Consider the following 288,358-nt stretch of genomic DNA (forward strand, 5'->3'; position numbering starts at 1 on the left):
TACTACCGGATCCAGCACCAATGCTTCAGTGGCTCGGGGTGACCTTTGTTTACTTGTCCAGCAGTGTGACCGCTGCAGCCAAATCAATGCCGATGCTACGGACTGGCTGCAGTGGTCACGAGGGTGTACATCTCATCACCACTTCAGGAAAAGTAAACAGAGACCAGCAGAGACCACCAGAGAGTTAGTAAAAGCAGACAATGGCTTCAAAACGGCCTTGCATAAAAAATTAGACTCAGTCAATACACAGAAAGCAGACAGGTCCATGGATCTTACCGCCAATAAAATCTTTTCTCGTAGTTTAACTTTTTGGTGAACTTATTCATCGGGGCTAACGGAACAGTTTTAAGAACGGATAAACAGAGCTTTTGGATTTGCTGGCAGCTACATTGGCTTTCATGACCTTGTTTAACCTTGAGTCATGTGGATGAGCTTTTTCAAAATGACATATGACCTATACATCAATACATATACATACATATATAATACAGATAACTTTTAAGAGATTATCTAGACTTTTCCTGGAGTGTTATTACAATGTTATTCATGTGCAAAAAGGAAAGCCGGCCGAGTTATTGCTGACGATTATCTCTTAGCGGCAAGTCAACTGCAGCATTTAGCAAATTAATCACCAATTCATATATGTTCAAGAGAGGCAACAATATAACATTACCAGAAAAGCAATGTAAACAGAAAGATTTAATAGTTTTTAAATATTTTTGAGTTAAAAAAAAATAAAATAATTAAATCCCATTTTATTTTCGGCAAATTGCAGTAAATGTTGTCATTCCTAAGAAAGTCAAATCATAGCCACTGAAAATGGTATTTGAGATTGTTACAAATTGTTCATAACGGCATCTCGGAGCTAAAGTGCTTTAAATTTGCGTTAATATTTTGGTGATTGAAAGTCACATTGTGCGTCTGATGTCAATTTTTACAAAAACGGACTAATAAAAGATCATCATTTCAACTCTACACAATGCATGGACATTGTGTGCCATTTTGGCTGATGTGGAAGTCCCAGTACAACCAAGTAGGAAACAGATTTAGCAACTGTGAAGTAGACTTCCATCTCCAAGATCCTATCTTAATATCTAGTAAGTGTAATAATATTAGTAAATATCTTCAATTAAAAATGTAGTATAGTTTTACTGGTTCGCTTATGTCTCTTTCCTCATGGACAGGCATTGCAGGACCTTAGGTATCCATGGTTATGACCACAGATATAGCAACAGCTAGATGCTAGTGGTCCTAGTCATGGATACCCAAGGTCCTGCAATGCCTGCACATGAGGAAAATGGGCAGAGAATCAGCAAAACTATACCATATTTCTAATTGGAAATATTTGCCAATATTATTATTATTACACCTACTACACATTGAGATAGGATCTTGGAGATAGTAATACCCCTTTAAAAGAGATTCACTTTTGTAAACCATACTTCAGTTTACATGTAGAAATATACATAAAAAACAACATTTGCAAATGTACAAAACTTTTTAGAAAGTCTAATCCCTTCCAGATCTGCATTCAGAAAGCTACTGATCTCCTATCTCCCTATGACCTCTGCTGCTTCAGCTTCTCTAAAGGGTTTAATCTACTGATTTGTATTCTGAGACATGTTGTTTTTACACCAGACACAGCAAAGTAATTTGAATCAGATAACATTATTAAAGTCCAAGAATTAAAGGGAAGTCATATTCAATCTGCCCGAACCACTGGCTGCATGATTACAGCCAGGTATGCTTTACTTTAAAACACCTTGGCATTTCAGAGTAGACATACTTTGAAAAGCCGGCCGGGGACTAGGTGTCTTTAATGACTAGGTCCCTGGATGGCTTCTCCTCGCCTTGCTCCACTTGTCTCTCCTTATGTACACACATAGATCAAACATCCTCCTTGAGGAAGCCAGGGAAGAGCCAAAAGGAAAGAGCCGACATGGACCTGCCTCCAGTCAGTAATTCAGGACTGAAAGTCCACGGCCAGCTTTTCAAAAATAGGTCTACTCAAACCATTTCAGAGCAATTCATACATGGCTACAATCGTGCTGCCAGAGACCGATTCATTACAGCCAGGAATATGTTACCCTAGAACACTGCGGTATTTCAGAGCAGATGGCCGGGGACTATGGGTGGATGATAAGTCCGAGGCAGGTCCATGGACGACTTCTTGCCCTGCTCCAGTTGACTGATGAGTGTCTCCTTTTGTACACACATAGGGAGAAAACCAAACATCCTCCTTAAGGAAGGCAGGGAAGAGTCGACAGGTAAGAGCCGACAGGGAACTGCCTCCGATTAGTCATTCAGGACCGACAGTTCCGGGACAGCTTTTCAAAATAGGTCTACTCTGAAACCATTTCAGAGTAATTCGTACCTGGCTACAATCGTGCAGCCAGAGTCTGATTCACGCTGCCCATGAAACTTATGACAGGTTCCCCTTAACAATTGTTGACTTGTTCTTTGGATAAGTCATCAATAAGAGATTGGTGAAGTCCGAGGGCCGGCACTGCCACAGATTAGCGGTGAACAGAGCTGCTGTGATCTGGCCTGAACACTGCTGATATCCAGTCACTTCTGAAGCAGATAGCAGCTGGTCAGTCAGAGGAGCCGGGTGTCCGACCACCAGCAATCTCATGTCAAGCACCTATGCTGTGGACACTCATTTAGGGCTAAGTGCACATTGCAAGTGTATAAATTAATTTTTGCTTCTGGCTTCCCTCTAGCCAATATGTATCTGCATACCGTTTATTTAATATTTTTTTTGAAGTGGGTTCATATACTTAAAAATGTAATGTATACACTCGACAGTGGCCATTAATGCGGCGTGCACTTAGCCCAACCGTGTAAGGAAATAATAAAAGCAATCACTTCAACTGTGTAAGGAAATAATAAAAGCAGTCACTTCATACTGACTAACCAGTAGTATTATGAATGCAGCTCTGGGGTACAATACAAGTTGTAACTAAAGATATGTTTAATGCAATTAACACAAATTATTGTCAAAGTTGAGCAGGTTGTTTAGGATTAGTAAAAGGTTTGCGATTTTCCCCAGAGATAGCATCTCTCTGGTATTGCAGATAATCCTTTGTCATTTAGAACGAGAATGAACTGCAATATCAGACAAGACCGGTGGTGTCCCTGGGAAAATAAAAATGGCAGACCCCATTTCCAAATCCCAAACAATCATATCAAGATTGTTCTATCTACATGTAAAGTAAAACTTGGCCAAAAGTCAACCTCTGCTTTAACCTCTACTGCCCATACAATAAGAAAACAATGAACTGCAGAATTCATCACGCCTACAATTCTGGCTCAACAGTTTAAAAAATATACAAATATTAAAAAAAAAAAAAATGAAGATAAAATGCTAAAGCTTAACTCAAAAAGGAGAAAAATAATACCAGCAAATGCTTTATGGTGCATTCATTATGTAATGCAGAACTATGGCATGAGTGGAATATACACTCCATTTCATAGTTTATTTCTGTAACAGTTTTTAATTTACTTTTATATCTATTTTATTTTGTACAGGAGGCAGAGTTGCCTATGTATAAATGCAGCAGACTATTACATCCTTCACAACAATTACATGAGATTCACATTTATATCACGGTAATGTAATGCCCTACTGCACATCTACATTTGATAGTGAAAAGTAATAAGCACTATAATGTGCTGTGGTTGAAAAATAAAGATCACGCGTTTCGGTGATGTGATCCCAAAGAAATATTAAATCATTAAAACTCAGGGAAAAGGACTTTCCCTTGTCTGGTTTTCCCTAGTTGCATCATGCACAATGAGGGAATGAACACACTGACAAAGCACTCTTTTTTGGGGGGGATCTTACAACGGCGGCTGGCCGGTAAACACCTCCGCAGATGGAAAATGTCCGTGGTAAAAATGCAAAAATTCAACCAATAGATATACATTTTTATGTCTTCTTAGGCTTATTTCTCTTGCAGCAACGCAGGGATGTTTATGTTCCATCCTATGGCCTGGCGATCAAAGCCACAAGTGAAGAGATTGCACGTCGGGTGATCTTCACTCCACGCGGAGCAGCAGACCATTCTACGGTGGCCCTGAGAAGTCAAGTTTTTACAAGGGTAAGACATAAGATAAAAAGACAGAACCTCAACAATATCCATGTGATGATGTGTTTAGTGGGTAAATAGAGCAATTTTACAAACTTTTTTTTTTTCATCTGGGAGCGTTGAGTGTTGTACTCGTCAAATGTGGGAGAAGCACAATTGTTAACGTTTTCAGGTGTTGGGGCAAAAAGCATAAAAGACAGAACACGAATGTAACGACTGGTCATAAAGCGATTAGACACGCTGGAGCCATGACTAGGGCTTGCTAGGTTTGCAACACAAGTACAAACGATAGTGATGGCCAGAAGTTGATTACATCTAATAAGTTGTTCATCGGGAATTAAGCATTTGAAACAAAAGATCTAAAACTACAGCTAAAACTAATGCAAAAATAGACAAACATCAAACAAACTATATACAACCTTACATTTTTCACAGGAGAGGTTTAAGAATTTTCCAGCCAGAAAAATAATGCTGACATATAAAAGGTCTTTCCTAAAATTATTAATAATAAAGTGTAGCAATGGTCATCTTCGCTCATACTCACTGACTGCTTCTGCTCCAATGTTTACTTGGTCCCTGTTGGTCTCTACCTCCTGGTCAGGTCTCAAAAGACTATAAATGCCCACTTATCCAATAACTGGCTGTGGCTGGTCACAGACTGAGGGTCTTTGTTATTATTTTTTTTAATTATTATTTTTTTTAATTATTGTTATTTAGCTAGATTGAGTCTGTTAAAAATGTATAGTTACATAGTTCCATAGGTTGGAAAAGGCCTAGGTCCATCAAGTTCAACCTTTCCCCACCATTTATACATTTTCTCATTAATTGATCTATAACCCACAATGTTATGTGTACTGAGGAAATAATCCAGCTGTTGTAGTGTCTGCCATTACTACCTCTTGTGGTCGGATATTCCACAGTCTGACTGCTCTAACTGTAAAGAACCCTTTCCTATTTGGATGCCGGAATCCCCTTTCTTCCACCAGTAATGAGTGCCCCCTGGTCCTTAGAATGTACATTTAATGGAATTACCCTTTAACATGTACTCATTACTTAGCATTACTTCTCAATTTAGGAAAGTTTTACAAAAAGTTCCCTTAACTCTGTTTTTTTTTTGTTTGTTTTTTTACAATCGATCTCTCATTTTAGTGAACTATAGAAAGCTGGAAAAAACTTTAAAAAAATACCTCTCGACTCACGGGAACCGCCACCACAACCCACCATCCAGTGCTCCATAGGTCCTTTTCAGTGATATCCAGGTGCTCTTCCGCATCCTTCCAATTGATATTCACTGAAGAGGACCCGGCGCTGAACAGACCTCATATGTCAGCACACCTCAGAAGTCAGTGCCTTGGGTTCTGGACTGAAGAGGATCTGAACACATAGAAAAGCATTGGAAAATCACTGAAGAGCACCCAAAGATCACCAAAGAGGACCCAAGCCAGATAGTGGCTTTGGTGGCGTTACAAGTGTGTGTCACTAAATAAAAGACCATCTATGATTCAAAAAGGAAGAAAAAGTGTATGAAGAGATTTCATAAGAACAAATCATGAGAAAAACAAAGTTCAAGTTGAATTCTATAGTGTCGCCTATCAGGACATTTAAAAAAACATCAGTTCTAAAAAACATCTAAAGAATTAGGTAAATACAACCAAAGACGAACAGAAACACATGACAAATTACACTGCGATTATTGATTTAATAAAACAAAGCCAAAACGCAGAAGCAATATGTAAATAATTAAGTACACTTTCTATTTCTATAGGGATTGGGAGAGTAAGCAGCAACCGGGGCTGTTAATAAACAGTTCATCAGCAACTGTGACCATCTCTATAACAGCAGACGTGTTTGGCAGCTCGCTGGTTTGTCATATTCAGTCAAAGAAAAAAAGACATAAGCAATGATCTTAGAGAAGCAATTGTTGCTACAGATCAATCTAGGAAGAGTTCTATGACTTTTTCCAAATAATTTATGGTCCATCATTCAAAGGTGAGAAAGATTATTAACAAGTGATAAACATTAAGTTGAAAATCAACCCAGGGATGGATGTCTCAGAGAAACTGCAAAAAAAAAAAAAAAAAAATACAAGAGCTCCAGCTCAGACTCTAAAGGTCTAAAAATGTTAAATGTTTAAGCTCACAACAGTACAGTTTGAAAGGGACTGAATAAGTATGGCTCATTTTCAAGGGCTGCCATGAGAGGACTTCTCAAAAAATGTCCAAAACACAACTGCACAAACACTTAATACCAACTGCCAATCATAGTGGTGGAGGAGGGATGATTTTCGTGCGTTTTGCAGCGAAAGGACTTGGAAAACTAGCAGACACTGACAGACACTTAAACAACTGTGAATTCTTCTGCATTCGAGAGTCATATGTGAGCTCACGCATCCCTCCCAAAGCTAAAGCTTAGCGCAAACTTGGCATTCACAACAAAGTACACGAGCAAATCAACATAAGTATGGCTGAAAAGAGCCAAAGTCCACACCTCAACCCAATTGAAATACTGTGGCAGGACTTTAAAAGATCAGGGCATAAACAAATGCCCAGAAACCTCAAAAACGTACGCAACCTTGTAAAGAAGAGTCACCTAAAATTACTCCAGAACGATGTGAGAGACAGATTACCGGAAGTCATCCAGAAAACGCTTAAAGTTATTGCAGATAATGATGGTTCTACAAGATGACTCATGGTGTGTACTTAATATTTCACACACAGTTTCAAAATTTTGGTAAATACCGTATTTTTCGGACTACAAGACGCACTTTTTCCCCCCCAAAAAAGGGGGAAAATGGGGGGTGCGTCTAATAGTCGAAATGCAGGCTTACCCGTGGCGGCAGAGGTGCAGTGGCAGAGGTGCGGCGGCAGACGTGCGGAGATGAGGAGGCGCAGTGAGCGGGGTCCCTTTCCCCGGTGAGGTGATGCAGCAGCGATCTCCATCTGCGCACGCGCGGCCTCCCGCGGCCATTTTCCTGAAGCCCCGGGAAGCAGAGCGCTTCATCTGCGCACGCGCGGCCCCCGGAAGATGGCCGCCACCACCGATAACAACAGCATTCACCCGGCTCTGCTGCTTACCGAGCTGCTGCATCACCTCACTGGGGAAAGGGACCCTCTCACACCATACCTGTCACTGCGCCTCCTCATCCCAGCACCTCCTCATCCCAGCACCTCCTCATCCCAGCACCTCCTCATCCCAGCACCTCCTCATCCCAGCACCTCCTCATCCCAGCACCTCCTCATCCCAGCACCTCCTCATCCCAGCACCTCCGCCGGTAACCAGTGCTGCAACCCTCCTATGGACACCAGGCCGTGGCGTCGCCCACCTAAGCAGGAAGGGACCCTGCTCAGGTGCACGCCGTACTGCATCACCCCACCTCTGCCGACACCATGCCTCCTGTGACCCTGCTCTGCCACCGCCAGCCTTCAGGTAAGATACTGTAAATTCGGACAATAAGACGGACCCCCATCTTATAAAAAATCTTTTTTTCTGCAATTTTCACCCCAAATTTGGGGTGCGCCTTATGGTCCGGTGAGTCTTATAGTCCGCGAAATACGGTAATGACATGTGCAGTTGCTCATCCGAGGTCGCATTTTCCCAATTTCAAGACCTTCTAAGGACCAGATGTTTAGTAAATTCTATGGTTTTACAAATATGAGGAACATAGTGTGCATTTTGTTTTTCTCATGACTGTATACATACTTGTAGTAAAGCAGTTTTTAAAATCCAACAATTGAACTTGCTTCTATGTCATCCCCACTCACCTGTCTATTGCTGCGAGGAAGACGAGCTAATCTTACTCCAGACATATCAAATAGCCGAACCTGCCGATTGTCATGAGGAAGGGCAATGATTCTCTGCCCGACAGACACACTTATCCTAAAAATAAAAATATTACAGTTTTAGAAAATTCTGAATGGTGGTCTGATAATCTGGAATACAACATGGACACAAAAATTAAAAAAGTTAATGACATGCATAGTGTGAATTTTTATTCAACACACAACATCCATGTTGATATCCGAACATTTTTTCCTTTTTGGTGATTTCCCTCATTCGAAAAATACACAAAAAAAAATAAAATGAAGTACTGTCTACAACATAGTGGTTAGGTGCGAGTATTTTACACACTCATAGGCTGCATTCGTTATCACAAATAATTTTTTCTATTCTTCAAAGCTTTTAAGCCAGAAAAGTGGCATAAAAACTAAAAAAGTTGTAAAATTTTTCAGCTGGGTTCAGTTGCGCAAAAACGTTGCAACTTTTGGAGTTTTCACACTGGTTTGTCTCAGCTCTACTAAAAACTCATTAGCATTCAGTGCATGCCTTCTCCAGTTTCCTTTAACTGTGCCCTCTGAAATGCCAGAACAGTCAGTCAGTGTGCAACAAACTTCCCTATATCCATGATTTTTTTGCTTTCAAATTCTCTTAAAATTCTCTCTCTTAATGAAACCTGGATCCATCACCCAGACACCGCCTCAGTTGTCTTATATGGTGGGTTAGATTTTTTCACATAGCCACAGATCTAAGAGCAGACAAGATGCAGGGGGTTGATCTACTTCCTTCATCAAAATGTTCTTTTCTTCAGATTATCCCCCCAATACTCTCACTTATTGTCTTTTCTATCGAGGTCCACGCATCAGTTTGTTTCACTCCTTCCCCCTGTGAGTGACGCTAGAGTACCCTCCCGCTAGTTCCTGGATCACTTTACCACCTTCGCTTCTACACTTTCTATCGTGTGATATTCCCACTTACAATGGGGGACTTGAACCTTCCTATTGATAATCTGCTCTCCCCATCGGCCATTCATTTTCTATTTCTAACCTTCTCTTTCGGCCTTTCACAGCTTACCAACTCTCCTGCACATGAAGACCGGAATACACCATACATGGTCAGCTCCAAGCTCTGATCTTACTAACTCCCCTCCCCACTTTCTGACCACAACCTTCTTTCTTTGTCAAGAACTGCATCCCTACTCTCAAGACATTCTCACACACACACAGAAATCTCAGTGCCATCAATATTCAGCAGCTTATGAATAATCTAATGTCATCTTAAGCTCCAATGTCCTCACTTGGGGACTCCAAAATATTATTCGAGAAAGCCAAAGACACTCTATTAACACAAGCAAGCTCGGATAACACGCCCCCTTGAGGAAGCGAGTCTTTATACTCGCGAAACGTACGTCGGGGTTGCGGTCACATCGTGGACAAGAGGAGACACAATATGGGTAATTAACCCTTGATTTATTGATGCATATCTTATCCTACTTATGTGTGATACATTGCAATTGTTTTTAGCAATGCATGCTAGCACTAAACATGGTGATAGATATAGGTGGAACTGATTAGTCTTGGTACAAACAAGTGACTGATTGTCCTACCTGTTTAAGTTACATTGCTTATGTGCATTGCTTTTTACATGTATATGTAATTATTTAGCATAATATGTTGTCCTGATCCACCCTGTGACTGTTACTACTCTTTTTTGGGATAACACTATTTTATCATATTCTATTATATGTAATTGTACTTAGTCTGTGGTAAATATCTACTCTTAATAAAATATTTATATTTTGAGATACATTATGTCTCAAGTTCTCCTCATATTCAATTGATCTTTTTGAGTCTGTATTTTTTTATATCTTTGTGTGTATATATACTGGTGACCTATATAATCTTATCCGAGCACGTTCGCTCATCACTAACAACGAACTAACACTAATATCTTCAACAACCCGAAGCTCCCATTCCCATCTCCAGGACTTCTCTCATGCTCCACAAAGTTTCTGGAATACACTACCCAAGACAATCAGGTTATTTCCCAGTACCGACAGTTTCAAGTGTGCTCTATAAACACATTTATTTAGACTGGTCTATCTACTCTCTGATCTAACGAACTATCCACTGTTCTCCCTTCCATTTACTCAATAGCACTTTGTTTCTATATTTGTTCAGATACTGGTTGGATTGGGTTAAGCAGTGTAATTTGAACACCCCCATCTATAATAATGATAATTGGACCGTACACGACAAGCACTTTAACCCCTTTCCGATGTTGGGTGTAATAGTACGCCCACGTCAGACTACCCCTGTTTGGTGCGGGCTCCGGTGCCGAGTCCACACCTTTCTGGGCACATGTCAGCTGATCTATACATTCGACCGCAACAGCGACGAGTGGAATCGCAATCCACCCATGGCTTCTAACCAGTTAAATGCCGTTGTCAATCTCTGACAGTGGCATTTAACTCACGCTTACTGGATGAGCTTTTTTTTTTTTTTTTTTTTTTTTTTTTTTATACCGCCCATCGGTGACCCAGTCACATGATTGCAGGTCACCGATGGGTCGGCATAACAGCCAGAGGTCTGAAGCAGACCTCTATGGTTGTGATAGCCAGATAGCTATGAGTGTCGCCCAGTAGTCGGCGCTCATAGCAACTGAGCATTTCTGTTACACACAGGCGACCTGATCATTGCCTGTGTGTAGCAGAGGCGATAGAAGTAATGCAGCTTCTAGTCTCTCATGGAGACTATTGAAGCAGCTCAAATGTAAAAAAAAAAAAAAAAAAGATTTTTTAAAAATATATAAAAAAAATTAAAAAAAAAAAAAGTTCAAATCGCCCCCCATTTGCCCCCATTCAAAATAAAACAATTAAAAAAATCTAATATACACATACAGATGCTTCTCACAATATCAGAATATCATCAAAAAGTTAATCATCAACATTAACAGAATTAAACACTTGAAATTGATCACTCTGTTTGTAATGACTATATAATATATGAGTTTCACTTTTTGTATTCAAGAACTGAAATAAATGAACTTTTTGATGATATTCTAATTTTGTGACAAGCACCTGTATTTGGTATCGCCACGTTCAGAATTGCCCGATCTATCGATAGGTGAGCAAAGAATAGAATTATTCTTACCGTTAATTCGGTTTCTAGTAACCCACCACGACAGCACACCTGGAGGATGTTACCCCTTTCCTAATAGGGACAGGAAATGACAAAGAGGTTAAATAACCCCTCCCTCATCCTCCCGCTCAGTGTTATTATAAAGGACCACAGGAGAAGGAATGCTTCAAATTATATTTATTCTTTTCAGAACATATATCAAGCAAAGGGAGGGATTACTCCTGCTGTCGTGGTGGGTTACTAGAAACCGAATTAACGGTAAGAATAATTCTATTTTCTCTAGTAACCCCCCACGACAGCACACCTGGAGCAGTACCCAAGAGTAATTTTAGGGAGGGACTATAGCTCTAAGGACTTTCTCTCCGAAGGCTAAGTCTTCTTTTGACATCAGGTCTAGCCTGTAATGTTTGGAAAACGTGTGGACCGAGGACCACGTGGCAGCTCTGCATATTTGCTCAATAGATGCACTGGCTTTCTCGGCCCAGGAGACAGCTGTTGCCCTAGTAGAATGAGCTGTGAATTTTTCTGGCAGTGGGAGGTCTTGAATCCGATAAGCCTCCAAAATTGCTCTTTTGATCCAATTCGCAATTGTAGATTTGGAAGTCTTCTTCCCTTTATTCTGGCCGAGAAGATGAATAAACAGATTCTGATCCTTTCTAATCTTCTCTGAAGCTTGAAGATAATAAAGTACCATTCTTCGAACATCCAAAGTATGGAATTGTTCTTCTTCTTCATTCTTTGGTTCCTGATAGAAGGAAGGAAGAATTATCTCCTGCGACTTGTGGAAATCAGAGACGACCTTTGGAAGAAAGGATGGATCCAATCGCAGGATAAGCCTGTCCTGTAGAATCTTCATGTAGGGCTCATTAATTGACAGGGCTTGTAGTTCACCGACTCTTCTGGCTGTGGTTATAGCTACCAGAAAGGTTGTCTTCCAGGCGAGTTTATCCATACTTATTGATGACAAGGGCTCAAAAGGTGGGAGTGTAAGTCCTTTCAGGACTATATTCAGGTCCCAGGATGGGACTATATTTATGGGCCTTGGAGATATGCGGGATGCCGCCGTCATAAATCTTCTTATCCATCTATGGTCGGCCAAAGATTGGTCAAAATAAGAGCTCAGGGCTGCCACCTGTACCTTGAGGGTGCTGGGTCTGAGACCTTTTTCCAGCCTATCCTGTAAAAAATCCAGGATCCTGGATAGGTTTGGCCTGTCTGGGTTAGGCCGTTCAGGAGCACTCCATGTGACGAAGGTCTTCCAAATTTTTTGATAGATTGAATTAGTTACCGTCTTCCGGCTTTTTTGTAACGTTTTAATGACGTTCTTCGATAGCCCTTTGGCCTTTAGAATTGAGAATTCAGAAGCCAAGCATTGAGGTGTAATCTCTCGGGATCTGGATGAAGTATTGGCCCCTGGTAAAGGAGGTCTCTGACCGGAGGGAGTACTATCGGTCCATCTATTTTTAGGCTGATGAGAGTCCCGAACCAGCTTCTTTTGGGCCAAAATGGAGCCACCAAGATTACCTTGACCTTCTCTGCTCTTATCTTCTGTAGGACTTTTGGCAGAATTGGTAATGGAGGAAATGCATACGCCAGTGTAAATGTCCATGGCTGGACCCATGAGTCCACACCCAGCCCCGGATTGGTTGGATCTAGTGAGAAAAACTGGTTCACTTTTGTGTTTTGACCGTTTGCGAATAGGTCTACTTCTGGCTGTCCCCATCTTCTGGACAGTATCTGAAAGACCTCCGGGTCTAGGCTCCATTCCCCTGGATGGATCTTTGTCCTGCTCAAGAAGTCGGCTTGTATATTTATTTCTCCTCTTATATGTAGGGCAGATAGAGAGAGAACATGTTCTTCGGCCCACGAAAATATTCTGGCTGATATTGCCTTTAGATCCTCGTGTCTTGTGCTTCCCTGATGGCGAAGGTGGGCAACTGTTGTTATGTTGTCCGAGTATATCTTTATGTGGGAATTCTGAACAAGAGCTACTGCTGCTTTGAGGACCTCCTCTACCGCCTTTAGTTCTCTGAAGTTCGAGGATAGTTGACTTATTTCGATTGGCCAGTCTCCTTGGAATATATGTTGATCTACCGTAGCTCCCCAACCTTTTCCGCTGGCATCTACTGTTATAGTCACCACTGGGTCCTGAGACCAGGGAACTCCTCTGACTAAGTTTTCCTTTTGCAACCACCATGTCAACGAAGATTTTACATGCGGTGGTATTCGGATGTTTTTGTCTAGAGAATCTGGGGATCCGTCCCAGATTGACAGAATATGAGTCTGGAGTATTCTGGTGTGGGCTTGTGCCCATGCCACCATCTGGATGCATGATGTCATGGTCCCGAGAACCAACATGGCCCATCTTAGAGATACTCTCTTCTTGTCCCGCAACATTCTTATCTTTGATGTGAGCAGGGTCCTTTTTTGTTCGGGTAAAAAAGATGTTTGATTGTGAGAGTCTAACAGTACTCTTAAGAAGATTTTTGTTGTTGATGGAACCATATCTGATTTTTTGGGGTTTATCACCCAACCTAGAGACGACAAGATTTGGACTGTTGTTTGAAGATGCTCCTGTAGAATTGGAACTGTGGGAGCCACTACCAGGAGGTCGTCGAGGTACGGGATTATGCATATATGCCGACTTCTGATGTGGGCCATTACCTCGGACATGATCTTTGTAAAGATCCTTGGGGCTGAAGATAGACCAAACGGGAGGACATTGAATTGAAAGTGGTCTCTCTTTCCTGGCGACTGCGAACCTTAGAAATTTCCGATAAGTTGGATGAATTGGGATGTGATAATATGCATCCTGTAGATCTATAGTCGCCATGAAGAAATCCTGTCCTATTAAGAGCACTGTCGATCTGACGGATTCCATCCTGAATCTTCTGTAGGTTACATATTGATTCAGAGGTTTCAGATTGATTATTATCCGATGAGTTCCATTTGTTTTTTTTATCATAAATAGGTTGGAGTAATGACCCATGTTTTTTTCGTTCTCCGGGACTGTGGAGATCACATTGTTGGCCAAGAGATCCTGTACTCCCGCTATTAGTGTAGATTGTAGCTTTGTTGTCGATAATCTTGTTATCTTTAACCTTTTTTGGGGATATGATACAAATTCTATCTTCATCCCCTCTCTGGCCAATGTTAAGGCCCACTGATCTACACAGATCTTTTGCCAATATGGGAGGAAGTTCGAGATTCGACCCCCCACCGTGGTGGAGTCATTGTTTTCTTTGATTTTGGGTCTGGGAGAGAAAAAGATTCTTGTCTTTTCCCCCTTTTGGATAACTCCAACGTCCCATTTTGCCTTTTCCCCTATATTGAGGAGTATGCTCTTGCTGAGTGCGGAAGGGCCTTTTCCTAGGGTTTCTGGGCTCCGGTAAGGTTTTCTTTTTGTCGGAAGCCTTCTCCAGAAGATCATCCAGGGCAGGTCCAAACATATACTTCCCTTTGAAGGGGATAGAACACAGCCTCATCTTAGAGGTCATATCACCAGACCAGGACCTTAGCCAAAGTGCTCGTCTCACTGAGTTTGATAATGCAGAGGATCTCGCTGTTACCCTCACTGCTTCTGCGGAGGCATCCGCTAAGAAGCCAGTTGCTTTTTGGAAGATAGGCAAGGAGGCTAGAATATCCTCTCTGGGGGTACCTGAGGACAAGTGCTCCTCTAGTTGCCCCAGCCAGCGAAGAATTGACCTGGCCACACAGGTAGATACGGAGTTGATATTCAGTAAGGATGTTGATGTTTCCCACGACTTTCTTAGTAGTCCGTCCATCTTACGTTCCAGAGGATCTCTCAATTGGGAGGCATCCTCAAATGGTAGCGTGGTTTTCTTGGCTACCCTAGCAATCTGGACGTCCACTTTTGGAACCTCCACCCAGCACGAAGCTGTCTCGTAATCTACCGGAAATCTGTCCTTCATCTCTGCTGGAGTAGTCAGCCTTTTTTCCGGGGATTCCCACTCTTCTAAAACGAACTCACGGATATTCTTATGAATGGGAAACACCTGTTTTTTCTTAGAACGGAGCCCCCCGAACATCTCTTCCTGTACTGACTGAGCCGTTTTCTCTTCCTCGATCTCCATAGTCTTCCTTACAGCTGTAAGGAGTTCTTCTATGTCAGTTGAAGAGAAGTAATATCTTTCTTGCTGGAAAGCTTCAGAGTCCAGGGATAATTCACCCTCCTCTGGGGGTTCGTCTGACGTCTCCCCTTGAGAGTCCTCCTGCCCTTCATCCTGTGGATTAAGTTTCCTTTTCTTAGCCTCAGGAAGAGCACTAGGAGAGGGTGTAGGTTGGGAAAGAGTGGCCAGCGAGGTTTTAATCTCATGCTGGATTAAGCCTTTGATCTCTTCCATCAGAGATGGCTGCTCTTCCCTGATAATTTTTTCTGTGCATTCTTTGCACAATGGTTTCTTGTATGAAGAGGACAGCTTCTTCATACAAACTGCACATTTGCGAGCAGATTTATATTTGCTTCCTGATGCGGGTTCCTTGTCCCCCTAAAAAAGAAGGGGAGAAGGAATCATAAGATTATAACCCGCATCAGGGAGTGGACACCCTGGGCCAGACTACTCACTGGGGCCGGGATGGTGCTGGGATCTGCAGATGCAGAGCTCGAGGAAGCAGACATCTCCATGGTCTTCACCAAACAGTGGTCCTACCTGAGATGTCTTCCTGTCCGGGGCCTATTATATAGGTGACCGGACTGCAGCACCTGTCCTCATGGTTAGAGGACCTCCTCCTCCGATGTCCGGATGTATGTGGGAGGTAGACCGCTGACATAATCTGCGCCGTTCACCTTGCGTTCCAGCCTGGAACGCAAAAGGACCTTCCAATCCACTGAAGCGGCCGGCGTCTGACGTCACATCCTGCCGCCGGCTTCAGACCGGAAGTCCTCACGCGCACGCACGGTGGAGGAGAAGGACTGGAGAGCTCAGAGAGGCCTGCAGTTGAAGAATGCCCCAGACCTTGCCATAGAGGTGCAGAATGGAGGCAAAGAGTCCCGAGTCCGAAGAGACGGGAGCAGCGCACGGGGAACAGATGCAAATTCGTTCCCAGCTGCCCGGCAATAAAGTTTATATTCCCTCCGGTGACCGCTGCCGGCGCAGTACACCTGGGATGACCTCTTCATCCCTAGTAGGGACAGGAAAAAACACTGAGGGGGAGGATGAGGGAGGGGTTATTTAACCTCTTTGTCATTTCCTGTCCCTATTAGGAAAGAGGTAACATCCTCCAGGTGTGCTGTCGTGGGGGGTTACTAGAGAAAATAAGCCCTTTCCCAGCCCCAGGTCATGAAAAATGGAGACGCTATGGGTCTCGGATAATGGCACCATTTTTTTTAAATGTTTTTATTTTTTTTAAACAAAGTTGGGGATTTTTTTTTTTTTTTTCACCAAATAACCTATACATGTTTTGTGTCTTATGAACTCTTAATGACCTGGAGAATCATAATGGCAGGTCAGTTTTAGCATTTAGTGAACATTAGTGATGAGCGAGTATACTTGTTGCTCGGGTTTTCCTGAGTACACTCGGGTGATCTCCAAGTATTTGTTAGTGTTCGGAGATTTCGTTTTTTTCGTCGCAGCTGGATGATTTACAGCTATTAGCCTGCTTGATTACATGTGGGATTACCTAGCAACCAGGCAACCCCCACATGTACTCAGCCTGGCTAATAGCTGTAAATCATTCAGCTGCTGGGATGAAAACTTAATCTCCGAGCGTGGATACCAGAGGACACCCGATCGTGCTCTGGAAAACTCGAGCAACGAGTACACTCGCTCATCACTAGTGAACATGGAAAAAAAAAATGTGCAATTGCACTTTTTTGCAATTTAGGGGTTTGGGATTAAACTGATTTATTGGCAAATCATCACCATTTGTACACACTGATTTGGGGCTTTAGGGTACTGTCACACAGTACCATTTTGATCGCTACGACGGCACGATCCGTGACGTCGCAGCGATCGTATGAATATCGCTCCAGCGTCGTAGACTGCGGTCACACGTTGCAATCACGGCGCTGGAGCGATGCCGAAGTCCCCGGTAACCAGGGTAAACATCGGGTAACTAAGCGCAGGGCCGCGCTTAGTAACCCGATGTTTACCGTGGTTACCAGCGTAAAAGTAATAAAAAAACAAACAGTACATACTTACATTCCGGTGTCTGTCCCCGGCGTTCTGCTTCTCTCCACTGTGTAAGCGCCATAGCCGGCAAGCACAGCGGTGACGTCAGACGTCACCGCTGTGCTCGCTTTCCGGCTGGCAGACGCTCACACAGTGGAGAGAAGCTGAGACGCTGGAGGACAGACACCGGAATGTAAGTATGTACTGTTTGTTTTTTTACGTTTACGCTGGTAACCACGGTAAACATCGGGTTACTAAGCGCGGCCCTGCGCTTAGTTACCCGATGTTTACCCTGGTTACAAGCGAACACATCGCTGGATCGCTGTCACACACAACGATCCAGCGATGTCAGCGGGTGATCAAGCGACGAAAGAAAGTTCCACACGATCTGCTACGACGTACGATTCTCAGCAGGATCCCTGATCGCTGCTGCGTGTCAGACACTGCGATATCGTAACGATATCGCTAGAACGTCACGAATCGTACCGTCGTAGCGATCAAAATGTGACTGTGTGACAGTACCCTTAGGGCACGATTATCCTTATTATCTTTATATAGATATATATGAATAAATAGATTTGTTGTTTTTTCCGCACACCCGTCAATATAACAAGCAAACACTGAGTAGTCATCTCAAGAGCTAGTGATAAATGGAAGACCTGGTAATGGCAACCGCAGCACATTACGTTAATGTCTCAGCTCATTCACTTGTCCCATTTCACACTTGTGAATTCTTGGCTGGGAAGAGAATGAAGTGTATTCAAATTTTATTTCTATAAAGCTGCAGACTGAATCCATGTTGCTTCCTCTTGCAGCACTGAAAAGTGATTACAGTTTGTCTGGAACCAGTGGAGTGAGTATTGATGATTACGGAACAATATCATAATGTATTCCTACACCCTGGGATAAGGACGGCTTACTAGCTGTACAATGGCGCAAGGCAATGGCAAAAAGGATATACAATCCCCTGACATGGTACATGACCGCACACATTTTATAGAAAAATTTTCACCCCCAAAATTAAAAATATTTATAGTTGTTTGCTATAAAACACTTCGAAGAACCAGAACAACCAACACCACCGGATTTAACAGTTAGTAAATGTGACAATTTTTGGCCAGCTAAGTAGGCCGCACGGTGCTCCGGGGACGGACGGTATCCCAGTAGAGGTTTATAAAATTCTCAATGCAGAGTTAATGCCCAAATTGGAGCGAGTACTCTCTGAGTCGTTGGAGAGGGGAGTGCTGCCCCCATCAATGAGAGAGGCCATTGTTGTGGTTATTCCTAAAGCTGATAAAGACCCTCAGCAGCCGGAGTCATATAGACCAATTTCACTTCTAACGGCTGACATAAAGATTTTGGCGAAGGCCCTGGCGAACAGGCTGTCCCAAGTGATTGATAAATTGATTCACCCAGACCAATCTGGTTTTATGCCCAATAAATCCACGGCAATTAACTTGAGGAGGCTATTTTTAAATATGCAAATTCCCGCAGACAATGCCGGAAAAAGAGTTGTGGTGTCTTTAGATGCCCACAAGGCCTTTGATTGCGTGGAGTGGAGTTACTTGCGGTCGGTACTGGATCGCTTAGGGTTTGGTCCAAAATTCATCTCCTGGGTTAAGTTGTTGTACTCGTTCCCAACAGCAAAAATTAGAGTTAATAATAAATTGTCAGAGAGTTTCCCGCTGTTTAGGGGTACCAGACAGGGGTGTCCGCTGTCCCCGTTGCTCTTCGCTCTGGCCGTGGAGCCGTTAGCGGCTAAAATAAGAGGTGCTCAGGAGGTTAGAGGTTACATCTATGGTAAGAGGGAAGACAAAATTGCATTATATGCTGACGATATTTTGTTGTTCCTGGAGGATCCTGAGAGGTCCCTGTGCAATGCGGTTGCTTTGATTGAGGAGTTTTGTCGGTTTTCGGGACTCACAATTAACTGGGATAAGTCTTGTATGTTGTTGATTGAGGAGGACAGTATGGGCAGTGGAGAGAGGGTGATAAGCACAAAATTAAAGTTTGTTCAAAAATTGAAATATTTGGGTATTCAGATTGCTCTTCGGCTAGGTTCACATTGCGTTAGGGCAATCCGTTTAGCGCTAGCGGATTGCGCTAACGCAATGTTTATTTAGGGGCCGTGTTAGGGGTCGCGTTAACGTCCCCACTCTCGCAGATCCCCGATCTGCGAGAGCGGGGAACGGACCTCGGGCGCGCCGCGGACGCTGCAAGCAGCGTCCGAGGCGCGTCACAGAAGAACGGCACATCACTAGCGCGAACCGAAAAAGGCACGCGCTAGTGATGCGCTGCAGGAGAAATTGACATTGCTGTCAATGGGCACGCTAACGGCCCCGTTGCACGGCGTTAATTGCGACATTTTCGCCGTGCAACGCTGTCCGTTAGCGTGCACACATTAACGCAATGTGAACCCAGCCTTCCTCTGACTACCTTTGAGGAACTGAATTTAAGTCCGGTAATGCAGAAAATTCGTACCAAGATTACGGCGTGGAACAAATTACATTTATCGGTGGTTGGTAGGGTGAACCTCTTAGGGTACTGTCACACTAAACGATTTACCAACGATCACGACCAGCGATACGACCTGGCCGTGATCGTTGGTAAGTCGTTGTGTGGTCGCTGGGGAGCTGTCACACAGTCAGCTCTCCAGCGACCAACGATGCCGAAGTCCCCGGGTAACCAGGGTAAACATCGGGTTACTAAGCGCAGAGCCGCGCTTAGTAACCCGATGTTTACCGTAGTTACCAGCGTAAAAGTAAAAAAAAACAAACAGTACATACTTACATTCCGGTGTCTGTCCCCCGGCGTTCTGCTTCTCTGCACTGTGTCTGCCAGCCGGAAAGCACAGCGGTGACGTCACCGCTGTGCTCGCTTTCCGGCCGGCCGGCGCTCACAGTGCAGAGAAGCAGAACGCCGGGGGACAGACACCGGAATGTGAGTATGTACTGTTTGTTTGTTTTTTACTTTTACGCTGGTAACCACGGTAAACATCGGGTTACTAAGCGCGGCCCTGCACTTAGTAACCCGATGTTTACCCTGGTTACAAGCGAACGCATCGCTGGATCGCTGTCACACACAACGATCCAGCGATGACAGCGGGAGATCCAGCGACGAAAGAAAGTTCCAAACGATCTGCTACGACGTACGATTCTCAGCAGGGTCCCTGATCGCTGCTGCGTGTCAGACACAGCGATATCGTAACGATATCGCTAGAACGTCACGAATCGTACCGTCGTAGCGATCAAAGTGCCACTGTGACAGTACCCTTAAAGATGATTGTAATGCCACAGTTGTTGTACGTGCTATATAATTCTCCCATTTGGATTACACAATGCAGATTCCGTAAGATTAGGTCTTTGTTTGGGGAATTAATATGGGGAGGAAGGAGTCCTAGGTTTAAACAGGAGATTCTTCAGAGGTCCAAAACAGAGGGGGGTCTTGCACTTCCTAATCCATGGCTATACTTCTTAGCAGCACAGTGTCAACATCTTAAAGGATGGGGGGAGGAGGCAGGGAATGTGCAAATACCTAATAGCTTGAGGTTCTTACTACATGCGGACGTTTTGAGTGACAGTTTGGAGGGAGGACAATTCAAAAAAATGGGTTCACAGGGGTGCACTATTAGATTAATTCACAGTGTATGGGAAAAAGTTAAACTCATTAGGGGTGTGAGTGGGTTCACCAGATTTTCGCCTATTTGGGACAACATATATCTACCGGAATTTAGGCAGAGGGAGGGTTTTCACTCTTGGTCTGCAGCAGGTATTAAACGGCTGGTGCAGCTGATAAGTCAGAGCAGACTTAAAACTTTTGAGGAGTTGCAGGAAGAATTTCAGTTACCACGGTCTGAATTGTTCCAGTATAATCGTATCTCTCATGCTTATCAGGCACAGAATAAAAGGGGAGCCATAGTGGTAGAGATTGATCTCATGCTCGACTATATCCTTAAGAATAGCTGCACGAAGGGGGCGATTTCGGAAACATATGGGTTTCTGCTTTTTTCTTTCCTGGAAAAACATCCCATCCGAGCTAAAGGGAAATGGGAAGCTGAATTGGGAATGATTGATAATGATAGATGGGAATCGATCCTAGAATATGTGCCCAAGATATCAATGAGTGAACCTGGCAGGCTATCACAGTTATTCATAATCCATAGGGCCTATAGAACCCCTAACAGGTTGTTCAAGGCTGGGCTTAGGCAAAACTCGGAATGCCCTCGGTGCTCACAATCCCAAGCGGGGATATTGCATATGATGTGGCAGTGCCCTAGACTGTCCTCCTTCTGGATACTTGTTTTAAATCGTATTGAACTGGTGTATGGATGTTCTGTCCCTAGGAATCCACTGACTTGCATATTGGGATATGTGGAGGAAATCGTTACGGACAACATGTTTAAAATAGTTATTGCACGATTGTTATTCATTGCTAGGAAATTGATCGCCAAATTTTGGATTAGAGAGGAACCTCCAACAAGGAGAGACTTTCTTCAGCAAACGGAGCATATACTTACATTGGAGAAAAGTATCTACACCAAAAGGAATAAGCTGGACATCTTCCACAAGCTGTGGCAACCGTGGATGGACTTGAATTAGGATGATAAATGAGACTATAGGGAGCCTAGTATTCAATGGAAATATAATATAATGGAAATATAATGGATGTTTATTCAAATGCTTGTATGATGATGGGAAGTGGGGTGGCTCTGGCTGAGGTCTCTGGGGGTTGGGCGGGATGGGGGGGGGCTTTGGGTCAGGGGTAAAAAGTTATCTGTAAATGTTTAATGTAACATGGTCATGAGAAATATTCTGATTGTTTATTCTTAGCGGATAATAAAAATCTATCTGATAAAAAAAAAAAAGTAGGCCGCACGGTAAGGCCAACTATGCAGAGACCTAGAGCGGTACAGTTTGATGAGATGCGCATTACATGAGCAAGGGCAACATTCTGATCAAAGCGCATAAGCCCACCTGCCATGTCTCTATAGTAGGACCCCGCTCTAATAAGTGTAGGGCTGCATGATGGCCGCCGCAACACAACGCCTGCAAGTCATGTGCCCAACAGCCCCTGTACTGGCAGACAACCCTTTCCCCATTAGCTGCGCATTTAAAAAGAAGTTGCCATTAACTGGCAGTGGGTTTACACACTTTCATAACATGAGGTTCTTAATTAACATTTTTAAATCAAACATTTTTCTTAGTTCTATTTAAATTTATATTAAACTACTGTGGTTAAGAAAAATTGTTATGTTCTTTGATAATTTTAAGGGTGGGACATGTGGGGGGAGGGGAGGTGGCAACAGCATAATGGGTAATGTAGTTGTAACGCATTAATGACAACCTGTCTATTGAAACATGGTGTCATATTGTTTGTGAAAAAAGTTATTCTATCTTTATCTCTAGGCCCGAGTCCCGGAGGTGGTCCTACACAGCATTTGGCAGCTCCCCTGTACATGTGCACACAGGGGCTAGCTCTTAATGATTGAGTAGAACCACCCGCTGGACTCCGGCATTAGAAGCAGGGATTTCAGTTAGTAATATACAGGGAATACTACATCTTTTCCTATAAAACTATACAGTATATTAATTCACTCAGAAGCTCCTGCTGCCCACAGACAGGACTACATATGCCCAGCTCTAGGTCATACCTGTTTACGGCAGAATCTGTTCGAATAGTGGCAATGGGTGATCTCATATTCTTCAAATCCCAAACTTTCACAGTACGATCGTCGCTCCCCGACACAACGTTGTCCCCCACCGTGAATACAGCTGAGGTCACAGTGCTGAAATAAAGTTAATATCGGTAAATAAACTTCGGCCTTCGTGAAAAACATATCCACCTCCACACCTAGCACAAAATGGCCAATAAAAAGTAAAAAAAATTACAGTGAATAACATATTCAGCAACTTAGATCTAAGCCAACAGCTACAACTAGAAATTTTCTAGCGTTAGCTACACTGAATAGACCGGTTTCTGGTTATTAGCTATAAATGATTGGTAAAAGTAACATTGATTGTTATTAACTAAACGCCGTGTTGAACTAGCATGAGATGATGGGGGATGTAGTGCATTATCTTGATGGGACTGACCACTAGATGTTACGTTGACTTGACTTTAGGTGATCAGCTGATCGGGGGTCCGGCTTTTTCGATCCCTCAGCAATCATCCGTTACTGCCAAGAGAATCGCGTCTGGATACAATAAAGTATCTTTACATGGAGGCCATTTGAGCGGTAGGAGGTCTACGTAATGCATGGACTCAGGAGGTTCTCCCTTATTGAGCGTCTCTGCATTGGCATAAAAAAATATGTCCCCCCAATATTACATCCATATGTCACAACAGGGCAAACGTTTTTGAGACAAGCCCTATAATAATTTTCAGATCCGAGACTTGGCAAGTGTTCTACTACAGAACCAGCAATACCGTAATATTCCTTCGACACACTTGATCATTTTACTGATAGAACAAGCGACGCAATGACTCCGACATAAAATCATAGATGCAATGAAATCCAAGATCTGCAATGTGGGGGCTTTTGGGGACAAGGGTAAAAAAAAAACACTGGTGTAGATATATAGCTGGAAGCTTAGACACCTCTCCAGACAGAAATGTGCATACGGTTTAAGATGAAATTTAGCCTACTTAGAACGGAGAGCGAAAAAAAAAAAAAACACGACACATTTTCTGTGCGAAAACCATCACATTAATTCAGGTTTGTCAGCTTATCCTTCCAGTGCATTTGATTTCCTGACACATGCCTTAGCAGGGGTCATGCACATCTATTTCTGCGAATTTTGTAATTTTAATTTAAAATGTCAGTTGTTTCTGTCATTTCCCCGGTGCTGCGGGAATTTGATTTCATGTTCCATTCAGTCTGCTGATTAGAGATTAGCACTATCCAGGTCACAAAGGCCCAATTTACGCAAGCCCTCTTAATTTAAATTGACATCAAATTAGGTTCTAATTAGGACCTGACCATACTGCATTAATGAGACAAAGTTGCTTAATGTAATTTCAGAGTGCAGCAACAATCCGCATAAAACGATCGGACTCCTAAACACTCCCTTTAACCCCATCTGTGTATACATTAAAAGGATTTATTATTTCAGAACTGCTGCTGTAATTATCTCATCTTTCTTTACTCCTCTCGTGGCACCGTTGCAATATACTAGAAGTCTTCAGAATCTGTCACCTGCTTAACATCGGCAACCTGGAGCTAGTGACAGCAGTGAAAAGATTAAAAATGAACACAGAAAAGTCCATTTCGCTTTATATTTTTTTATGACTTTCTTAATCCTTAAAGATGCACCAACATTAAAACAAAAAATGAGAAAAGGGCAAAATACAAGCAACAGTCACTGTAACATTAGGTTTTCAATGGGTCTTTTGTATTATCCATTGTTTTCCTGGAGGCTTCCACTTAGACTCCTTTTCCTGAGTCTAGAATATTAGGGTGGGCTACAAGGCAACTTTGGCCATGACTTAACTAGTCAACACAACAGCAGCATTCAGTGATTTTCAGCCGTACGAACAGTGTCACGGTGTAGCCCAAGCCTAAAACAATAGGTCTGGAGAAAGGGGGCCACTGATGATAGTGATAGACATCCGATTTGCCAATTTGGCGGCATTTTAAATCAAAACCAATTCTAACCTATTTAGGTAAGACGTACCACCATTTGGCATTCAAGGAGGTAGTATGCAAAAAAATGAATATTGCAGACTTCAACAGTACTGTTAAGTTTCGGGAGCACATCTACAGAGACCAGTTTGCTTTAGTCAAAAAAATACATTAAAAAAGATGGCCGGCATCTAAAACATGGCTATACCATTTGAGTGAACCTCAACTTTTGAGTACCGTATATACTCGAGTATAAGCCGACCCGAGTATACGCCGACCCCCCTAATTTTGCCACAAAAAAACTGGGAAAACTTAATGACTCGAGTATAAGCCTAGGGTGGAAAATGCAGCAGCTACCGGTAAATGTCAAAAGTAAAAATAGATACCAATAAAAGTAAAATTAATTGAGACATCAGTAGGTTAAGTGTTTTTGAATATCCATAATGAATCAGGAGCCCCATATAATGCTCCATACAGTTCATGATGGCCCCATAAGATGCTGCATATTAAAATATGCCCCATATAATCCTGCATAAAGGTTAATAATGGCCCCATAAGATGCTCCATAGACACATTTGCCCAATATAATGCTGCACAAATGTTGATTATGGCCCCATAAGATGCTCAATGAAGATATTTGCGCCATATAGTGCTGCACAAACGTTGACTATGGCCCCATAAGATGTTCCATACAGACACTTGCTCCATTTGCTGCTGCGATAAAAAAAAAATAATAAAAAAAATCACATACTCACCTCTCCGTCGCTCAGGCCCCCGGCACTTTCAATATTCACCTGCTCCTCGTTCCGGCGCCGCTCCATCTTCAGCGTCTTCTGCACTGACGTTCAGGCAGAGGGCGCGCACTAACCACGTCATCGCGCCCTCTGACCTGAGCGTCACTGCAGAAGACGCTGAAGATGGAGTGGTGCCGGAACGAGGAGCAGGTGAGTATCGGGCAGCGCTGCGCTCCCCTCCCCGTTATACTCACCTGCTCCTGGCGCGGCGCAGTCCCCGCTTCCCTGGCGCCGCAGCTTCATCCTGTATTGAGCGGTCTCCATTACCACTTATTACAGTAATAAATATGCGGCTCCACCCCTATGGGAAGTGGAGCCGCACATTCATTACTGTAATGAGTGGTACCATGTGAGCGCTCAGTACAGGAAGAAGCTGCGGCGCCGGGGAAGCAGGGACCGCGCCAGGAGTAGGTGAGTATAATTAGACAGCCCCCGCTCCCCCTCCCCTGCCGACCCATGGGTATGACTCGAGTATAAGCCGAGATTGGGGACTTTCAACCCCAAAAAATGGGCTGAAAATCTTGGCCTATACTCTAGTATATATGGTAGCTAAAAAGCATCATGAAGGATGTTTACTACAACACACAGGACAATGGGGAAGATATATTAAGCTAAATACACCAGAATTGGTGGTACAATTGCACCAAAAAACTGCAGTATATGTCTTTCAGCACATTAATAGTTTAGACACTTTTTGCTTTGTGGAAAAGGAGTGAGGCTTTGCAAAAAGCAGCATGGCTTGACATGTGACACCATGGAAGCAGTCTACAGATCAAAATCTGTCAGACACTGAGCCTCTTTAAGGTTGATTTACTGAAGCGGTCTCTAGCCAGCCTTGGACTGCATTCACACATCAGTTTACATTTTTACATCCATTGAGAACAGACGCTTTCTCTCTCACCCGGTGTTTCAACAAGTGAAGCAGGTAGACCGCCACTTACCAATGGACCAGTTCAAAATAGATGACAAATTAATGGAAAAATGGAAAATGGAGGTGTTCTGTTATTAATTTATCCCCAAAATTGTGATTGCCCAAACCTGATCCCTAAATGTGAATGAGAACAGGATACACCTCAAGTAGTGATGAGCGAATATACTCGTTACTCGAGGTTTCCCGAGCATGCTCGGGGGTCCTCCGAGTATTTTTTAGTGCTCGGAGATTGCTTTCCTCACCTCAGCTGAATGATTTACATCTCTTAGCCAGCTTGATTACATGTGGGGATTCACTAGCAACCAGGCAACCCCCACATGTACTTATGCTGGCTAACAGATGTAAATCATTCAGCTGCGGTTAAGAAAACTAAATCTCCGAGCACTAAAAAAATACTCAGAGGTCACCCGAGCGTGCCCAAGAAATCTCGAGTAACGAATATATTCGCTGATCACTAACCTCGAGTTTAACCCCTTCATGACCCAGCCTATTTTGGCCTTAATGACCTTGCCATTTTTTGCAATTCTGACCAGTGTCCCTTTATGAGGTAATAACTCAGTGACGCTTCAACGGATCCTTGTGGTTCTGAGATTGTTTTTTCGTGACATATTGGGCTTCATGTTAGTGGTAAATTTAGGTCGATAATTTCTGAGTTTATTTGTGAAAAAAACCAGAAATTTTTCACATTTTGAATTTTTATTCTGTTAAACCAGAGAGTTATGTGACACAAAATAGTTAATAAATAACATTTCCCACATGTCTACTTTACATCAGCACAATTTTGGAAGCAAATTTTTTTTTTGCTAGGAAGTTATAAGGGTTAAAATTTGACCAGTGATTTCTCATTTTTACAACAAAATTTACAAACCCATTTTTTTTAGGGACCACCTCACATTTGAAGTCAGTTTGAGGGTTCTATATGGCTGAAAATACCCAAAAGTGACACCATTCTAAAAACTGCACCCCTCAAGGTGCTCAAAACCACATTCAAGAAGTTTATTAACCCTTCAGGTGTTTCACAGCAGCAGAAGCAACATGGAGGGGAAAAATTAACATTTAACTTTTTAGTCACAAAAATGATCTTTTCGCAACAATTTTTTTATTTTCCCAAGGGTAAAAGGAGAAACTGGACCACGAATGTTGTTGTCCAATTTGTCCTGAGTACGCTGATACCTCATATGTGGGGGTAAACCACTGTTTGGGCGCACGGCAGGGCTCGGAAGGGAAGGAGCGCCATTTGACTTTTTGAATGAAAAATTGGCTCCAATCTTTAGCGGACACCATGTCGCGTTTGGAGAGCCCCCGTGTGCCTAAACATTGGAGCTCCCCCACAAGTGACCCCATTTTGGAAACTAGACCCCCCAAGGAACTTATCTAGAAGCATAGTGAGCACTTTAAACCCCCAGGTGCTTCACAAATTAATCTGTAAAAATGAAAAAGTACTTTTTTCTTCACACAAAATTTCTTTTAGCCTCAATTTTTTCATTTTCACATGGGCAACAGGATAAAATGGATCCCAAAATTTGTTAGGCAATTTCTCCTGAGTACGCCGATACCTCATATGTGGGGGTAAACCACTGTTTGGGTGCACGGCAAGGCTCGGAAGGGAAGGCGCGCCATTTGACTTTTTGAATGGAAAATTAGCTCCAATCGTTAGTGGACACCATGTCGCGTTTGGAGAGCCCCTGTGTGCCTAAACATTGGAGATACCCTACAAGTGACCCCATTTTGGAAACTAGACCCCCCAAGGAACTAATCTAGATGCATAGTGAGCACTTAAAACCCCCAGGTGCTTCACAGAAGTTTATAACGCAGAGCCATGAAAATAAAAAATTATTTTTCTTTCCTCAAAAATGATTTTTAGCCCGGAGTTTTTTATTTTCCCAAGGATAATAGGAGAAATTGGACCCCAAATGTTGTTGTCCAGTTTGTCCTGAGTACGATGATACCCCATATGTGGGGGTAAACCACTGTTTGGGCGCACGGCAGGGCTCGGAAGGGAAGGCACGCCATTTGGCTTTTTGAATGGAAAATTAGCTTCAATCGTTAGTGGACACCATGTCGCGTTTGGAGAGCCCCTGTGTGCCTAAACATTGGAGATCCCCTACAAGTGACCCCATTTTGGAAACTAGACCTCCCAAGGAACTAATCTAGATGTGTGGTGAGCACTTTGAACCCCCAAGTGCTTCACAGAAGTTTATAACGCATAGCCATGAAAATAAAAAATTATTTTTCTTTCCTCAAAAATGATTTTTTAACCCACAATTTTTTATTTTCCCAAGGGTAACAGGAGAAATTGGACCCCAAAAGTTGTTATGCAGTTTCTCCTGAGTACGCTGATACCCCATATGTGGGGGTAAACCACTGTTTTGGCACACGTTGGGGATCGGAAGGGAAGTAGTGACGTTTTGAAATGCAGACTTTAATGGAATGCTCTGCGGGCGTCACGTTGCGTTTGCAGAGCCCCTAATGTGCCTAAACAGTAGGAACTCCCCACAAGTGACCCCACTTTGGAAACTAGACCCCCATGGGAACTTATCTAGATGTGTGGTGAGCACTTTGAACCCCCAAGTGCTTCACAGAAGTTTATAACGCAGAGCCGTGAAAATAATAAATGTGTTTTCTTTCCTCAAAAATATTTTTTTAGCCCAGAATTTTTTAATTTTCCCAAGGGTAACAGGAAAAATTTGACCCCAAAAGTTGTTGTCCAGTTTCTCCTGAGTACGCTGATACCCCATATGTGGGGGTAAACCACTGTTTGGGCACATGCCGGGGCTCGGAAGGGAAGTAGTGACGATTTGGAATGCAGACTTTGATGGAATGGTCTGCGGGAATCATATTACGTTTGCAGAGCCCCTGATGTGCCTAAACAGTAGAAACCCCCCACAAGTGACCCCATTTTGGAAATTAGACCCCCCAAGGAACTTATCTAGATGTGTGGTGAGCACGTTCAACCCCCAAGTGCTTCACAGAAGTTTACAACGCAGAGCCATGAAAATAAAAAATAATTTTTCTTTCCTCAAAAAAGATGTTTTAGCAAGCAATTGTTTATTTTCACAAGGGTAACAGGAGAAATTGGACCCCAATATTTGTTGCCCAGTTTGTTGGGAGTACGCTGATACCTCATATGTGGGGGTAAACCACTGTTTGGGCGCACGTCAGGGCTCGGAAGGGAAGTAGTGACATTTGAAATGCAGACTTTGATGGAATGGTCTTCGGGCGTCACATTGCATTTGCAGAGCCCCTGATGTGCCTAAACAGTAGAAACACCCCATAAGTGACCCCATTTTGGAAACTAGACCCCCCAAAGAACTTATCTAGATGTATGGTGAGCACGTTCAACCCCCAAGTGCTTCACAGAAGTTTACAACGCAGAGCCGTGAAAATTAAAAATCATTTTTCTGTCCTCAAAAAAGATGTTTTAGAAAGCAATTTTTTTTCACAAGGGTTGTAGCAGGAGAAATTGGACCCCAATATTTGTTGCCCAGTTTGTTGTGAGTATGCTGGTACCCCATATGTGGGGGTAAACCACTGTTTGGGTGCACGTCAGGGCTTGGGAGGGAAGTAGTGACATTTGAAATGCAGACTTTGATGGAATGGTCTGCGGGCGTCACGTTGCATTTGCAGAGCCCCTGATGTGCCTAAACAGTAGAAACACCCCACAAGTGACACCATTTTGGAAACTAGACCCCAAAAGGATCTTATCTAGATGTGTGGTGAGCACTTTCAACCCCCAAGTGCTTCACATAAGTTTATAACGTAGAGCCATGAAAATAAAAAATAATTGTTCTTTCCTCAAAAATTATGTTTTAGCAAGTAATTTTTTATTTTTGCAAGGGTAACAGGAGAAATTGGACCCCAATAGTTGTTGCCCAGTTTGTCCTGAGTACGCTGGTATCCCATATGTGGGGGTAAACCACTGTTTGGGCGCACGTCGGGGCTTGGAAGGGAGGGCGCACCATTTGACTTTTTGAACGCAAGATTGGCTGGAATCAATGGTGGCGCCATGTTGCGTTTGGAGACCCCTGATGTGCCTAAACAGTGGAAACCCCTCAATTCTAACTTCAACACTAACCCCAACACACCCCTAACCCTAATCCCAACTGTAGCCATAACCCTAATCACAACCCTAACCCCAACACACCCCTAACCACAACCCTAACCCCAACACACCCGTAACCCTAAATCCAACCCTAACCCTAATCCTAACCCTAATCCCAACCCTACCCACAACTGTAACCCCAACACAACCCTAACCCTATTCTTAACCCTAACCACAAGCCTAATCTTAACCCTATTTCCAACCCTAGCCCTAATTCCAACCCTAAGGGTACCGTCTCACATAACGATTTACCAACGATCACGACCAGCGATACGACCTGGCCGTGATCGTTGGAAAGTCGTTGTGTGGTCGCTGGGGAGCTGTCACACAGACCGCTCTCCAGCGACCAACGATGCCAGGGTCCCGGGTAACCAGGGTAAACATCGGGTTACTAAGCGCAGGGCCACGCTTAGTAACCCGATGTTTACCGTGGTTACCAGCGTAAAAGTAAAAAAAAACAAACCGTACATACTCACATTTCGGTGTCCTTCAGGTCCCTTGCCGTCTGCTTCCCGCTCTGACTGAGTGCCGCCGTACAGTGAGAGCAGAGCGCAGCGGTGATGTCACTGCTGTGCTGTGCTCTCACTTTCCGGCCGGCAGACAGTCAGAGCGGGAAGCAGACGGCAAGGGACCTGAAGGACACCGAAATGTGAGTATGTACGTTTTTTTTTTTTTTACTTTTACGCTGGTAACCACGGTAAACATCGGGTTACTAAGCGCGGCCCTGCGCTTAGTAACCCGATGTTTACCCTGGTTACAAGCGAACGCATCGCTGGTTCGCTGTCACAACGATCCAGCGATGACAGCGGGAGATCCAGCGACGAAAGAAAGTTCCAAACGATCTGCTACGACGTACGATTCTCAGCAGGGTCCCTGATCGCTGCTGCGTGTCAGACACAGCGATATCGTATGGATATCTTTGGAACGTCACGGATCGTACTGTCGTAGCGATCAAAGTGCCACTGTGAGACGGTACCCTAACTCTAATTCCAACCCTAACCCTAAGGCTATGTGCCCACTTTGCAGATTCGTGTGAGATTTTTCCGCACCATTTTTGAAAAATCCGCAGGTAAAAGGCACTGCGTTTTACCTACGGATTTACAGCGAATTTCCAGTGTTTTTTTGTGCGGATTTCACCTGCGGATTCCTATTGAGGAACAGGTGTAAAACGCTGCGGAATCCGCACAAAATTGACATGCTGCGGAAAATACAACACAGCGTTTCCGCACGGTATTTTCCGCACCATGGGCACAGCGGATTTGGTTTTCCATAGGTGTACATGGTACTGTAAACCTGATGGAAAACTGCTACGAATTCGCAGCGGCCAATCTGCTGCGGATCCTAGGCCAATCCGCTGCGGATCCGCGGCCAATCCCCTGCGGATCCGCGGCCAATCCGCTGCGGATCCGCGGCAATCCGCTGCGGATTCGCAGCCAAATCCGCACTGTGTGCACATGCCCTAACCCTACCCCTAACCCTAACCCTACCACTAATTCTAACCCTAATTCTAACCCTAGTTCTAACCCTAACCCTAGTAGAAAAAAAATAAATATATATTTTATTTATTTTTATTATTGTCCCTATGGGGGTGATAAAGGGGGGTCATTGACTATTTTTTTTATTTTGATCACTGTGATAGGCTATATCGCAGTGATCAAAATACATCTGAAACGAATCTGCCAGCCGGCAGATTCGGCGGGCACAGTGCGCATGCGCCCGCCATTTTGGAAGATGGCGGCGCCCATGGAGAAGCCGGACGGACACCGGGAGGCCCAGTAAGTATGAAAGGGGGGTGATCGGATCACGGGGGGGGGGACCGGAGCACAGGGAAAGGGGACCAGAGCACGGGGGGAGCGGACAGGAGGACGGAGGAGCAGACAGGACGACTTAGGGGGGCGGACCACGTAACGGAGCACTGGGGTGGAGATCGGTGGGTGTGGGGGGGGGACAGATTAGGTTTTCCAGCCATGGCCGATGATATTGCAGCATCGGACATGGCTGGATTGTAATATTTCACCGTTTTTTGGGGTGAAATATTACAAATCGCTCTGATTGGCAGTTTCACTTTCAACAGCCAATCAGAGCGATCGTAGCCACGAGGGGGTGAAGCCACCCCCCCTGGGCTGAAGCACCACTCCCCCTGTTCCTGGAGATCGGGTGAAATTGGAGTTAACCCTTTCACCCGATCTGCAGGAGCGCGATCCCTCCATGACGCATACGCTGCGTCACAGGTCGGATTGGCACCGACTTTCATGACGCAGCGTATGCGTCAAAGGTCGGGAAGGGGTTAATGGAACAGAAGCACAGATCCATTAAATAAATGGATGTTTGAACAGTTGCAGATCAGACTCAACCATTCAAGTCTATGGAAAACCATTAAAAAAAACCACGGATGAAAAATTGAAGATGTCTGTTTTCCAGCCATCAATAGGAAAGGAAATAGGAAATTCAGACAGTTTACTGTACCAACTTCAGTTTTAAAAAAGTGGAAAAAAACGGAGGCAAAACATTTGACATGTAGAGAATATGGTATATTTTTGATGGATGTAAAAATGGAAATGAATGTGTGAGCATAGCCTTAAAATCCTCTAAATTACCAATATTACAGATAACATGCCTTATCCATTGGTATTTAGTCAGTTTGGTCCCATTGTACAAGTGGATGACAAAAACATTCACTCAAAACGATGCCTTCAGAAAAGTGTCATAGGCATTGCCAATCATTTCAGCTCTGGGCAGGAACTATTGAGCTCTGATGCTAAAAGGAAGAACACAGCTTCTTTGTATTCCAAGCATAGCCACATACCATGGCGTACAGAAGAAGTGACAGAAGTGACGTGCACGGCTAGGATCAGTGAGTTCCCTTTTTAGTTAGAATAGTTTTCTCCTCTTCTGTCTTCAGGAGCACACCGCTGTCCATCGTCCCGGCTTCCTACTTGCTGGTACATAGTGTGCTTCTGAAGATTGACAGTTTGGACCGGCGGCGTGGTTGTGCTACTGGTCTGAATTGTGCACTCTCCTATGCTGGAAGTAGAGGCAGCTTCACCTCTGTAGTATCAGAAGAGCGCAACGGAACACTGAAGATGGCCGGATTCAGCAACTGATTGCAGAGGTGGCCGGTAACTTAGCCAATGAGCAGTAAACTATAGAATAAAAAATTCGATTTTGAGAACGGAGAGGATTTTTAATAAAAGGTACACTGCAAAATAGCTTAGTTTTACAAGAAATCTGCAATTCAAACCAATTTTCATGTTACGACAATGCCTTAGACTGACTGCAATAAAGAAGAGCTCCGTGTAGTGGGCTTTGACTGCCAAAACCGGCTTTTAAGATATTTACTTTTCGTAAAAATGAGCTGCAATCTGTCAACACAACAAAACACAAAATATTTACTCTGCCTTAATTTTGGGTTGTAAAAATTATGAGATTTGTGTTATTTCTTGCATTGGCTGCTTGGGTCTATATCTCCCTAAGAACTGCTCTTTACATTTTCCCCTAAGATCCATAAATGTGGTCTTCCAAATGAAGCTAGAATTCGGCGGCGGCTGATGGCCTTCAGACTGTGCTGAAAATACTTCACTGGGTGCTGATCCATATCTACTCCAATGTGTCCCATATTGTAAATTAGCTGGAGATTATCTCAATCCAATGAAGCATCTGTGGGATGAGATGGAATGAAGCCACTCGTCAGCAAATACTGTGGATGTGGCATCTGGGGAGGATGAAAAATGCAGACGAATGCACACTCCTGTAACCACCCCGGTGTTCATCATCAGATGCAATGTAAAGTAACAGGAATCCAAAAGGGGTTTTTTTTTCTTGGGGGTGGGGAGGCAATAAGGCTCTACATACAACTATTACAGGCATCCAAGGATGGTCAGAAAAACTTTATTGAAATAGCCCTTCAGCCTGTTTACAGTATGTGAGTTTTAATTACCGTATTTGTATGTGCAGACGTGTGCCTGAAAATTGGATAATTTTTTTAATCAATTCCTTTACCTGAGATATGTGACATTCATTTATTTATTTTTTCCTTTATGGAATAGATATTTCTAACCACCACCATTGCATAAGCAAATATACCGGCACTCGTACAAAAAAAAACTCCTGATTTAACAAAGTTTCAGTCCAGATTCACAAAGTGCCATTTTTTATACTATTTAGAAAAAAAATTAAGAAGCACAATAAAAAACTTTTACACAATTTTGTCCTGCAGTGTACAACCTCAAGTACTACACCACCTCTTCATTCCTAAGACACACAACTAAGAAAAAACAAAGTAGCCTGCAAACAAAATTTCGAGGATGGTGTAGTGGATCACATATTCAAAACAAATGGCTCAAATTACGGCAAATTTTCAGTGTACTCCCTTCAATGCCACTCCATATTTATCAAATGTCGCACCTTAATTATACATTTGGTACAAATTGACCCAGCGCAGCTTTTTATGCATGACCATAAACTTCCCGGTGTTAGATAAGAGCCAAAGAGCACTGTGTCAAACGTCTCAAAGTCACTGTAAAATTTTGCTTGAGCAAATTTCAACTTTTTATGCATGTTACCTAATACACTTCCGAAGAGACGGAGACCAACGTGTCATGTGAAGAATTTTAAGCAAATTTAGACTTTTTATACAAGATAAAAATGGTTGCAATCTAATTTTGTTTTGCCTGCCTGCTGAACGCAATAATAATTATCCCCTAGTGTGATTTAAAGTATTTAAAACATTGTCCACTCAGCAACCACAACGGTCTACTCTGAAAAAGATGAGCCTGGACCAGTATAGGTTGCAAAATCATAGCAAGTGAAGTATCATTACTAATTGTGAGAAATTTATGAGCTGGATTTAGGGCTGTGGAGCAGTTTTGATTCTTAACTTCAAAAGAAAAATAGTAAATCCTATAAATTCCCAATACTGTATAACTTATTGCACATTTACTTACCCAGTAAAGTTAGTACAGTTAAGTGTGAAACTAATAATTCACCACTAAATGGGGTTGTACATGGAGAGAAGCCCAAGAAACAGGCAGTACATGCTCCCCACACAGTAAGATCACTTCCCGAAAAATATCTGTCATATTATAAAGTAAAAAATGTCTATATTAGTCTCTAACATAACAGAAATCTATGGATTGTCCAAATTAAACTAATCTTTTCTGAAAAATTGTGCAAAATATTTCTGCAATTGCCATTTCACTCCAAAGGCTTCTCTGGCAGCTCCACAGAGGAAACATATGAGCGTACAATGCTTTCAGTAAGAATCCTACTTACTCCATGAATAATGAGAATGTAAATCAGAGTAATTAATGAGAAAATTAACCGTCCTAGATGTATTATATTGCCAATTTTGTGCATCCAATCCTGCATTTCCTCCATTCTTGCTTTACATATTGTTCTGTCTCTTTGTATTTTGCTGTTGAGGGGTTACAGCAAAATTACAGCTATAAATAATTCTTCCACTTAACTATTTCGTTGAAATTAAAAACGGAAATACAAAAAGATCATTTATTATTGACAGGCATTATCTCTACATATTTTGCAATGTAAAATGTATGTTGATGGTGGCGGGTGGGTGACTGGTAGCACTTTAACTTAACTCTGTGTCGCCCTAGCTCCTTGCTTATACCCAGCTTTTGCCACAAAATCTGCCATTGCTAGCCTAGCCTAGACGCCAGCTTGTGCTCCCACGACTACTCGAACTGCCACTGTGCATTTTATTCATGGCTTCTGGTAAGAGATTTCGGCAGGTCATCTTCCACTCAACTACCTACCGATAATTCCATATTTCCAAGAATTCAATTCCCCAGTTTGCTCCCTTCTTCCCCTAAAAGGTCTACGTGGCAGCAATAGGACTCTGGTTGCAGTGGCCACGACCCCACTACCCATCCATGGTTTACAATCTGTTGTGGCTCTTGTTTCCGACGAGCAGGTCTTGGTCCTTGTGGGCCATGGTGAGCCTTTCCCATCAATGTTTCTCCATCAGGCACCCACTGAATGCTTCAGAAGACGATACAGCCAGATGACCTACTAATGCTCCTCTTAGTCCTACTTTGTTATCCTAAGAAAGGCCTCCAAACCTGTGATTTATTGGTTAAAATAACTCCAATTGCCTAGTGGTGAATAGACCTGGCTGCCTCCCATTTATTTTCCAGACTGGAAAGAATTTAACGATAGAGGTCTGAGCTTAAAAAAAAAATCTGACATTGTGGATAGTGAATAACAGCTCTCCTTTATCTACTCAGTACGTCTCCAGGCAAATCACTGTAAATCCACAGACATTAAAATTGCGTTTTCCATCCTTTACAGTTATAACAGCTTCCACTCTTCTGGGAAGGCCTTCTAAGATTTTAGAGTGTCGCTTGGGATCTTTGCCTATTCATCCAGAAGATCATTTGTGAGGTCAGACATGGATGTTAAATAAGAAACCGGGCCTACAGTCTGATCTAGCTCGTTGAGAGGCAGTCAAGTTCTTCTACATCAAACTACCTAACCATTCCTTTACGAACCTCGCTTTGTGCACTGGGGCAACAGTCATGGTGGAAGAGAAGGGCCTTCACCAAACTGTCCCCCCAAAATTGGAAGCATACAAGTGTTTAAGAAAGGTCTTTGTATGCTCAAGCATTTTGATATCCTTCCACTGAAATTAAGGGGCCAGGGGTACCTCCTGAAATGCAACCCCATAGCATTATCCCTCCTCCACCAAACTCTTATCGTTGGTTCAAGGTAGTCAGGCAGGTCATGCTCCCCTAGCATTTACCAAACCCCGATTCGTCCACCAGACTTTCAGATAGAGAGACACGAATTGTCACTCCAAAGAACATGTTTTAACAGCTACAGCGACGGCTTCATATCACTATCCTAATGCAGCTGCTTGGGCTTGGAAACCCATATTTTGTGTTTTTGTCAATACCAGAGGAGGTTCTGCACTTATCGAGTCAGCAGAACTTTGGCTACTTTTATACACTATGGAAGCAGCACCACTCTGTAAATTCATGTGGTCTTCCACTTAATGGGCGAGTTGCTGTGATTCGTAAATGCTTCCACTTCTCAATACCATCACTCAAAGTTGATGGTGAAATATTTAGGACGGAAGAAATGTCATGACCAGATTTGTTACACCAGTGACCCCTATTACAAAGCCACATTGGTATTAGTGAGCTCTCTAGCATGACCCCTTCTTTCAGTAATGTTAGAAGAAGTAGTCTCCATGGCGAGGGGTCGGATGTATACATCCACGGCAATGGGGATGAATGAAAAACACAGAATTACTAAGATGTCTATGCCAACACTTTTGTCCACTTACTATCTTTTTCGCATTCTACAATACCTCTGAATTAAACATTACTGGTGGATGGGCTCACAATTTTTGGCCAAATTTTGTGCTAAGCATCTCATGTGTTTTTTCGTAAAATTTCAAAAGCCATTATGCTAGTCACACTTCATGGATTTCACATCGACTTTTCTTAGTACAATTTAGTGCAACCTCTTTCTTTATTTGCCATGTGAGTTTTTTGGTATGCACTAGTTCAGACTAGTTCTTTTGTTTAATCAGTTTTCCACTACTTATTATGTATCTGTTTTTCTGACTTGTATACCCTGCACCTCACCATGGTGTGATTTTAATTACATCCAATCACACTTTGTTCCGACCTACCCATAAATATAGGCTTTACCAAGACATTAGCCAGAGGTAAGTGTTCACACTAGGCAGTTAGGTCAGGGACCCATCCGATCCATGAGATTACCTTGACCCTGGTGGATGGGCTCACAATTTTTGGCCAAATTTTGTGCTAAGCATCTCATGTGTTTTTTCATAAATTTCAAGAGCCATTATTCTAAACATTACTTTAGTCAGAGTAGCTACTACTTATAAGTAAGATACTAATATTTTTAATTGTACATGGGATGGGTACACATGTTGTTTCCTTGGGATAGTTTTGAGATCCCTTCCACACACTTGGTTCAGCTTCCATTTAGAGATCACTTTAGGTTAGACAGAGGTTAAATGGCTTCTAACTAAATTAGTCATTAAGGAAGGCATCAATGGCAGACCACCGGACCATGTCTTAATGGGATGCTAGAAGGCATTAGGATTTTAATAACTCACAGGTATGACAGGTACTTTGGAGCATTAGGGAGGTCAGGCTGTGCCACGAGTATAGGCTTGAGACACTTTAAGCAGTAAGTCTCGTGGGGCGTTTGGTAGGCTGCTACTATCCTCCGGAAAATGAAAAAAAAAAAAAAAAAAAAAGATTCAGACTCTGCCAAACCCCAGCAAAACTCATTTATCTTGTCGTAGGGAGCAGCAGAGCATGTACTTCCAGCTGACAGCATGGCACTTTCTCACCACACACCACTGCCCGAACTGGAACATTCTGCTCCCTATGTGGGTCTCAATCAACGGAAATACTGTGATGCTAGCACTCCTCATTAGGACTAACAGCTGTCTCCCCAGTCACACAGAGACGGCAAACTGTTTTGCATAACAATCTGCTGAAATTTCACACACAAGGAAAAAAAAATATGATGTGAAGGATGCTGGACCATGAAATGCTGATGCAGTATGATCTAAGTTGGCATCGTGTCCTAAAATTAACCGTGGGCTTACCGGAAGCGCCGAAGAAGATGCTGTCAGAATCAAACAAGATATCTGACTGGATAACAGCATGGAAAGAGATCTCCCCAAACTGTCATGTAGGATGTAAGCTACGCCCGAGGGGGAACGTCATCATGTTACCTCTTGTTATTAATACTCTCGGCTAGGAACCACTTGAAGACTTGGCACCCGTGCTGACTTATTATATGTCGCTTCTAATCTACGGTTCTGTGATAAGTCCCATTACCTCCATATTATAATATAGTGGGATTATAGAGCTAGGAAAAGTTAAAATACAGGGACTTTCTAGAATTACAGCCAAGTAAAGCAAAATCTGTACTGAATGTAGAGCATGTGGGTCAACAAGTGGAACATCTGGTCAACATTTCATTGCGTCTGTAGGAGGTCAGATGACAATCTAAGACCATGTCTTTCTGGAGAAACATTCCCCCCAAAAAGATCTAAACTTTGGATGATTTTCACATATGTACAATATAGACGAAAAAAAAAAAACAGACACCTACAGGACCCGTAATGACCTTCATTTCTAAATCCATAGGCATCAATACTGATTTGGTGCCTACCTTTCAGCTATAGCATCTCACTCATTTCTACAAGATGACGTACAGCTTTTGGCAGCTGCTCAGACATGGAAACCTATGCCATGAATTTCTTGGTGCCGTTTTGGTGTTGATGTTAATGTCAGACAAAGTTTGGACTCAACAGATATTAAATCAGCAGAACATTGAAACTTATACATTATGCAACTTAGCATTAGGTGATCCCACTAACGTTATGTGGTCTCCACTTCTTGGCCGATACGATGTGGCATCTAAAGGATTCCACTTTATCATTTCACTCACAGCTGATCATGGAAATTTTAGGAAAAAAAAAAAGAAATTTCACAAACTGACTTGTTACACTGCTGCCACACTGTTACCGGACCACTCTGGTATCAGCTCTTTAGAATGATCCACTCTTTCACAAATATCAGTAAAAGACGATGGCAGGCAAAGGGTGAATGTTATACATACGTGGCAAAGGGGCAGAATAAAAAAACTATTATATTTCTGCCACGATGTTGTCACACTAGAGTCATTCATTCACAGTTTATAGATAGATCACAATGAATTCTGACGGACCTCCTAAGTTATAATAGGGTCCAAGACCTGCGCTGTTATTGTCACCGATCGGATAGCCTTGAGTTAAGCAGATTAATACTAGAGAAAGGAGCACATGAAATCTACAACCATCTTGGGCTTCTAGCAAAATCACAGATCGACCAAATCCCTGAAACAGTTAAACTGTAACTATATCTCCTCTATATCCGCAGATGAAGCCCAAGTAGTTATCCCAATGAAGAACGAGATTAAGATTCTGTGTAAATTCCCATCAGCGGAATGAATCAAGAGTCCCTCCATAATGATTCACCGCCTTCCCATTTCCAATGGCACTTAAGGTGGATGTCATGAAAGGCACCTTATAAATGATGGGCACAAATACCTGTTCAAAGCGTAAAAGTGATCAGGGATATGCGGGTTTTGCTCGTCTATGGCAGGCAATTCCATCTCAGACAGCCACACAGATTTCAAAACGTCTCATAAAATAAATGAGTTGTGACAAAAATTCTAATGGAAAAATGAATGTTTTGCATTTAAGTGCTTGCAAGTAAAAAGCAGATGGCAAAATGGGCGAAGATATCAAATTAAGTCAAATCAAGTTAGAAAAGGAGATGGATCAAAAAGAAAAGTGGGGGAAATTAATTATTAAAGGGAAAATAAAGTGAAGAAAATGTAGCCTGCTATTGTAATCACTTCTTATGGAGCGTTTTTTTATAGAAGCCAGGATTGCTTTTTCTGGGTGTTCAATTTCATACGCAGCCCCGTGAAATATTTCTCAAGCATCTTTTCTTAGAATTCTGAATTGTGCCGATCCTCTTGTTACTCTTCCTGTAAATGTATTAGTAAGCACTCTGATACTGTCCAATCAGTGCTGACAGTGTGTTAATCGCCATCCCAATTAAAGGCCTATTCACATCTTCATAGATGGATAGTGCTTGCAAAAACAAGCACTTTTGCAATTTACTGCTTATTAAAATTTACAGTCATTCTGGAGATATTAACACTATTCTGTTCATCTGTTTACAGCTCGTTGCCTAGGAGACAGACCACTGGCTGCAGTCTAGCTTGTAAACAGTGCACTCGCTGAGGCACACTGGGATCAGGAGGTAAACAGCACACTCCAGCGATCCTGGCATTCTTTAAGAGATTGCTTACAAGCTTAAAGGGGTTGTCTGTTGTCATTTTGGATTGCCCACAAAACTACGACATGATTTACATAAAGAAAAAAACTTTTTTCTCTCTCATAGAAAGTCACTAGTATTAGTTTAGTATTGGGAAGTCTGAAGAGACTGCAATTTGAAGCAACTGTAGCATATCCGAAAAATCGGAATTACCAGTAATTCCAGAAATGGAGCCCCCTCTTGGCCAAATGCAGCATCTGGTAATGCAGTTTAATACAAATAAAGGCACAATGCAGGGACCATTTGCTAATTAAACTAGGTTTATATACAGGGAAGGCACAAGAGGAATAAAACTAAATGCCAGATTAAGGAGAACAGCGACATGTACACCAGGTAAAAAAGCAGGATTACTTACCGGTAATGCTCTTTTATTGAGTCCACGACAGCACCCACATGAGAGAGGGATCCGCCCATAGGAACAGGAAACCTACAGAAATAAAAGGGGCGGTCCGCCTCTCCTCCTCAGTTGGATTTCAGAGTACCAGAGGAACCGCCCGAGTATTAGGTCAAAATATAACAGTTTGTTTGGGTTTTTTTTTCGTCTACTATATACTTATATATAAAAATATAATTTCCTATCTCCAACCACCAATACGTGATCTGCTTATATCTACCTTAGGGAGGGTAGTGAGTGGGTGCTGTCGTGAACTCAATAAAAGAACATTACCGGTAAGTAATCCGGCTTTTTACTCTTCGCCACGACAGCACCCACATGAGAGAATTTCAGAGAACCATCACCTGGGAGGGACCACTGTGCTGAGGACAGCTCTCCCAAAGGCCAACTCCGAATAAGATGAAAGATCCAGCCTGTAGTGGTTATAAAAGGTGGATTGAGATGACCACGTTGCGGCCTTACATATAAGTTCAATTGGAATGTCCGCTCTCTCAGCCCAAGAGGATGCCACTGCTCTCGCTGAATGTGCCTTTATACCCTCCAGAGAATTTTTGCCTTTTGCAGAGTATGCCAGGTAGATTGCATCCCTAATCCAATGGGATAAGGTGCCCTTCGTGACCCCATACCCCTTTCTGTGGCCCTGAAAGGATACAAACAGAGCCCTACCAGGCCCTAGACCTATCTAAACATTTTAGGACAGCCCTCCTCACATCCAGGGTATGAAACTTCTCTTTCTCTGGAGTGGAAGGATTACTCAAGAAGGAGGGAAGAATAATCTCCTGTGACCTGTGAAACTTTGCTGCCACCTTAAGAAGGTATAACGGATGTGATTTCAGTATAATTTTGTCATGAGATGCTAACGAGAAGGGAGGATCTATTGAAAGGGCCTGGATATCGCTAATTCTTCTGGCCAAAGTTAATGCTATCAAAATAGCTGTTTTAAGAGATATGAATTTCAAGGGGACAGAGTCTAATGGCTCAAACAGGGATCCTGTTAGGGCTTCCAGAGCTAAATTTAGATCCCAGGGAGGAACTTGAGCAATATGGACCAGGTCAATGCGTTCGAATAGAGAAACCCAAGTATTTCCTGCTACATTATAACCATAAAGGGCCCCTAAGGCAGATACCTGGACCTTTAATGTATTAACAGCCAGACCCAATTCTCTACCCTTCTGCAGGAATTCTAAAATAGGTGTGATCGGAACCTCCTTAGAGAGGGTATCTGTATGGAATTCCAGGAATTTCTTCCATACTTTACTATAATTTTTGTAGAATTCATTTCTACTGTGCAGGAGTGTGTTAATTAAGCCATCTGAAAGTCCCCTTAATTTTAATAACTGCCTCTCAAGTTTCATGCCGTCAAGTGGAGACGCTCCACTTGAGGATGAAGGCATGGACCTTGAGAGAGTAGATCCGGAATCGATGGGAGGATCCACGGGTCGGTTATAGACATGGCTCGCAGCCAGGAAAGCCAAGGCCTCTTGGGCCAAAATGGTGCGATGAGGATTATCCTTGCTTTCTCTTCACTGATTTTCCTGATGACCAGAGGTAGCAATATTATCGGTGGAAAGGCATACGCCAATTTGAACTGCCAAGGAGCTTGAAGGGCATCCACTATCTCCGGATGATCTGATGTATTCAGGGAGCAAATCTCTGCACCTGCTTGTTCTCCTTTGTGGCAAAAAGAACTATATGAGGAAGACCCCATAAATCTAAGATCTTTTTCAATATATGGTGGTTGAGACACCATTCTCCTTCACGTAGCACATGATGGCTCAGAAAGTCTGCTTTTGAGTTGTCTTTCCCCCTAATATGGACCGCTGAGAGGGAAAGTAGATGGGCCTCGGCTAAACTGAAGATCTTTTCTGTGGAAGACATCAGCTTTTTTGATTGCATTCCACCTTGTCGGTTCACATATGCGACCGCCGTAGTGTTGTCCGACAGGACTCTTACATGCGAACCCCAAAGCTGCGGAAGAAAATCATGTAATGTATGACTGATTGCATTCAGCTCTTTCAAGTTTGAGGAGTCCTGCATCTCCTTTATGTTCCACTGACCCCGAGCCAGGCTGTCTCCTATATGGGCGCCCAACCATCCGGAATAGCGTCAGTGGTGATTATACTGGATGGTAACCAGGTTAAGGTGGTTAATACTTCTGCGGACAAGGTTATTACTCCCTTTAGGTGACTCTGCAGGTTTTCCTCCCTGTGGAGGACCTCATATTGCAACACCCGGGTACGGTACTGTGCCCATTGGACCGCCGGAATGCAGGAGGTAAGGGACCCTAAAAGTGACATAGCCTCTCAAGGACATCCGAGGTTTGTCTACTGCCGTTCTAACCTTAGTTTTTATCATTAATTTTTTTTTTTTATCTATGGAAGCAGGCATTTCTGATTTGTGGAATCCAGATGAAGGCCCAGGAAAGTCTGAAGGGTCTTTGGCACCAGTCTGGATTTTTCGAAATTGATAATCCATCCCAACGCCTGTAGAGACGAAATTACGTGAGCAAGGCGGTTACTACATTGGGAGGTCGAGTTTCCAACTACCAGAAAATCATCTAAATAAGGTATAATCAACATATCCTGCTGGCGCAAGAAGGAAATCACCTCCAATATTACTTTCCTGAGTACCCGAGGTGCCATGGAGAGGCAGAAGGGTATTGCTGCGAACTGGAAATCTCAGACTCTCCCTGCCAGGATCAATGCCACCCTGAGATACCGCTGGTATTTGGCATGTATAGGAAGATGATAATACGCATCTTTTAGATCCAATCCAGCCATCATACATCTAGGAAATAAAAGTATGCTAGTAGAACTAATTGACTCCATTTTGAATTTATGATTAAAAAGAAAGGTGTTTAACTTCATTAAATTTATAATGGTCCTAAAGGACCCATCCGGTTTAGAGACCAGGAACAAAGGGGAATAAAATCCCCTTCCTTCCTGACCCACCGGAACTTCTACCAGGACGTTTTTGGACACCAAGTTTAGAATTTCCAATTCAAGAGCCATTTGTTGTTCCGGTGCTTTAAGAGATGTTAAAATGAAAGACTCATGAGGAATTTGAAGGAATTCCAATTCTAATCCAAACTTTACTACGTTCCAGACCCAAGTACTAGCTCTTATTTCCTTCCATCTTTGGTGGAAATTTTTTTAGTCTGCCTCCTACTGGAGGGTCTGGGCTATCGGAACCTGCTACCTTTCTGGGAAGACTGTCCTTTGAACATAGTCCCTCTTTGTTTGCCCTCCTTTGTTGCCCAACGGTCTTGGCTTCCAGACGTTTTCTTTTTATTAAAAGAAAGTCTCTTAAACACTCTCCTATAAAACGGAAGAGACTGATTAGGGAACCCCTTTTTTCTTTCATTCGCTTTGGTGAGCATCTCATCTAGTATACTTCCGAAGAGAAACTCACCCTGACACGGGATTGCACAAAGTTTCATTTTTGAGTGCGTATTTCCCTTAAAGCTCTTAAGCGACAGAGTGTGTCTGGCGGCATTAACTAGACCAGCTGATCTGGCGGCTAAGCGCAATGAATCCGCTGATGCATCCGCTAGGAATGCATCCGCTCCTCTTATTAATGGAATAGTGGAGGATAACAATTCCTCCCGGGGTACTTTCTGCTCAATCTGTTGTTCAAGCTGGTCTATCCATACCAGCATTGATCTTGCGGTACAAGTGCTGGATATGGCTGGTTTAAATATCCCAGTAAAGGCTTCCCACGCTCTTTTAAGAGAGGTCTCCGCTTTACGATCAAGCAGGTCAGATAAAACCCCTGCATCCTCCATAGGCTCACACACAAGTCCCAGCGAGTTCGAAAGTTAGAAGAGAAGTCACGTGACCCAGACGAGGACCAGAGCAGAACAGGAAACAGGAGAGGACAGCGATCGGTGAGAATATTAACAAACATTTACCAGTTTTAGGTTATATAAAAAAAGATCAGGAGTGTTTCTTTAACTGGTATCTTAAAACACACACACACACACACACACACACACACATTTAGGCAATAAAAAAAACACAGATTGGGAGTGCTTCTTTAATCTCGTTTACTTTTATCATTCATTTCTGCCTTTAGACTCAGTTGAACCTTTCGATTTCAGTGGGAACACTTGCCAATCTAATATTTATGGGAACAGTCTGACAACAAGTGCTTGCTCTGGGGGGGGTTCCTGCATGTTGGACTTAAAGGGGTATTCTGGTGAGCTAAAATGTATTTTAATCTAAATTTTGTCTAAACTATAAAGGCTCATACCCCACTGCCACTTCCGATATGTAACTTTACGAGAGTTGCTCCCTTCTTAGACACTACCTCAGATATCAGAAGGCATTGCTGGCGTCCTCCAGCTTATTATGCAAGCTAGGCTCCTGACCAAAACTCATCACAGTCTGTGTGATGCCACACGGTAGAAAGAAAGAAATGGACCATCTCTACCAGACTTCTATGGGAGAAAGTTGTAGACGTTCTTAGTGATCAGTTCAGAGGTCACTGCATCGGGAAGGAAAGGAGGCGAGCTGTGATGCCACCTACTGTGCATAGTGAGACATTGTGTAATCTTTCCTTGTAATCCAGTCTGGTAATGATGAGCCGACACCTGAGTTCTGTGCAGAACAGATGTGTCCGTCTAATATTAGGGTCAGAGTAAAAAATGGCAAATTTCAGGACTTTTTATTGTAATAAGAACAGTGATATGGAAAATTAAAAATCACTAAATATTCTCCAAAAACCGTGACCAGATCCTAAAACTGATTAAACCTCTTAAACACCATATATATACCCTAAAGATACGTCATATGGTCACAGAGATTTTGAGTGAAAGTGAGAGAGGTGTTATGTCTATACTATGTTGCAAATTTCTTGATTATGTAGCATACCAAGGACAAAGAAACATCAAGATCTCTGGAGATGAACTTGTGACCTTGAGATTGTTGATTTTTTTTTTTAACAATTTTGGTTCTCAAGTCTTCAGATAGTTCTCTTCTCCGCCTTCTGTTCTCCATACTTAGTGTGACACACACAGACACACATTGCAAAAGATTTGCTTCTGTGCAAATGGAACAGACAACAAATAGAAATGATAGGCAATTAGCAACACAACCCTTGTAAAGAAGTGGTTCTGTAAGGGGTGACCACAGACCATTTCTCTCTTCTCATCCTTTTTGGCTGTTTTTGTTACTTTAGAATTTTGTCATTACTCTCACCCCTAAACGTTCTGTACAGTAGAATGAGGCGGTGTCTACAACCCACAGAAGTTGCTCAGGGAGTGCAGCTCATCCAGGATAGCACATCAATGCGAGCAGTGGCAAGAAGGGTAGCTGTGTCTGTCAGCAGTGTCCAGAGCATGAAGCAGATACCAGGAAACAGGATACTATACCAGGAGATGTGGAGGGGGCTGTAGGAGGGCAACAATCCAGCAGTAGGAGGGCAACAACCCAGCAGCAGCACTGCTACCTTCTCCTTTGTGCAAGAAGGAACAAGTGGAGCAGTGCCAGAGCCCTGCAACATGACCTCCAGCAGGCCACTAACATCCATGTGTCTGTTCAAACTGTCAGAAACAGAGTCCATGAGGGTGATATGAGGGCCCGACATCCACACTGAGTACATGTGACAGAGTCTGAAGACGTCATGGAGAGCGATCTGCTGCCTGCAACATTCTTCAGCATGACCGGTTAGGCAGTGGGTCAGTAATGGTGTGGGGTGGCATTTCTTTGGAGGGCCGCACAGCCCTCCATGTGCTCGCCACAGAGGTAGCCTGACTGCTATTAGGTACCAAGATGAGATCCTCAGATCCCTTGTGAGATCATATGCAGGTGCACTGGGCCCTGGGTTCCTTCTGATGCACGATAATGCCAGACCTCATGTGGCTGAAGTGTGTCAGCAGTTCCTGCATGATGAAAGCATTGATGCTATGGACTGGCCCGCCCGTTCCCCAAACCTGAATCTAAAGGCCCCGTCTCACATAGCGATTTACCAACGATCACGACCAGCGATACGACCTGGCCGTGATCGTTGGTAAGTCGTTGTGTGGTCGCTGGGGAGCTGTCACACAGATAGCTCTCTCCAGCGACCAACGATCAGGGGAACGACTTCGGCATCGTTGAAACTGTCTTCAACGATGCCGAAGTCCCCCTGCAGCACCCGGGTAACCAGGGTAAACATCGGGTTACTAAGCGCAGGGCCGCGCTTAGTAACCCGATGTTTACCCTGGTTACCAAAAAAAACAAACAGTACATACTCGCCTTTCGGTGTCCATCAGGTCCCTTGCCGTCTGCTTCCTGCTCTGACTGAGCCGCCGTACAGTGAGAGCAGAGCGCAGCGGTGACGTCACTGCTGTGCTGCGCTCTCACTGTACGGCGGCACTCAGAGCAGGAAGCAGACGGCAAGGGACCTGACGGACATCAGATGGTGAGTATGTAGTGTTTTTTTTTTTTTTTACATTTACGCTGGTAACCAGGGTAAACATCGGGTTACTAAGCGCGGCCCTGCAGGGCTCACAGCAGGGGCCTGATCGCTGGTACGTGTCACACATAGCGAGATCGCTACTGAGGTCGCTGTTGCGTCACAAAACTAGTGACTCAGCAGCGATCTCGCTAGCGATCTCGCTATGTGAGACGGGGCCTTAACAGAACACATCTGGGACATCATATCTCATACAATCCACCAAAGTCAAGTTGCACCACAGATCAGGAGTTGATTGATGCTTTAATCCAGGTTAGGGAGGAGATCCCTCAAGAAAACATCCACCGCCTCATCAGGAGCATGCCCTTCCATTGTAGGGATGTCATACAGGCACGTGGAGGCCACCCACACTACTGAGAATCATTTTCTTGTCTTGAGGCATTTCCACTGAAGTTGGATCAGCCTGTAATTTGAGTTTCCACTTTGATTTTGAGAATCATTCCAACTCCAGACCACCATGGGATATTAGCTGTGATTTACATTGATCATTTTTATGTTTTATTGTGCTCAGCGCATTCCACTATGTAATGAATAAAGATTTGCAACTGAAATATTCCATTCAGTGATATCTAGGATGTGGGATTTTAGGGTTTCCTTCATTATTTTGAGCACCATTCACTTAATGAATCAAAAAAAGAACAATTTGTCCAGTTATGAAAACAAGCAATCATATGGCTGTGTCAATGCAAAAAGAAAATATGAAATGATTGCTTTTGGAGTAAAGAAACAAAAAGGAAGGTGCAAAAAAAGGGGGGAAAACCCACATGAAAAGCTTAAGGAAATAGGACATTTCCTGGCGACACTTTCCCTTTAAGCTTGAACTTCAGACTTTCAACAAAGACGTAGGACTTTTAGAAATGGAAAAAAAATGTTTTTGTAGATTTCAACAAAATAAACCCCAGCCGAAGCCTGTGTGTACTGGATTTGTGGAATATGGGCGAGATTTGTCTCACAGCTCTGCAGACTAAAAATAACAAAGCTAAATGGCGTAACCTTTGACTCCGAATACTCCGGCGCCTTGTAAACCATCGGAGCCTTCTCGCACCTTGATCCCTCCTAAACCCACAAACCCGTTTGTTTTCATTAATAGGTGTAAATAAGGCGAGTCTTCCCAAAGCGGAGGAAGCGTGCGTCTCCCTTAGTATTACAGATATATGAAATCTCTAGACCCAGTACGAGGCCGAGCTCCTAGTGAAAGTCTTATAGCGCCATCTGCTGGAACAGAAGAAAAAACACACAAAAAAATAAATAAATAAAAAAATCTGACAATTTTTGTCCTTGCAAAGTCATAAATATTTGCTCATTATTTTAATGGAGCCATTATATTCTTATTTTTCTTTTTTTATTTAAAGACTTGCTGCCTCAGTAAACAATGTGCCGGCTCATATATTAATAGTCTAGTTAATGGGCCAACGCAGGACAGATTGAAGGCTTGTTAAAAATTTGTGCATACGTCCGCAGCGTGCCGCCGTGGCTCGGGTCTTATCGCACAGCTGCAGACACTCTTAAGAAAAGCTCTTTATTAAGATATAGTAGCAATGAAATTATGAAAAGGCAAGCCGAGCATTCACACAGGCCATACAAGTCATATTTCAGCTGCAAATCTCCATTCAGATAGCCCACTCCAGCTCACAAGTATTACTCAGGCCCGGGTAATAAGCTTAGGGACTTAGAAATTGGAATCTCTACAGGACAGTTTTACATCTAAATGTATTACAGAGTGAAATAAAGTCCATAGGTGGGTTCTGGGGAAGTGGCTTAATGTACATGAAAAGGTATACGGAAATGGCGGAGATTAGAAGGAAAAAAAGAAGGTTTTTTAGGATCAACTGGAAAGGTCACACAGAGGGAAAAAGAGAAGTCTACAGTATATGGACAGAAGATAGCCACTCGTCTGCAGAGGACAATATGTTTAACAGGGATCTATTGTTTTTATTGTTACAATTCAGGCTATTGAATTTATTTTATTTATTTTTTTTAAATGATTTTTTTATACAACTCATGCATTTATAAATGGCGTCATTGGAGAATTTGCTATAAATCATGATCACCCACGAAGCTTACGGTATAGAGGAGCTGGGTGCCTTCATTGCATTGGACGCAAATCACGCTTGCTTCAGTCTAACGGAAAGTTGCATTTGTAGATTTCTAGATATTTGGCTTTTCCCTACAGTTATGTCCCATTTAGACCACACCAGGAAACTCTCATTCCCGACTATCAGCAAGTCATGCCAGGCCGGCAACCACCTGACAAATGAGCGGACTGCTCGCTTATTCGGCCTGATCATTTTTTAGCCTGCTTATATATATCTTGAGGGGGGGGAGGAACCTTCTGGAGGCGGGTGCCGGCCGTGGCGCATGGCCACGTATTGCAGGAAGCAGAACGCCACAAAATGCCAATGACATTCTTAACCCAGAGGTCTGATTAACAAGGACCAAAAACACAGTTTATATAGGAAAGATATATCTTTGTACCGTGTTAGCCAGTAGATAGAAAAATATTTAGAATTGAGAGTCCTCAGTGGTTGATACCCTTTAGCTATTAAAAGGTATCAACCACTGAGGACTCTCAATACTAAATATTTTTCTGAAAACATAGTTAGCGTTCAAAACGCGTTGGGATTTTATGGTGTCACCAACCCTTACACTACACACATTTATATTTTTTCAAAGCGATTGCTTTTTTTGTGTTTTTTTCTTTTTTTTAAGGATCAAAATAAAAATATAGTTCTATTGATCATCATGATTGGGAGCTGAATAGCTTTCTTCTTGCATAAAGTACATAGCGAATGTTTGGGAAAGGGGATCACTCCTGGAAAGTCGCAAGTGCGATTCTTTCCTTGCCTCCGCTACAGTCAGCCCCTATGCAGCCCACTCTGTAAAATGAGCCGTCCTCACTTCCACTGATCGGCGATGGGTGCAATATAAGTGTACACACTTCACTGCTTTCATATGCAACATTGCCTGCTGTTTTCTAGCTCCATTATGGAGAATATATGTATCTTGCAGCTTCTGACTGGCCAGGATTGAGAGGTTACATCACAACATCTCAATGCAAGTCTGAGAGTCAGAACGAGGTCAGAATGAAGCTCACATGGATTTGGACTGTAAAGTGACCTCCATGCTTCTCCATGAAACACTGGAGCTGCCGGCAAGTCACTTTTTGCCAGAGACCAAAAGGAGCGACGCTGGAAACGGATGAAGGTGGTGGCAGGTGAGTATCAGACAGTGGGCAGGGAACTTACATTCAAAGCACCACTCCAGCTGTGTAATAAAAAAAACAACAACACTGGAGTGGTGCTTTAAATGATGCCGCATCCTTGCGTTTTTTTCGCTTAGCTGGAGTTGTAATGCGGCTGGCACTACATTTGGGGCAACTACACCACCAGTTTCTTGTAACACAGCTAGGGTCTTCTATCCAAACACGCCCCAGCCCAAATGGAACAATGCGTGAAAAGGACTATGTATTACACGGGAGAGGAGTTCACTGGTGCGTCTGCACCGAAATCGGGTATACTGATCACATGCAATGCGCAAGCACCTGCTGGCACAGGACTGATCTCCCGGACGATCCCCAGATTATCACTCATCTCTGGTTTTAATATGGACGTGTCTTTACATCAGGTAGTTGGTTTAGTGGCTCCAAACCAATCAGACAGGATGCCATTAAAGGGAACCTGTCACCCCTAAAATCGAGGGTGAGGTAACCCCACCGTCATCAGGAGCTTATCTACAGCCTTCTGTAATGCTGTAGATAAGCCCCCGATGTATCCTAAAAGATGAGAAAAAGAGGTCAGATTATACTCACCCAGGGGCGGTCCTGCTGCTGGTCCGGTCCGATGGGTGTCGCGGTCCGGTCCGGCGCCTCCTATCTTCATCAGATGACGTCTTCTTATGGTCTTCACGCTGCAGCTTCACTGCAGTGCGCAGGCGCTGGGCCTCTCTGTCCTTTCCCGGCGCCTGCGCACTGCAGTACTTTGATCTGCCCTCAACAGGGAAGACAAAGTACGCCTGGGCCGGAGCGTGAGGACAAGAAGAGGACGTCATCTGATGAAGATAGGAGGTGCCGGACCACGACGCCCACCGGATCGGACCGCCCGCCCCTGGGGGAGTATAATCTAACCTCTTTTTCTCATCTTTTAGGATACATCGGGGGCTTATCTACAGCATTACAGAATGCTGTAGATAAGCCCCTGATGCTGGTGGGCTTAGCTCATCTTCGATTTTGGGAGTGACAGGTTCCCTTTAAGTCAACGTGCTAGATGCAAGACCAAAGAAGAAGGATTTTTGTTGAGAGGCCGTAAATTTTGGATAATATTTTTAATGCCACGATTAATTACACATGCTAGTCTGCGGTATCCAACTGTTTTGTACTTACTCAGTGTGGCCCTGGAAAACATTCACAGAATGTATTGAAGGGTCTCTAAAATCCCACAGCCGGAAAGTTGTGTCACGGGAAGACGTCACTACAAGACGCTGGGTGGGATGTGTGCAGCAGTGGGTTAACTCCTGGTCATGACCTGAAAAGAGAAACCACATTGCTTACACTACCATAAAGGAAAACACATAGTGAAGTGTGAGATACTCGGGACTAAGGAACGCAATATCAGATTGTGGGCTACCATCACCCCCACAATCAGTACACAACCGGCGCTGCGATCACAAGTAACTGACAGTGCATGAAGCCAGGACAGCGCCGCTTTTATAATGATAAAATAGGATGAAAGAATAGGAGGAGATTTGCTTAGCTATTTTGTTGTGGGAGTAATTTTCTATGCCAAGCGTTCCTTAAAAGCCCAACCACAGCATTTTGGGTTTCATCTGTATCCCTTTTTTTAGGGATCACGTACGGGAGAGTAATGCATGTAGTTACAAGGGGGAATACCCCTTTATGGATAGATACAGTATTCTATACCTGAAATCCCCCTAAAAGGTTACGTAGGTCTTCAATATTCATGACCTATCCAATTGTTAGCGGAGCTGCTGTACCCAAGAATGGCCACTAGAGACAGTTAGGAGCATTTATGTCTCGGCTCTGTGGACTGACTACTTCCGGTCACCGTGTGACCTACAAACAGCTGATCGGTGGGGAAGTCATGAAAAATAAAACTCTTTGAAAAGATAAGTAGCTGCTATTCTTCCCTAGCACCACTCATCCAACAAGAAAAAAAAAAAATAACACCCAATCTATTTATTGGCATAAACAAAAGATGCTTGAGGGTGGGGCAATAATCTAAGGGTGGCCTCAGACACACATTACTGCACGAAAATGTTACCTGTCAGGGAGTGGACGAGCTCCGATGTCTCTACGTCATACAAGTTGGCAGTTCTATCCCACGACGCGGTGACGGCTTGTTTGCCCCCCACCAGCCAATCAGCCGCTATGACCACTCCCTGATGGCTTTTAAGTGAGGTTATGGGAACTCGGACAGTAGGACAATCACTGGAAATATCTCCGTCGGCGTCAAGGTCGTCTTTATCTGAAAAATCCACTTCTTCCTCGGCAGAAATCTGCTGAAATAAAAAGTGGCGTGTTACTTTAGTTATCCACATTGATGTGATCTTCGGCCCCACACACAGCTGTTACCGGACTCAGGGTCATAAACCACAACCAAATGGTGGGATACAAGGAATGTGCTGGTTCTGTCACCACAATTTTACAGGTTTTCGTATTTGGCTCGCAGCATTCAAATAGCGATAATTTTCTTTTTTTGTGGGGGGGAGATACACCATTCTAAATTGTTATAACCTATTTTATTTAGAAGACGCATTTTCCAGCAAGAAAAAAAATCTTCATGAAAAGTCTGTGCAGAGTGTGCGTCCTATAGTCTGGATGCAGTTTCCTAGGAATCGAAGAGACCACTCAAACAGCGTCCTTCCAGATCGCTGGGATAAGTATGCCCCTGCACAGCTCTCCCTCCTCCAGCTCCACACTAAGGCCCCTTTCACACATCAGGTTTTTGCCATCAGTCACAATCCGTTGGCTCCGTCGCAAATTGATGCGATGGATCCGTTTTTTCGCCGGATCAGACTAGCTGATCCGGCTAATTGGATCCTAAAAAAAATCAGAGCATGCTCTATTTAAAAAAAAAAGGAATCAGTCACCGCATTCCGTCATTTGATGGATCCGGCGCCATAAGCTTCCGACGGAGACAAAAAAAACTTTACTTTGTCCCTTGTCTCCGGCCACCGGATCACAACAATTTTCTACAGATCCGGCGAACGACGGATGAAACGTGAGGCCATCCGTCGCAATCCATCGCTAATACAAGTCTATGAGAAAAAAAACCGGATCTGGCGGCATCAGTCACCGGATCCGTTTTTTCAAAATTCAACGGATTGCAACTGACAGCAAAAAACGGATGTGTGAAAGGGGCCCAAGGCTGCACAGATGCTGCAGGTCCTGACTAGCTGGAGGACCTCTCCGTTCAAGGGATCACTCACATATCTGGAAGGAACTTTCAAATACGGAGTGTGCAGCAGTGCAGTGTGTGCTATTGCACCAAAGCTGTGTGTGGATGTGCGCTGATGCAGCAGAGTTTTGTGTATGTGTGCATTTCTGCAGCAATGCTCTGTGTGCATTAACATAGTAGTGCTGTGTTTATTGATGCAGCAGAGCTATGTGCATGTGCGGATGAAGCACAGCTCTGTGTGTTCATGCATCTGAGCTGTGTTTTTATGTAGCTGAACGTTGCCTTTGTGTTGATGTAGCTGAGCTGTGTGTGTGTATTTTAGCTGTGAGTGTGCACATGCGGGAAAGTTGCACATGCGGGAAAGTTGAGCATGTGTGTAGCAGAGCTGAAAGTATGCGGCAGAGCTGAAAGTATGCGGCAGAGCTGAAAGTATGCGGCAGAGCTGAAAGTATGCGGCAGAGCTGAAAGTATGCGGCAGAGCTGAAAGTATGCGGCAGAGCTGAAAGTATGCGGCAGAGCTGAAAGTATGCGGCAGAGCTGAAAGTATGCGGCAGAGCTGAAAGTATGCGGCAGAGCTGAAAGTACGCGGCAGAGCAGAAAGTACGCGGCAGAGCAGAAAGTACGCGGCAGAGCAGAAAGTACGCGGCACAGCAGAAAGTACGCGGCACAGCAGAAAGTACGCGGCACAGCAGAAAGTACGCGGCACAGCAGAAAGTACGCGGCACAGCAGAAAGTACGCGGCACAGCAGAAAGTACGCGGCACAGCAGAAAGTACGCGGCACAGCAGAAAGTATGCGGCACAGCAGAAAGTATGCGTACTGTGCATGTAGCAGTGTTATGTGCGTGCTGTAAAGCTATGTGTTTGCAACACACACTGCAGAGAAACACTGACAATAGATTTATTTCGTCCCTATTCTTCCCTAGTGTATTAACCCCTTCATGACCTTGCCCTTTTCCGTTTTTGCGTTCTCGAATTTTGCTCCCCTCCTTCCCAGAGACATAACTTTTTTATTTTTCCGTCAATATGGCCATGTGAGAGCTTGTTTTTTGCGGGACAAGTTGCACTTTTCAACAACATTATTGGTTTTAGCATGTCGTGTTCTAGAAAACGGGAAAAAAATTCCAAGTGCGGTGAAATTGCAAAAAAAGTGCAATCCCACACTTGTTTTTTGTTTGGCTTTTTTGCTAGGTTCACTAAATGCTAAAACTGACCTACCATTTTGATTTTCCAGGTCATTACGAGTTCATAGACACCAAACATGTCTAGGTTACGTTTTATCTAAATGGCAAAAAAATTTCCAAACTTTGCACACACACAAAAAAAAAAAACATTGTGCAATTTTCCAATACCCGTATAGCGTCTCCATTTTTCGTGATCTGGGGTCAGGTGAGGGCTTATTTTTTGCGTGCCCAGCTGGTGACCAAAAAAACGTAATTATGGCGTTTCGAATTTTTGCCATTTAGCGATCAGGTTAATCCTTTTTTTTTTATTGACAGACCGGGCGATTCTGAACACGGCGATACCAAATATGTGTAGGTTTGATTTTTTTTTTTATTATTATTGTTTTATTTTGAATGGGGCGAAAGGGGGGTAATTTAAACGTAATTTTTTTTCATATTTTTTTAAAACATTTTTTTTTTTTTTTTTTACTTTTGCCATGCTTCAATAGCCTGGAGGCTAGAAGCTGGCACAACTGGATCAGCTCTGCTACATAGCAGCAATCATCAGATCGCTGCTATGTAGCTGAATTGCAGGCTTGCTATGAGCGCCGACCACAGGGTGGCGCTCACAGCAGGCCGGCATCAGTAACCATAGAGGTCTCAAGGACCTCTATGGTTACCATCCTGACGCATCGCCGACCCCCGATCATGTGACGGGGGTTGGTGATGGAATCATTTCCAGCCGCGCAGCCGGAAGTGCCGGTTAAATGCCGCTGTCAAACGCTAGTTAATAGCGGCGGGTGAATCGCGATTTCACTCGCCGCTATTGCGAGCACATGTCGGCTGTTCAAAACAGCTGACATGTCCCGGCTTTGAGGTGGGCTCAGCGCTGGAGCCCACATCAAAGCAGGGGACCCGACCTCCGCAGTAATAGTACGGCGGGATATTGCCCCCTACACTTCTTTAAACTGTCAGGGAAGTTTTAATTAGTAGGAAATCGCCTTTTCCTATTTTCTGCTGTTGAAACCTCGCGTGTGTCTTAAAGTTAATCATCATATTTTTCCAGGAAATAGGATACACCTTACTATAACTAACTTTTTATTCTTTAGGGGGAATGGGAGGAAAATACGGTAAGCAATTCTGCTGCCGTTGGTGCATTTTAGCAGCAATACCAAATATGTAATTTGTTTTTCTTTTTATAACACAATTGAAATAATACTTTTTTTTTTTCAAAAAATACTGTCTGTGAAAGCCGGAAGGCAATCTATTAGGGAATACAGCCATGACAGGCCGGATGAGCGCTACTGGCCCCCAACACCTTGGCATCCCACCATCATTTATGTTCTGAATCGCCAACAAAATGACAGAGGAAACCTCCTCCCCCGAAATCACCAACTCCATTCTGCAGTCACTATTGACTGCACCGTCGTAAAAGTTAAAAGGCCGAGATCAGAGCTCTCTGCTCCTAGCGGTGACAGTTCACTATCGGCGATATATTATCCGTAAGCAGCTAATGGGGGATTAACGGTTCGCCGTCTTGCGACAAAAGAGGTTAAATCAATAAAATAATAGAATTTGCAGAATATCTAGGTCAGAAAGCTTCATAAAAGCGTGAGATGTATACTGAGGACGATCATCTCCTGCGCACACTGAAGAGAGACCGCAAAGAGCATCGCTCTGAAGGACCCTCATATTATTCATTGTGTGCGTCTGGCGGTGCAGCCTGGAAATCCACACAGATTACAGCTGACCGGTCGGGGGATCACAATGCGGAGACCCCTTTAATATGAGCAATAACATGAACATTATAGGCCAGATTCAGGATCTCTTATGTTTTACCTGCAGTAATAAAACAGGACTGATCCTAACAAAGCACAAACCCAGATTTAACCCGAGGCGTGCGCTCTCCACCATTATCATGTAAAGCAGAGTACACCCATCACTATCAATAACACTGGACTCTCTCATTTCTGCCTGGGGCTTACGCTGGTGTCTGCGGAGGGTTGCGGAGTGGGTAACTGCACCACGTAGCGCCAGATGTGAGCCGTCTGGTCTCCAGATGCTGGGGAACGAGAAGAGAAGCAGAGTCACAATGAGCAGAAGTTGTTCCCCAGTCAGTAACACGTTCTTATTAGATCTGCTTCTAAGAGCTCAACCAGAGATCGGGCCGCATCGCACAAACTGGCCGCGGCTCTCCCGACCGGACCGTGACAGCATGGCGTGTTTCTAGGAGGTTGGGAGACCGGCGGTCAGTCTGTGCTCGGGACGATTTACATGGACGGTTGAAGGAGCCCTTAGAAGGAGAGAACAAACATATCATCTAATGAATACACAAAGAGAACATTAAAATTATATATACAGGGTGGGCCATTTATATGGATACACCTAAATAAAATGGGAATGGTTGGTGATATCAACTTCCTGTTAGTGGCACATTAGTATATGGAAGGGGGGAAACCTTTCAAGATGGGTGGTGATCATGGTGGCCATTTTGAATTTGGCCATTTTGGATCCAACTTTATTTTTTCCAATGGGAAGAGGGTCATGTGACACAACAAACTTATTGAAAATTTCACAAGAAAAACAATGGTGTGATTGGTTTTAACGTAACTATTTATTTCATGAGTTATTTACAAGTTTATGACAATTTATAAAATGTGACACACTGATAGCAACACCGCAGAAGAAATGCTAGTACAGGCTTCCAGTATCCGTTGTTTCAGATGCTGCACATCTTGTATCTTCACAGCATAGACAATTGCCTTCAGATGACCCCAAAGATAAAAGTCTAAGGGGGTCAGATCGGGAGACCTTTGTGACCATTCAACTGGCCACAACAACCAATCCACTTTCCAGGAAACTGTTCATGTAGGAATGCTCGGACCTGACACCCATAATGTGGTGGTGCACCATCTTGCTGGAAATACTTAGGGAATGTGCCATCTTCAGTGCATAAAGAGGGCAACACATCATCATGATGGTGGTCGTGGGCCAGTTGAATGACCAGCAAGGTCTCCGAGAGCGGTACTCAAGAACCCGGGAAGAAAATGCACCTCTGCTCGGAGGTTGGTTCCCCACTGATATAGATCTGTCCTCCAGCCCTGTTCTCCAACATCTGAGACCACCCAGCTGCCAGTGAGTTATCCCCCTGCATGCAGTAGTGAGGAATACTACATCATGGCTACTTGCCTGTTAAAGCAATTTGATCTGTAGGATGAAACTTTATAGAGTTGACTGCAAGAAAAACAGAATATAATTATGTAGGTTACTATAACAAATGAAGGGAAAAGAATTCTACAGATATTTATAAGAATTGAGAATTTTATAAAAGCCATGTGAGCGGCAAGAGAACAGCTGCCATTAGGAATTACTACACACGTTAGGAAAGAAATAGCTCAATAAAACATCAGCTGCTGCAGAACCTCATTTTGATGATAAATAGCTATTTGATACATTACACTACACAAATGACTAACAAGAGAGGTGAACGTCTTTAAAATGAGGTTCTTCAGCAGTTTAAAAGGGGTTGTCCGGGATTTTTACATTAATGGCTGCTAATCCTGAGGATAGGCATTCATATCTGATTGAAGCGGTGCGACACCCGGCACTTCTGATGGTCAGCTGTTCCCAGTGCCGGTAGCGGCAGTAGTGCTCAGTTGTGAAGCCACACAGCTTTGTCAACTGCATAGAAGCTGTGGCCGGGTACGGCTCATTCACCAGGGAGCCAGGGAGCAGTACCCTGCCACTATACAAGTAAAGGAGGTTAATCCAGGCAAGAAGTATAAAAAAAAACGTACAATCTATTACAATATGTTTTGGAGTATAACCTACTCCTCCCTCAGGCTTCATAGAGAGAAAAAAAAAAACATCCTACTTACCGTCCCTGCGCTACCTCGCAGCGTCTTGTTCCAATGCCAGCAGCTGTGGCGCAGTGAATATTAATTTCTCTTTAGCAGAAGGCACACATCATCGACCAGTCACAACAGCTGCTGGCATTGGAACAAGACGCTGCGAGGAAGCGCAGGGACAGTAAGCATGATAGTTTTTTTTTTGCTTTATCTGATGGGGCCATGCACACCAGGATAGGGATGAGGAGCCATGCCTACCAGGACAGGGATGAGGAGGCCATGCATACCAGGATAGGGATGAGGGGGCCATGCATACCAGGATAGGGATGAGGGGGCCATGCATACCAGAATAGGGATAAGGAGACCATGCATACCAGGATAGGGATGAGGGGACCATGGATACCAGGATAGGGATGAGGGGACCATGCATACCAGGATGGGGATGAGGGGACCATGGATACCAGGATGGGGATGAGGGGACCATGGATACCAGGATAGGGATGAGGGGACCATGGATACCAGGATGGGGATGAGGAGCCATGCACACCAGGATAGGGATGAGGGGACCATGCATACCAGGATGGGGATGAGGGGACCATGGATACCAGGATGGGGATGAGGGGACCATGGATACCAGGATAGGGATGAGGGGACCATGGATACCAGGATGGGGATGAGGGGACCATGGATACCAGGATGGGGATGAGGAGCCATGCATACCAGGATAGGGATGAGGGGGCCGTGCATACCAGGATAGGGATGAGGAGACCATGCATACCAGGATAGGGATGAGGGGACCATGGATACCAGGATGGGGATGAGGGGACCATGGATACCAGGATGGGGATGAGGGGACCATGGATACCAGGATGGGGATGAGGAGACCATGGATACCAGGATAGGGATGAGGGGGCCATGCATACCAGGATAAGGATGAGGGGGCCATGCATACCAGGATAGGGATGAGGGGGCCATGCCTACCAGGATAGGGATGAGGGGGCCATGCCTACCAGGATAGGGATGAGGAGACCATGCACACCAGGATAGGGATGAGGAGCCATGCATACCAGGATAGGAATGAGGGGACCATGGATACCAGGATAGGGATGAGGGGACCATGGATACCAGGATGGGGATGAGGGGGCCATGCATACCAGGATAGGGATGAGGAGCCATGCATACCAGGATACGGATGAGGGGACCATGCACACCAGGATAGGGATGAGGGGACCATGGATACCAGGATAGGGATGAGGGGACCATGGATACCAGGATGGGGATGAGAGGGCCATGCATACCAGGATACGGATGAGGGGACCATCTCTGTGACTGCAGACTTGTGAATCCTCCCTGTGTGCGCACTGCGTGCTGTGAGGATTAGTCGGTGTCAGTGTCAGGAACGGCGGTCATGTGTTTACCTGTGTATTTAGACTTACCTGATCCGGCATGGCCAACATACTTGGTAAGGCATTTCCCTGTCTCTATGCTCCATAATAATGCGGTGTGATCTATAAAACACAACATTAGGAGTTAACAGTTATCAATACACACAAAAGACTTAAATTCAGTGTAAACTATAAGTCCTAGTGCTGCCCAGGTCCTTAGCGGTCCCTACTTCCCTTTGCAGTGTTGACATCTCAGACACATGGACATGTGACCAGCTGCAGCCAATCACTGTCTGAGGTGTGGCATGTGGTTTAGTGGTCATTTCCTGAGCGCCAAGATTGACCAGGAAGTAGAAGAAACAAGTGAAGGACCCCAGAAGAATCAGAACCAAGGGCGGTGGTGGGGAGGATTGGTGAGACGAGTATCCAGGGGCGTAACTACCGCGGTCGCAGGGGTCGCAATTGCGACGGGGCCCGCAGTGCTTAGGGGCCCCTAAGAACTCTGAGCTACAAAATGGGCCGCCGGCCCTTTATAAACCTTCTTTACAGGCCCTGGTGCGCGTGCACTCTCTCAGTGCATGCGCGATCACGGGTGGGACTGCACTTGTCACGGCAGCAGAGCCCCTCCACCGCAGAGAGCCGCACACGCACACCACAACTATGGCTGCAGCTGCTCTGTGCGCACAGGACCTGTGATGAGGTCACAGGAGGGGAGGAGTCGGAGTCACATGATCAAGGGCTTCCGTGTAGTGCAGGACAGCAGTGCAGTGCTGGTTGTCATCATGCTGGAGGAGGGTAAGCTTTTGTGTGAGGTCAGGAGGGGTTTGTGTGGATGTAGCAGAGCAGTGTGTGTATGAGGTGTACAGAGCGGAGCCGTGTGTGTATGAGGTGTACGGAGCGGAGCTGTGTGTGTATGAGGTGTACGGAGCGGAGCCGTGTGTGTATGAGGTGTACAAGGCGGAGCCGGGTGTGTATGAGGTGTACAAGGCAGAGCCGTGTGTGTATGAGGTGTACAAGGCGGAGCTGGGTGTGTATGAGTTGTACGGAGCGGAGCCGTGTGTGTATGAGGTGTACAAGGCGGAGCCGGGTGTGTACGAGGTGTACGGAGCGGAGCCGTGTGTGTATGAGGTGTACAAGGCGGAGCCGGGTGTGTATGAGGTGTACAAGGCAGAGCCGGGTGTGTATGAGGTGTACAAGGCAGAGCTGGGTGTGTATGAGGTGTACGGAGCGGAGCCGTGTGTGTATGAGGTGTACAAGGCGGAGCTGGGTGTGTATGAGGTGTACGGAGCGGAGCCGTGTGTGTATGAGGTGTACAAGGCGGAGCCGGGTGTGTACAAGGTGTACGGAGCGGAGCCGTGTGTGTATGAGGTGTACGGAGCGGAGCCGTGTGTGTATGAGGTGTACAAGGCGGAGCTGGGTGTGTATGAGGTGTACAAGGTGGAGCCGGGTGTGTATGAGGTGTACGAAGCGGAGCCGGGTGTGTACGAGGTGTACGAAGCGGAGCCGGGTGTGTACGAGGTATACGGAGCGGAGCCGTGTGTGCAAGGTGTACGGAGCGGAGCCGTGTGTGTACGAGGTGTACGGAGCGGAGCCATGTGTGTACGAGGTATACGGAGCGGAGCCGTGTGTGCAAGGTGTACGGAGCGGAGCCGTGTGTGTATGAGGTGTACAAGGCGGAGCCGGGTGTGTATGAGGTGTACAAGGCAGAGCCGGGTGTGTATGAGGTGTACAAGGCAGAGCCGGGTGTGTATGAGGTGTACAAGGCAGAGCTGGGTGTGTATGAGGTGTACGGAGCGGAGCCGTGTGTGTATGAGGTGTACAAGGCGGAGCTGGGTGTGTATGAGGTGTACGGAGCGGAGCCGTGTGTGTATGAGGTGTACAAGGCGGAGCCGGGTGTGTACGGAGCGGAGCCGTGTGTGTATGAGGTGTACAAGGCGGAGCTGGGTGTGTATGAGGTGTACGGAGCAGAGCCGTGTGTGTATGAGGTGTACAAGGCGGAGCTGGGTGTGTATGAGGTGTACAAGGTGGAGCCGGGTGTGTATGAGGTGTACGAAGCGGAGCCGGGTGTGTACGAGGTGTACGAAGCGGAGCCATGTGTGTACGAGGTATACGGAGCGGAGCCGTGTGTGCAAGGTGTACGGAGCGGAGCCGTGTGTGTACGAGGTGTACGGAGCGGAGCCATGTGTGTACGAGGTATACGGAGCGGAGCCGTGTGTGCAAGGTGTACGGAGCGGAGCCGGGTGTGTACGAGGTGTACGGAGGGGAGCCGCATGTGCAATGTGTACGGAGCTCAGCCGCGTGTGTAGGAGTAACTGTGTGGCCATTATACTGTAGGCAATATCATGTGTGGCCAATTGTACAGTATGGAGCATCATGTGTGGCCATTGTACAGTATAGAGCACTATGTGTGGCCATTGTACAGTATGGACAGGGGCGTAACTACCGCGGTTGCAGCGGTCGCCACTGCGACCGGGCCCGGCAGGTCAGGGGCCCGGGGCCGGCAGGTCAGAGCAGGGCCGGACTGGCCATCGGGCACTTCTGGCAAATGCCATAAGAGCCGGTGCCAGTCATGGGCTGCTCGATCCGCCTCCCCCCGCCACCGACTCACCCCCCCCGCCGTCGCATTCAACTATACCGGCGTCTATGACGCCGGTACAGTTAAATGCAATGACGGAGGAGAGAGCGTCTACAGACGCTCCCTCTCCCATCATTCCCCGCTCTGCCTCTGACACTGCAGGGGCGCGATGACGTCATATCATCGCGCACCTGCTGTGTCCCGGGCAGACTGCAGCCGAGCCTGAGATCGGAGCAGGAAGCAACGCTGGCAAGAGGAAAGGTAAGGAGAGTGTTTTTTTGTTTTTTTACTGGACTGTGGGGGCATTCTCGGGGGGGGCGAGAGATGCGGGCTGTGCTGTATAGACCACTGTGCGGGCTGTGCTGGATAGACCACTGTGCGGGCTGTGCTGGATAGACCACTGTGCGGGCTGTGCTGGATAGACCACTGTGCGGGCTGTGCTGGATAGACCACTGTGCGGGCTGTGCTGGATAGACCACTGTGCGGGCTGTGCTGGATAGACCACTGTGCGGGCTGTGCTGGATAGACCACTGTGCGGGCTGTGCTGGATAGACCACTGTGCGGGCTGTGCTGGATAGACCACTGTGCGGGCTGTGCTGGCACCCAACACCATATTGCAGTGCAGGGGATTCCTCCTGCACAGCAACAGTCCGAGGCGTATCTAGGGGAAGGGGGCAGCCGGGGCACGTGAGAGACAGGAAGCAGCTCCAGTCATCACGATGAGACAGCTTCTCAATCTGTTTTTTCCCCCTCATACATCTCATGTACCTCTGAATGAGATCGTATTTAAGAGAAAGCCAAAATAACCCCGGGACAGAAGGAGAGAGCAGGGGGGAGGTGCGGGACAGAGCCGCTTTAGTCAGGAGAAGCTGAGGAGCTGCAGCCGGTTTACATCAGCCACCCCTGTACCAGAGAGGAGATTGTGAGTTGTGTATATGAGCTGGTATCTCTGGTGTGTGTGTGTGTGTGTGTGTGTGTGTGTGTGTGTGTGTGTGTGTGTGTGTGTGTGTGTGTGATATCTGTAGTATGTGTGTGTGTGATATCTGTAGTGTGTGTGTGATAACTGTAGTATGTGTGTGATATCTGTAGTATGTCTGTGTGTGTGTGTGTGTGTGATATCTGTAGTGTGTGTTTGATATCTGTAGTGTGTGTGTGATATCTGTAGTGTGTGTGTGATAACTGTAGTATGTGTGTGATATCTGTAATATGATGTGTGTGTGTGATATCTGTAGTGTGTGTGTGATATCTGTAGTATGTGTGTATGTGTGATATCTGTAGTGTGTGTGTGATAACTGATGTGTGTGTGTGTGTGTGTGTGTGTGTGATATCTGTAGTATGATGTGTGTGTGTGTGTGTGTGTGTGTGTGTGTGTGTGTGTGTGTGTGTGTGTGTGATATCTGTAGTGTGTGTGTGATATCTGTAGTATGTGTGTGTGTGAGGCAGCGGCGTAACTACCACGGTCACAGCTGCAAGCGGCTCTGGCAGGTCAGGGGGCCGTGTGTCCCCTTGAGCCTGTCTCCCTTATGCTTGTGTCCCCATGTGCCAGTCTCCCTTGCCCATTAGTCCCTGTGTGTCCCCATGTGCCTGTCTCCTATGTCCCCTTGTGCTTGTGTCAGTCTCCTTTGTCCCCTTGTGCTTGTGTCAGTCTCCTTCGCCCACTAGTCCCTGTGTGTCAGTCTCCCTTTCCCACTTGTCCCTGTGTGTCCCCTTGTGCTTGTATCCCTTGTGTCAGTCTCTTGCCCACTAGTCCCTGTGTGTCAGTCTCCCTTTCCCACTTGTCCCTGTGTGTCCCCTTGTGCTTGTATCCCTTGTGTCAGTCTCCCTTGCCCACTTGTCCCCATGTGCCCCTTGTGTCAGTCTCCATTGTCCCCTTGTGTCAGTCTCCCTTGCCCACTAGTCCCCTTGTAACCTTCTCCCCTGCCTCCTAGCCCCCATGTGTCCCCTTGTGCCTGTCTTCCTTGCCCACTTGTGCCCTCTCCCCTGCCCCCTAGTCACCATTTGCTCGTGTCTTTCTCACTGCCCCTGTATGGAGGGGCTGCATTATACTATGAGGGGGGCTGCATTGTATTCTATGGGGGTTACATTGAATTTTATGGCGGGGGGGGCCCCATTTGGAAGTTCGCACCGGGGCCCATAACTTTGTAGTTACGCCACTGCGAGTATCAATTCCCTCTTTCTTTTGTGATGCCATTCTGACCATTTAACACAATAAATAAAATTATGCTGTGAAAAACCTCTTTATCCCCTTCACGATTAGGTGATTTTTTTTTTTTGAATGTTCACTTTCTATTCTATAATTTTTTACAAGGGGAATAACTTTTAGTTTTGTCGCCATAGCCACATGAGGGCTTTTTTTGTTTGCTTATTTTTTTTAAAGGACAAGATGTAGTTTTGAATTACACCGATAATATTAGCACATAATATACTACAAATGGAGAAATAAAAAGTAATTGTAAGGAAATGGGGAAAAAGCGGGCTTTTCGTTTTTACGGCATTCATTGTGTGGTATGAATGAACTGGCAATATGATTAATTTTTATTGTCTAATGTATGGATAAAATTAGTTTTTGTATGTTAATGGATTTGACATCTGACTGGAAAAAAGGGGTTGGTGTAAAAACGAAAATGTTTAAAAAAGCTGTTCAATTATTTAACATACACTCACCGGCCACTTTATTAGGTACACCATGCTAGTAACGGGTTGGACCCCCTTTTGCCTGCAGAACTGCCTCAATTCTTCGTGGCATAGATTCAACAAGGTGCTGGAAGCATTCCTCAGAGATTTTGGTCCATATTGACATGATGGCATCACACAGTTGCCGCAGATTTGTCGGCTGCACATCCCAAAGATGCTCCATACAAGGCAGGATGGATCCATGCTTTCATGTTGTTTACGCCAAATTCTGACCCTACCATCCGAATGTCGCAGCAGAAATCGAGACTCATCAGACCAAGCAACGTTTTTCCAATCTTCTACTGTCCAATTTCGATGAGCTTGTACAAATTGTAGCCTCAGTTTCCTGTTCTTAGCTGAAAGGAGTGGTACCCGGTGTGGTCTTCTGCTGCTGTAGCCCATCTGCCTCAAAGTTCGACGCACTGTGCGTTCAGAGATGCTCTTAGGCCTACCTTGGTTGTAACGGGTGGCGATTTGAGTCACTGTTGCCTTTCTATCAGCTCGAACCAGTCTGCCCATTCTCCTCTGACCTCTGGCATCAACAAGGCATTTCCGCCCACAGAACTGCCGCTCACTGGATTTTTTTTCTTTTTCGGACCATTCTCTGTAAACCCTAGAGATGGTTGTGCGTGAAAATCCCAGTAGATCAGCAGTTTCTGAAATACTCAGACCAGCCCTTCTGGCACCAACAACCATGCCACGTTCAAAGGCGCTTAAATCACCTTTCTTCCCCATACTGATGCTCGGTTTGAACTGCAGGAGATTGTCTTGACCATGTCTACATGCCTAAATGCACTGGGTTGCCGCCATGTGATTGGCTGATTAGAAATTAAGTGTTAACAAGAAGTTGGACAGGTGTACCTAATAAAGTGGCCGGTGAGTGTATATGTATATATACATATACATATCTCTTAGCACAGCCACGTAGTATATAGCACAGCCATGTAGTATATAGCACAGCCCACGCAGTATATAACACAGCCCACGCAGTATATAACACAGCCCACGCAGTATATAACACAGCCCACGCAGTATATAACACAGCCCACGCAGTATATAACACAGCCCACGCAGTATATAACACAGCCCACGCAGTATATAACACAGCCCACGCAGTATATAACACAGCCCACGCAGTATATAACACAGCCCACGCAGTATATAACAGCCCACGCAGTATATAACACAGCCCACGCAGTATATAACACAGCCCACGCAGTATATAACACAGCCCACGCAGTATATAACACAGCCCACGCAGTATATAACACAGCCCACGCAGTATATAACACAGCCCACGCAGTATATAACACAGCCCACGCAGTATATAACACAGCCCACGCAGTATATAACACAGCCCACGCAGTATATAACACAGCCCACGCAGTATATAACACAGCCCACGCAGTATATAACACAGCCCACGCAGTATATAACACAGCCCACGCAGTATATAACACAGCCCACGCAGTATATAACACAGCCCACGCAGTATATAACACAGCCCACGCAGTATATAACACAGCCCACGCAGTATATAACACAGCCCACGCAGTATATAACACAGCCCACGCAGTATATAACACAGCCCACGCAGTATATAACACAGCCCACGCAGTATATAACACAGCCCACGCAGTATATAACACAGCCCACGCAGTATATAACACAGCCCACGCAGTATATAACACAGCCCACGCAGTATATAACACAGCCCACGCAGTATATAACACAGCCCACGCAGTATATAACACAGCCCACGCAGTATATAACACAGCCCACGCAGTATATAACACAGCCCACGCAGTATATAACACAGCCCACGCAGTATATAACACAGCCCACGCAGTATATAACACAGCCCACGCAGTATATAACACAGCCCACGCAGTATATAACACAGCCCACGCAGTATGTAACACAGCCCACGCAGTATGTAACACAGCCCACGCAGTATGTAACACAGCCCACGCAGTATGTAACACAGCCCACGCAGTATATAACACAGCCCACGTAGTATATAGCACAGTCCACGCAGTATATAACACAGCCCACGCAGTATATAACACAGCCCACGTAGTATATAGCAGTGTGGGCACCATATCCCTGTTAAAAAAAAAAATAGTTATATACTCACCCTCCAGCGTCCAGTGAAGCTGTGCCGATGTGTGCGATGCTGCCGCCAGCTTCAGTTCCCAGAGATGTATTGCGAAATTAACCAGATGACTTAGCGGTCTCGCTAAGTCATCTGGGTAATTTCGCAATGCATCTCTGGGAACGGAAGCTGCCGGCCGCATCACAAGGAGCGGGAAAGCTGCGGAGGTGACGGAAGGCGAGAATAGCATGTTTTTTTTTTTTAATTATTATTTTTAACATTATATCTTTTTACTATTGATGCTGCATAGGCAGCATCAATAGTAAAAAGTTGGTCCGGGATGGGGCGACACTATGGCGCTGACTGGAGGGGAGTAGGAAGGGGGCACTGACTGGAGGGGAGTAGGGAGGGGCCAATTCGTGGCCGGGCTAAGCCTGTCGCTGATTGGTCGCGACGCGGGATTTCCGTTACGGAAGTTGCAGATAGACAGACAAACAGACGGAAGTACCCCTTAGATAATTTGATAGATAGAAAAATTTTTAATTTTTTTTAAATCTTTAAGGCACTAAACTGATGATCATCTGATTGCTTATACTATATACTGCAACACTATAGCAGTGACATTCTGCTACAAAGCCCTGCTACTGGATGACTAACGTGGCAATGATAGGGGCCTTCAATAGGGCCCCCCCCTGACTGCCATGGTAGCCCATGGGCACAAGTGTAGTGTCGTTGCTCTTACAGGCAGATGCCAGCCATACGACAGACTGAGCCCTCTCAAAACACACACCCAAACTGTGAAGGACATGTCAGAATGCACAATGGGGTGGTAAAGGCAGTAAAAATAGACGTCAAGAATGATTAACAAAAAGGTCTACCCATTAAGTGAATTGCACAGAAAATAAAATAAATGAATAAATAAATAAATCACACCACCTCTTATTTTCCCCCAATATACACCACCACTGTTTATTTGTGGTGCCTGGTAATGCAGCTCAGTTCCACAGGAGACAAAAAAGCTTTACTGCAATACCAGACAACCTACAGAGAAGTGAGGCGCCATTTTTTTTTTTTTTTTTTTAAGGTAACCAGCCCCGATTTTTACAATCCTGTAAACCCCTGTGCAGACAGGTCAGTGCGATTACCTGCAGATGCCGTCCCTAGCACCACTGGCTGCGTCCGTGTAACGCTGACATCCCACAGACCGTCTCGGTGCCCTACGTACTCTTTCACTAACTGGCAAATTGCGCGAGAGGTTGTGGTCTTGAAGCTGGAGACGATCTAAAACAGATGAAAATGCACAATAACGTTACCTCATCCGTAAGAACATTGTCGAAAACAGGACGGAGAAGCGTCTATTAGTCAGTCAGCCATTATGGGAACCCAGCGGCTACCTCAGGCCAGGATCGGCTATTACACCGTCAGCATCATACTGCAGCCTGGTGCGAATAATCTGTATCTTTACATGCAAGGTCGTAAGTTTGACCACTGACAAAGACGTGAGCAGTCTATAATTTTAAGGGTAGGTTAATTTTAACATTGAGAGATAGAATATCAAAAATAAAATCCAGAAAATCTAATTGTATAAATTATAACTTAACAGTGATAGCAGGCGCCGCTAATGGAAGAAGTGCTCAAACTTAAAAGTAAAAAAAAAAAAAAACACTTAAAATAATAAAATACATATTCAAATAAAAAAAAAAAAACACATTTTACTCACCCAACACCAAATTCCCGATGCCCCTGTCCCCAATCAAAAATAAACAACCATACACTCTCCAGTCCACGTAATCCAGAGTGTCACACGGTGATCCCACTTGTAGAACAGTCAGATCGGGACACGTGACTGCTCTAACCGGCCGCAGGCTAAAGACTGGCAGAAGCATCATCACTCTCGCAGTGTATAGCACTGAGCTGCCGTGAGAGAGGTCACATGAGTCCATCAGCTGACCGCAGCTCAGCACTGTACACTGAGGGACTGCTCTCAAAGTCATCAAGATCACAGTGGGACATTATGGATTATTATCTTCTCGGTGGAAAAGTGAGGAAGATAGTTTCATAATTTTAATTCCTTTTACAAGAGACCATTCAGTGGATTGGTCGATGACACGAGTCTGGTTTAATTCAGATTCAATAAAGGAGTCTCATTATTTCAACTAAAGGACTTTGTTCTGTTTTTTTTTTTTAATAATATCACTATAGGGTTAGTAATGAGGCCATCTTATAGACACCTATCCATTTTTAATCTCTGGGCTTGATGTCACCTGACAATACAAAGGTGACATCAACCCCCCCAACTATCACACCACTTGCCACTGCACCAGGGCAAGTGGAATAAGCAAGGCCAAGTGTCAGAATCGGCGCATCTTATGGATGCGCCACTTCTTGGGCAGCTAAGAGCTGACTAGTATGGGAGGGGGCCAATATCCATGGCCCCTTCCTAGACTATTAATATCAGCCTTCAGCTGTCTGCCTAGCCTTTGCTGGGGGGGGGGGGGGTCACCCTGTAAACTAGCCAGTAAATGCTAAGCAAACAGCTTTGAACGGATATTAAAAGCCTGGGAACCTTTATGGCTGTTGGCTCCTTCCCGGAATATTAACATCAGCCCTCAGCCATCCGCTTTCCTTCTGCTGGTTATGAAAATTATGCCCGAGTTCACACAATTTTTTTTTTCGACTCACTTTTTTGTAATAATTAACAGGTATCGCGGTGCACGCTGATTTCTGCCAGTTGCTGTTTGGTTACAGCCTATGTAGGTTCATTCTGTTAATGCTCCTACAAAGGCTGGTGACCGTGTGTGTTTATTTAACTGTTTACTTACCAGTTTAGTAATGAGGGTGTCTAGCTGACATCTTTTCATTACTAAAGTTAGTGACTGGTGTCAGTGACAGCTGCTGGCATCAAGCCTTAATCCCATTACCCTGATGCCACTGCGTGAGAATGACAAAGAACACGCTGAACCACAAAATTACATCACAAAACATTTTTTTCTTCAAATATCTTTATTTAGCTAAAAAAAAAAAAGCATTCGTTGCTCAACAAAAATGCATGCAAAAACGCTCGTTTTTGCCGGAGCGTTTTTGCTGACAAGAGATGCAGAAACCTTGCAGAAGAGTCTGCAAGCAAATACTCAATGTACGCACATAACCTAATATAGGAACTACCTTCTTAGGAGGAACCTAGTATCAGTCTCCCTACAGTGTTCCTCTAAGCCCCACATGTTCTTGCAAAAGCTATGCCTGTAAAGTTCCATACTTGTTTTCTACTTCTAAGTCTTAGACTAGTTGAATGTCACAGTGAATATATTTCCATACTGACACATTCAGAAAAAGCCTCAGTTCTTTAATTATTTTCAAGCCTTCGAGATGCCGAGTGAAAAAAAGGCTATAAGCTGCAGTTCCCCATACATTACACCCTAGACATTCACTGAATTCATTGACAGGTGTTAGAAAGCATTTGGGACTTAGCATTGTTTAGAAACTTACCCAATTCTCAGTGAACAAAAATAAAACTACTGAAAGGCAAAATGAAAACCACCGATTATCCATGGAACGAGGAGCGACGCGGCAAGTGCCAAAAGGCTATGGCTTCTTGACAAAGTCAGATCATCTCCAAAAACTACAGGTCTTGTTAAATGTTCCCTCAAGCAGTGGTTAGTACCTACCAAAAGTGGTGCAAGGTAGTTTCAACAGGGTCATATGATTCTAAGACGTGCTGAGGAGTGAAGGCTCTCATGTGCTCCGATCCCACAGAAGAGCTGCGGTAATGCAAATTGCTAAAATAAAAAGGCTAATGCCAACAATGACGGAAAGGTGTCAGAAAACAGACATGCGGTGCCGAAAGCAGCCACACTGCTCACGTGAGCATCAGAACTGGACCATAGAGCAACAAAAAGTGCCTGGTCAGATGAACTGCGGCAAAGAGAAGGAGTTCAAGATGACGTACTACCCTGACGAAGAGGACTGCTGTCCCTCAAAACGCGTTGGTTTCTTGTTCCTTCTGCGCACCCGTCCTTTCCCTAGTCGGTGACGTCTCCCCAAAACCCCGTCCACTCCATTCCCGCCACAAACACAGCGTTCTTCCGGCCAGGGCACCTGTGGTTACTGCCGGCTTCCAGTGCAGCGGTTCCCGCACACAAACTGCGGTCGCCTTCTGCAGCATAGCAGTCAGTCTTTCAACACGGGCACATTACTCGCCTTCCCACATCAAGGATCAAAACAGTACGTACCGCTTAAACCCTGATTTAGTACACAAGCGTACTGTTACTAAATACAGTTTTATCCACTCACTGCTAGAACTATTGATCACTGAGCTCACTATATCCCAATTAGACAATTTTACAACGAATATCTATTGTGCTTAAACTAGGGGCAACCTAGCAGGATACCATATCTGCTTCTAAATAACAGCCTATTCAAGCAGCATCAACGGACTATACTACCAACTTTCCACCAATATCGATTTCCAAGCGGTTACACTACCTTACGGTACTTCAGTAAGTACAATTGCAGACACATATTACAATTCATTGTACATAGAAGTCTCATTACTAGTCTTGTTGGTAATAAAAAAACTCTCTCTATATAGGGGGGGACATACCCCATCCCATTAAATTCTGGGACTATCACCTTTTTTAACTAAGTTACGCCGTATCCTTGGCGTAACCACAGTAAGTTTCTCTTCAATTATATATTTAGTATCCTCCCAATTACTCCCCCACTGCCATTGTCTTTACACATGTATGGAGTAGAACGGTGATATATTTTGATTTCTACAATTTGTAAATGTCACCAAACTCACTAAGTGCAGGAGAGTCCGGCGACCACATTGTGAATCCGATTGGATCTTCATGGGCACCTCAGACTCTACAGTGAACCGGTGAATATGAAGACTTTTCCCCAATTCTCCTTATTGCATGTGAAGTTGTGATATGTTTGGAGGAAACCCATTCTTTATAAGCACTAAAGATATTCTGTGTGCTGCTTATTGCCGAATGTCATTTTACCGGCTAGGAGATAGCCGGAAAGCAAATGCTTACAAGGGAGGTGCCATTAGACAAGGGTCTTGTTCTTTCAATATCTAGCTTCTAAATTCTCCAGACCTCAATCTGACTAGCATCTGTGGGAAATGCTGGGAGCAAGTCTGATCCATGGAAGTCCCATGTTACAAGTCCTGAATCATCTTGGTACTAGATACTACACAACACTAGTGATGAGCGAGTATACTCGTTGCTCGGGTTTTCCCGAGCACGCTCAGGTGGTCTCCGAGTATTTGTTAGTGTATAAGATCTGGATAGGTGTTGTGTAGTGATGAGCGAGTATACTCGTTGTTCGGGTGATCTCCAAGTATTTGTTAGTGTTCGGAGAGTTAGTTTTCATCACCGCAGCTGAATGATTTACAGCTACTAGCCAGCCTGAGTACATGTGGGGGGTGCCTGGTTGCTAGGGAATCCCCACATGTAATCAAGCTGGCTAGTAGCTGTAAATCATTCAGCTGAGGCGATGAAAACTTAATCTTCGAACACTAACAAATACTTGGAGACCACCCGAACAACGAGTATACTCGCTCATCACTACACAACACCAATCCAGATCTTATACAGTCCATAAGTCAGAACTGTTTTGACCACATGAGAGAACCTATAATATTATTAGGCGAGTGGTTTTCATGTTCTGCTGATATGAGACATCCACCCGCTATCTGTCCTACACATTCCTCCACGTTCTTCTAAAACATCCCTATCGCATAACAAAAAAGATTACCGGTATATTTTATTCAGTATCTACAGACAGCTCTGTAGACATTGCTGACGTTAGTCCTCATACACACGGCCATATTGCAGCTACAAACTGTTGAGTTGTACCGAGAGACAGTATGGCATCCATAACATTTTGTAGGGTCAAACTATATCTCTGTACGCCATTTAATTCACACTGAGTTTTCTGGTCTTTCTTCAGCCCTATTTCAAATGCACTAAAAGGAAAAAAAACTACGGTATGCTCCATGGGGTACTGTAATTGGGAGGCATGTGCATGACTGTCGTGTGTGTCTACAAAAAAAATTGAATCATTTTTTTTCATCCATGACATGGTCCATTTTTCATCCACTGATGTTCTGCATGCCTAGCTTTTCACAGTGTACTGGGTCATTATCATGGATCCATTCTCTACAAAACGCAAGTTCTGCTGGCAAAATGGAGCAAAACAAAAGCCGTACATGTGAATAGCTCCATAAAATATAATGTGACTGAGGCATCAGTGCTTTAGACAGAAAACTGGCATAAAACATTAAGTAGTTAGAACATTTTTAAGCAAAAATTTTAAGACTTTGCATTTTAAAGACAGTTTCAAGCAGCTTCACCAAAATGGCAGAAGACAAGAAAGGCTGGGGCATGGTAACGCCAACTCGTCAAATTCATTGTGGTGGCAAGTCTTAGGCCAGAAATCTTAGGCTAGGTTCACATTGCGTTAATGTGTGCACGCTAACGGACAGCGTTGCACGGCGAAAATGTCGCAATTAACGCCGTGCAACGGGTCCGTTAGCGTGCCCATTGACAGCAAGGTGAAGTTTCCCTCTAGCGCATCGCAAGCGCGTGCCTTTTTTCGGCTCGCGCTAGCGATGTGCCGTTCTTTTGTAGCGCGCCTCGGACGCTGCTTGCAGCGTCCGCGGCGCGCCCGAGGTCCGTTCCCCGCTCTCGCAGATCGGGGATCTGCGAGAGCGGGGATGTTAACGCGACCCCTAACGCGGCCCCTAAAAAAACATTGCGTTAGCGCAATCCGCTAGCGCTAGCGCTAAACGGATTGCCCTAACGCAATGTGAACCTAGCCTTACTCCGGTACTCGCCTTAAGTAACATTACTGGGAGGTGCACGACACGGATAACATGAGCCGAATTAAGCCATTTGAGTTTCTTAATGAATCTGGTTGATCTTATTCCTGCACGTCCTTCATTAAGACTTGTACAAAATGGAAGTCTTAATGAATCAAAGCCAGTATGTCTATCTGTGTGCTGTGCTTAGAAGAAAAGAATGACAGCTCAATACAAGTCCAGACACGTGTTGGAAGCCACATTATGGGCAGGTGACCATCTTGTATTGACCACATGTCAGAAGAAGTAGAGTTAGACATCTTTGGCAATACTACATCCATTTCACGGACCCTATAACGAGGTGCCATCTTACAGTGTTTTTGGCCTTGATTCCCCCATCAGAAAAGAATTACAGCAGCCAAGATTTCATGTTTGTATATATATAGTGACCTTCAACATGACAGCAGGAGCAGAGTCTGGAGAACAGGTTGTAGAAAAGATGACATTTGCAGAGGGCAGATGTCTCTCTCTTCAGGGAGTACTTGACTGCCGAATGTCCCTTTAGTACAAATGCTTTGGGTCATGACACTAATTATAGCTCTCCAAGGATATCGGGATGTCCTCCACCTTTCAACATGTTTGTTTACTAATTGAGTCCACAAAATACATTAGGACCTTATTAAAAATAAGAGGAATCTCCTTCTAAATTTTTTAGGAAATGGCTCTGTTCACACCTGCACAGCGGCAACTGTTCATGCAGAAAGTGACAACGACATGGCCGATTTCTCACACAGTGGAACGTAACGATGCCCTGCAGATGGCACGGACATATAATCACAGATTTGTACCTATATTGTGTTGTTTAGCTCATATAAATGGCCAGAAACTTTATTAATTTTGTTTTTGGTTATGGGACTGCAGTGCGCTGTAGGACATCTTGAGCGTCACCCAGATAACGCTAGGAATCAGGCACAAGGTTGTATTACAGATCTTCGTCGTTCAGACCCATAATATGGTACCCATGGCCTCATACCGTATCTGTGTGTGTCATGGAGTCCCAAAGAATTAAGGTAAAAAATGTAAAAAAAAAATTAGAGCTTTATAATGGAGGTATTATCTCCTAGAGGCACAGAGGGCGCATTCAACAATCCACGTACTGTATATAAACCAATTTAATGGGTTGGAACCTACTTCCCACTACTTAATGAATAAGTCCTCTGGGCGAGTTGTTTCACACTGGCACCATCAATGCTTAAAGGAGATGCAAAAGTTTAGAAGTTACCCCACTATAGATGGGGGATAACTAAGTGAACCCTGGGGTCCAACCGTTGGGATCCCGAGTTGCCAAGCAAAGCCTAGTGTGAATGGACTGAAGGCCAAGCATCCACACCACTCAGTTCACTGCCCCATGAATACTGGGGCTGTGATTTTTTTTTTCTGGACAAATTGAAAAATAATCAAGAAGCTGTCAACTCTACATCAGGGCCAAATGACCATCTGATATGTACAATATAGTGAGCTCTCGATTTCCCCTCAACAGCCGATGTCAGGGAAAAAAAAAAAAAAAAAGGATTGGGCAATATGAATTTCAACATGCCCGATTCTTTTGATCTCAAAGAGATGTAGGCTCTGATTCAGCAAAGCTATTACGTGAGAAAACTGGTGTAAAGAGCTTTGGGACAAAAAGCTAATTATTTTCACAATTTTCGTTTCTCCTCCATGAGATCACTCTAGATAACCATCTGCCAGCCAACGCGTATGACCAGCTTTACTAAAAGGGTCAACTACCAAAACAACAACTGATGACGAAGACCTTAAAAAAAAAATAAAAAAAATAAAATAAAAAAAAAAAAAAATATGGAGAGGTTAGACTGAGGACACTGCAGGAAAGAACACGTATAGTCTCGCAATCCAGAGCAAAGCTGTAAAATAATCAGATCAGGGTTAATTTACACATCATTCACGCACAGCATTCCCACAGTTAGTAAGTAAAAATAATGGTTAAAAACAAATATGTCAGTGCCTTCAATGGTAAATTGTAGGTAGAGCTCGCTCAAGTAAACTGGATGGAACGGCCATCATACCTCTCAACTGCACATTTATATATCATCTGTGCCAATACAGTGATAGTTGCAAGGTTTCAGCTAGTTTGGGGCCCTAAAACATTAAGGTGGTCACAAAGCTGCTCATGCGCTAATGTGCTGGGAAATGTGACCCCTACTAGGACTTTCCCACGTCTAGTTTACCAGAAAAAAACTCATCCATTCAAGCAAATGTGGACAGAAAAAGGTGGAGATTTTTTTTTAAGTTAAAAAACAGATCAATTTACCTTGTATTATAAACTACATTCAACACAACAGTATTACTAATGATGTAAAATAAAAGGCCGAGGAATCCCGCACCAGCCCCGGCCGAGGAATCCCGCACCAGCCCCGGCCGAGGAATCCCGCACCAGCCCCGGCCGAGGAATCCCGCAACAGCCCCGGCCGAGGAATCCCGCACCAGCCCCGGCCGAGGAATCCCGCATCAGTCCCGGCCGAGGAATCCCGCATCAGTCCCGGCCGAGGAATCCCGCATCAGTCCCGGCCGAGGAATCCCGCATCAGTCCCGGCCGAGGAATCCCGCATCAGCCCCGGCCGAGGAATCCCGCATCAGCCCCGGCCGAGGAATCCCGCATCAGCCCCGGCCGAGGAATCCCGCATCAGCCCCGGCCGAGGAATCCCGCATCAGCCCCGGCCGTGGAATCCCGCATCAGCCCCGGCCGAGGAATCGCACACCAGCCCCGGCAGGGGAATCGCACACCAGCCCCGGCAGGGGAATCGCACACAAGCCCCAGCAGGGGAATGGCACACAAGCCCCAGCAGGGGAATGGCACACAAGCCCCAGCAGGGGAATGGCACACAAGCCCCAGCAGGGGAATGGCACACAAGCCCCAGCAGGGGAATCGCACACAAGCCCCAGCAGGGGAATCGCACACAAGCCCCAGCAGGGGAATCGCACACAAGCCCCAGCAGGGGAATCGCACACCAGTCCAAGCAGGGGAATCCTGCCATCCCCAGCAGGGGAATCTTGCCACCCCCAGCAGGGATTTCCCGCCAGTCAAAGCAGAGGGGCACCGACAATCTATAAGGGTCCATATTCTGCGAGAGTTTTATTAGACGAGTATAACTCAAAGTTGGAATCAGATCCTAAATCTATCCGAATTCTACCAGCATCTTATGGAATTAACGTTTGTGTTGGTGCCTAATATTGTATGTAAAGTCCCTGCAACTGCCCATTATATGTAAAGGATAAAGATTTTTTTTTACTTTGATAAAATAATTAATATAGCTATTAGAATTATAATTTTTCCAATAAGTTACATTACTTGTTGTTACCTACTAGCTTGATAAAATCCTGCTCTGATAACTTCACCTAAATAAACCAGTTGGGCCTGCAGACAACCTTGGAGTCTTATGCCAAACATTGTTTTGTAGATAAGATGTACCACAGAAACCAGACATCTTGCCGTGTTTGGACTCAGATGGAACCAGGTCCTTGAAAACTAATAATTGTTTACATTTTGTTTATGCGATGTTTACATCTTAATGATTTACTATATTTTGGTGCGTAGAAGATCATCGTCAGAGTGTCCGAACTTTGAGGTAAATTCTGCACCCTTTCAAAGTAAAGCCATTTTATTACTATGGTATTGAGCATCTGTGCAAGTATTGCTTTTAGGTCTTAGGGGGCTTTCACACTGTGTTTTAGCACTCGTTCACTGGTCCAGTCGGGGGTTACGTCCAAACCTCCCTGCAAAATGGGATTTGGGTTTATGCACCAACGGGGCCATAGACTATAATGGTGCTGACAGAACGTGCGCTCTGACGTGCAGCATTTTCAGGCATCTCTTGATCACAATGGTGAAAATTAAGGGGATACTGCTGGCATTCAGTCCTTTTACAGGAGGTCCCTGCACCCGAGACTGTCCAGTGGGTGGTCAGAGAATCACTGTCCAGATTGATGAGGCTGCAGACCCGAACGATACTTGCCTTTCATTCTCACCATAGGTGAGCATATACCATCACCATAGGAAATATGAATACTTTAGGAAAAGTTATGTGCATGAACATGTTCTCAGCTTTTCACAAATCCCAAGATGACTTCTCTCTTCGGAGGTTGCAGGAAGCAATTTTATGAAATCCTGTATTCTTGTATAGCGATAGGCAAAGTCAGCAAACGACAAGGAGATGCTTTAAAGATCCATGTCTATATTTAAAGGGAACCTGTCAACGAGTTTTTACATAAAAAGTGGTATGCCCGTATAGGCGCCTGTCCCCCAATATCGCGAGCTTGCACTATGATTTGCTGATGGCTTGTACACTAGATTTCTCATGACTGGCACATTGGACGCTGCCATGTTCCCTATAAAGCCACAAAGTGCCATATTTTATGGTCTGATGAAGCCGTGTAACACAAACAATGACCAGATCCTACAAAAAACATTAATCTTATAGACTACAATCGTCAATATACCAGTTATTTAAGGGCTTGGATGAACCTGCATATTTAGTCTGGGCTAGCCAATAATCTGATGTGTCAGGCGGCCTTCTCTGATAGATACCAATAAAATAATAAAAAAAGAATTTCAATCCCTTATCCTTTTGCTTTAAGAGAAGATAAGCCGATTAGAAAACAGGCTGACAGCAGCCTACGCCCTGCTCCCCATTCGGAGGACAAGCACACCAGTACGGCATCTGTATGGGAAGCATTCGTCAGATGTGCACAACTGGCTTACAGCTTGGTTGCAATAGGGGAATACTTACTGATCACTGGGGTCCAACAGCTGGGACCCCAAGAAGCAGACTCTGCACAAGTGTGTCTAAGGCTCCTTTCACACATCAGTTTTTTGCCGTCAGTCACAATCCACTGGCTAGACCGACCCGTCGCAGATTGTGAAAAACTGATGTGACTGATTCGTTTTTTTCGACAGATCCGACTAACTGATCAGGCTAATTAGATCCTAAATAAATCGGAGCACGCTCAGTTTAAAAAAAACGGAATCTGCAGTCGGATTCCGTCATTTGACGGATCCAGCGCCCATAGGCTACCATTCGAGCAAACGACGGACGGCGACATATCCGTCGCTGTCTGATTTTTCGACGGACACAAAAAACGTCACTTTGTCTGTTGTCTCCGGCCACTGGACAAACAATTTTCGACGGATCCGGCGAACGACGGATGAAACGTTAGACCATCCGTCGCTAATACAAGTCTATGAGAAAAAAGGGATCCGGCGGCATCAGTCGCCAGATTCGTTTTTTTCCAAAATTCAACGGATTGCGACTGATAGCAAAAAACTGATGTGTGAAAGGGGCCTTAGAGCAGAGGAGCGCACGCTCGACCTCCGCTGCATTCAGCCATTGCTGTACTGGGCCTTTTCCACGCTTTCTCTTGAGCAAGTGCCCCTCCGCTGCATTCAAGGCAAAATGAGATGTTCGAGATCCAGAGAATAGTTCCCATCGGACACACCACCAGCAATTCGTATCTTATCCCCATCGTATGAATACAGGAGAATATTTATTCTGGGAAACCTCGATAAGGGCCTGTTCACAACTGTGCTGGAAGCATCTTACCCTATGTCGATTCCGCCAAAAAACGACAGACCTCCTGCTCTATTTTCTCCTGTAAAATGTCGGACATACTACAACCTGATGTACCCTACTATAGTTAAGGAAGTTTTCCCGTGGTGTACTCGTTCCGGTACTGCTGTTATTTTCACTTCTATTTCTATAACAGAACAAGGGAACAGAAGTAAAAGCAGAATTGGGAAGAGACCTAGCGGGTTATCGATTAATAGGAGGCTTGCAGCAGACACTATGGCGGCTTAGGAGACTGAAGTCTGGAGCTTTTCTACAGGATAGGGCAGCGCTGGTGTCAGGGTGCCCGGAGCTCAGAAAGGAGGGCGACTTAATTATCCACTAGACAAGGGTTTGTTTTTATGGGAAAAGAATAGGAAAGGCATTTTTCTTCTAGAAAGTGTCAAATATTTTAGCTGATCCCCATTCAAGTGTATGGGGCTAAACTACGGCTGATACACGATACATGGGCTTTCTGCAGGCAAAGTGTTGGATTAAAACGGACAAGTGTAAAAAGGAAAAAAGGACCAGAAAAAAATTCTATAAATTCTATTCAGTCCATTCATTTAGGCCTCGTATTATACCGGGGAGATTATTGTGGGGGGAATGTGGCATCATCTAACCAGCATAATAGTATAAGTATATTCTCCATTACATCCTTCTACAACAGCAACTGCTCCACTTGTAACACACCCGGACGGCTGAGAAGTAAGCACAGCATTATATTACCAGGACCCCATGGAGTAGACGGCAGGATCCCGACACTGCTCAATGGTGTGACCATGCTGCCGAGACCATCCATCAGCCAGAGGAGAACAAAATATTAATACCGCACTCTGGTTACAAGTATGGTATTAAAGTAATGAGGGTTTCCACTGCTCTTTGCATATTATATATGGGACGAGTAGGATTTAAAAATAAATCGCACATACCCACCTATCGAACACCCGCCGCTCCACCATACGGCTGGCTGGGTGCCCTGACTGTCTCCTCTCCTACTCTGGCATTTCAACCAATTAGTGGCCATACTGGGAACCAAAGGCCCACCACTGTATCCACTGATTTACCTACATACTGCCAAGGCTGGAGAGTAGGATCGATAGCCTGGCCTGGGGATGGACAGACGACCATGTCATTTAGTATTTTGAAGAGCACTCTGATCACATATACAATTGCAATCAAAATTATTTAACCCTTGTTGAAAATTAGGTCTATTAGCAAAATGTACAACCCAAATAACAAGAACAATTTAAAATAGCTCAATACAACTAATACAACAAGTGGTTTCCCCAAGTTCTGCACAATATGCCACTTTTACTGACTCCGAATAATTCAACCACTTTATGACAAGGATCTTTAGGACTTAGTAGAGAACCTCTGGCTGATTTCAGCAGGTCACAACAGCCAGAGGAGCTCGATATAACGATTAGTCATAAGCGAACGTGCTCGGATAAGGTTTATCCAAACATGCTTGAGTGCGAATAAAGAATCTTCGTCGAGATCTAATACTATGTTCGAGCCCTCACGGCTGTTCGACAGGCACAAAACATGCAGGGATTGTTTGCTTGTTATTTTTGAAGCTGAAGAAACTTATACAGATTATTTGGATTGTAATTCTTGTCCTTTTTCAAATTGCAGTGAAGGCAGCGGATTTCTTCATATCAGAATTACGGCCGAAGACCTGTATCAATTACCAATACAGAACACATATAAGCCACCTAATGTGCATGGCCAGCCTTACCATCATTAAAGCAAACCATACAGACCTTTCATTATGCAGAACATGCTTTGTAGAAACAGTATTACGGTGCAGCGCCAAGAGTCTCGAGCCTTCAGCATGCCCGGAGAAAGAAGAGACTTGCAGGCAGCTGCCCAGGTTGGAGTAATCAGGTATCCTCCTCTTCTACTCCTGTGAGTAGTTGAGCCTACATAATGTGTATGTTCAATGTTGACCGGCAACCTACCTGGAGAGGATTATACACCCAAATGTGGGGTCCTGTCGGAGGCTTGCGTCATATATTTCACCAGACGCCAATAACAACCATCAGTATTCACATCATAACTCAGACCTTTGTGCCGACTATCGACTTTAGAAGAAGACAGTTGATAGATATGATGCCTCTGAAGATTAGATTTCAAGTCTCCATATCAGGGGTAAGCAATGTACGACCACCCAGGAATGAACGAACTCCATCAGCAGTACCCTCAAATTACCAGCAAGGGGCGCCAGTGTGGCTGCAGGTTGCTGACCCCTGCTGAGCATCAAGCATCCACATTCACACATGCACACAGAGAAACCAGTTACCCAGGAGCCTCCACCCCATCTTTCCCAGCTCCGCGCTCTGCAGTTGCGATACCGGCGTGCCTTGTTTGAGAAATAATGGAATCGCTATATCAAGCACAAGAGAACACAAAGAATTTGCGTTTTAGGCAAAGTGTGCAGTAATTGTTATGGGGTCATCTGAAAATGCAGGTAGAGCTAAAGATTGGTATGTACATCGGCAGATCGGTCTGACAATGCACTTACCACCACCATAAAGATCGGGCTGTTCTTTAAAAAAAATAAATAAATAAAAATGATGCAGGATAGAAATAAATAAATAGAGACACTTTTGGCGCCATGTCTCTTCTTCATGGTGATCAATTTCCACTTAGAAACGTTAAAGGGAACCTGTCACCCCCAAAATTGAAGATGAGCTAAGCCCACCGGCATCAGGGATAAGCCCCCGATGTATCCTGAAAGATGAGAAAAAGAGGTTAGATTATACTCACCCAGGGGCGGTCCTGCTGCTGGTCCAGTCCGATGGGCGTCGCGGTCCGGTCCGGGGCCTCCCATCTTCATTAGATGACGTCCTCTTCTTGTCTTCATGCTGCGGCTCCGGTGCAGTCGTACTTTGGCTGTCCTGTTGAGGGCAGAGCAAAGTACTGCAGTGCACAGGCCTCTCTGACCTTTCCTTGAGCCTGCGCACTGCAGTACTTTGTCTGCAAAGTACGCCTGCGCCGGAGCGTGGAGACAAGAGGAAGTCATCGTAAGAAGATTGGAGGTCCCCGGACCGGACCGCAGCGGGACCGCCCCTGGGTGAGTATAATCTAACCTCTTTTTCTCATCTTTTAGGATATTTCAGGGGCTTATCTACAGCATTACAGAATGCTGTAGATAAGCCACTGATGCTGGTGGGCTTAGCTCACCTTCGATTTTGGGGGTGACAGGTTCCCTTTAATACTGGGGTGGGGGAGTCCAACACTTTGGACAATCCCTACTAGTTGTAAAGCACTCGACCATTTCTGGCTATTTCATAGTGAATAGATGGAGGGGAGGTGCACATGCTTGACCGACACTATCTTCAGATGTGGCTCTGCAGAGTCCACTTCTCGGGATCAGAGGGGGTCCCAACAGTCGCACTCCATCTATTCTGTGAACAGGTAATAACTTTAAAACTTGGTACAATCCCTTTAAACATCATGTGGTGCTCATTCAATTGAATTGGTTGTCTATGTAATGAAGTACAAGACAGGTCCCTCTAGAGCGAGACACTCTCCACGATGGCCTTAAGATGAAAATCCTGAAAAAGCCCTTCTAGGGTATAAAAATATAGGTTTTAAACTCAAATTCAGACGTCCATGAAACAGAGTCCGAGTATAGACCATAAAGTCCAGACTGGCTGCGTGTCTCCTGACCAGAACTCAACCATCCTTGGTAGATGCCCACAAAACAACTGAGCTTGCGTCAGGAGACCAGGTCCACGTTTCCTGGACTCTGGATTCAGGCTAATATCAGACAACCCCTTTCCGGATGTCAGACAGAAGGAAAATCCTGAACACAAATGTGCAATTGCGCAACCCACACCCCAACCTAAAACTCCTATATTATATACAGGTTTACCTTGCTAGTTGACGCTTTGTAGGTGGTCTTCAACTTCTGTGACAGCTGGCTTGTACTGTGACTAGCTGCAAAGATAGAAAAAAAAAAAGCATTTAGCAAATACCTTTTGTGTTATGTTACATGGCGGTGTTAATACAAATAGACATCCATCCTTATAATTCATAGACAGACTGGGAGAACGTCCTGCCCCACAATGCTGAAACCGCACTATCCTCACCTACCCCCTACATGTATTCTCAGAAGTGTGAAAGGAATATGCTTTCAGCACTTTCCACTGCGACCAATTTTTGTGTTTTAGTTTACTAGAACAGTAGTCACTGGTAGATATTGCACTGAAAACAAGAAAATGGGGTTACCAGGAACCTCCACCAATTCCGAGACTGAGGCTTGCAGCCCCATCTTGAATGAAGCACAGTTGCACACGCTCGACCTCCGTTCCATTAATTGTCAATGGGACTACCAAAAATCTTTGACTACTGTGCTCAGCTTCCTCCGACAGTCTCATAGAATATAAATGGAGAGGATGATGTGCCATTCTGCTCCATTCAAGATGGGGCTGCCAAGTCCTGATCTAGGGATTGCAGACAGACACCCAAAAATGAGCAAGGTTTTGAAATTTAGGACTAACCCTTTAATCCCAACTCATGGAAGCCCATTGATGCCATCTTTTGATATACTTACGGTATATACAATGTGACTGTTCGTTAACGGGGATATCACAAACGAAGTTGATTAGATATCCACAGAATGGTAAATAAGTATGATCACTGGGGGTTCGAGCACTGGGACCCCTAACATTCTGAACATTGGGGTTCCAAAAGTCCCATTTGAATGAGCAGAAATTTGCATGTGTGACCACCATGACATTCAGAGTCTATTGTGGTCACACATGTGCAATAATGTTCCCATAGAAGTGAATGGAGATGTGATAACATGTGCACTACTGTTCCATTCACACAGGGGACATTGAAACCTTGTGTTTAGGGTCACTGGGGATCTCGGTAATCAGAACTTCAAAGATCACACTATCCCATAGATAGGTGACGAATGTTGTCTATGAGATGACCCCAAGATACGGTGAATATGCCCACTGGTATAAGAGCAGCTGCCATGACAGGCTCGACCATAACAGCCCAGTAATAGAGAAGTAGACAGTCTGTGGCTTTCCTGTGGTTCTACGTCAATATCCTCGAGACAGTAAGCCACAGCCATCGGATACAGCGGCAGAGTCCTTCCTGCAGAACAAACTTCTCAGTTGTCAATTACTTCACTTCCCTTTTGCTCACTTAAAGGGAACAGGTCAGCTGATCCACGGAGCCCAAACCACGGTCAGCAGAAATCAGAGCTGACGCTGCGGAGTGTCAGAAAAAACAGCTCAACGACCAAAGGTATTTCAGTTTTTGCATCTCCGCTTCCTCCCTCTCCCCCCTTCTTCTCAGAGCCATAACTTTTTTATTTTTCTGTCAATATGGCCATATGAGGGCTTGTTTTTTGCGGGACGAGTTGTACTTTTGAACACCATTGATTTTTACATATTGTGTACTGAAAAAAGGGACAAAAATTCCAAGTGCGGTGAAATTGCAAAAAAGTACAATTCCAAAGGTTTTTTTGTTTTTTTTTTACCATGTTCACTAAATGCTAAAACTGACCTGCGATTATGATTCTCCAGGTCATTACGAGTTTATAGACATTAAATATGTCTAGGTTATTTTTTTAATTTAAGTGGTGAAAAATAAATCCATAACTTGGTTTAAAAAAAGTGGCGAAATTTTCCGAGACCTGTAGTGTCTCCATTTTCCGTGATCTGGGGTTGGGTGAGGACTTATTTTTTTTAGCCCATTCTTTTGATCGCCCGTTATTGTATTTTATTGCAATGTAGTGGCGACAAAAAAAAAAAAAAGTAACTCTGCCGTTATTAATTTTTTTCTCATTACACCGTTTAGCGATGGGGTTCATTTTTATTTTTTTTATTGATAGATTGGACGATTCTGAATGCGGCGATACCAAATATGTGTATGTTTCATGTTTTTTTATTGTTTTACTTTGAATGGTGCGAAAGGGGGGTGATTTTAACTTTTATATTTCTTTTAATATTTTTAAAAACATTTTTTTTTTTACTTTTTGCATGCTTTAATAGTCTCCATGGGTGACTAGAAGCTGCAGTACTTCGATCGCCTCTGCTACAAACAGGCGATGATCAGATCACCTGTGTGTAGCAGAAATGCTCACTTGCAATCTGGCAATGACAACCATAGAGGTCTGCTGCAGACCTCTGGTTGTCATGCCGACCCATCGGTGACTGGCAATCATGTGACAGGGTCACCAATGGGCAGGATTAGCCAAGTGCTTCTAGTAAGCATGATTTAAATGCCTCGGGTGGATCGCGATTCCATCTGCGGCTGTTGCAGGCACATGTCAAGTGTATAGATCAGCTGTCATGTGCCCGGAAAGGGGAGAGTCCGGCATCAGCGCACGTCGGAAAGGGGTTAAGGCTCCAGCCATCCCCATCTTGTCTCTTTTTGACTATATATATGATATTTTGATCTGTATTTATTGTGTTTTCATAGTAAAAGAAGTGGTAGAAAAACACTTAAAAACATTTCAGTTTTGATTTCTTATCTCATTACAGTGTTTACTGATTGAGTTACTGTACTTTATATTTTGAAAGATCGGACTTTTATGAAGGCTGTGATATCAAACAAACTAATTTTATTTTATATTTTCAGAAAGAGTGATTTCAATTTTTACAATTAAAAAAAAAAATTTAAATAAATGTTTTATTTTATTTTTTAGTTCCCTTAGGGAACGTTAACCTCCATTCATCTGATCACCTATACGCGTGACTTGAAGCTTGTGGGCGTCAATGCAAAATCTACAATGGGGGCCCCCAACTAATACAATCTTTAATAGTAATAGTCTGTTCATGTGGGGTAAAGGGACCTTTGGGGCTCCATAACCTGGGTGCGATCCCAACCCCCGCCCCTGCTTATACTGTGTTCTGCGATATCACAATACGGCAGTATGTAGTGTAAATCTTGGTTTTCTTTGAACCTCAGCATGTAGCGGAGCTTCAGAGGAGTACCAAGATGGCAGGCCCCCTTCTGCAATAGTGTCCCTTTGATGCCCAGCAACTGCGTCAAACAGACACGTGTGTTGGGGGTCCTCTCCTCACTCACTCACCCCTGCAATCTCATGCACATATATGATATTGTGTTAAAGCCCCACTCCGGCGGTTTTTTTATTGCAGCACTGGAGTGGTGCCACTTTTCTACGTTCCCTGCTCCTAGTCTTATACTAACCAGTTGCCATCTTCTTCTGTTATCGGCACCACTCCCTTCGGTGCTCTACAGGTTGTAGGTCCAGTGTTTATGGGAGCAATCCAGAAGTCACAACTCCATGTAAGTCTATGAAAACCAAACTGAGGATCTGATAGACTTACACTGCGAGCTTGTGACTTCCGCCAGTCAGAAGTTGCGGTCACATGATAGCAAGCGGGATGGAGCGGCGCTGAGAAGAGCTGAAGACGGAGGCGGATAATATATATCATTAGGATCAGGGAACATAGATTAGCGGCAACACTCCAGGGCTACAATTAAAAAAAAAAAAAAAAATGTTGGAGTGGTGCTTTAAGGGGTTAAACTAGGTTTTCTATTACCTACCACAGTGTGTCACGATAATACATACTCGGCTGCAATCTGGCTTTTACTGATGCGGACCGTGGTTTGAGCAACATGAATCGCCTAATAGGTTCCCTTTAAAACATGGTGGATCAGGTGTCCTGCCAGGAATATGTACTCCGCAGAAACAAAGCTCCATCTGCCCAGATTACATTCCACAGCCCGCATCGGGATTTATCCGACTTCATGGTTACTTACCTTTTGTTTTCATTTGACCTTTGCTTAATTCAGCCCCATCGATTGTCTGTCCTTCTACTGCCAGGCGATCGTTCAATGTGTCTATTTCACGTCGCACTTAAATATAACAAAACAAGCCATTAGCAATAGAAGGGATCATGCTTTTTAAGTTAAAACAAAAGAAACATTTCAATTTAATTTAGATTTTGTTTCCTAAAAGGAAACCTGAAAAAAACAACAACACAAAAAAGAGCATTTACCCGCAGGCACAATGGTAATCTGAAGGTAAATACCATTTTAAACATGTACAGTCCAATTGGAACTGCAGCTGCAGGAGGAAAATAATGCAACATTCTACCTGCAGCCGCTTGCTTCCAGCCATTGGAATGAATAGTCAGCACAAAGTGAGCACCCTGCAATCACTCCCTCGTCTCCTTAGCGGACAGCCGAGTGTGCAGCAATGGATGTTACCCAAGAGGGAGTGATTTCAGGGCGCTCACTATGTACTGACTGCTGTTACTGACCCCTGCAGTCAATCGCTTCCAATCAACTTAGCAGCGCAGTTGGCTGTAACAGTCAGAGTTCAATACATAGTAAGTGCAGCCGCTCGCTTCCTGTCGTCATCTTGGCGGTGTACGGCCTGTGAAGAGTCAGTCAGTACATCACAGAATACTCTCACTCATTGATAGGTAGCCCAGCTCCCACCAATCAGGAGCTTTTCTCATTTCTTCCAATTCCAGGCCCTAGATCAGAAGTGGCAGAGCCTGTAGGACAAGAGCAGAATATACGACCCACAGAGATGCGCTCACAGGAGCAGTGCAGGTAATAAAAGTATATTAGAAAACTGACCGTTAGGAAGGGTTAGGACATATGAAAGACAGTCAAATAGTGAAAACCCCTCTAAATTATCACCTATTCATAGTATAACAGATAACTTACTGATCACTGGAGGTCTGACTGATAAAACTCTTAGGAATTCCCACCCCCAAAGAAAGCTCTGGAACCCAGGAACCAGAATCTGCAGAGCCATATCTTCAAACGAGTGAGCTTACTGCGCATGCTTGACGTTCATAGTCTATGAGACTGCGGAAAATCAGAGCTTGCTCTTCCCCAACAATAAGCATCACAAATAAAGAAAAAACACAACCATCATTGAGAAGATTTACTACCGATTTCACCATTACACATACGGTATATTAATTAACACTAATGAATGAAGAAGCAAATCTCCTCGATAATTGTCAGTTTTAACCACACTGTTCCATTCCTGAAGAGTGACCAAACCCATAAGGATGAGGAAAAATATGTAAAGACACGAGCAGCCGTCTCCAAGAGAAAATACTTTTATAAAGTAAATATTCTCATAGCTACAAAAGTCTCGAAAAGTTACAAAACTGCAGCAAGAACATCAAAGCCTCGCTATCTGTATGTTATTTCTAATTCTTGGGAGCGCCGACGAAGATTCCTCCCGACCATGAAATGTCTCCAATGTCAGCCAGGAATAATAAAGCTGCTGTGAACCCGGCCGACAAAAAAGGAATACAACTTTCTACATGTCTCCTCTTATTATGGGCACACGCGAGGTCGGAGCGTGTCCGAACCTTTTACCAGGTCTTCCTTACAATACTTACATTCTAGATTCTCAATGTAGAGATTCTCAAATTCCCTTTCTATTTGCCCAAAGAGCTCCAGGAGGGTATTTCTCACTGATGACGGGAGCTTGGAATCCTATGGAAGGGAGGGGAATAAATAAATCATAACTTAGAAGATTAATTCCTAATAAGAAAAATACAAAAACACACAAATATAATAATTAATATGCAGATTCCTACACGCAAGTCAAAAACCAATCAACAGGGGCAAAAGTCAAGGTAAGACAGAGGGGGCGAGCGCAAGACAGAGGGGGCGAGCGCAAGACAGAGGGGGCGAGCGCAAGACAGAGGGGGCGAGCGCAAGACAGAGGGGGCGAGCGCAAGACAGAGGGGGCGAGCGCAAGACAGAGGGGGCGAGCGCAAGACAGAGGGGGCGAGCGCAAGACAGAGGGGGCGAGCGCAAGACAGAGGGGGCGAGCGCAAGACAGAGGGGGCGAGCGCAAGACAGAGGGGGCGAGCGCAAGACAGAGGGGGCGAGCGCAAGACAGAGGGGGCGAGCGCAAGACAGAGGGGGCGAGCGCAAGACAGAGGGGGCGAGCGCAAGACAGAGGGGGCGAGCGCAAGACAGAGGGGGCGAGCGCAAGACAGAGGGGGCGAGCGCAAGACAGAGGGGGCGAGCGCAAGACAGGGGGCGAGCGCAAGACAGAGGGGGCGAGCGCAAGACAGAGGGGGCGAGCGCAAGACAGAGGGGGCGAGCGCAAGACAGAGGGGGCGAGCGCAAGACAGAGGGGCAAGCGCAAGAGAGCGCGCAAGAGCAAGAGAGGGGGGGGCGAGAGAAAGAGCGCACGAGCAAGAGAGCGCGCATCAGCAAGAGAGCGTGCACCAGCAAGAGAGCGCGCACCAGCAAGAGAGCGCGCACCAGCAAGAGAGCGCGCACAAGCAAGAGAGCGCGCACAAGCAAGAGAGCGCGCACAAGCAAGAGAGCGCGCACAGGCAAGAGAGCGCACACGAGCACACAAGCAAGAGAGCGTGCAAGAGTGCAAGAGACACTGCAAAGACAGAATGAAAGCCGCCTAAACTGGAAGCCGATATCCAGAAGAGTAAGGAAACTCTTTTCACAGTGTACACTAACTAATGCAAATATTTATTCACATAGGCATTAAGGCATCCAAAAATATACCGTCAATTACACAGTGTGAAAGTTTCCCAACAGTTTTACCAGAAACTCACAAAGAGCAGCACAAAGGCGGCAGAACCCGACGTCATCAGAAGCTTCTTCAACAATTACAATGGACAGATCCGACGTCCCTAATAGTTACTGCTATAACATGAGCACAGCACGATTCCCATAGATCACCTACACTGCTCCATACAGTCTTCTCATGTGAAATCTATAAAAAGCCAATGCTTTCAACCCCGGGCTGCCACAGAAATTCAATCTCTGCTTGTGTATGAGCGCTCAGCCGCAGAGCATGTGTTTAAACACGCATTACTGTAGCAGTAAATTGCACCGTGCAGGGGAAGATCAATATCTCGTCTGTCTCAGCATTAACTTAAAGCAAATCAATTTTGAAGAATTTATTGCTGTAGGGAAACTATGAGCTGCAGGCAAGTCTCTGATCATATACCTTAAAATAAATAAATAAATTGTAGTGATGAAAAGTTTGTGTAGCTCGTACACGGCATTTAAACTTCAAGGTTTAATTTGACGTTGGCAAAGAAAATGTGCTGATACATTAATCCAGAACTTGATTAGTAATAAAAACCCAACCATGGACCCTCTGTTCCCATACCCCTCCTGCTGGCTCATTGATTGTCCTTCCCTCCTACTGTAGAGGACACTCCCCATATGTACTTGGAAAAAAACTAAGAAAGCAAAGCTGAATACGTTAATTGCTGCAACATGCAAGATTAGAACAGTAATTAAAAGTAAATACATAAAAAAAATAATACTACTAAAACTAACCATGAATACCTCAGCAGGCGCTCGGTAACACATGGCGCTCTAATGCGCAGAGTAAATAGAATTAATTCCCCAGTGACTCATGAGTAATATCTGACTGCCCACCTATTACATGAAATCATAAAGGAGAACTTTTCCGTGTGGGCCAGAAGAGCGAAAAATCGCTAATCGGATGCAAATAGGAAATAAAATTATTACTGCATTTAGTTTATTCAGGAGAATTTATTTCTTCTTCAAAAGTTTTTTCTAATTCTCAGCAACAGACTTATAAGGGTATGTGTCCAGATTGGCAGCGCCGCCGGCTTTTGTAAGCGCGGTGAATCCGCATGTGTTTATTGAACCGTGCGGAATCACCGCATCCTATACATGGGACTGTGATATTTATCTTGCGTCTCCACGTTGTAAATAGACATGCTGCAGTCTAGAAAGACGTGCCGCATGTGCGTATACGCAGGGGAGCCGGAGGCGTCTGTGCACGCATAGTGGAGACGTGATTTCATAAAAACCCATGCACTATGCTGTAACATACGCAGTGTCCAATCCGCAACAAATACTGAACGTGGAAACCATACTCTAGGAGATCTGTTCACATGAGGCAGATGTGCTGGAGAAACACATCTGCAAACATCCATCTAGATGTATGTAAAGGATTTTTACTAACAGAAAAAAAAAAAAGGTCAATGCTTTGGATTGTGATGTAGGCGATAGGTCGTCTTCGTAATAGGGTAAAACAAGCACCGTGGCAATTTACCGTACTTATTACTAAAAATCATCTTCAAGAATGGAGGGATTTTTATTTCTATTGTGTACTGCTCATTTCCTAGGTTACCGGCCACCTCTGTGGTCTACCAGCGATGGATGATTTCCTAGGCAAGCATAATGAGGCTTACAAGCTCTTTACTACAACGTTTGCAAGATCGCTGGATCCGGCCTCTGCAATATTATTTTAGTGTGGGCAGGTGCAAAAGCCTCATGGTTGACGGCCTGAATTGGGAGTTAACGGCTACACCCCTTCGGGGGGCAAGCTAGACATCCATCATATATTTATTTTTTTATATTTTGTTAACAGGGCCTAGTAAGATCTAATAATTATAATATGTTTTCCTACCACATCCAGTATCCCTGGTGTAATTATTGGATGCAGTTAAAGCTGTGGCCATTAATTGGCTTCAATGGTCACTAAAAAGGAAGCATGGATACTGGCATAAGCAATGTTGAAAAAGAGTGGCGAGAATAAGTACACAAAATGACTGTTCAAACCAAGCATGGACGCTCGTTCCATCTTACTGGTTTTCTATCACAGGTCTTGCTTTTCTGGAGCTAAAAGAGGGTGGTGATGGAAAATAAAGTAGTAGATGGGAGGGTGCACTGAAATATTTGGCCACGCTGAGATCGAGCCAAGTGCCTTTGCTTGGTTTGAACAGTCATTTTGTAGTAACAGACTCTCTTTAAGTTGTAAAATTATTCTAGCGTCAGTTATAAAATTAAAAAAATAAATAAGTGTAAACGACCTTTCAAGTTTAATTTATTTCTCCTTACGAATAGGTGCTCCAAATATAGAGTCCATTGCATTTATAAGAACTGTCCGGAATCTGCAATGTCCGCCCATCTGCCTCAGTGAAGGACATAATCAAATAAAACATTTCTAGCCACCTTAATCACTTTAACGAGAGCAATGATCCCTCGGCTCAGCATCTGCTTCATTTCACCTTCACGAGATTCAGGTCTGAGAACTAGACACAAAAATCAGCCCAAAATGGACATAAAAGGAGAAACCTGACCGTGCTGTAAACACAGGAGCGGCCTAAAACCCGAGCACAAATCAGCTCCACATACACAAAGCATCAGGGAAAGCGATGGAACAAAGCAGAGGATCTGGCTCCCAGCTCCTTCCGACCGAGCCGCTGCCTTTCCTGCTCGAGAAAGGTCAAGTGACGCTTTTATGATCAACATTCACTTCTAAATCCTCTAAAAATAGTCCGTGACTCATTGTAAATTAGGAAAAACAGCAGACGCTCGTTCTACATTCATAGCTACAAGGTGTGACAGGTGCAAAATCCTAATCCAGCTACACCCCCATAGAACCCAAAAAGTCAGCAGGACATAGGATGTATTTACAGATTTATCAGCATTAATAATGGGCCATCACCAGGAGGATATGCCGTAAACGCCTGGTAGATGCGGGTCCCACTGCTGGAATCCACAGCTGTCCGCGGCACTCTCCGCGGAGGAGGCCGGACATGCGCGACGCTCTCCGAGAGGTTAGAAATCTGTTGACCACTTTTTGTTAATTCCTTGTGAATGAATGGAGAATTCTTATTCCGGGCAACACGTGAGATATTTGCGGGTTCCAGCAGACCCCAATCAGTTAGGTCCAAAAATATTTGGACAGTCACCGAATCTCTGATTTGGGCTCTACATGCCACAATTTTGGATTTTAAATGAAGCAACTGAGATGCCATTTAAGTGATTGAGGCAAAGAAGTGGAATATTCTGCAATGGCAGAATCAAACTCCTGGGCTGCTTTCGCAGTATGTTATGGGTCACTGTCCACCGGTACCATGAAGAGCCGTCCAAACAATCTTGCTGCATTTGTTTGATTCTGGGCAGAAGTACGGCCCTGTACAATTCAGAATTCATCCGGCTGCTTCTGTCTTCAATCACATCATCAATAAGCACTAGTGACCCAGCGCCATTGTGAGCCATGAATGCCCATGCTATTGCACTGCCTCCACCATGTTTTACAGAGGATGTGCTGTGCTTTGGATCATGAGCCTTTCGAAGACTTCTCCATGCTTTCTTCTTCTTCTCATCATTCTGGTAGTTTGATCTTAGTTTCACCTGTACAAAGAATGCTTTTCCAGAACTGGGCTGGCTTCTTAAGATGTTTTCTTGGCAAAGTTTAATTTGGCCTTTCTATTAAGGCTGATTAATGGTTTGCACCTTGTGGGACCCTCTGTATTTGCTCTCATGAAGTCTTCTCTTTATGGTAGACTTAGATACTGAAGCTCCTACTTCCTGGATAGTGTTCTTCACTTGGGTGGATGTTGTGAAGGGGTTTTTCCTGGATATCCAGGCCCTTTTTGAGTTCACCAGTGAACTTTTTTCTTTGGAGTATGTAACAAGCTGTTGATTTGGCCACTACTAACATTTTTGTTATGTTTTTTCTTTTTTTTCCTCAGCCTAATGATCGTCTGCTTCACTTACATTGAGAGCTCCTTTGACCGCATGTTGTGGGTTCACAAACAGCTTCCAAATACAAATGCCATGCCTAGAATCAGCTCCAGACCTTTCACCTGCTTAATGGATAAAGGATTAATGAGGGAATAGCCCATGCAGCCCATTAAAGAGCTTTTGAGATAATTGTCCAATTACTTTTGGTCCCTTGAAAAAGACGCAGCTACATATTATTGACCAGTAATTCCTAAAACCTTACTCAAGCATCGAAAATGCCAAAACTTGTGTGACTGTCCAAATATTACTGGATCTAACTATGTCCCAAATATCACTTTCGGTAGGAAGCAAAAAAATTATTGGAGTGGACCATTCAGACCATAAATAACATTGTATGTTCGAAATCCGTCAGTTTGCTTTGGGAGTACTAGATGGTCTGCCAACATGTCACACTTTTTTTTTTTTAAATGTTACAAATAAAACATGAAGTTATATTTTAACAAGTATCTTTACTGGAGAAATTATTTTTCTTCCTTCATCCTTGGTGGTGCGTCCCGGACCAGGGCAGCTCAGTGCGGAGATCATATGCACAACAAGGTGCAGCAGAGAACACAAGGCCACTTCCTTTTCTCATTACCTATAAAAAACGGTCTTGCGTATCTGGAGAAAGGGGCCATTCATATATGCAGTTCAGTTTTGAGAAAGGGTTCAATATGAACCTGAAACGTGTTAATAAAAGTTACTTGAAGTATAACCACACATGGAACTACACCTTTTTCACAGCAGCGCACTCTACCAGAACGTCTACCTCCTACTCCTCCTGTGTCTGAAGGACGGCAGCCCGTTGCAGTTGCTTACCCTTCATTGACATTTTTAGAAAGTCACTAGAAAGTAAAGTATGACCACGTTTAAAGAAGCACTTCTCCTTCCATCAATATTTGTATCCTCTTAATATACTGCAGTCATCATATATTATACAGCACTGTGTATTTACAATTGCTCATTTTGCCTTTCCACAGAGAAAATTCTTCTCTTATCTCTACTCTATGCAATGTAGAAACAGGAAGTCTGCTCCAGTGATCTCTTCCGGTACAGGGAGAGGTGCATTTGTCTCTAATAATATTTAGGCAGGTGCTATGCGTCACATCCACATAAATGCCATCAGCCAAGGCTCCGTAGCAAAACCTTGCCAAACGCGCCACACTGTTTCCTTCATCTTCTTTCCTTTCTATATGGCAGCCTGGTGCCAGCATGACCAATCCGACCAGTTTGAGGCTATGTGGCTCCATACTCTGGAAGCTTTGATGCACAGTGTGTCATGAAAACTCTCTTTTACAGCTAGTAGTTATCTTTTCAGCAATTGGAGTTACAGTATCTCTTCTGCAGGATAGGATCAGACAAGCTCAGCGTGTAAACTGAGGGGTCTTAACATTGCACGATGTGCAAAGACGTATACTTCAGATACTTTTATTATAGGAGCCAAGTCCCCTACATAGAAGTTTAATAAGCATTTGGGGGGGTGATAGACTCCCTTCAAGAACTTCCCATTTCTAAAATGTAGGCCTTTATTTTGCTTAACTTGGGTGAATAGAGCCACAAAAAAGTTGAGTTCTGACAAATCTAAATATACTTTGAGATTAGAAAAAAAATTGATTTGCCTCAAATCGATCTGTTCACCTGCAGGACAAGCCTTTATAAACCCTACTGCCCTCCAATCCAGACTAACCAAGGAGTGCACTGCACACTTAAAGAGGATCAGCTCAGTAGCTTTGATCGTCTGTTTCCCTGCTCCTCCCATGAGGAATCTCTTTTTTTTATATTTTTTTTTAAATCCAACATACAGTTCCAGTGATATCAGCCTTTTATTAGGGCTCATTATTACAGTCTTTACAAGTGGGTGGTGCTTACAGGGTAATTGAGTCAAGTAGACTGTAGACATGCCCCCAGAGAATCCCGTCAGCCACGACCCCTTGTAACAAAATTAAAAAAAATAAATAAATTAAGGCAATAATTGGCCACTTTGGAGCTGGTGACAGGTCCTCTTTAACATGAAAGATAGGGTCAGAATCCCCTCTTACTCGTCTATATCTCTATATTTAATATGAAGCGGCAATGTGCAGCCACCACAATAAAGAGCTGGCATCAGAGGAATAAGGGGTACAGCCGGCCTTGTGATACATCGCCTTTCACGTACAATGATGGACATTCTTTAAATATATTCTGTGCCATAACAATAGCCAGCTATTCTCTACAGGCAAAGAAACACGCACAGTAATTAGCAGCAAGACACACTAATTATAGGAGGAAAGAACAAGAGTGCAGGGGGCACCCGCACAGATGCCAGGAAAATTATTTTTACCACCAAGACAGGAAGAAATTTTCCATTTAGATGGGCATTAGAATAAAGAATGTCAGCTAAGATCATGCTGTTTGTGCGCCCTGCCTACAGTATATGGGGGTGCTTCTCTCAACGTACACTGAACAAAAATAGAAAAAGCAACACATTTGTACATTTGCTCACATCTCTGAACTCAAAGAACCTTTTTATCTCAAATATTGTTCACAAATTTGTGTAAATCTGTGATAGTGAGCTCTTCTCCTTTGCCAAGCTAATCCATCCACCTCACAGGTGTGGCATATCCAGATGGTGATTAGACAGCATGGTTACTGCACAGGTGTGGCATATCCAGATGGTGATTAGACAGCATGGTTATTGCACAGGTGTGGCATATCCAGATGGTGATTAGACAGCATGGTTATTGCACAGGTGTGGCATATCCAGATGGTGATTAGACAGCATGGCTATTGCACAGGTGTGACACATCCAGATGGTGATTAGACAGCATGGTTATTGCACAGGTGTGACACATCCAGATGGTGATTAGACAGCATGGTTATTGCACAGGTGTGACACATCCAGATGGTGATTAGACAGCATGGCTATTGCACAGGTGTGACACATCCAGATGGTGATTAGACAGCATGGTTATTGCACAGGTGTGACACATCCAGATGGTTATTAGACAGCATGGTTACTGCACAGGTGTGGCATATCCAGATGGTGATTAGACAGCATGGTTATTGTACAGGAGTGGCATATCCAGATGGCGATTAGACAGCATGGTTATTACACAGGTGTGGCATATCCAGATGGCGATTAGACAGCATGGTTATAGCACATGTGTGACATATCCAGATGGCGATTAGACAGCATGGTTATTGCACAGGAGTGGCATATCCAGATGGCGATTAAGACAGCATGGTTATTGCACAGGTGTGGCATATCCAGTTGGGGATTAGACAGCATGGTTAGTGCTCAGGTGTGACACATCCAGATGGTGATTTGACAGCATGGTTATTGCACAGGTGTGGCATATCCAGATGGTGATTAGACAGCATGGTTATTGCACAGGTGTGACACATCCAGATGGTGATTAGACAGCATGGCTATTGCACAGGTGTGACACATCCAGATGGTGATTAGACTGCATGGTTATTGCACAGGTGTGACACATCCAGATGGTGATTAGACAGCATTGTTACTGCACTGGTGTGCCTTAGGCTGCCACAATAACAGGTGGCTCTACAATGTGCAGTTTTATCACACAGCACAATGCCACACATTTTGGGGCAGTGTAATATTGGCATGCTGACTGCAGGAATGGCCACCAGAGTTGTTGCCCATGAATTGAATGTTCATTTCTCTACCACACGCAGTCTCCTAAGGAGTTTCAGAAATTTTAGCAGTACATCCAACAGGTCTCAACTGCAGACATGTAACACACCAGCCCAGGACCTCAACATCCAGCATCTTCACCTCAAAGATAGTCTGAAATCTGCCACCCAGACAGCTGCTGCAACCCTCTGTTTCATATCCAAAGGATTTCTGCACAAACTGTCAGAAAACTTCTCAGGGAAGCTCATCTGCAGCTCGTCGTCCTCATCGGGATTTCCTCCTGACTGCAGCGACTTGAGTGGGCAAATGCTCACATATGATAGCGTATGGCACGCTGGAGAGGTGTTCTCTTCATGGATGAATCCTGATTTTCACTGTACAAGGCAGATGGCAGACTGAGTGTATGGGAGCGGTTTGCGGACGTCAGCATTGTGAATCGAGTGGCACATGGTGGCGGTTGGGTTATGGTATGGACATCCAACACAAGTGCATTTTATTGATGCCATTTTGTAGGGCAAATGTAGCATGTGTGTGGTAGCATTTTTAATAAAGGAAATTAAAAATGGATAGAAGATAAAAATTCCATTAAAATTATGCAGATAACATCAGAAGTCAAGGAAACGGCTATTTTTTCTCCAAATCCTTCTCCTCACTTAGACCTATTTAAGGCAATACCAAGCTGCGGGATGAGCGGTCAACACAGAGGTTAAAGATTACCGATACATGTACATGAGTTACTCCAGACGGGGAGGACAAGAAGAACTGATTACAGGCTTACTGTAAGATATCTCCATGCAGAGCAGGAGAAAAATTATATAGAGCAACAAATTTCGTGAAAACAAACAGCTGTCATGTCGGAAAGTTCAGGTCTTTGATCTGTGTTTTATATCCCCTCCCTTGGGCCCATGCTGTGCCTGTGTCACGTTGACAGCGCTGCAGCCCATCATAGCGCTTAACAACTCGTACTATCTAATTGTGCAGAGCCGTCGAGTTCACTGTTTGACTGCAGTGTTGTCAATGTCAAGTGAGCACTGCAGACAGTAACAGACACTGGGAGCAGCGGTAGAGATTCAGCGTTGGACACAAGGAGGGCGAGTAAAGAACCAGAAGTTTTTTCCCAACAAACTGCGCCCGGAAATAGAACCCGTCTCAAATTGGAAAACCCATTTAACATGTACAGGTTTTACACATGTGCGCATAATTAAAATGTTTATGTTAAAGGGAATCCATCAATAGGATCAATCCTTTTAGGCCGTTTATATGGTCATGTAGGTCATAGGAAGCTGAATAAAATGATACATCGATATCTGCGATCCAATGTCTTATTCCAGAGAAATCCATGTCTATCTTAGTTGGTAAATGACCTTTTAGGATCTATGGGCCGGACATAGACCTCATTGAGAATCTGCCTCCAGAGCTTATTATAAATGAGGGGGAGTTACCAGTGTGAGACAAGTAAATCAGGAGAGCTGACTGTCAGTCATTACATGTCTCAAACTGGTCACTCCAGCTTTAACTTAAAATAAGCTCTGGAGGCAGATTCTCAGGGAGATCTATGTCCAGCCCACAGATCTTAAAAGCTCATTTACCAAATAAGAAAGACATGGATTTCTCTGGAATAAGACTTCAGATTGCAGATATCAAGGTATCATTACATGTATATTCAACCTTCTATGACCTACATGCCCATATAGACGGCTTAGGAGGGTTGATCTTACCGACAGATTCTCTTTAATGTGCCAAAGTATTTATAGGTGGGGCATGATGGATGTATATGTAAGGAGAGGGGTCCCAGACACCCGTCATACACAGGAGAACTATCACGTCAGCGTCCGCTCTTGAAACACATGGCATTTTAACAGATTGCATGAAGAAAATATTAGGTGTTACAGCAAGGACACAAGCACATATCACTTAAGAGACAAAACTGAGCCCTGGAATGAAAGGTATATGCTTCTTAATCTGAGAATAGCATAAAATATTGACAGAGATCCTGATTACAGCGATTACTTGTTGGGCTACTTGCTGTGGTTTTGATTTAAAAAGAAAAAAAAAGAAAAAATCACTTATGTACCGCAGATCTGCTATTCTTAATTCCTGGCTCTGTATAACTCCGCTCACGTGGCTAACTGACAGCTTTCGGTGTACACGGTGCATAAGCTAATTTCTATGGAGAACTGCAACTGGTGTGTCAGGTAAACCTGCCCCAGAATATCAGTACCTGCCTCCGGCTCCTCCTCCGTAGAATTTTAAAAGCACCAACTGTCATTTCTATCTCAATGATGTGAAATTCTGTCTCCACCGAATACAGATTTGTGTAAGAAATTGAGAGTAAAAGAAGAAAATTTAACTTATTAGATATATTACAAAATTTTCAGATTTTCACATATACGATTGATTTATGGAAAAAAATAAAATAAAATTTAAATCTGTTTGCCAGCAGCCATCAATAGCGGAGCTTAACAGCTCAACCATCAAAATCGCACACCAGGTGTCAGACAATGGAGATTCCAGGAAACAAGTGGTAGAGGCTGCTTCTACCTGCTCAGATTTCTATACACAGCGCTCAAGTAGCTCTATGACTAAGGAAGCACTGTGCCCCAGACGCGCGTCGGGGTGATAAGGCCTTCACCACTTCACAGATTTTAATGTAATGGATTTCTAATAAAATGAGAAGATTTTGACTTAAGGCTGGATGTGACGTCCACCCCTATCTTTTCACTTAGTGCTCAAATAGCACAGTATATAAAACAGAGGCTGCAGTACCGTCCCAGTGGTCACATGAATTATCCCTTGATCGCTGGGACCAACTAGGCCCATCACAGCACAAAAATGGACGATTACCCCTGTAACTTGGGCTGCTAAGATCTTACTACAGCGGGCAACAGTCTTAAAAAGCAAAATAGCAAAATCCCCAATTAAAGGGGGGGAAGGGGGGGGGGGGGAAGAATCGACATCCAACAATTACCAAAACCCGTCATTCACAAAATTCATGTAATCTTCACTATCTCCAAAACATAATTCTGAGCCTGTGCGGAACTCAATGCAACGTTGGTCTATTTCCCCCCTCTGGCGCTGGTACGAGGCGCTCACCTGGCCCTCCAGCATGTCCCGATGCAGACTGGGCCGCTCCTGCTCCGAGCTATTTGTCCGCTTCAATGTCAGACTGTTGGACTTGCGCTTCTGCTTAGTTTGCCGTGCAGCTGCCCAGCTTCCACTTTCAGTGGGCATCCCTCCTCACTTTGTGGTTCCCAGCAGGATGGAAGAAAAACTAGAGGGAAAAAAAACAAGAACAAGCTTTTAAGAAGCGAGGATACAAATATAGAAAAATAATTAAAATAAAAAACAAAAAAGCAAACAAAAAATTAAACAGCTTTACTATTCATTTTTTACTTGTTTAGCTTTTGGTGTTTTTAATTTGCATCTCATTCTTTTAGTTTCTGTCCATTTTATGTGTTCTCCTGGGATTTTTGAACATTTTGGTAATATTTTTGAGCAAATGTTTTTTTATTCTCCCTCCAGAGTGATTTTATGTACCGGTAGGTATGACATTTTTTGAGCAGATTTTATGACACTAAATAAAAACATGTGACTTTTTGTAATTAAAAAAAAAAAAAGTTGGATTTGGTTTAGGTCACAATCTGCATAATTACAGCCAGGATGGAATGACTCGTCACAGGGATGGACATCACAGATGAATAGTTGGAGGAAACTGACATACATTCATGAGCGTGATGTAATAGTTTATTATATTTTTCAGTGTCGAGTCAGTCAATTTATCTAATTTCATGATGGTCAAGATATTACAGAGCTGAGTAACGTGGTGGTGGTGGATGAATGGAGAAAACCTGACAGACAGGTTCCCTTTAACCAGGACAAGTCTGAGGATATAGGAAAGAATAAGGGTATAGGAAATCTAGCATATAGGAACGCCAATGTATAAATAGGATGTAAAGGAGTCAGACAAGGACACGCTGTGCGGAGCAAGGTGACCCTGCTCTTCTCAACGGCAGGGAATAAGGAGGAGGCGGAGGAACAGCACCGGGTCCTCCTGACAGCTGAAGATGCGGATGGGATTGTGCTCCAGCCGTATAGATAAACCTGTACTTTCCCACCCTCTAATGTGAGTATATGGGGTCCACTGACTGTGCGGTATGGCAGGTATCAGCAGGAAAAAAGGGACCAGGCATGTTTAATATCAGGATGTCCGACCCTTTATTCCAGAGGGAGATAAGCTGCTGCCAAGTGCAGTCTGGCAGCGGTTTATTCCCTACCTCCACTGATAACATTAATAAATATTATTATTAATTTTATTTCTATAGTGCCAACATATTCCACAGCGCTTTATGGTCTGTACAAGTCCCCTCTAAAATGTAAAAACATTACAGTATAACAATAATCACATAAATCAACAAATACCAAGAGGAGTGAGGGCCCTGCTCGCAAGCTACAATCTGCAGCTCAGCGGAGCCAAGCGGGTGGTCATCTGCACGGTGAGTGTTCGGACCCCCATCAATACATACAACATCGGAGCTTTGTGTATCAAAACTGCAGCAGAGGAAGAGTGGCCCCATTGCCCTAGACCTCCGCTTCCAGGCACCACTTTTCCAACACCTGGTGACCTAAGGTCTGGTTGGCTGCCATGTGTAGCTGGGCTCCTATGATTAAGGATGGTAGTCGCTCCAGAAACGCGGCAGTGTTACATTTGGCACATGGATCCATTTGTTTTAATGGAAATCTAAATGAAGAAAATGTTTTTTATTGGATGTATGTGGCAGAAAATATTTTTTTTTAATGTTTTTGCATTTTGGCTGAGCTCCACCAGCTGGATATAAAGTGCATTATCCGGCACCATGCGTGGTGGTCAGCTACATACTTTTTATTTTCTTGTGCCACTGGTTGGTAGGAATACTATGGAGTCTACAGTGTACACAGACAATACATGAGAGCCTTCTAGTCCTGCACTTTTATTTGTATTTGTTGCCTTTCCATGGTGACATTTGTTACATGTTTGTTACTTTCGCAGGTCCTTCCTTATACGTACATTTGTCCATAGACCCCCTGCACTGGTCACATTGATGTAGGATTCTGTATAAGCCCCCTCTGCTCTCACTGTGTCTACAGATCACAGCCCATGGGTCAGCATTGCACTCTTTCGGGGGCCCATACATACCTTTTTGGCACCATACTTATTTACCCATAGATATCTGACACTGTTACACGCTTCACTATTCATACCGTTATTGATCATCGGTTTCCCATTTATGGTAAATACCCTCTGGGGGACCCGGACTACTGTGTCCTTGTGGTTCTGCTTGTGCACTGTTTCTAGTTTTGTCCTCCCTATTGAAAATCTTCTGTATCATTTTTAGATTTTTCAATTTTTCAATAAAGTGTCCTGATTTTTAAACATTTTTTCTACATTATTTCTTGGGTGTTTTCAGTTTACTCTGTTTCTTCTATAGAACCATCAGCGACACTTTATTTACTCAGTAATATTCCAGTTTAAATGTATTTTCCCTGCAGTTTAACATGCTTCGGATGAAACGGTGCAGTCACTTTATGTGACTGCAGACTTCTGAATCCTCACAGGGCGCGCACTGCATACTGTCAGGATTCTCCAATGCCGCTATTGAGAGCGGGCAGATGAGTGACCGTAGGTAAATAACCTGCATTCTTCCAGCCACATTCAGGGGAGACTTGCAAGACTTTGCTCAATTCATTTGCCCCACAATTCGTCACATGACCGACTTGCTCTTCTTACCGGCACAGAGAATTCTGACAGTGTGCAATGTGCGCACCGTGAGGATTCAAGTCTGTAGTCACAGAGTGACTGTAGACTTTTAACTTAAACCTGGACAACCCCTTTAAAATATCAATGGCCTATCCTAACAAGACTTCAACATCAGATCGCGGGGGGTCCGACACCTGGTCCCCCCCAACAGAATAGCTGTCCTCAGCTCTTCTCATAGACAGAAGTTAACAGTATATGGAGAGGAACAGTACAGCTCCGTTCACTGTGTAGTAGTCGTTCCCTGATATGGCAGCTCGAGATACAACTAAAGCACCAATCCAGCATTTTTTATTGCACCGCTGGAGTGCGGCTTTAAATGTAAGTTCCCCCTGTCTCATACTCGCCCATCGTCTCCTACATTCTTTTCCAACGTCACTTCCGTCGATCTCTGGAAAATAGTGACCTGTCAGAGGTCACTTTTCAATACAAGTCTATGAGAGCCTCGTTCTGGCTCACAGACTTGCACCAAATTCTTGTGACACAGATAGAAAGACACACAGAAAGGAGATGCTAACCTGATTTAGCTGTGTATAAACATCATTTATGTGACATTAAAATCCAGCTGCTGCAAGACCGACGGGTCATCAGACCGGGAAATCACAGAGAAGGAGGATTTGTGGATAATCTGCACAGCTGGTATACCAAAATAATAGATCCAAGCCCAGACAGGAGGTATTGGTGGTTTTTCTTTATTCTGTCGACGCGTTTCGCATTACTAGAGACTTCATCAGGACAAAAAAAAAAATGAAGAAGTCTGTAGTACTGCGAAACGCGTTGACTGAATCAAGAAAAGCCACCAATACCTCCTGTCAGGAGTTGGATCTATTATATTGGTATACCAGAAGCAGATTATCCACAAATCCTCCTTACCAGTATTCGTCAGGCACTGTTCATCAGCTTCTCATTACGTATTCATTAGACAAATGGTAAAACAATCCATCGGTGATGGATACCTGTGAGACACGACATACAGTGGCATCCACCATCAATGTACTGGCATGTGTTTTAATAGATACGGCATACAAAGCTGATATAGAAGTACAGCCAGGTTCAGACGGCCATTGTTAAAACTGGGCCAGTCACCGCTGCAAATTTTGTAAGCGGCTGGCCCAGAGTGCAGTTATGGGTAGTTGTGCACGTTGGGAGACATTTGCACAAGCTGCCTACTATTACATGCACAAGTGTGGCCCATAACACGGACGAGACTGTTGCATGCACAATTTTAGACTGTGGAGTCGGTGTCCATATTGGTGAAGCTGGAGTTGAATAAAATGGACTGACTCCAACAATATATAATAAATTGAGTACAGTAGTTCAGTGCAGGATGTGCTATAAATGTTTTCATAATATTTTGGGAAAGTTATGAAATGTCCTATAAATGTCTGTTCTGCTCCTGATCTAAGGATCTGGGCTTTTAGTTGACATGAATCTGTGCTGCACTTTATGTACATGGTCAGTAGTGATCATTGCTGTGGGGTCATAGTTGAGATGAATCTGTGCTGCACTTTATGTACATGCTCAGTAGTGATCATTGCTGTGGGGTCATAGTTGAGATGAATCTGTGCTGCACTTTATGTACATGCTCAGTAGTGAGGCAGTGCTGTGGAGTCTGAGATGAGATGAATCTGTGCTGCACTTTATGTACATGGTCAGTAGTGATCATTGCTGTGGGGTCATAGTTGAGATGAATCTGTGCTGCACTTTATGTACATGCTCAGTAGTGACCAGTGTTCTGGAGTCGTAGTTGAGATGAATCTGTGCTGCATTTTATGCACATGCTCAGTAGTGACCAGTGCTGTGGAGTCTGAGATGAGATGAATCTGTGCTGCACTTTACGTACATGCTCAGTAGTGACCAGGGCTGGGAGGTCGGAGTCATGGAGTCAGGGAAATTTGAGGCGTCCGAGGTTTGGCTTACCGACCCCACAGCCCTGGTGCTCGGTTATAAAAAGTTCATGTGAATCGGTGTTCAGAAGATTGAAGATAGCGGCACTCACCACTGGTATAATAAAACAGCACTTTATTCAGTCAATGCATGAGGAGCACAGACACGGAGGAAAAGGAGCGACAGAAGAAGAGTGGGAACACGTGAAACAGATTTGCTCATTTTCATCCATGTCTGTGCTCCTCAAGAATTGACCAAATAAAGTACAATTTATCACTACATGTGGGAAAATCGCTGGCATGTACTAGCACATAAATTATTATTAGTGGATGTGCTATCCGATGTGCACCCACACAGCACTGAGGCCTTGTGCAATGACAATACAGCGTGCAGCTGACAGATGCCAGTGAACCTCCATTTACACCAGACACCAGGAACATCTCCCGGGATAAATGCTGAATGTGCATGAAGGATGTGATGTATTTGAGGTCTCAGATGCGGAGTGTTTGTGCTGCAGCCAATCACACTGTGTCGTGGCCTGACCGTGCAAATAATTATTGGTGCCGGTCGGTCAAACTGATCGATAGGTCCCGTAGCTAGCCCATGGTATGTGGCACCCGCTGAAGCACAATACTAGGAACATCGGTTACAGTGACCAAGAAATATCCAAGTGATTAATACCAGTTACAAAATATACATATTTTTTGCTGTTATGTCATTCACAACCATCTCTGTACTCAGCAAGAGAACGTAGTGAGCTACAGCACACGAGCAGGAACCATATGGCGGCGGCGAGTCGGTGTGATCTAAGGGAGGATTTAGTCAATGAGATTCAGATTAGGTTTAGATTATGCACAGCACACACAGAATTTACTAGAGCCAGGAAGAGAAATTATCCAATCGGCGCAGTGATCGGACACTCGAGACAGGAGCGGTCATTGATAAAAGCCTCACCAGGCTCGGTGACATAATATCTACCAGCTGGTACTACAAGAGGTTTAACGTGGCCCTGCTACGGCTGGAGATTTCAGCACTGCTGCACGTGTAATCTCTCGGCTGCCAGCCACCTCTGGCAGCAACGTCCATCATAACCGGAACTACGGCTGCCAGCCACCATTGGCAGCAACGTCCATCATAACCGGGACTACGGCTGCCAGCCACCTCTGGCAGCAACGTCCATCATAACCGAGACTACGGCTGCCAGCCACCATTGGCAGCAACGTCCATCATAACCGGGACTACGGCTGCCAGCCACCTCTGGCAGCAACGTCCATCATAACTGGGACTACGGCTGCCAGCCACCTCTGGCAGCAGCATCCATTATAAGAGGGACTATGGCGGTCAGCCAATTCTGGCAGCAACGTCTACTATAACCGGGACTACAGCTGCCAGCCACCTCCAGCATCAACGTCCATTATAACCGGGACTGCAGCTGCCAGCCACCTCCAGCATCAACGTCCATTATAAGCGGGACTACGGGGGCCAGCCACCTCCAGCATCAACGCCCATTATAAGCGGGACTACGGGGGGCCAGCCACCTCCGACAGTAAGGTCTATTATAACCGTGACTATTAGGAGACTGGATTTGTGAGGTGCGGGAGGTGCTGGCATCAGAAAATTAACTGGATCCAGAAAACCTTCCATTTGAGGTTACTGTGCTTACAGCTAAGGTCGAGCTCACAAGATGCATCTGTATTGTATTGTGATTTTTCAAGCTTACAGAAAGTGCTGCATTTTCATCATGAGAGGAAACGTGTGAACGCAGCCTATCGGGGTCTCGATTTTGACACACAATTAATGGACGTCACACAAAATGCAAATATTGATGTGTGATGACTAATATCATAACCAACCAGACATTTCCTTTACCATGGTACCATAATACGGCCTACATTCAGGTGAATGAGAATCCAGGTAATCGGTCGCAATCCATTACACAGCTTGTTAGCGGCTCTCCATCCATAGAGGGATGGTCTGAACAGAGGACCTCTCTCTATAAGGCCGGATTCACAAGACTCGTGACCTGACCCAAGCGTCCCACAAATGCCCTATGAAGCTGTTAGATCAGGTCAGGAGACCCAGCGGTCCGGTCAAGTATTCGGATATTAGCATGTACTGTGAGAAAGGCCTAGCCTCATGTACAGTACAGACCAAAAGTTTGGACACACCTTCTCATTTAAAGACTTTTCTGTATTTTCATGACTATGAAAATTGTACATTCACACTGAAGGCATCAAAACTATGAATTAACACATGTGGAATTATATACTTAACAAAAAAGTGTGGAACAACTGAAAATATGTCATTCTAGGTTCTTCAAAGTAGCCACCTTTCGCTTTGATGACTGCTTTGCGCACTCTTGGCATTCTTTTGATGAGCTTCAAGTGGTAGTCACCGGAAATGGTTTTCACTTCACAGGTGTGCCCTGTCAAGTTTAATAAGTGGGATTTCTTGCCTTATAAATGTGGTTGGGACCATCAGTTGCGTTGTGCAGAAGTCTGGATACACAGCTGATAGTCCTACTGGATGGACTCTACATGCCTGGTTCCCACCGTGAAGCATGGAGGAGGAGGTGTGATGGTGTGGGGGTGCTTTACTGGTGACACTGTTGGGGATTTATTCAAAAAAGAAGGCATACTGAACCAGCATGGCTACCACAGCATCTTTCAGCGGCATGCTATTCCATCCGGTTTGCTTTTAGTTGGATCATCATTTATTTTTCAACAGGACAATGACCCCAAACACACCTCCAGGCTGTGTAAGGGCTATTTGACCAAGAAGGAGAGTGATGGGGTGCTACGCCAGATGACCTGGCCTCCACAGTCACCAGACCTGAACCCAATCGAGATGGTTTGGGGTGAGCTGGACCGCAGAGTGAAGGCAAAAGGGCCAACAAGTGCAAAGCATCTCTGGGAACTCCTTCAAGATTGTTGGAAGACCATTCCCGGTGACTACCTCTTGAAGCTCATCAAGAGAATGCCAAGAGTGTGCAAAGCAGTCATCAAAGCAAAAGGTGGCTACTTTGAAGAACCTAGAATATAAGACATAACAAAAAAGTGTGAAACAACTGAAATTAAGTATATAATTCCACATGTGTTAATTCATAGTTTTGATGCCTTCAGTGTGAAATTACAATTTTACATAGTCATGAAAATCTTTAAATGAGAAGGTGTGTCCAAACTTTTGGTCTGTACTGTACATGTACCCCAATAAGAAGGTATATAAAATCGGTATACCCAGATCAGCCAGACATCTTAGCCACTGACATGTAAAGTCAATTGACTAGTGAAAATGGCCCCGGTCACATGTGAAGGGAGAAACCAGGAGGCAAATGAACAGCCAGATCTTTGAGTTGATGTGATGAGCTAAAAGCAGGAAAAATGAGCAATGTAACTATCTGAGAGACTGTGATATTTGCCAAACTATACTGGATCTCCAAGACTCCGGTAGATTCATCTAGACTGGCGCGGTTCACACACTGTATCGATAGGGTATTCTGGAGTCAGAAGTACAAGGTTCATTAAGAGGCGAGTTAGTCTTAATATATTCGGTGCCTATGAAAAGTGAAACCAAAAGGACCATCACACTGGTTAGTAAAAAATGTAGTATGCTGGTGCACAAGGTACCTCGCCACAAACCTCACTCCAGTCAGGGACAAGAGTAAGATCTCTGGCATTAGGTACACTGCCGAAATTCATAAAGAGTAGCTGTGGAATCAAGCCCCCATCCTGTCCCATCTCTGCCCATTTCTCATTTGAAAAATGTCAAAAACAGCAATATTTTTCTGCAACTTCACGTTGTGTAAACATTTTTTTGACTTATCAAAGTGTTTGATGCCAGTCGAAGACGGAGTCGGGGACCACGTATATTATGAGGTTTTCCTTGCACCAAATGGTTGTACCTACCAAAGGAGGTTCCAGGAAAAACAACCATACACCTGATGAAGGGCGTCATGGGCGCCCAACATGCACGAGAGAGTGAAGGCTAGCCCAACTAGTCCGATCCCACAGAAAAGCTTTTGCAGCATAAATTAAAGTGAGCTATACGAAAAAAGGTGTCAGAACACACACTGCATAGTCGTACAAGATATTGGGCGAGTATTTTTAAAGGAAACCTTTCCCCAGTACTACTCAAGCAGCATGGGCGCACATTTTTTTCTTCTACCAAGTTTTTTGTGCACCCAAAGTCTTTTTCGGGCAGAATTTGCCTGGAACGCACTTGAAAGCGTGCTGCAAAAAGTGAACATAAGGCACACCAACGTAAAAACCTACATTGCAGAGCACATGGTCAGTCTTTTGACACTTTTAACCACTTCAGGGTATTGAAATAATGATGTGGTTAAAGAAAGCAGCATATGCATCGTTCTAGCGGCCTCTGAACTAGAAGGATGCCTCCAGAGATCTTCCGCCAGAAAAATTTCTGGCTTTTTCCTTAAGCAGTTTTGCCTAGGAAACCCTTGGCGGGTCCAACAGAGTTTTAAAGACACGTGTTCACATATACTAGTGAAGTGTTTGAACAATGAACTTATAATCTGCATGCACATAATCCAGTGGGTCATCTTTGACCCTGAACTAGTCCCGGCTCAGATGTTCTAATCACACCACACTGGGTATTACGGGGCAACCTCCATAATAGTCCTATTATAACGAGTATTGTATCCAGGCTGTCAATCACACCCAGCGAGACGCGATTAGTAGACCCGGGCAGACGCGATTAGTAGACCCGGGGAGCAATTGTGCAAAAGGGAGAGATGCTGTCCTGGTCAAGTCCTTCTTCCCTCGCATGTGATGCGGAAGATGAAAAGTCCACTCTTCTGACACTACAGTTGCGGCGCCCCAGGGTCCTGGTCATCGCAGTGGTATTGTTTTCCTCTCGGGGAGAGGGATACTGCGTTTGGAGGCAAAGAAGGATAACTGCATCCAGGTATCACAAACATGCAACACATTTCACACTCCAGACCACCAGGAGGAGCTTCTGCTACTATTTATTAGGTCACTATATATATATATATATATATATATATATATATATATATATATATATATATATATATATATATATATATATATATATATATATATATATATTTATAACTAGTAGTCTGTAGGGAAAGTTAGAAAGTTCCACACTTGAGTCTGAGGTGGACAGAGGGTCCAAGGGGCTGTGCATGCCCTCAGAGCTGCAGCTCCTAGAAAGAAACATTCAGAAGGCAGAACTGTATTGCAGCGAGCGTGAAGGAATTCGTAGCAAAGGAGAGGATACCAGAAGGGGACAAGCCCTACACAGGATGCCTCCTTCTGAGGCGCAGAAGCCCGGTAGCCGGAACACCGAGGGAGTAAGGACCTTTATGCTTTGCTCCAGAGACCGGCAGGACAGCTAATTGCAGGTTACCAGTCCGCCCCTACACCCAGGAGGCACGGTGGCACCCTTAGAGGCCGGGGCGTGCTAGAGTCCCTATAAACAGCCTCAAGCCACTAGTCATACGGGTTTGTCCTATCCTATATGGGGGACAGAGAGAGCGAAACATCGCAACTGTGAGACCCTTACGTGAAGCCATAGGCAGTAAGGGACTACACCACTACAGCGCAAGGGAAGGCTACTGATTTCCACCTGGACAAGGGGACTCTGGATTTGCCTCCAAACCGGCCGGGCTCTGCCTGCCCTGGGATCTGGTGCCCTGGACTGTGGAAGTCTTCAGTAAAGGCTAAGAGACTGCAACCTTGTGTCCTCGTTCTTCACTGCACCTCTCACCATTCTACCATCTACACACCGGGAAGCCCTGGGGACATACTTCACCTGTGGGAAGGTATACCATCTAGCTGCCATAACATCACCCCAGCGGACTCCTTAAAGCAGCGTTGGTCCGCTGACCGAATACCACAGGTGGCGTCACGAACATAAACTTTATCCCTTTAAAGACCTTTCCCTTTCACGCGGACGTCCCAGGGCCACAGACCGGGTCAGCCACCGTGACATCCCCGTGTGAACTGCAGGACCTGGTACCGAGTACCCCACGGCCCCATGGGGGCACTCCATAGACATCACATAAAAACTAATAAAAAACACTTATCTGCCATACTGCTACAAGATCGTAGGGGACAGTTAAGGGATCTGACAAGTTGCCTTCAATGTTATGGCTGATTGGTGTATGAACATCGTACGTGCATTCACCCAATACAATAATGAGTTACAAAGCGTGTGCTGTACGAGGACAACTGCTTTAAGAGCAACTGATGAAGTTTACGGAAGACGAAAAATAAGTGTTATTAAGAACCACTCACCTTGGGCTAATGCTAGAAAATACACACTTTGCACAACGATACTATTTCAAAGATCTGACGAACAGATGACACATCAGGTTTGAGATGTTACTTGAACCGGGTCACCCCGAAATAATCTCCAATGTGTCATACGCCTCATGCAGGGAGGCTCCTGTACGAGCAGCAGAGTATGACTAGGATACATGCCGACGTCAGCAGCCAGTCACTGGGGTTAGAGCAACATCCACAGGGGCTGGAATCGTTTAGAAGGTGCCCATTGAGTTGGCAGAACATTCACCAGGACAGGACGAACACTGGGGGCAGATGTCACCTCCCTACAAAGAAAGACACCAGCTCTTACTCAGAGTTTTAGTTCCTATGTAACCTGCACAGAGAAGACGTGTCTCAACAAGAGTCGTGTCTCCTCGGCTCCGCAGCATGCACAGAATGCTAACAGCACTGCTAAACGGACTTTAAAAGGGAACATATCATTATATTCATTATTCGAACCATGGGCAGCGCGTAGCAGACACTGGCTGTGCGACTGTCGCCTGGTATGATCTACTCTGAAACACTGACATTGCAGAGAAACTTTGAAAAGCCGTCTGGGGATCACAACGGATGACTTGTCCGCTGTGACCCCCGGTGGCTTCTCTCCGCCCTGATCCCTTTGACTGACAGGCGTCTCCCTATGCACATAAATAAGAAGAGACCTAAAGAGCAGCGAAGTCGGCCGGGGACCGGAGGACAAGTCACAGGCAGAATGAATATGAAGATAATAGGTTCCCTTTAAAGAAGCCTTCCTCCATCAAAGCTTTTATTCTCTTGATATATTGCATTCATCTACTATATAATTGTCTAAGGGTCACTTCCAGCTTTCTGTCTGTCTGTCTTTCTGTCTGTCAAGGATATTCACTGGTCGTGGCCTCTATCTGTCACGGAAATCCAAGTCGCTGATTGGTCGTGGCAAAACGCCCACGACCATTGCCACGACCAATCATCGACGGCCATAGTCTGGCAGCGAAATGGCCGCTGCTTTACTGCGCTGGAGTCAGCGCTGAGCGCTCACACAGGGTTACTGCCAGCATTAACGGACCGCGGTGTAACGCACTCCGTTAACGCAGCTATTAATTAACCCTGTGTGACCAACTTTTTACTATTGATGCTGCGTATGCAGCATCAATAGTAAAAAGATCTAATGTTACAAATAATAATAATATTAAAAGAAAGGTTATTCTCACCCTCCGACGTCGCGCGCTGTCCTCAGCAGTGCAAGCGGCAGGTTCCGGTGCCAAGGATGCTATGTGACAAGGACCTGCCATGACGTCACGGTCATGTGACCGCGACGTCATCACAGGTCATGCGCTCATACCAACCCTGGGACCGGAAGCTGCCGCGTGCACCGCACACAGGGCCAGGTCTTCAAGGGACCTTCGGAAGGTGAGTATATGTTTATTTTTTATTTTAAGTCTTTTTTAACCACGCATATAGTGCCCACATTGCTATATACTACGTGGCTATGTTATATACTACGTGGCTCTGCTATATACTACGTCGCTGATCAATATACTACATAGCTGTGCAATACACTGTTATATACTACGTGGCTGTGCAATATACTACGTACCTGTGCAATATACTACGTGGCTATGTTATATACTACGTGGCTCTGCTATATACTACGTGGCTGACCAATATACTACATACCTGTGCAATACACTACGTGGCTATGTTATATACTACGTGGCTGTGTTATATACTACGTAGCTCTGCTATATACTACGTACGCTGTTACATACTACGTAGCTCTGTTATATACTACGTAGCTCTGTTATATACTACGTCACTGTGCAATATAGTACGTAGCCTGTGCTATATACTACCTACATATTCTAGAATACCCGATACGTTAGAATCGGGCCACCATCTAGTATTATATAGCACTGTGTACTTACAATTGCTCGTTTTGCCTTTCTACCCAGATAATTTGTCTCTTTTCTCACTCTATTTAGAAAAAGGAAGTCTCTTTCCACTCCCCTCTTCACCTCCTGACCCACTGCTCCCCCTCCCCCCTGCCAGGGACTTTTGCAGTGATGACTCACGCAGGGAAAATTGACCTCCTGTTTCTACATAGAGATTATAAGGATTCAGCTAGTCAGTTATTAATCACATGATGTCATAAACCTAATGGAAAAGGAAGAATTAACTGGGTAGAAAGAAGAATGGGCAATTGTACGTACACAGCGCTGTATAATATGATGACTGCAATATATTAAGAGGATGAAAATTTTGATGAGTGCGCTTCTTTAAGAATTTAACATATAACATTAACATATATGCAGGTAGGTATGACTGCCAGAGACAAAACCCAGTTAGACCTTATCTAAAGCTCTTGATCATTTTTTTTTATTTTTTTTTTTCTCCCTTCTTTCTTTGGGGGAAGAGGTTTTCCCATGTTGAAAAACAGACAATTTTTTTTTTCCAGCTGGCCGGCTATGATTTTCTTCCATTTTCGGTGCCCTTTTTAACCATCATTGTAGCATCAGTTTTGTTTTTTAAAAAAAAAATAAATTCGATTTCTGGCAAATTTGTGACTCGAAGATGTGAACAGACCCAAACTATAGCGAGTAGATTTTCTCTCCTTGAAATACACAGACAGGCCACAGATATTAAAGATAGATGTCTAGAGGAGGCCTTACAGAGGATGCCCACTGGGCACAATCCCTTGGGGCTAAACGATCACCTGCAGCTGGTCTTACTACTGGCAGGCAGCAATCATTCAATTTCACTGCAGCGCCACCACAGGGGGGGGATAAAGCATTACACTGCAACAGTGAGATGTCCAATGTAATGCATAGACGTGCCAAGTCCTCGCAGAAAAACAAGCATTACAAGATGGGGGTCCTAAACCAGGGTCCAAAACTAGACAAGCCCTATAACTATTATTTCCGAAGATTATTCGGATTTATCTTTACGTGAAGATAAAGGTAACTTTGCTTTAAAATAACACTGGCACTGGAAGAAAAAAAAAACACGTTCCAGATAGAGGATTGGGCGTCTTCCAAAGCAATGAAAACTACGGTTTCTCACGGTTAACGTCAATTGCTTCCCAGGTGTCAAAATTTGGCAGCGAAAGGTATTGACAAGAGTTTCCATAGTGAGTAAGAGCCAGACAAAGCGGGAGAACAGGAATACTGGGACTGCCTGCTGGGAGAGAGGGACAGGGGGCTCCTGCTGCTCTCTTTTCAGTATAAAAAGGAAGGTCTCACATCCGAGTTTTTGTTTACAGCTTGTTGCCCCGGCGATCGACCACTGCGGTCTAGCTTGTGAGCACGGTGCCATCCGGGACTAGAAGGTAACGGCACGTTCCAGGAATCCTGTCAGTGCTTATAAACTCAATGCAAAAGAGCTTGTAAGCACTGCGCATGTTCTGATGTCTAGCAGCGGTGGCTGGTCTCTAAGGCAAGATAACAAGAAAACATTTATATTGCAAAAACAGCAGTAAATTTTAATAAGCTGACAAGTGGAAAAAAAAAATCCCACTTTTCTGGATGAAACTTTTTTTTTTTTTTTTTAAACACTTGTGTGAATCTGCCCTAAAGAAATGTTTACATTTTAAATTTATTTGAGGGAATATGTGTACAATGTGAATTGGGCCATATTTACACATCCAGGTTTCGCGATTATTATAGACCTCGATGTACGGGCCATTCAAGGGTCTCCGGCCCAAGTCTCTCTTCCACATCATACTGTACATCAGGCCGTATCTTAATAGTGTTATGGTTGGAAGGGACCTCCAGGGTCATGGTGTCCAACCCCCTGCTCAATGGAGGATTCACTAAACCATCTCGGCCAGATGTCTGTCCAGCCTCTGGAGACTTCTATTGAAGGAGAACTCACCACCTCTCGTGGCAGCCTGTTCCTCTCATTGATCACCCTCAAAGTCAAAAAGTTTTTTCTAATATCTAATCTGTATCTTCTCCCTTTCAGTTTCATCCCATTGCTTCTCGTGTTTCCATGTGCAAATGAGAAAAATGATGATCCGTCTACACTGTGACATCCCTTCAGATATTTGTAGACAGCTATTTAGTCTCCTCTTAGCCTTCTTTTTCGCAAGCTAAAGCTCCTTTAACCGTTCCTCGTAGGACATAGTTTGCAGTCTGCTCACCATCCTGATAGCTCTTCTCCGAACTTGCTCCAGTTTTTCAATGTCTTTTTTAAAACGTGGTGCCCAATAACGGTGTGATCAATAACTCCTCGGCCACATCCGAAATTGGTCGGCAGTGTGATCTTGCGAGATCTACCGATCCTTGATGTGACTTGCCTAGGTGCCTGCAGGACAGTCTTATTACAGAACATTGAGATCACACAGTTTCTGATGATGCTGGCCAGTGATTCAGCAGAATCATTGAGAGGTGAGGACTACCTGCCCCCATAGACAACCCTTCTAACATGGCATCTTGGACTACAAGGCAGGAATAAGCACCAAAAGCATACGAAGGGCACATCTACGCAAAGGTTGGCCAAAATGAAAAACAGAAGCAGATTCAAGGAAGCACGAAGATTTTGGCAAGGTGACACTTTATTTATTTTTTGGACATGTGACTAGTACTCGAACAGAACCGGGGAGGAAAATCAGAAACTGCAAAGATCTTGGGGGCATGAATCGGTTTGGTTTGCTTCGTCAGAAGCATTCAGAGCAATGAAGGGAATCAAAAGGATTGTATTGATTCCATTATTCTTAAATAAACATGAGCGAGTACACAGAGGCTGAAACTTGGCAGAGCAGAAGCGGCAGGCATCACGCACAGGCCCCAAACTAAGTCAGGAGCTGGCACAGGACCCAGCAATAATACTGATTAATAGCCGCGCACAAGATCTATTATGGGCAGCTGCTCCTCCACTAAAAATCCAAACTCAAGTACAGCAGACGGTAGCGTGTCCCTGCCAGTCTCCGCTACCGGAAATTGTGACATGAGACAATGTAAGGATTTGTGCAGGCGGAGATTTTTTTTTTTTTTTTTTTTTTTTTAAGGTGGTGAGATCTGGTTTTTGGAGGTCAGAACTGATGAGATTTCTAGTAGAGATCACGTCAGGAAATGGAAAACTTCTCCAAAAACTCACCCAACAAGGAGCGTTTCCTGAAGTATTTCCTGAAACGGATTTGGAGGGGTTTTTTTGTTTGTTTTTTCTGCAGCCTTCTGATCACACAGTGCCCAGTTGAGAGCAGATTCCATCAGGAACCAATAACCAGCATTTTGTTCTTCCTGACCAGGCATTTTTTGAAAACCGAAGTAGGGAGGAAAAAAAAAAAAATCACTCAAAAAAAACCAGTGGTTTTCACAAAAGAAATGAGCAAGAAAAGCGTTTCTCAAGAGGTTTTTAAAAACTTCTCAATATACTGATAATGACTTTAGATTTCTCTTTTGTACGTTCACTTTGCATTTTGCTAATTGGTTAAAAAAAATACAAATAAAAACATTGATACTTCTAGTTTTGAAAGCAATCGCAATACAAGCTGCCGATATGACAGTACACCTGTATATGGTGGCAAAGCTTTCTGTATTAACTTTGTGCCTAGTGTGAGACATAACCATGTAGGAGGTCAAAGCTTGAACATGTGGTGGGCTGAATAGGGTGTGGCACACTGCGCGGTGCTCCTTGACTGACAAACATGGCATCTATGGTAATAACGTCATTTGTATGAAAAGAAGACCCCATGTGCACTGTGAAGTCAGCTATGGTTGTACTCTCCTATCCAGTACCACCACTGCAACCCAAAGCTTTCTGGTAGAGTCACAAAATAATAGCAGTCAGTTAAGGGCCATGCCTACTAGTCTTGGAACCAAAATAATATTCTATATACCTCAGCAAGAGAGACACCCATGGTCATCCAGAACATATTGGTCACCTCAGGACTCAAGTCCCTTACCCCAAAAGATCAAACTACATCCTAGGACTTGGTGACGTGCTAGTCAGAACAATTCCAGCAGCAAACAGAACAACGCCCTAGGACTGCCAGATCAACATCAGCAGCCAACAGCACTATCTCCTAGGAGTTGCTGACGGTCCGGCCAGAACAACACCAATTGCACCATCTCCTAGGACTTGTGGTGGTCCAGCCAGGACAATACCAGAATCCAACAGCACTATAACCAGGAATGGCTGATGGTCAGGACAGAACAACACCAGCAGCACCATCTCCTAGCCCTAGGACTTGTGGCGGTCCAGCCAGAACACCACCGCCAATCAAAATAACCCCAACTACTAAATAACACCGAAAACTCATCAAGACCCCAGCAGCAATCGCATATTCTTGAGTCTTAAAAACTCAAAATCATTACAGTTCTGATACTGTGTAACCCATTTTCTCGATTAACCGAGAAGAGGGAATTAGAAATTGTCAATATATCTTATTTTTCTATATTTTTAGTGACCCATGCATTCATCTTTAACATTAAATCAATCTTTATCATTAACCCATTCAGCAGTCGAACAATAATTAGACAATCCCCTCTTTTTTAATACATTTAATTATTCACCAATAATTACATTCTGAAATATTTGCTAATGTGGCGCGCGGCCCATCTGTCGGGTGCTAACACGTTACTGAGCTCTTCCTATGTGGCTGCAGGGTTTTCCACACGCTCTTGGCTCCGATAACTCATTGACATGTCGTACTAATCCGATTGTTGACCCCCTACAGGGTTTAGCTTGATCCTCTATTATCACCCGCCGTTCAACACTTGTTTTCTTCAAAGTGAGCTCTGAACAATATGAAAATGAAGAAATCTACATGTCCGCGGCATTTCAACCAGGCAAAGTGTTCACCTAGACATACGGGTGGTCGCATCGGGACAAACCCAAGCACTACGAGGAGGACTGATCACATCTGCATCAGATATTCGCCTCTGGTTCAAAGCAGGTTCTGTCAATTGGAAGAAAATCCAATACCCAATTCTATCCAGAAATGTGAACAGTCCTTTCTTATTTATTAGTGTCCTAAAGCATTTGCAGCTCTGTAGCAGGTACATAAGTCAAGCACACGGCTGTGGAATAAGCAGACCGTAGAGGAAGAACCGGTGGTGCTGAAGAACCCAAGGACTTCACATGGCACCGTCATAGCACGGCACGCTGTCAAATGTCGGGCTCGCAACAGACACCAAAGTCACCTGTATGGGCTCCTTTACTGCCAAGTGTGCTCATCAAGGACAAAGTCACACAAACCGAGGTTGAATCCATTAAAAAATGGCTTGTGGAGTACGGACCTCCTGACATCACGACAGATTACACAGGGCGGCAAGTATTGAATTTCATCACATACTAGTTTTGTTTCCCCAGGAAATAAACAACCGAAAGGCTTTCCTGCAAGTGGCTCACTCTAGTCTCCCCATTGAAAACACATGCACGCTCAGCCGAAATGAGCATGCATGTATAATGTGACTGTCAGGAGGAATAGATGTCGAACTAAACATGCAAAATTACAGGGGAGAGCAAAGGAATAGCATTTCACTGACCGCTTAAAGTCAATGGCCAAAAAAAGCAAAATAAAGGATTGTGTATTTGTGTCCTGGGGGCATGATGACCATGAAGGGAATCTGACGGCATAACGCATGGGACCAAACTAAGCACGGCACCTTGTAAGTGGACACGTATATCTGCCGCCACACTACGGCACTATGGTGGCTCAGTGGTTAGCACTGTTGCTTTGCAGCGCTGGGATCCTGGGTCTAACTTTCACCTTGGACAACATCTGCAAGGAGTTTGTATGTTCTCCCCGTGTTTGCGTGGGTTTCCTCCGGGTTCCCCGGTTTCCTCCGACCCTCCAAAGACAGATTGTGAGCCCCAATAGGGAGAGTGATGAGGAGGTCTGTAAATTCTTGTGGAATATGTTGGAGCTAAATAAATGATTGACTGCCTCCTGTTAATCAGTACGTGGGGTGGCGAACTGAGCCGCTTGGCCACACCAAGGGCGCAACAAGCACCCCAATATGCATGAATAAGGAAGGATTTCTGGTAAATGTAGAGGTGGATTAGGACTAGGTCTACAACGTGCGGTCCTTGGTTTGGACACTCCTTTTGTGCTGAGTACATGATTTTGACCGAAGCCTGGCACTCACTGTCTATACTGTGCGGCTCTTATATTCTGTATTTTCTAAGTTACTTTAGAAGGGGTTTGCTCAACATTAGAAATGGTCAAAAGTGCTATTAATACCGAGTAACTTGGCAACTAACGTGTTGTTAGAAATCTTCTCTGTTCTCAAGATTTGGGTTTTGTTTTTTTTTTTTATTTTACTTGTACATCGCTCTCTGCCTGGGTCACCAGTCACCTCTGCAATCAACCCGAGGCGAGCACGAGCCTTGCGGGCTTTTCGCTCGCGTTATGCTCAGAGGTTGGAGGTTCTGCATCTCTGTCATTTCTCTGAAACAACCCCATTCAGAGCAGATCGATGGAACAGATTTTGTGTTGCGGAAATTTGAGCACCAAAACTGTGCAAGAGCTAATTTACCTGTAAGATTCCTATTGAAATTAAGGCGTAAAAGCTTCACCAAAAAGAGGAGATTCCGCTACAGAAATGGACATGTTGCAAGCCTAAACAAAAAACGCTCCGTAATCCGCTCAGAAATTGGCTTATGTTACATGTGGATAAGATTACGCTTGAACTCTACCACATATTTTACACACCAAACATGCGGTGCGTGATCCCTGGCAACTGAAAAGTCACTTTGGCCACTGAATGAGCTCTAACCAATGACCCCCTTCCCTTAGATACAGGAATTTGGTGCCTAGGAAGGAAAAACTGAAAAGAATTTAGAATGTGAGTCAAAAAGACCTCGTACAAACAGGACGCGGCTGTCGGTGCCGCCTGGAAGTGGAATGTGGCCAAATGGATCACTGTGAACACTATATACAATGGGTCATTATCTCTCCTGAAGTCTCCTCGAGGGACAGACCAGGAGAGCTCTGTACACAGCATTGCTCGATTTCACCATTTCTCAGATATCAGTTTTTGGGACAGCTGAAAAATCACCTACTCCTGTCACATGCCCCAGTACTGTTCCCGCCTGCGCTGGTTCGCTTTCCTCCAGAGCCGACGCTCCGATAACCTGCGTGAGTGTTGGTAAATCATGGAACGCGCTGCTGTCACCAGTGAGGCCAGTGATTGGCTGCACCGGTCAAAAGCTATCACAGGAGCACCGCTACCGACAGGACCACCACAGTGCGCCACGCTGGAGCAGATTTATATAGGAAGATATTTTGCCATTTTATCACGTTCTCCGCTAAATGGCAAGTTTTCAAATGTAATTTGGACGACCCCTAAAAATACAATATTTATGTAAAACCCTTAAATTAAAGAGGTATTCCCAGAATAAAAAGTTATCGCCAATCTATAATTTATTACGCTCAAGAAAGCATGACTAAGGTTGCATACAGCGCCAAAAAGGCGTCAGTGTTTTTCTATCACCAGCATGTGGATTTTAATTGTTTGATACTTATGGAATAAAGTCTGAAGATTTTACCTATTTTTTGGTTGTGCTATTCAATTTTACTTTTTCTTGGTATCATTTATTTTGCTCACTTATATAGGGCCATCATATTCCACAGAGCTTTACAGACATCATCACTGTTATGGCGCTCACAATCTAGATTCCCTATCAGTATGTCTTTGAAGTGTGGGAGAAAACCGGAGAACTCGGAGGAAACCCACAAAAACACAGGGAGAACATACTAACTCCTTGCAGATGTTGTCCTTGGTGGGATTTGAACCCCGGAGCCCAGCGCTGTAAGGCTCCAGTGCTAACCACTGAGCCACCGTGATGCTAATTTACTAATCGCTGGAGATCTGAGTGATGGGACAACCAGTGATTCGGAGAACGGGGCTATGGAACCAAAGCAAGAACCAGGATTTGCGGACTCTGGTCTTGGATGGAGTGGAGGTGCTCATGCTCAACATTTCTTCTGTGCATGGTCTATGGGACTGCCGGAAACAGCAGAGGGGTGTATTCAACTTTCTCCAACAGTCCCATAGACAATGAATGGAGAGAATGTTGAGCAAGGGCACCTCTGCTCCATCCAAGACAGGGCTGCGGTGCCAGGTTTCATAGCCATTTCTCAGATTAATTTAGGGTTCCAGCGATTGATTATTCCCCCCCCCCCCCATCAATAACTTTCAGATTTAAATATAAAATCTACACGTCAATCAATCACATCTTTCTTGATCCGATTCTATCTTTGTACTCTACACTCCACCTACATAACGAATATTCTACCCCAGGACCCAACTGTACAATAAACAAGAAAAATATTCCGCAATACCCAAAATCTATTCTCGTTATTAGCGAGGACCAGCTTGTTATATAGGTGGTTTAAACACTCTGTAGTACAGAAAAGCAGTCAAAAAACGTGATATCTCAAATGTAAAGGTGCTACACAAGCGGCCAAAGTGAGCGGCGCCTGACAGCTGCTGATTCATGCACCATTCATCTAGCGCAGAGGTCACTGCTGTGCAATCTCCGATAGTCATTATTATATTAGGGTCTATTGTACCGTACGCTGCAGACATTTCGCCTACGCAAACGGTGTGTCACTGCCGCCAATTACAGGACGAGTACAGACTGGATCCGACCATGGAATCTGCCTCATCCTAGTACGTCATCGTCCGCACACATCACCCATGGTCACGTCTGTAAATCTAATGGTGACGTCAGTTCCACAGGAACATGAATCAGAAGATTAGAGAAAACCTCTTTCCCCAAAGTACCGTAATAATTTTGGAGCAAAGTTTCTGTGTTGTTCCTCCGTTACTCCTCCTGGAAATGTAGCAGCATCTTCCGCTAGTGAATTGGCTGTGAGCATTGATTGGGCAGGAGAACACACTCCTTGGAGAAGATTCAGTTCTCAATTTGCTCAAACTTTCCCAGGAGGAATAAAAGAAACCACACAACAATGTTCTATGAAACTATACTCAATAATGGATATTTAGTGGAGAAATGCAAGAATCAGCCAAGTTCTCACGGTGATTGCAAAAGCATAGCTGAAGCTCACAATCAGGCGAGCAGGAGCATAGACGCGCCCGTACCTGCTGCTGGATACCTTACTTGGTATCATCGTCATCCAGAACAATCAGATCTAAAGACTTCGCTTCCAGGAATGCGCGGAGTCCGTACTCAGCGGTGACATGAGCCTCGGCACAGGAGATGTTGTGACCCAGAGGAGCAGGTAACGGCAGCCAGGACAGAAGACCATTGTACTGTATCTGCCAGGAGTCCCCAGAGCAATGCGGCCATAGAGGAAAAGCCCAGCTCACGTAGAAAAGAACTAAAGCACTGAAGAACTTACAATTAATTCCTTTATAAACTTACTGGGAATGTGATCCAAAAGGTCAAGATGGATTAAAGGAAAAAAGGTCAATGGTTTGTCCAGTGAAAACAAGCGGCCACCTATACCCAAGACAGGCAATAACTTATTGATTGTGGGGGTCCAACCACTGGGACCTGTACAAATGATGCAGTGCGTATGCTCAACTCACAATCTATGGAGAGGAGGAGTTTTTCCAGCACTTCCATAGAGTTAATGGTGATCAGGCATCCAACCGGTTGCTCCCTTTCCCGGTTCTGCGATCACTGCTGGTGCCAGCTATCAGACCCCCATCAATCCGACTGTTTTTCATTGGATAACCCATTAAATGACCTTTGTCTCTCTCTATAAATAAGGTAGATACAGACAATACTGTTTATAGCGGTCTCTCCATTTAAATAATGCAGGCACAGATAGTACTAAGTCTCTGTGTCTCCCTGTAAATAAGGTAGGCACAGACAGTACTATGTCTCTGTCCTTCCCTGTGAATAACGTAGGCACAGACAGTACTAGGTCTGTCCCTGTAAATAATATAGACACAGGCTACTATTTCTCTGTCTCTCTCCATAAATAAGGTAGGCACAGACAGTACTAGGTCTCTGTCTCTCCCTGTAAATAATATAGGCACAGACAGTACTATGTCTGTCCCTGTAAATAATATAGACACAGGCTACTATTTCTCTGTCTCTCTCCATAAATAAGGTAGGCACAGACAGAACTATGTCTCTGCCTCTCCCTGTAAGTAATATAGGCACAGATAGTACTGTTTCTCGGTCTCTCCTTGTAAAAAAAAAAAAAAAAAAATGTAGGCACAGACAGTACTGTTTCTTCTTGTAAGAACGGAGGCACAGACAGTACCATTTCTCCGTCTCTCCCTGCAAACAACACAGGCTCAAATAGTACCGTGTCCTCTAGCACTTCTTGTAAATAATGCATGTGCAGAAGGGGGGAGGAAAAAAGAATCAAGTGGCCATTTCATAGGAGTGTTCCTTGTATATGACTTGTTGTAGATGTGCATCGGCCTAGAGCGCTATGCTGTCCGGCACAGACTGAGCACATACGGTAGTGATACGTGGCTGCAGCGCTCTCCTCGGCTCGTCTAACATAACTCAACCAGTAGTTTAAATGTGCAAAGAGAAAATGGAAGGATCCTCATCAGATACGCTATGAAAAGCTTAAGCTTAGAGTGTCCATTTATTTTTAGAGTTGAAAGTCCAGGACTGAAACAATGTTTTACACAAAGTAAAAATACATTTGTCATTTACAGTGACTCAAGCTTCGCAAAGCATTTTTATTGCTGAATGAGCTCAGATAAAGATCCATAATTATGTATTCATTTTGTGCACGTAAAGCTCAACTAGAGGAAAACAGCACTATGTTACAATAAATAACGTAGGCACAGATAGTACTGCCTCCCTGTAACATTCTGTAAATGTAAGCACAGATAGTACTGCCTCCCTGTAACATTCTGTAAATGTAAGCACAGATAGTACTGCCTCCCTGTAACATTCTGTAAATGTAAGCACAGATAGTACTGCCTCCCTGTAACATTCTGTAAATGTAAGCACAGATAGTACTGCCTCCCACTTCCTCCATGTAAATACTGTAGGCACCGTATTCCTGCGTCTTCCTGTAAAACTTCCAGGAACAGATAGTACTGTTTCCATGTACTTTCCTGTAAATAAATGTAGGCCCAGATAATCCTGTTTCGCTGTATCGTCCTGTAACTAACAGGCACAGATAGTACTGCTTTCTGGTAGGTTTCTGTAAGTAATGTCGGCACAGATAGTACTGTCTCCCAGACCCTTCAGTAAATAAAGTAGGATAGCGACAAGGATGCAGTACTATCTTTAGGAAGTTATGTAATAGCCTCTTCAGCACTAAACGATGATTGGCCCCGGAGAGTCTGCCATATCTCGTTGGCCCCGGCCCCAGAGAGTCCGCCATATCTCGCTGGCCCCATCCGCATATCGTGTCATTTGGTTACAGGCTTATTCCCATCTTCACAGATGGGTATTTTTGGATAATGCCTCTAAAAACGAAACCTTTTGCAATTTATTGTTTATTATAATTTTCATCTGTTCTTGTTTAGAGCTCATGGCCTAAGCGACCAACCACCGATGCCGTTTAAAACATGGACAGCGCTTACAAGCTTCGTGTTGAGCTTGTAAGCACGGCTTGGATCATTGAAGTATGCTCCTAATCCTAGCCATATTCAGTGCAGGGCTTACAAGCTAGAGAGCAGCGGTGGTCAGTTTCCTAGACAACAAGCTGTAAACAAAAGAAATTTAAAGACAAACGTCTGTAGATCGACTGAAAATTTTAACTTACGGTAAATTAAAAAAGTGTTTATTTTTACAAGCAATCCGACCATGAAAATAGAAATAACCTCATTAAAAGTGTAACCCGAAAGGCAACTACACTTTATCCAAAATTAGCATGTAAGGCTACGTTCACACTAGCGTTGTGCGCCGTTGCGTCGGCGACGCAACGCACAACGCACGCAAAAACGCTGCGTTTTGCGACGCATGCGTCGGTTTTTGCCGAAAATCGGACGCAAGAAAAATGCAACTTGTTGCGTTTTCTTGGTCCGACGTTTGCGGCAAAAAAGACGCATGTGTCGCACAACGCAACAAAAAAAACGCATGCGTCCCCCATGTTAAGTATAGGGGCGCATGACGCATGCGTCGCCGCTGCGTCGCCGACCCAAACCCGACGCACATTAGCTTAACGCTAATGTGAACGTAGCCTTACCTACGTCTACGTTTGGGCAGATTTTTGGTGCCATTACGGGAAGGAATCAGAATTTTTCTTTTCCATTGCACATGAACAATGTCGTGTAAAAGCCCGTAACGAAGACGAGGAGGATTGCACTTATGATGTGTATTTCAGCATCAGTGCTACAAGTGTGAACTAAGTCTTATTCTCAGGATGCGGAGCAGATGACGGGCTGCAGGAAAGCCATTAGGATATACCGTAATATATGGAGACCACTGTATGGCGGTGGGGGGGGCACACAGAGGCACAGTATGGTCCTATACACTGCTAGAGGTCCTCCATTACTTGTTTTTAGCACATGACCTGAATGACCCCAAGAATTATAAAAATTCCTAGAAATGTGGAGTTAGTGATAATAAAAACAGCAAAAGTGATAGAATATAAGCACCGATTGTGTAACAGACATTGTTCCATGAAGGGTGGTACGTAGGAGGTGGGAAGAGGGCCCAGAAAACCAGGAAGGGAAAGTCAAGTAATAAATGGACAGGAAACAGAGCGCTGTCCTCAGATTAACAATTTCACTGCCTGACAACCAGTCTCCAACAAAGCCATTCCTTCACCCAGTAAATACTCAATACTTTTTGATTAATCTATTAAAAAACAAAACAAACAACAACACCACCACACAAGACATTACTTGTAACTCCCAACATCCCAAACATAAAAAATCTGGTAAATAAAAAAAAAAGGGCTAAAAAAAAAAACATGTGAATCTATAACAGACCCATTTAAGCCACTTTAAAGGGTAGTTCCATCAAGGTTTCTTTTAAGTGGATGTTTCTGATTCAAAAATCCACCTCTTAAAACAGCTTGCATTTTTTATGACGTTTTACTTCAGCTTTTGACGTGTTCTTTTCAGTGTGGGTTTAGATGCATTTTTATTATAATTTGATTATTAATTTAATTATAATATGAGGAGAACAATAAGGCATGATTTATGGTGCATTTCCAAAGCAGATTTTATTATGCTGCTTTTTTCTTTAATGAAAACCCGCACTCTTGATAGTAAAACGCTGCATTCCCAATGCCCGGATTTCAGGGTTATTGGTTGCGTACTACATGGGTGCTTCGTCTACAGGACAGGTTTAATAAAGTTAGTTTTATTCACAAAAATGTTTTAAAAAAAAAAAACTGTTGCAAGATTTGCAACTTTTTTTCACTTACTGCTTTCTATGGGTGAAAACAGCGTGAATAAAAAAAATTAAGCGTGTGCATGAAATCTCAGCATTTGCTGGTACTGTAAAAAAAAGCTTTTAAATTTGCATAAAAAGCACTGAAAAAATGTATGCTAACATTGCCTAAAATCAGAATAAAAACTGCACACAAAAGCAGGTTTTCATGCTGTTTACTTGCAGAAAAGGCTTTAAAAAATGCACTTTTTTTTTTTTTAAGACATGTTAAAAACCACAAGGAAAAAATGTGATGTGCACTATAGGCCCATTTCTCCTTCCATATATAATTACGGTACCTTAAATTGTCTGTCATCCACTTCCATCTGGACGTCCTCAAATCCCACAATCCACCGCGCCAGAAGTATGCCGCCCTCCATATTGGAATACCCAAGTGATGGGTATTCCAATATGGCACTCGCTGGTGGTACCGGGCCCTTGCGCAGTACCACCAGCGGGTCATTGATGGACCCCCGCTGCTGGGACTCCCCTGCCGCAAGACCCCCTTCCCCACCACTGGGATCCAGGCCGCCGCTCGGATCTAGACCACCGGGGCACCCTGCCAGCCGGGTCACCCTCCCCGTGCAATAGTATCGGGCCTTTATCTAGCCATTACATAAACCACATTTAAAAAAAAAAAAAAATGAGAACATTCCTATGTATTCGGGGTTGTGCAGGACATCAAAGCCATCACTAGAGGACATATATATGTATATCAAGATCAAATGGAAACAGTACGGCAATAATTGTAGAAAAACTGCAATATGCCCACATTCTGTGAATACATAGTTACATAGGTTAAAAAAAGACCTAGGTCATGAAGTTCAACCTTTAGCTTTTTAGCACCATAGGACGAGGTCCCGTCCTGACCATGGCTCCATATTACCTTACCATTTGTCAAGTGACGCACATGTGGACACGGGCTAAGAAGGTCTGAACCCCAGATAGTAGATACGCAACCATGGGGAACCACATGACTGTAATGTGCAGCTTAAAAAAAAAAAAAAAAAAAAAAAAAGAAAAAAGGCAAGCCACACATTTTTTATGCACAGGGTGCAAACGAAAAGAAAAAAAAAAAACTAAAAATTAACTTGAATGAGTTTTTTTATCTTGGGTTTTGTTAGCTTAGTGGCCAGTGTGAACATGCACTTACACGCTGCATGCACACCAACTCTTTTCAGTTCATCTTTTTATTTATTTATTTATTTTTTTTTAGCATGCTCGACCAACAGCATTAGAACCACTGGAGGATAGATCCGTTGGCAATGGAAGGTAAGAGAGGGAGAGAGCTGCAAACCAGGACAGATTTCAAATAGGTTGTGATTACACACGATTAATTGCGTTATTTGCAGAAAAGAGACCGCATTATGGCTTTGGGGCATAACCCTTTACGGGGTCTTCCCACAAACATATTTAGCACTTATCCATAGGAAAGGTGATAAATAGTTATGAGCGCACATGCTCGGATAAGGCGTTATCTGAGCATGCTCGGGTGCTAAACGAGGGTCTTCAGCGCGATTGAAAAATACGTTCGAGTCCCCGCGGCTGCATGTCCGTTCGACAGCTGCAACACATGCAGGGATTGTCTAACAAACAGGTGTGAGCACCATCGGACACCTCTGCTGATACAGCCAGGAGTGGGCTATCCTCGGCTCGGTGGGGGAAGGCTCTGATCCATTCATCCCACGTTAAGTTATGATTCTTGTATACATTTTACATGAAACTTCTAACATTAGTCGTTTAGCAGTAAAAACACAACCTGCAGCTCTGAGATCGGGACTTTTACGCTTCGCCATATTTAATGCATTTATATCTGAACCTGAAGCATAAAAAGCTTTTGCTGAGCAATGAGATAAAGTCTAAACTGAAAAGCATCAAAAATTCATTAAAACAAGTCCCTTTACTACTTCACCATACAATTTTAAGAGCTGGTCTTTACTTTGTCCATTTTCAATGTTATTTTGGCTAATCAGGACCATCCGTCACCTCGCTGTGCCCCACACCGCATCTATTCGGGACAGAGAAGATACCACGGCTGTCGGAAAAGCATTTACTCAAAGAAAAAGAGCTGAAGTTTAGTGGAGAAGACACACAATGGCTCCTCTACCGAAGCAGGCCAGAACACAACACTTCGAATTTTTCTTCATTTTCCCCAAAACATTTTTTTACACCAATTAGGATGACAGGAGATAGATTTAAAAATGTCGCTGGTGAACTGGAAGATACTGGTCACTTCTTTGTAAAATGCTATAATAATAATAATAATAATAATTTTATTTATATAGCGCCAACATATTCCGCAGCGCTTTACAACTTATAGAGGGGACTTATACAGACAACAGACATTACAGCATAACAGAAATCACAGTTCAAAACAGATACCAGGAGGAATGAGGGCCCTGCTGTTCGCAAGCTTACAACCTATGAGGAAAAGGGGAGACACAAGAGGTGGATGGTAACAATTGCTTTAGTTATTTGGACCAGCCATAGTGTAAGGCTCGGGTGTTCATGTAAAGCTGCATGAACCAGTTAACAGCCTAAGTATGTAACAGTACAGACACAGAGGCTATTAACTGCATAAAGTGTATGAGAACATGATGGAGGAACGCGATTATGTTGTTGTTTTTTATTAATAGGCCACACAGGGATAATTAGGTTAATGCGTTGAGGCGGTAGGCCAATCTGAACAAATGCGTTTTTAGGGCACGCTTAAAACTGTGGGGATTGGGGATTAATCGTATTAACCTAGGTAGTGCATTCCAAAGAATCGGCGCCGCACGTGTAAAGTCTTGGAGACGGGAGTGGGAGGTTCTGATTATTGAGGATGCTAACCTGAGGTCATTAGCAGAGCGGAGGGCACGGGTAGGTTGGTAGACTGAGACCAGAGAGGAGATGTAGGGTGGTGCTGAGCCATGGAGTGCTTTGTGGATGAGTGTAGTAGTTTTGTACTGGATTCTGGATTGGATGGGTAGCCAGTGTAATGACTGGCACAAGGTAGAGGCATCGGTGTAACGGTTGGCGAGGAATATGATCCTGGCAGCAGCATTCAGGACAGATTGGAGCGGGGAGAGTCTGGTAAAAGGTAGGCCAATTAGTAGAGAGTTACAATAGTCCAGACGAGAATGAATAAGTGAGACAGTAAGAGTTTTTGCAGAGTCGAAAGTAAGAAAAGGGCGAATTCTGGAAATGTTTTTGAGATGCAGATAAGAAGAGCGAGCCAGTGATCGGATGTGGGGGGTGAATGAAAGCTCGGAATCAAGGATGACTCCAAGGCAGCGGGCATGTTGCTTTGGAGTAATGGTGGAACCGCACACAGAGATGGCAATGTCGGGCAAAGGTAGGTTTGTAGAGGGAGAGAACACGAGGAGTTCAGTTTTTGACAGGTTCAGTTTCAGATAGAGGGAGGACATGATGTTAGAGACAGCGGTAAGACAATCACTGGTGTTTTCTAAAAAGGTCGGCGTGATAACAGGAGAAGAGGTATATAATTGGGTGTCGTCAGCATAGAGATGGTACTGGAAACCAAATCTACTGATTGTTTGTCCAATAGGGGCAGTATACAAAGAGAAGAGGAGGGGGCCTAGGACTGATCCTTGAGGAACCCCAACAGTAAGGGGAAGGTGAGAGGAGGAGGAACCAGCAAAACAAACAGTGAAGGATCGGCCAGAGAGATAGGAGGAGAACCAAGAGAGAACGGTGTCCTTGAGGCCGATGGAGCGGAGCATAGTGAGGAGGAGCTGATGATCCACAGTGTCGAATGCTGCGGAGAGATCCAATAGAATTAGCATGGAGTAGTGACCATTAGATTTAGCTGTTAGCAGGTCGTTAGAGACTTTAGTGAGGGCAGTTTCAGTAGAGTGTAAAGAGCGGAAACCAGATTGAAGAGGGTCGAGAAGAGAATTATCTGAGAGATAGCGGGTAAGACGGGAGTGGACCAGGCGTTCCAGGAGTTTAGAGATGAAGGGAAGATTAGAGACAGGTCTATAATTAGCGGCACAATTTTGATCGAGGGAGGGCTTTTTAAGTAGTGGATGTATGATGGCATGCTTAAATGAGGAGGGAAAAATACCGGAAGTGAGGGAAAAGTTGAATATTTTTGTTAGGTGAGAGGTGACAGCCGGGGAAAGGGACTGGAGGAGATGCGACGGAATGGGGTCGCTGGTGCAAGTGGTCGGGCGAGAAGATGCAAGGAGCCTGCTTACTTCTTCTTCTGTAACTGGTTCAAAGTCAGAGAGTGAACTAGATGCAGTGGGGGAGGGAGGACAGTGCTTGGTATGAAGAGATTGGGAAATGATTTCCTGTCGAATGTGGTCAATTTTTTCTTTGAAGTAATTGGCCAGATCGTCAGCGTGGAGATCTGTGGTTGGGGCCTGCTCTCTTGGGTTGAGTAGGGACCGGAAAGTGTCAAAGAGACGTTTAGGGTTATTGGACAGCGAGGTGATGAGGGTGTTGAAATAGGTTTGTTTGGAGAGGTGAAGGGCAGAGTTGTATGTTTTTAACATGAACTTATAATGGATGAAATCTTCGGGCAGATTAGATTTTCTCCACAGACGTTCGGCGCACCTGGAGCACCGCTGCAGGAAACGTGTTTGCAGCGTGTGCCACGGTTGTCGCCGTCTGTGCCGAGTTGTTCTATGTATAGGAGGTGCAGCTTCTTCCAGGGCACTTTGCAGGGTTTCATTGTAATGCTTCAGAGCAGAATCAGGACAAGAGATGGAGGAGATTGGGGCCAATGAAGACTGCAAGTTCTTCATAAGTTTCTGGGTGTTAATGGCCTGTATGTTTCTATAAGTGTGGAAAGTGGGGATGACCTGAGCGGGATGGCAGTTCTTGATAGAGAATGAAAGAAGGTTGTGGTCAGAGAGCGGGAGAGGGGAGTTTGTGAAATCATCCAGTGAGCAAAGCCGGGAGAAGACCAAATCAAGGGAGTTTCCATCATCATGTGTTGGAGAGTTAGTATGCTGCGAGAGGCCGAAAGAGGAGGTTAGAGATAAAAGGTGAGAAGCAGATGGGGAGAGGGGAGAAGCAATTGGGATATTGAAATCACCCATGATGAGGGTGGGGGTGTCATAAGAGAGAAAGTGTGGAAGCCAGGTGGCAAAATGATCCAGGAACTGGTGAGAGGGGCCGGGAGGACGATACACCACCGCCACTCGCATGGAGAAGGGGACGTAGAATCTGACAGCATGGACCTCAAAGGAAGGGAATACAAGTGAGGGTACTTGGGGGATAACTTGGAAGGTACATTTGGGTGAAAGGAGCAGACCAACGCCTCCACCTGCTCTGTTGTCTGATCTTGGGGTATGAGAAAAGTGTAGTCCACCAAATGAGAGAGCAGCACCAGCGGTGGTGTCTGACTGCTGGATCCAGGTTTCAGTAAGAGCCAGGAGATTAAGAGAGTTAGAAAGGAAGAAGTCATGAATGAAGGAGAGTTTATTACACACAGAGCGAGAATTCCAAAGAGCACAATTGAAAGAGACAGAAGGCATGCATGGAATATTAATAAGGTTAGAGGGGTTTCTGGGTGTAGCAGTTGGGAGGTTTGACTGGCTATAACATGGGGGGCCGGGGTTCGGAGAGATGTCTCCAGCAACTAGGAGAAGGAGGATAGAAAGAGTGAGCAGATGGTTAAGTGATTTGTGAGAGCGTCTCTTGTGTTGGATGGTGGGACTGAATGGATCTGTACTGTTAAGCAATGTGAACAGAGCATGAGTGCTATACATAGGAGAGGCCAGGACAGAGGGGCCGATATGGATGGAGTGTAAAGAGTTTATGCAAGGGCGGTGATTGTGTGTGAAAGCAGCAGCCATGATATAGATTATACAAATACATATGGTGAGTATTTGCTGTGTGCCAACTGAATAGGGAATAGATTTTGATTGTCTTACCTGTCTCCTGCCCTGTCTAACTGCCATGTTATAACTGCTGAATACTTAGAAAAAAAAGTACTTTGAAAAAAAAAAAATGTACACGAATAATAGTGCACGAATGCCCCCTGCATGAATGCTTCCCCAAGCTATATCTACATTTATAGGTGGCCAGCTCTTAGATCTCACTTTTTTTTTTTTTTTTTTTTTTCGGTCTTCCCCCCTCTCGTTACCAATCAATCTAACTCAATTGAGACAGCAGGGCACAATAAATGTAGTGATCAGATAAACAAATGTCCAGGTCTACATGGATCATAAACCCCTTTGAAAAACAGTTATGCGAACTCTTGGCATAAGGACAAGCAGTAGCAGCAACAACATCGAAGAACCAACAATTATTTTCAGCAGATCCCAAAACAATTTTCTGACAAAAGACATTGGCAACGAGGACAAGGAGATCATGTAGTCATGACAGTAATGATCATTCTGATCACAATATCCAAACATCCTTCTATCCTAGGGCTCCTTCACAAGCCCAAATTTTTGTATGTTCAAGAAAAACAGACCAATGAGCCGGGTCAGAGCCGGGTCAGAGCCGGGTCAGAGCCGGGTCAGAGCCGGGTCAGAGCCGGGTCAGAGCCGGGTCAGAGCCGGGTCAGAGCCGGGTCAGAGCCGGGTCAGAGCCGGGTCCATTTTTCTCTTACGTGGAGAAAAAAAAAAAATATATAAAAAATATTCACTATTCACCTTCTCCTTTCTGACAGTCCATGAAAATTAGACCACAATCAGATTTTTCCACAGTCCAATTGACTGCCATTGCCAATTTTGATCCAACCCACAGATCAAAACCGGACTTGCAATATTTTCCATGGACCACCAAAAATAGAAACAAAAAAAAAAAAAAAGAAATGTGCACAGCCTAATAGAATATCTATCATAGGTATGAGTGGTATCCATGAAAAGAAATTGTGTGCAAAAATTAGAGTTGTGAATGAGCCCTTAAAAGAGTCAGTCAGCACAAAATGACCGTTCAAACCAAGCACAAACACCTTCCCAACTACTAGACTTGACTGACAGCTGTATGTTCACAGGAGCCAGAGGATGTAAAACAAGTGGGAGGATGCACTGTACGGCTCGGCCACGCCAAGAGTACAGAAAGTGTCTGTGCTTGGTTTGAACAGTCATTTTGTGCGGACGGACTCCCTTTCAGGGCAGTTACAAAGTATGGACACCACTTGGTAAAAAATGAGCATATATCATGGAAGTCATTTTTTTTTCAAATTCCCCTGAAATTGGCAGAGATTCTGGAGGAGCAGCTACTCTGTAAAAGATTGGAAACAATAACAGGGCAAATTAAAGTTACTCTAGAAAAATCCCCTTTAAATAATAATCACCACATTAAAAACACAGACTCTGAGAACGCAGAAATCCGAATTCCAGAAGTAATGATTATGTGGCGATCAGCCGCAGCTCTGCCACACAGGAAGGGTGGACGGAGGATCCCCGACACCAACACCAGCGGCAAAGCGACCAATTTCCTGAAGTTTAATGGAAAGCTAGATTCAGGAGTCTCTCAATAGTTTTCGGTGTACGGTGGCTGTGGTTACCATGTCAGCAGTCTGTACCGGGGACTCACGCGGTTAAGGTACCAAGAAGTCTCCGATGTCATACATCATAATATTTTCTGGACAAAAGGAAACCTAAAATAATGGAGGCCAAAACTGGTCCTCAAAGGCCAAACATTACATCTTTTTCCCCAGCAGAGAGAAAGAAAAAAAAACCCCACACTGGTGACAAGATAATATATATATATATATAACGCAGATTACTGAACTATAGAGGTGAGTGCATCTTTGTCCGACGTGGAAAGCCTGTACTACTATATCCCGAGGGTTGTCTTTGCCCATCATAGCGCTGAGCTATGTCCGGACACTGCAACACGCTGCCGCCAATCAGAGGCCGTTAGCTGACCTAAGCTTGCCTGTCACCGGCGGCTCATGGCAGGGACGTCATTCGCTGCCCATCACTTGCATGCTGAGGTCAGCTGCCTGCTTTTGTGACGGCTATAGTGGAGGAAGCCACACATTGTGGGGGTGGGGAAAGTAAGAGTAGTAGTTTGCGTCTTTTTAAAATGTGCTTGAGAAGAAGGAGGGACATGATTAGCGGAAGGGGCTCAGTACGGGGGACCTGATTAGAAGAAGGGGCTCAGTACGGGGGAGCGGATTAGAAGAAGGGGCTCAGTACGGGGGAGCGGATTAGAAGAAGGGGCTCAGTACGGGGGACCGGATTAGCGAAAGGGGCTCAGTACGGGGGTCCTGATTAGCGAAAGGGGCTCAGTACGGGGGTCCTGATTAGCGAAAGGGGCTCAGTACGGGGGTCCTGATTAGCGAAAGGGGCTCAGTACGGGGGAGATGATTAGCGAAAGGGGCTCAGTACGGGGGAGATGATTAGCGAAAGGGGCTCAGTACGGGGGTCCTGATTAGCGAAAGGGGCTCAGTACGGGGGTCCTGATTAGCGAAAGGGGCTCAGTACGGGGGACCTGATTAGCGAAAGGGGCTCAGTACGGGGGACCTGATTAGCGAAAGGGGCTCAGTACGGGGGACCTGATTAGCGAAAGGGGCTCAGTACGGGGGTCCTGATTAGCGAAAGGGGCTCAGTACGGGGGTCCTGATTAGCGAAAGGGGCTCAGTACGGGGGTGATGATTAGCGAAAGGGGCTCAGTACGGGGGTCCTGATTAGCGAAAGGGGCTCAGTACGGGGGTCCTGATTAGCGAAAGTGGCTCAGTACGGGGGTCCTGATTAGCGAAAGTGGCTCAGTACGGGGGACCTGATTAGCGAAAGGGGCTCAGTACGGGGGAGATGATTAGCGAAAGTGGCTCAGTACGGGGGAGATGATTAGCGAAAGGGGCTCAGTACGGGGGAGATGATTAGCGAAAGGGGCTCAGTACGGGGGACCTGATTAGCGAAAGGGGCTCAGTACGGGGGAGATGATTAGCGAAAGGGGCTCAGGACGGGGGAGATGATTAGCGAAAGGGGCTCAGGACGGGGGAGATGATTAGCGGAAGGGGATCAGGATTAGCGGAAGGGGATCAGGATTAGCGGAAGGGGATCAGGATTAGCGGAAGGGGATCAGGATTAGCGGAAGGGGATCAGGATTAGCGGAAGGGGATCAGGATTAGCGGAAGGGGATCAGGATTAGCGGAAGGGGATCAGGATTAGCGGAAGGGGATCAGGATTAGCGGAAGGGGATCAGGATTAGCGGAAGGGGATCAGGATTAGCGGAAGGGGATCAGGATTAGCGGAAGGGGATCAGGATTAGCGGAAGGGGATCAGGATTAGCGGAAGGGGATCAGGATTAGCGGAAGGGGATCAGGATTAGCGGAAGGGGATCAGGATTAGCGGAAGGGGATCAGGATTAGCGGAAGGGGATCAGGATTAGCGGAAGGGGATCAGGATTAGCGGAAGGGGATCAGGATTAGCGGAAGGGGATCAGGATGGGGGCCATGATTAGCGGAAGGGGCTCAGTATGGGGGACCTGATTAGCGGAAGGGGCTCAGTATGGGGGACATGATTAGCGGAAGGGGCTCAGTATGGGGGACATGATTAGCGGAAGGGGCTCAGTATGGGGGACATGATTAGCGGAAGGGGCTCAGGATAGGGGACATGATTAGCGAAAGTGGGTCGAAACATTACCTTATACCACTGGAATACCTTATTGTCTCAACTGCCGTGAATCATTTCAATTTTGCAGTTTTGAAAATAAAATTCTAAATTATTTGCAACTTAAACTCTTGAGTATGACGGTTTATCCTTTTGGACAAAATTAGACCACTAGTGGCTGAATGGCAGATTCTAAATCTTATCATAAAAAAAATCTTCAGAGTTTCATCCAGAAAACTCATTTTTGTTTTTTTTTGTTTTGTTTGTTTTTCACACTTGTCCTCTATGCAGAATTTTTTTTTTTTACTCAGCAGTTAATAATATACAAGACCACAGATCCCTATATTACAGTATTGCGATATATCCGTAAAGATCGGACATCATACTGTTTCTCCGAACGGCATTCATTTTTCTTTTTACATGCTCAGAATCCAGAGTCTTACCCAATTTACAGAATAAAAATAATTCATGTGGTCCAATCCAATTTTTTTTATTATTATTTATTTTTTAAGCAGACCGCACTCTGATTGGAAATATGGTTGTGTGAACGAGCCCCTAAAGAACTTTAAAGGTAAGTGGATGAGCATGGCGGTCACAAGACTATATCAACTAGCAAGTTCTCTGTCCAGCCACACAAACAGCTCATGACTCCCTGTGTGGGCAAAATATCACACGGATTCATTGCTACTTCTCTTTTACCATTCTGGCTGCTGCAGGGAGGTAGTAAAGTTCTGCAGTAACTCAAGTCTCTCCCTACTGGTGCCTCTATATGTCTTAATTAAACCTTTTGCCCATTATATGTATAAAGACACTGCAACGCTTTGTTTTTTTTTTGGGGGGGGGGGGGTTTTAGGCGTTTCATAGATTTTTATGAGGAGCATGAAGGAGGAAACAAAAAATACGCAACAATCACAATTGTTTTTGTACTAGAAAAAAAAAAAGTACGGTATATAAAAAAAAAAAAAATGCAATAAAAAAAATAAACAAAGTAGATTACTACTGCATATTTACCAACAATTGTGGAAAATATGCAACAACAAAAAATAAATAAAAAAAAAAAAGCAATGCTGCCGCGCGTGTGAACATGGCCTTAGGCTTGCAGGTGGGTTGGTAATTAGCACAGATGTAAAACAAATGTTGTAAAGTTACATAACAGATTACAGTGTCATTGATCCTGTCCTAGTTAAGGAAACGATAGAAACTGTGGGCGCGACGTGAACCTGCTCCGTCACCCACAAGTCCTACAGACAACAATTAGCAGCCGGCTTCTGCTAATTCTAATAAATTCTTCTACTAATTATGCTGCATCCAGGGCGGCCCGAGAATAGTGAACAGGAAGAAGCTAGCCACCAGAGATTATTATACGGGGGAAATATTGGGTCCTGAGGTCTGGATCTAAGAGCAGGAAGACATGCGGAGCATTCGTCGTCATCTGCAGGACATTTCTGCCCGGGGCTATTAATCCTACAGGCATTTTAACCCTTTAGCAAACAATCAGAAGTATTCATGGCGAATCTGCATCTATTGGACATGTATGGCACCTTAAACAGACAGACCATACCACAAAACGCAATACTATCATCCAGTTGTCAATTCAATCAAACATTTCCAGGAGGAATAGCAGAGGAATTGTTTTGTTTTGTTTTTCAAGAATATTAAAAAGGATACCAATCAGCACAATTTTTACATGTAAATAGGGGTGATATAACTGCAGGGATATGCCCGAAAAAATTTTTTTAAAAATTTCTCAGACTCAATTTGTGCCAATCAAGAGAAATCTAGTGTAGAAGCCATATGCAAATAAGGCTGAAAGTGCATTGCCACGCCCCCATTGCACTTCCAATCTGATTTGCATACATTTTCTATTCTAGTGTTCTGGTGCTCTATGTCGGGCTTTAAGTAGCCCGGCGTGCTCCCTGCTGTTTACTTCCTAGGCCTATGTAAGGTCTCCCGAGACGCTCACCTGGGTCTTGGTATTACTAGTAACGCTTTTAGTTTGTATGTGCACTGTTGCAGTTCACAGGCTCCAGGCAGTCTTCTGGTCGCCTGTGGTTTCCAATCCCAGAGTTACTTATCTCTGTCCAGTATCCTTGCTACCTGTCCTTATTCTTCAGGAATACCCCTGTTGGTCAGCGGCTTCTAGTAACTCTGCTGCTTGTCAGTTGTCTCCAGGACGTCTCCTTTCCGCTTGAGTCCTCCAGGATCTCTTTAAGACTTTTAGTTTGCCTCTACGAGTCCACCTGCAGGCCTCCAGGACATCTCCTGTCCGCTTGTGACTTCCAGGACCCATTGTAGACTTTTAATTTGCCTCCAGTAACTCTGCTGTTTACCGCATGCAACACCCGCCTGCTGCTGTACCAATGCCCAGACCTTTGGCTTAGAAGATCCACCTCATCTAGTGTTCCCACTTTCTGAAACAGCTAGATTTCTCATGAGTGCTAAACCTGATCACTACTGTCAAGCTGTGACGGTCTTCGTTAAGGAAGGAGGACCTGAAACTGTCCCTGGAACTGGGACCCTATCTATCCCTGTCCTGAGGGTATTCTTGACGATAGAGAGGCCCGAGTCTCCGATCTTACTGTGCTCCTGTTAACCCCTGACTTGTTCCCCCACCCCACCTCATGAGGTCTGGGACAGAAATATAACAAATAAGACACAGACTAAACAGGGAAAACAAAAAGCAACAAACCTACAAACACTCACCAAAGTAGAGAGGTATATAGGGTAGGATAGGACAAATGGGAATAGGATAATGAGGTAAGCATACACCCAAAAACAGTACACGATCTCCAGTAGCAACAATGAGCACCTATTCAGCACAGTGTCTCCAAGAAGACAGGAAGCAAAGCTTTCACTGACAAAGCAGAGAAGGTCTGGCCAGGTTTTATAGGGTGAGGTAATGACCAGATCAGAAGCAGCTGAAAATGGAGCTGCAAGCTTCTGAGCAGCATAGAAAGGGTTGTTAAACTCTTCAGCACTAAAAGAAACCAAATCCACTTAATATGGGACACAAACACACAGGCTAAATGGAAGATCTGCTATTCAAATTAAGTAGTGGTGATCTTCTAACCCCAGGTCTCCCAGACGGATGCAACACACTCGTGACCCCTACAAGGGTAAGAGTTTTTTTGTTTTTGTTTCGGGGGGGGGGGGGGGGGTCATTTATTTTTTATTTATTTATTTACAAGGGGACAAGAGTCATCCATACTAGGACTTCCATGAAAAAATGTGCTGTTAGGCTCTTACATCAAAAGAGTTGACGTATCCCCTTAAAGAAAAAGGAAGTGCACGGACTGAAATAGTCAGTTCGGATTATGTAAGATTATTCACACATGCTCACTAGACACAGCCCCTATGTGGTTAGATCTACCTAACAATATGACCCGTCCGGGCACCTCCACCTCCTTCCCCTACAGGCTCTAGATACTGTTAGCCTTTAATCAATACACAATGAATGTCCAAAGCCGTTATCACATATAGTGCACTTATCTGCCGCGGAGCTGCTAATGGAAGTGACATAGGATTACAGCCAGAGACGGGAACAACGTTGATTTACCTGAATTATTAACGTCCGCTGAGCGTATGTAGGAGAACCTCCATAAAGTGCTCACCATTAATAAACCCAAGCACAAGTCACAGCCATTGGATTTATGATCCTACACTTTCCTAGATTCCCAATTGGCCGAGTTTTTTTTTGTTTTTTTATTTTAATAAAACCAACTGGGAATCAATTGTCCCCTTGGTAAACCATGTCTGGGCACTAAGGTGAAACGTAGACATATCATGGTGGCAAAGTAACCAGGCGTCCATGTAATGCATGGAGAGGTCAGGTACCCCATAAGGGCTCACTCCAAGGAGGGGAACCCCTCTATAACGTATAGATGGGGTCAATACACGAGGGAGTGGTCTTTATGGCACAGCCCATACAGAGACAATGTGAGGACCCGCTACATGCCATAAATAGTTTATTACCCGATGTAAATGTCACTGTTTTCCGGATTCTGACACTTGCATCGAGTTGAGTTTACATCGAGTGCTCGGGTATGCACCGAATATCGCGGGTGCGTGAGTGACATGCTCGAGTCCCCGCCACGCTCTTCTAAAACTTTTTTTTTTTTTTTTGCAAATGTCACTTAGGGCTCATTCAGATGTCAGTGATTTTCTCCTACTAGAAAAACTGCCCTAATTTCACTAGTGACTTTATTCGGTTTTATCAGATTTTTATCAGAGTGACATCAGAGTTTCATCCGCCTTTTTTCAGATAAGAAATTTTAAAAAAGTTCCTCTTCCTTCTCCTACTTAGCAGTCTAAAAAAAAAAAATCAGAGTGCGGTCCGATTTTTTCATGGGCCCATAGTCTCGCATTGCCGATTTCCATCCAAATATTAGACATGTCTCTGCAATTTTGCGTGCGTTCAGTCCAGAAAAAAAAAAAAAGGACATATCAACAGCCTTATAGACTATGCTAGGTAAAAACAAGGATAGCACTCGCACCCGGAAAACGGACGCCTGACCGAGCCCTTACTAGAATCTTTACTGTCTGAGGAAATCCCCAAACTGGAAGCATTTATATTGGGTGGTTAAATCATTAATTGAGTAATTTCTCATCATTTATCAACAACAAAGCTCCCGGGAATGACGCAGCCTCTCATCCCACAGAGACCAGGAAGATGTAGCACGCGAGCCGCATACTGAAAACGCCTGGGGCACGGTCGCATCCTGCAGCTCACAAGCTCCAGAGATGTCCTGCTAGAGATGCCCCGAGGTGCCCGGGCATGTACCCCAACAGCTGAGCAGAACCCTGCACTCCCACTCCGCTCAACGGCAGAAAGGATCCTGCATTTGGAATATGGCCTCATCTGCACAAGTTGGGTCTGACAAGGTTTTCAGGCTGGATTTTGGACTGATGAGCGCCTCAAATTTAAAACCAACTCCCTCTGTGTGACTTGTAAAGGCTGATGTGTCCAACCAGGTCACACTCATCTCAGTGCTGGCATCTCCTGTGATTACCAGTGCCAGGAGGAGAGCAGAGCCCTGTGTCATTACACACGCCGATATGCATCTATTGGGGAATACTGCAGAGTATGTAATGACGCACACCTCTGTTCTCCTATCCCCACAATGTCAGTGCTGTGAAATGAGAACTGCAGTGTTCCACATACATGACTCCATATCTGCGCCAGCTATCAGGGCATTACTCCCCAATAAAGCCTGGGATAGATGCAGATGATAAGCGTCTATGATAAATGCAGAGATCTGAATGTAATACACAGCTCTGCTCTCCTTCCACCACACTGTCAGTGCTGTGAGAGGAGAGCTGCAGCGTCCTTTATACTTTACTCTGAATCAGTGCCAGCTATCAGGGCATTATTTCCCAATGGGATAGATGCAGAGCTGTGAATGTATTAACACACAGCTCTGCTCTCCTCAAGTCACACAGATCTCACTGCTGGCACCTACTATACAAAGGGACAGAGAGTTGAGTTGTGCATCATTATTAGAGTTAAGCAAATTTTTCATCATTCGGTTCTGATTACAATTGGTGTCGAATATTGTTTTTGCAATATTCGTTAAACACAGCCGAACGTCATTAGAATCAATGGGAGCAGAAATTACCGAATATGTTTGGAACTGATCATCAAACAAATTTGGCACGAATAGGGTAACAATATAGCAAATCCAGATTCGGCGACTAAATCCGAACAAATTTGCTCAACTCTAATCATTACATACTCTGCTCTGTAGTATTCCCCAATGCCTGGGATAGATGTAGATCGGTGTGTATAATCAGGGATGTGGAGCCAGTAAGCCAAACCTCTGATGCCTCAATTTCCATGACTCCACGACTGACCCCACAGCACTGGTCACTACTGAGCATGTACATAAAGTGCAGCACAGATTCAATCTCAACTCCGACCACACAGCACTGGTCACTACTGAGCATGTACATAAAGTGCAGCACAGATTCAATCTCAACTCCGACCACACAGCACTGGTCACTACTGAGCATGTACATAAAGTGCAGCACAGATTCATCTCAACTCCGACCACACAGCACTGGTCACTACTGAGCATGTACATAAAGTGCAGCACAGATTCAATCTCAACTCTGACCACACAGCACTGGTCACTACTGAGCATGTACATAAAGTGCAGCACAGATTCATCTCAACTAAAAGCTGAGATCCTTAGATCCTTAGATCAGAAACAGAACAGACATTTATAGGACATTTTATGAAAACATTTACGCACATCCTACATTGTGCTACTGGACCAAATTTATTATATATTTTAGGAGTCGGAGTCAGTCCATATAACTATATTAAGTGCATTTTATAATAATTACAGCCGAGTTTAATGGAAAAAAACGCGTTAGTGCATCACTAACATCGCACTGGGACAATTTACAAGCTACAAATGACATGACAGGTTCCCTTTAACTTGAGTGAACTTAGTAATAATGAACAAGGAGAAGGTCGTAGTGAGGGAAAGACAGAGAATGCAAAATATTTATAATATGGCCATGAAAAGTATGTGGGAATGTGAGACATTTCATTAGAGGGTGCACTCCCAATAACCAATACCCTGTATATACATAAGGGCGGGAGCCCAGCTGTGATCGCACCGCACTACTGTGCCCGGCTCTGGCCATAACTAAGCAGTAAAGAATGATTTTAGAAGCAAACAAAACGAACTGCAAAACCTAAAATATCCTAAAAAAAGGGCGATAGCATAACTGGTTAAAATAACCAGGCTGTCTACTGATTAAAATTTGGGTTTTTTGGTTTTGTTTATTTATTTCTAAAAACAGCACATCACTTTGCCATTGGCCTTTCTGGTTTTGCAGCTCTTCTACATTACAGTGAATGTTGCAAAGCTGCAGTACCAGACACTGCCTGTGAACAAATGTGGCGCTGTTCAGAACAAGGAAAAAAAAAAAAAAAGACACCTTATTTCTTATCTTGTACACCACCATTAAAGGTTTTGTATCAGGTGCATAAGTTATCACGTATTCAATGGATGAATGGCGCGGAGGAGCGTACGCTGCATTTAGACAGTGACTGGACCCCCATGATCAGGAACTTATCCTCTATTAATATTTCCATTGTTGTTGTTACAAGTCTCAATATTTTAGGAATAATGTAGACTGGTTGGCAGATGCGGTTTTACGTATGGAAGTGGACACATGACTGTTTAGGCAGTTGTCTGCAGTTGTCTTCATACCCCAAAAGAAAAAAAATATATATATATATATTTTTTTGTAGAGCTCTGATGTGCCAATCATGATACATCTAGTGTAGAAGCCATATGCAAATTAGACAAGAAGTGCACTGGGGGGGGGTGTCAATGCACTTGGAAGCAGTCCTGATGCACTGACACTCCCTAGTGCACTTATTGCCTTCTCATGACTGGCACATTGGACCTCTACAGAAAAGGTTTTGTAGGTGGGGAGGGACAAGCAACTATACAGACATACCAAAACTTCCACATGTATAAAGGTTCCTTTTAATAAACTTGGAGAGCATCTTAGATTTGTGAATATCAAGACAGTCGGTTCCGAATTGTTTTTATCTACACTGTGTGCAGAATTATTAGGCAAGTTGTATTTTAGAGGATTATTTTTATTATTGATTAACAACTATGTTCTCAACCAACCAAAAAGACTCATAAATATCAAAGCTTAATATTTTTGGAAGTTGGAGTGTTTTTTTTTTTAGATTTGGCTATCTTAGGAGGATATGTTTGTGCAGGGAACTATTACTGTGCAGAATTATTAGGCAACTTAATAAAAACCAAATATATTCCCATCTCACTTGTTTATTTTCACCAGGTAAACCAATACCACTGCACAAAATTTAGAAATAAACATTTCTGACATGCAAAAACAAAACCCAAAATATTAGTGACCGATATAGCCACCTTTAATTTATGACACTCAGCAGCCTCCATCCATAGATTCTGTCAGTTGCTTGATCTGTTTACGACCAACATTGCGTGCAGCAGCCACCACAGCCTCCCAGACACTGTTCCGAGAGGTGGACTGTTTTCCCTCCCTGTAGATCTCACATTTTATGAGGGACCACAGGTTCTCTATGGGGTTCAGATCAGGTGAACAAGGGGGCCATGTCATTATTTTTTCTTCTTTGAGACCTTTACTGGCCAGCCACGCTGTGGAGTAGTTGGAGGCATGTGATGGGGCATTGTCCTGCATGAAAATAATGTTTTTCTTGAACGATACCGACTTCTTCCTGTACCACTGCTTGAAGTTGTCTTCCAGAAACTGGCAGTAGGTCTGGGAGTTGAGCTTCACTCCATCTTCACCCGAATAGGTCCCACAAGTTCATCTTTGATGATACCAGCCCATACCAGTAGCCCACCTCCACCTTGCTGGCGTCTGAGTCAGAGTGGAGCTCTCTGCCCTTTACTGATCCAGCCTCTGGCCCATCTATCTGGCCCATCAAGAGTCACTCCTATTTCATCAGTCCATAAAACCTTTGATAAGTCAGTCTTAAGATATTGCTTGGCCCAGTCTTGACGTTTTATCTTATGTTTCTTGTTCTAAGGTGGTCGTTTTTCAGCCTTCCTTACCTTGGCCATGTCCCTGAGTATCGCACACCTTGTGCTTTCTGTTACTCCAGTAACGTTGCAGCTCTGAAATATGGCAAAACTGGTGGCAAATGGCATCTTGGCAGCTTCACGCTTAATTTTCCTCAATTCATGGGAAGTTATTTTGCGCCTTTTTTGCCCAACACGCTTCTTGCGACCCTGTTGGCTATTTGCCATGAAACGCTTGATTGTTCGGTGATCACACTTCAAAAGTTTGGCAATTTCAAGACTGCTGCATCCCTCTGCAAGACATCTCGCAATTTTGGACTTTTCAGAGCCCGTCAAATCTCTCTTTTGACCCATTTTGCCAAAGGAAAGGAAGTTGCCTAATAATTAAGCACACCTTATATAGGGTTTTGATGTCTTTAGACAACACCCCTCCTCATTACAGAGATGCAAATCACCTGATTTACTTAATTTGTACTTGGCTCTCAAGTCTGAACAGCTTGGAGTAGGACAACATGTCTAAAAAGTATCATGTGATCAAAATACAACTTGCCTAATAATTCTGCACACAGTGTAATTTGCTGTTCGCCGCTTCCTGGGGACCTCCGACCTGGACGGCCCTCTCTGTGAGCTGATCCTCAAGCTGTTGGCAGATCTGTTAAAGCAGGTTATGACCGTGCCCAGAGAACCCCACGGAGTGACCTACTGCACTCTACTACTCAACGTCGTGATGGGGGTGATGGCGGACAAATTAGATTTATTTCCACCTACAACCATGAGTGGGAGAGCATGCGTTCCATCCTTAAAAAGCACTGGCATGTCCTTCGGAGTGAACACTCTCTGTGTGTCGCCCTGGGCAGTTCCCCCCTCATGACTCCGAAAAGGTGTTTGAATCTCAGTGACATGCCGGTTAGGAGCCATTACATCCCTGCTCCAACCAATATTTTTGGTACAGGCGGCCCGCGTCCGGGATCCATCCCATGTGGGCATTGTCTTGCCTGCGCCAATGTCCTGCGCTGCTCTGACTTTACTTCGAGTGATGGCTCTAGAATATTCCAAATAAGACAGCGTATAACCTGTGGCACCACTAATGTGATTTACTATGCCACCTGTCCATGCCCGAAGATATACGTTGGTCTTACTACCCGCGAACTGAGAGTCCGTGTACGGGAGCATGTGCGGGACATTGGCGCGGCCAGGACAGTGTCCACAATGACTGATTTAAAAACAATTCCCCGCCACTTTAGGCTACACCACAATTGTAATGAAAAACTACTCTCAGTTAGGGGGATTGATGCACTTCACCTTGGCATTAGAGGTGGTGATAATAAAAAACGTTTGGCGCAGGTTGAAACCAAATGGATCGTTCTGCTTGATACTCTGACCCATAGAGTTCTTAACGAATCTCTGAGTTTTGCCCCCTATCTTTAGCATGTCCTTTTAGCCCTCTGGTTTGTTCATGTAGTACCCTATCATTGTTCTGCCGGATTTCTCTTTGTTGTTTTTATCAATGTTTTTAATCATCTTTTTCTTTATTATCAGTAAGACTTCCTATCCATGGTTCCTACTTTGAATTTACCCCCCCGCTCCGTATGGAATTAATTTTCCATCATTCCTAATATCTGAAAATATGGACAAGAACTTGCTGCTTATTGCTTGCATCATGTGAATGGACTCTTATATACCCAAACAATTTACTGTAGGACTGTATCATTTTTGCACAGCTTTTATTACGTACGATACGGTGAACAATGTATATGATAATATTCTATTACTGTGCCAGCGGTCACTACTTTCCCTTTTGCAACATGTCCTCTCCTGTGGCCGTGCGCATCACGCTGTGTATGAGCGGCTCCGACATGTGGGCGGACGTCTCTGTGCGCTGCTTCTGGGATGTTTTCCCGGCGCTTGCGCATTTGGCTTGACGCCTGGCCTCCATGCAGGCGCCATTTGTGCCATTGCGATAGGCTGGAGCGACACATGTGACCGGGGTCGGGGGGTACTAGAAGGTCCTGTACCACCTCATTCCACATCCCCTTGAGAAAGCAGCGTTAGTGCCGCGAAACGCGCGTCGGGGTCTCCTTTCCGGCGGTGCCCCCCCTCTGCGCCTCTCTCCTCTGGTAAGCCTGCTCTTTACATTTGTTGCCATGTTACAGGTGGTTTATTACTTTTTGCTTTAGTGCAGTGTATGATATTGGACTGTTTGAGATATTGTTTTCACTCAGGCTCACCAATTTTACTCTGCACATGGGGCTTTGTTACCTTTGGTGTGCGGCTATTTATTAGTACTGGGGTAGCAAAGGGGCGGCAGCTCCCCTTCCGCGATTGATTGGAATACCTATACTATGTTGGATTACTGATTACCATTTTTAATGTTTGTACCAATAAAGTTTAATATTCACATTTATCATCATTGTATGCTCCTTGTTCTCCTGCCTTCATATGTATTCTATGGAGCGGATGTAATTTGTCTGGGGGCACATCATTTATATGTGCTTCCACCCAGACGGTTGATATGACTTCGGGATTTTTGTTATTACACAGTGTAATTTGTCCACATATATTATATTTACACACGTACATACACACAAAATGGATGGATGAACAGACAGAATTTCTGAAACAATCTGAATGAAAGAAAATTTTGCCTTACATGGCTGAAATCAAAGTCAAAGATAAAGAATTCAAACTGCGTCTAATGGTTTAGAAAAGCACTGAACCGTCCCTAACACACAGCGAGCGAGATATGCAAGAAGCAATCAGGAGCAATGCAAACAATGGACGCTATGACACAGAACAAATGTGCGGCACAGGATACATTACAAGCATTCCTCCTGAACATACACAAAACGGCACGGCTCTGCTGCTCTGCTCCAGCACTTATTTTTTGGTTAGTTTAATTTTTGTTTAGCTTTAATTTTACTATGTACCACTATATTTTACACTATTACTTAATTACAAATTTATTTTATTTTTTTAAATTAGTGCTTTCAAATGGAATCTGTCAGTAGGATCAGCGCTCCTAAACCGTCTATATGAGGCTGTAGGTCATAGAAAGTTAAATAAAATGATACCTTGAGGTCTGGGATCCGATGTCTTATTCCAGAGAAACCCACGTTATTCATGTATGTAAATAAGCTGTTAAGATCTATACATAGAGCTAAGCTCAAAGACCTAAATCGCCCCAATAATTTACCTACAAAGCATATTATAAATGAGGGAGAGTTACCAGTGTGAGACATGTAACGACTGACTGTCTGCTCTCCTGATCTACACTTCTCACACTGGGATCTCCCCTTTAATTTAAAATAATATCTGGTGCAGATTCTCAGGGAGATCTATGTCTGACCTATAGATCTTAAAAGATCATTTACATATGAAAGAACCGATCGCATAAATATTTTTTGTCATTAGATCTGTGTGTGAATGGACTCACCACCTCTCCTGGCCGCCACTGGTTCCACTCATTGATCTCCCTCACTGTCAAAAAGATTTTTCTAATATCTAAGCTGTATCTTCTCCCTTTTAGTTTCATCCCATTGCTTCTCGTGTTTCTATGTGCAAATGAGAATAATGATGATCCCCCTACACTGTGACAGCCCTTCACATATTTGTAGACAGCTATTACGTTAAGTCTGGACTGTTAAACTGCAATACCAGACATATGCACTCACAAGAAAAGCGCTATTTAGAGTAGAAAAAAAAAAAAAGGATGATCCTCTTTTCTAAAACCAAGTAAATATAGCTTAATATTAAACGTGGCTTCTCACCACTGGCATAAGATGAAGTTCATGAGCCCGAAGTTCATGAGCCCTAATGCAAAATCTCTGATAGGGTCCCAGCACCAAGCTATGAGGGTCCTTAACAGGACTGGTCTTCTCCTATACACCATACGGTCCCTCTCGGCTACAGGGCCCAGATGAAAAGGCAGCCCCTGCATCTACTATGGTTCTGCCTGTTTCCACTAGAGATATTCACAGCATATTGTATGAATCAGCCATCAGTGTTTGGGGGTCCGGCCATAAGAACCCAAGCAATGCTAAACTGAAAAACAGTAGTGCCCACATCACTGAACAGAAAAAAAACACATAATAGATAAATGCATCTTGGAAGCCACAGCATTAAGGCTATGTGCTCACGTTACGGATTAGCCTCTGGAATTTCTGGTGCGGATTCTGCATCAATTGGCAGAAAACGCAGGTGCGGATTTGATGCGGATTTTTTGCGTTTTTACCCCTGCGGATTTCTATAATGGAATGGGTACAAAAAAGCTGCAGATCCGCACAAAAGTAGTGACATGCTCCTTCTTTGTTTCCGCGCGGAATTGTTAGCACAGTATTTTTTTTCCATTGCTTTACATTGTACTGTAAATCACATGCGGCTCTGCAGCGTTTCTGCGCGGTAAAAAAACGCTGCGAATCCGTAGGAAATCTGCAACGTGTGCACATAGCCTTTTTTGGTTCCAAGGCTTTTATATGTCACAGTTATAAATTAGACAAAAAACTATTTTTATTTTTCAATGCAATTATGAGGATTCAGTGCTATTGCCGGAGGTCTCCGTGGATGGACCCCACTAATACCATCTTCTGTATGACATATCCGATACCATGTTATATTCCCACTAGGGAATGAGCCACTCACCGGTTTTAAGCAGAGCGGTCCTCCTGGCCCATTAGGGTTTTATAATGTCTGATAGATGGAGCAATTGTCCTAAAATTAAAAAGAAAGAAATGTCTGAAGCAACATATCAAGTTATATTATAAGGGGTTGTCCATTAGATAAATTTACAATAAAAGCCGGTACATGGTAAGCCATTAACGTAGGGTGCATTCTCCTCACTTTGGTGGGTGTATTAGGTCACATCTAGGCTGTCGGCTTCCATAAACAATTATTGGACCTTTTAGATTTCAAAGTCTCCTTAGGAGTCCAGTGGGCGGTCCTACCTAGTGAGTGTGCACACAGGGAAGACTGCATTACTGGTCAGGACCACCCACTGGACTCCTAAGTCCAGAATAAGGAGTGATCACAATAAATAAAATTAAAGATAACAATTTTTTTTTGTATGGGTGCAGCATGAACTATTCTCTTTTGTATTTCGGATGAGAATAGTCTATGCAAGCCTATGGATGAGCAAATAAAAAAAATCAGACCATCCCTATAGCATCTGATTTTTATGGATATATTGCAATTTTTAACATTTTATCCCATGGACGTATAAATACCAATGTCACATGGATGTAAAAACGTACACATGGTGACAAAACCGATGAAAGTCAGACGATTTTTATTCTGCTTGTCTGAACCCTTCCTTCTACATCGGAGCTCCATCTGTTTAACGGATCCACCGCTAAGAGTCAATGGATGAAACACTATCTGCGTCAGTGACAAAAACGGGAACAGTCAAAAAACGAATGCACCTCGGATGACAAGGATGTGGGATGTGTACCTGGAGCCTCCAGCAGAAGCTTTCTCCACAAACCTACAGATCAGTCAGTTCCATCAGCTTTAAGACTCCCCGCCCGCAGGTAGCTCTGCATGTACAACGTCTCAGGTTCCCTTTAATAGTTAGGCTGCCGTCACACTAGCAGTATTTGGTCAGTATTTTACATCAGTATTTCTCAGCCAAAACCAGGAGTGGGTGATAAATACAGAAGTGGTGCATATGTTTCTATTATACTTTTCCTCTATTTGTTCCACTCCTGGTTTTGGCTTACACATACTGATGTAAAATACTGACCAAATACTGCTAGTGTGACGGCAGCCTTAGAGTCATCCATCTGGAGGAACAGGATTTTTTTTTATGCTCCTCCAAATGATTAAACTTTATGCTGATCACGTCGCAGCTCCCAAAACAAATGTGTATGGGGCCAAAGCACAAAGCAGCTTTCAAGAATTTCATGGATCAGCAGACGCCGCGGTACAGGCTTCTAGGTTGCCTCCCTGACACAGTAATATTCAGAGAAATTTGGGAAGCACGGTGGCTCAGTGGTTAGCACTGTAGCATGGCAGCGCTGGGGAGCAAGGTTCAAAGCCCACCAAGGACAACATCTGCCAGGAGTTTGTATCTTCTCCCTGTGTTTTAGTGGATTTCCTCCAGTTTCCCCGCACACTCCGAAGACATACTGCTAGGGAATCTGGATTGTGAGCCCCAATGGGGACAGTGATGCCAATTTCTGCTATACAGGCAAGTAAAAGAAATAAAATAAAGCCGCCAGGAGCCTGAGGCACTAATATGTATGGTCGGGTCTGGACAGAAACAGACAGCAGCGGACGACATCTGCATCTGTCTATATTTTTCACTTGATCTATTTATTTGAGTCGGCGAGTTTGACCAGTGATTTGGATCAAAAATAGTCATGTCTCCATTTTTTCCAGAAGTTCGGTCCTCAAAGAAACACAGATTTGTGGACTGTCGCCCAGATTATAACAAGCGCAACTTCAATCCATGTAAAACCCGTATGTGAGAGCAGACGACCGAATGAGGCCTCACACGTAGGCCCAATCTGCAGCACAGGCGACGGTGGCCCTACAGTACTAGGGCGGTCCATCCACCCTGGGCTGGCCTAGATGTCGGGCGGAGACGGACAACCGTGGGGCCATAGCGATGCTCGTCAAGCACAATGAAAACCTCACCGGGGGGGGGGGGGAGGTGGTGGAATTGGCCATTTTTCGAAAAGTGAAATTGGTGACTGAAAAAGTCAAGTTGGGCTGAGGTAAAAAAGGGAGCAGGTAATATTACCTGGCATACACTCTTCCAAGATCAATGACTAGAGAATGGAGCCAGAACTTGTCCTGATGACGAGGGGAGGGTGTGGGCAGTGTCGGACTGGGTTGGCAACACCCCACCAGTAACATTGATTCTTGGGGCCCACTATCAGTTCCAAGCAAAAAAACAACAAGACCCTAAGGCCGGCGTCACACTCGGCGTAAGACAATACGGCCGTAATACGGAGAAATGTTCCCAAAATAGTGATCCGTAGGCAGGGTGTGTCAGCGTATTTTGCGCATGGCATCCTCCATATGTAATCCGTATGGCATCCGTACTGCGATATTTTCTCGCAGGCTTGCAAAACCGACATCTAATGGATGTTCGGGAAAACATATATACAGTATATATATGTCATTGAGACACATATATATATATATATATATATATATATATATATATATATATATATATATATATATATATATAGTCTGTATTTATATTTACTACAGCGCGATATCTGTGAAAAGCCGGTAATTCAATTGCCGGCTTTTCATTTCTCCTTCCCAAACCCGACAGGATATGAGACATGGTTTACATACAGTAAACCATCTCATATCCCCATTTTTTTTTGCATATTCCACACTACTAATGTTAGTAGTGTGTGTATGCAAAATTTGGGCGCTGTAGCTGCTAAAATAAAGGGTTAAATGGCGGAAAAAATTGGCGTGGACTCCAGCGCAATTTTCTCCGCCAGAGTGGTAAAGCCAGTGACTGACGGCAGATATTAATAGCCAGGAGAGGGTCCATGGTTATTGGCCCCCCCGTGGCTAAAAACATCTGCCCCCAGCCACCCCAGAAAAGGCACATCTGGAAGATGCGCCTATTCTGGCACTTGGCCACTCTCTTCCCACTCCCGTGTAGCGGTGGGATATGGGGTAATGAAGGGTTAATGCCACCTTGCTATTGTAAGGTGACATTAAGCCAGATTAATAATGGAGAGGCGTCAATTATGACACCTATCCATTATTAATCCAATTGTTTGAAAGGGTTAAAAAACACACACACACACACACGATTAAAAAGTATTTTAATGAAATAAAGACACAGCGGTTGTTTTAATATTTTATTGCTCTCTCAATCCATTTGCAGACCCTCGCTTGGCAAAACAATAAACCCACAATATACATACCTTCTGCTGACCCGTCACGTCCCACGAGGTAATCCATCTGAAGGGGTTAAAATAATTTACAAGCAGGAGCCCTGCAAATGCAGCTGTGCTCGTGCTTGTAATTCCCCGGCGAATGAAGGAAATGTAGGTCATTGACCTACATTTCCTTCAGTCGCGGTGATGCGCCCCCTGGTGGATGTCCTCATATGACCTGTAGCGTGGGAAAAAGTTCCCAGGCTGCACTTCATGAGAACATCCAGCAGGGGCGCATCACCGCGACTGAAGGAAATGTAGGTCAATGACCTACATTTCCTTCATTCGCCGGGGAATTACAAGCACGAGCACAGCTGCATTTGCAGGGCTCCTGCTTGTAAATTATTTTAACCCCTTCAGATGGATTACCTCGTGGGACGTGACGGGTCAGCAGAAGGTATGTATATTGTGGCTTTATTGTTTTGCCAAGCGAGGGTCTGCAAATGGATTGAGAGAGCAATAAAATATTAAAACAACCGCTGTGTTTATTTCATTAAAATACTTTTAAATCATGTGTGTGTTTTTTTAACCCTTTCAAACAATTGGATTAATAATGGATAGGTGTCATAATTGACGCCTCTCCATTATTAATCTGGCTTAATGTCACCTTACAATAGCAAGGTGGCATTAACCCTTCATTACCCCATATCCCACCGCTACACGGGAGTGGGAAGAGAGTGGCCAAGTGCCAGAATAGGCGCATCTTCCAGATGTGCCTTTTCTGGGGTGGCTGTGGGCAGATGTTTTTAGCCACGGGGGGGGCCAATAACCATGGACCCTCTCCTGGCTATTAATATCTGCCGTCAGTCACTGGCTTTACCACTCTGGCGGAGAAAATTACGCGGGAGCCCACGCCAATTTTTTCCGCCATTTAACCCTTTATTTTAGCAGCTACAGCACCCAAATTTTGCATACACACACTACTAACATTAGTAGTGTGGAATATGCAAAAAAAAAAGGGGATATGAGATGGTTTACTGTATGTAAACCGTGTCTCATATCCTGTCGGGTTTAGGCAGCAGAAATGAAAAGCCGGCAATTGAATTACCGGCTTTTCAATAACACCGCTGCGTATTTCTCGCAAGTCACACTGCTGGTCCGTGTGGAATCCGTATTTTTCTCGCCCCCATAGACTTTCATTGGCGTATTATTTGCGCCATACGCTGACAAACGCAGCATGCTGCGATTTTGTACGGCCGTAGAACGCCGTATATTACGGATCCGTAATATACGGCTGATAGGACGAGACCCATTGAGAAGCATTGTGCCGTATGTTATGCGAGTTTTACGCACGTAGTTTCTGCGCTCTTACGTCCGTAAAACTCGCATGTGTGACGGCAGCCTAATACACAAGTTTACTTTTGCTTCTGTGTAATATTCATTTGTCTAGCTTGTTTAATAAATTATTATAATTTTTTTCTGCAAATTATAAAGCAAGCCTACACAGCGGCCCACCAGAGGATTCTCCTGTACCCCTGTGGGCCAGTCCAGGCCTGTGTGTGGGCCTAAACCACTGCTGTAATAAGGGTCCTTACAGCTGCCACTTTCACAGTCCCGTCCGTCGCAGCACAAGCCGCTGCCACCCATGGAAACACTGCGTCGCTGGGAAGGAACAGTTTCTAAGTAACTCTGGCAGGCGAGGAGAGAACTTTCAATGAACTCTCTCAGAAGAGTGAAAATAGCAGGGCACGGCAGCGTGGGTCGTGCCGGACGGGCGAGAGAGAAAACAACGCTTTACTGCTCTCATCGAGATCAGGTCCCACCCAAAACACGTGGAAGGGTTTGATTAGAAATCTAAGAATAATACCCAGAATAGAGGAGGACCGGGATTACGTCGCCTTCATACAGCGACCAGCACATATTACCGCTGCTGCTCGTTTCCTCCAGAATCGGCACTGTCAGGACGCAGGTTACATCAGCCGGGCACCATGGTCCCCAAGGTTGACATGAAAGCTTGCGAGTCCTCACATCATGCAAAGCGTGTGCAGTCAGGATTCTCGGTGCCGGCAGCGGGGGTCATGCGATATGCCCACTCACAGCCACATTCCAACTAGACATGCTCAGCCTCGTTCAATACAAGCAAATCAAGAGAGCTTGATCAAGTCTAGTCGAAATGTGACTGCAGACTTTCGGGCCAAACCTGGAGAACTCCTTTAATGTTTACATTTATTGCTTTTTTTTACAGCAGAATACATTTTTCAGAACTTGCAAAGCTCACAAAACAGCAGAGGGCAAGAAAAAAAAAAAAAAACTCAGGAAGAAATCTGAAGAGTCCAGCCTGTCCTGAATGCACGTTACATTTGCTACAAATACCTAACACCAAGCATTTTGCTGATTTTTTTTTAGTTGTATGCGGAAAAAAAAGTTGGTTGAGAATTGGCACCAAAAATCTGCCTTAAAGAGAATCTGTCAGTAGTTGTTTCCTATGTAGTCTTAGAGCAGGATTATGCAGGGGCTGAGAACAGATTCTAGCGATGTGTCACTTAATGTGCTGTGTTCTGCTGTTTCAGTAAAATCTGTTTTAATCAGCAGATTAGCTCTACAGGACTAGTGGTCACATGTCTCCTGGTCATCTGCTCTGTATAACCCCGCCCCCACCCCTGATTGGCAGCTTTCTGCCTATGCACAGTGTACACAGGAAGCTGGCAATCAGTGGTGTGGGCGGGGTTATACAGAGCTCCTCGTTCAGAGAAGGAGATCTGCAACATGGAAAGCAGCGATTGTAAAATAATCACACCATAAAGACCAGTATGTGACAGCACTGGAATCAGGATTTCTGCCCCTACATTATGCGGTTCTCAGATTACATAGAAAAAAAAAACACTGACAATTTAGGCATACATTGAAAAGCGTTTAAGTAGTCTTCACTTAAAAACTAAAAAACAATAATACCAAAAACGCTGTCATTTGGCTTTTCAATCCTTTGCTATAGTCTTATAAGTACAGCAATCACGTGCGCATAGTGACAACGTCCTCAAAGATAGTGTGAAAAGCCCGCCAGGGAGTGCTGAAGGGGCGACATTGTAACCTGGCTCCGCTTCATCCCAGTCACGGACGGACAATGCATTTTGCACACTGGTTAGGATTCCGTTCTCTGCCTCGTACTTCCAAGAAGAAGCGTGCGACAAGTTATGTGCCCGTCTACACATAATCAGGCAGCAATTAGTTGGATGGTATTTTAATTCCAGTGTGAAAAGGGCCCAAACATTACTCGCATTCTGTCCAGAACTCCTGACAATGCACAGAATACATTATTTATCCCACTTAAAAGGGAATCTGTCAGCAGGTTTTTGCTGTATAACCTGAGGACAGCATGAAGAAGGGGGTAAAACACAGATTTCACTGTTGTGTCACTTATCAGGCTGTATCACATGGTGATCATCATTGCTGGACTACTGCACGTGCATATTAGTCTGACTCCGCCCCCTCCTGTGATAAGCAGCTCAGTGATTATAGACAATGTACATACAGGGCCTGGTGTGGGCGGGGTTAGCTTTATCAGCTCTGCTGCATTGCTACATCTAGGACCTCTGTGTCAGAATGTCTGCACCCAGTAATCTAAGTAATTCATCGTTGGATTCAGGGTCACTTTGCCTGCATTATGCTGCTCTGAGATGAGGTAGCAAAAAGTTAGTGACATATTCCCTTTAATTAATCCAGTAATGACTAAATATGCAACAATTAGACTTAAATGGCATTTCAAATCTGAAATATATATATATATATATATATTTTTTTTTTTTTTTTTAAATGTCGGTGCTGACTTAGAAGCCCCATGCATTATCTACATGCAGTGAGGAGTCGTAGATATAGGCTAGCACTCAGATCCTCCATTGGGAGGAAGGCTGCAGAGAACCAACCATTATTTCACCTAAAATTAAACACTCTCCAATGTCCATCAGTTCTCTTCTTCTGTAGAGTTATGACTCCAATATTCTGTTCAGGCATCTGTCACAAATCTGGATGCCGACCTACATGGTCACTAGTGAGGTATTCTACACTCAGATGATGGAGTCATACTAAATTTCAACCACAGAATTTTGATGCAACTCTGGACAAAATGGCGGCATAACCTAGAGCTAAAAAATAAAAAAATAAAAAAAAAGCAATGTGACTGCGATGTGTTCTAGAGTCTAACAGCATCAGAGGTGTGGTAACCACAGCGCAGCAAAAAAAGAAACCATTGGCTCCGTATGTGAACGTGGCTTATTCAGAATTAAGCTGAATTTAGATGTCCCAATATCATGATCCGAGGCAGATCGTCCTTTACAGACCAACCGAAGGTCTCTTGAGCCCCCCCCCCCCCCAAAAAAAAAAAAAACGCGGAACAATTTGCTCTTTGAGAAAAATTACACAGTATACATTGATGTTCTGTAATCGGTGATGACGCACCTTTGGCCACATTATTTTATGCATGGTGTAAACGAGATTTGGTAAAACCTCATCCCATTTCCCAGTACTGTAATATTCTGAGCGGAAAATCCCCAGTGCATCTGGATGTGAAATCTGCAGAGAGCCGCTACGTGTGAACGCGCCCTGAGGGACGGAGTGGCAGAAATATCAGCTTTCATACAATTGGAAAAAAAAAAAGACTCAATGAAATATTCAGCGCAGGATCTAGTGGCTGGAAACATAGGGCCATGTTCACACGTAGCAGAAGTGCAGGTGCCAGCACCAAACCATGCACTAACAATCTTCTGCGACTGTCACGGGGTCTCCTGCATCCCCCCTTTACTTGATCCTTTTTCACTGAAGATCAGAAAAGCTTTGATTTTATTTTACATGTTTCTTTCAGAAGCCTATATAGCGGGAAAAAAAGCAGCAAAAAAGGCAGCGTTTATGCTACGTGTGAACACGGTTTAGGACAGGGCTGTAAATATACCAAATCGTGTACCTACCATATATACACTATACCCTAAATTCTCCACCTATTAGCAATACATCCTTAGCTAGCGGGAAATCAGCATTTGAATCAATATGCAAATTAAGCTGAAGTGCTTTCAGGGCGTGAAAGCACTTCCAAAGCCTCTGTCATTGCGGCTCAATTCCCTGCCCAGCCCTGCATCCTCCTGATTGACCTCTCCTTTTTCTGTGTGATGTCAGACAAGTAGCAGGAGGCAGCACAGGCGGGGAATAGAGCCGCAGCGAGAGGTATGGGAAGTGCTTCCTCGACCTGAAAGCACTTCAGCTTCATTTGCATACTGATTCAAATGCTGATTTCTCAATAAGAGAAAGAAGGACCACCTAGCTAAAAGGTGAGGACAGACTTGTTTTTGCAGGAGCCAGATTCACATATAAATAGGTTGGAGAGTAAAATCCTGCTGACAGATTCACTTTTTAAAGGGAACCTGTCACCTGAATTTGGCAGGACCAGTTTTGGGTCATATGGGCGGGGTTTTCGGGTGTTTGATTCACCCTTTCCTTATCCGCTGGCTGCATGCTGGCCGCAATATTGGATTGAAGTTCATTCTCTGTCCTCCGGAGTACACGCCAGCGCAAGGCAATAGTGAATCAAACACCCGAAAACCCCGCCTATATGACCCAAAACTGGTCCCGCCAAATTCAGGTGACAGGTTCCCTTTAAGTTAAAGGGATTGTCTCATCTCTTTGTTAGGAGTGCACCTATACCCAGCCTCCCGACATCCTGAAAGGGGCGGTGCTATCCTGAAGATTGACATTTGGGACTAGTGATGTGTGCCATCTGTCACTGCAGCGTTGGAGAAGCGTGGGAGCCCTGAGGCCGGTTGGGTGCAGGGATCCGGACAGCAACAGAGCAGCAAGTATAAGTTCTATTGTAGAGAGCTTGTAAGCACGGCACACTTTGCCTATGAGACTGACCACTGCTGATAGACTGCAGAGGTGGCAATCCCCCTGTCCATGAGAAAGGAGAGGATTTTTAACAAGATGTAAGTTGTACAGTTTCTTGCTTCTACAAAAATGTAGCAATTACCCATTTAATAAGATAAGCAGACAGCCCCCTTTTAACTATCTGGTTTTGCTTGGATTTATGGTGGATTCCGTTATCCAGAAGCTTCAGACTACATCACTTGTCAGCGTGTCACAAACTGCTCAGTTATGCTGCAAAGATAAAATATATCTTAGCACATCACCAAAAATTATTTGTGATTAGTTTGGCCCAAAAGAAAACGATAAAAAAATAAAAAAAAAAAATTAAGATGACAAGCAATGACATGATCATTTCTCCCAGATTGTTGAGGTCACCACTGCCTGACTGGGCAGGGGGTCAACCATTGCCCGCCTGCGAGGGGTGATCTCTGCCCGCCTGCGAGGGGTGATCTCTGCCCGCCTGCGAGGGGTGATCTCTGCCCGCCTGCGCTAGGGTCACCATTGCCCGCCTGTGAGAGGTGATCTCTGCCCGCCTGGGCAGGGGTGATCTCTGCCCACCTGCGCTGGGGTCACCATTGCCCGCCTGCGAGGGGTGATCTCTGCCCGCCTGCGCTGGGGTCACCATTGCCCGCCTGTGAGAGGTGATCTCTGCCCGCCTGGGCAGGGGTGATCTCTGCCCACCTGCGCTGGGGTCACCATTGCCCGCCTGCGAGGGGTGATCTCTGCCCGCCTGCGCTGGGGTCACCATTGCCCGCCTGCGAGGGGTGATCTCTGCCCGCCTGCATTGGGGTCACCATTGCCCGACTGCACGGGGGGGAATCTCTGCCCGCCTGCATTAGGGTCACCATTGCCCGCCTGCACGGGGAGGGAATCACTGCCCGCCTGCATTGGGGTCACCATTGCCCGCCTGCACGGGGGGGGGGGGATCTCTGCCCGCCTGCGCTGGGGTCACCATTGCCCGCCTGCACGAGGGAGGAGGAATCTCTGCCCGCCTGCATTGGGGTCACCACTGCCTATATATGTAGGGTGCAGCTACATTGGTCACCAGTGAGCAGCAGGGAGATGTCAGGAGCCTCTGGATGTCATGACAGGTGATTAGCAGTCGTGACATGCACCAATGTCGAGCGGCTGCTCCCTGTATCCTTAGTGTCTGGTCCCCAGTGCCCAGTGCTGTCATCCCCCATCCTCCTACCGTGCAGCTGCTGTTTCCATCATCCCCTCCCGTCACCGCCCTGCACCCCCGATCCCCCCATCACCCACCCGGCAGCCCCCGGTACCTGCACAGCAGCCGTACGAGCAGCCCGGGCTCCCACCTCCTGCTCACTACCCCGCACACGAACAGCAGCTCCGGACATTTGCCTTGACAACGGAAGTCCCGCCCCCTTCCTGGTCTGTCACACACCAGCTCCACAAAGTCGGCGCCGATTGGATGCTGTACCTCTGCAGTCATTGGTCAAAAAGAACGTCCATTAGCCGCTCCAGGTGGCACTGCCACGCCCCCGCCTGCTGTCAGAGTGTCACTGTCAGGATGGAGCAGAGCGCAGTGTGTGACTGTGATACCGGCCTGTGTGTATGATGGAGCAGAGCGCAGTGTGTGTGATACCGGTCTGTGTGTGTGATGGTGCAGAGCGCAGTGTGCGTGATACCGGCCTGTGTGTATGATGGTGCAGAGCGCAGTGTGTGCGATACCGGACTGTGTGTGTGATGGAGCAGAGCGCAGTGTGCGTGATACCGGTCTGTGTGTATGATGGAGCAGAGTGCAGTGTGTGTGATACCGGCCTGTGTGTATGATGGTGCAGAGCGCAGTGTGTGTGATACCGGCCTGTGTGTATGATGGTGCAGACCGCAGTGTGTGCGATACCGGCCTGTGTGTATGATGGTGCAGAGCGCAGTGTGTGCGATACCGGCCTGTGTGTGTGATGGAGCAGAGCGCAGTGTGTGTGATACCGGCCTGTGTGTATGATGGTGCAGAGCGCAGTGTGTGTGATACCGGCCTGTGTGTATGATAGTGCAGAGCGCTGTGTGTGTGATACCGGCCTGTGTGTGTGATGGAGCAGAGCGCAGTGTGTGTGATACCGGCCTGTGTGTATGATGGTGCAGAGCGCAGTGTGTGTGATACCGGCCTGTGTGTATGATGGTGCAGAGTGCTGTGTGTGTGATACCGGCCTGTGTGTATGATGGTGCAGAGCGCAGTGTGTGTGATACCGGCCTGTGTGTATGATGGTGCAGAGCGCAGCGTGTGTGATACCGGCCTGTGTGTGTGATGGTGCAGAGCGCAGTGTGCGTGATACCGGCCTGTGTGTATGATGGTGCAGAGCGCAGTGTGTGCGATACCGGACTGTGTGTGTGATGGAGCAGAGCGCAGTGTGCGTGATACCGGTCTGTGTGTATGATGGAGCAGAGTGCAGTGTGTGTGATACCGGCCTGTGTGTATGATGGTGCAGAGCGCAGTGTGTGTGATACCGGCCTGTGTGTATGATGGAGCAGAGCGCAGCGTGTGTGATACCGGCCTGTGTGTATGATGGTGCAGACCGCAGTGTGTGCGATACCGGCCTGTGTGTATGATGGTGCAGAGCGCAGTGTGTGCGATACCGGCCTGTGTGTGTGATGGAGCAGAGCGCAGTGTGTGTGATACCGGCCTGTGTGTATGATGGTGCAGAGCGCAGTGTGTGTGATACCGGCCTGTGTGTATGATAGTGCAGAGCGCTGTGTGTGTGATACCGGCCTGTGTGTATGATGGTGCAGAGCGCAGTGTGTGTGATACCGGCCTGTGTGTATGATGGTGCAGAGCGCAGCGTGTGTGATACCGGCCTGTGTGTATGATGGTGCAGAGCGCAGTGTGTGCGATACCGGCCTGTGTGTATGATGGAGCAGAGCGCAGTGTGTGCGATACCGGCCTGTGTGTGTGATGGAGCATAGCGCAGTGTGTGCGATACCGGCCTGTGTGTATGATGGAGCAGAGCGCTGTGTGTGCGATACCGGCCTGTGTGTATGATGGTGCAGAGCGCAGCGTGTGCGATACCGGCCTGTGTGTGTGATGGAGCAGAGCGCAGTGTGTGTGATACCGGCCTGTGTGTATGATGGTGCAGAGCGCTGTGTGTGTGATACCGGCCTGTGTGTATGATGGAGCAGAGTGCTGTGTGTGCGATACCGGCCTGTGTGTATGATGGTGCAGAGCGCAGTGTGTGCGATACCGGCCTGTGTGTATGATGGAGCAGAGCGCAGTGTGTGTGATACCGGCCTGTGTGTGTGATGGAGCAGAGTGCAGTGTGTGTGATACCGGCCTGTGTGTATGATGGAGCAGAGCGCAGTGTGTGCGATACCGGCCTGTGTGTATGATGGTGCAGAGCGCAGCGTGTGTGATACCGGCCTGTGTGTATGATGGAGCAGAGCGCAGCGTGTGTGATACCGGCCTGTGTGTATGATGGTGCAGAGCGCAGTGTGTGCGATACCGGCCTGTGTGTATGATGGTGCAGAGCGCAGTGTGTGCGATACCGGCCTGTGTGTGTGATGGAGCATAGCGCAGTGTGTGCGATACCGGCCTGTGTGTATGATGGTGCAGAGCGCAGTGTGTGCGATACCGGCCTGTGTGTGTGATGGAGCAGAGCGCAGTGTGTGTGATACCAGCCTGTGTGTGTGATGGAGCAGAGCGCAGCGTGTGCGATACCGGCCTGTGTGTGTGATGGAGCAGAGCGCAGTGTGTGTGATACCGGCCTGTGTGTGTGATGGAGCAGAGCGCAGTGTGTGTGATACCGGCCTGTGTGTATGATGGAGCAGAGCGCTGTGTGTGCGATACCGGCCTGTGTGTATGATGGAGCAGAGCGCAGTGTATTTGATACCGGCCTGTGTCTGTGTATGATGGTGCAGAGCGCTGTGTGTGTGATACCGGCCTGTGTGTGATGGTGCAGAGCGCTGTGTGTGTGATACCGGCCTGTGTGTATGATGGAGCAGAGCACAGCGTGTGTGATACCGGCCTGTGTGTATGATGGAGCAGAGCGCAGTGTGTGTGATACCGGCCTGTGTGTATGATGGTGCAGAGCACAGTGTGTGCGATACCGGCCTGTGTGTATGATGGAGCAGAGCGCAGTGTGTGTGATACCGGCCTGTGTGTGTGATGGAGCAGAGTGCAGTGTGTGTGATACCGGCCTGTGTGTATGATGGAGCAGAGCGCAGTGTGTGCGATACCGGCCCGTGTGTATGATGGTGCAGAGCGCAGCGTGTGTGATACCGGCCTGTGTGTATGATGGAGCAGAGCGCAGCGTGTGTGATACCGGCCTGTGTGTATGATGGTGCAGAGCGCAGTGTGTGCGATACCGGCCTGTGTGTATGATGGTGCAGAGCGCAGTGTGTGCGATACCGGCCTGTGTGTGTGATGGAGCATAGCGCAGTGTGTGCGATACCGGCCTGTGTGTATGATGGTGCAGAGCGCAGTGTGTGCGATACCGGCCTGTGTGTGTGATGGAGCAGAGCGCAGTGTGTGTGATACCAGCCTGTGTGTGTGATGGAGCAGAGCGCAGCGTGTGCGATACCGGCCTGTGTGTGTGATGGAGCAGAGCGCAGTGTGTGTGATACCGGCCTGTGTGTGTGATGGAGCAGAGCGCAGTGTGTGTGATACCGGCCTGTGTGTATGATGGAGCAGAGCGCTGTGTGTGCGATACCGGCCTGTGTGTATGATGGAGCAGAGCGCAGTGTGTGTGATACCGGCCTGTGTGTGTGATGGAGCAGAGTGCAGTGTGTGTGATACCGGCCTGTGTGTGTGATGGTGCAGAGCGCAGTGTGTCTGATACTGGCCTGTGTGTATGATGGAGCAGAGCGGAGTGTGTCTGATACTGGCCTGTGTGTATGATGGAGCAGAGCGGAGTGTGTGTGATACCGGCCTGTGTGTATGATGGTGCAGAGCGCAGTGTGTGACTGTGATACCGGCCTGTGTGTATGATGGTGCAGAGCGCAGTGTGTGCGATACCGGCCTGAGTGTGTGATGGAGCAGAGCGCAGTGTGTCTGATACTGGCCTGTGTGTATGATGGAGCAGAGCGGAGTGTGTCTGATACTGGCCTGTGTGTATGATGGAGCAGAGCGGAGTGTGTGTGATACCGGCCTGTGTGTATGATGGTGCAGAGCGCAGTGTGTGACTGTGATACCGGCCTGTGTGTATGATGGAGCAGAGCGCAGCGTGTGTGATACCGGCCTGTGTGTGATGGTGCAGAGCGCAGTGTGTGTGATACCGGCCTGTGTGTATGATGGTGCAGAGCGCAGTGTGTGTGATACCGGCCTGTGTGTATGATGGAGCAGAGCGCAGTGTGTGTGATACCGGCCTGTGTGTATGATGGAGCAGAGCGCAGCGTGTGTGATACCGGCCTGTGTGTATGATGGTGCAGACCGCAGTGTGTGCGATACCGGCCTGTGTGTATGATGGTGCAGAGCGCAGTGTGTGCGATACCGGCCTGTGTGTGTGATGGAGCAGAGCGCAGTGTGTGTGATACCGGCCTGTGTGTATGATGGTGCAGAGCGCAGTGTGTGTGATACCGGCCTGTGTGTATGATAGTGCAGAGCGCTGTGTGTGTGATACCGGCCTGTGTGTATGATGGTGCAGAGCGCAGTGTGTGTGATACCGGCCTGTGTGTATGATGGTGCAGAGCGCAGCGTGTGTGATACCGGCCTGTGTGTATGATGGTGCAGAGCGCAGTGTGTGCGATACCGGCCTGTGTGTATGATGGAGCAGAGCGCAGTGTGTGCGATACCGGCCTGTGTGTGTGATGGAGCAGAGCGCTGTGTGTGCGATACCGGCCTGTGTGTATGATGGTGCAGAGCGCAGCGTGTGCGATACCGGCCTGTGTGTGTGATGGAGCAGAGCGCAGTGTGTGTGATACCGGCCTGTGTGTATGATGGTGCAGAGCGCTGTGTGTGTGATACCGGCCTGTGTGTATGATGGAGCAGAGCGCTGTGTGTGCGATACCGGCCTGTGTGTATGATGGTGCAGAGCGCAGTGTGTGCGATACCGGCCTGTGTGTATGATGGAGCAGAGCGCAGTGTGTGTGATACCGGCCTGTGTGTGTGATGGAGCAGAGTGCAGTGTGTGTGATACCGGCCTGTGTGTATGATGGAGCAGAGCGCAGTGTGTGCGATACCGGCCTGTGTGTATGATGGTGCAGAGCGCAGCGTGTGTGATACCGGCCTGTGTGTATGATGGAGCAGAGCGCAGCGTGTGTGATACCGGCCTGTGTGTATGATGGTGCAGAGCGCAGTGTGTGCGATACCGGCCTGTGTGTATGATGGTGCAGAGCGCAGTGTGTGCGATACCGGCCTGTGTGTGTGATGGAGCATAGCGCAGTGTGTGCGATACCGGCCTGTGTGTATGATGGTGCAGAGCGCAGTGTGTGCGATACCGGCCTGTGTGTGTGATGGAGCAGAGCGCAGTGTGTGTGATACCAGCCTGTGTGTGTGATGGAGCAGAGCGCAGCGTGTGCGATACCGGCCTGTGTGTGTGATGGAGCAGAGCGCAGTGTGTGTGATACCGGCCTGTGTGTGTGATGGAGCAGAGCGCAGTGTGTGTGATACCGGCCTGTGTGTATGATGGAGCAGAGCGCTGTGTGTGCGATACCGGCCTGTGTGTATGATGGAGCAGAGCGCAGTGTGTGTGATACCGGCCTGTGTGTGTGATGGAGCAGAGTGCAGTGTGTGTGATACCGGCCTGTGTGTATGATGGTGCAGAGCGCAGTGTGTCTGATACTGGCCTGTGTGTATGATGGAGCAGAGCGGAGTGTGTCTGATACTGGCCTGTGTGTATGATGGAGCAGAGCGGAGTGTGTGTGATACCGGCCTGTGTGTATGATGGTGCAGAGCGCAGTGTGTGACTGTGATACCGGCCTGTGTGTATGATGGTGCAGAGCGCAGTGTGTGCGATACCGGCCTGTGTGTGTGATGGAGCAGAGCGCAGTGTGTGCGATACCAGCCTGTGTGTATGATGGTGCAGAGCGCAGTGTGTGTGATACCGGCCTGTGTGTATGATGGAGCAGAGCGCAGTGTGTCTGATACTGGCCTGTGTGTATGATGGAGCAGAGCGGAGTGTGTGTGATACCGGCCTGTGTGTATGATGGTGCAGAGCGCAGTGTGTGACTGTGATACCGGCCTGTGTGTATGATGGAGCATAGCGCAGTGTGTGCGATACCGGTCTGTGTGTGTGATGGTACAGAGCGCAGTGTGCGTGATACCGGCCTGTGTGTGTGATGGAGCAGAGCGCAGCGTGTGTGATACCGGCCTGTGTGTGTGATGGAGCAGAGCGCAGTGTGTGCGATACCAGCCTGTGTGTATGATGGTGCAGAGCGCAGTGTGTGTGATACCGGCCTGTGTGTATGATGGAGCAGAGCGCAGTGTGTCTGATACTGGCCTGTGTGTATGATGGAGCAGAGCGGAGTGTGTGTGATACCGGCCTGTGTGTATGATGGTGCAGAGCGCAGTGTGTCTGATACTGGCCTGTGTGTATGATGGTGCAGAGCGCAGTGTGTGTGATACCGGCCTGTGTCTGTGTATGATGGTGCAGAGCGCTGTGTGTGTGATACCGGCCTGTGTGTATGATGGTGCAGAGTGCAGTGTGTGTGATACCGGCCTGTGTGTATGATGGTGCAGAGTGCAGTGTGTGTGATACCGGCCTGTGTGTATGATGGTGCAGAGTGCAGTGTGTGTGATACCGGCCTGTGTGTATGATGGAGCAGAGCGCAGCGTGTGTGATACCGGCCTGTGTGTATGATGGAGCAGAGCGCAGCGTGTGTGATACCGGCCTGTGTGTATGATGGTGCAGAGTGCAGTGTGTGTGATACCGGCCTGTGTGTATGATGGTGCAGAGCGCAGTGTGTTTGATACCGGCCTGTGTGTATGATGGAGCAGAGCGCAGCGTGTGTGATACCGGCCTGTGTGTATGATGGTGCAGAGTGCAGTGTGTTTGATACCGGCCTGTGTGTGATGGAGCAGAGCGCAGTGTGTGTGATACCGGCCTGTGTGTATGATGGTGCAGAGCGCAGTGTGTGTGATACCGGCCTGTGTGTATGATGGTGCAGAGCGAAGTGTGTGTGATACCGGCCTGTGTGTATGATGGAGCAGAGCGCAGCGTGTGTGATACCGGCCTGTGTGTATGATGGAGCAGAGCGCAGTGTGTGTGATACCGGCCTGTGTGTATGATGGTGCAGAGCGCAGTGTGTGTGATACCGGCCTGTGTGTATGATGGAGCAGAGCGGAGTGTGTGTGATACCGGCCTGTGTGTGATGGAGCAGAGCGCAGTGTGTGTGATACCGGCCTGTGTGTATGATGGTGCAGAGCGCAGTGTGTGTGATTCCGGCCTGTGTGTATGATGGTGCAGAGCGCTGTGTGTGTGATACCGGCCTGTGTGTGTGTATGATGGTGCAGAGCGCAGTGTGTGTGATACCGGCCTGTGTGTATGATGGTGCAGAGCGCTGTGTGTGTGATACCGGCCTGTGTGTGTGTATGATGGTGCAGAGCGCAGTGTGTGTGATACCGGCCTGTGTCTGTGTATGATGGTGCAGAGCGCAGTGTGTGTGATACCGGCCTGTGTCTGTGTATGATGGTGCAGAGCGCTGTGTGTGTGATACCGGCCTGTGTGTATGATGGAGCAGAGCGCAGTGTGTGTGCGTGATACCGGCCTGTGTGTATGATCGAGCAGAGCGCAGTGTGTGTGTGATACCGGCCTGTGTGTATGATCGAGCAGAGCGCTGTGTGTATGATGGAGCAGAGCGCAGTGTATTTGATACCGGCCTGTGTCTGTGTATGATGGTGCAGAGCGCTGTGTGTGTGATACCGGCCTGTGTGTGATGGTGCAGAGCGCTGTGTGTGTGATACCGGCCTGTGTGTATGATGGAGCAGAGCACAGCGTGTGTGATACCGGCCTGTGTGTATGATGGAGCAGAGCACAGCGTGTGTGATACCGGCCTGTGTGTATGATGGAGCTGAGCGCAGAGTGTGTGATACCGGCCTGTGTGTGTGATGGAGCAGAGCGCAGTGAGTGTGATACCGGCCTGTGTGTGTGATGGAGCAGAGCGCAGTGTGTGTGATACTGGCCTGTGTGTATGATGGTGCAGAGCGCAGTGTGTGTGATACCGGCCTGTGTGTATGATGGTGCAGAGCGCTGTGTGTGTGATACCGGCCTGTGTCTGTGTATGATGGTGCAGAGCGCTGTGTGTGTGATACCGGCCTGTGTGTATGATGGAGCAGAGCGCAGTGTGTGTGTGATACCGGCCTGTGTGTATGATTGAGCAGAGCGCTGTGTGTATGATGGAGCAGAGCGCAGTGTGTTTGATACCGGCCTGTGTCTGTGTATGATGGTGCAGAGCGCTGTGTGTGTGATACCGGCCTGTGTGTATGATGGTGCAGAGCGCAGTGTGTGTGTGATACCGGCCTGTGTGTATGATGGAGCAGAGCACAGCGTGTGTGATACCGGCCTGTGTGTATGATGGAGCAGAGCGCAGTGTGTGTGATACCGGCCTGTGTGTGTGATGGAGCAGAGCGCAGTGTGTGTGATACTGGCCTGTGTGTATGATGGTGCAGAGCGCAGTGTGTGTGATACCGGCCTGTGTGTATGATGGAGCAGAGAGCAGTGTGTATGATCGAGCAGAGCGCTGTGTGTATGATGGAGCAGAGCGCAGTGTGTTTGATACCGGCCTGTGTGTATGATGGAGCAGAGAGCAGTGTGTATGATGGAGCAGAGCGCTGTGTGTATGATGGAGCAGAGCGCAGTGTGTGTGATACCGGCCTGTGTGTATGATGGAGCAGAGCGCAGTGTGTGTAATACCGGCCTGTGTGTATGATGGTGCAGAGCGCAGCGTGTGTGATACCGGCCTGTGTGTATGATGGAGCAGAGCGCAGTGTGTGTGATGGAGCAGAGCGCAGCGTGTGTGATACCGGCCTGTGTGTATGATGGAGCAGAGCGCAGTGTGTGTGATACCGGCCTGTGTGTATGATGGTGCAGAGCGCAGTGTGTGTGATACCGGCCTGTGTGTATGATGGAGCAGAGCGGAGTGTGTGTGATACCGGCCTGTGTGTGATGGAGCAGAGCGCAGTGTGTGTGATACCGGCCTGTGTGTATGATGGTGCAGAGCGCAGTGTGTGTGATACCGGCCTGTGTGTATGATGGTGCAGAGTGCTGTGTGTGTGATACCGGCCTGTGTCTGTGTATGATGGTGCAGAGCGCTGTGTGTGTGATACCGGCCTGTGTGTATGATGGTGCAGAGCGCTGTGTGTGTGATACCGGCCTGTGTGTGTGTATGATGGTGCAGAGCGCAGTGTGTGTGATACCGGTCTGTGTATGATGGTGCAGAGCGCTGTGTGTGATACCGGCCTGTGTGTATGATGGAGCAGAGCGCAGTGTGTGTGTGATACCGGCCTGTGTGTATGATGGAGCAGAGCGCAGTGTGTGTGTGATACCGGCCTGTGTGTATGATCGAGCAGAGCGCTGTGTGTATGATGGAGCAGAGCGCAGTGTATTTGATACCGGCCTGTGTCTGTGTATGATGGTGCAGAGCGCTGTGTGTGTGATACCGGCCTGTGTGTGATGGTGCAGAGCGCTGTGTGTGTGATACCGGCCTGTGTGTATGATGGAGCAGAGCACAGCGTGTGTGATACCGGCCTGTGTGTATGATGGAGCAGAGTGCAGTGTGTGTGATACCGGCCTGTGTGTGTGATGGAGCAGAGCGCAGTGTGTGTGATACCGGCCTGTGTGTGTGATGGAGCAGAGCGCAGTGTGTGTGATACTGGCCTGTGTGTATGATGGTGCAGAGCGCAGTGTGTGTGATACCGGCCTGTGTGTATGATGGTGCAGAGCGCTGTGTGTGTGATACCGGCCTGTGTCTGTGTATGATGGTGCAGAGCGCTGTGTGTGTGATACCGGCCTGTGTGTATGAAGGAGCAGAGCGCAGTGTGTGTGTGATACCGGCCTGTGTGTATGATCGAGCAGAGCGCTGTGTGTATGATGGAGCAGAGCGCAGTGTGTTTGTTACCGGCCTGTGTCTGTGTATGATGGTGCAGAGCGCTGTGTGTGTGATACCGGCCTGTGTGTATGATGGTGCAGAGCGCAGTGTGTGTGTGATACCGGCCTGTGTGTATGATGGAGCAGAGCACAGCGTGTGTGATACCGGCCTGTGTGTATGATGGAGCAGAGCGCAGTGTGTGTGATACCGGCCTGTGTGTGTGATGGAGCAGAGCGCAGTGTGTGTGATACCGGCCTGTGTGTGTGATGGAGCAGAGCGCAGTGTGTGTGATACTGGCCTGTGTGTATGATGGTGCAGAGCGCAGTGTGTGTGATACCGGCCTGTGTGTATGATGGAGCAGAGAGCAGTGTGTATGATCGAGCAGAGCGCTGTGTGTATGATGGAGCAGAGCGCAGTGTGTTTGATACCGGCCTGTGTGTATGATGGAGCAGAGAGCAGTGTGTATGATGGAGCAGAGCGCGGTGTGTATGATGGAGCAGAGCGCAGTGTGTGTGATACCGGCCTGTGTGTATGATGGAGCAGAGCGCAGTGTGTGTGATACCGGCCTGTGTGTATGATGGTGCAGAGCGCAGCGTGTGTGATACCGGCCTGTGTGTATGATGGAGCAGAGCGCAGTGTGTGTGATGGAGCAGAGCGCAGCGTGTGTGATACCGGCCTGTGTGTATGATGGAGCAGAGCGCAGTGTGTGTGATACCGGCCTGTGTGTATGATGGTGCAGAGCGCAGTGTGTGTGATACCGGCCTGTGTGTGTGATGGTGCAGAGCGCAGTGTGTGAGATACCGGCCTGTGTGTGTGATGGAGCAGAGCGCAGCGTGTGTGATACCGGCCTGTGTGTGTGATGGAGCAGAGCGCAGTGTGTGTGATACCGGCCTGTGTGTATGGTGGTGCAGAGCGCAGTGTGTGTGTGATACCGGCCTTTGTGTATGATGGAGCAGAGCGCAGTGTGTGTGATACCGGCCTGTGTGTATGATGGAGCAGAGCGCAGTGTGTCTGATACTGGCCTATGTGTATGATGGTGCAGAGCGCAGTGTGTGTGATACCGGCCTGTGTGTATGATGGTGCAGAGCGCAGTGTGTGTGATACCGGCCTGTGTGTATGATGGCGCAGAGCGCAGTGTGTGTGATACCGGCCTGTGTGTGATGGAGCAGAGCTCAGTGTGTCTGATACCGGCCTGTGTGTATGATGGTGCAGAGCGCAGTGTGTGTGATACCGGCCTGTGTGTATGATGGTGCAGAGCGCAGTGTGTGTGATACCGGCCTGTGTGTATGATGGTGCAGAGCGCAGTGTGTGTGATACCGGCCTGTGTGTGATGGAGCAGAGCGCAGTGTGTGTGATACCGGCCTGTGTGTATGATGGAGCAGAGCGCAGTGTGTCTGATACCAGCCTGTGTGTATGATGGAGCAGAGCGCAGTGTGTCTGATACCAGCCTGTGTGTATGATGGTGCAGAGCGCAGTGTGTGTGATACCGGCCTGTGTGTGTGATGGAGCAGAGCGCAGTGTGTCTGATACCGGCCTGTGTGTATGATGGTGCAGAGCGCAGTGTGTGTGATACCGGCCTGTGTGTGTGATGGAGCAGAGCGCAGCGTGTGTGATACCGGCCTGTGTGTGTGATGGAGCAGAGCGCAGTGTGTGTGATACTGGCCTGTGTGTATGATGGTGCAGAGCGCAGTGTGTGTGATACCGGCCTGTGTGTATGATGGAGCAGAGAGCAGTGTGTATGATCGAGCAGAGCGCTGTGTGTATGTTGGAGCAGAGCACAGTGTGTTTGATACCGGCCTGTGTGTATGATGGAGCAGAGAGCAGTGTGTATGATGGAGCAGAGCGCTGTGTGTATGATGGAGCAGAGCGCAGTGTGTTTGATACCGGCCTGTGTGTATGATGGAGCAGATCGCAGTGTGTGTGATACCGGCCTGTGTGTATGATGGAGCAGAGAGCAGTGTGTATGATCGAGCAGAGCGCTGTGTGTATGTTGGAGCAGAGCACAGTGTGTTTGATACCGGCCTGTGTGTATGATGGAGCAGAGAGCAGTGTGTATGATGGAGCAGAGCGCTGTGTGTATGATGGAGCAGAGTGCAGTGTGTTTGATACCGGCATGTGTGTATGATGGAGCAGATCGCAGTGTGTGTGATACCGGCCTGTGTGTATGATGGTGCAGAGCGCAGCGTGTGTGATACCGGCCTGTGTGTATGATGGTGCAGAGCGCAGCGTGTGTGATACCGGCCTGTGTGTATGATGGAGCAGAGCGCAGTGTGTGTGATACCGGCCTGTGTGTGTGATGGAGCAGAGCGCAGCGTGTGTGATACCGGCCTGTGTGTATGATGGAGCAGAGCGCAGTGTGTGTGATACCGGCCTGTGTGTGTGATGGAGCAGAGCGCAGTGTGTGTGATACCGGCCTGTGTGTATGATGGCAGGACTCATAATTAAAGCATTGGGTCGGGCATGGAGCTGACTGTGTTCCTGGCCTCACCTGTGATGGGAAACATGTACATTGTGTAGGGGAGAAGCGAATCTGCCGGGATAAAGATGGAGGAGGCTTTTTTTGCTGGAGGAGTAGTGCTTTTGAGTGACCCATTACTTTAATACTGCACAGTGTACTGGAAAATGGGAAAAATCCAAGTGGGGAGAAATTGTGGAAAAAAAGCAATTCTGAATTTTTGGGGGGAGATTTGTTTTTAGGGTGCACATTTTATGGCAACACTAACCTCACAACATGATTCTGCTCCTCGGTTTGATTACTGCGATACCAAACACCAGGATTTTATTATTTCAGTGGTGAAAGAAAATCGTAAGTTTTCAAAACAAATTTTTATCAGGTTGTGTCTCCATTTTCTGACACCAATAATGTTTTTATTTATTTTCAAGCTTATTTTTTGCTGGATGAGGCAAAGTTTTTATTGCTTCTATTTTGGGACAGATGGGACATTTTGATCCCTTGTTACAGCATTTTTGTGGAATTACAGCTACCAGAAAAAAAAAACACTATTTTGGCGTTTTTTTTCCTTTACGGTGTTTACCAATTGGGTTAATTCTTTTTATATCATGATAGATCAGACATCTCTGAACTCGGCGATACCACTAATGTGTATTTTTTTTAACACCTTTATTTTTAGTGGGGGAAGGGTGATTGTGACCATGTTTATTTTTTGCTTTTCACTGTTCTTAATAGTCCCCTTAGGGAACTTGAAGCTGCAATCGTCCGATCACTTGTGCTCTATACAGCAAGGATCCAGCATGGCTGCTTATAGCCTTTGAAACCCAGCTGCAGGCAGGATAGAACTAACGGCCCCTCTGCATCACTTGCACTTCTTCAATCACAGCTCGGAGGCTTACAATCCTAACATAAGTAAACCATTTCCAAAAGTGTTCGCTGCTCTGGCTGTCGCCACCTGACGATCTGCAGGTCGGGGGCTTTTGTCTACCTGGTTGCTCATGGATTCGTCCTGTAGTTGTTTTACGACAGGTCGCACATGCTCAGTAGACATCGGCTATTCTTCTACCAGTCTTAGGCCTTGTTCACACTTTAGTATTTTTAGTGATTGTGTGCCTAAAGCCAGGAGTGGAACTTGCAGAGAAAAACTGTAATTGAAAGATTGACCCCTGTTCTGTGTTTTGGAGACGCTCCTAGTCTTGGCACACAAATACTGAAGTGGGAATGAGGCCCTATAATGCAGCGAGAGGCAGCGTGCATGCTTGTGCCGTCCTTATTCTACAGGGTGGACATGGGCACAGCGTGCCCGCTGCGGTCATAGGTGGAACCGCTGTGCTCTTCTCCAACTACGCTGCTCAGCTATGTGACAGATACAGAACAGCCACTAAACCAATTAATCGCATGAATGTCTGCCCATAATGGCCGCCTCCTGCCCATAAACACACTATCAATACAACCAGGCCTTGCTGCACTGTCTGAAACACAAACTGTCTTTGTTGCTTACATCAACCAATCAGAACTCAGCTTTTATGTTTTAAATAGCTCTGGTAAAATGAAAGCTGCACTGTGATTGGTTGCTATGGGCAACAAAAAGCTAGGAGAGCACAAATAGGGGAAATATATCCAAAACACGTACAGAATTATTCAGGGGAGGAATATAAGAACGTACACAGGGTGGGGGACAGAAAAGAATCACATTTATTGATATCTATTCATTAATCTATATATATAATTGTCTAAGGGGCACTTCCGTCTGTATATCTGTCTGTCACGGAAATCCCGCCCGCTGACGGGCACAGTCCTGCCGCGAATTCGCCCCTTCCTACTCTGTTAGTGCTCCTCCAGTCAGCGCTCACACAGGGTTAATGGCTGCGTTATGCCGTGGTGTAACGCAGTCCGTTAACGCTGCTATTAACCCTGTGTGACCAACTTTTTACTATTGATGTTGCCTATGCAGCATCAATAGTAAAAAGATCTAATGTTAAAAATAATTAAAAAAAATTAAAAATCATTATATACTCACGTAGCGGTGCCTTTCCCGCTCCTCGCGGCGCTCTAGGCCATGCATTGTGGTCTTGCGAGATGACGTAGCGGTCTTGCGAGACCGCTACGTCATCATCTCGCAAGACCGCAATGCATTCTTGGGACCGGAGTGTCACGAGGAGCATTGCTAAACGCCTAGCCTGGATCCGGGGACCGACGGAAGGTGAGTATATAACTATTTTTTATTTTAATTATTTTTTTTAACAGGGATATGGTGCCCACATTGCTATATACTGCGTAGGCTGTGTTATATACTGCGTGGGCTGTGTTATATACTACGTCTCTGCTATATACTACGTGGGCTGTGCTATATACTACATCGCTGTACTATATACTATGTGGGCTGTGTTATATACTGCGTGAGCTGTGTTATATACTGCGTCTCTGTGATATATACTACGTGGGCTGTGCAATACAGTGGGGCAAAAAAGTATTTAGTCAGTCAGCAATAGTGCAAGTTCCACCACTTAAAAAGATGAGAGGCGTCTGTAATTTACATCATAGGTAGACCTCAACTATGGGAGACAAACTGAGACAAAAAAATCCAGAAAATCACATTGTCTGTTTTTTTATCATTTTATTTGCATATTATGGTGGAAAATAAGTATTTGGTCAGAAACAAAATTTCATCTCAATACTTTGTAATATATCCTTTGTTGGCAATGACAGAGGTCAAACGTTTTCTGTAAGTCTTCACAAGGTTGCCACACACTGTTGTTGGTATTTTGGCCCATTCCTCCATGCAGATCTCCTCTAGAGCAATGATGTTTTTGGCTTTTCGCTTGGCAACACGGACTTTCAACTCCCTCCAAAGGTTTTCTATAGGGTTGAGATCTGGAGACTGGCTAGGCCACTCCAGGACCTTGAAATGCTTCTTACGAAGCCATTCCTTCGTTGCCCTGGCGGTGTGCTTTGGATCATTGTCATGTTGAAAGACCCAGCCACGTTTCAACTTCAATGCCCTTGCTGATGGAAGGAGGTTTGCACTCAAAATCTCACGATACATGGCCCCATTCATTCTTTCATGTACCCGGATCAGTCGTCCTGGCCCCTTTGCAGAGAAACAGCCCCAAAGCATGATGTTTCCACCACCATGCTTTACAGTAGGTATGGTGTTTGATGGATGCAACTCAGTATTCTTTTTCCTCCAAACACGACAAGTTGTGTTTCTACCAAACAGTTCCAGTTTGGTTTCATCAGACCATAGGACATTCTCCCAAAACTCCTCTGGATCATCCAAATGCTCTCTAGCAAACTTCAGACGGGCCCGGACATGTACTGGCTTAAGCAGTGGGACACGTCTGGCACTGCAGGATCTGAGTCCATGGTGGCGTAGTGTGTTACTTATGGTAGGCCTTGTTACATTGGTCCCAGCTCTCTGCAGTTCATTCACTAGGTCCCCCCGCGTGGTTCTGGGATTTTTGCTCACCGTTCTTGTGATCATTCTGACCCCACGGGGTGGGATTTTGCGTGGAGCCCCAGATCGAGGGAGATTATCAGTGGTCTTGTATGTCTTCCATTTTCTAATTATTGCTCCCACTGTTGATTTCTTCACTCCAAGCTGGTTGGCTATTGCAGATTCAGTCTTCCCAGCCTGGTGCAGGGCTACAATTTTGTTTCTGGTGTCCTTTGACAGCTCTTTGGTCTTCACCATAGTGGAGTTTGGAGTCAGACTGTTTGAGGGTGTGCACAGGTGTCTTTTTATACTGATAACAAGTTTAAACAGGAGCCATTACTACAGGTAATGAGTGGAGGAAAGAGGAGACTCTTAAAGAAGAAGTTACAGGTCTGTGAGAGCCAGAAATCTTGATTGTTTGTTTCTGACCAAATACTTATTTTCCACCATAAAATGCAAATAAAATGATAAAAAAACAGACAATGTGATTTTCTGGATTTTTTTTTCTCAGTTTGTCTCCCATAGTTGAGGTCTACCTATGATGTAAATTACAGACGCCTCTCATCTTTTTAAGTGGTGGAACTTGCACTATTGCTGACTGACTAAATACTTTTTTGCCCCACTGTATATTACGTGGCTGGGCAATATACTACGTGGCTGTGTTATATACTGTGAGCTGTGCTATATACTACGTGAGCTGTGCTATATACTATGTAGCTGTGCAATATATTACGTGGCTGGGCAATATACTACGTGGCCGTGTTATATAGTGCGTGAGCTGTGCTATATACTACGTGGCTGTGCTATATACTACGTGGGCTGTGTTATATACTACGTGGGCTGTGTTATATACTACGTGGCCTGTGTTATATACTACGTGGCCTGTGTTATATACTATGTGGCCTGTATTATATACTGCGTGGGCTGTGCTACATACTGCATGGGCTGTGTTATACACTGCGTGGGCTGTGCTATATACTATGTGGGCTGTTATACACTGTGTGGGCTGTGTTATATACTACGTGGGCTGTGCTATATACTACATGGGCTGTGTTATACCCTGCGTGGGCTGTGCTATATACTGCGTAGGCTGTGCTATATACTACGTGGGCTGTGCTATATACTACGTGGCTGTGCTATATGCTACGTGGCTGTGCTATATGCTACGTGGCTGTGTTATATGCTACATTCTACGTGGCTGTGCTATATGCTACGTGGGCTGTGTTATATACTACGTGGCCTGTGCTATATGCTACGTGGCCTGTGCTATATGCTACGTGGGCTGTGTTATATGCTACGTGGGCTGTGTTATATGCTACTTGGCTGTGGTATATTTCTCTGCTGTATCTGTGCATCTTGAATCGTGGTATGTTTTAAAGAGGGGGGCCCACTGAGATTCTTTCACCCGGGGCCCTCAAAAACCTGGAGCCGGCCATGGCTTCACTGATTGGTCACGCCCGGCCGGCCGCGAACAATCAGTGACAGGCGCAGTCCTGCCGCGAATTGGAACCACGCTTCGCTAATTGGTTGCGCCTGGCCGAATCCTGTGTATAAATTGCATTATTCGGAAAACTTCATAAATAAACTACATACATATTCTAGAATACCCGATGCGTTAGAATCGGGCCACCATCTAGTTAAAAATAAGTATAGCCATTCTAATGCCTCTGAGTCGCCCGCCAGAGCCGTGGGGTACTCGGTACCGGGTCCTGCGTTCACGGGGATGTCACGGTGGCGACCTGGTCCGTGGCCCTGGGCGCCCATGTAAAAGGGGAAGGGTTTTAAAGGGAATAAAGTTTATGTTCGTGACGCCACCTGTGGTATTCGGTCAGTGGGGACCGACGCTGCTTTAAGGGGTCCTCTGGGGTGATGTTATGGCAGCTACATGGTATAACTTCCCACAGGTGAAGTGTATCCCCAGGGCTCCCGGTGTGTAGATGGAAGATGGTGAATAGTGCAGTAAAGAACGAGGACACAGGTTTGCAGTCTCTTTACCTGGTTTACTGAAGACTTCAGGCAGCCACAGTCCAGAGCACCAGATCACAGGGCAGACAGGGTCCGGCCGGCTTGGAGGCAAGTTAGGAGTCCCCTTATCCAGGTGGAAATCAAAGCCTTCCTCTAGGGCTGTGGTGGTCCCTTATACTGCTTATGGCTTCATATAAGGTCCTCACAGATATTCTCTCTCTCTGTCTCCCATATAGGATAGGACATAACCCGTATGACTGGTGACTGGAGCCTTTTTACAGGGACTCTAGCACGCCCCGGGCTCTACAGGTGTCACCGTGCCTCCTGGGTATTAAGGCGGACAGGTAACTTGCAGTTCAGCTGTCCTGCCGGTCTCTGATGTAAGTCGTGGAGTCCCTTACAGTCCTCGGTGTTCTGGCTACCGGTCTCTGCGCCTCAGAAGGAGGCAGCCCGCTCGTGGGTGGTCTCCCACTGGAGTTCATCTCCTGTGCTTCGCTCTCCTACACGCTCACTGCGGCTACACAGCTCCGTACACCTTCTTCTGCCTCAGACTGCTCCAGTCTGTTTCCTGGCACAAACTGACTAACTTTCCCTACAAACTACTATATATATGGGGAATCACCTAGTAAATAGGATCATAAGCTCCCCCTGCTGGCCTGGAGTGTGAACATGTTTCATGCCTGTGTTACCTGGTTACAGTTATCCCTTCTTGCCTCCAAATGTAACATCACCTCCCCCGTGAGGGAAGCAATGCTACTGTGATGACCAGGACCCTGGAGGGCCACACCTCCTCCTGTCAGCTCTGCCCCAGGGGCCAATAGCAGATCACAAGGAGCCGCTAATATCCGTTCTGTACAGGAAAGTGCAGGGACTCCTCTCGCTTCCTCAAACTCAATGTGGATAAATCTGAACTCATCATCTTTCCTCCATCCCACAAATCTTCCTTACCTGACCTATCTATCGCAATCAATGACATCATGCTTTCCCCCGTACCCGAAGTCCGCTGCCTCGGAGTAACCTTCGACTCTGTCCTGTCCTTCAAACCGCACATCCAAGCTCTTTCCACCTCCTGTCGCCTCCAGCTCAAAAATATCTCCAGAATCCGCCCTTTCCTCAACCCTCAATCTACTAAAATGCTTGTGCATGCCCTCATCATCTCCCGCCTTGACTACTGCAACATCCTTTTCTGCGGCCTCCCTGCTAACACCCTTGCACCTCTCCAGTCCATCCTTAACTCTGATGCCCGACTAATCCATCACTCTCCTTGCTACTCCTCTGCTTCCCCCCTCTGCAAATCTCTTCACTGGCTCCCATTCCCTCAGCGTATCCAGTTCAAATTACTAATACTGACCTACGAAGCAATCCATAACCTGTCTCCTCCATATATCTCTGAACTAATCTCCCGATATCTTCCCTCACGTAATCTCCGGTCCTCCCAAGACCTCCTTCTCTCCTCCACACTTATTCGCTCCTCATCCAATTGCCTCCAAGACTTCTCCCGAATATCCCCCATCCTCTGGAATTCATTGCCCCAACACGTCCGACTATCAACCACAGTCGGATCCTTCAGAAAGAACCTGAAAACTCATCTCTTCAGGAAAGCCTACCGCCTCACCAACACAGAAGCTGCTGCAACCCCCAACCTACTGTCTCCTTCCCCATAATCCTGCAGAATGTAAGCCCACAAGGGCAGGGTCCTCGCCCCTCTGTATCAGTCTGTCATTGTAAGTTTGTTTACTGTAAGTGATATCTGTAACTTGTATGTAACCCCTTCTCATGTACAGCACCATGGAATCAATGGTGCTATATAAATAACTAATAATAATAAAAAGAAGCAGGTGTTTGTGGGAAATGGAGGTTACAGAGGGACATGGTCCACACTGAAGGATCGCGCAGTACACACTTAGCAGAGAGACACAGATATGGAGAAACTGAGCCAATGAGTATATGATGGCATGGTTGGGTAACGTTAGGTTACTTAGCTTCAAGAAATTTGAAAACATTACTGGATTCTGGTATAACCCCTTTAAGTCACTTTTCTATTTTGTCCTTTGCCAATTTTTTTGCTCAAAATTTTTCAAAATGGCGCCCTGGTTTCAGGAATTTTTAGCAAAATCAAAAAAAGTCTTTTTGGCTTAAGCACCAAAATATCTAGCATGTGTACAAACACTCCAGTGTGAGACAGGACTGTATTTGCTCTAAATTTTGCAACTTTTTAAAAAATTTGCCTTAAATGACTCAGCTGAAAACATCCGGCGACCCCAAACCGTGCCCACAACGGCGAACATAAAAAAAACTACAACAGGCATAGCAACACATAAACCAGGCTTCAAAGGTGCAGCTGAAAAACACAAAAAACTTGGCAAAAACAGGTGCAAAGGCAATAATAAATCGGGCCCAAAGAAGAGTTTTGATTTGGGACAAAATTCATGAAGAACAAGTAATTTTGATGTAAACAGTCAGTGAATGCCACTGGACAAAAAAAGAAAAAGTGACTTAAAAAATTGCACATGATGAATCTGACCCTATGGGTATGTGCCCACAATCAGGCATCGGCAGTGCTTTGGATGCAGCACATTTCCGCTCCGTCCAAAGCGCTGCCGTCTATTGAGCGCAGGTGAATCCGCAGGTGTTCATTGAACCGTGCAGATTCACCGCGTCCTGTACATTGTACGGGTGATATTTATCGTGAACGCTCGCATCTCAGCAAGATAATTAGACATGCTGCGGACTGGAAAGACGCGCCGCATGCCCGTCTCCGCAGGGAAGCCGGATGCAGCCCTGCACGCATAGTGGAAATGGGATTTCTTGAAAACTCATCCACTATGCTGTAACATCTAGACGCTGCGGGTTGGATGCTGCACAAGGACGCAGCGTTTACTGATGGTGTGCAGATACCCTTAGTCTTGCTACAGAAAAAAAATGGGCCAATGCACCAATGATGGAGAACAAGAGGCGTCGAAATGAGAGGCACATTCCCTTTAATGAATTTGGCACCTTTGCTGAGTGGCTTGCTCCTTTATGTGCTGCACCAGAATTGCTACTGCAGACAACCCCTTTAGTAAGATCGCTCTGTTCTCATACAGTATCATGAAATTGGCAGCACATCTGATTACACGGGGTGAAGAATTTTAATGCCGGCATAAAAGATCTGGTTGTGAATGGGCATGTCCCCAAAATTCCAGTGGTTCCAAATGTAAAAAAAAAATCTTTGGAGCTTAGTATAACGGTAGCAATGTGCTGACCATAGTGACGTCACTTTGGGCTTTCTATCAACATGTCCTTGTAGCCGAAGCGTTTAGCTTGTAGCATAGCCAGTAAGCTATACTGCCCCCTAGTGGCACTCATAGCTTGCTATCTATAAAAAGAGCACTATGCACAGAATAAAAGAGCGTGCCCACTTTACGCAATAAACCGTGGTGGCACAGAAATCATTATACTGCCACTGGCTCTTCTCTGCACAGCACATATTCTACATGGACCAAACTATATGGAAACATCACAACATTTATATGTGCTTGTACAGTGTGCAAAGGGGATGGCAGCTGTTACACTGCAGTACATTGGATCGTATGACATCTATACAGTTTTCAGACCACGCTGTGTTTTTTATGCCGTAATGTGCCATTTTGGGGGTATTTTGCTGTGATATTCCTCGTGTGACCACAGTTTTCCATCATGCGACCAATGCGCCAATGCGTTTGTTTTTCATATCGTTCCATCATCATTTTTAAGTCCAGAAAAGGTGCATTTTTGCAGTGTAGGATTTACCTCCAAATGTAAATGTCACTTGAGCTCCATCGATTCATCGCTTCAGGGAATACCTGGAGATCGAATTCAGATGTCTGTGAAACCTAGCCCGAGTACGAACCGTGGTGTCCAATCCGGGCGCTCAACAGCCTCAAAAATATATAGAGAGGTTATAAAAAGTCTACACACCACTGTATGCCAGCTTTGTGTCATGTAAAAATATGATGCCAAGGAGAATCATTTCAGAACTTTCATAATCTGTACAAATCCATTGAGAAACAAACTGAAATAATTTTGTTAGTAAAAAATAAAAATATGAAAACTAAAATAATGTGGTTGCATGAATGTGAGCCCCCTCTTTTAATTGTGGATGTGGTGGTGTTCAGAGTTAGCCAATCACATTTACACTCATGTTCCATAGTAGTCAGTACATGGCTGCCATCATTTACTGTGATTCTGATTAACCCCTGTTTAGCTGTTCTAGTGTCAGGAATGGTAGCTCCTTACCTGAGGGAGCCCCTCGAGGTCCTGAGTGGGCTTCGGGTGGTCACCCGTCACTCTTCACTGGTCACTTCCAGGGGGCAGAGCTTGCGGGGGTGCTAACTCATTCCTGATATAGCATTCTAGGACATGCACTGGTAGCATCCCTGGGAGGTGGGACGCCGCTGCTCCCAGCGATTATGCTGTGCAGGTTTTCCCTGATAGTTTCTTTGTTGCAGTTTCCAGCAAAATCTAAGGTCTGTAAACAGCTTACCACACAGCAAAGGGATCTTATATTTTGAAAGTTAAGTTGAGTATGAATTAAAGGTGTGAGACTAAAACCCATTCAAAACACAAGAAGAATAGACAAATTTCTTGGTGGGATTTGAACCCCAGCGCTGCAAGCCAACAGTGCTAACCACTGAGCCACCTTGCTGCAGTGCACCAAGAAGATATGCACATGAGAAAAACCGGATTATCTTTTTTTTTTATCAGGATCCGATTTTCATCCATTTTTGGTTTGTGTTCATTTTTACCACAGATATCAGTTTTTCTTTAACGCTAAAAAAAAATTAAAATTCAAGCTTCTTTTACTATTAAACAATAAAACAGCCAGCACGTGGACTGTATCTGTGTGTTGTCCATTGTTTCACCAACCCATTGATTAGAATTTGCAAATGTTATCCATGGCTTGGCTCAAAAATGGACATGTCTCTTTTTTATATTTTTACAGACCTGTTACACAAAAAAACTGGATATGTGTAAAGCCCCAATCTTCATGTCACGTGACAGAAGCGTGTAGACCTGACCTAAACCTGTTGTTAACTGTTGATCTGTTGTAGATGATCGAGAGAATCTAAGTAGCTGCTCTGCGGCTCAGCTAGAATCTGTTGTGCATATCTTAAAGGGATATTCCCATCTTCATTGATGGATATAGTCAGATAGCGCTTGTAAAATCAAGCACATTTACAATTTACTGCTTCTTAAAATTTGCAGTCGTTAAGATATGATCACTTTTCTTTTCTTTACTGCTCGTTACCTAAAAGACCGACTACCATTGCAGTCTAGCTTCTTATTCACTATGCTAAAGCTGGCCGGTTGTCTCGGTGGTCGGTCTCTAAGATAGCTAGCTGTAAAGAAAAGAAAAGCGTTGATATCAAATCCTCTTGTTTTTCTAATATGAGTAAGGTTTGATAAAGACCCAGCGGGTCGAAACATTGCCTTATACCACTGCGGTGAACCACTTACTTTTGGTGTATTGAAAATAAAAAGCCACTATTTTTGCAATTTAAAGGAACTTCGAGTGCGACTGTTTATTCTCAAGACTGCAATTTGGTGGATTAACTCCACGTACAGTCAGCACCACCGAATGAGCAAGAGTGCACGTCTTTCTCTTTTCTACGATATCTCAAAAACGGCTGTAAATTTTAAAAAGCAGTAAACTGCTTGTACTCTTGACCGGCATTAGGGGCAGGCAGACCAGGCAGCTGCCTAGGGCCCCCACTCCTCCAGGGCCCCCAGCCAGTGTTATGCCGCTATGGGGACCGGCGCCGCCCCCTGCATCGACTTCAATATTGTCGATTACGCTCTTTTAACCCCTTACCGACCGCCGATACGCCTTTTAACGGCGGCCGCTAAGGGTACTTAATCCACAGCGCCGTTAATTAACGGCGCTGTGGAAAAAGTGAATAGCGCCCCCCCAGAGTCGGATTTTCTCTGGGGTCTCGGTTGCCGAGGGTAGCCGAGACCCCAGAGAACATGATTCGGGGGGGTTTTACCGACCCCCGAGTTGCGATCGCCGGTAATTAACCGTTTACCGGCGGTCGCAACAAAAAAAAAAAAAACGCGATTTGCCGTTTAATTTCTCTGTCCTCCGATGTGATCGCACATCGGAGGACAGAGAAATGTGGTCCCCGATGGCCCCCAATAGCCCCCCAATACTTACCTACCTCCCCCGGTGCTCCTCGTGTCTCCCCATGGGCGCCGCCATCTTTCTTCCGGGAAAAAATGGCGGGCGCACGCGCAGTGCGCCCGCCGCCCGGCACCCGGATGTTCTTTGGGGTCTCGGCTGCCGGGGGTAGCCGAGACCCCAAAGAACATGATCGGGGTCGGTTTGCACCGACCCCTGCTTTGCGATCGCCGGTAATTAACAGTTTACCGGCGACCGCAAAAAAAAAAAAAAAAGCGATCAGTTATTTCTCTGTCCTCTGATGTGATCGCACATCAGAGGACAGAGAAATAGGGGGATTCGGGGACCCTATCATACTCACCCGGGGTCCCTGGGTCCTCTTCTGTCTTCTCCTGCCAGCCGGCTTTTTCATCATGGCGGGCGCATGCGCAGTGCGCCCGCCATCTGCTGCCATCTGCCGGCCGGCAGGAGAAGACAAGTTGGGGCTAAAATTAGGGTTAGGGTTAGGGTTAGGGTTAGAGTTAGGGTTAGGGTTGGGGCTAAATTTAGGGTTAGGGCTAGGGTTAGGGTTAGGCTACTTTCACACTAGCGTTTTTTGGCTTCCGTCGCAATGCGTCGTTGGAGAAAAAACGCATCCTGCAAAAGTGCTTGCAGGATGCGTTTTTTCTCCATTGGCTTGCATTAGCGACACATTGCGACGGATTGCCACATGTCGCATCCGTCGTGCGACGGATGCGTCGTGCTTCGGCGGACCGTCGACACAAAAAAAACTACATGTAACTTTTTTGTGCGACGTGTCCGCCATTTCCGACCGCGCATGCGTGGCCGGAACTCTGCCTCCCCGCACCTCACAATGGGGCAGCGGATGCGTTGAAAAAACAGCATCCGCTGCACCCGTTGTGCGGCGCTTACAACGCTAGCGTCGGTACGTCGGCCCGACACACTGCGATGGGCCGAGTACGACGCTAGTGTGAAAGTAGCCTTAGGCTTCTTTCACACTTGCGTCGGTACGGGGCGGTCGCAATGCGTCGGCCCGATGTACCGACGCACGTTGTGAAAATTGTGCACAACGTGGGCAGCGGATGCAGTTTTTCAACGCATCCGCTGCCCAGTCTATGTCCTGGGGAGGAGGGGGCAGAGTTACGGCCACGCATCCGCGGAAATGGCGGACGCGACGTACAAAAAAAAGGTTACATTGAACTTTTTTTGTGACGACGGGGGCTAAAGTTATGGTTAGGGTTGGGGCTAAAGTTAGGGTTGGGGCTAAAGTTAGGGTTGGGGCTAAAGTTAGGGTTAGAGTTGGGATTAGGGTTAGGGTTTGGATTAGGGTTGGGATTAGTGTTACGTTTGGGATTAGGGTTGGGATTAGGGTTAGGGTTGGGATTAGGGTTAGGGGTGTGTTGGATTTAGGGTTTTGATTAGGGTTATGGTTAGGGTTGAGATTAGGGCTGTTTTGGGGTTAGGGTTGTGATTATCGTTAGGGTTGTGATTAGGATTATGGATCGGGTTGAGATTAGGGTTAGGGCTGTGTTGGGGTTAGGGTTGGAGTTAGAATTGGGGGGTTTCCACTGTTTAGGTACATCAGGGGGTCTCCAAACACGACAGCCAATTTTGCGCTAAAAAAGTCAAATGGTACTCCCTCCCTTCTGAGCTCTGCCGTGCGCCCAAACAGTGGTTTACCCCCACATATGGGGCATCAGCGTACTCGGGATAAATTGGACAACAACTTTTGGGGTCCAATTTCTCCTGTTACCCTTGTGAAAATAAAAACTTGGGGGCTAAAAATCTTTTTTGTTGGAAAAAAATATATTTTTTTATTTTCACTACTCTGCATTATAAATTTCTGTGAAGCACTTGAGCTTTCAAAGTTCTCACCACATATCTAGATAAGTTCCTTAGGGGGTCTAGTTTCCAAAATTTGGTCACTTGTGGGGGTTTCTACTGTTTAGGTACATTAGGGGTCTGCAAACGCAACATAACGCCCGCAGACAATTCTATCAAAGTCTGCATTCCAAAATGGCGCTCCTTCCCTTCCGAGCTCTGCCGTGCGCCCAAACAGTGGTTTACCCCCACATATGGGGTACCAGCATACTCAGGACAAATTGGACAACAACTTTTGGGGTCCAATTTCTCTTGTTACCCTTGTGAAAATAAAAATTTGGGGGCTAAAAAAATCTTTTTTGTGGGAAAAAAAATATTTTTTATTTTCACTACTCTGCATTATAAACTTCTGTGAAGCACTTGGGCATTCAAAGTTCTCACCACATATCTAGATAAGTTCCTTGGGGGGTCTATTTTCCAAAATGGGGTCACTTGTTGGGGGTTTCTACTGTTTAGGTACATTAGGGGTCTGCAAAGGCAACATAACGCCCGCAGACAATTCTATCAAAGTCTGCATTCCAAAATGGCACTCCTTCCCTTCCGAGCTCTGCCGTGCGCCCAAACAGTGGTTTACCCCCACATATGGGGTACCAGCATACTCAGGACAAATTGGACAACAACTTTTGGGGTCCAATTTCTCTTGTTACCCTTGTGAAAATAAAAACTTGGGGGCTAAAAAATCTTTATTGTTAAAAAATATATATTTTTTATTTTCACGACTCTGCATTATAAACTTCTGTGATGCACTTGGGCATTCAAAGTTCTCACTACACATCTAGATAAGTTCCATGGGGGGTCTAGTTTCCAAAATGGGGTCACTTTTGGGGGGTTTCTGCTGTTTAGGCACATCAGGGGCTCTCCAAACGCGACATGGCGTCCGATCTCAATTCCAGTCAATTTTGCATTGAAAAGTCAAATGGCGCTCCTTTGCTTCCGAGCTCAGCCATGCGCCCAAACAGTGGTTTACCCCCACATATGGGGTGTCGGCGTACTCAAGACAAATTGTACAACAGCTTCTGGGGTCCATTTTCTCCTGTTACCCTTGGTAAAATAAAAATTTGGAGGCAAAAAGATCATTTTTGTAGAAAAAAATGCGATTTTTTTATTTTCACGGCTCTACGTTATAAACTTCTGTGAAGCACCTGGGGGTTTAAAGTGCTCACCACACATCTAGATAAGTTCCTTAAGGGGTCTAGTTTCCAAAATGGTGTCATATGTGGGGGGTCTCTACTGTTTAGGCACATCAGCGGCTATCCAAACGTGACATGGCGTCCGATCTCAATTCCAGCCAATTCTACATTGAAGAAGTAAAACGACACTCCTTCTCTTCCAAGCTCTGCGGTGCGCCCAAACAGTGGTTTACCCCCATATATGGGGTATCGACGTACTCAGGAGAAATTGCACAACAACTTTTGTGGCCTAATTTCTCCTGTTACCCTTGTGAAAATAAAAATTTGGGGGCAAAAAGATCATTTTTGTAGAAAAAATGAGATTTTTTATTTTCACGGCTCTACGTTATAAACTTCTGTGAAGCACTTGGGGGTTCAAAGTGCTCACCACACATCTAGATAAGTTCCTTAAGGGGTCTAGTTTCCAAAATGGTATCACTTGTGGGGGGTTTCTACTGTTTAGGCACATCAGGGACTCTCCAAACGCGACATGGCATCCGATCTCAATTCCAGCCAATTCTGCATTGAAAAAGTCAAACGGTGCTCCTTCACTTCCAAGCTCTGCGGTGCGCCCAAACAGTGGTTTACCTCCACATATGGGGTATCGACGTACTCAGGAGAAATTGCACAACAACTTTTGTGGTCTAATTTCTCCTGTTACCCTTGTGAAAATAAGAATTTGTGGGCGAAAAAATCATTTTTGTGAAAACAAATGCGATTTTTTATTTTCACGGCTCTACGTTATAAACTTCTGTGAAGCACTTGGGGGTTCAAAGTGCTCACCACACATCTAGATAAGGTTCTTGGGGGGTCTAGTTTCCAAAATGGTGTCACTTGTGGGGGGTTTCCACTGTTTAGGCACATTAGGGGCTCTCCAAACGCGACATGGCGTCCGATCTCAATTCCAGCCAATTCTGCATTGAAACAGTCAAACGGTGCTCCTTCACTTCCAAGCTCTGCGGTGCGCCCAAACAGTGGTTTACCTCCACATATGGGGTATCGGTGTACTCAGGAAAAATTGCACAACAAAATTTGTGGTTAAATTTCAGTTTTTACACTTGTGAAAATTAAAAAAAATGGTTCTGAAGTAAAATGTTTGCAAAAAAAAGTAAAATGTTCATTTTTTTCTTCCACATTGTTTTAGTTCCTGTGAAGTACGTAAAGGGTTAATAAACTTCTTGAATGTGGTTTTGAGCAGCTTGAGGGGTGCAGTTTTTAGAATGGTGTCACACTTGGTTATTTTCTATCATATAGACCCCTCAAAATCACTTCAAAGGTGATGTGGTCCCTAAAAAAAACATGGTGTTGTAAAAATGAGAAATTGCTGGTCAACTTTTAACCCTTATAACTCCCTAACAAAAAAAAAAATTGTTTCCAAAATTGTGCTGATGTAAAGTAGACATGTGAGAAATGTTATTTATTAACTATTTTTTGTGACATATCTCTCTGATTTAAGGGCATAAAAATACAAAGTTTGAAAATTGCAAAATTTTAAAAATTTTCGCCATATTTCCATTTTTTTCATAAATAATCGCAAGTAATATCGAAGAAATGTTACCACTAACTTGAAGTACAACATGTCACGAAAAAACAATCTCAGAATCAGCGGGATCCGATAAAGCGTTCCAGAGTTATAACCTCATAAAGTGACAGTGGTCAGAATTGTAAAAATTGGCTCGGTCATTAAGTACCAAATTGGCTCTGTCACTAAGGGGTTAATGGACGGAACTCGGTGCAGGTAAATACAACTGAAACGTTTCTGTGTGATGGTGCAATATGTGAGCATTTGGGGCCCCACTTTAAACTTTTGCCCATGGTCCCCCTTTTTGAATAAAACCAGCCCTGTTTGTACTTACAAGCACTATAGAACAATGCCCATCTATAATGATGGGTATAACCCTCTACCTAAAGATGACGATGGTGTAATAGGCATAAAACATCAGAGGACAAAGGAAAATGCTGGTACTACCACAACACCCAAGTTACAGCTTGATACATGTAAATGACCATGAAAAGTTAGAGTAAAACAAGAGGAGCAGGGGTGTAAGGAGCATAACGGCTGCGGACACCGAGGTCGTCACCATCACCGGGCCCATGCGGGTGGGTACCCGCCGACACCAGGGTAAACTTCAACTGAATGTGCGTCCTCAGGCGTCTGCTGACATTGCCATTGGTAAGTGCTCCACTTGCTTTCCTCTACATTTTCATGATAAGACCTCATAGATTCTGCCTGTGAGAACTGATAGCAGCAAAAACTTCCAGTCGGATCCTGTACTATAAATCATGTAGTGCTCTGTTAAGTGTACAATGACTCAACCAACCATGAGTTATTAGCAGGAGCTGGAGTGGCGGTGTTATCAGTCTGGAGCTATTTACATTGTCTGATAAAAGTAATATACCTCTTATAGATTATTTCTTAACGTTTTATTAAGTGCAGACACATTCAAACACAGAATGTGTCACTCACATCAATCCTTTTCCCCACTGGGAGCTATAAAGATCCAGAAAGAGAAAATTAATGAGAAATACACATAGAATTTGAAAGCTTTAGGGTAAGTCTCCACGTTCAGGATTGCATCAGGATTTGGTCAGGATTTTCCATCAGTTTTTGTAAGCCAAAACCAGGAGTGGAACAATCAGAGGAAAAGTATAATTGAAACATATGCACCACTTCTGTATTTATCACCCACTCCTGGTTTTCACTTACAAATACTGATGGAAAATCCTGACCAAATCCTGATGCAATCCTGAACGTGGAGACTTACCCTAAAGGGATTTTCCAATGTTGGAAAATCCCTGTCCTCCAGCTGCAGGGTTTTTTTTAACTAATTTTGCTTTACTCGCCTTCCCCAGGTCCAGTGTCCGTTGTTTCCAGCCCTGATATCACATGAACAGCGCTGCAGGCAATCAGTGAGCTCAGCGGTGCGTGTAGTCAACTCAGGCAGAGTCGCTGAGCTCACTGATTGCCTGCAGCGCTGTTAACAAAACGTCAGCGCTGCAGACAATAACAGACGTAGGGAGCAGGGGTGGATTCAGTGCTGGACCCGGGGAGGGTGAGTTATAGTAGAGTTTGTTTTTATCTACAACAAACTGAAGCCTGAGTTTTCCAATATCATAAGATTGCTGAGGGACACAGTGACCAGAGCGGAGGAGCAGCCCCGATCCGGGGGGGGATTTATGTATTTTTAAATTTTATTCAGCACATTGATGGCATTTAAAAGGGCTTATCTACTACTGGACAAAAAAATATTATTATTTATTATATATTATTTAAGAAATATTTTGTATAGTTGGATTCAGTCCCATAATTCCAGTGTAGTAAGGCTAACCAGTGACACCTGTCTCTAGCTCCATTGCATTGACTGTATGGTTTGTTGGATGTAATGGTCACAACATTTCAAAGAAACACAATGATTGCTACTAATAAAAGAGGAAACATTTACCTAAGTGTGTAAAGGCCCCAGTACACATTAGATAGTTGTCAACCGAATGATCATCCTGTTAAAAGCTATCTCTCCTGTCTCCCCAATGCATGAATACTCGCTTGGCTGCTTATCCCCCAGAAGAAGAAAATAATTTGCTTCTGAAATTCAGCAAGCTTGATCCTTCTTCCCAAAAATATTATCTGTTGGGGGAGACCCCATACACATTAGATTGTCATTGAACCTGCCAATATCGGCAGATTCGGACAACTTTATTGTAATGTGTATGGCAGGAGTGGACACAGACAGGAAAAGTCCCTGTGCAAGAACAATATATGGGCCATTTGCAGTCCAATAGCTCATCATAATGCATGAGTTCACCTGCTTGGGAGCAGGCAGTGGTCTCCTTACCTCTAGGGCTCCTGTACGGCTGCACAGGTTACATGGATGCTGCGGCATGGTGCCTTTGCTCTGACAACCATCACCCATCCTTCAAATCTGTAAGATCTCTGCTACTGAATGGAGGAAGTTACCATCAAAATGAGTTGTTCAATCTACTTTTTTTAAGGAATATTCTAAAATAATAATAAAATGTATATTTGCCATGCTCTGATACACGTCACTTCAGTGGGCACGGCTCCAGGGATCTCCACCAGGACAGGAAGTGATGATGGCTCATTCTTCGATGACCCGATATCTGAGGCTTGTGATTGGTTTCAAGAGAGTGGAATGGGACTTTATCTCATCCACAGACACTGGGAGCAATGTGCCCCATTTCTCCAAATTGTCCAAAACTTCACAGATATTTGGTGATTATATACCTTACCCAGTAATAGCAGAAATTTGGCACTCGGATATAGAAAAAGTGAAAACAGATTTATTGGCAATCCATATAATATTAACGTTTCAGTCTATTCAGACCTTCACCAGAACTGATTGCCACCTGTAAAGTTCTTGGGATATGTAGACCAGTGCTGTCACAAATGCGATCTGCGTCGCTGCGATATGGTGCTTGTCTGAATAGACTGAAACTTTAATAGTATATGGATTGCCTATAAATCTGTTTTCACTTTTACTATGTCTGAGTGCCAAGTTTCTGCTATTATTGGACTACCGGTTGGGACCCTACTTGGGCACCTTATCCTCTCGCCTGGAGTGCCGTATATCCTTTTTCTATGTACCTTTTCCAGGCATTACATAGGGTTGTGAGGCCAGATGACATATATAAGTATGAAGGTGTTTCCAAATTGTGAGAAGAGTGATGGTCAATATCTTCTAGTGAATTGCTCCTTTGGCTACAAGCTATTTCTCCAGCCCGTCTAATTCGTATACACCCAGTAAGCAGCATGGAGAAGGGAGTAAGCAGCTGTTAGGATCAGGCATTGAATTTCAACATGTCCAATCCTTCTTTTCCCCCAATATTTTCATCTTCAGCCAACCTTGTCTAATGTGTATAGCAGCGTTAAAGGGGTTTATTACTATATCTTTATTTTAACAAATATGTTGGGGACATGATTTTGTGTGACGTACTAATAGATGAGTATTCCATGTTCTCCTTCTGTTCTGCAGCCGCTGAGGAGGAGCCCGTGACCAGACCTGTCCATCACCCTTATCTACTTAGATCTAACTGCATTACGTTGATCTTGCAGGCACTGCCACAGACAACTGCTGAAAATGCAAGGATCATGAGAAAACTGATCCGTAAAGTGAACCCCTTAAATGTCGGGGTCAATAGTGACCATGTTATCAAAGTAGTTCGATAGAAAGTGTTTCAGTGGGTTAAAATGGGCCCAATGATTGCTACTGGAGATTTTAAGGTATGCTATTTTGCTGCAGAACCTCTTTGTTCTGTTTTGTGGTTAAAACTGTATATACAGTAATTGATGGTATTGATCTAACTTCCTTGTTTCATAGAGAATGCTTGATGTAATTACAGGATTACCATGGTGTGTAAATAGTGTTATTCCCGTGTTAATATTTCTTGCACATGTAGAATTCTGTAGGACACAATCCATGGTTGACTGCTGCATTTTGCTGAGTCTTTGTCGTTTCATACAATAAAGTTGCCGATTCAGCATTATGAATGCAAGAACTTCTGACTCAGGTTTATGCAATAAGCGAAGGTTCAGTGCCAAACGTTTACTTGCTATTTACGGCTTTTACAATTCAGCAAGAACATAGAGTTTCTTCAATACAAAAAGGTATACTAAACACCTGAACACCTACAGTTGTTGACAAAAGTTTTGAGACTAAAACATATTTTGTTTTTCACAACTTTCGCTGCTTCAGCTTTTATAGTTGTAGTTTATAAATCATTTATAACATCATCAAAAACTGCAAAGAGTAGTTCCATTGCTGTGAAAGAAGGTCTCAGGGCACCCAAGACAGTCCAGTAAGTCCAAGTGTCATGACTCGACTGCGGAGCTTGACCGCTCTGTTTGACCACAGCCTGTGTTGTCTCTGTCCAACTGCTGATAATGCTTTTGTCTTTTCTTTTCTTTGCTGTGTTGCTTCTATGCAGGTGTCTTCACTTCCTCGTTGGTTTGTCTTATCACATCTTGGGAGGACGCAATTTATACTATCCTGGCACATGCAGTTTTGCTGCCTATATTCCAAGTTAGATGGATGTTTGGAGTCGCAGCTCCCCAGTGAAAGATTATCTTGATGAGGTTTCTCAATTGCTTCTCTTGTGGTTTGCTTGCATGTTCCCCTTCCCAGCACTCCTCCTATGTTGTTACATTTATGGTCTGGGGGATTTGACTTCTACCAAAGGTGTTTTTGTGTTGTTTTCTTTTTCTTCCCTCATTCATGTATGACTGTGTGAACACGTCCTTAGCCCTGTGTCTCACCCTCTGTCTGTGTCCACTATGTTCTGTTGTTGTCATTTTTGGTTACAATCTGTGTATATTTGAGGGTGCAGTTAAGGACACTCATGGTCAGCCGACGTTGAGTGGGGGCACCATTGAGTAATTTTAGGGTGCCAAACTCTGTGGTCAGGCAGGAAAAAAACAGGGTTAAGTTAGGCATTTGCCTAGTCTGTATAGGCACCTGCGATGTGCAGGCTGAACATCTCTCCTGGTTTGTTAATCTGTGTCCGAGCGTTAGGGCTCAGTCATAACACCAAGGAATGTCTCCTAAAGAAGATTCAGATATGGGATCAGTTCAAAACTAGCGTAGAGCTTGCTCAGAAATGGTAGTAAGCAGGTGTCAGTGCATTAAAACGTATATTTTGAGGCAGAGTCTTTTGGAAGCTAGCCTGCCGTTAAGGAGAGCAGCCGAGACTCCACCTTTCCAAGAAAATCATCAAGGACAGACTGACATTCTGAAGTACAGGAAGTGGACTGTAAAGGACTGAGGTAAAGTTATTTTCTCTGATGAAGCCCCCTTAAGAGCGTGTGAGATATTTGCAAGAATTATTGACCGGAGAAGAATTGGTGTGTGTTACCATGACTCCTGTATCATGCCAAAAGTACAACATCCTGGGACCATTCATGTGTAGGATTGCTTTTCATCCAAGGGAGTGGTCTCAGTCACAATTTTCCCAAAGAACACTGCCATGAATAAAGAATAGCATCTAAACATTCTCCAAGGACAACTTCTCCCAAAGTTCCAGAAGCAATTTGGTGAAGTACAATGCTTTTTCCAAGATAATGGAGCACCACGTCAAAAAGGAAAACTGATGACTTAGTGGTTCATTGAACAAAACATTGAAATTCTGGGTACATGGCCAGGAAAATCTCCAGATCTCATTTCCATAGTAAAACAAAATTACGCAAATAAAAGTGGAGTGATAAACTCCAAACACTTATTAGGCAAGAATGGGTTGCCAGCAGTAAGGATTTGGCCCAGAAGTTGGTACCTAGCATCAGGGCCGCTATCAGGGCATTACTGCCCTTACTGCCGTATGGGGCCCGGTGACCAGCGGCACACAGGGGGGCCCGCAGGGCCCGCCTCTTGTGCTACTGCTCATGGGGCCCCATCCTGCACTAATATGCTGCAGGCCGGCGGCGCACACATCGGCGCCAGGGCCCCAGAGCTTTCTGGGAGCTGTGCACGGCCGTCTTTATATGGACGGCTGCGCAGCTCCGACTCCCTCTGCTCTCCATGGACTTCTGGTCAGGTGTCGGTGTTGAGTATGCGCCGACATGTATGACGACACTGACCATAAGTGGAGCTGCGCCTGCTGGAGGATCACTTATGAGGTAAGTATGTAAAACTTTTTTTTCTTATATAAAATGAATTAAATGGGTGAGAAGGGGATGAGGGGGCACTGGACATGATGAATGGGCGCTGCACATGATAAAGGGGGTGCTGCACATGATAAAGGGGGCACTGCACATGATGAAGGGGGGCTGCACATGATAAAGGGGGCTGCACATAATAAAGGGGGTTGCACATGATAAAGGGGGCTGCACATGATGAAGGGGCGCTGCACATGATAAAGGAGCTGCACATGATAAAGGGGCTGCACATGATGAAGGGGGCTGCACATGATAAAGGGGGGCTGCACATGATAAAAGGGCTGCACATGATAAAGGGGGCTGCACATGATGAAGGGGGCTGCACATGATGAAGGGGGCTGCAGATGATGAAGGGGGCTGCACATGATAAAGGGGGCTGCACATGATAAAGGGGGCTGCACATGATGAAGGGGTACTGCACATGATGAAGGAGGCACTGCACATGATAAAGGGGGCTGCACATGATGAAGGGGGCTGCACATGATAAAGGGGGGCTGCACATGATAAAGGGGGCTGCACATGATAAAGGGGGCTGCACATGATGAAGGGGGCTGCACATGATAAAGGGGGCTGCACATGATAAAGGGGTGTTGCACATGATGAAGGGGGGTCTGCACATGATTATAAGGTGGTCTGCACATGATGAAAGGGGGTCTGCGCAGGATGAAAGGGGGGTCTGCACATGATGAAAAGGGAGATCTGCACATGTTGGAGGGGGCTGTAAACAATGATGGAGTGGGGGCTGCAAATGATGGAGGGGCTGCAATTGATGATGTGAGGCAGGAGACGGGGGACTGCACATGAACGGAAGGGGACTGCACATGATGTAGTGAGGGGGGAGGAGGACAGCAAATGATGAAGTGAGGGGAGAGGAGGACAGCAAATGATGAAGTGAGGGGGACTGCAAATGATGAAGTGAGGGATGGGGATAGCAATTAAATTGAAGGTGGGGGATGGTGAAAGCAAATGAGACCCTGGGGAGAGCAAATATTGATGAATTTTGAGGGTGGTAGGAGTAAATTATGTATTGAATGTGGAGGGAGAGCCGTTGATAATGAATAGAGGGTGGGGGTGAGAGAGAGAAGACAACAATGAATTAGGGCAGAAAAGGCATGTAAATATAATGAATCGGTGGAGCGGGAGGCACCTAGTAGGGGGCGTTAAATGCAGTGACTGGTAATGAATTGGGGGAAAGAGTACAGGGGCTAATTAATGTATATATTTATTAATTGGGGAAAATGGCTTATTATAGTTGGTGGGGGTGCAGTGGCGGATTAATAATAACTAATTATATATTAATGGTGGGTGCACGTCTGTATTCAGATGTGTAGTGTAGAAGAAAGGGAAAAGTGGGGAATGTGCTCTGGAAGCGGTGCTCTAGGTAACTATGTGTTATTTTATGCAGAGAGCAAATCCTGGCTGGAACAAATGATGGCAGTCTGCGCTGCATGAAAAAGAAAAGCAAAGATGAAGAACTTCAGCTAGAGACGTCACTGTGAGTCAGTGTGTTACCTGTACACTGACACTATACACTCTATTACCTGTTCACTGTACACAATATACAGAGCTCCTGTATATAATGTCACTGATGATCACTGTATTACCTGTACTCTGACACTATATACAGATCTCCTGTGTATAATGTCACGAGTGATCACTGTATTACCTGTACACTGACACTATATACAGAGCTCCTGTGTATAATGTCACTGTTGATCACTGTATTACCTGTACACTGACATTATATACAGATCTCCTGTGTATAATGGCATTAGTGTTGTGTTTTTTTTATTAATCATCAGTATTGTAGTATTCGGTCACTATGTGGTGGTAGTATATGATCTGGTAATAGTGTGGCGGTATTTCTCCCTGTATGTGGTATTATCTGGTCGCTATGTGATGGTAATATGTGATCTGGTCACGGTATGGAGGTATTTGTTCCTTGTATGTGCTATTATTCGGTCACTGTTGTGGTAATATGTCGTCTGGTCATGGTGTGATGGTATTTGTCCCTTGTATGTGGTATTAATGGTCATTCTAAAAAATATATGTGACTCATTCCCTTAAAGAAAAATACATAAAAATATAGAAAATATAAAGAAATGTTTAATAGGCTAGAGTAGAGTAGAGTCCGGCCAAAAGAGTCTACCTTGTCGTGGTGGTAGCTTAAAAATTCTTTTGTCCAAAACAAAAACTGCTGGTTATGTATGTGATCTGGTGTTTGCTGGGATCTGTTAATATCAGATTGGTGAGGACGTGGTGCAGAAGATCAGTTTTTCCAAGAGCGGGCGGTGGGACTGTGGAAGGTTTGAGATGTGGAGGCGGAGCTGGGTGGAGCCTGGGCGGAGTCTCAAGGGGGCCAAAATGTTGCCAGTATGGGGCCCCAAAATTCCTAGTGGCAGCCCTGCCTAGCATGCCGTGAAATTGCAGAGATCTTGAAAAATAAGGGTCAACTCTGTAAGTATTAAGTCTTGATGTATTTGTCAATAAAAGTTTGAAAATGTAAAAACATGAAATGTTTATAATTTAAAGCATTATGAATGACATTAAAGGTGGAAAAGTTCTGAAATCATCCTTTGTAGTATGATTTTTTTATATGACAAAAACCTGGCATTTAAATAATAGGGTGTACAGAGTGTTTTAGGCACTGTAGTGCAGAGAGGTTTTCCAAAACCTTTTATTTCGTCATGTAATTTAAGACGGCCTCGATAATGTTAAGATCAGGACTCTGACGGGCCATATCATCACTTTCAAATCTCCATCTTCTTTACGTTGAGTTCTTCATTACATTGTACGTTTGTTGTTATTTTCTTGCTGGAGAATAAATTTGGAGCCAATGAGATGACTCATTGATGGCATTACATGATGGTCATCTGCCTGTATTTCTCAGTATTCAGGACTCCATTATTCCTGACCTAATCCTGAACTCCATTTGCTGAAAAGCAGTCAAACGTGCAAGGGCCCTCCATTGTCCTTCACTATTGTCAGTGGACCCTCATTCTTGTACCTCTCTCCAACCCCTTGGCGAACAAACTGCCTTTTGTGGCAGCCAAATATTTCACATTTTGACTCATCCATTCAGAGCACTTGCTAATATTTTCTGCTCCACATGCCCTATGTTTTCTTGAATATTAGAGTCTCTTGGCCTTGTTTCGATTTCGAAGGTATAGTTTCCTGCCACAGTTCTTCCAAAAGGACCATTTCCAACCAGACTGCTCTGAACAGTGGACGGTTGTAATACTGGTTACTGCCAAGTCTGAGCTTATGGTATTGCTGGACATCTTGTGATTTTTTTAAGGGAAGTAAGAATAATGTCTTTTGTCTGCTGCACTAAGTTTCCTTGGCTGATTGGCTCCATATTTATTCTGCAGCAGGACCATGACCCAAAACATAGAGCTAATGTCATTAAGAGCTATCTTCATTGAAAAGAACAACAGGGAGTCCTGGATGTGATGATACGGCCCCCACAGAACCCTGATCTCAACATCCTCAAGTTTATCTGTGATTATATGAAGTAACATAAGGATTTGTACATGCCTGCACAAATCTGTATTTAGTTCTTTAAAGATGTTTGGAACAACCTCCCTGCCAAGTTCATTCAAAAACTTTGTGAAAGTATACCTATATCCAAGAAGTATCATTTCTCCTTGCGGAGAGTGACATGCTAAGCATGCTGAGATGGGGAGACTTAAAGCTGCAATGCTCCTCTGGAAAATATGCTAATTATGCAAATTGTCTCTTCAGAGAGGAAGAGAACTAGAACTGTAGTGCCACCTATTGGAAGGTAGCAATGAAAGTATACCTAGAAGAACTGAGGCTGTTTTGAAGGCACAGGTTGGTCACTCAATATTGATTTGATTAAGATAGGAGATAAGAGTCGGACACCAACCACAGTCTCCTATGGCCTTGGGCTGCTGTATTTACTGTGTGCAAGTGTTGTGTTCTGACACCTACACACCAGCAAATAAAAATGGCAGCCCCCAGCAGCTCAGTTAGAGTATTATAGAAAAAAATAGTTTTTACACAATTTAACTTTAAAAACTTTTTAACATAATGTCCAAACATTTTTTTTTAAAAATCTCTTTAAAGTGGTTATGAGGGGCAATTTTTTTTTCTTACTCTGGGCCTAAGAACTAACAGACAGGTAATCGCTATCTACCTGCCCGTTGCTGATGTCTGTCATCTCTGAGCAGTCATTGACTGTTCCTGGTGGCGATTTTGCAGCTTCTGTTAATGATACGGCGACAGAGCATCTGCCTTTCGATGTCATGCTGATAGACAGCCGGCTCGCCACTGCCTAACTTCGGGAAGCTGGTTGTTGATGTGAAGCCACAGAATCAGAGGAGCAGTCCATTATGGTTCTAAGCCAACGCCGAGCAGAACAGGCAGGTATTTAGAAACTACCTGCCTGTTAGTTCTTAGGCCCATAGTAAAAAAGTAAACTAGTCACGGATAACGCCTGTAAGCAAAGAACAAGGTGAAAAATTTCAACAAGCAGGACCATGACCCAAAACATAAAATAATGAAAGGCTGATACCAAGAAAAATGGGATGAACACATGATGGCACACTGTTGTCGGAATCTTATGCGGGATTATCCTGGCAGATCCCACTCTTATAAGACTTGCAGAAAGTAAAAAAAAAACTTAAAATACATAAAAAACATTTTCTTCTTGCCTAAAAGATATTAATTTAGACACTAAAATATCCAGATTTTTAATGGGGGAGCAGAGGTATATGGCGTATGTTCTGTATTGCAAAAACTAGAGCTGATATGGAAAAATTGGGGCAATTGTTGAATCAGCAGGTATTGAGACTCTGTTGTCGGTGTCCTGGGACCAGGAGCTTCTTCCCTGTCCCTAATGCTAAGGGCGCCCTAGCTCGCCCTTTTCCCCGGGTTACTTCTGATGCTGAAGACGCCGGGGCCACATACCTTGCCTTAGCTTTTGAATCCACCCTCAGTCTGTACCCCCACCCAGGGAAGAGGGGAGTAGTAGTGTACCGTAATACACCAACAAGACTAACAAGGTAATATGAACAGGGATAACGAAAAATACCAATCATACAAATATACTCACACAAACAACAGTGGAATGCATTGGGGAATGGAAGATGGGGTTAAACCAAAGTATGAGACAAAGAAGCATTATCACACACCCAAAACCAAGGAACATTCACAGATAAATCCACCAAACACCTTCTCAAATAACAAACACCAACAACCTCCAGCCACGCAGTAATAGCTAACTCTGACAATGAGTGCTAGCCAGGACCCAGATTATATAGGAGATGAGAGTGGCTAAAAGTGCACAGCTGAGTCTTATTGCAGGAAAGTTTACAGGAGCTCTGAACTGAGCTCATTAACTCCTGCACTGCTAAAAGAAACCTGCAACGTTTAATATGAAGGTGAAGTGCCTTCAATCAGTGCAAGAGTAGGAAAAATCACAGGCTGCGGTCTTCTGGCTCCTCTCTATCGCGGTAAGCCAGTGACAGAATGTCAAATATTCCCAGAAACAAGTTGAATATTTGAGGCACCAAAATGTTTATTTGCCAGTGATTGATTTAATTTAGACTTCTATTTTATTCATTGACTTTGCATTTTGTTACTTGATAAATCTTTTCTATTTTAACTGCATTCTTAGGCCTCTTTCACACTTCCGTCGGAATGTGAACATCGCAATGCGTCGTTCTGTGAAAAAAACGCATCCTGCAAAGTTGCCCGCAGAATGCGTTTTTTGCACATAGACTTGTATTACCTATGCATCGCGACGTATGGACACGCGTTCCATACGTCGTGCACTGGATGCGTCGGTAATTGGCGGACCCTTGTCACAAAAAAAACCATTCAATGTAACTTTTTTGTAAATTCCGCCCCCTCCTCCCCGGAACTCATAATGGGCAGCGAATGCGTCTGAAAACTGCATTCGCTGCCCACGTTGTGCACTATTTTGCACAACGTCCATTGGTACGTCAGGCCGACGGTTTGCGACGGCCCCGTACCGACAGAAGTGTGAAAGAGGCCTTACTTAGCAGCATTGTTCCACACCTGCTTTTGCACAGAACTATATTCGTATGTGTATATCTTCTGATGTCATCTGTTACTTTCTGGATAAATAAAATCTGCAGTGCATTTTGCTGCATGAACATTAGACATCATAATTACTGATAAGAATTCATATGGGAATCTAGAGTTTTTGCTACAGTTCAACTTTAAGGGGGCAGACAGATGGCTGTATGTCTCGTGCAAGGATCGCATTGAAATCCTCAGACTGACTGTCAGTTCTCCTGACCTGAGCGTGACAGCTACATAGATATACACAGGTACGGACTGGGGTTGAAATTCAGCCCTGGCATTTGAAATCACCCTGGCCCATGGGTCCCCATGGATAGAGTAAAGGAAGATTTACTACAAGACCAATATTTCTAATGATACCTTTGGCCTGCTGGGGTAGGCTCCGTCAAAACTATAAATGGTATGGCAGTAGCGTAGCTACCAGGGGGGCAGAGGGTGCGGTTGCCCCGGGCCCACCGCTCATAGGGGCCCACCCGGAGCTATGCTACACTTACTGTAATTATATCAGCATGCACAGCCCGCCGATATAGTTACTGTAAGCTCCGTGGTAGAGAAGAGACATGATCTCCCTGCAAGAGAGAGGAACATATTCCCCAAAGCCCCCCCCCATGCTGATACACGCTGAGTGCCAGCACTGTACCTGACAGCTGCCTGCCTCCAGTATACTGAAGACATGCCCACATTGCAGGCTGAGTGGCCATGTCTGCTGCAGAGCACACAGGAAGGAGCATCTTTTTCCAGTGAGAGAGGAGCAGGACACAGTGGTGTAAGTACAGCTCCCACTTCTGCTCTACTCTGCTGCTCTCCTGATAAGACCCAGCAGGATTCCTGTGCTGTATCCGCAGTTACTAAGGCACTGAAGATTTATGGCGGCTGGTCAGTAATGTGCACTCATGGACGTGACCCTGGCTGCAGGACCCCACAGATGAGGATATACTGTATGTCTCTTTCCTATATACCATATATGGGAAAGAGTCAAATATCCTCGCGTGGGGTCCTGCAGCCAGGGTCACGTCTTTCAATGCACATTACTGACCAGTCTTGTCAGTGTGTGTGTGTATATATATATATATATATATATATATATATATATATACTGTATATACACATACACAAAGACACTGGTCTGATAAGACCCCAACCTATATATATGTTCTATCCTGTAGCCTGGGTCAGGATCCTATCAGACCAGTGTCTGCATGATTTCATATCAGTAAATCTAAAGTGGTAGACACAAAAAATAAAAAAACACGAAATATGAAAAATAAAAGGTAAAACCTTTTATTAAAAAAGTTGAGGATGAATATATATTTACTATATGGAGACCCGATGCTATCGCATGGGGAGGGCGGTAATGTCACGATGAGGGCAGGCTTTGTAGCATTGAGAATCTCCCCCCCCATGTGCTCACCAACCTATCCACTCTCTCTTTCCCCCCCCCGTCTGTGCTCTGTTCTTTGACCTGTCTACCCCATGTGCTATGTGCTCCTCTGGTACAAAGATGGCAGCGGTCAGTGAGTCATTCGGCTGATCCCGGCAGTGGCATGTTTGCAACGGTGTTCCGCTGGTGGTACCGCGCAAGAGGATGAGTATAAAGTGTGTGTGTGTGTACTGCCTACGGCGTATACAGTGTGTGTGGGTGTGGTGCGTATGGCGTATACAGTGTGTGTGTGTGGTGCGATGGTGTTCCACTGGTGGTACCGCGCAAGAGGCTGTTACCATAAGCAGTTTCCATATTGAGACACCCATCACTTGGGTGTCCCAATATGGAGGTCGGTGAACTTCCGCCTCTTAGAATTCTGGGATCCGGACACATCTGGACAGAACAGGATGTGAAGCCATTACAAGGTAAGTATATATTAAGATGATAAATAGCCAGACAGAAGAAAATAGAAACAGCAAGTAGGTGCATATAAAAAATCACATATCGGTGCAGGTCCATTTACGTATACTAAGTCTAGACCACAAGATCCCCAAGGGGGAGAAGAGGAAAAAGGATCAGAAGAGCCAAAGGGTGTACTTTTTTCTTTAGATTGGTAATATTCTACCTCTCCCTCTTTTTTCTGGTTCCCTCATTTCAGTTTCCCTCTTTGGGGTCTGTCATGATCTCAATGGCAAGAGATCATAGCATCAGCATATAAAGGAACTAGCTCTTGGAAGATGGGAACTGAGCTGACCATGAACTAAACCTAACGCACAACTAGCAGTGGCCGGGTAGCATGCCTACGTTGATTCTAGATGCCCAGCACCAGCCGGAGGACTAAATAATGCTAGCAGAGGAAAATATTAGTCCTAGCTCACCTCTAGAGAAATACCCCGAAAGGAGACAGAGGCCCCCCACATGTATTGGCGGTGAATTAAGATGAAATAACAAACGTAGTATGAAAATAGGTTTAGCAAATTTGAGGTCCACTTACTACATAGCAGAAGACAGAAAGGACCCTTTCATGGTCAGCTGAAAACCCTATCAAAACACCATCCAGAAATTACTTTAAAACTCTGGCATTAACTCATAACACCAGAGTGGCAATTCCTGTTCACAAGAGCTTTCCAGACACAGTAACGAAACTACAGCTGTGAACTGGAACAAAAATGCAAAAACAAACATGGACAAGAGTCCAACTTATCTAGTAGTTGTCTAGGAGCAGGAACAAGCACAGAGAGGCTTCTGATAACATTGTTGACCGGCAAGCAACTAACAGAGCAGCAAGGTTATATAGCGACTCCCAAATCTTGATGGGAACAGGTGAACAGAGAAGATGAAGACACCAGTTCAATTCCACCAGTAGCCACCGGGGGAGCCCAGAATCCAAATTCACAACAGTACCCCCCCCTCAAGGAGGGGGCACCGAACCCTCACCAGAACCACCAGGGCGATCAGGATGGGCCCTATGAAAGGCACGAACCAGATCAGAGGCATGAACATCAGATGCATTCACCCAAGAATTATCCTCCTGGCCGTATCCCTTCCACTTGACCAGATACTGGAGTCTCCGTCTGGAAACACGAGAGTCTAAGATTTTCTCCACAACGTACTCCAACTCACCCTCAACCAACACCGGAGCAGGAGGCTCAACGGAAGGCACAACCGGTACCTCATACCTGCGCAATAATGACCGATGAAAAACGTTATGAATAGAAAAGGATGCAGGGAGGTCCAAACGGAAGGAAACAGGGTTAAGAATCTCCAATATCTTATACGGGCCGATGAACCGAGGCTTAAACTTAGGAGAAGAGACCCTCATAGGGACAAAACGAGAAGACAACCACACCAAATCCCCAACACAAAGCCGAGGACCAACACGACGGTGGCGGTTGGCAAAAAGCTGAGTCTTCTCCTGGGACAACCTCAAATTGTCCACCACCTGCCCCCAGATCTGATGCAATCTCTCCACCACAGCATCCACTCCAGGACAATCCGAAGATTCCACCTGACCAGAGGAAAATCGAGGATGAAACCCCGAATTACAGAAAAACGGGGACACCAAAGTGGCAGAGCTGGCCCGATTATTGAGAGCGAACTCCGCCAATGGCAAAAAAGCAACCCAATCATCCTGGTCAGCAGACACAAAACACCTCAGATATGTCTCCAGGGTCTGATTAATCCGCTCGGTCTGGCCATTCGTCTGAGGATGGAAAGCGGACGAAAAAGATAAATCTATGCCCATCCTAGCACAGAATGCCCGCCAAAATCTAGACACGAATTGGGTCCCTCTGTCAGAAACGATATTCTCAGGAATACCATGCAAACGAACAACATTTTGAAAAAACAGAGGAACCAACTCGGAAGAAGAAGGCAACTTGGGCAGAGGAACCAAATGGACCATCTTAGAGAAACGGTCACACACCACCCAGATGACAGACATCTTCTGAGAAACAGGCAGATCTGAAATAAAATCCATCGAGATGTGCGTCCAAGGCCTCTTAGGAATAGGCAAGGGCAATAACAATCCACTAGCCCGAGAACAACAAGGCTTGGCCCGAGCACAAACGTCACAAGACTGCACAAAGCCTCGCACATCTCGTGACAGGGAAGGCCACCAGAAGGACCTTGCCACCAAATCCCTGGTACCAAAAATGCCAGGATGACCTGCCAACGCAGAAGAATGAACCTCAGAGATGACTCTACTGGTCCAATCATCAGGAACAAATAGTTTATCAGGTGGGCAACGATCAGGTCTATCCGCCTGAAACTCCTGCAAGGCCCGCCGCAGGTCTGGAGAAACGGCTGACAATACCACTCCATCCTTAAGGATACCTGTGGGCTCAGAGTTACCAGGCGAGTCAGGCTCAAAACTCCTAGAAAGGGCATCCGCCTTAACATTCTTAGAACCCGGTAGGTATGACACCACAAAATTAAACCGAGAGAAAAATAATGACCAGCGCGCCTGTCTAGGATTCAGGCGCCTGGCGGTCTCAAGATAAATCAAATTTTTGTGGTCAGTCAATACCACCACCTGATGTCTGGCCCCCTCAAGCCAATGGCGCCACTCCTCAAAAGCCCACTTCATGGCCAAAAGCTCCCGATTCCCAACATCATAATTCCGCTCAGCGGGCGAAAATTTACGGGAAAAGAAGGCACAAGGCCTCATCACGGAGCAGTCAGAACTTTTCTGCGACAACACTGCCCCAGCTCCGATCTCAGAAGCGTCGACCTCAACCTGAAAAGGTAGAGCAACATCAGGCTGACGCAACACAGGGGCAGAGGAAAAACGGCGCTTGAGCTCCCGAAAGGCCTCCACAGCATCAGGGGACCAATCGGCAACATCAGCACCCTTCTTAGTCAAATCGGTCAATGGCTTAGCAATATCCGAAAAACCAGCAATAAATCGACGATAAAAGTTAGCAAAGCCCAAAAATTTCTGAAGACTCTTAAGAGAAGAGGGCTGCGTCCAATCACAAATAGCTTGTACCTTGACAGGATCCATTTCAATGGAAGAGGGGGAAAAAATATATCCCAAAAAGGAAATCCTCTGTACCCCAAAAACACACTTAGAACCCTTCACACACAAAGAATTAGACCGCAAAACCTGAAAAACCCTCTTGACTTGCTGGACATGAGAGTCCCAGTCATCCGAAAAAATCAGAATATCATCCAGATACACAATCATAAATTTATCCAAATAATCACGAAAAATATCATGCATAAAGGACTGGAAAACTGACGGAGCATTTGAAAGACCAAAAGGCATCACTAAATACTCAAAATGGCCCTCGGGCGTATTAAATGCGGTTTTCCACTCATCCCCCTGCCTGATTCGCACCAAATTATACGCCCCACGAAGGTCAATCTTAGAGAACCACTTGGCCCCCTTTATGCGAGCAAACAAATCAGTCAGCAACGGCAATGGGTATTGATATTTAACAGTGATTTTATTCAAAAGCCGATAATCAATACATGGTCTCAAAGAGCCGTCTTTTTTTGACACAAAGAAAAAACCGGCTCCTAAGGGAGATGACGATGGACGAATATGTCCCTTTTCCAAGGACTCCTTTATATATTCTCGCATAGCAGCATGTTCAGGCACAGACAGATTAAATAAACGACCCTTTGGGTATTTACTACCCGGGATTAAATCTATGGCACAATCGCACTCTCGGTGCGGAGGTAACGAACCAAGCTTGGATTCTTCAAAGACGTCACGATAGTCAGACAGGAACTCAGGAATTTCAGAGGGAATAGATGATGAAATGGAAACCACAGGTACATCCCCATGAGCCCCCTTACATCCCCAGCTCAACACAGACATAGCTCTCCAGTCGAGGACTGGGTTGTGAGATTGCAGCCAAGGCAATCCTAGCACCAAATCATCATGTAGATTACACAGCACCAGAAAGCGAATAATCTCCTGGTGATCCGGATTAATACGCATAATTACTTGTGTCCAGTATTGTGGTTTATTATTAGCCAATGGGGTGGAGTCAATCCCCTTCAGAGGAATAGGAGTCTCCAAAGGCTCTAAATCATACCCACAGCGTTTGGCAAAGGACCAATCCATAAGACTCAACGCGGCGCCAGAGTCGACATAGGCGTCCGTGGTAATAGATGACAAAGAGCAAATCAGGGTCACAGATAGAATAAACTTAGACGGTAAGGTGCAAATGGAAACAGATTTACCAAGCTTTTTAGTGCGCTTAGAGCATGCTGATATAACATGAGTAGAATCACCACAATAGAAACACAACCCATTTTTCCGTCTAAAATTCTGCCGCTCGCTTCGGGACAGAATTCTATCACACTGCATACTCTCTGGCGATTTCTCAGTGGACACAGCCAGATGGTGCACTGGTTTGCGCTCCCGCAAACGCCTATCGATCTGAATAGCCATTGTCATGGACTCATTCAGACCCGCAGGCACAGGGAACCCCACCATAACATCCTTAATGGCATCAGAGAGACCCTCTCTGAAAGTCGCCGCCAGGGCGCACTCATTCCACTGAGTAAGCACAGACCATTTACAGAATCTTTGGCAGTAAATTTCCGCTTCATCTTGCCCCTGAGATAGGGACATCAAAGTTTTTTCTGCCTGAAGCTCCAAATGAGGTTCGTCATAAAGCAACCCCAAGGCCAGAAAAAACGCATCCACATTGAGCAACGCAGGATCCCCTGGTGTCAATGAAAAAGCCCAGTCTTGAGGGTCGCCCCGGAGCAAGGAAATCACAATCCTGACCTGCTGTGCAGGGTCTCCGGCAGAGCGAGATTTCAGGGACAAAAATAATTTGCAATTATTTCGAAAATTCTGAAACCCAGATCTATTCCCCAAGAAAAATTCCGGCAAAGGAATTCTCGGCTCAGATACAGGTGCATGACAAACAAAATCTTGCAAATTTTGTACCTTCGTGGCGAGATTATTCAAACCTGCAGTTACACTCTCAAGATCCATTACAAACAGGTGGACACAGAACCATTCAAAGATTAGAAGGAGAGAAAAAAAAAAAAAAAAAATTTCAGCAGACTACTTATTTCTCTCCTTTCTCAGCCAAGGATTTTAACCCTTTAGTGGCCGGTCAAACTGTCATGATCTCAATGGCAAGAGATCATAGCATCAGCATATAAAGGAACTAGCTCTTGGAAGATGGGAACTGAGCTGACCATGAACTAAACCTAACGCACAACTAGCAGTGGCCGGGTAGCATGCCTACGTTGATTCTAGATGCCCAGCACCAGCCGGAGGACTAAATAATGCTAGCAGAGGAAAATATTAGTCCTAGCTCACCTCTAGAGAAATACCCCGAAAGGAGACAGAGGCCCCCCACATGTATTGGCGGTGAATTAAGATGAAATAACAAACGTAGTATGAAAATAGGTTTAGCAAATTTGAGGTCCACTTACTACATAGCAGAAGACAGAAAGGACCCTTTCATGGTCAGCTGAAAACCCTATCAAAACACCATCCAGAAATTACTTTAAAACTCTGGCATTAACTCATAACACCAGAGTGGCAATTCCTGTTCACAAGAGCTTTCCAGACACAGTAACGAAACTACAGCTGTGAACTGGAACAAAAATGCAAAAACAAACATGGACAAGAGTCCAACTTATCTAGTAGTTGTCTAGGAGCAGGAACAAGCACAGAGAGGCTTCTGATAACATTGTTGACCGGCAAGCAACTAACAGAGCAGCAAGGTTATATAGCGACTCCCAAATCTTGATGGGAACAGGTGAACAGAGAAGATGAAGACACCAGTTCAATTCCACCAGTAGCCACCGGGGGAGCCCAGAATCCAAATTCACAACAGGGTCTTGTCCAGACAAGAGTATTCCTTTAGGGTTACCTGGACACATTCAGGGAGCTATACCCATATGATGGCCTCTATACGCACCCACTGGCAGTTTCTTCTATTTATGTCTTTGTCATATATTTCAGGGCTGTGCGAGTATCAGCCCACAGAGAGGGACAGTCAGTGACCAGAATCCAAGGAGTGGGAGCTACAGCGGGTTCCATTATACAGCGTGGAAGCTAATGGAGGGTGTTCTGTCCATTTTTATGAGGACAGTGTAGCTCGTTTCATGCATTAAAGGTTCACTACTATTAGTGTTTTGGTTTTTGCTGTGTTATAGCACCACCCAGTGGTGGTTAAACTTATAACCTGTGTTTTTTATTTTTAGTAATAATTAGAGTGTTGCATTGTGGGATTGCACCAAGGCATTTTGGGATGAGGAACCTCCATTTTCCCTCTGTGTTCTTCCTGGACACACGTGTTATTCTGCTGTGCTGGAAATACCTTACTTAGTTGCCATCCTGGTAAAGTTTATCCGGTAAGATCATTATCCCTGTTCTTGCAATGTAGTGTTGTACAGAATGTGTTTAACTGTATAGCAGCCAGTACACAGGAAATGTGATTACCAGGGACTTACTGTATGTAGTTATGTACATAGGTTGCATCATACTGTATACTTTCTTTGTCAGTTGTAAAGTATCAGCTGTGTGATTGTTTAGCCCAATACTTATATATGTAATTTGTATTCCTTTAGTTTTACCGCATTTTCAATACCTGTTACCAATAAACAAGTTAGACTACAGAGAACAGTCTGCTTATTTGGAAGACAGAAGTGGTTTATGCTGTATGTTGGATCACACACCGTATCAACGTGTATGAAGACAGAACAGAGGGGTCATTATAAAGTATGGTAGATAATGTGGGGGCTGTTACACAGCATGGGACCTAAGGCAGGAGTCATTATACAGTGTGGGAGCTAACTCAGGGGTCACTATACAGTTTGAAGGCTGCTGTCGGGCCATCATACAGTGTAGGGCCTATATACAGTGTGGGGACTACTGTGACCCCTGTAAAGAGTTTGGGGCTACTGTGAGAGCACAAAGGAGACATTGTACTATGTAAGGGCACAGTGGTGGCATTACTATGTGGTGTAGTATGAGGAGTATTGCATTTGTACCACACAGCAGGAGCAGTAATAGGGACACATACGGCAGCAGTCACCATGTCGGTCTGGACCAGATGGAAAAGACGGGATAAGTTAATGATTCCATCAGAAAGAACGTCAGTGGTAAGTCACCATCTGTAACTGTGCTGTAATCACTTGTATGCTTTGTAGGACTGGTATCTACCCCTATATGGTCACAATATGGTGGTAATATCAGTATTGGTCTTGTGGAGATGTTTTTTTTTTAGTTGCAGCAGGATCATCTGCTGAGGTTCTCCTACGTCCACTATTAGGGTGCATCACCATAGTTGTAATCAGAGGTTAGGGGCCCACTCAGATGTCTCGCCCCCCCTGGGCTGAACCCCTAGCTACGCCTCTGTGGTATGGATGTCTTGAGAATAGTGTTGAGCGATACTTTCCGATATCGGAAAGTATCGGTATCGGAAAGTATCGGCCGATACCGTCAAAATATCGGATCCAATCCGATACCGATACCCGATCCCAATGCAAGTCAATGGGACGAAAATATCGGAATTAAAATAAACCCTTTATACACTTGTAGGTTCATTCTACATGAAGGAAAACAACTAAGAATAATGTAGGATGTATTGGGGGACGTGGCGGAGACATTAAAGGCACAGAGGTTTAGCCCAATGTAATAGAATAGCAGGATTTTTTTTTTTTTGGATGACGTTCGGCGTTAGAAAGAATTTGACTATGTTAATTTTTTTTTTTTTTTTATGCCACATATTGATGTTTCACTACTTCAACGCCCTTCACCTTCTTTTTTTCTTCTCCCACGCTTTCTTCTTCATTATCCTCATCATCAGCTTCTTTGACATCAACTTCTTCACCTTATTCATCTTCTTCTTCATCTTCTACCTATTATTTTTTGGGTTACATTGTTCATATTCTTTTTATTTTACTATTATCTTCATCATATTCTACTTCTTCATCATATTCTTATTTGTGACAGGCATTCCTGTAGTTGTTATCTATAAAAGTTTGAAGATTACACCTTCCGTTCTGCCTGTCACAAAACAGTTACATTTGTCCGCGTTCAGTTTGGCCTGCAGCATCAGGCTTTATCCAGGGGCACCACGAGGAGGAACGGACTCACCCCCATACACTGCTTAGTCTTCTTCTGCTTATAATTTAGATAATATTTTTTGCTCTGATATTTAGTGTTATGCTTAATGTTCTTCTGCTCTTTGTTCTGCAGCCTCTTGTTCTTCTGCTTCTCGGTCTTCCAGGTCGTCGTCGTCTCCAGGGTCGTCGTCTCCAGGGTCGTCGTCTCCCGGGTCATCGTCATCGGGGTGGTCTTCAGGGTCGTCGTCTCCGGGGTCGTCGTCATCACGGTGGTCTTCAGGGTCATCGTCTCCAGGGTCGTCGTCATCACGGTGGTTGTCGTCTCTGGTGTCGTCGTCATCTTAGGGGTGTTCTTCCGGGTCATCGTGTTTAGTCTCTTGAACTTGGAAATGTAGCAGAAGGTACAAGAAGGCTGAGAAAATGCCGAGAACCAGCTGATGGAACTGGAACTCGGATGGCTACCCGAAGGTCCAAGAGCCAATGGAACTACCGAGGACCAGCTGACGTTACTGGAACCCGGTTACTAAGCAGGAGGTACCCGTGCCTGAAAGCACTACCAAGGACCACCTGACGTTGGTGGAACTCGGATACCCAGAGGGAGGCACCTAAGCCAAAGGCTCTGCCTGGAACCAGCTGACGGTACTGGAACCAGGATGGGGAGCAGAAGGTACAAGAGCAAAAGACAGTGCCGAGAACCAGCTGACGGTGCTGGAACCCGGATGGGTAGCCGAAGGTCCAAGAGCCAATGGAACTACCGAGGACCAGCTGACGTTACTGGAACCCGGTTACTAAGCAGGAGGTACCCGTGCCTGAAAGCACTACCAAGGACCACCTGACGTTGGTGGAACTCGGATACCCAGAGGGAGGCACCTAAGCCAAAGGCTCTGCCCGGAACCAGCTGACGGTACTGGAACCAGGATGAGGAGCAGAAGGTACAAGAGCAAGTGTCTGCGTGGCTTTTGCAGGACACGATGCCGGCTGCACAGCAGGGGAACAGCTGGCGGTGCTGAACCCCACTGACACATTGGCGAGGTGTTTTTCTCTGTGCAGCTAGCAGTACCGGGCCCCAACTGGCGGTGTTGGAGCCCGGGGTCAGCAGGAGGAGGAGAGGGAGCAGAGTGTAGGCCGAAGCCTGCACTGGCGGCAGCTTTGGGTCTGTTGTGCCTGCGTGGCTGTTGCAGGACACGTTGCCGGCTGCACAGCAGGGGAACAGCTGGCGGTGCTGAACCCCACTGACACATTGGCGAGGTGTTTTTCTCTGTGCAGCTAGCAGTACCGGGCCCCAACTGGCGGTGTTGGAGCCCGGGCTCTGCAGGGGGAGCAGAGTGTAGGCCGAAGCCTAATCGAACCAATTTCAAAGGTAACCTTTAACCCCCCCTCAGGGGTTACAAAGTAGAAGAGCCACAGCTTATGCAGCAGTAGTGGTGCACAAGTCAAAGGTTGCTCTTTTAATTTGGCTCCTTGCACACGCTGAATGGAACACGTATAACATTTAGCCCTTTATACAGTCAAACTGTGTTGGAGGCGCGAGTTCCCTTTGTAATGAGACGCAGCACAGATGTCAAGAATCCCACCTTGGTGCTGGGTGCAGCCTCCTGAGCGTTGTTATTTGCTGTACAGGAGTCTGCGCTGTCGTGTTATCCCCTGGCCTAGCGCTGTTAGCGCTGCCCATCTTCTGACCTCATTTAATGTTGGCTGGTGCGGTTCGCGATGCCCATGAATCACAGCCCCGCAGTGTATTGACATAGTTAAAACACTGCGGGGCTGGGATTCATGGCCTGGCGCAGTACATATGTTCGCCTCTCGCTTGGGTTCTTACACCTGCTTCAGACTATGTGGCGTCAGCTGATCCCTTATCGCATGCCACGGCCATGAAGCCGCACAGTCTGAAGAAGGCGGAAGGAGATGAGGGACAGGCGAACTGATGCACTGCTCATGCCCATCAAACACACCCTCGCACTCCCAAGAAATAAGACACCGAGGGGCGTTGTGTGGGTCAGGGCGGCCGCAGAGGCGCAGGCAGCCAAACAATGATGCCAGAAGACGGGCAGCGCTACCAAGGGGGTTGCAGCGTGTCATTACAAAGGAAAGTCACACCACCGGGACGGTTAAATGGTCACACAGAGGACACATTTTAGACGTGTTTTCCGTTCCACATGTGCGAGGAGAATACGTTTATGAGCCACCTTGCACACATGCAGCATTACCGCTGTACAAGGTGGCCTTAAAAACGTACAAACGCCTGGGGGAGGGGGGACAGGTTCCCTTCAATTTCAGTTCTGGTGTCTGCGTGGCTTTTGCAGGACACGATGCCGGCTGCACAGCAGGGGAACAGCTGGCGGTGCTGAACCCCACTGACACATTGGCGAGGTGTTTTTCTCTGTGCAGCTAGCAGTACCGGGCCCCAACTGGCGGTGTTGGAGCCCGGGGTCAGCAGGAGGAGGAGAGGGAGCAGAGTGTAGGCCGAAGCCTGCACTGGCGGCAGCTTTGGGTCTGTTGTGCCTGCGTGGCTGTTGCAGGACACGTTGCCGGCTGCACAGCAGGGGAACAGCTGGCGGTGCTGAACCCCACTGACACATTGGCGAGGTGTTTTTCTCTGTGCAGCTAGCACATCTGGGCCCCAACTGGCGGTGTTAGAGCCCAGGGTCAGCAGGAGGAGCAGGGGGAGCGGAGTGTAGGCCGAAGCCTGCACTGGAGCAAGTTGAAAGGAAACCTTTAACCCCCCCCCCAGGCGTTTGTAGCTGGAAGAGCCATCGTGTACAGCACTAATGCTGGAAAAGGTAAACTTAGCTCTTTTAATTATGGTCCTTGCAGATGCTGAACCTAACACTTATGAAATGTGTCCCCTCACAGCGTTCAACCGTCCGGTAGGTGGAACTTTCCTTTGTCATGTGACGCAGCACAGCCGTCATTTTTACCCCCTTGTCGCCGGGCGCCGCCTCCTCAGCGTTGTTTGAATCTGTCCCGGAGCCTGCGCTGTTAGGTTACCCCTTGGCCATGCACACATTTTGCGCTGCCCGTCTTCTGACATCATTTGCTGTCAGGCTGGCTGCGCCTGTGCGGGTGCGCTGTCCGAGATTCAGCCTCGCGGTGTCGTCTAATGTAATCCCACCGCAGGCCTGGGATCCGTGTCCATGCGCAGTGCATATCCTCGCCTCTCACTCCCCTCCCTACGGCTTCTTAAGACTGTGCGGTGTCACGGCCGTGGCATGCTATTAGGGATCAGCTGACACCGAACAGTCTTTAGAAGCCGTAGGGAGGGGAGTGAGAGGCGAGGATATGCACTGCGCATGGACACGGATCCCAGGCCCGCGGTGGGATTACATTAGACGACACCGCGAGGCTGAATCTCGGACAGCGCACCCGCACAGGCGCAGCCAGCCTGACAGCAAATGATGTCAGAAGACGGGCAGCGCAAAATGTGTGCATGGCCAAGGGGTAACCTAACAGCGCAGGCTCCGGGACAGATTCAAACAACGCTGAGGAGGCGGCGCACGGCGACAAGGGGGTAAAAATGACGGCTGTGCTGCGTCACATGACAAAGGAAAGTTCCACCTACCGGACGGTTGAACGCTGTGAGGGGACACATTTCATAAGTGTTAGGTTCAGCATCTGCAAGGAGCACCACGAAAAGAGGCACTTTTTCCCTTCGCATCATTACTGCTGCACAAGGTGGCTCCTTCAGTAACAAACGCCTGGGGGGGGGGGGACAGGTTCCCTTAAATTTAACTTGTTGTGCCTGCGTGGCGGTCGCAGTACACGTTGCCGTATACACAGCAGGGGAACAGCTGGCGGTGCTGAACCCCACTAACACATTGGCGAGGTGTTTGGCTCTGTGCGTACAGCACTTCTGGACGGCAACTGGCGGTGTTGGAGCCCAGGGACAGGTGGAGGAGGAGGAGGTTGGAGGAGGTAGGAGGGATTGCCACACACACAGCAGGGGAACAGCTGACGTTACTGAACCCCAATAACAGAGGAGGGACTGTTGACTGTGCGTACAGCACTTCTGGATGGCAACTGGCGGTGTTGGAGCCCAGGGGCAGGTGGAGGAGGAGGAGGTTGGAGGAGGTAGGAGGGATTGCCACACACACAGCAGGGGAACAGCTGACGTTACTGAACCCCAATAACAGAGGAGGGACTGTTGACTGTGCGTACAGCACTTCTGGACGGCAACTGGCGGTGTTGGAGCCCAGGGGCAGGTGGAGGAGGAGGAGGTTGGAGGAGGTAGGAGGGATTGCCACACACACAGCAGGGGAACAGCTGACGTTACTGAACCCCAATAACAGAGGAGGGACTGTTGACTGTGCGTACAGCACTTCTGGACGGCAACTGGCGGTGTTGGAGCCCAGGGGCAGGTGGAGGAGGAGGAGGTTGGAGGAGGTAGGAGGGATTGCCACACACACAGCAGGGGAACAGCTGACGTTACTGAACCCCAATAACAGAGGAGGGACTGTTGACTGTGCGTACAGCACTTCTGGACGGCAACTGGCGGTGTTGGAGCCCAGGGGCAGGTGGAGGAGGAGGAGGTTGGAGGAGGTAGGAGGGATTGCCACACACACAGCAGGGGAACAGCTGACGTTACTGAACCCCAATAACAGAGGAGGGACTGTTGACTGTGCGTACAGCACTTCTGGACGGCAACTGGCGGTGTTGGAGCCCAGGGGCAGGTGGAGGAGGAGGAGGTTGGAGGAGGTAGGAGGGATTGCCACACACACAGCAGGGGAACAGCTGACGTTACTGAACCCCAATAACAGAGGAGGGACTGTTGACTGTGCGTACAGCACTTCTGGACGGCAACTGGCGGTGTTGGAGCCCAGGGGCAGGTGGAGGAGGAGGAGGTTGGAGGAGGTAGGAGGGATTGCCACACACACAGCAGGGGAACAGCTGACGTTACTGAACCCCAATAACAGAGGAGGGACTGTTGACTGTGCGTACAGCACTTCTGGACGGCAACTGGCGGTGTTGGAGCCCAGGGGCAGGTGGAGGAGGAGGAGGTTGGAGGAGGTAGGAGGGATTGCCACACACACAGCAGGGGAACAGCTGACGTTACTGAACCCCAATAACAGAGGAGGGACTGTTGACTGTGCGTACAGCACTTCTGGACGGCAACTGGCGGTGTTGGAGCCCAGGGGCAGGTGGAGGAGGAGGAGGTTGGAGGAGGTAGGAGGGATTGCCACACACACAGCAGGGGAACAGCTGACGTTACTGAACCCCAATAACAGAGGAGGGACTGTTGACTGTGCGTACAGCACTTCTGGACGGCAACTGGCGGTGTTGGAGCCCAGGGGCAGGTGGAGGAGGAGGAGGTTGGAGGAGGTAGGAGGGATTGCCACACACACAGCAGGGGAACAGCTGACGTTACTGAACCCCAATAACAGAGGAGGGACTGTTGACTGTGCGTACAGCACTTCTGGACGGCAACTGGCGGTGTTGGAGCCCAGGGGCAGGTGGAGGAGGAGGAGGTTGGAGGAGGTAGGAGGGATTGCCACACACACAGCAGGGGAACAGCTGACGTTACTGAACCCCAATAACAGAGGAGGGACTGTTGACTGTGCGTACAGCACTTCTGGACGGCAACTGGCGGTGTTGGAGCCCAGGGGCAGGTGGAGGAGGAGGAGGTTGGAGGAGGTAGGAGGGATTGCCACACACACAGCAGGGGAACAGCTGACGTTACTGAACCCCAATAACAGAGGAGGGACTGTTGACTGTGCGTACAGCACTTCTGGACGGCAACTGGCGGTGTTGGAGCCCAGGGGCAGGTGGAGGAGGAGGAGGTTGGAGGAGGTAGGAGGGATTGCCACACACACAGCAGGGGAACAGCTGACGTTACTGAACCCCAATAACAGAGGAGGGACTGTTGACTGTGCGTACAGCACTTCTGGACGGCAACTGGCGGTGTTGGAGCCCAGGGGCAGGTGGAGGAGGAGGAGGTTGGAGGAGGTAGGAGGGATTGCCACACACACAGCAGGGGAACAGCTGACGTTACTGAACCCCAATAACAGAGGAGGGACTGTTGACTGTGCGTACAGCACTTCTGGACGGCAACTGGCGGTGTTGGAGCCCAGGGGCAGGTGGAGGAGGAGGAGGTTGGAGGAGGTAGGAGGGATTGCCACACACACAGCAGGGGAACAGCTGACGTTACTGAACCCCAATAACAGAGGAGGGACTGTTGACTGTGCGTACAGCACTTCTGGACGGCAACTGGCGGTGTTGGAGCCCAGGGACAGGTGGAGGAGGAGGAGGTTGGAGGAGGTAGGAGGGATTGCCACACACACAGCAGGGGAACAGCTGACGTTACTGAACCCCAATAACAGAGGAGGGACTGTTGACTGTGCGTACAGCACTTCTGGACGGCAACTGGCGGTGTTGGAGCCCAGGGACAGGTGGAAAAGCAGAGGAACACAATGTAGGCCGAAGCCTGAGAAAGTCGAAAGGGAACCTTTAACCCCCCCCCCAAGGCGTTTGTAGCTGAAAGAGCCAGCTTGTGCAGCACAAAAGATGCAAAAGGAAAAGGTGGCTCTTTTCATCATGCTCCTTGCAAACACAGAACTAAACACTTATAAAATGTGTCCCCTGCAACCGTAAAACCGTCCCGGAGGTGGGACTTTCCTTCGTAATGTGACGCAGCACAGCCGTCATTCCTACCCCCCCGGCGCCGCGCACCGGCTCCTCAGCGTTGTTTTATTCCGTCCCGGAGCCTGCGCTGTTATGTTATCCCGTGGCCAGGCACACTTAGCGCTGCCCGTCTTCTGGCATCATTTGGTGTCAGGATGGCTGCGCCTGTGCGGCCGCGCTGGCAGAGAGCCCGCCTCGCAGAGTCTTCTGATTTAATCCCACTGGGGGCCTGGGATCCATGGACATGCGCAGTGCATATCCTCGCCTCTCACTCCCCTCCCTACGGCTTCTTAAGACTGTGCGGTGTCACGGCCGTGGCATGCTATTAGGGACCAGCTGACACCGAACAGTCTGAAGAAGCCATAGGGAAATGAGTGAGAGGTGGAGGTTCAGATATGCACTGCGCATGTCCATGGATCCCAGGCCCCCAGTGGGATTAAATCAGAAGACACTGCGAGGCGGGCTCTCTGCCAGCACGGCCGCACAGGCGCAGCCATCCTGACACCAAATGATGCCAGAAGACGGGCAGCGCTAAGTGTGCCTGGCCACGGGATAACATAACAGCGCAGGCTCCGGGACGGAATAAAACAACGCTGAGGAGCCGGTGCGCGGCGCCGGGGGGGTAGGAATGACGGCTGTGCTGCGTCACATTACGAAGGAAAGTCCCACCTCCGGGACGGTTTTACGGTATCAGTGGACACATTTTATAAGTGTTAAGTTCTGCGTGTGCAAGGAGCTAAACAAAAATAGCTACCTTTTCCTTGTGCAGCATTACTGCTGCACAAGGTGGCTCTTTCAGTAACAAACGCCTTGGGGGGGGGGGGGACAGATTCCCTTACATTTCAGTTGTTGTGTCAGCGTGGCGGTCGCATGACACATTGCCGGCTACACAGCTGGGGATCAGCTGACGTTACTGAAACCCAATAACACTGGGTCGTATGTTTTGACTGTGCAGACGGCACTTCTGAGCCTCAACTGGCGGTGTTGGAGCACAGGAATTTAAGTTCAGGTGGTAGAAAGATGAACACAACAGGAGACCTGGATAACGTATACAGTGACCTAATTATTTAATCAGGAGGAGGAGTGGCAAATTCCTGCGAGATCCAGGCCTTGTTCATTTTCAGGAAAGTAAGCCGGTCAACGTTATCGGAGGATAGTCGCATGCGACGGTCAGTTAGTACACCACCTGCAGCACTAAAGACACGTTCCGATAATACACTGGCCGCAGGGCAAGACAGCACCTCCAATGCATACTGGCTTAGCTCTGGCCATGTATCCAGCTTTGAGACCCAAAACTTGAAAGGGGAAGAGCCGTCTGGGAGTACAGCAAGAGGGCAAGACATGTAGTCTGTCACCATCTGACGGAACCGTTGCCTCCTGCTGACTGGAGCCGTCTGTGATGGTGTAGACTTTTGTGGGGGGCACAGAAAACTGTGCCACAGTTGGGCCATACTGGTCTTGCCTTGAGCAGAGGCACTGCTTCTGCTCCCTCTTTGTGCAGAGCCTCCTCCACTGCCTGGACGCACTGAGCTGCTTTGTAATGCACTAGCAGCACTTCTCTCAGTTGGAATGGAGAAGATGATGGAATTGACCAGTGTGTCTTGGTACTCCCGCATTTTTCGCTCCCGGTTCAACGGTGTGATGAGGCTTTCTACGTTGTCCCGGTAGCGAGGATCGAGGAGGGTGAACACCCAATAATCAGACATGTTGAGAATGTGGGCGATGCGGCGGTCGTTTCTCAGGCACTGCAGCATGTAATCCACCATGTGCTGCAGACTGCCAACTGCCCAAGAAACGCTGTCCCCTGCTGGAGGCGTGATCTCTGCCTGCTCGTCATCACCCCACCCTCGCTGTACACACTGAGTACTGGACAATTCGGTAACTCCCTCCTCTGGACGGATGTCTTCCTCCTCCATTGACTCCTCCTCATCCTCCTCACAAACTGTCCCCTGCCTACGCGTTTGTGAGGAACCACGTGGCGCTGACTGTCCAGAAGATGATGGAAATGGTGAATCCTCATCCTCCACCTCTTCCACAACATCATCCCTTAGCGCTTGCAGTGATTTTTCAAGCAGGCAGATAAGGGGGACAGTCATGCTGACTAGTGCATCATCTGCACTCGCCATCCGCGTGGAATAATCAAAGGGACGCAAAACCTGGCAGACGTCATTCATAGTGGCCCACTCTGTGGTTGTGAAGTCTGTACGGCGCTGACTGCGACTTTTTTGCGCCTGAAGCAGCTGGTACTCCATTACAGCTTGCTGCTGCTCACACAACCGCTCCAACATATGTAACGTGGAATTCCACCTGGTAGGTAGGTCACATATGATGCGATGTTCCGGCAGGCGGTGTCGGCGCTGCAGAGCCGCAATGCGCGCTTTTGCCGTGCTGGAACGCCGCAAGTGAGCACACTCTAGGCGGACCTTGTGCAGCAGTGCATCAAGATCCGGATAGTCCCTCAAAAAGCTCTGCACGACCAAATTGAGCACATGTGCCAGACATGGGATGTGAGTGAGGTTGCCGAGGCCCAGAGCTGCCACCAGATTTCGGCCATTATCACACACTACCATGCCTGGCTGGAGATTCGCTGGCACAAACCACACATCGCTCTCCTGCTTGATGGCATTCCAGAGCTCCTGCGCTGTGTGGCTACGATTCCCCCAAAAAATTAATTTCAAGACGGCCTGTTGACGTTTGGCCACGGCTGTGCTCATGTCGGTCGTAACAGGTACACGTTCATCACGGGTCCATGTGGAGGTGGACTGTGACGGCTCCTGCAGCGATGATTCTGAGGAACTGGTGTAAGAGGAGGAGTCAATGCGTACAGAATGGATTCCTGCAATCCTTGGAGTGGGCAGGACACGTCCTGCGCCACTCGCACGGTCTGTACCTGGCTCAACAACATTAACCCAATGGGCAGTGAGGGAAAGGTATCGCCCCTGTCCATGTTGACTGGTCCACGCATCGGTGGTGAGGTGGACCTTGCTACTGACGGCGTTCAGTAGCGCGTGTTTTATGTGTCCCTCCACATGCTTGTGCAGGGCAGGGACGGCTTGCCTGCTGAAGTAAAAGCGGCTGGGCACATTGTACTGTGGGACTGCCAATGACATCAAGTCACGGAAGCTGTCAGTCTCCACCAGCCTGAATGACAGCATTTCCAGTGACAGAAGTTTGGCAATGCCTGCAGTCAGAGCCTGTGCTCGTGGGTGGTTTGACGAGAAAGGCCGCCTTTTCTCCCATGCCTGTACTACCGATGGCTGTAGACTGGGCTGGGAGTGTGTGGATGACTGGGAAAGTGGCGCTGCGGGTGGAATTACAGCGGGTCTCTGGACAACAGGGCCAGAGGTTCTTCCACGGCGATCCTGGGAGGAAGCCGAACCAGCTGCGTGTGAGCTAGAGGAAGAGGCAACACGAGCTGAAGAGGTGGTAGCTGCCGCTGTTGGTTGGCCTACCTCTTCAGTGTGTTTTTCTAACTCCGCCGGGTGCCTGTTGCGCACATGTTTCCACATGTTGGAGGTATTGAGGTTGCTGACATTTTTCCCTCTTTTGACTTTTTGATGACACACGTTGCATCTGACATAGCAAATGTCATCTGCAACTGTGTCAAAAAAGGACCAGGCACTGCAAGTCTTGGGAGCGCCCTTTTTGGCTTTTGGAAGAGACATGCTCCTAACGGGTGCCAAAGCGGAGGCTGCAGGATCCGCAGTCTTCCCCCTCCCTCTCCCTCTTTGGGCCGTACGGGGAATCTCTTCCTCAGAGCTGCTCCCACCACCTTCCTGTCCCTCACGCCAAGATGGGTCGAGGACCTCATCATCTACACTACCCTCTGCCCCCAACTGCTCCTCCTGGGTAGTCTCAGCAGCAGAGCACGCACCAGTAAGTGGCACCTGAGTGTCATCATCAGCTGATGCGGCCTGCGATGTGGTGACCGGAGCCACTGGCCCACCCGCCTCTTCAGAGGAAGACAGAAAAAGCTGTTGGGCATCACTGCACCCTGCCTCTTCCATTTCTCCAATGCTGCTTGGCTGGCCCCCTGTTTCCAAGCCAAGAGATTCAGAGAACAGAAGTAGAGACGGCTCCTGTCCTGGGCTCTCTGTCTGCCTGGGCAATTTGGCAGGTGGTGAAGAGACAGATGGCTGCTCTCCAGTGCTCTGTGTCTGAGAGGATGTGGCACTAATGGAAGTTGATGCATTAGCTGCCATCCATCCGACAACAGCTTCAATTTGGTCTTGACGCAGCAGCGGTGTACGGCGCTCTGACACAAAGCTGCGCATGAACGACTGTTGCCTGGTGAAAGTGGGTGCTGATGAGTCACCGGTGCCCGCAGCAGGCACGGAATCCCCACGTCCCCTCCCTGCTCCGCGCCCACGCCCACGCCCACGTGCCTTACTCACTGCCTTCTTCATCTTGGTTGACTGATAAAGATAAGCAGAAAAGTACTAACGGATTTGTGTGCTTATTCCTGAGCAACTCCTCCTAACAGGTATAAGAAACACTAATTTTCTAAAGTGTGGACTAGACTTTAATATGAGCTAATGTGGCCTACACAAATGTAAAGTGGTGTAACTGGTGTGTTTGGTGAACTTTATTATTTATTTCTTTTTTGGGGGCTGAACTGACAACAGATAGAGCTGCAGTCACACGGAGACCGTGCAGACAGACGTAAACGGCGCTGCAAGGCCCAAAAACCCTCCTCTACGTTATCCTATGTAGTGTTTTTCCACAAATTAGCTGGAGACGGGTGGAAAGACACTAATAGGATTTTTTTAAATTAATTAGCAGCAGACTACACTACTTGAAAAAAAATTAAAATTGATTTGGCGGTATGACGCAGTGAACAACCCTGAGCTGGAGACAACCAGGCTACGGCTGCTCACAGACTACAGGGCGAGCTGCAGTCACACGGAGACCGTGCAGACAGCCGTAAACGGCGCTGCAAGGCCCAAAAACCCTCCTCTACGTTATCCTATGTAGTGTTTTTCCACAAATTAGCTGGAGACGGGTGGAAAGACACTAATAGGATTTTTTTAAATTAATTAGCAGCAGACTACACTACTTGAAAAAAAAAAAAAAATAATAAAAAAGAACAGTATGAGGCAATGAACCACCCTCCCTGAACTGAATACAACCAGCTATGGATGGCCTATGTGGCTGCACTCAGACTAGAGAGTGGGCTGCACTCACACACACACACACAGACCTTGCAGATCGCTGTGAAAACAGCGCTACAAGGCAAAAGCAAGGTGAATAGTAGGTGAACACAGCGGTTGCTAAATTAGCCTTTGGAAAGCACAAAGAAGCAAATCGCTATCTCTAAACTGTCCCTCAGTCAGCAAACAGCGTCCTGTCACTAACTGAATTCACAGCAGAGTGATCGCAAAATGGCGCCAGCGACTTTTAAACTGCATCATGACATCATTTCAGCAGCCAATCACAGCCATGCCAGTAGTTTCATGCCCTCCATGCTGAACAGGATGTGCCCACACTTGGAATCATTCTCATTGGCTGAATTTCTGCATTTTGAATCTTGGAACTTCCGATTCCGGTATCCGATACGCGGCAAGTATCGGAATCCCGGTATCGGAATTCCGATACCGCAAGTATCGGCCGATACCCGATACTTGCGGTATCGGAATGCTCAACACTACTTGAGAACACCAATTCTGTTAACAATGTAGCAGACAAGGCAGCCCACAACCAGACAGGCCCTTCTGGCATTTGCCAGATGGCCAGTGCGGCCCTGGATATACATCACAATGTCATGCTCAGGTCAGGAGAGGTGCTGGGCCAGTCTGTGCACTGTGATGTGAGAAATACAACCGTCTGTCTGGCCCTAAACCAAATAAAGGCAACGTTTTGTGTTTCTATAGTGCACTGTTTTACAATGTAAACTTCTGTAATATTTGGCCACTAACTCCTATCAGGAGACCCATGAATGGCCAGAAAACTGATGAGATAGGATAAGGACACACATCAGTTTTTAAAACTATGGATCTATGGGTGTGGGTCTATATGTTATCTGGGGGGAAAAATGGACAGCTCATGGACGTGTCACCAAGATGTGTGAATGTAGCCCAAGAAATAGAGATGTTTGCTATAGAAATACTCGAAGAAGGACACTAGGTGGCAGAGTTCCAGCATAAAGCCCACGTGTCAGTGTATCTGAAGCTAATCGATTCTTGCGTGAATGACATACAAGGTCAATGACAACGGATATGTGTGCACAGAGACATACACTGGAGACATCTGATTTTACCAGGGTGAAGCTGCAGGCTTGCTGGTGCAGAAAATAAGCTAAAGGAAGCTTAAGGCCGTGTTCCCACATGCGGAAACTGCTCTGTTTATTGTGTTTTTGTAGTGGATTTTTTTTATTCATTTTTTTTCTTTTTCAATTCAATTCAACCTTTGAGAACAACTTTTTTGCTTAATCTAAATTCAGGTATTTGGGTAAAAAAAAAATCATTTTGGATTTTACCCGCTATGTGATTCCCTTCATATTCAACTTTGATGTGGTCTGTGCATCAGCTAAGTGGAGCTCAGAAAAATGCAGATAAAATGTTCACCAGTCTGACAGATTATCAGTTCTGCAGCCAGAAATAGACAACAGTTAAGTAATGAAAATTGTCTCCAAACGTGAACCGTTTAACCCTTCACAACCTTGGACATATGCATACATCCAGGTTGGTAAATACTTTCCGATCTTGGACGTATGGATACGTCATGGCAATTTTTCTCTCACAGGAAAATGCATGCGCGAGATCGCCGCCTGGTGATCAGCTGATTTCACCGGTGACACCCGGCACTCACTGCCAGGATGGGTGCCCGCACCGCTCCAGACAGTTTAACCAGCTGAATGCTTTGATCAATAGCAATTGCAGCATTTAGAAGGCAGGCAGAGGGAGGAGGCCCCCTATGCTCTCCAATCAGTGCTCCTGTGATGTTATTGAGGGGGCCCGATTGTTACCATGGTGGCCCATGCATTGCTATGCTTTATAAGAGATCAGAATGAAAAAAGTGAAAGTTCCATAAATGGTCTAAGTTAAAAATTAAAGAAAAATTGTACACATACAGGTGCTTCTCACAAAATTAGAATATCATCAAAAAAGTTAATTTATTTCAGTTCTTCAATACAAAAAGTAAAACTCTTATATTATATCGAGTCATTACAAACAGTGATCTATTTCAAGTGTTTATTTCTGTTAATGTTGATGATTATGGCTTACAGCCAATGAAATTTCCATCTCCAAAAAGCTTGTCGGCAGAGGGAAGCATGATGTGATCTAAAATTTTTTGGTAGATGGCTGCGCTGACTTTGGTCTTGATAAAACACAGTGGACCTACACCAGCAGATGACATGGCTCCACAAACCATCACTGATTGTGGAAACTTCACACTAGACCTCCAGCAACTTGGATTGTGGCCTCTCCACTCTTCCTCCAGACTCTGGGACCTTGATTTCCAAATGAAATGCAAAATTTACTTTCATCTGAAAACACCTTGGACCACTGAGCAACAGTACAGTTTCTTTTTCTCCTTGGTCCAGATAAGACGCTTCTGGCGTTGTCTATTGGTCATGAGTGACTTCACACAAGGAATGTGACACTTGCAGCCCATGTCCTGGATACCTCTGTGTGTGGTGGCTCTTGAAGCAATGACTCCAGCACCAGTCCAATCCTTGTGAATCTCCCCAAAAAATTTTAATGGCCTTTTCTTAACAATCCTTTCAAGGCTGCGGTTATCCTGGTTGTTTGTGCATCTTTTTCTACCACACTTTTTCCTTCCACTCAACTTTCCACTAATATGCTTGGATACAGCACTCTGTGAACAGCCGGCTTCTTTAGCAATGACCTTTTGTGGCTTACCCTCCTTGTGGACTGTGTCAATGACTGCCTTCTGGACATCTGTCAGGTCAGCAGTCTTCTCCATGATTGTGGAGCCTACTGAAACAGACTAAGGGACCTTTTTAAATGCTTAGGAAGCTATTGCAGATGTTTTTTGTTAATTATTCTAATCTACTGAGATAATGCCTTTTGGGTTTTCATTAGCTGTAAGCCATAATCATCAACATTAACAGAAATAAACACTTGAAATAGATCACTCTGTTTGTAATGTCTCTATATAATATATGAGTTTCACTTTTTGCATTGAAGAACTGAAACTGTTGTGAACTATACTTTTTGGCTCCCTCTTGTGGTCACTAGTGATTTGGCACTTGGATTGTCTTTTACCAGGTTGGTGCTCACCTGCTTCGTTAGGCCTGGGGTGTTGCTATTTAAACTTCCTGGATTCTCAGTCCAGTGCCTGGCATCGTTGTAATCAGTTCACTTCTGTTTGCTCCTGTCTTCAGGTCCTGGTTCTTTGCAAGATAAGCTAAGTTCTGCTTTTGTACTCTTGATCATTTGCATTGTTCATATTTTTTGTCCAGCTTGTACAATATGTGATTCCTGTTATTGCTGGAAGCTCTAGGGGGGCTGATATTCTCCCCCCACACCGTCAGTCGGTTTGGGGGTTCTTGGATATTCAGCGTGGATATTTTGCAGGGTTTTTTGCTGACCATATAAGTCTTCTTACTATATTCTGCTATTAGTCAGTGGGCCTCTCTTTGCTAAATCTAGTTCATTCTTACGTTTGTCTTTTCTTCTTACCTCACCGTTATTATTTGTTGGGGGCTTGTATTACTTTGGGGTCTTTTCTCTGGAGGCAAGAGAGGTCTTATTTTCCCTGATAGGGGTAGTTAGTTCTCCGGCTGGCGCGAGACATCTAGAATCAACGTAGGCACGTTCCCCGGCTGCTGTTAGTGTTTGCGCTAGGATCAGGTATATGGTCAGCCTAGTTACCACTTCCCTATGAGCTGGTATTTATGTTTTGCAGACTTTGCTGTAATCTTTGAGGTCCCCTGCCATTGGGATCATAACAGTATGCCAGGCCAATAAATAGTTAATGCATTGCTGAAGTGGGATTAAAAGAAAAGAAGTTCTGAGTTTTTTTTTTTTTTTTTTCCTCCCCTTTATCTCTGAGTGGCTTGAAGCTTTGCTGCAGACATGAATGTTCAGACCTTGATTACTAGTGTGGATCAGCTTGCTGCACGTGTGCAGGGCATTCAGGATTTTGTTGTTAGCAGTCCTATGTCAGAGCTTAAGATACCTATTCCTGAGCTGTTCTCTGGAGATCGATTTAAATTTAGGAATTTTAGGAATAATTGTAAATTGTTTCTATGTTTGAAACCTCGTTTGTCTGGAGATTCAGCTCAGCAAGTTAAAATTATTATCTCCTTCTTGCGTGGCGACCCTCAGGATTGGGCTTTCTCGTTAGCGCCAGGAGATCCTGCATTGGCGGATGTTGATGCGTTTTTTCTGGCGCTCGGATTGCTTTATGAGGAGCCTAATCTTGAAATTCAGGCAGAAAAAGCTCTACTGGCCATCTCTCAGGGCCAGGATGAGGCTGAGGTGTACTGCCAAAAATTTCGGAAATGGTCCGTGCTTACTCGATGGAATGAATGTGCTCTGGCCGCAAATTTCAGAAATGGCCTTTCTGAAGCCATTAAGAATGTGATGGTGGGTTTTACAATTCCTACAAGTCTGAATGATTCTATGGCGCTGGCTATTCAGATTGATCGGCGTTTGCGGGAGCGCAAATTCGCTAAACCTCTGGCGGTGTTGTCTGAACAGACACCTGTCTCAATGCAATGCGATAGAATCCTGACTAGAACCGAACGACAAAATCATAGACGTCAGAATGGGCTGTGTTTTTACTGTGGTGATTCTACACGTTATATCAGCATGCTCTAAACGCCTAACCAAGGTTGTCAGTCCTGTCACCATTGGTAATTTGCAGCCTAAATTTATTTTGTCTGTGACTTTAATTTGTTCATTGTCTTCCTACCCTGTTATGGCATTTGTGGATTCAGGTGCTGCCCTGAGTCTTATGGACTTGTCGTTTGCCAAGCGCTGCGGTTTTGTCCTGGAGCCTTTAAAGGTTCCGATTCCTCTCAGAGGAATTGATGCTACGCCACTGGCGGAAAATAAACCGCAGTATTGGACACAAGTGACCATGTGCATGACTCCTGAACATCGGGAGGTGATTCGTTTTCTTGTTCTGCATAAAATGAATGATTTGGTCGTTTTAGGTCTGCCATGGTTACAGACCCATAATCCTGTTTTGGATTGGAAGGCTATGTCTGTCTCAAGTTGGGGTTGTCGGGGAATTCATTGCGATTCTCCGCCGGTGTCTATTGCTACTTCTACTCCTTCAGAAGTTCCTGAGTATTTGTGTGACTATCACGATGTATTCAGTGAGTCCAGGTCCAGTGCTCTTCCTCCTCATAGGGACTGTGACTGCGCTATAGATTTGATTCCTGGCAGTAAATTTCCTAAGGGACGATTATTTAATTTGTCTGTACCCGAGCATGCCGCGATGCGTTCTTATGTCAAGGAGTCTTTGGAGAAGGGGCATATTCGTCCATCCTCTTCCCCTCTCGGTGCGGGATTCTTTTTTGTGGCCAAGAAAGACGGGTCTTTGAGACCTTGTATAGACTATCGGCTTCTGAATAAAATCACTGTTAAGTTTCAGTATCCGTTGCCGCTATTGTCAGACTTGTTTGCTCGGATTAAGGGCGCCAAGTGGTTCACCAAGATAGATCTTCGTGGTGCGTACAACTTTGTGCGCATTAGGCAGGGAGATGAATGGAAAACTGCATTCAATACGCCCGAAGGTCATTTTGAATACTTGGTGATGCCCTTTGGGCTCTCTAATGCCCCTTCAGTGTTTCAGTTCTTTATGCATGATATCTTCCGGAAGTATCTGGATAAATTTTTGATTGTGTATCTTGATGATATTCTAGTTTTCTCGGATGATTGGGATTCTCATGTAAAGCAGGTCAGGATGGTGTTTCAGGTTTTGCGTGATAACGCTTTGTTTGTGAAGGGCTCAAAGTGTCTCTTTGGAGTGCAGAAGGTTTCCTTTTTGGGTTTTATTTTCTCCCCTTCTGCCGTGGAGATGGACCCAGTCAAGGTCCGAGCTATTCATGATTGGACTCAGCCCACGTCTGTTAAGAGTCTTCAGAAGTTCTTGGGGTTCGCTAATTTCTACCGTCGCTTTATCGCTAATTTTTCTAGCGTTGTTAAACCTTTGACGGATATGACCAAGAAAGGTTCTGATGTAGCTAATTGGGCTCCTGCAGCCGTGGAGGCCTTCCAGGAGCTGAAGCGCCGGTTTACTTCGGCGCCTGTTTTGTGCCAGCCTGATGTCTCACTTCCCTTTCAGGTTGAAGTGGATGCTTCTGAGATCGGTGCTGGGGCTGTTTTGTCGCAGAGAGGCTCTGGTTGCTCTGTGATGAGACCATGTGCTTTTTTCTCTAGGAAGTTTTCGCCTGCTGAGCGGAACTATGATGTTGGTAATCGGGAGTTGTTGGCCATGAAGTGGGCATTTGAGGAGTGGCGTCATTGGCTCGAGGGTGCTAAGCATCGTGTGGTGGTCTTGACTGATCACAAAAATCTGATGTATCTCGAGTCTGCTAAGCGCCTGAATCCTAGACAGGCTTGTTGGTCATTGTTTTTCTCTCGTTTTGACTTTGTGGTCTCGTACCTGCCTGGTTCGAAGAATGTTAAGGCTGATGCTCTCTCTAGGAGCTTTGTGCCTGACTCTCCTGGAGTCTCAGAGCCAGCTGGTATTCTTAAAGAGGGAGTGATCGTGTCGGCCATATCTCCGGATTTGCGACGTGTGTTGCAGAGATTTCAGGCTGGTAGACCTGACTCGTGTCCACCCGACAGACTGTTTGTTCCTGATAAATGGACCAGCAGAGTCATTTCCGAGGTTCATTCCTCGGTGTTGGCAGGGCATCCGGGAATTTTTGGTACCCGAGATTTGGTGGCTAGGTCCTTTTGGTGGCCTTCCTTGTCACGGGATGTGCGGTCATTTGTGCAGTCCTGTGGGACTTGTGCTCGGGCTAAGCCTTGTTGTTCTCGTGCTAGCGGGTTGCTTTTGCCCTTGCCCGTCCCGAAGAGGCCTTGGACGCACATTTCCATGGATTTCATTTCTGATCTTCCGGTGTCTCAAGGAATGTCTGTCATCTGGGTGGTGTGTGATCGTTTTTCCAAGATGGTCCATTTGGTACCCTTGCCTAAGTTGCCTTCCTCTTCCGATCTGGTTCCTTTGTTTTTTCAGAATGTGGTTCGTTTACACGGCATTCCGGAGAATATCGTGTCCGACAGAGGATCCCAGTTTGTGTCCAGGTTCTGGCGATCTTTTTGTGCTAAGATGGGCATTGATTTGTCGTTTTCATCTGCCTTCCATCCTCAGACTAATGGTCAAACGGAGCGAACTAATCAGACACTGGAGGCTTATTTGAGATGTTTTGTTTCTGCGGACCAGGATGATTGGGTGACCTTCTTGCCATTGGCGGAGTTTGCCCTTAATAATCGGGCTAGTTCCGCTACTTTGGTTTCGCCATTCTTCTGCAACTCTGGTTTTCATCCTCGTTTCTCCTCGGGTCATGTTGAGTCTTCTGACTGTCCTGGGGTGGATTCCGTGGTGGATAGGTTGCAGCGGATTTGGAATCATGTGGTGGACAACTTGAAGTTGTCACAGGAGAAGGCTCAGCGTTTTGCCAACCGCCGCCGCGGTGTGGGCCCCCGACTTCGTGTTGGGGATTTGGTTTGGTTGTCTTCTCGGTATGTCCCTCTGAAGGTTTCCTCTCCTAAGTTTAAGCCTCGCTTTATTGGTCCTTATAAAATTTTGGAAGTTCTTAACCCGGTTTCTTTTCGTTTGGATCTTCCGGTGTCGTTTGCCATTCACAATGTGTTCCATAGGTCTTTGTTACGGCGGTACGTTGTGCCTGTGGTTCCTGCTGTTGAGCCTCCTGCTCCGGTGTTGGTTGAGGGCGAGTTGGAGTACGTGGTGGAGAAGATCTTGGATTCTCGTCTCTCTAGACGGAGGCTCCAGTATTTGGTCAAATGGAAGGGCTATGGTCAGGAGGATAATTCCTGGGTGGCCGCCTCTGATGTTCATGCGGCCGATTTGGTTCGTGCCTTCCACGCTGCTCATCCTGGTCGCCCTGGTGGTCTTGGTGAGGGTTCGGTGACCCCTCCTTAAAGGGGGGGTACTGTTGTGAACTATACTTTTTGGCTCCCTCTTGTGGTCACTAGTGATTTGGCACTTGGATTGTCTTTTACCAGGTTGGTGCTCACCTGCTTCGTTAGGCCTGGGGTGTTGCTATTTAAACTTCCTGGATTCTCAGTCCAGTGCCTGGCATCGTTGTAATCAGTTCACTTCTGTTTGCTCCTGTCTTCAGGTCCTGGTTCTTTGCAAGATAAGCTAAGTTCTGCTTTCGTACTCTTGATCATTTGCATTGTTCATATTTTTTGTCCAGCTTGTACAATATGTGATTCCTGTTATTGCTGGAAGCTCTAGGGGGGCTGATATTCTCCCCCCACACCGTCAGTCGGTTTGGGGGTTCTTGGATATTCAGCGTGGATATTTTGCAGGGTTTTTTGCTGACCATATAAGTCTTCTTACTATATTCTGCTATTAGTCAGTGGGCCTCTCTTTGCTAAATCTAGTTCATTCTTACGTTTGTCTTTTCTTCTTACCTCACCGTTATTATTTGTTGGGGGCTTGTATTACTTTGGGGTCTTTTCTCTGGAGGCAAGAGAGGTCTTATTTTCCCTGATAGGGGTAGTTAGTTCTCCGGCTGGCGCGAGACGTCTAGAATCAACGTAGGCACGTTCCCCGGCTGCTGTTAGTGTTTGCGCTAGGATCAGGTATATGGTCAGCCTAGTTACCACTTCCCTATGAGCTGGTATTTATGTTTTGCAGACTTTGCTGTAATCTTTGAGGTCCCCTGCCATTGGGATCATAACATGAAACTCTTTGATGATATTCTAATTTTGTGAGCAGCACCTTTGAATATTGTGGTAGATTGGCTGACTCGGCTGCACACGGAGGTAAACACAGGTACACTGCATTCTTGTGTTATATGTGAGTGAATATTTGTATGCCTGATATTTTCCGTTTCCCCTGTTCGTGTTACCTTGTTTGTCGGCTTGGTGTACTACAGTGCACAACTACTCGCCTCTTCCCTTGGTGGATTGAAGGGTACAGACGGAGGGCTGATTCAGGAGATAAGGCAAAGTACATGGCTCAGGTATCTTCACCTTCAGAAGAAACACAGGGAACAGGGCGAGCTAGGGCACCCCTAGTGTTTCGGATAGGGAAGAAGCCCCTGGTCCCAGGTCACCCGATAACAGAGTCGTGACAGTAGATATATAGGAAATGTTATGTTTTAACTATTTTGTGTGACCTAACTCTCTGGTTTAAGGGTATAAAAATTAAAAGCTTAAAAATTGCAAAATTTTCTACAATTTCCGATTTTTTTCACAAATAAACGCAAGTCATATTGAACAAATTTTACTTCTATCATGAAGTACAATATGTCATGAAAAAATAGTCTCAGAATGTCTCAGTCTGTTTATGGGGGATATAGAATGACACGCGCCAACAAAATGATCCTTTCCACCGTAGAAAAAACACACTCCCCTTTACGCTGGACTACCGTTGAACCTACAGAACTTGCCACCCGACCTAACTGTATGGGTTCCATGGTAGACTCAGATCCAGGTTTCCTTGACACTGGGCCCCCCACAAATTGGAGTGTCTCTTTAGGTCTCTGACAAAGACGGCAGTCCACACAGATGACCAGAGACATGGTCGCCTCCAGGAAGACCAGAGTTTCATGCAGGGAAAAAGCATCCTTTACCCTTACCGATAACCCTTTTGAATGAATTGGCTATGGAGTGCAGGGTCATTGCACTTAGTATCAGGGGATCACCTCAGAAACTCGGAGTAATACTCCTCTGCCAGAACGTCTCCACACTGTCAGCTACCTGCTGAAACTGATGTAGTGTGGACTTGGCCTGGGATACGTGGTCTGGGTCATCGTATATGTGACTTAGCGCCTGGAAAAAATCCTCAACCATCCGTAGCGACTGATAGTCGTCCGGAAGAGAAAATGTCCAGGTTTGGGGGTCACCTTGAAGGAGTAAAATTATGATCCCCACGCGTTACTACTCAGTTCCAGAGAAGTGAGGACGCAACTTTAAGTAATGTTTACAGGCTTCCCTGAAAGCAACCATCTTGTCATGCCCCCCAGAGAACCTGTCATGTAAAGCGACCTTTGGCTCCACCAGGGGTTGTTTCACCCCTGCAATGCTGAAAGAAACTTACACAATATAATATGAGGGAGAAGTGCTATTATTCAGTGCAGGAGCACGAGAACTCAGACGCTGCAGTCTTCTGGCTCCTCCCTGTTGCAGCAGCCTTGAGACAGGTATAGCACAGTGATGGGCACAATAAGTTCAGGAAGTAGACAGGTTTGGGATAGAAACAGTTAATGTGTTCAGGAACAGCTCCAGTATTTGCGGGGCAGGGACAGTTACCAAAGGGAATACTTCCTTGTTAGTGCAGTCAGAGTAAGAGATTAGATGGAGAGAGAGCAGTAGTTGGATGTCTGAGGTCAGGAGTAGGGTTGAGCGAAACGGGTCGGCAATTTTCAGAAGTCGCCGACTTTTGGCAAAGTCGGGTTTCATGAAACCCGACCCCTGTGTGGGGTCGGCCATGAAGTCGGCGATCTTCTGAATCTGGAATCGGAATTCCGATACCGATTCCCGATATGTTTAAGATATCGGGAATTGGTATCGGAATTCAGATTTAAGTGTAAAATAAAGAATTAAAATAAAAAATATCGCTATACTTACCCTCTGATGCGCCCTGGTACAAAGCGTGAACCTTCGTTCCTTAGAATCAGCCTTCCAGGACCTTGCGGTGACGTCGCGGTGACGTCGCGGCTTGTGATTGGTCACGCGGCCGCCCATGTGACCGCTCGCGCGACCAATCACAAGCCGCGACGTCACCGTGACGTCACCGAAGGTCCTGGAAGGGCTGATTCTTAGGAAGGAAGGCTGCCGGAAAGAAGCAGGGCGCGTCCAAGGGTGAGTATATACCTAATAGGAATATACTCACCCTCGGCTTCTTTCCGGCAGCCTTCCTTCCTAAGAATCAGCCCTTCCAGGACCTTCGGTGACGTCACGGTGACGTCGCGGCTTGTGATTGGTCGCGCGAGCGGTCACATGGGCGGCCGCGCGACCAATCACAAGCCGCGACGTCACCGCGACGTCACCGCAAGGTCCTGGAAGGCTGATTCTAAGGAAGGAAGGTTCCCGCTTAGTACCAGGGCGCATCAGAGGGTAAGTATGGCGATATTTTTTATTTTGATTCTTTATTTTACACTTAAATATGGATCCCAGGGCCTGAAGGAGAGTTTCCGCTCCTTCAGACCCTGGGAACCATTGGAAACCCAATGCACTGCATTGGGTTTTGAGTTTCGGCCGACCCCGACCCCGACTTTTTTATAGGATCGGCCGATTTCACTCGACCCGACTTTTGAAAAAGTCGCGTTTCGTGAAACCCGACCCGATCCTATAAATGTAAAGGTCGCTCAACCCTAGTCAGGAGTAACACGGTCTGTTCAGCAGCAAAAGAATGTCAGCCATAACTCGGAGCGGACATTCCTGGAACATACGGGGCCTACAGTCCAACTGAAGCACTGAGAAGCGTGCCTCAATATCTTTCTAGGAGAGAAAGTTGCACGGGAAATCACATAAGGGAGTTGGAACAGGACTCAAGGAGGCTGCAGAGCAAAATGGAGTATCCCATGGGTCAGAGGTGCCAGAGAAGAAAGGGATAGCTCAAGGAGAGCGAATATCAGAACGTGCTGTGCTATGGACTTTGAAAACTGAAAAGTTTGTGCCCAATACTGCATGTTTCAATATGATGAAAATTGGACAGTTAAAGGGGTATTCCCATCTCCAAGAACCTATCCCAATATGTAGTAGATGTAGTAATAATAATAGCAACTACCTCCAATTTGAAATGTGTTGTTTTTCTGATTCTCTATGTCCCTTTCTTCATGTGCAGGCATTGCAGGACCTTAGGTATCCATGGTTATGACCACTAGTGAAGCGCCCGGCCAGGGCCTAGGGGTTACTCGGTATCGGGTCCGATAGTCATTTAAAGGGAAGTCACAGTGGCAGTGACCCTGTCCATGGCCCTGGGCGTCCAAGTAAAAGGGACGGTTTTTAAAGGGGTTTGTAAAGTAATCCAAGTTTGTGACGCCACCTGTGGTACTTGGTACTGCTTAATGGGGTCCTCTGGGGTGGTGTTACAGCAGCAGGGATGTCATGGTTTCCCTCAGATGAAGCTGGGTCCCCAGGGCTCCCAATGTGTTTGGCAAGGATGGTGTGGTGCCGGAAAATAAATGGAGGACACGGGGTTGCAGTCTCTTTACCTGGTTTACTGATGGTAGACAGCCTCAGTCTAGAGTACCAGCAACATGTGTCAATGGAGTCCAGGCAGCCTGAAAATGAGTGGGATTCCGTTTTCCAGCTCAGATTGGGAGCCTTCCACTATGCGCTAAATAATAGTCACTTGCTGCTGGTGGCTTCTGTCAAGGTCCCATCTTACTCTCTTTTGAAAAAACTGACCGTCACATCCATACATAGACTAAGTGTGAACAGGTGCTAAACCTAGAGTCGCCAACTCCTATGCATTCAAGCAAATAAGGTAGCACACTGTAGCGCTGAAACATGCAAACATGAAACATGAAAATTTAACTGCATTACTGCACTAGAAATATGAAAAATGAGAGCGTTTAGCGCATAAAAAAGGCCAATTTTATGTGTACCTGGTAGCCACTTTACGGCATCTCTCTTATACCAGGTCCTACGATTTCCTTCCTCACTGAGAATAAACGTTTCCATCTGAATGGGTGCCTATGGAAACCTCTTCTTTCCATAGGCACCCATTCAGATGGAGACGTTTATTCTCAGTGAGGAAGGAAATCGTAGGACCTGGTATAAGAGAGATGCCGTAAAGTGGCTACCAGGTACACATAAAATTGGCCTTTTTTATGCGCTAAACGCTCTCATTTTTCATATTTCTAGTGCAGTAATGCAGTTAAATTTTCATGTTTCATGTTTGCATGTTTCAGCGCTACAGTGTGCTACCTTATTTGCTTCCATCTTACTCTCTGTCCTGGAACAGTTCCTGCATGGTAGGCAACGCGAACAGTTTCATTGGGGTTTCTGTTCACGGTGTTCTCCGAGCTCTGGATGTTGCTGTACCTCAGGGTGTAATGTGGGCAAGTCACTTTCAATTTCCTGCCCTCCAGTTCTGCCGTGGGACATGTAGTTCCACACAGCCTCAGGCTCCCGGTGCCCGGTTTCCGAGCTTCAGCTTAGAGGAAGCTCACTCGCAGCTGTCCTCTAGCTCCTGACCACTCCTGTGCTCCTTCACTGTTCCTTGTCTGCTACAGACTAACTGACTCCTCCTCCAGACCAGAATGTATATCTATCTAGGAAAGCTCCCCTGAAACCGGGTTCAGAGCTCCCCCTTCTGGACTGGAGTCAGAACATGTTGCATGGACAGGTTACATGTCAAAGGGATCCTCCTCGTTTCCAGGCATGGCATCACGCTCCCCGAGAGGAAGGCAATACCATTGTGGTACCTGAACTCCTGGGGTGCCACACTAGCAATTAGCTGTCACTATATCAGTGGTCATAACAATGGATATCTAATGCCTGTACATGAGGAAAGATGCATAGTGAATCAGAAGAACTATACTACATTTCTAATTGGAGGTATTTGCTAATATTATTATTATTACACCTACTACATATTAGGATAGGATCTTGGAGATGGGAATAGTCCTTTAAGTAAACTTTTTTTTATTATAAAACAAGTTTGACGTCCCCTAATGTCTGTGCGGCGTGTGTTAAGTTGAAGAACTTCAGACAGCTGAGGCTTGCGACCTGCGTGTTATGCACCGCGCGCATAGAACAGGAGAATTGGGACAACACTTATTTGTAGAGTACCAGGGTGTGGGAACCCAGCAGCCCCCTCACCCATGACTATCACCCTGTGCACCTTACAGAATGAATGGAGGTGCGCATGCTCACTGTTCTCAGGATCGTAGCAGTCCCCAACGGTCTGATCCCTGTGATCAGGAAGTTATTCCTTAAAGAAGGCGTAGCTTACATACTTGGCACCACCCCTTGAACACATTTTGGCATGCTTATTCTTGGCCATAAGGTTTTTGTGGATAAACATTGAAGGTTGCATGGCTAATCAGGAGTGCTGTGAAACCCTTGCATATATTAGTGCAGCTGCTTGCTGGTGCAGTCTATAGCTACCTTTACATCAGCCTCATTAATTGTCTCCATATGAAAGTATTTTTGGAGAAATGTATGGCACAGTTTTTGAGTATTATAATGGCGATATTATTTTAATTATATACAGATTATATTTATTATTAATTCCGATTATATAGACTTGGCAAACTTTTCAGATATTATTTCACATGTATCAATGTACAGTAAATATTAGCTTGATCCAGGCTTCTATGGACAGGGGTTGGGGGTTGTAGTGCGGCGGTGTTCACACCGTGCGGTAATGAGGCAGGGACCCAGTAAAGTTCAACACAAATGTCTTTATTGTCCAAGACTCACAAATGGAAAACAGTATCTTCCGGATCGCAGACGGGGCGTCTACACAATCCATATCCGAGACCTGTTGCCACGGGCGACTGCACCGCTGTGTCACGCAGAGGGGGCGCCAGGCGACCACTTCCCTTGGCTCTGTGATGACTTCACACACACGCTGGATGTTGCAGAGCCACCTGCTCTGCAATTTGCAAACCAACGCCGAGTTCAGGCCCTTTTCCTCTCTGAAGAGACCATTTGCATTTTGAAACTTCTGACATTTTTCAGCCATTACAATAATAATATCCTGTGGGTGTCTGCTACTGCAGTGATCCGGTGAGTCGGGTCCTGGCCACAGGTCATGTTTACTACATAACGAAAGTCGGAAGAGCAAAACCCAAAGAACGGTGGAAATGTGTTTTTTTTCCACCATTTTACCTAATTTGGATATTTTTCATGCTTTTCATTACAAGGCAAGATGATCGATGCCGCTCAACGCTACTACTTGCCTTGAGATTTAAAAAAAAAAAAATGCCGCATTTATGGAAAATAAAAAAAATATACAATTCACGGAAAAAGTAAGAACAAATTCTCAAAGCAAAAATTGTCAGTGTGTATAAGGGGTTAAGCTGAAAGCTGTGCTGTGATTGGTTGCTATGGGCAACATAGAAGATTGTACTTTTGACCGATTTGTAGTATAGGAATGCCGGCACCACGTGACACTTCTTTCCCCCCCGCCTCCTCTGTAGCATCATTTAATGGACAAGTGTTTTAGCCAATCAGTGTGATGGTAGCGGGGGCGGTACTATGTGGGCTCTGTTGCTCCAGAGGGCGTGTCTTCCAACACACGCGTGACGTATGACGGAGCAGTGGGCGTGGTCAGGTTGTTCCTGGCTTTCTGTTGGAACGTGCGGACGTAAATCCGCTCCGTGTAGCAGAGGCCGTTTGTGCTTTATGTAGCCGTTAGATTAGGAGGCTCCGTGCAGCACGGGGTGACGAGGAGCAGCCGGAGCAGCGCTGCGGGCGGGCGGTGTCGTGTAATGTGCGGCGGATCGCCAGATGGTGGGACGCAGTGGTTCGGAGTCCTGATTGGCTGAGAGATGTTGTGGGCGGGGATAGTAGGCGGAGCCCGTGTCTTGGGTCTTGGCAGTGGCCGCACAAGTCTGCGGGCAGTTCTGCGGCAGGACGTGAGGAGTGCGGTGTGCAGCAGGTGAGCGCCGCGCTGTGCATCATGGGACGGGGCGGCAGTGCGCACGGACGTGTGCTCATCGTGCAGGACCATCCGTCCGTGTGTGGTGTGCAAGAGTGGGTCTGTTACACCTGGGAGGGGATCCACTGCAGCTGGTAATAGCAGCCAATCACAGCCCTGCAGAACACTAGGAGCGGGGTGTGCCGAGGAGCCGCCCCTCATCTGTTTATACATGGGAGCGCTGTCATCAGGGGGCACAGCTATGTCACACCTGGGCCGTGTCCACATGGAGGATCTGGGGGAGAATCCTCTGGAGATCTCCTCCTGTTTGTTTCTATGGGAAATGCACTTTGCTGCTCATATGAGAAGTTGTTTTTTTCAGTATTTCCTGTTTTGTTTTTTGTTTTGTTTTTTTAAAGAAAAAGTGCATGCGATTTAATTAAAGCAGATACTGATGGAAAATGCTCCAAACTAGGCTCTGTCCAATCAGAAGGTGGCAAAAAAACTCTTCATAGCCACTAAAGGAAAAAAAAAAACCTAATAAAAAAACCCAAAGTGTCTCCTGAAACATTTTCTCCTTGAATATTTTTGTGAGCACCTTCACGAGCTGTGTGAACTGAGTCTTAGGCTGGGGCCACATGATCTGCGTGTTCTCTATCAGGTCAGGCTCTGAGAGAATGGGATGACCGGTGAGGAGAACATGGTCTGCCATAGTCGCACTGCACTCAGATGACATCTGAGTGCAGTCTGATGTTTCACACTCACCCATAGACTTGTATGTGAGCCTATGACTAAGGGCGTGTATACACCTGAAACGCGTCAGGTACGAGGCTTCGCCTTTTATTTTAACTACGTTTAAATAAATCCATTTTATCTCTGGATGGTTCTGCCGGAATCTTTCCCCATTTTTCGGCTACAGACCGCTGTGTCTTGACCAGTCGGAGATCTGTTCACCTGATCTCAGCAGTCCCATGAGGCTGTTGAGTTTGGGTCAGGACACCTGCGGCCGGACTGGACATGGCTGTCCGTACTTTAACCATGAAAGTCTGATGTGTGAACCCGGCCTTACTGATGCTTTCATTTGTGCAGAGCTTCTTGCTAAACATGACCCCGCTGTTTCTGCAGCAGGACGTACGGCGCAGCCATGCCTGAGGTGGACACGCACTCTCTGGATGAGAAGCAGGTGCAGCTGCTCTCGGAGATGTGTATTCTGATCGATGAGAACGACAAGAAGATAGGAGCAGACACCAAGAAGAACTGTCACCTGAACGAAAATATCAACAAAGGTAAAGCGAGTGCTGGGGAGGTTACATATATAGTAGGGTCCGCACCTGTTAGCCCTCATACCGCATTCTAAAATGCTCAACAGTCATGGGCGAAAGTGTTGGCACCCTGGAATTTGTTCCAGAAAGTGAAGTATTTCTCCCCTAAAATTATTGCAGTTACACACGTTTTGTTATAAACATTTCCCCCAAAAATGGGCTGGACAAAATTGTTGGCACCCTCAAGTTGTAAACTTCTTGATTTTGTTGCATACTGTGAACAAAGGAACATCAAGATCTCTGGAGATGGCCTTGTAAGGCCGGTTTCACATTAGCGTTTTGAGGAGCTGCGGACTTCCTCCGTGAAGCCCGTGTGTACCTATCTTTAACATTAGGTACGCAGGTCGTGCGGCTGTATGCGGATGCTTGCGAATGCGTCGTTTTGACGATACGGCGACCAGCGTAGGACGCAGCTGGTTGCAATTTCGTCTTTTCTCTGCATTGTCAAAACGACGCATGTGGAAGCATCCGCATACAGCCGCACGACCTGCGTACCTAATGTTAAAGATAGGTACACAGGCTGCATGCAGAAGTAGGCGGAGCTCGCTGTGGAGGTGCGGCCGAAGGCGGGGCTTCACGGAGGAAGTCTGCAGCCCTCCGCAGCTCCTCAAAACGCTAATGTGAAACCGGCCTAACCTCAAGATTGTTGATGTTCAACAATTTTGATTCTCTAGTCCTCAGACAGTTCTCTTCTCTTCCTGGTCTCCTTTCTTAGTGTTGTACACACAGACTCACAGTGCTAAGATTGTGTCAACTTCTCCCCTTTTTATCTGGTTTCAGCTGTGATTTTCATATTGCCTACTCCTGTTACTTGCCACAGGTGAGTTTGAACGAGCACCACAATCTTGAGACAAAGTGGTTTACCCAAAATTTTGGGATGATGCCAACATTTTTGGGGTTTTGTAGTGTGAAATTATGTCCAATTTGCCTTTTTTTTTTTTTTTTTTCTTTTCAAGAAACGATGTCAACAAACATGTATAAAAACATACGTGATTGCAATAATTTTGGAGAAATACTTCATTTTATGGAACAATTTCAAGGGTGCCAACATTTTAGTCCGTGAGTTTTTCTCCAGTGTGCCCAGCATAACACAAAATAGACCTTTAATAATATGCGACTGTAGAACTGTGAATCCTCACAATTCCGGTACTGGGAGCGGCCGGCACATGACTGCATGTATGTGATTTGCAGACGTGGTCACATGCTAACTAGACGTGTGCAGCCTCGCTCAGTACAGATGTATTGCGCTCTAGGCCTTGCACGTCTAGTGTGAGTGTGGCCAGGAGTATGCAAATTTAAACCCAGAAGTCACATGACTGCCAGCTCCCGGAGAATCCTGACAGTGTGGAGTTTGCGCAATGTGCGAACTTGTAGCTCGAGGCGGTACAACCCCTTTAAGGCTAATCTCCCGCAAACAGTATTTGGTACATTCTTATTGCAACTTCTTTTTGAAAATGCAGCGTTTTAGCGGTCCAGCAGAATGAATGGAATATGTATAAATCACATGCGGTGCGTATGTGAATTCTGCAGCATCGATTCCTTGTGTGATAAATTTGGGTCGTTGTTTTTTTCTGCTTATTTTTTAGACTAGAATGAGATGAGGGAACTCCACAGTTTAAAACCATGTAATCCACAGACGACTTTTATCTCATTATTCTTTCTCCTAAGTCACAGCCAGTCTGCAAGACAAAGCGGTTTTATTTAAAACATGGCAAAAACAAACTGCAGCTGGAAAAAACACATGTTAAAAAAAAAAATGTTAAAAATTAGGTAACCTAATTTACCTAATAGGTGCAGACAATCGGCAACAGCAGAGACGCATGAAATACTCAGTGTGGGAACCCAGCCTTAAAGAGACAATTTTGCTGATTGTTGTCAAGTCGTCACAAAAACTAGAAAACTCTTCTAAAGAGATCACAAGTATGACTGATCAAACCAAGCACAAGCGCTCGGTGCTCCATGAATGCAGCCAATCATAAAGTGCACCTTCCCACCAGCCTGGCTTCCACTTATCTCTGCCCCTCTCTCTCTATAAGGCCCGAGCTGTCAATCAAAATAGAGGGGGAGGGGTGGAGATGGTGGGAGGGTGCACTGAAGGGGTACCTGTCACCAAGCTTGACCAATATGAGATCTGGCCTGATATATACTGCAGTGCGCGGGCTCTTTGGCCTTTCCTGCGCACTGCGAAACTTTGCTGTGCAGAGAATTATGGAGCGCGATGCCGGGGAGACTATGGATGATTTAGGGACGTGTCATCCACATGAATAAGCAGGGGGACGGCATCGCAAGAAGACGGGAGGCACCAGATCAAGAAGAGCGACACCCCTCAGACCGGACCGCCCCGCAGGTGAGTATAATAAAAGTTATTTTTCTTCTTTCTCGTCGGGTTGGGGGCAGATATACAGCATTATAGAATGCTGTATATCAGGGCTTAAAGGTGGCGGCCGTATCGTCCCTGGTTCCCTGTAAATGTTTGGCCACCGCAGGGGTACACTGAGCACCCGTGCTTTGTTTGATCAGTCATATTGCACTGACAGTCCCTTTTAAAAGGTTTTCTGCTTAGAACAACCCCTATTCACATGCATGTTAGGTAACACTTGTGATAATGGGATCCTACGTGCCTCATATTGTGCAGATCATTCTAATTAGGCCTCGTGTGCTAACGAAATGTCTTCGACGTGCTCGAAAACTATGTTCCAGTTCCCGCAGCTGCATGTCTCACGGCTATTCGACAGCCACAACACATGGAGGGATTATCTGTTTGTTAGGCAATCCTTCCATTTGTTGCAGCTGTTGAACAGCCGCTTGACATGCAGCCGCGGGGATGCGGAACATATTATTCGAGCACGCTGACGTCACTCAGCACATGAGCATGCTCAGATAACACCTTATCCCAGTACGTTTGCTCATCACAAATAACTAAACATTTATAATCGGATCATGACTGTTCCAACGTGTACTTTGCATTATTTGGAAGCAGCCTATCCCCCTTGGTCCGTGTGCTTTAGGACTGTAGATGCATAGTCATGTTTTTTATTGATATATTATTATTTGCAATTCATTTTTTATATTCTTTTTTTTTTCCCCAGGTTTGCTGCACAGAGCCTTCAGCATCTTCTTATTTAACACAGAAAATAAACTCTTGTTACAGCAAAGATCGGAGGCTAAGATCACCTTCCCGGGTTTGTATTTCTATATAAAGACCAGAAGGCTGGAGATGAAATTATATTTTTTTCCTTTTAGCCAATAATAAATGGCAATGAGTTGCTGAACCTGAGATGTCAGGTTGTTCTTATAGCAATCACTCGGGCATATCTTCTCTTGTTGATCTGTGGGGCTCTTACTCTAGGATTCCTACCAGTTCTTGTAATTTTCAGATCCGTCAGATCCCCATGATCTTATTTTTAAGACCTAATGATCTGTCACTGGCATTATACCATGGGTGCTCAGTAGTATAGGCTTAAGATTTTTTTTTTAGTGTCACCAGCTTCTTGTCCATAAACCGCATGACAAATACATGTTGAATTCTCCAGTTGGTGGTTTGGGGTCCTGTTTAGTGGGTACCCTTATATTGAAGCTATTGGGGTTTCACAATGTATTGCATTACAAGTAACACCCGTATACAGTGAACACTTATCGTGGAGATCTTCTATATTCTTTTGTCTTGGCCTAGGCTGTTATACCAACACCTGCTGCAGTCACCCACTGAATACCCCTACGGAAATTGAGGAAGAAAATTCAATAGGGGTGCGACGAGCTGCCCAGAGACGCCTGAAGGCCGAATTAGGAATTCCAATGGAGCAGGTACGGTGACCGTGTTGTACTGTACACTGTGTCATTGTGAACGTTGAATTGCCACCTATGGGCGCTATAGCACTATACATTGGCTTGTGCTCTCTCTTGTAGGGCTACAACATGACTGTTTGGCAGTTGTCGGTCATATTTTTATAGTTGACATGTTCCGTCTTTTTGAGCTTCAAAAAACGTAAAGCGGCTGAAATAAGTGATCGTTCTATTCTTCTGGCATCTTCTTCGGTTTAAAAGCCATTCATTATGTATGGGTTAAAAAAAAAAAATGACCAAAATAAAGTGTCAAAAAAGATTCTTCAGGAAAATCACCCTCTTTTGCTAGAAAAACTCACCGGCTATACCAGCGTCGACGGATATCATATGCACAAACCCTTAGTCAGAATTCTCCTGATTTACCAGTAAACTGTTTAAGGGTGACCACGTCCTGGCCACATGTGTCTGTGTTGTTTTCATATATCAGCGATCGCCTCCACCTGTACTCGCCCCTTCCTGTGCTCGCCCCTTCCTGCCCACAGATGTAGACTGCTTTTCAGTTTTTACATTTATGGCACTCACCATGGTTTTCTCTGGAGATCCTGTTGAGTTTCCTTGTGAGTGCACTGATTTCTTACAGAAAGAGATGGAGATAGGAGAAGAACATTATGAGTGACAATGTAACTGCTGCCTAGACTTGAGCAAAAACATTAGCAGGACCCTGGACCAGTGGCCACGCCGGTAGTCACCAGACCAGAGCGCTGTGGACTTCCTTCTATCTGCGGCATCTCCGACTTCTCTTCTTATGTTGTGGACCCACGCATGGCTTTGCAGGGGTCTAATATTATAAGAAATGCCGGGGATCCATCAGCTATCAAATTCTTAGTGCTCTGCGCCAGCGGCCACAGACGACCAAGGTCCTACAAACCTTTTTCTTCTACTCCATGCAGCAATGGCTGACCCTAGTCGTGGGATTTATGATTACTTCTGTCTATGGACAACCCCTTTTAGCTCTGTACTCATTATACTTTCCAGTTGACTTGATGGTTGGTTGCCCATTGACAGTGATTTACCTTATGTACTTCCAGGTAAAACCCGATGAACTTCGGTATCTAACCAGGATTCACTACAAAGCTCAGTCAGATGGCATCTGGGGAGAACATGAGATAGATTACATCCTGTTCATACAGAAGGAAGTCAAAGTCGATCCTGATCCCAATGAAATCCAAAGCCATTGCTACGTGTCAAAAGAAGAGTTGACGCAGTTATTAGAGAGGGCCAAGCGGGGCGAGGTGAAGATCACCCCTTGGTTCCAGCTCATCGCAGACACTTTTCTATATAAATGGTGGGACAACCTGGAGAATCTAAAATCGTTTGAGGATCATGATAAAATCCATAGAATGTGAACGGAAGAAGGATGAAACTAATCGTGTGACGGTCCATGTGATGGGTGCGGTGCCGACGGTGCTGTGGTTTATTAATTATGCACATGGAGGCGACTACTGAAATTCAGTGCAAAATAGAAAGGAAAAAATAGCTTCTTATTTGCTGTCCATTTAGCTAAACAAAAACTAGCGGAAGCAAAATAACTTTCATTTTCTGGAATTGAACCATTATTTTAGAAATTCATAATAAATTTAAAAAAAATACTCGGTGTTCAAGACATGGAAATGTCTACTGATTATGGCCATGTTCACACGTTCAAGATTTGGTCAGTAATTTACATCAGTATTTGTCAGCCAAAAGCGCTATAAAAATAAATCTAATAGAAACAAGTACACTACTTCTGCATTTATCACCCTCTTCAGGTTTTTGCGTAAAAATACTGACAAAATGGTTCACACTCGAGTGCGGAGTACCTTTTTTCTCTGCCTTAATTTTGTTAGAAGAACATAAAAACAGAATGATGCCGGATAGACACCACTAACTATAATGGAGGGCGTTTTTTTTTTCACCTTTGGGTAAATATGATGGTACTTAAATCAAAGCCGCTTTGTCATGATTCTAGTCTTGAAATAAAGTTGACCGAAACGTGGATTGGACAATGATCTGATGTGTAGAGAGGGTGGGGGGACCCGACTGTCAGGGAAGAGAAGGCCTGAGGTATTCTTTTGCTTTCAGGGATGATAAGTTTGTGTGTCCTGCTTCCCTCAGCCCAGAATGGCTGATAATTTTCTAGAGGCTTTCCATTACTCTACATGAGTGGGGAAGTGTGACTCACCTAATGGATGGTCTGAGAAAAGGCTGTTACAGGTAAGGACAAAAAGTCAATTTTATTTGTGCCATTGTGGGGCAAAGGACATTTCAAAGCTGTCCTTAGGGGTCAGGCAATAATGGAGGTGGTGGTTTATCTATTGAGCTAATGTCTACAGGAATCGACATTTTAAGGAAGCATCAGCAGGGGAAGCCTTGTAAAATGTGTCAGATGTGTGAAGCAATGACTCGATGTCCACTTTACATACTCAGAGAGCTGAGGCCTTGTATTGAAAAACATATGATGGATGATTACATCTGATGGGCAATATTTGTCTTAGGGTACCGTCACACAGTGCCATTTTCATCGCTACGACGGCACGATCCGTGACGTCGCAGCGTCGTATGATTATCGCTCCAGCGTCGTAGACTGCGGTCACACTTTGCAATCACGGCGCTGGAGCGATGCCGAAGTCCCCGGGTAACCAGGGTAAACATCGGGTTACTAAGCGCAGGGCCGCGCTTAGTAACCCGATGTTTACCCTGGTTACCAGCGTAAACGTAAAAAAAACAAGCTGAGACGCCGGAGGACAGACACCGGAATGTAAGTATGTACTGTTTGTTTTTTTTACGTTTACGCTGGTAACCAGGGTAAACATCGGGTTACTAAGCGCGGCTCTGCGCTTAGTTACCCGATGTTTACCCTGGTTTCAAGCGAACACATCGCTGGATCGGTGTCACACACAACGATCCAGCGATGTCAGCGGGTGATCAAGCGACGAAAGAAAGTTCCAAACGATCTGCTACGACGTACGATTCTCAGCAGGGTCCCTGATCGCTGCTGCGTGTCAGACACTGCGATATCGTAACGATATCGCTAGAACGTCACGAATCGCACCGTCGTAGCGATGAAAATGGCACTGTGTGACGGTACCCTTAGTTCTTCGTCCCTGTATAAAATCCTACCTTCTCCAACTTAGCAGCTGGGCTCCTGGTTATTAATTCAAGGAGGTGACCACTGTCAGTGTTCGTCTATACCCTGATTAGGGCCGTGTCCAGTGTTTTTAGGGCAATCTGGATTAGACGTAGTTCCAGCATGTTGAGAGGATCAAATTCTTTGCCTTGTTTGATCTTGAAGAATTCCTGCCAAGCTGTGCAGATTGGCATCTGATACGATGGCTAGCTATAAAAGTAGTAAGAAGGACAATTCCAAGAGAGAAGTGGTGGAGATGCTGCCGAAGGGACTTACCGGCTCTTAATGAAGTATTTTTTGTTCTATAGATTTCTTAGATTTGTTTCACCTTGTCAGCATAGCTCAGTGGAGAGGGTGAGTATGAAATTCATCTATGGAAGCAGTTCTCACTTCCATGGATGAAACAATGCGACCCAAGACTCGCCTGCAGTGCCAGATTGATATCTCCCTGTGTCCCAGAAGTGATGGCACTTGAATGTCTGAAAATTTCCTTGTGGTAGAAAAAAAAAAAAAATCATGGCTCCATTGGAGTTAAATAAAGAGCTTGCCCCAAAAGGTTAAACTTAGCAATTAGGACGATTTTTTAGGTGATTATTAAACTAAAACAGTACAGGGTGTGCAGGCTCTCCAAATTATGCTCTCTCATTATGATGTCAAGATAAGACAAGTCTACAGCATCAATGGAAAAGAGAACCACTATCACATAGGCCAAGATCTGTGAACATCCATTGGGCAGTCCGAAGGGTGGGCAATAAATTAGTAGTGGTGTGTTCCAACGGCAAATGGAAGATCAGGATTTCCGGACAAGTATCCTAGATATCTATGGATGACATTCTACTTGCTCCAATGACTGACCTGTAAGACTCCATCTGGAAATGTAGAACTCTTGCATATCACTTGAGATCCAGTACAGGGCACAACACTTTGTCCTTTTTCGGAAGAAGAAAGATTTGAACAAAAATAGTGGAAACGTTCCAACTCTGTCTGGATTTCACAACAAATGATGCCTGTTTGGGTGAGGATGTTTAGAGGGGAAGTGCAGAAAAACAGTTTGGGCTATTAAAGAAAATTCTATGTTGTAGCTTTTCGAACCCACATCGCATGTGCATGAATATTGTATGTCGGACAGATATTCTTGAACGAGAGAAGACATCTCTACCTTCTGAGCTGGTCACGTGAGGATTGTCCTTCATCTTGAGGAGGAAATAGCACTAAATCCAAAGAGTAAATGATCCATAAAGGTCTACCTATCCTGGCATCCTAGCCACACCTCAATAAAATTCGGAGTAGCTCAAGCTACAGTGGGTGCAGAAAGTATTCAAACTCCTTTACATTTTTCACTGTTTCATTGCAGTCATTTGGTAAATTAAAAATAAAGATATTTTTTTTTCTCATAATGTACACTCTGCACCCCATCTGAAAAAACAGAAATGTAATTTTTGCAAGTTTATTAAAAGAAAAACTGAAATATCCCATAGTTTTTTTTAGTCAAAATGTGGCGCAGTGTACATTAATGTGAAAAAATAAACTTTTTTGAATTTACCAAATGGCTGCAATGAAACCAAGAGAGAAAAATTTAAAGAGGTCTGAATACTTTCCATACCCACTGTACTTCTGCATTAAAAGGTGCCCTCAACACAAATTTCTCTTATCTTCCAGGATATGAGACTTTCCACGGGGCAGCTGAAGAGATCCCAAGCAGAAACAGGAATGTCTGTTCATACAACCACAATAAGCTATACGCTCCATAGAGGTGGCTATTATGGAAGAATGTGCAGTAGTGATGAATGAATGTGCTCGGATATGCAGGTCTCCGCGGCTGCATGTTTTGTAGCTGTTAGGCAATCTCCACTTGTGTGGTCGCTATCTAAACAGCCACAAATCATGCAGCCATGGGGACTCAAGCACATTTGCTTATCACTAGTGGCCAGAAAAGTCTTTACTTGCACACAAAAATTGTATCACTCGTTTTGAGTTTGTCGAAAGACATGTGGGAGACTCCTCGGATGAGATTAAAATTTAACTTTCTCCTTCCCCACATTGGGGGACACAGGACCATGGGTGTATGCTGCTGCCACTAGGAGCCTGACACGAAGTGAATACAAAAAAGGTTAGATCCCCCTCTGCAGTATACATCTCCCACCGGCTCTAGAGACAAACAGTTCTTGCTTAGTGTCCGTAGGAGCACACGGGGTCTGCTATTCAGACCATACTTTTTGTGAACCCTTAGGATACACAGAAGCTCCTATGGTGTCCGTGCTGCTCCCACTGCACCACCACTGATGCAACAGCGGCGCTGCATGGAGCGGGACGGTTCCTCTCCACCACCCCCATATAAGAGGAAGGTGGATAAGATGGTCCCTGCACCGTCCATTTCTTACCTGCACCAGGCAACGCCTTCCATCCAGGTAAGTTGAGGACCCCGGGGGGGGGGGGCTCCGGTAGCGCGTCGTGGGCCTGGTTGTGTTTCTCGGCCAGGTGCCACTAATTTAGTCCCTGGCTTTGGCCACTGCTATGCCGCAAGGCGGTAGCCTTGCCCACGAGCGTAGGACAGCGCCGACGGTACCGCCCACCTTCCTGGCGCTTCTCGTTCTCCACGAGAAGCGCTTTCTTCTATTCTCGGCAGCCATCTTACTCGGAGCTGGCACACAGGAGGACAGGGCTGCGCTCCAACCAAGGCGACTAGGCTGTCTCATGGGCACAGGACCTGGATAAGTGCTCTGCACACTGTCTCCAGGCCTCTCATCTTTTTCTCAAAGGGCTCTGCTCTTCCCTGCAGTATATGCACATATACATTAGAGATAAAGGTACAGCATGTCCCTACCTAAGACTTCCAAAAAAGGCCACCAAAACACATACAGTGTTTTTCACCTCATGTACCTCCTGTCAGGCTGCGTTACCGAGCGGACACACTACTCCGCTCAGCAAAACGTGATACCAAATGCGCTCCGGAGCCCCCCACCGCTACCGATCCTGTGACTAGTCCCCGAGTGGGTTGCATCCCCATCACAAGCCATGGCTTCCATAACCAAGGCCATTGAGGCCCTTCAGGATCCCTCCTGGAGTGGGGACACTAATCTGCCTGTCTCAGGGGATTTCCATACATCTCGGGAACCGTCGGCCTGCAGGGGCAGTCCTCGCTTAAAGCAAACACAGGCATCTAGGAAACGGACACATAGCACGTCTCCCAGGTCCTCTGGCGCCTCGGCATCCGTGATCTCCATTTCTCGCTTTCCCTCTCCAGGGATTGATAACGAACAAGCCTCTGAGTACAAGTCTGAAGGGCCCCTTGACTTATACAGTAATCTCCGGGTTACCAGACAACAATAGTCTCATAGAGGCCGTCAACCAGACCTTGCAGGTTAGCGAAGAACCAGCTTCTGCACACGCAGATAATGCGGTGTCCTTTAAAATGGCTAAACGTCCTCATAGGGTGTTTGCCAATCAACCTGAGTTCCAGGACATAGTTCGGCGCCACAGAGAGCGGCCAGACAAACGCTTCACAGGACAGGAGTCCCTTGAGACCAGATATCCTTTCCCATCTGACCTCCGCAAACAGTGGGCAGAATCCTCTCCAGTGGATCCTCCTGTGTCCCGTTTGGCTTCTGCTGTCCTTCGGATACAAAATAGAGTTGGCTTCCCACCCCCCAACCTGGTTCTTTACCTCTCGGCCCCCCAAAGTGGGAACCAGAGTTCGGTCCTTTTACCAAGCCATCGAGTCACTCCGCCAGGACGGCGTCATTACCCTGGTTCCGGTAAACGAGTGGTTCAAGGGGTTCTATTCGAATCTGTTTGTGGTCCCAAAAAAGGATGGTACAGTCAGGCCCATCCTGGATCTAAAGTTCCTGAACAAATTTGTCAAGAGTCCGACATTTCAGGATAGAGTCTCTCCGTTCCGTCATCTCCTCGATGGAGCATGGGGGAGTTCCTGGCATCCATCGATACTCGGGACGCATACCTTCACATTCCGATCTTTCCCCCTCACCAAAGGTTCCTGCGATTCGCCATTCGTGGGGAACATTTTCAATTCACAGCCTTGCCCTTCGGCCTTGCTACCGCCCCCAGGGTGTTCACAAAGGTCATGGCGGCTGTCATGTCCATTCTACACTCCTGCGGTTTGGTCATCTTGCCCTACCTAGACGACCTTTTGATCAAGGGACCGTCCTTCCAGGCCTGCAAGGAGTGAGTCCGCATTTCTTTGGATACTTTCTCGGCTAGGTTGGTTGATAAACCTGAACAAATCTTCTCTGGTCCCAGCTCAGCGGATTTCCTTCCTGGGCATGATCCTGGACCTGGAGGGTTGGTGCTTCTCCCTCAGGACAAGGTCCTTGCCCTTCAGCAAGGGGTCCGAGCTCTTTGTCAACCATCTCCTCGTTCTGTCTGTTTCGGCATGAGGGTCCTTGGGAAAATGGTGGCTGCAATGGAAGTGGTCCCATTCGCTCAGCTGCATCTAGGTCCCCTACAACATGCGATTTTGGACGGCTCAGGGGCGTTGGGCTCTTCAGGAGTCATGTCTTCCGATCAATCTCCTGCAAATTATCTCTTCAGAGAGGAAGAGAACTAGAACTCTAGTGCCACCCATTGGAAGTAGCAATCCTAACAGTCAATGTCGACCCTTTAACGAGCCTTGTCACATGACTTAGGATAATAGCCAAAACAGAATCTCAATTTGCAGACACTGTGTTACGGGGTACTGCCCCTCATCAGAGTCTAAGTCAACTATCGCTAGATGGTTTCGGTCAGCTATTCAGGAAGCTTCCGTGTCAGAGGCAAACCTGCCCCAGCAAGAATCAAGGCACACTCCACTCGGTCGGTCGGTGCTTCGTGGGCCATTCAGCATCAAGCATCAGCTGAACAGGTTTGCAAGGCAGCGACCTGGTCTAGCCTGCACACTTTCTCAAAGCATTACAATGTCCACACTCAGGCTTCAGCAGATGCGAGTCTGGGATGACAAATTCTGCAGGCAGCGGTGGTGCATCTTTAGACAGCGGGTACCTGGGGTTTAATCTATTGTGTTATTTCACCACCCAGGGACTGCTTTTGGACGTGCCACGGTCCTGTGTCCCCCAATGTGGTGAAGGATAAACAGGGATTTTTGTGTACTCACCGTAAAATCCTTTTCTCCGAGCCACTCATTGGGGGACACAGCACCCACCCTGTTGGCTATTGTTGTTCTCAGGTTTGACATGTTGTATCTATTGTTAGCATTCATAATCTCCTACTACTTTATCACTGAACTGGTTGTCTCTAGAGCCGGTGGGTGGTGTATACTGCAGAGGAGGAGCTAACTTTTTTTGTACTCACAGTGTCAGCCTCCTAGTGGCAGCAGCATACACTCACGGTCCTGTGTACCCCAATGAGTGGCTCAGAGAAAAGGATTTTACGGTGAGTACGCAAAAATCCCTGTTTTTGGCCACCAAGGTAAACACTGTCTGGCTTCAAACCAACACAGCTCATCACACCAAGAACACCATCCCCTCAGTGAAATGTGGTGGCAGCATTATGCAGTGGGGATGTTTTTTTGCAACAGGGAAAATGGTCCAAGTCGAGGGGACGATGGGTAGTACAAAGATATTCCTGAGCAAAACCAGTTTCAGTTTTGTCAGTGATTTGAGACTAGGACGGAGGTTCACCTTCCAGCAAGACAATGACCCAAAGCATACTACTAAAGCAACACTAGAGGTTTTAGGGGAAATGTGTAAATGTTTTTGAGTGGCCAAGTAAAAAAAGCCCAGACCCTAATCCAATTGAGTATCTGTGGTCAGACTTTAAGGGTATGTGCACACGTTGCGGGATTGGCAGCAGTTTTCCATGCGGTTTACAGTACCATGTAAACCTATGGAAAACCAAATCCGCAGTGCCCATGCTGCGGAAATTTCCGCAGTTTATTTTCGACAGCGTGTCAATACTTTGTGCGGATTCCACAAAGTTTTACACCTGCTCCTCAATAGGAATCCGTAGGTGTAAAAACGCAGGTGAAATCCGCACCAAAAAACGCAGATAATGCGCGGTTTAACCTGTGGATTTTTCAAAAACGGCGAGGAAAAATCTGCACATGAATCCGCAACGTGGACACATAGCCCAAGATTACTGTTCACAGAAGAAACCATCTAACTTGAAGGAGCTGGAGGAGTTTTGGCTTGAGGAATGGGCAAAAATCCTAGTAGCAAGCTCAGAGACTTATCCAAAACGACTTGCAGCTGAAATTGCCACAAAAGGAGGCTCTACAAAGTACTGACTTTTTGGAGAGGAGGTTGAATACTTATTCACAAGTGGGCACTTATAGCAGAATGAAATTTGTTACAAAATTGTGATGGATCCCAACAGATGAAAACATAAATCTCTATTGGCAAAGGTTTACCAACTGTTCTCTGAAAGGATCTTTTCTTTGATTAAACCTTTATATCAGTCCTATAATAAAGCAGACAAATGTATAAGAAGCCCACAAGCTGGCACAATAGTTTTATTTCACTGTCTGAGCAAAGAGATGCTGGAATATTCTCTACTTATGGAAAATAAGGCTGCAAATGGTGATTTCCAGATACCTCATAGTTTTTCTTCCAGAGTTATTTTTAATGAATAAATATCAGATGTTCCAGACTTCATTTTTTACATCTGAAGGCATCAAACTAAAGAAATACAAGGCCCAATCTGAAGGGTGGTGAAGTCCAGAACAGAGTCTGATCCGTGAAGACAATGTGCTGATGGTCTGTAGGGCAGACACATTGTGGTCGGAGGTCTATAAGGATGGCGCTCGCTCCTTGTACAATGTCCTTTCTGCAGCAGACCACGATGGAGGCTGCTCTTGTAACACCATTATCTTCGGTCTGTGGAACCAGATTTCCTCTTGCCAACCAATAAGTGTTTGGGCTTCAGATCATACACGTGTCTGTCAGATTCTCCTTTCTTGCCCATTCTATTCATTTTCCTCTGAGATTTCTTCATGATAGTCTTTGCTTTCTTGGCCATCTGAGAAACAAAATGGTAAATACAAAATGTATGATGTCATTTCAAGACGTTGTGACCAGAACATGACTCAAGGTACACGAGACACCCAGCATAAAAAGTCACGTAATATTACCAGGAGTCCAACCGTCACCCCTGTTATAATTGCAATGTTAAAAAAAATTTAAAAAAAATAAAATGATGCTCCAAGACTAGTGATGAGCGAGAGTGCTCGGATAAGGTCTTACCAGAGCACGGTCATGTCCTAATCAAGTATTTTCGGCGTGATTGAAGAAAAAAAAAAAAATGTTCTAGTCGCAGCCTCAACACATGTGGTGATTGCCTTTTAGCAAATTTTTCGAGCATGCAGGAGACACTCGGTTAGCACACGAGCATGCTCAGTTGATGACTTATCCGAGCATGTTCGCTCATCACTAATCACTTTTTATAAATATATTCTGAATCTGGAATGTTTTTCTTCTGTTCCTTTAATATGACCCCCCCTCCCTTCCTCTACAGTATGTAAATATACAAGATGGCATGATCCTCAAGAAGATGCCAAAAGAAGACAATAGGATCATGCTCCCTTGGCTAATAAAACTAGATTTATATACAAGGAGTAGTGATGAGCGAGTGTACTCGTTGCTCGGGTTCTCCCGAGCACGCTCGGGTAACCTCCGAGTATTTGTTAGTGCTCGGGAGATTTCGTTTTCATTGGGGCAGATGAATGATTTACAGCTACTAGCCAGCCTGAGTACATGTGGGGGTTGCCTGGTTGCTAGGGAATCCTCACATGTAATCAAGCTGGCTAATAGCTGTAAATCATTCAGCTGACGCGATGAAAACGAAATCTCTGAGCAGTCATAAATACTCGGGAAAACCCGAGCAACGAGTACACTCACTCATCACTAACAAGAAGCAAAAAAATAATAAAGGAAATATGGGCGCAGATTGAGGAGAACAGCAGGAAGCACTCAACATTTTTGGCAAATGACAGATTCTCACTAAGTCAATATACTGCTGAGATGCTGTGACGGTCTGGGGGCAACTTGTAACAATAATCAGTAGTAATAAGGGGGACACGCACCTTTGCATCACGAACCCCGGACTGATCTCGTGGGGGTTTTGAGTTGCTCCTGCTGCGGGTGACAGACGTTGGCGGTTCAGACTCGTCCCGCTTTCGTTTCCTCTGCACACTCCTGGATCTTGCTTGTGTTGCATAATGGGTCTGAAAGTAACAAGTAACACCATAAATAATCCCATTAGTGGTAATAGGATTTACAGAGATTTTCTACAGCTTTTCTAAAAGATTTATATTATTTGCAGCACAAATGTTTTTCAATGAATGTATTGTGATACTAGCACGTCCCAACTATCCTGAAGCTACAATGGGACAGGAAACCGTAGCAGTCCTATGTCTGAAATGTAATGCGTCTCCATTTATATACCACGCTATAATCCGCAGTGATGTATCTGATCGAAAACAGCGCTGAAACTATCCCCGGTCGGCAGCGTTCAAGCCGCAAGATATCACGGTGATCTTGTGACTGTTATCAGCACTATTCCTGATTAGAGCGGGGAGATCTCGTGGCGTTCGCTCCATATAGGACCCCAAAGAATGATAGAACTGAGCATTATTCAAGTCTTGATACTGGGATGCACTATGTTTTCTTACCTCATTTTTCTCGGTCATATCGAGCCCAAGATCACTCATCTCCTTCTCTAATGTCTTGCGTTGCACCTGAAAATAAAAATTACCACGTTTATTTAGCATAAATGCCATAACCCAGATTTCTGCGGCAGATTCTAGATTTTTTTCCAGTCTGTATTTGTTCCATGTAATTGAATATTTATAGGCAGCAATGTTTTCGGTTTTGCTCACTTACAGAAATAAAACCTGACGCCAGTGCGGTGCAGCGTTATTTCCATCTACTATATAATTGTCTAAGGGTCACTTCCGTCTGTCTGTCCTTCGGTCTGTCTTTGTCTGTCTGTCACGGATATTCATTGGTCGCGGCCTCTGTCTGTCAAGTTGCTGATTGGTCATGGCAAAACGCCCACGACCATTGCCGCGACCAATCAGCGACGGGCACAGTCCGGCGGCAAAATGGCTGCTTTTTCCTTCCCGCAGTCAGTGCCCGCTCCATACTCCCCTCCAGTCAGCCATCACACAGGGTTAATGCCAGCGTTACCGGAGCGCGGTGTAACGCACTCCGGTTACGCAGCTATTAACCCTGTGTGACCAAATTTTTACTATTGATGCTGCGTATGTAATGTTACGAATTTTTACTATTGATGCTGCGTATGTAATGTTACGAATAAGAATAATAAAAAAAACCCTTATTCTCACCCTCTGACGTCGCCCGCTGTCCTTGGCAGTGCAAGCGGCAGGTTCCAATGCCAAGGATGCTATGCGAGAAGGACCTGCCATGACGTCACGGTCATGTGACCTCGATGTCATCACAGGTCCTGTGCTCATACCAACCCTGGGACCGGAAGCTGCCGCGTGCACCGCACACAGGGCCAGGACTTCAAGGGGCCTTCGGAAGGTGAGTATATGTTTATTTTTTATTTTAAGTCTTTTTTAACCACGCATATAGTGCCCACATTGCTATATACTACGTGGGCTGTGTTACATACTGAGTGGGCTCTGTTATATACTACATCTCTGTGCTATATACTAACGTGGCTATGTTATATACTGCGTGGGCTGTGTTATATATTACGTGGCCAGTGTTACATACTGAGGGGCTGTGCTATATACTGCGTGGCTGCTATGTACTGCGTGGGCTGTGCTATATATTACGTGGCCAGTGTTATATACTACATTGCCTGTGTTATATACTGCGTGGCTGCTATATACTGCGTGGCCTGTATTAACGCAGCGGGTATTCTACAATATTTATGTATGTAAGTATATAGCAGCCACAAAGTATATAGCACAGGCCACGTAGTATTTGTCTGCTATATACTACATGGCTCCTATACAGGTCCTTCTCAAAAAATTAGCATATAGTGTTAAATTTCATTATTTACCATAATGTAATGATTACAATTAAACTTTCATATATTATAGATTCATTATCCACCAACTGAAATTTGTCAGGTCTTTTATTGTTTTAATACTGATGATTTTGGCCTACAACTCCTGAAAACACAAAAAACCTGTCTCAATAAATTAGCATATCAAGAAAAGGTTCTCTAAACGACCTATTACCCTAATCTTCTGAATCAACTAATTAACTCTAAACACATGCAAAAGATACCTGAGGCTTTTAAAAACTCCCTGCCTGGTTCATTACTCAAAACCCCCATCATGGGTAAGACTAGCGACCTGACAGATGTCAAGAAGGCCATCATTGACACCCTCAAGCAAGAGGGTAAGACCCAGAAAGAAATTTCTCAACAAATAGGCTGTTCCCAGAGTGCTGTATCAAGGCACCTCAATGGTAAGTCTGTTGGAAGGAAACAATGTGGCAGAAAACGCTGTACAACGAGAAGAGGTGACCGGACCCTGAGGAAGATTGTGGAGAAGGACCGATTCCAGACCTTGGGGAACCTGAGGAAGCAGTGGACTGAGTCTGGTGTGGAAACATCCAGAGCCACCGTGCACAGGCGTGTGCAGGAAATGGGCTACAGGTGCCGCATTCCCCAGGTAAAGCCACTTTTGAACCATAAACAGCGGCAGAAGCGCCTGACCTGGGCTACAGAGAAGCAGCACTGGACTGTTGCTAAGTGGTCCCAAGTACTTTTTTCTGATGAAAGCAAATTTTGCATGTCATTCGGAAATCAAGGTGCCAGAGTCTGGAGGAAGACTGGGGAGAAGGAAATGCCAAAATGCCTGAAGTCCAGTGTCAAGTACCCCCAGTCAGTGGTGTGGGGTGCCATGTCAGCTGCTGGTGTTGGTCCACTGTGTTTCATCAAGGGCAGGGTCAATGCAGCTAGCTATCAGGAGATTTTGGAGCACTTCATGCTTCCATCGGCTGAAATGCTTTATGGAGATGAAGATTTCATTTTTCAGCACGACCTGGCACCTGCTAACAGTGCCAAAACCACTGGTAAATGGTTTACTGACCATGGTATTACTGTGCTCAATTGGCCTGCCAACTCTCCTGACCTGAACCCCATAGAGAATCTGTGGGATATTGTGAAGAGAAAGTTGAGAGACGCAAGACCCAACACTCTGGATGAGCTTAAGGCCGCTATTGAAGCATCCTGGGCCTCCATAACATCTCAGCAGTGTCACAGGCTGATTGCCTCCATGCCACGCCGCATTGAAGCAGTCATTTCTGCCAAAGGATTCCCGACCAAGTATTGAGTACATAACTGAACATTATTATTTGATGTTTTTTTTGTTTGTTATTAAAAAACACTTTTATTTGATTGGACGGGTAAAATATGCTAATTTATTGAGACAGGTTTTTTGGGTTTTCAGGAGTTGTATGCCAAAATCATCAGTATTAAAACAATAAAAGACCTGACAAATTTCAGTTGGTGGATAATGAATCTATAATATATGAAAGTTTAATTGTAATCATTACATTATGGTAAATAATGAAATTTAACACTATATGCTAATTTTTTGAGAAGGACCTGTATACTACGTGGCCTGTGCTATATACTATGTGGCTGCTATATACATACATACATATTCTAGAATACCCTATGTGTTAGAATCGGGCCACCATCTAGTATAATATACACATCATTCACATTCTGTCTCACCAGTTTCAGAGCGGATAGAAGAATATCCGGAGGCAAAGAACCTGCACATGATTTCATCCTTATAATGACTGAGCACACCTCGATGGGGAGGCATTTACCTTTTTCGCAGTTCTTGGCAGTCGTGGCCCGTGAATATCTTTTTCTTTTGACTCCAGAATTTTTAGTTTTTTCTTGTTACGAATTTGCTTGGCAAGTTGGCGAATTTCTGCCATTTCTTCATCCTCACTTTCAATCTCACTGTCATATTCGCCAGCTCTTTCCTTCAGCTCTTCCTCTTTCTCCAACTCTTCTAGTTTCTGCCAATAAAAAACAAAAACATATGATGGATATGGGACAATTAGTTAATGAACAAACCTCATCACTTGCTCACCTCTAATCATGCTGGTTTTAAGAGGATTCCCAAACCCAATCATGAAAATTACTAAAAGCGGATATCGTCACAGAGATGGCCAGACCCCTAACAATTCTCACCATGTCCAGGAACCACACTGCTCCATTGAAGTCAATGTGGGTGAACTGCAGTAATGCAGAAAGCTCATGGGAAGTAGTGGATCTGATTCTATGGGGGAAAAAAAAAAAAAACCCTTTTCCTAAACTGTTCAACCACTTTAAAAAAGAAAAAAAACCTAAGTGTTAATGTATTTGTAGAGGTTCACTAGCTCACTACTGCAAGACATAGCGCCAGATCATTAACTTTCCTGTAAAGCAAAGTTCCACTTACATCCTTAAAATCTACCTATACTCCCAAATCATCCAGAAAATAGTCCACGCCATTCTATGCTTCAGTTTGCAGGATCCTTGCACTGAATCGCTGATTTTATTTCCAAAGGATAGGAGATCATTCGAGTTTGTGCAATCCGATTCAGAGGACCCGATCCAGCAGCCAGGTCAGTAATCTGTGGAGGTCCGGACAGGAGCCTTGAGGACTGGTTCTGACCTCACGAAATACACAGCTTTTCTTTTGAATAGCCTGCCTAGCGCAAAGTCATTGTTGTGGCATATGGTGCACGTGGAGTTGCGCCAGGCCAGGTAAACAGAAGAGCCGCAGATGCCGTCAGGTAGGTGGTGATTCTCAGGGCTTGTGTCTGACAATCACAACCCCGACCCAGATACTGGAAAACTCTAGTTGATCATTATGGGTGACACCTCTGAGATCCCAATCTCCAGAGCTTGTGTCTAATAGCTCCCCTGGACACAAGGCTGCAGCCAGGAGGAGTTGATGGAGGTCCCAGCAGTGGTCCCCAACAGTTATCACTTATCCAGTAGACATGTGGTAACGTGCTTAGACCAGAGTTCTCCTTTACGTAAGGTAAAAGGTTTCTACTACCAATTGGAAACTAGAAAAATAAATAACAGGTTCGACTACTGACACGACGATTCACCTAAACTTACCTTCATAATTACAGGATCTATGTAATCAGCAATGTTATGTCCTTGCCACACTTCTGGGATCCGGTCGTATTTCTCTGATGGGTTCATTAGATCCCAGTATTCTTGAAAGTGAAGCAAACTTAAATGTTAAAACCATTTCTAATTTGTGAACACAGAGAACTACAAACATCTGCTGGGGACTAGATCATCTCTGCGTGATACTTACTCTGCAGATCCAGGATATAGTCATCGCCCAACTCCATTTCAAGGTCTTTCTCCTAAAAGACACAAAAAACAAAAACACACATTAGGAAACCTCTTCAGGATTCTGTCAGGATTCAGGGGCAGATCCAGAAATGAAGTCCTGACAGAATCTACTGACATTCTGCAGCTAATGAAATACTTTATGCCTCATTGCAAACAATGGAAATGGCATGGATTGTAAAGTTCATATTAAGTACGGTTTCAGATTCTGCATGATACATCCACAGATATGATCCACTGAATTAAAGGGAACCTGTCATTTTGGCAAACCCTATTTACCTGCAGGTATAGGGTTAATCTGCATGTACATAGTGTTACAATGCTGCCTGAACACCGTACTGAAAGTGAAGGTACTGGGAGAAAATGAATGTTTCCCCCCAGGAGCCGCCGACTATCATGGGGGGCATGGAAGAAGCCGATACAGTCACCCCTCACTATACAGTTACTGGCGGCTGTATACACACCCCAGCACTGACCGCTCATTCTGCACAGATACGCCGCAGAGATGGGGTGACAATAGCCGTTCTGTGCACACCTTTACAATGGGGTAAAATATACATGCACATATGCTGCCTTTTAGTCTTGGATCTCTATTTCTAAAGAAAAACAGCAAATAATGGATATGGCCTATGGCAAAATCTCTGCTGTGTGAAAACAGCCGTAGCATGCTACACAAACACTGAGGAGAATGGGAAAACCACTAACCAATCTTTTCTTAGGAGCTTCAGTATCCATCCGTTTCTTTCTTAATGCCGCTCCCTCTGGTATGAAAGGAGGTCTTTCCTGAAACAAAATTAGTGATAAGTACATTACATTAGGGTAGCGCTCCTTAACAGAACAATCTTCCCGTTTGGCAGATGTCAAAAGTCAGAAGAATCCCGATACATTCCCAATAGGAATAAAGGGCCACTATAGGGTATAATGTCCCGCAGGTAACACAATGTCCCGAGAACTGAACCCAATTAATAGGTGCGTTCTCGGAGGAGGATTTCCTGACAGATGGCTTTGTGTTCGTTACTTAAAATCCTATTTTGGCTGTTTTCGGATGAACAGGGTCCATAGATACTTTGATGACACGCTGGGCAAATACACCAATTGCAAACCCACCCTTACTCTTCACGGTGAGCCAAGTTTACAGATTTCTCTGCTCATTTGCAATGCAACAAGTGGGAGATCAAAAAAGGTTAATTGAAAGAGGAACGTATACAAAACTCCTCACTCTATGGGCTTGTTCACACGATCCTTTTTTCGCTGCGGATTTTTCAGGTCCTGATTTGTGAAAACCGCAGTGCAAAACCAGCGGTGGTTTTCACTGCGGTTTTCAGTCCTTTTTCTACTGTGGATTCCACTGCGGGTTTCCAGCTGCATTTTCCTATTGGTGCAGGTGGAAACCGGCTGCGGAATCCGCAGAAAGAATTGACATGGTACTTCTTTTTTTCCGCAGAAAATCAGCGCGGATTTTCAAGCCGAAAAAAGGATAGTGGGCACAGCGGATTTCGTTTTCCATAGGGTAACATTGTACTGTACCCTGTATGGAAAACGCCTGCGGATCCGCAGCTGCAAATCCGCTGCGGATCCGCAGCGAAAACCGCATTGTGTGAACATAGCCTATATCTGTATGGTCAGTGTAGTAATAAATCAGTCAATCATTACACCCTCAGACTTAAAGGGTCTGGTTAAAAAAAAAAAAGTTATCAGCTGGATAGGTGACAACTTGCTGATTGGTGGATGTCCTAGCAGGGACCTTCAGCACAAATGGGGAACTTTGGATCCCATTAGAAAATGGTGCAACAGCTTAGATGTTCTGAACGCCACTCCAATCTTTCCTTATGGAGTGAAGAACCTGGCAGCCCCATAAGGAACAAACAGAGCCCAATTCGCACTGCCTCTCCATTCTAGAAACTAAAAGCTCTGTGTTCTGCAGAGCGGTGCGGGTCCGAGTGGTCAGACGGTAAGTTATCACCCATCCTGTGGGAATAGGAGGTGACGTGTTTTCACCGGAGAACCCATTTAATATAAGCGACATGTCTTATTACATCCAGTTAGCGCAGATGACAGCTTTGGAGGACATTTTCTGCCTCACCTTCTCATCCCGCTTATTTGGTACCGCCAGGTGCAGCCTGTTCAGGACATCATTTACTTTGTTCCCCTTCATCTTGGTTTCCACTCTATAAGCCAGCAGTCTGTCACACGCCTGCGATCAGAAAAGAGGAAAACAGACATTATATTCCACGGCCCTGAGAAGACGGCTCGTAGCCACCATTACAAGGTCAGCGAACCTCAGTCTTCACTTGGATGACGCCTTCCTCTGTGAGGGTGCTGGTCTCAATTATCGGCAGGCCCTCATTCTCAAAGTCCTTAAAGATTTTCTGGAAACAACAACGTGTTACTTTCCATAAAGTGCAGGCAATGGATTATACACAAGCACAGACCTCATGAAGTTCCTTGTCATTGCTTATTTCTTAAGATCCATTTATGTACAGCCTTACTGAAACTGGAGAAAATCTGCTGCTTTGACACTGGGATTTCAAGAAATAAGACATCTAGAAATGCCCCAGCACTACCAGTTCTGAAACGTACAGACAGGTAATATGAACAAACGCCCCGGCCGACTGATGGGTTCGCAGGTAGCTCATTCCGCAGCACTAGACAGTGCAATACGGAGAATCATAGAAGGCAAACGATGCAACATTAAATCAAAATACAAAATTGATTTTTTTAGTCTCAATTACATGCATTTGGGTTAAAAAAAATAGATGTATATATATATAAAAAAAAAAAAAATTATCCCCGAAAACGGGTAAGTTCTTTAATGACTGCCTAAAAGATAAGGACAAGCCACAAATGAACATTTGCTCAGGGAAAACGTTTACACAGACCAGATCTCTCGACAGCTTGTTTCAAAATATTTGCAGATTTGACACGAACGCGATTCGTCAGCGATGTCATTTCTTTATGATCCACCTCACAGATTCTTTTCATTCCGGACCATCATAGCTATGACTATGGTGGTCCTTAGTTTTGCAATACAGTAGGTTTCCGAGTTGTCACATTCTTACCTGTTGTTCTTCTTCGAGCTCAGAGATGCGCTTCACGTCACACTTATTCAGAACGATAATGAGAGGCTATGAGGGAAAAATAAAGATGATAAGTTTTACTTTCCCGTGTTCCCGTCGGTCTCCAGCATCTGATGGCGGGACCCTACCTTATTGGAGAACAGAGGTCGGATGTTGCTGAAGAGCTCCAGCTGCTGCTCTATAGTGTGTCCGCACTGCTCCGACACATCCATGACGTACAGGACGGCGGCCCGGAGGTGAGCCAGGGCAGTGATCGCCTGCATCTCGATGGTGTTCCTGTCCTCCAGGGGATGATCCAGAATCCCAGGGGTGTCCACTACCTGCAATGTACCCCATGACAAGAGTCAGTCATTTCACAGTAACATGGTAGCTTCCAGAAAGCCGCATGTAAACTAGGTTATAAATGTACTGATACAAACCAACATTCTAAATATAAAATACATTTTATGGAAAGTGGATCATGTCTATGTATATGGAAATATGACATTCTGCCCACACCCCCAGATCTTTACCTGCCAGCGGAGGTACTTGTAATCCATGTGCCCCACAAACAAGGACTTGGTTGTAAAGGCGTATGGCTGGACCTCTACATCTGCCCTTGTCACCTGAAAAACACAAATCAATCACTAAGACGTTTTCTCTTAACAGTCACTTGTACGTAGCCAAGTTTGTGTTCCCATATCGGAGGGCATCATGACGTAGTGAGACATGACGATTCCAACGCTGGGATACGAGTGAACAGCCGGGGTTCAGCTACATACAAGATGAAGACTGTCGTTTACTAGCCTGTGGTTTACTAGCCTGTGGTTTACTAGCCTGTGGTTTACTAGCCTGTGGTTTACTAGCCTGTGGTTTACTAGCCTGTGGTTTACTAGCCTGTGGTTTACTAGCCTGTGGTTTACTAGCCTGTGGTTTACTAGCCTGTGGTTTACTAGCCTGTGGTTTACTAGCCTGTGGTTTACTAGCCTGTGGTTTACTAGCCTGTGGTTTACTAGCCTGTGGTTTACTAGCCTGTGGTTTACTAGCCTGTGGTTTACTAGCCTGTGGTTTACTAGCCTGTGGTTTACTAGCCTGTGGTTTACTAGCCTGTGGTTTACTAGCCTGTTTACACAAGCCGACCGCACAGAACGATCGTTAGTACGATGGTTCTGTGCACATAGAATATCATTGTTCTCGGCAGCCTGTTTACACAGGACAATGTGCTGCCGAGTGTAATTATTTTGGAGCCGTTTTGTGTTATTGAAAAGTGCAGCTACTCCTTAAATAGCAGATGCTAAACTACCAATCCAGACCGCAGAACCACTCGCCTGGTCTCCTCTCCTTCTCTTCTGCTTAGACGATTTGGAAGCCACTGGTTATCTACGGTGGTCTTACACCGACATTGCTGGAAGAGTACGGGGAGACCTGTGGATGGGGAAGGGGGCCTGTCCTGTAGAATTATGCAGCGATGGGGGAATGATAGGCAAGTATCTGTTACTTAATATTTTTATAGATCACTTGGTCCATATGTAAAATACAAGAAAGGTGATAAAATCCCTTTAACTGTGGCATGCTATATGACAGTATTGTGGCCTTGTAGAACAATAGAACTGAAGGAGGCACCGTATAGCTTTGCTGTATGTAAAAGCAAAGCAGTCAATAAAATCACTACTTAGCGTTAAGTATTTTTACCAGCTTCATAATCAAATAATCCCCAAATAAAAAAAAAAATGATGAGAGATTATCACAACCTTATTGATGAAGCTGGATTTCCCGACATTTGGGTAGCCGCAGAGAAGCAGGGTACGAGTGTTGGGGTCAATGCTTGGCAAACGGGAGAGATGTTGACGCACTGTAAAGAGAGTGAAAAAAAGGTTACGAGTCAAAATGACTTCTCTGTATGGAAGAGACTGAAACGTTCGAATAATCATCTTGCGTCTCCAGAAACATCTGCATGGTGGAGTTACCTTGCTCCAGGTATTCCAAGCTCTGCTTCTGCCTCTTGATGATGGTGCACATGCGCCCCAGGGCCGCCCGCTTCAGCTGTTTACAGCGGTACAAGGAGTCTCCATATTTCATCAGCCTCACGTAATCCTTGGCCACACTAAGACACAACATAAAAAAGTCACAAGAGCTCAAGGAATACAACGCAGGATGAAAGTGTCCACGCGAGTGAGAAGCCTTACTTGTCCACCAGGTTCTTGGCGATGTTTATCTGCCCCAGTGCCAGCTTGTAGTGATCCTTATCATAAAGGACGTTCATTAAATCTGCATAGAACGGATGTACGTCCTAGGGAGAAAGACAGCGATGCATTCAGGACGTTGGCAAACATCAACCTCCTCATTCCCTTTAGCTTAGGTACGGAACAGCAGAACGGGGTCATCACAAGCTGCAGGAATCTGGTCTTCCTAACGAGATCACACACGCTAGATGGAACCGAGCATGCATGTGTATGGAAGATGGGGGCATAATAAATGAATCCATGCAGTCCCCAGATCTAGGTTCATTGACTTTCTCCCTCCCTTTACTTATAGTTCCGGTGATCAGACGACCTCTTATTGTGGGACCCAGAGCAAATAACTGCAAATTATGGGGAACAAAATAATCAAGTGTTCACATGCAATTCCATCATATTTTTTTGGGCGGTTGATTTTTGACAATGCTCATTCAGCTGTGAAAACTACCCGGCAACATGATTCTTCTGGTCAGAACGATTATGGCTATACCAAACTTAGTATATTATTATTTTAGTGGTTTTGAAGGGGAAAAAAAAAAAGTCAGACCTGTGGTAGGAAGGGAAGGATGCAAAAACGATCAAAAAACGGAATTGAGATATTTTGTTTTATTATCTCCTTACAGCATTTATCATATGGGTTAAACCATTTTATATTTTATAAATTGGACTTTTATGGATGCATTAATGCCCAATATTCATTTATTTTAATTTTTGAACTGTGAAAAATGGCAATTCAGGCTTACATTTATTTTATTTTTTTTTTTAGTTGCCCCTGGAGGGACTTGAATTTGAGACGGTTAGATCATTTGTGGTATATACTGTAATAATTCAGGATTGCAGTAAAAATGTCAATCTCCTATGCAGCCCACCATAGGCTCGACATCACAGGAGTATCAAGGTGGCGCTGTGCGGAGACGGGATGGAGACTGAGCGTCAGACCTCGACAGATCTCATGAAGGGTCACAATTTGTGCTTCTAGGACACGGACATCATACCCTGCACACACCAGCTGGTGAAGGTCCGCGAGCTCTGGTCACGTGTCCCCCCTCAGCCAATCATTGCTGAGCGGTGCGCCGCCATGCGCACATCATACTGTCCTGTATACAGGCCCTGTGTGCCCTCTCACATACCCACCGATGGAAAACCCCTAAAACATCGACTTACATCCAATTTTGGGAAATCTGTGAGAATCTGAGAGAGGCGGTCGTGGTAATTTTGCTGGGTGAACTTCACTTTTCTCATATAAAAATGCCGGATCCGGTTGATCTGATAATGTTTGTGGACAACCGTCGGCGTCTTTCTTTGGGTCTTGGACAACGTGAGGTCTATGAAGTCCTGCAAGACACAGGCACAAAGGGTTAATCGCATGACATTAACTCCCGTCACATATCAAAACACACACAACGTATATAAAAAAAAAAAAACGACAAGTAAAAATGGCCGATTTCCTGTCTTACATTGCCATGGCGACCAGGATACAATCATCAGATAATGCCCTCATTGACCAAATATGGCAGAACATGCGCGAATCCTTGGTGTACCCTCCTCCTCCTCTTCCGATCACCCCGTATTTATAGAGTGTGGCGCAAATCCTGACAACGCGCCTGTGGAAGTATAACACCTCCCTACTGTTACTGGAAGGCCCGACACCAAAGGGGCGAGAGTCACTGAACACTGACTTCTCACTGGAACACTTGAGGGTGACAAACCTCCGTTAGTGGAGAATTTGGTGCAAATTGTCACTTTCTATACACCATGAAAATAGTGGCGACAAGTTGTTTTGCTTCTTTCCAAAAAAGCGATAACTGGTGCGGAACGTCACCTTGTTGTGATGTGAAGAAATGGGGTCAGAAATGTCGCACGTCACCCCAAAATGGGTTCCCGCAAAATGTTTACATTTTTGTGCCGGTTATAAAAACTTTGATCCCGATTCATCAATATCGGCGACCCTCACATTGGCGAGGAGGCAGAGTGTGAGGCTCCAGGAGAGGAGCACGGGGTCTTACAGAATCGGGGGCCCCCCGATGATAGAGGGGGGTGGTAGGGGGGTCAGTGTCCAATGGGGGGAGCAGCGTCTGAGCAGAGGTAAGCTCAAAGGTGAAGTGAGCACATGGCGTGAGAACAGAAAAAGAGCAAAAACTGCACTGCAGACACAAAGTTTTGCAACTTTTTGAAGTTTTTATTAGGACACCGGTGTGAAGGTTCGATGATTGGGGCTCACGGGCTGAGAAGGACGATAGTCACCTCCACTGACGTCAGGAGGACAGGGGTGAGGGTTAGATAGAGGGGCAGCGCGTCACTGGATGCTACAGAGGAGATATGGGGGAGAGCAGCAATGGGGGCATCACCGATGGAGGAATAGTGGCAGGTCAGCTGGCACCATAAGGGCACCATAGGCTGGAGCTGGCACTGTGGACAGCAGGGAGGGGGGAATGAGGAGACTGTGAGACTGGGGGCATCGGGGGATACAGGGGCACAGCTGATGGGACTACCCCCGTACTGGAGCCTCCACGTCACACAGCTGCACGGCCAGGACTGTGCACCATGCGGCCGCCCCTCCACGTGCCTCTCCTGGGTCACTCCCCACCAGTCGGGCCGCAGCCCCCGGACATGACGCCGGCTGTACACACCGCAGACCGCCCGGCCTCAGCTCACTTACCTTGGCGGTCGGCACCACCATGATCTTCTTGAAGTTATAGAGCGCCATGTCTGCGGCCCGTCCTGTCCCGGTCCGGACAGAGTGGAAAAGACAGGAAGAGAGCACGTGGGAAGGGTCGGAAGCGGAAATCCTTCGCCGCCATCATGGATGAGGGCAACTTTGCCCATAGTCGATATGGAGTGATGTCCTGGGTGCACGTGCTTGTAGGCCAGCAGCAGCCTGTGCCCTGGTCCAGTCACTCGGGATCCGTCTGTTAGCCACTATTAGTGTTCACAGTTCACACTTAGTTTTTTTGAGGGGAGCAGAACGTCTTCAATCTGAACTCGTAGAAGAGATTCTGTTCCAAAAAATCAGCCCTTGAAAGGCTGCAATTGTAAAAATCAAACAAAACTTCTTTACTCCTCCTCCCCAGGTCCAGCACTGTTTCCTCTGCTGCTCTCAGTATCTGTTTGTCTGCAGTGCTGACATCATGTGGACAATGCTGCAGTCACCTCAGAGTACACTTCACAAGCTGTTCAGAGCAGCTGACTGACTGGCTGCAGCGCTGACTGACTGGCTGCAGCTCTGACTGGTTGCAGCGCTGACTGACTGGCTGCAGCACTGGTCACTTGATGTCAGCACTACAGACAATAGCGGACACTGAGAGTAGCAGAGGAATCTCATGGATGGACCCGGGAAGGGGGAGCAATGCACAGTATGTTTTCTAACCTGCTTGCTACCCTTTAGGAGCAGACATTTTACAACGAGTACTTTCATTTTTTCCTCCATTTAGTCCAAGAGCCATAACTTTTTTATTTTTCCATCTACTTGGCTGTGCAAGGGCTTTTATTTTATGACATGAATTGTTGTTTTGAATGATACCATTAATTTTATCATAGAATGTACTGAAAAACTGGAAAACAAAATCCCAAGTGCGTAGAAAATGTGAAAAAATAGAATTGCATCACTGTATTTTGGGTTTTGTTTTTTACAGCCATCGCTGTGTGGTAAAAATAAACCACCGGTACAGTCCTCCTGGCCAGGACATTATGGCCACAGCTTTTATTCGTACTATTTTGGATATATACTGTGTTTTGATAGCTTATATTGCCAGCGTTGGACTGGAGCACCTTGGGCCCACCAGAAAAAATCATTCTTGGTGCCCACTATGTAGCTACATAGAAATAAATACAAGACCACCAATTGTGTGGTAAAACACACTAATATCAGGGTATAATATAAGGTAGTACACATCTTAATTATGTAGCAGGGGTTGGGGTAGCCCCCTCATACAATGTAATGTAGCCCCCCTCAATGAATATAATGCAGCCCCCTCATAGGGTATAATGCAACCCCCACAAAATATAATGCAACCCCCTCTTAAGGTATAATGCAGCTTCCCCATAGAATATAATGTAGCACCCTCATAGGGTATAATGCAGCCCCTCTCATATAATGCAGCCCCTCCACAGAATATAATGTAGCCCCCTCAGAGTATAATGCAACCCCCTCATAAGGTATAATGCAGCCCTCATAGAATATACTGTAGCCCCCTCATAGGGCATAATGCAGCCCCCCTCATATAGTATGATGTAGCCCCCCAGAATATAATGTAGCCCCCTGAGAGAATAATGCAGTCCCCCACAGAATATAATGAAGCCCCCTCAAAGTATAATGCAGCTCTCTTCCACCTACATCATTGTTCTGCCCTTCCAAACCATCATTGTCCTCATCACCACCTCCATCATTACCTTCTCACCCACTACCCCCATCATTGCCCATTCCACCACCTCCATCATTTACTCCTCCCCCACCACCACCATCGTCCTTTCCACCATCACTATAGTCCTTTCCACCACTACCATCATGGCCTTCTCCCCCACCACCCCCATCATTGCCCATTCCAACACCTCCATCATTGCCTCCCCCCGGCCACCACCATCATTGTACTTTCCACCACAACCATCATTGTCTTCTGCCCCACCACCCCATCATTACCCATTCCACCACCTGCATCATTGCCTCCACCCCTGCCACTCCATCATCCATTCCACCACCAAAAACATTGCCTTCTCTCCCACCACCCCCTCACTGCTCTCCATCACCCACATAATTGCCAATCTCCAATACACACATCTCCAATACTTACGGCACCATACCACTCTCTCACTCACTCACACACACAAAGCACCGCACCACATACGCAAGCAGACAGGCACACAGCACCACTCACCTCTCCGCACGTTACCCGCAGCACATTCGGGCAGCATCTTCGTCGCCGGCAGCTTTCTCTCTGAAATAGCCGCGCTCTGAATGATGACGTCATCCTGCCGCGCTGTCAGGAAGCAGGACAGGATCGGATTCCTGCAGCTCTTCTCCACTGCCAAGCTATAGGGATCGCTCCCTGCCCGCCGATTGCCCTGAGAGCCGCCCTGCAGGGGCCCACCTCCGTGGCCCCAATGCAGCCACACCGACTTTACATGCGGGCAGTGTTAGCCTAAGCCTGCGGCTAACACTGCCCGCTATTAAAGTGAAATGAGTATTCACTCCTCTCCACGCCCATGGGGGCGTGGGGAAGCGTGAATATTCATTTATTCATTTCTCTTTAGCATCACCGGGCAGGCCCCCCTGACTCGGTCCCGAGTAGCGGCGGCAGCGCCGGATATTGATGCAAGAGACTCGCATTACACTCGCAAGCGTGACCCCGGCCTAATACTTTTCCTTTGATTGTTCCAATCCCAATTTTGGCTTACAAATACTGATGAAAAATACTGACCAAATATTGAACGTGTGACATGCCTTTTTTGGCTATGTGCACAAAGAGATTTTTGGGGCATGGCTGCTCCTAATAATGCTTTCTGAGGCATAATAAGCCTTTCTGAGGCGACCAAGGTGTTCAGCCCTATCCATTGGGTTGGAACATATACGATTGTATCTGATGGCTTGGCTGTAGACAATGGAGTTTTTTATGTGTTTTGGATGGAAAGCTGCAGAACAATAAAATAGAGACCTGTATCAGAAGCCAATCGACCGTCCAACATACCTTAAATGGGACAGTTTCCATCCAAAACACATAAAAAACTCCATTGTCTACAGCCAAGCCATCAGATACAATCGTATATGTTCCAACCTTGGTCGCCTCAGAAAGACCTTTTTGAATCAGGGCTACCATCCAAGAACAATTGAAAACCAGATTACAAGAGCCACCAGAATATCAAGGAATCACCTGCTACATTACAAAGCTAAAAAAGAAAATAACCGGGTGCCTCTAGTAGTTACCTACAATCCAAATCTGGAGGTGCTAAGGGGAGCTGCCCGGAAATTACAACCTTTACTACAAAAAGATGCCCGATTAAAATCCATTTTTCCAGACCCCCACTACTGTGTTTTAGGCAGCCCCCAAATCTAAGAAGCATCATTGTCAAGAGCTCCCTGTCCTCTCCAACAGCTGCAGGTACCTTTCCCTGCAATCAGAAAAAATGTAAAACCTGTCCATTTATAATGACCACAGACAAGATAAAGATCCCCAACTCACATCAGGACTGCAAGATACCAGGTACATTCAGCTGCATCACTTCTAATGTGGTGTACCTAATTATTTGTACTAAATGTCCAACTGGGGGTCTGTATGTGGGGGAGACAGGGCAAAAGCTTAGAACAAGAATGAATTCTCACCACCACACAATAAGAGAAAAAAGAATGGATCTACCTGTGGCAATACATTTTTGTCTCCCAAATCATAACATTATGGACATGAAATTACTTGTGTTAAAAGGTAGCTTCAAATCTAAGAGAGACAGAAGAGTATGGGAATATAAACTGATGACGACCTTTGACTGTCTTAGTGCAGGAATGAATGTGTCGCATGGATTTATGTCTTTTTACATCAACTAAGGAACTTGCCCCTCAGACTATGAGGGGTCATCACAACAGAACCAGACCCCAATCAGAGGACAATAAAACATGCCTTATCTAAGAACTGGTCCAATATTTATGGACATAACTGTTTATCACTCATGGTAATTCTGCTTCATGTCACCTGTCTTATCCATGTTTTTTTTTTCTGTGCTATGTTGTGCATAAATATGTGATTCTTCAGAATTTCTTTTAATCTTTGCCTGATGAAGAGACCTGTGTATTCTCGAAAGCTTGCGATTTGTTACCATCTTTTCAGTTAGCCATTAAAAGGTATCAACCACTGATGACTCTCAATTCTAAATATTTTGTTATGTCTAATAATGAGAAATGATACAGAAAAAGTATTGAACACACTTACTGAAATTTATTTAATACTTATATACTTATAAAAGCCTTTGCGTCACGCAGGGTGAGGGAGAAGCTAGGTGCACAACAACGGGAAGAGGGTGGGTGAGCCCAAACACTAGGAAAGAGGGGAGTGGAGACCCCCTAGGCAGATATGACAACACCCTGTCTCCCCTAACGTCCCTATTTAAGTTCCGCACCGATCGCCGAGCAGTAATCTAAACCATGACTGCCCCTACCGATAGGCCCTGGATAGGGAGGGGACAGGGGAGACGCTAGTCAGCCCCCACCACCACAAAAGACAAAGCAGGAAGACAAATGTTGGAATACACTTAGCTTGAGATGACACAAGAGAGCTCACTCCAGCAATCCTCCAAGAGACAACAAGAAGAAACTTGTCAACTCCTAGCACTTGTAACAGTCAGTGATAAATAGAGCTAACACCAGCGTCTTGCTGAAGGGACTCAGGGTATTTAACCCCTTCGTGACATGCGCCGTACTAGTACGGCGCTGCCGGCACTGCATTAGTGCCAGCCGCAGTACTAGTACGGCGCATCGATCACCGCGGTCTCACGCTGAGCGCCGCGGTGATCGGGTGCGGGTGTCAGCTGTATATGACAGCTGACACCCGGCAGCAATGCCCACGATCGGCGCTGTCGCCGATCGCGGGCATTTAACCCCTCTGATGCCGCTGTCAATAGTGACAGCGGCATAGAGGGGGATCGCGCAGGGACGGGGGCTCCCTGCGCTCTCCCACCGGAGCAGCGCGATGAGATCGCGCTGCTCCGGTGACCTGGAAGGAGTCCCCGGATCCAAGATGGCCGCGGGACTCCTTCCGGGTCATAAGATGACCCTGCTTGCCGGCGTCTGCTGAGAATCCTCATAGCAGGCGCCGGCAAGCCCCTGCAATGTGCCTGGCACATCGGTGATCAGACCGAGTGCTATGCACACGGTCTGATCACCGATCTGTGCTGTCCCCTCCTGGGACAAAGTAAAAAAGTAAAAAAAAAATTTTTCCAAGTGTGTAAAAAAAAAAAAAAAAAAATTCCTAAATAAAGAAAAAAAAAATAAATATATTCCCATAAATACATTTCTTTATCTAAATAAAAAAAACACCACACAATAAAAGTACACATATTTAGTATCGCCGCGTCCGTAACAACCCCACCTATAAAACTATATCACTAGTTAACCCCTTCAGTGAACACCGTAAAAAAAAAAAAAAAAAAACGAGGCAAAAAACAACGCTTTATTCTCATACCGCCAAACAAAAAGTGGAATAACACGCGATCAAAAAGACGGATATAAATAACCATGGTACCGCTGAAAACGTCATCTTGTCCCGCAAAAAAAAAGCCGCCATACAGCATCATCAGCAGAAAAATAAAAAAGTTATAGCTCTCAGAATAAAGCGATGCAAAAACAATTATTTTTTATATAAAATAGTTTTTATTGTGTAAAAGCGCCAAAACATAAAAAAATTACATAAATGAGGTATCGCTGTAATCGTACTGACCCGAAGAATAAAACTGCTTTATCCTTTTTACCAAACGCGGAACGGTATAAACGCACCCCCTAAAAGAATTTCAGGAATTGCTGGTTTTTGTTCATTCCGCCTCCCAAAAATCGGAATAAAAAGCGATCAAAAAATGTCATGTACCCGAAAATGGTACCAGCAAAAACGTCAACTCGTCCCGCAAAAAACAAGATCTCACATGACTCTGTGGACCAAAATATGGAAAAATTATAGCTCTCAAAATGTGGTGATGCAAAAACTATTGTTTGCAATAAAAAGCGTCTTTTAGTGTGTGACGGCTGCCAACCATAAAAATCCGCCCAAAAAACGCTATATAAGTAAATCAAATCCCCCTTCATCACCCCCTTAGTTAGGAAAAATAATAAAATTTTAAAAAATATATTTATTTCCATTTTCCCGTTAGGCTACTTTCACACTAGCGTCGGTACGGGGCCGTCGCGCTGCGTCGGCCCGACATACCGACACATACTGTGCAAGCGCCGCACAACGGGGGCAGCGGATGCTGTTTTTCCACGCATCCGCTGCCCCATTGTGAGGTGCGGGGAGGTGGGGCGGAGTTCCAGCCGCGCATGCGCGGTCGGAAATGGTGGACCGTCGGCACAAAAAAAGTTACATGTAACGTTTGTTGCTGCCGGCTGTCCGCCACAACACGACGCAACCGTCGCACGACGCTTGCGACGTGTGTCAATACGTCGCTAATGTTAGTCTATGGGGAAAAAACGCATCCTGCAGATGACTTTGCAGGATGCGTTTTTTCGCCAAAACGACGCATTGCGACGTATGCAAAAAAACGCTAGTGTGAAAGTAGCGCTAGGGTTAGGACTAGGGTTAGGGTTGGGGTTAGGGTTTCAGTTAGAATTGGGGAGTTTTCACTGTTTAGGCACATCAGGGGCTCTCCAAACGCGACATGGCGTCCGATCTCAACGCGTTTGTTTGCGTTAAAAACGCATGCGTTTTTATAGAAAAAAAACAGAACACACTGAAAAGTCACCCACCACCATCAAGGTGATAAAGGGATCCAAACCCTAACCCTAACCCTACCCCTAAACTCATCCCTAACCGTTTAATGAACATTTTCTGACAGTCATAGTGCCACGTATTTCAGTGCCACGTATTTCAGTGCCACGTATTTCAGTGCCACGTATTTCAGTGCCACGTATTTCAGTGCCACGTATTTCAGTGCCACGTATTTCAGTGCCACGATATTTCAGTGCCACGATATTTCAGTGCCACGTATTTAAGTGCCACGGTATTTCAGTGAAATACGTGGCACTGAAATATCGTGGCATTTACGTGAAATACGTGGCACTTAAATACGTGGCACTTAAATACGTGGCACTTAAATACGTGGCACTTAAATACGTGGCACTTAAATACGTGGCACTTAAATATCGTGGCATGTACATGAAATACGTGGCACTTATATACGTGGCACTTATATACGTGGCACTTATATACGTGGCACTTATATACGTGGCCACTGAAATATCGTGGCACTTATATACGTATATACGTATATAAACGTATTTCAGTGCCACGTATTTCAGGTTAGGGGTAGGGGTAGGGTTAGGGGTAGGGTTAGGGTTTTTTGGTTTTTTCTTGTTTTCTTGTGTTTTTCTATAAAAACGCATGCGTCTAAAAAAACGCATGCGTTTTACCGCGATTACATGCGTTTTTTCACACATGCGTTTTTAAAAAAAACGCAAGTGTGAAACCAGCCTTATCCTTGGGAAAATAAAAACATGGGGGCTAAAATATAATTTTCGTGGAAAAAAATATATTTTTTATTTTCGCGGCTCTGCGTTATAAACTGTAGTGAAGCACTTGGGGGTTCAAAGTTCTCACAACACATCTAGATAAGTTCCGTGGGGGGTCTACTTTCCAATATGGGGTCACTTGTGGGGGGTTTCTACTGTTTAGGTACATCAGGGGCTCTGCAAATGCAACATGACACCTGCAGACCAATCCATCTAAGTCTGCATTTCAAACGGCGCTCCTTCCCTTCCGAGCTCTGCCGTGCGCCCAAACAGTGGTTTATCCCCATATATGAAGTATCAGCGTACTCAGGACAAATTGGACAACAACTTTTGTTGTCCAATTTCTCCTGTTACCCTTGGGAAAATAAAAATGTGGGGGCTAAAATATAATTTTCGTGGAAAAAAAAAAATTTTTATTTTCATGGCTCTGCGTGATAAACTGTAGTGAAACACTTGTTGGTTCAAAGTTCTCACAACACATCTAGATAAGTTCCGTGGGGGGTCTAGTTTCCAATATGGGGTCACTTGTGGGGGGTTTCTACTGTTTAGGTACATCAGGGGCTCTGCAAATGCAACATGACACCTGCAGACCAATCCATCTAAGTCTGCATTTCAAACGGCGCTCCTTCCCTTCCGAGCTCTGCCGTGCGCCCAAACAGTGGTTTATCCCCATATATGAAGTATCAGCGTACTCAGGACAAATTGGACAACAACTTTTGTTGTCCAATTTCTCCTGTTACCCTTGGGAAAATAAAAATGTGGGGGCTAAAATATAATTTTCGTGGAAAAAAAAAAATTTTTTATTTTCATGGCTCTGCGTGATAAACTGTAGTGAAACACTTGTTGGTTCAAAGTTCTCACAACACATCTAGATAAGTTCCGTGGGGGGTCTAGTTTCCAATATGGGGTCACTTGTGGGGGGTTTCTACTGTTTAGGTACATCAGGGGCTCTGCAAATGCAACATGACACCTGCAGACCAATCCATCTAAGTCTGCATTTCAAACGGCGCTCCTTCCCTTCCGAGCTCTGCCGTGCGCCCAAACAGTGGTTCCCCCCAATGTATGGGGTATCAGCGTACTCAGGACAAATTGGACAATAACTTTTGTGGTCCAATTTCTCCTGTTACCCTTGGGGGAAAAAAAATTGCGGGCTAAAACATCATTTTGTGGAAAGAAAAAATGATTTTTTGATTTTCACAGCGCTACATTCTAAACTTTAGTGAAACAACTGGGGGTTAAAAGTGCTCACCACACATCTAAATAAGTTCCTTAGGGGGTCTTCTTTCCAAAATGGTGTCACTTGTGGGGGTTTCCACTGTTTAGGCACGTCAGGGGCTCTCCAAACACGACATGGGTTCCGATCTCAATTCCAGCCAATTTTGCATTGAAAAGTCAAATGGCGCTCCTTCCCTTCCGAGCTCTGCCATGCGCCCAAACAGTGGTTTATCCCCATATATGAAGTATCAGCGTACTCAGGACAAATTGCACAACAACTTTTGGGGTCCAATTTATCCTGCTACCCTTGGGAAAATAAAAAAATTGGGGCAAAAATATCATTTTTTGTGAAAATTAATATTAATTTTTTTTTACGGCTCTACATTATAAACTTCTGTGAAGCACTTGGAGGTTCAAAGTGCTCACCACACATCTAGATTAGTTCCTTAGAGGGTCTACTTTCCAAAATGGTGTCACTTGTGGGGGTTTCCACTGTTTAGGCACGTCAGGGGCTCTCCAAACACGACATGGGTTCCGATCTCAATTCCAGCCAATTTTGCATTGAAAAGTCAAATGGCGCTCCTTCCCTTCCGAGCTCTGCCATGCGCCCAAACAGTGGTTTATCCCCATATATGAAGTATCAGCGTACTCAGGACAAATTGCACAACAACTTTTGGGGTCCAATTTATCCTGCTACCCTTGGGAAAATAAAAAATTTGGGGCAAAAATATCATTTTTTGTGAAAATTAATATTAATTTTTTTTTACGGCTCTACATTATAAACTTCTGTGAAGCACTTGGAGGTTCAAAGTGCTCACCACACATCTAGATTAGTTCCTTAGAGGGTCTACTTTCCAAAATGGTGTCACTTCTGGGGGTTTCCACTGTTTAGGCACGTCAGGGGCTCTCCAAACACGACATGGGTTCCGATCTCAATTCCAGCCAATTTTGCATTGAAAAGTCAAATGGCGCTCCTTCCCTTCCGAGCTCTGCCATGCGCCCAAACAGTGGTTTATCCCCATATATGAAGTATCAGCGTACTCAGGACAAATTGCACAACAACTTTTGGGGTCCAATTTATCCTGCTACCCTTGGGAAAATAAAAAATTTGGGGCAAAAAGATCATTTTTTGTGAAAATTAATATTAATTTTTTTTACGGCTCCACATTATAAACTTCTGTGAAGCACTTGGAGGTTCAAAGTGCTCACCACACATCTAGATTAGTTCCTTAGAGGGTCTACTTTCCAAAATGGTGTCACTTGTAGGGGTTTCCACTGTTTAGGCACGTCAGGGGCTCTCCAAACACGACATGGGTTCCGATCTCAATTCCAGCCAATTTTGCATTGAAAAGTCAAATGGCGCTCCTTCCCTTCCGAGCTCTGCCATGTGCCCAATCAATGGTTTACCCCAACATGTGGGGTATCGGCGTACTCAGGACAAATTGTACAACAACTTTTTTGGTCCAATTTCTCCTGTTACCCTTGGTAAAATAAAACAAATTGGATCTGAAGTAAAAATTTTGTGAAAAAAAAGTTAAATGTTCAATTTTTTTTAAACATTCCAAAAATTCCTGTGAAGCACCTGAAGGGTTAATAAACTTTTTGAATGTGGTTTAGAGTACCTTGAGGGGTGCAGTTTTTAGAATGGTGTCACTTTTGGACATTTTCTGTCATATAGACCCCTCAAAGTCACTTCAAGTGTGAGGTGGTCCGTAAAAAAAATGGTTTTGCAAATTTTGTTGCAAAAATGAGAAATCGCTGGTCAACTTTTAACCCTTATAACTCCCTAACAAAAAAAAATTATGTTTCCAAAATTGTGCTGATGTAAAGCAGACATGTGGGAAATGTTGTTTATTAACTATATTATGTGATATAACTCTCTAATTTAAGGGCATAAAAACGAAAAATTTGAAAATTGCTAAATTTTCATAATTTTCGACAAATTTCTGTTTTTTTCACAAATAAATGCAAGTCATATCGAAGAAGTTTTACCACTATCATAAAGTACAATATGTCACGAGAAAACAATCTCAGAATCACCAGGATCCGTTGAAGCGTTTCAGAGTTATGACCTCATAAAGTGACAGTGGTCAGAATTGTAAAAATTGGCCGTGTCACTTAGGTGAAAACAGGCTTTGGGGTGAAGGGGTTAAGCATCCAACAAAGGTGTGTCAATAAGCAGCAGAAGGTGGAGGTCGCTGCCTGGTCCTAAAGGGAGAAGTATATCACTCCATAACAGAGATGAAAATCAAGAAGGTGCTTGCAAAGCCAAGCACAAAGACTTTTTGCAGCTGCATCCAAAATGGCTGTCGCACCTAGCACACCCATGACATTTTGTTGGTGAAGACAGCTTCAAGACGCCTCCTGTATGGAGAAACTAGTCGCATGCATTGCTCAGGTATGATTTTGGCCCATTCATCCACACAAACACTCTTCAAATCTTGAAGATTCCGTGGGCTCCTATGAACGCTGAGCTTTAGTTCCTTTCATTTTCTATTGGATTCAGGTCAGGTGATTAGCTGATCAGGTGATTTTCTCTGAACCCAATTGAGAGTTACCTTGGCTGTGTGTTTGGGATTATTGTCTTGCTGAAATGTACACCCTTGCTTCATCTTCATCATCCTGGTAGATAGCAGCAGATTCTTATCACGAATGTCTCAGTACATTTGTCCATTCTTCCTTCCTTCAATTACATTAAGTTTGCCAGTACCATATGCTGAAAAACAGCCCCACACCATGATGTTCCCACCTCCAACTGCACTCAATACTTGGTCTGGGCTCCTTTTTGCATCAGTTACTACATCAAAGCCCCATTATTCTTTTGTCTCCCCACTGGGGCGCACTCCTTTCCTTGGACCCTAACGAGCCCCAATATGAGGAGGGGGCGAAACGCGTAGGGACATGGGACCATCACTACATTGAAGCAAAGCTAAGTGATCCACTATGATCTCATTGACTTACTTTAAAATGGGGCTATTTTTGTTTTGTCTAATTAGATGCCATGTTTAAACTATTGGTCTATTGCTGTTGACCATACGAACCCACAATAGACCTATAAGCTCTAACATCTGCACCCTGCTGAATATAGTATACCTCCATTGTAAGTTTGTTGAGGTCAGCTGATATATGCGACCTATTAGGCAGGCATTTAGCAATTGTGGATATGGATATTTCCTTTTTGTCTGTTGCCAAATTGAGGTAATACATGTAGATACCATTTGCATTACTTAAAGTCTAATATATTGACTCTGAATAAGAAAACTAACAGAGATCCATATAAATAGGGCTGTAATGACATCTTAGGCAAGCTAGAGCATTGAACAGTGCCATAGCCATATCGAACTTTAGGGTGCCAACCTCCGCTGTCGGGAAGGCTACGAGATTATTAGGGTCCTAGTAGGGACACGAAAGGAATAACATTTTTTCCTAAAATCCCTATGTATGTGTGTGTGTGTGTGTATATATATATATATATATATATATATATATATATATATATACACACTAGATGGTGACCCAATTCTAATGCATCGGGTATTCTAGAATATGTATGTATGTATATAGCAGCCACATAGTATACAGCACAGGCCACGTAGTATATAGGAGTACTAAGTGGCCTGTGCTCCATACTATGTGGCTGCTATATACATACATATTGTAGAATAATTAAAAGTGGTAGCGCAAAGTGTCACTGCTAATATGGATTCCTGCGGCGGTACCAACAAACCTCCACAAATGGCTTGTAAAAAATAAATAAATACTGGTATACACCTAAGTGTATGGGGGTACGCGCTGGACTATTAGCGAAACGAAATAAAAGCTATACATATAGTTCAAAAAATGGCCATTGATAACAGTCTGAATTAGTGCCAATAGAGTGACCGGATAGATGCCGGTACCTCCTCAATTTGTTACACACATATAAATAAAGGGTAAATATAATAGGTGTATTCCTACCTCCAGATCATGAGGCAGAGGGACACAGCGGTGCTCCTGTTTTTCCTAGAGTTTCCAAATCCTTGCGGGTGAAGAGGATATAGTGAGCAGGTGGCAGGTTGTTTATGTCCTAGCTGCACATCGTACTCACTCCCCGGGGGATTACGGTCACGTGACTTACTACGTCACACAGGTCCTGCGCACCGCCCGCACTCACCGCTGAGTACACACGCGGCGTCGGCTCTGCAGGATCTCATTTTTACCAGAAGGTTAGTCAGTGGTGGCTTGCTACCGGCCCATGTAATATATAGCACAGCCCACATAGTATCTAACACTGCCCATATAAGTAAATAGTCCCATACAGCTTTATATGATACACGACTACTCCGCACAGCTGGGGCCACCGTACACATAGATCACTATGCCCGGGCCGGGCCACTCACCGTGTAATTAAAATAAAAAATAGCGATATACTCACCCTCCGGGGTCCAGCGAAGCTGTGCCGATGCGCGCGCGGCTGCCATCATCTTTCGTTCCCAGGATGCATTGCAAAATTATCCAGATGACTTAGCGGTTTTGCGAGACCGCTAAGTCTTCTGGGTAATTTCGCAATGCATGTCTGGGAACGGAAGCTGGCGGCAGGCGCATTGTCGGACGACGGAAGGTAAGAATAGCAGGTTTTTTGTTTTTTTATTATTTTTTACATTAGATCTTTTTACTATTGATGCTGCATAGGCAACATCAATAGTAAAAAGTTGGGGACACACAGGGCTAATAGCAGCGTTAGCGGAGTGCGTTACCGGCGGCATAACGCGGTCCGTTACCGCTGGCATTAACCCTGTGTGAGCGCTGACTGGGGAAGGGAGTATGGAGCTGGCGCCAGGCACTGACTGGACGGAAGTTGGGAGGGACTAATTCTCGGCCTGACTGTGCCAGTCGCTGATTGGTCGCGGCAGCCAGGACAGGCAGCTGGCGAGACCAATCAGCGACGCGGGATTTCCGTTACAGACAAATGGAAGTACCCCTTAGATAATTATATATATATATCTATATATAGATATATATATTGTGAGGCTGTGACCCCTGTTACAGCTAGGGGGCGCTGTTTGTGCTCCCCAGAATGCTCACGGGGGCGTATTAAGGCCATAGGTGTGCATGGCAGTCACAGGTGTAGCTGTGATTGCAATGTGCGGCATTGAGTCATGTCACAGGTAGGGGTCTGTTGTGAATTCCGTTCTGGAGCTCCCTCCTGTGGTTGCTAATGGTATTTTTGTGAGTTCTGCCCTTGGGCTCCCTCTGGTGGTTTCGAGTGGAACTGCTGCTCCTTTAGGTAGCTGTAGCAGCTGCCTTCACTAATCGCCTTGCCTGGGTTTGTTATTTAAACCTGCTCTGGGCTTTAGTTCATGCCAGCTGTCAATGTTCTTGGTTGGATTTGGTTCTCTCCTTGGATTTCTCATAAGGCCTGTCCTTGTCAGCAAAAGATAAGTTTTTGCTAGTTCTTGTTTGTCCATTTGCTTGGACTCTTTTTGTCCAGCTTGTCATTATGTAATTTCAGGCTAGCCGGTAGCTCTGGGAAAGCAGATTTGCCCCTCCACACCGTGAGTCGGTGTGGAGTTCATTTTTGTAAACTCTGCGTGGATTTTGTAGTTTTTAATACTGACCGCACAGTATCCTTTTCTCTCTGTCTATCAAGTTTAGTATTGGCCTCCTTTGCTGAAATCTGATTTCATTTCTGTGTACGTCATTTCCCTCTCCACTCACAGCCAATATTTGTGGGGGGCTGTCTTTCCTTTTGGGGTTTTCTCTGAGGCAAGATAGCTTTCTATTTCCTTCTTTAGGGGTAGTTAGTTCTTAGGCTGTGAAGAGGTGTCTAGGGAGAGTCAGGAACATCCCACGGCTATTACTAGTGTTGTTGTTAGGATTAGGGACTGCGGTCAGTAGAGATACCACCTTCTCAGAGCTCGTTCCATGTTGCGTTTTAGCCACCAGGTCATATCAGTGTGGCCTCTTAACCACCAGGTCGCAACAGTACAGCTGGCCCACAATGTGTTAAATGCATCTCAAAAGAGGGAAAAGAAAGTTCTGAGTCATTTTTTTTTCCTTTGTAGCTTGTTTTGTCTTTTTTTTCCCCTTAATCTCTGGGTGGTTCAGGATTTTGGTGCTGATATGGAGGTTCAGGGTCTGTCTTTGCGCGTGGATCAACTCGCTGCAAGGGTACAGAGTATCCAAGATTATGTTGTCCAGACTCCGGTATTAGAGCCTAGAATTCCTATTCCTGATTTATTTTCTGGGGATAGATCTAAATTTTCGAACTTTAAAAATAATTGCAAATTGTTTTTTGCTCTGAGACCCCGTTCCTCTGGTGACCCCATTCAGCAGGTGAAGATTGTTATTTCTTTGCTGCGTGGCGACCCGCAGGACTGGGCATTCTCCCTTGAGCCAGGAAATCCTGCATTGCTCAATATTGACGCATTTTTTCAAGCGCTCGGATTGCTGTATGACGAGCCTAATTCTGTGGATCAGGCAGAAAAAACTTTGCTGGCTCTGTGTCAGGGTCAGGAAGCAGCAGAAGTATACTGCCAAAAATTTAGAAAGTGGTCTGTGCTCACAAAATGGAATGAGTATGCCCTGGCAGCGATTTTCAGAAAGGGTCTTTCTGAAGCCCTTAAAGATGTTATGGTGGGGTTTCCCACGCCTGCTGGTCTGAATGAGTCAATGTCTTTGGCCATTCAGATTGATCGGCTCTTGCGCGAGCGCAAGGTGGTGCACCATATGGCAGTGTCCTCTGAGCAGAGTCCTGAGCCTATGCAATGTGATAGGATTTTGACTAGAGCAAAAAGGCAGAAATTCAGACGTCAGAATGGCCTGTGTTTTTACTGTGGTGATTCTGCTCATGCTATTTCTGATTGCCCTAAGCGTACTAAGAGGGTCCCTGGGTCTGTTACCATTAGTACTGTACAGCCTAAATTTCTCTTGTCTGTTACCCTGATTTGCTCATTGTCATCCTTTTCTGTTATGGCATTTGTGGATTCTGGCGCTGCCCTGAACTTAACCCCTTCCCGACCTTTGACGCCACGTAGGCGTCATGAAAGTCGGTGCCAATCCGACCTGTGACGCCTATGTGGCGTCATGGAAAGATCGCGTCCCTGCAGATCGGGTGAAAGGGTTAACTCCATTTTCACCCGATCTGCAGAGACAGGGGGAGTGGTACTTCAGCCCAGGGGGGGTGGCTTCACCCCCCCGTGGCTACGATCGCTCTGATTGGCTGTTGAAAGTGAAACAGCCAATCAGAGCGATTTGTAATATTTCACCTATGAAAATGGTGAAATATTACAATCCAGCCATGGCCGATGCTGCAATAGCATCTGCCATGGCTGGAGACCCCGATCTGCCCCCACCGCCACCGATCGCCCCCCCAGTCGTCCTTTCTGCCCCGATCTCCTGTCCGGTCCCCTCCTCCCTCCTGTCCGCTCCCCCGGTCCTCTTGTCCGCTCCCCCGGTCCTCCGATCCCCCCCCCCGTGTTCCGATCCCACCCCCCCATACTTACCTAGCTTCGATGTCCCTCCCGGTGTCCGGCCGTCTTCTCCATGGGCGCCGCCATCTTGGAAAATGGCGGGTGCATGCGCAGTGCGCCCGCCGAATCTGCCAGCCGGCAGATTCATTACAAGTACATTTTGATCGCTGTGGTAGGTTCTATCGCAGCGATCAAAATAAAAAAATAATAAATAACCCCCCCCCCTTTATCACCCCCATAGGTAGGGACAATAATAAAATAAAGAAAATATTTTTTTTTCTTTTTCCACTATGGTTAGGGTTAGAACTAGGGTTAGAACTAGGGGTAGGGTTAGGGGTAGGGTTAGGGTTACGAGTAGGGGTAGGGTTATGGCATGTGCACACAGTGCGGATTTGGCTGCGGATCCGCAGCGGATTGGCAGTGGATCCGCAGCGGATCGGCCGCGGATCCGCAGCGGATCGGCCGCGGATCCGCAGCGGATCGGCCGCGGATCGGCCGCGGATCCGCAGCGGATCGGCCGCGGATCCGCAGCGGATCGGCCGCGGATCCGCAGCGGATCGGCCGCGGATCCGCAGCGGATTGGCCGCTGCGAATTCGAAGCAGTTTTCCATCAGGTTTACAGTACCATGTACACCTATGGAAAACCAAATCCGCTGTGCCCATGGTGCAGAAAATTCCGTGCAGAAACGCTGCGTTGTATTTTCCGCAGCATGTCAATTCTTTGTGCGGATTCCGCAGCGTTTTACACCTGTTCCTCAATAGGAATCCGCAGGTGAAATCCGCACAAAAAAACACTGGAAATCTGCTGTAAATCCGCAGGTAAAACGCAGTGCCTTTTACCTGCAGATTTTTCAAAAATCGTGCGGAAAAATCTCACACGAATCCGCAACGTGGGCACATATGTTGTGAATTTACTTTTTGGCTCCCTCTAGTGGCTACTAGTGATTTGACTCTGGGTATGTCTGTCATTCCTTTTATGCTCACCTGGGTCGTTAGGTCAGGGGTGTTGCTATATAAGCTCCCTGGACCTTCAGTTCAATGCCTGGCAACGTTGATATCAGAGCTAATCTGTAGTGCTCTTGTCTACTGATCCTGGTTCCTGCTTGATTAAGCTAAGTCTGCTTTTGTGCTTTTTGCAATTTGTTTTTGTTTGCATTTTTTGTCCAGCTTGTATATAATCTGTATCCTGACCTTGCTGGAAGTTCTAGGGCGGCTGGTGTTCTCCCCCCGGGCCGTTAGACGGTTTGGGGGTTCTTGAATCTCCAGCGTGGATTTTTGATAGGGTTTTTGTTGACCATATAAGTTATCTTACTATATTCTGCTATTAGTAAGTGGGCCTCTCTTTGCTAAACCTAGTTCATTTCTGTGTTTGTCATTTCCTCTTACCTCACCGTTATTATTTGTGGGGGGCTTGTATCCTACTTTTGGGGTCTTTTCTCTGGAGGCAAGAGAGGTCTTTGTTTTCCTCTTCTAGGGGTAGTTAGCTCTCCGGCTGGCGCGAGACATCTAGCGACCAACGTAGGCATGTTCCCCGGCTACTTCTAGGGTTGGCGTTAGGAGTAGATATATGGTCAACCCAGTTACCACTGCCCTATGAGCTGGATTTTTGTACTTTGCAGACTTGCTGATATCTCTGAGACCCTCGCCATTGGGGTCATAACAGTTTGCCAGGCCAGTATTAAATGTTAAATGCATTGCAGAAGTGGGATTATAAGAAAGAAAGTTCTGAGGTTTTTTTTTTTTTTTTTCTCTCTCATTTTTTTTTCTTTTCCCCTTTACCTCTGAGTGGCTTGTGATTGCTGCAGACATGAATGTCCAGACCTTGATTACAAGTGTGGACCAGCTTGCTGCTCGTGTGCAGGGCATACAAGATTATGTTACCAGAAATCCTAGGTCAGAACCTAAGATACCGATTCCTGAACTGTTTTCCGGAGACCGATTTAAATTTAGAAATTTCAGGAATAATTGTAAATTGTTTTTGTCCCTGAGACCTTGTTCCTCTGGAGACTCCGCTCAGCAAGTGAAAATTGTTATTTCTTTTTTACGGGGCGACCCTCAGGATTGGGCTTTCTCGCTGGCGCCAGGAGATCCGGCATTGGCTGATATTGATGCGTTTTTTCTGGCGCTCGGTTTGCTTTATGAGGAACCCAATCTTGAGATTCAGGCAGAAAAAGCCTTGCTGGCTATGTCTCAGGGCCAGGACGAGGCTGAGGTGTATTGCCAAAAATTTCGGAAATGGTCCGTGCTGACCCAGTGGAACGAGTGTGCATTGGCTGCAAATTTTAGAAATGGCCTTTCTGAAGCCATTAAGAATGTGATGGTGGGTTTTCCCATTCCCACAGGTCTGAATGATTCCATGGCCCTGGCAATTCAAATTGACCGGCGGTTGCGGGAGCGCAAAATCGCAAATTCCCTCATGGTGTTATCTGAACAGGCACCTGATTTAATGCAATGTGATAGAATCCTGACTAGAAATGAGCGGAAAATTCATAGACGCCAGAATGGCTTGTGTTACTACTGTGGTGATTCTGCACATGTTATCTCAGCATGCTCTAAGCGTCTTACTAAGGTTGTTAGTCCTGTCGCCATTGGTAATTTGCATCCTAAGTTCATTCTATCTGTAACTTTGATTTGCTCACTGTCATCGTATCCTGTCATGGCGTTTGTGGATTCAGGTGCTGCCCTGAGTCTTATGGATCTGTCATTCGCCAAGCGCTGCGGTTTTGTTCTTGAGCCATTAGAAAATCCTATCCCTCTTAGGGGTATTGACGCTACGCCATTGGCAGAAAATAAACCGCAGTTTTGGACACAGGTTACCATGTGCATGACTCCTGAACATCGGGAGGTGATACGTTTTCTTGTTCTGCATAAGATGCATGATTTGGTTGTTTTGGGTTTGCCATGGTTGCAGACCCATAATCCAGTCTTGGACTGGAAGGCAATGTCAGTGTCAAGCTGGGGCTGTCATGGAATTCATGGAGATTCCCTGCCCGTGTCTATTGCTACTTCTACGCCTTCGGAAGTTCCGGCGTATTTGTCTGATTATCAGGATGTCTTCAGCGAGTCTAGGTCAAGTGCATTGCCTCCTCATAGGGAATGTGACTGTGCAATAGATTTGATTCCAGGCAGTAAGTTTCCTAAGGGAAGACTGTTTAATCTGTCGGTACCTGAACATACCGCGATGCGTTCATATATCAAGGAGTCTCTGGAGAAGGGGCATATCCGTCCTTCTTCTTCCCCTCTTGGTGCGGGATTCTTTTTTGTGGCTAAAAAGGACGGATCTTTGAGGCCTTGTATTGACTATCGGCTTTTAAATAAGATCACTGTCAAATTTCAGTATCCTTTGCCGTTGTTGTCAGACTTGTTTGCCCGGATTAAAGGTGCCAAGTGGTTCACCAAGATAGACCTTCGCGGTGCGTACAACCTTGTGCGCATTAAGCA

The 288,358-nt window shown here is 45.5% G+C and overlaps 3 protein-coding genes across 6 annotated transcripts; 1 reads left to right on the plus strand and 2 right to left on the minus strand.

Annotated features, from left to right (window-relative positions):
- Window positions 1-1,486: 1,486 nt before the first annotated feature.
- Window positions 1,487-161,574, minus strand: WDR37 (WD repeat domain 37). Of its 2 annotated transcripts, none has more exons than XM_077268541.1 (15): window positions 161,408-161,541; window positions 151,015-151,083; window positions 102,144-102,321; window positions 90,277-90,373; window positions 88,667-88,762; window positions 84,792-84,856; window positions 69,628-69,763; window positions 61,191-61,262; window positions 59,096-59,140; window positions 57,892-57,968; window positions 53,609-53,843; window positions 52,711-52,852; window positions 22,787-22,921; window positions 7,853-7,967; window positions 1,487-4,079 (listed from the first exon to the last, which is right to left on the minus strand). In XM_077268541.1, exons 3-15 carry the CDS (start codon window positions 102,279-102,281, stop codon window positions 3,948-3,950), a joined length of 1,485 nt encoding a protein of 494 aa, XP_077124656.1. In that variant the 5' UTR covers window positions 102,282-102,321; window positions 151,015-151,083; window positions 161,408-161,541; the 3' UTR covers window positions 1,487-3,947. The 2 variants fall into 2 exon arrangements, with proteins under 2 accessions (XP_077124656.1, XP_077124655.1); XM_077268540.1 differs by having other exon boundaries at window positions 2,764-4,079; window positions 53,609-53,846; window positions 161,408-161,574.
- A 77,273-nt stretch (window positions 161,575-238,847) lies between these two features.
- On the plus strand, window positions 238,848-246,327 carry IDI1 (isopentenyl-diphosphate delta isomerase 1). 3 transcript variants are annotated; one of them, XM_077268544.1, is made up of 5 exons: window positions 238,848-239,208; window positions 240,277-240,473; window positions 243,599-243,691; window positions 244,183-244,313; window positions 245,381-246,327. In XM_077268544.1, exons 2-5 carry the CDS (start codon window positions 240,332-240,334, stop codon window positions 245,696-245,698), a joined length of 684 nt encoding a protein of 227 aa, XP_077124659.1. In that variant the 5' UTR covers window positions 238,848-239,208; window positions 240,277-240,331; the 3' UTR covers window positions 245,699-246,327. The 3 variants fall into 3 exon arrangements, with proteins under 3 accessions (XP_077124659.1, XP_077124657.1, XP_077124658.1); XM_077268542.1 differs by having other exon boundaries at window positions 238,850-239,208; window positions 240,313-240,473; XM_077268543.1 differs by having other exon boundaries at window positions 238,935-239,208; window positions 240,316-240,473.
- Window positions 246,328-253,890: 7,563 nt separating this feature from the next.
- Window positions 253,891-268,871, minus strand: GTPBP4 (GTP binding protein 4). The gene is made up of 17 exons (XM_077268545.1): window positions 268,716-268,871; window positions 267,221-267,391; window positions 266,006-266,109; window positions 265,787-265,923; window positions 265,571-265,671; window positions 264,353-264,445; window positions 263,969-264,160; window positions 263,823-263,888; window positions 263,043-263,132; window positions 262,847-262,957; window positions 261,469-261,546; window positions 260,726-260,777; window positions 260,521-260,621; window positions 259,227-259,424; window positions 256,079-256,144; window positions 255,491-255,631; window positions 253,891-254,427 (listed from the first exon to the last, which is right to left on the minus strand). The coding sequence occupies exons 1-17, from the start codon at window positions 268,761-268,763 to the stop codon at window positions 254,275-254,277; spliced, it is 1,902 nt and encodes a 633-aa protein (XP_077124660.1). The 5' UTR covers window positions 268,764-268,871; the 3' UTR covers window positions 253,891-254,274.
- Between the last annotated feature and the right edge of the window lie 19,487 nt (window positions 268,872-288,358).

This window comes from Ranitomeya variabilis, chromosome 6 (genome assembly GCF_051348905.1).
Source record: "Ranitomeya variabilis isolate aRanVar5 chromosome 6, aRanVar5.hap1, whole genome shotgun sequence".
Taxonomy (NCBI): domain Eukaryota; kingdom Metazoa; phylum Chordata; class Amphibia; order Anura; family Dendrobatidae; genus Ranitomeya; species Ranitomeya variabilis.

Excerpts from the sequence above, each read along its gene's own strand:
- WDR37 (XM_077268540.1), bottom strand. The coding sequence starts at position 102,281 with ATGCCCACTGAAAGTGGAAGCTGGGCAGCTGCACGGCAAACTAAGCAG. Across the intron at positions 90,374-102,143 it reads GGGACATGCTGGAGGGCCAG|GATTCCAAGCTCCCGTCATC; the intron begins GTGAGCGCCTCG and ends TCCCTTCCATAG. Across the intron at positions 22,922-52,710 it reads GTTTTCCAGGGCCACACTGA|CACTGTGACCTCAGCTGTAT; the intron begins GTAAGTACAAAA and ends ACTTTATTTCAG.
- IDI1 (XM_077268542.1), top strand. The coding sequence starts at position 239,099 with ATGTTGTGGGCGGGGATAGTAGGCGGAGCCCGTGTCTTGGGTCTTGGC. Across the intron at positions 240,474-243,598 it reads GAACGAAAATATCAACAAAG|GTTTGCTGCACAGAGCCTTC; the intron begins GTAAAGCGAGTG and ends TTTTTTCCCCAG. Across the intron at positions 244,314-245,380 it reads TAGGAATTCCAATGGAGCAG|GTAAAACCCGATGAACTTCG; the intron begins GTACGGTGACCG and ends ATGTACTTCCAG.
- GTPBP4 (XM_077268545.1), bottom strand. The coding sequence starts at position 268,763 with ATGGCGCTCTATAACTTCAAGAAGATCATGGTGGTGCCGACCGCCAAG. Across the intron at positions 264,446-265,570 it reads AATCCAGCTTCATCAATAAG|GTGACAAGGGCAGATGTAGA; the intron begins GTTGTGATAATC and ends TGTGTTTTTCAG. Across the intron at positions 256,145-259,226 it reads TGCCAAGAACTGCGAAAAAG|GTGCAACGCAAGACATTAGA; the intron begins GTAAATGCCTCC and ends TTTTATTTTCAG.